The sequence below is a fragment of the Magallana gigas genome, chromosome 1 (assembly GCF_963853765.1).
Source record: "Magallana gigas chromosome 1, xbMagGiga1.1, whole genome shotgun sequence".
Lineage (NCBI taxonomy): Eukaryota > Metazoa > Mollusca > Bivalvia > Ostreida > Ostreidae > Magallana > Magallana gigas.
Window position 1 is genome coordinate 47,956,308 of NC_088853.1, and position 232,614 is coordinate 48,188,921.

General features: G+C 33.3%; 4 protein-coding genes and 6 long non-coding RNA genes across 14 annotated transcripts; 6 read left to right on the top strand and 4 right to left on the bottom strand.

Annotated features, from left to right (window-relative positions):
* Nucleotides 1–3,905: 3,905 nt before the first annotated feature.
* Nucleotides 3,906–197,807, top strand: LOC105337955 (neurogenic locus notch homolog protein 1). Of its 5 annotated transcripts, none has more exons than XM_066069198.1 (30): nucleotides 3,906–4,087; nucleotides 8,102–8,214; nucleotides 9,058–9,129; nucleotides 10,392–10,478; nucleotides 10,993–11,080; nucleotides 11,710–11,842; nucleotides 12,354–12,426; nucleotides 13,923–14,117; nucleotides 15,110–15,242; nucleotides 15,597–15,722; nucleotides 16,162–16,256; nucleotides 16,754–16,875; nucleotides 17,157–17,299; nucleotides 17,986–18,102; nucleotides 18,327–18,421; nucleotides 19,660–19,804; nucleotides 20,680–20,867; nucleotides 21,616–21,685; nucleotides 23,769–23,894; nucleotides 24,553–24,681; nucleotides 26,719–26,847; nucleotides 27,243–27,365; nucleotides 27,601–27,729; nucleotides 27,851–27,979; nucleotides 28,086–28,214; nucleotides 34,043–34,402; nucleotides 35,342–35,421; nucleotides 36,747–36,858; nucleotides 37,098–37,267; nucleotides 197,541–197,807. In XM_066069198.1, the coding sequence occupies exons 1-30, from the start codon at nucleotides 3,991–3,993 to the stop codon at nucleotides 197,643–197,645; spliced, it is 3,813 nt and encodes a 1,270-aa protein (XP_065925270.1). In that variant the 5' UTR covers nucleotides 3,906–3,990; the 3' UTR covers nucleotides 197,646–197,807. The 5 variants fall into 5 exon arrangements, with proteins under 5 accessions (XP_065925270.1, XP_065925275.1, XP_034318629.2 ...); XM_066069203.1 differs by lacking the exon at nucleotides 197,541–197,807 and adding an exon at nucleotides 37,761–38,027 and having other exon boundaries at nucleotides 26,725–26,847; XM_066069194.1 differs by lacking the exon at nucleotides 197,541–197,807 and adding an exon at nucleotides 37,761–38,027 and having other exon boundaries at nucleotides 3,908–4,087.
* On the top strand, nucleotides 48,479–52,904 carry LOC136273838 (uncharacterized). Its single transcript, XR_010712094.1, has 3 exons — nucleotides 48,479–48,818; nucleotides 50,603–50,628; nucleotides 51,889–52,904. It is a non-coding gene; the product is annotated as an uncharacterized lncRNA (long non-coding RNA).
* On the top strand, nucleotides 74,727–91,213 carry LOC136273841 (uncharacterized). Its single transcript, XR_010712096.1, has 3 exons — nucleotides 74,727–74,863; nucleotides 80,595–80,644; nucleotides 89,843–91,213. It is a non-coding gene; the product is annotated as an uncharacterized lncRNA (long non-coding RNA).
* LOC136273842 (uncharacterized) lies at nucleotides 92,196–94,055 on the bottom strand. Its single transcript, XM_066079490.1, has 2 exons — nucleotides 93,709–94,055; nucleotides 92,196–92,728 (listed from the first exon to the last, which is right to left on the bottom strand). Exons 1-2 carry the CDS (start codon nucleotides 93,977–93,979, stop codon nucleotides 92,508–92,510), a joined length of 492 nt encoding a protein of 163 aa, XP_065935562.1. The 5' UTR covers nucleotides 93,980–94,055; the 3' UTR covers nucleotides 92,196–92,507.
* Nucleotides 101,105–101,719, bottom strand: LOC136273843 (uncharacterized). Its single transcript, XR_010712098.1, has 3 exons — nucleotides 101,605–101,719; nucleotides 101,420–101,519; nucleotides 101,105–101,254 (listed from the first exon to the last, which is right to left on the bottom strand). It is a non-coding gene; the product is annotated as an uncharacterized lncRNA (long non-coding RNA).
* Nucleotides 115,055–117,159, top strand: LOC136270700 (uncharacterized). The gene is made up of 3 exons (XR_010708527.1): nucleotides 115,055–115,324; nucleotides 116,214–116,265; nucleotides 116,842–117,159. It is a non-coding gene; the product is annotated as an uncharacterized lncRNA (long non-coding RNA).
* Nucleotides 126,749–156,525, top strand: LOC136273845 (uncharacterized). Its single transcript, XR_010712099.1, has 4 exons — nucleotides 126,749–126,817; nucleotides 153,382–153,417; nucleotides 153,624–153,686; nucleotides 155,854–156,525. It is a non-coding gene; the product is annotated as an uncharacterized lncRNA (long non-coding RNA).
* Nucleotides 183,362–190,677, top strand: LOC136270719 (uncharacterized). The gene is made up of 3 exons (XR_010708560.1): nucleotides 183,362–183,497; nucleotides 187,042–187,076; nucleotides 189,843–190,677. It is a non-coding gene; the product is annotated as an uncharacterized lncRNA (long non-coding RNA).
* Nucleotides 197,808–203,521: 5,714 nt separating the features above from the next.
* On the bottom strand, nucleotides 203,522–208,797 carry LOC136270702 (uncharacterized). Its single transcript, XM_066069116.1, has 3 exons — nucleotides 208,222–208,797; nucleotides 206,559–206,751; nucleotides 203,522–205,812 (listed from the first exon to the last, which is right to left on the bottom strand). Exons 1-3 carry the CDS (start codon nucleotides 208,422–208,424, stop codon nucleotides 205,165–205,167), a joined length of 1,044 nt encoding a protein of 347 aa, XP_065925188.1. The 5' UTR covers nucleotides 208,425–208,797; the 3' UTR covers nucleotides 203,522–205,164.
* An 8,189-nt stretch (nucleotides 208,798–216,986) lies between these two features.
* LOC136275990 (uncharacterized) lies at nucleotides 216,987–221,814 on the bottom strand. Its single transcript, XM_066086516.1, has 3 exons — nucleotides 221,232–221,814; nucleotides 217,600–220,421; nucleotides 216,987–216,995 (listed from the first exon to the last, which is right to left on the bottom strand). Exons 1-3 carry the CDS (start codon nucleotides 221,812–221,814, stop codon nucleotides 216,987–216,989), a joined length of 3,414 nt encoding a protein of 1,137 aa, XP_065942588.1.
* Between the last annotated feature and the right edge of the window lie 10,800 nt (nucleotides 221,815–232,614).

Sequence of the window (232,614 nt, forward strand, 5' to 3'; positions counted from 1 at the left end):
AAAACATTAAGATAATTAACAAGCATTTGAGGCTTATTCTTTTTGTTTATTCAATAGACCCTTTGAATATTGCAATCCATGTTAATGTAATGAAAAAGATAAATGTAAGAATGAATCTGTATTTTACACTTCAGTAAAACATCCCGGAATAAAAAAAAGAAAAAGCTTGAACTTCACTCTGTTAAGAGTCAATTTAATAGCACAATTTTAACCTTTCCCATGGAGAGTAAAATATCCTGCATACGATGTTGACCAAATGACTTCCTCGGTCGTCTCGCATATTGTTGCTTCTATTTTTTTTTATAATGACAAACAAATAATTCCGTGACATTACTTAAGGAACAACTCAATATGATATGGCATACTGTCTAAATCCACGTGACATTAGATGACACTTCAGATATAGAATAATGCAAAGTCAACAATAAATACACGTACGTTTATATTGTTAAGTAATATAAACTACGAAAGTAAAGAAATACAAGTACTTAGGCTTGTAAGATATGTACACTTGGGTTATTTTCTTTCCGGAGTACAGACATCAAAGTGTGACGTTTAACTGGCAGGTAGTAACACGGGGGGGGGGGGGCTCTGACCCCCCAAATTTCATATGTCACCCTTTTAATTTTTTATAGCCTACATTTAACCAGTATACGCACACTATTGTCGAGTTAGATGAACATAATTTTAAAAAGGAGATGATAAAAGTTTTGCCACAACGGTGCATTTTTACCACCTTTTCTCTCCAAATTTTTTTTTCATTCGCGTTTATAGTAAAACAAACTATAGAAGAGAGTGCCCCCACCTCTGGGTTAGATGGTCGTCAGACTCCACTCCTAAATATAGATGTCTGACCCCCTCCACGTGCTAAAACAATGACATAATAAAGTGTGTTACAATGTTTACAATATCTAAAACAATTGCGAGTTATCTGCCAATTTTCCGGTACTAAATCGCGAGGCTTGTAAACATTTCAACGAGTTGGATAAAGCAAATATAAAATTACACAATTATAGATGTTCTATTTATCCCATACAGTTTGATTTATATAAGGCTTTTGAGACACTCCCTTACATTAAAACGATGATGCAACGTTGTGTTATGCGGTTATTGTGACCTTGCGCAATACAATTTAGTACGTCATTTCGGAGATAAATCTGCTTTAATGTAAAGTTTGTTTTAAATAAACTTTGAAATAGTTTTTTAACTCTACATAATTTCTCTTAGAGCTTAATCACCTGATTAAATGGAAATACTGATCAGAAGACTTGAATAATCAAGTTTGTTGGCATACACAAAGTTGCGAATGCTCTTTAATTTGAATTGACTCGAACGAGGAACAGTTGTCGACTTTTTATAAAACAAACACTAGCCTAATGATTCGAAATTGAAAATATTGAATAAGGTTGCATACTGGTGGTGGAATAAAAGTCTTAAGAAACATTATATCGGTACATGTATCACCCACACCAAACGGCTCTTCCGAACGCGTAGGACTCCACAGACTCCACAGAACGCGGAGAACTGTTTTGTTCACACGGAAAAGCTAAATAAATTTAAAAGTCTTCAACTTTCCTTTCTCTGATTTGAAATAGGAAATATTCAACTAAAGACTTATTACATGCGCATAAATTGTTTATTTCACGCGGTAAGCCAACCTAGCAACTACGTAGATATTCGTATATATATAGCCTAAATTTTCAATGCTAAGCATCAAATTCAAGATGGCTACCTTAGTAATCACTTTCAATAAGAAACATGAAATTTATTATATCTTGTGATATTTTGTTCATCCTATAACTTATTGCGAATTTTAACATGTATGTTTTACGACATGTAGCAGCTACGATCTTGAATGCAGGTTTGTTTCAACGCACTTTGAAAAATTACGCACTTTGAAAATGTTTTCAAAGTGCGTTAATTTTGGGACATAGTCAACGCACTTTGAAAATTTTTTTTTTTTCCAAAGTGCGTTGATATCGTCGATATTAACGCACTTTGAAAAGAAATGTTCAGTGTTTAGTGAAAATAGTTGATATTTTTATATACAATAGATAATTGTTTTAACCTTGTTTAGCCTAATGTGATATATCTAAAAAAAGAACTCATTGCATTCGCAGCTAACTAGATAAACAGTTTTTAGATGAGAATTTTTTTTCTTTTCTCATAAGACAATATCGACAATTTACACAGAAAGAAAAATTCGGGAGGTTTATCCAAATATGACATAAACTTCATCGCTTAGCAACTGCATTTTCCTTTTTTGGGAGTTGATTTTAATCATCTCTCTTATGCAGTTACTCTGGCAAACCGAAAGTTAAACAGTGTTTGGACCAAAGCACAAATCATCACCGCTGACAAGACGTTTATCTTGAAATTGATAGATAAATTTGGTGTACTGTATGCGTACCATTGTTTTTTTTTTTTTTAAAGAAAAGTATCTATAAATACCTTGAAAATAGTCAGATTTTATATAGTACGAACAATTCAATTGTTTTTTGTATACGTAGTTGCATTTATTCCTACGCTAGAGTTCAATATAGACTCGTTCAACCAGACGCTCGGCTGTCTCTGGTTACGGTTATGTATAACTTTGCAAAAAAAAATACGGGGGCGGGAGGGGGGGGGGTAGCCTCCCTCCCCCAGGTTCCGACGTTTATGCTATACAGTTATGTGTTCTTCTTCATATTTGTAATTTAAATCCTTGACAAAATCCATTTAATATTAATTTTTTGTAGTCGATATAGTTATGTTGAAAGTACTACAAATCTTTGAAAATGGGGCACTGAAGCGTTGATGCGAGGGGCTGTGTCAAAAATACTTCGAACCGGAAGTATTTGATAAGCATCACCCGTTTGATTATCATGGTTACTGTCTTGAAATATGAGCGATATTTGGGCGGGGGTAAGAAAACGTGACAGAGTGCGAGACTTGCGGATAAGTTGAGAAAACCTGTAGAAAATTCGCACTCATTTTAACAATAAAATGATTTCTTTAGGGATTCATGCGGGATATGAAGGTGGCAACACTGCAAAAAAAAAATACATAACCTGCAATGAGTGCTATCTTCATAACTCGCAAGAATCATCAAAGAAAGCATAATATTTTATTGTTTATATTTACATCTTTCTTTTAACAAAGTAATAAATTGATTTTGAAAGTAAGTAAAGTTAACTTAATTACTGTTGATGTACATCTGTACGTTAGCTAAAAGAAACAACTAGCCGAGTCGTGTCCTATGGGAATTTGAGTCTGATATCATCATGATTATTTCGTGCAGTCCGATTTTTCTTAGATTCAACTTGCCGTAAGTTTCGACCAATCGGTAAACGGGGCGTTTAGATTTCAGTCCTGTCAGTTTCAGTCGCTTTAGGTTTTGACTAATCGGTAAACGGGGTTGGTAGATTTCAGTCCAGTCAAGTTCTACAGAGCTATGAATTACAATAAGTTTCCGTAAGAATTAGAGGAAATCATACTGGGTGGATGTAAATATAATTAAATAATGATGCAAATATGCAGATATAAACACATGTACAAACATGAACGTACATGTATAAGTAAATTCATAAAAAGAAAGTTTTCAAAGTAGGATAAATCATAAAACTGTATATAAAAACACAATCATAAAACTGTATATAAAAACACCAGGTACAAAAAATGTTAAAGTTGATAAGATGCTATAGATTCCTGCTTTGCCTTATATATACAGAATTTGGAACTTATTTCGGCAATTTGCTATTATCATTAAAAATGGTTCAATCACAGTTCATCGCCGGTCACGGTTTTTGGCATAATCAAAACAAACATCGCGTTTTCGGCCATCCGTAAATCTCAGTCTGCACTTAAAGATCGGGTTGCCGTATCGAAGGTCCGCCTCGTTGGTTTTAACACACACAAAAAATCCCATCACCTTCATTTACCTGGGTTGTATATAAATAGGATTGGGTAAGTAAGGCTGGGGTCCAGTATTGCGCAGATTCGGAACAAACCATGAAGGGACTTCTACGTCTTGCTGTGCTCCTAGCCCTGGGGGTTTTCTTCGCAATGGCCAAACCTAGTCCGCCGCCGCCGCCGCCTCCGACAGAAGGTAAAACAGATAAATAGTATTATGTGCTTAAAGTAATATGATTTGCAATTGCATTTCTTTCATTATCCGGGAAAGGGGTGGGGGGGGGGGGGTGGGGGGAATAAGTTAACGGATAAAGGTCTATTATCACACATACTATGAATGCTTATTGAAGATTAAAATAGGTTTTGTACCTCTGCATTTTACGAAAGATTATAAAATTTTGTGCAAATATTTATTACCGTATTATTATATCTTTAATTACATTATTCACGGGTTAAATTCCCATATAATTCAGATTCATAGGGCCATGATTTGAGCATCATTTTTTTCATTTTTTAGGTAAAAAAACGATCAATATGGATGTGTTTAATGTTTTGTCAAAATTTGAAAGTCAAACGTCGAGTTACAAGCGAGATGCAGAGGTTAAAATTCCTTGTTTTGTAAACAAAGCTCGAGTCCTGTTATTATTTACATATGTGTTGTATTGGTATAAGTTCAATCTAATTTTGCATTTTGTATTTGATGAAATTATTTATGAATACATTAAATCAGCTTGTCTTGTTTGCACAAGTTATTTTGTCAAAGAAATGGCAATTTCTTTACTTTAAATTAGTTGTGAACAAATTGTTTAGAAAACATGAACAACGATTTCTTTCCTCTGTATCTCGCTTGGAACTTGACTTCCAACATTCAAATTTTGTTAAATCATTCAAATTACACAAGTAAACCAATTTATAAACAAAAGTTAAAAATTTAAATTTTCATCCAAAATCGTGTTTAGATCCCTTTAACAAACATGTATTTCGTGCCGTCGGGTTTTTTCAGAAACCCGAAACCTCAATTTTTTTATCAAACGCCTTGATTTAAATCAACACATTTCATGCAGCATTGTATACAATAAAAAAATGAGGCTACAGGTCTCACTTCGAAATGCCTACAACCAATGGGTTGATATTTCAGACTTATAACTAAAGGGACTAGAATAAATGACAATGTCCGATGATCACAGAAGAGAAGCTATTTTTGAAGACATTTGTTGTTTGTCTGTTTGACACAAAAGATAACTTTACATGGAACTGTTGTTTCTTTTAAATTATTCCCTGTTTTAATTTTTTATCATTATTTCTGATTATTCCAATTATTCATCTTACATATTTTACATGAATATGTCGCAACCCCTGTTTGTTTCTTAACACTGTTAATGCATAAAAATTAAAAAAAGAAATAAAACCAACTATTGCCGACTGCCTTTTTGCAAAGTATTTTGAAACATACCTTTTTATTTTAAAATGATACATGTATATGTCTAATAATTGACAAATAATCTTATAATAGGAAGTCACTCACATATGTGTCATTATGACAATGGATGTGCATAAAATGACTGCTTACAATATCAAATCCAAATAAGGCATAAAGATTTGATTACTATAGATATATTGACAACATAGTTAAATATATTGTTATACCTCTGTAAAACAGTTACTATATATAACTCTATATAAAAAAGTCCACCATTTTGACTGTTGGACTGGAACTGTTGGATTGGAACTGTTAAAAAAGACTGTTAACCGGCGGTGACGTCTTATTTTCCGCGAAAACGAGTTATTGATTAGAAGGGGTATAACCAAACAGTTGTTGACTGTGTCTCGGGCAACAGTTGATCTGTCGGACCGGCTTGCAAACTGTTGCCCGCGGCCTTCGGCCTACGGCCTTGGGCAACAGTTTGCGAGTCGGTCCGACAGATCAACTGTTGCCTGAGACCCCAGTTAACAACTGTATACTGTAGACCAACTAATATCCGTGAGAGGGAAAATTTGGCGAGGTTCGCGAGAGCCTCGTCGTAGCAAATATTTATCGTCGCGAAACAGCCCTTGTCGTATAGTTGTAATAACAACATGGGTCTATGTACGGCTTACTCGCGAAAATTGGATGTCGCAAACAAATTTGTCTCCAGAAAATTATGAAATAATATTGGTTTACGGTATATTGTTAATTAATTTGTTAATGGCGCTACATTTTGTATAGGTGTAACTATACGCGGGATAAACCCAACTACTTCACGTTTGCTCTTAAAATTGTAAACTAAGCTTCTTGACTTAAAATTGTAGAACAAATTATCTTTTATAACATAAGGTAATAGATGGTGGACATACATTATGTATGAAAAATTGAAGAAATAAACCTTTTTTTTGGTGGCTCATAGAATATGCATGTATGTACATGTAGGTGACAGACATTCCAAGAAAAATACACAACTCATGGTAGCATAATTTTTTTTTTGCAATGATCGCTACCTTTAAACCAGGTATTTTTTGCCACCAGAATTTGCATTTTACTTTTCAAATAAATAAACACTTTATTTTTTAACACAAACATATGAAAACAACAAACTGTATGGACAATAGAGAACATGAAATATCCACAACAGCTGGCATTTCGGCAGTTTATACAGACGTATGAAAAACCAAAACGTGTATTAACAGATGACAATATACGGTACTAATAATCCAAAAAGTAAAAGTATAAATGCGACATATCTCAACCTTATCAAAGATACAGACGATATTTAACAAATGTAAGAAAAAAGTCTTCAGATATGTTCTTTGAAACATGCACTCTTTCCAACTTGACAATTTCAATTTTGAAAATAAAATGCTAAACGGATAAGCTTTGCAAACGAAAGAAAAGTCTTGGCTGACAATGTTGAAAAATTGCGTTAGGTGTTCCGAGAATTTCCGAATGGAAATTAAATGTCAGAATATTTCATTGTAGATCCCCGTAAAAAATTAAAAAAATTGTTCTTTTTTAATTTGAAATATCTGGGTTACAAAAAAAGGCTCGCCTGTGAAGAATATTATGTTAAATTGATTTGAATTGCATTTCTAAGACGTATTTCCTTTTTTTTAATCGTCAAAAATGTGTCAAAAAAGAGGACCTATTCTATAGGTCAGGGTAATGTGGGCGGGGGGGGGGGGGGGGGGTTGGACACATGTACATAAACATGCATACGAAACAAGTGTCTGTGCAACAAACCCTATCAGTTTTCAATTTAAAAAAGAAAAACATTTGCATGAACACGTCCTGATCCGTAGTAAAAAAGAAATAATGGAATTGGACGCCTGAGTTGCGTTCTTAAATCCTCTGCTTGTTAAAGGTATTTGGGTACGTTATTGTGTTACCTGCGCAAAACCTTTCTATGCCATCTCTGTAACTTAATAAACAAGTATTCGTTTCTTTGATTGTCGAAGCGCAGACATCATGACGCACCGTTATTGGACAATAGTTTTCGCATTAGTTTTGAGTCTAAATCCGGAACATAAGCGTTCCCCTTCTATATTTCGGTTATTAAAAAAAATCATGCCTATGCTTTATATGATTTTATAGTGTAGTGGGGATAAATTTTATATTTATACATCGATTAAGATAGAGGGCGCCTATGGTACGGAACGCAGAACTATGTAGTGGGACATAAAGGGGGTTTAGAGGGGATTATTCCAAGAACAGGAGCTGACTTTTTGAACCCAAACATTTTACTTACGTACTTAAAGAAACCCACTTAAAAATGACAGAGAGAGAGAGAGAGAGAGAGAGAGAGAGAGAGAGAGAGAGAGAGAGAGAGAGAGGGGAGGGGGGGTTGTTGTGCTCAAAATTATGAGAATTTGATATTTGATATTTATCTGTTCTTAAAACGTTAATGATGTCATCTTGTACCCATATGTGACAGGACTGCTATACTTGCCAATGCTTAGCATGTTCCAATACATTGTATAAATCAGTTTATTTCAAGACGTAAAAACAAAATACACATACCTTACTTTTGCAAATTGATTTCTTAATTTTTAAAATCTCATTTAAGTTTGTATCATTTATTATGTATTAATTATATATGCCGATCCGTATATGATGTGGAAATTAAAAAGTACTAAATAGTATCTATCAATTTTATGGACAATCAATTCAGACATGCATTCTTCGTGTATTCCATTTATATGATATATACATAATCATATACATGTACCTCCATTTCAGATTTACAATTGCGCAGCTTTTTACGCGCACTTGAAAATTACATCAGCAAAAAGAGCGTTAATACAGATGATCGATTGAGGTCAAACGGAGGACAAGATAACTCCTTAGAACGGGTAATTCAGCTGTAATAATTGTTCTAAATTTAAGCATTGCTCTAAAAGACTTAACAATGAGAATGTGTCTTAAGTCAGTGTGGGACATCTCCATATTTTGACGTACTTCCTACCGATATAAACAATAAAATCACGTACAATTTCATTCTTTTCCTTTCCGAAATGGTTTCTGTATACAGAACCAGGCTCCACCGTCACCAAAATTTTCAAATCCCTCAACTCATTCCTTAACTCAAATCCTGTAATGAAAAGTGCATAAACTTGAGGTCATACCTCAGATTTGAGGCTGAGTATTGACTTGAGGAAAATTGGTGACGACGGAGCCAGACCAAGCCTTATCACGATCCATCTTGTTATAACACCGTGGCGCAATAGCTATGAGGATTAGCTACGAGTCTTTAAGGCACGAGTTGCTCATATAACTTTTACCTTTTGAAAAAAACCCCAAAATAATATAAAAGATATATTTTTGGTCAAATATTTAGGCATTTTAAAATTGAGAAAGTATTTTGATTATAATGCTCTGCTATCGACATCAATACCGACGGGTGTCCCATTCCACCTAAGTGGGTTCAGTCATGTGAGATAGTAATAAAATATGATAAATAATATCACTTATTTATAAATTGTTCTGCCTGACATACCTCCAGCTAGTATTTTATATCCCAGTAAAATGTCATTAGCATTCATTTGAAAAGCTATAATTTTTTTCTCCGTAATGTCAGTAATTTAAAAATTTTATGTTTGAACAATTGAAAATAAATGTGGAAGATGGTAAATGTTAAGGCCTCGTTAAACTACATAATTATATTTATTAACTTATTCGTCAACCGACTCGTTTAGGATGAATTGAGCCCGAGCGACGAAGAAGAAGCCGAGAGCCAGAGCGTGCTTATCGGGAACAAAGAGGTCAAGGTAAGAAGTCAAGGTCAGAGGTAAAGGCCAGAGGTCAAGGTCAGACACGTACAGTGTAATATTGAAATTTAGTATACTTTCATGTTAAATACTGAAATCTGATTGGTTTAGACGCAGTTGGTAATCCGTTTTATTACACTTAGCGTTAGCAACGCACTTGGCAACGGGTAACACAACGAATTGTTGCATGCGCGTATGTTATGCGCGTACGGTTCGCCGTAGAATTCACTTCATTTTTATATAAAAGCAATCAAATTTTCTTTAAAATTAAGACATTCAGTATAATAAAATAAATAGTGCCTGTATGGGAGGGTAACTTTTGAAATTGACACCCCTCGAAAACCATTGTCAACCTCCGCTTCGCGTCGGTTGACAATGGTTGTCTCGGGGTGTCAATTTCAACAGTTACCCTCCCAAACAGGCACTATTTATTTAATGTTACATGTGTCTATTTTGCATTGATCTATAGGATACGCAACCTCTCAGTTCGAACGAAAACTTGTTAAACATTGAATGCTAATTTTTTTATATCGTCGGTCCTATAATGAACAATGTCGTGCAGACAAATTGAATATCCCGCGTTAGCGCGATATGATAATTTGTTTGCAAAGCCTGGTGTTTGGGACCGACGATATTCAAAAAATAAGCATATACATGTAATTTAATTTAACATTACAACACTTTAAATAAGACATTTACGACAATATACATTCCTTGGTTTCGAAATACATGTAAGGTGCCTTATCAGAAGCGATTTATTTAAACGATATTTTGTACCGTTTTTGTATCCTTTTTTCATGGGCAATGCACATTTTTGTTTTTGCCCGAACTCGATATTTTTTTATGCTCCTGTTCATTTTTATGGTCTTAAACTTAGCAACTGTATTTCTCCTACCCATGAATGATCATCCCAAATGAATTTTGCGAAACAAATTTTATTCAGTGCACATAGAAGCACATTCTAGCGAACCATTGGTTAATTTAAAAATGAAGAGAACTATACCACGTTTTTTTTTTCAAGACATGCAGAGGTAAAAAGTTACTGTCGTAATTCATTCCTTAGAACTCGAACCCATGATCTGATTTTAGACTTTGAAAAATTATTTTATGAATGTAAATTTCGACAGGAAAACGGAGAGGCTATGCTTAGGGATACATTATCTTAATACAGCGTATCAAAACCTGTATGGAAACATTGGTATTGATTTTACGACCATAGAAGATATTCTTACAATTAACTTGGGAATTTTTTTTCATCACAGCCGAAAAACCTCCACCCGAACAAAGAACAAGAGAAGGATGACAGCAAGGACAAACACCCCGTACCCCCAGTCGTCGGGATCAAAAAGGTGAGGATACATGTAGCTGTCATGCGCGGGAAGTGGGGGGGGGGGTAGGTCGGTGGGATAATTTTGATTGCCATGAGGAAGAAAGAGAGAGAGAGAGAGTTCCTAGGAACATTTTTGGTAATTTTACTATATGAATTTAATGATGAGTTAAAATTTACCATGGGGGAGAGGGTATGACCCCCCCCCCCCCTCCCTCTTCCCTACCCCACCTCCCTCTAGATCCGCGCATGAACGTAAAGAGGCGGGCGCACGAACCCGAAACGATTTCTAAGGTACTTTTTTGCCTCTCAAATAGAGACAATTTTCACCATGATAATTACTCTTGCTGTTAGATAACGAAACTGTAAAGTTAAAGAGATATTTTCGTAAACTTCAGTTTTAGTTTCGGATTTGTTCATAAAACTTTCAAATAAAATATATATAAGCTTAGGACTAGTTTACTAAAGGAGTATACTCATACCTTAATAACTTGTACCTTAACCATTTATTTCTTTGTTTTTTTTGTTATCTCCAGGCTATAGAAACTCGTAATTTTGGTATATCCAAAAGCGTCCTGTGGTCAGATGGCGTCATACCGTATGAGTTATCTGCGGATACTTTTGGTATTTCATTTTTTTCATAGATATTCATTGGGGATAATTCATATTGATTTGGGATGACGCTTTCTTACAGTTTATCTTAAATTTATCTCTGACATATGAACTATGATAGCATGCTCTAAAAAATGTATTAACGTATTTACTTATACCATAGTTTTGCATTTTTGAATTGACATGTCACGTAGGTTAGTAAACGTATTTCCTAGGATTTCATGTACATCTATTCACTTATACCATGGGTTCTGCACGGCACGTAGCATGCATTTCACTCAAAAGTTTAGAATGTTTTCACTAATAACTATATATAATAACGTATTTACTAACTTATACCATAGTTCTGCATTTTTAAATTGACATGTCACATAGGTTAGCTCTTTTTAAATAAGCATATTTTATAGGTTTGTACCCTAGTTAATGTATTGTATAGATTCTGCACGTATGCACTTATCTCATGGGCTCGCTCCATAGTTAATTTATTACATAGGTTCAGCACGTACTAACGTATCTTATAGGTTCGTCTTTTAGTTATTGTATTTGATAGATTCTGCACGATTTCATGTATTTAGATCTCATAGGCTCGTCCCTTAGTTAATGTATTTCATCGATTCAGCACGTATTCACGTATTTGGTAGGTTCCAGATATAGCAAAGCTCTCGCCCTCGTGGAGAGCACAGCTGCAAACATTTCCAGGACAACATGCGTAAAATGGCGACCCAAAACTAGTGCAGACCAGTATTTCGTCAAAATCACGGGGAACCAGAATGGGTAAATAGTTGATACTTAAATCATCTACATGTATTATGTCAAATTACTTTATTGCTCTTCAACATTTCTAAAAGGCAAAATATGATCATATTTTTAACTTCAAGTGCCTGTGATTTTATCATATTTTTTAACCACCGGTACAATGTATATGCGCAGATCCAGAAAAAATGGGGTTTCTGAGGGATATTTGTCTTTTCCGGGGGTGAGGGGGGTGGTGGTGTCCGATGCATATTTGGTAATATCACTGTATTAAAATTTATTTGGAAAGTCTAAATGTACAAACTTAAAAGGCTGTCAAGTCTATTCAGCCCAAAATGGACAAATCTAGCTTTAAGCGTTGATGAGAAACACGTTTACATTACAATGCATGTATGAAGTGCTGCTATGATATTTCTTGGCCACAAGCGAATAGTTTCTGTGCCAGTTTGTGGCTTTGTTTGCATAATTATATACTTGTATTACAGTGTTTTCCGCCAATGAAAGCTACCTAATTCTATTTTTTGATTAATAGGTGTTATTCATATGTTGGCAACATTAAACGGGATAACGGACAGGATCTTAACTTAGGGGAAGGCTGCTTGGATGTAAGCATATCATCATATTTACATTTACCGAGTATGATTCCCTCTATATCTTACGAAATACAATTGCCATTCATAGCTCTGTAGATACTGACAGGGTTTAAATCTATACGCCCCGTTTATTGATTGGTCGAGACCTTGATCAATTTAAGAAAAGCATTTATTTTTTGAATAATTAGTATTTACAAATGTGTGTTACTATTTAATCAGAAAAAAATCATTTCCCTATTTTGGCTTTCTGTGATGTAATATGAATTCATATTAATAAATTGGGGGTTAAATTAAAATAACGACATTATTTAATGGCGAAAATGGCAACTTTGAGAAAGTTTTACAAGCACAACTCAAATCTAAGATTTAATAGATCCGTCTTAATTAGGCAAAGTCGTTAAAATAAAATTATTTTATTAAACGAACGAATTAACTAAAAGCCCGAATAATTTTATATATGTCTTAACAAAAACTTGAAATTTACAGGACGACCAAATTATAAAACCGAGATATTTAAGGTACAAATTAACAATTTTCCATATCAGATTTGGTACGAGCTACTATATTATTTTTCTTTTAAACTTATTTTTGAATCTACATTGCAAAACTAAGATTTCCGGAAAATGTCATTTTTCAAACTGCAACATCTCTGCAATGCGTTGTTCGATTTTAAAACAGATTTAAGCTTTGTATTCAGCACAAAAATGTCTACAAAATGGATATGTTTGAAAATATTACAAATCGAAATTTTTGAATCACTTCCGGTGACAACTGGAAGTGACTGACGACCTGCTGATATTAAAATTTGATAAGTTTAAAACATATTTTGATGAAAAAAAATTCCAAATTTTTTAATTTGAAAATTTTTTAAATCGCAATTTTCCAAAAATGCCGTTTGAGCGGACCGGAAGTGACGGACAATCAAGATATTATAAGCAAAATGGATGTCAAATTATGACAAAGTTATAAACCCTTAAAATACAAAAATTGCTGTAAGAAACCAGAAAGAAAAGTACCTTTTTTCTCCAAAGATCGCGTCCGATGAACATAAGTAAACTGAGGATGCAACTATATTTAATGGCTTGTTTGCGTTTATTCTCTTAAAACATCGTATATAGTCTAGTTCAATAATTGTTACATATAAATAATATAATTAATACTTGATAGAACTATTTACAAACCTATTCACCCATGAGCTACAATTGTTACATTTACGTCACTTGATATTCTGCCTGTATAGTTTTATTTCATTATAAATTCTTCATCTTTGTGATTTTATCACAGAAATATTTATTTGATATTAAACAAAAGATAAATTTACGCAGTCTGATTAAAATTAGTAGATATGTCAAGTTGTAATTTTTTTTTTTTTTTTTTTTTTTTTATACAAAATAACAGCTATATTATTATTATGAAAATACTGATACAGTGTATGCACCTTAAATATACATGCAATAAGGTTGATTTGTGAATAACTAAATCTTACATTATTCTTCTTCCACTTGAAGGAATACGTAGTCCTACATGAAATGCACCATGCTATGGGCGGACTTCACGAGCAGCAGAGAAACAGGAGGAAATACTTCGTGAAGATCAACTGGGAGAATATCGTCAGTAATTACAACGACCAGTACGCCCTCAATGCGCATACAAAGAACAACGAGGTGTACGACTACGCCTCCATTCTACAGTACCACTTGACGGTAGGTCATTTCTCACTTGATGTAGTGGCACACAATCAAATTAATTAAAACTTCACGGACTTTTCCGGTAGAGCTCGGAAAAGCTACTAAAATGTCAATCGTAACTTCTCGGACATTTCCGACAGAGCGTGTTTTTTTTCCGATCTCTGCCGAACTGGCCCGAAAAGTTGTGATTGCTTAAATGTATTATATTGGTGTTCAAGACGATCCCCTATTACAGAAGCGTTGATGCAATTACAGCAATTGTAGTTGCTCTCTTAATCATTAACTTGTGCTTAAGTAAACGTCGAGTAGCGATACGAATTGGTTTATGAAAAAAAAAACCCATCGAGTTGCTGGTCCTCTAGACAAGCGGAAAATGAAAATGGTCATGCCTTTCTTACAAGCGGAACATAACCTCGAATGTATTACTTGTGCCTAGTTGTCCACGATAGCTTCATTCTTTCATTAACCTAAAACAGGTTTGGCAATCTATTTCAAGTTAAGACTGGATCTAAAATTTAGTAAATCCAACTGTAAAATTTACAACATTTATGTAGATAATATTCATCTTCTATCAATACTTTAAATGCATGGGGAGTAACTCTTACATTAAGAGTGTTTTCCGAGCTCTGCCGGAAATTCCCGATGATCTTTATGCTGGGCACAATGCTTCTAGATGAGGAAATGGGTCAATAAAGGGGTTAGGGGGTTACAGAGAAGAGGGTTTCGTCGGACGGTTTTTGAACTCAAGTCACAGTCAAGAGATAAGTGAAATGAAACACAAAACTAAGTAAACGTAATCGAGAAATAGAAAAGGACAATAAAATGCAATCTTGCTGGTTAATATGGGTATGATAAATAGCTACAAATAAATATAAATTTCTCGTCAACGAGCTTTGACATAATGTGCAAGGTACTTTCTGCACTGACAACGCCATTTATCAGTCGTATGTAGCACTGAAAAATATCCTATTTACAAAAGTTAGTTTTATGTCCAAATTATATTGCAGGCATTTACTTCAAATGGAAAAGCCACAATGACCATACCCGATCAAAACCTCGAGTTTCTGATATCGGAGAGCAAATATGACCTGTCTTTCTATGACATGGCGGAAGTTAACAAGGAGTATGGCTGCCCTTCCGGTGAGTTCTGAATATTTTTACATAAAACGAATACAACGTCCAATAAAAACTGGAGTAACGAACAAACGAACAAGAGAGAGAGAGAGAGAGAGAGATAGAGAGAGAGAGAGAGAGAGTAACTAACATCATTCAATCACTAACAGAGGCTGAGAATTGAACAAGTTTTAAACACATTTAAAATAGGATTTGTTCATAACTTGGTAATTGTCAAACATATATGCCGCAATCACGTGTTTTATCTAGTATATTCTTTCGTCATTATAGAAGAAATTACTTATTTACTTATACAATTATCCGACTAGCCGAACATACCGTTAACATTCACCTGTAACGGCTTTGGCTTTGTTTTTATAGCATCTTGTACGGTTTCCTGTCAGAACGGGGGTTTCCGAATGCAGGCATTGGACCAATCCACGTGCCACTGCCATTGTCCTTCCGGTCTCAAAGGCGCAACATGTGAGGAACTCGATACAGATGCAGGTCAGTGAAAAGTGAATAACCATTAATCAAAGTACTGAAAGTACTTGTTGGAGGTGTCTTTTGTACCTCTAGCTTTATCTATTACATCCTATAAGATTTATTAAAAATTATTGTTTAATCATTTATGAATCCAAATAGTAATCACAGGAAGCTACTATATATATTCTCGGAAAGAATACAAGTTTTTTCGGAAGAAAATACTATCCTTGGAGAATTATTGTTTTCACTAGAGAATGTTGTGTAAAAGTAAGGGTAACTACAGTACTTATTGGTACTTCCACGTCAAATGAATAATGGAATTGGTTTTATAGACTTTAAAACACTGTAAGCAATGAACAACCAGTTGACATGTGTAAATGTTTTCATAATTGAATGTAAAACAAGTTCAACATTATTATTCTCCACTTTTCATGTGTGAATTCTACTGTACTTTTTCTAGGGTGTGGTAGGACCATAAATCTTTCAAATGGAGGTTCTGAGGAAATAACTATGACGTCATACTCTTCAGGCAAAACATGTACTTGGCTTGTCAAGGTACGGAAGTGTGACGTAATGTTTTTTTTTAAAAAAAGATTTATATATTCACCTTAACCTTTTTAGTCGCTGTTAATTTTAACCTTCTCTTTTTTATATGTTTAAACTGTTCGAAAGTGGCAATCTTGCGTCTAATTCATTGTTAAAGGGTGTGAATAAGCATGATTTTATGGTCCTAAAATTTTATCAGTTTTGGTTACAATATTTAGAAATCAAAGTATTGAAATGTTTAAAAGATGTTTTCCGTTAAGTTGTTTACTTGTTTACAATGCCGTCCACTGATTCATTTTTAATTACTTAAATTATTGATTGTATAATGCATCTTTTAACCAAGATCCTGAATTGTCATAGAATAAATTTTGGCCAAAAAAATAGAACTATTGCAAGATTATTCAACTTTAGCTGGTTTAGACTCTTGCGGCCACGACTTCTCTAATTCTCACCACATGGATTATATTAAGTCGTATTCAGAAGATTCTGGTGGTTTCCGTTTCTAGGCAGAGTCCGACTCCCTGATTAAGGCCACCGTGACCTCTGTTGACCTTCCCTTCAGTAGCCAAAACGACTGCTACCATTGGATAGAACTACGATACTATCTGATAGGGGATAAAGGGAAAGAGTAAGACATTGATGCACATTTCCTGTATCACACGAAATAGTCTTACTTCGAGTAATAATAAACCCATTATTATCACAAAAGGTCATGACTCTGACGAAGAAAATAAAACAACCTTTATTTGCTTTTGATTAGGTACAATGATTTTATGATAAATTGTATAGAAAATCTACTTGACATACTCCTATGGTATAAGCTTAATACAATGTAACGGAGAAAAAAATAATATTACATTGTATATTAAGTACATGTATACAAGTATTTTATTATATTCGTTATCTTAGAATATGCGGTAAATCTACGACACCGAGAACCTACAGTCAGACAAACACAGGAGAGGCGTCCCCATTCCTGATCCGATTCAACAGTCAAAAGTCTCACACACCCGGGGCAGGCTTCACTGTCAAAGTGGAAGCCGTGAAATCAGGTACCTTGTCAATTCGTGCCCCATCGTTTTGAATTTTGATTCTTCATGTCATGCATTCATCATCGTAAATGAGTTTTTCTTCAATAGTATAGACTGGTAAAAAGTAAAATAAAATCAATTGATTTAAATTTGCATTTTAGGTTACCTAAAATATTATTTGTAATGTCTAGAGCTACATTTAAGAAAGTTTTGAAACTTTCATGCTCTGTATCTTCTACTTCATACCAAAAATACTGTTCAGTACTGTGGAGTAGTATTTGGAAAACAAAATTAACTGATTTTCTGTGACAGAATCTCTCTGTACCTAGGGATCTGTATTGGATATGCATTCAACACTCTGTATGTAAAAAATATCGGACATAAGAATCTGTATATTGTTGTGTTAACAGGAATTATATTTCTTTCCTTACAGGATGTGCGAGTTCTCCCTGTAAAAAGCGCCCTTTTCACCACAGTTATTTATAATATTGTGTTTACAGGAATTAAATTTCTGTGTTTTCAGGATGTATCAGTTCTCCTTGTAAAAGAGTCTCTCTCCGTATTGCTGGTTATGCAATGGATTTACGGGAATTATATTTCTTTAATATTGTTTACAGGATGTAACTATGTTTCTCTAGGTAAAAGAGGCTTTTTTGATACAGTTATTATATAGTTGTGTTTACAATTTTTATTTTCTTTGTTTACAGGGTGTATCAGTTCTCCCTGTAAAACAGGATCTCTCTGTACCGAGGGAAGTGGTGACGGATCGTACACCTGCTCCTGTCAAAATGGCCTCTCAGGCAACAACTGCGACGAGTTCAGAGGTAAATGAGTTTGAACAATAAAAAAGATTTCTTTTGTGGTTCATGGAAGTATGAAGGAAACGGGAATTGCGGTAAAAAAACCATAACCCGCGTCAGCGTTGTTTGACAGAATGATGTATAAAGTAATGTTTTTTATCATAGTACTTTCGGACAGAATATTGCTAAGCACAAATTCATACAAATATATTATAATAATAATACCTTGCATTTTTCTTTCCGTATAGCGCCATCTTATAACTTTTGCAACCTTGAAGAGGACTTTGGGACATGTGTATTTGACCAGGACCCATCCTCAGACATTCTGTGGAGTTTTAACACGGTAAACTTATAACACTCCTATAAAGTTAACACATATACATGTATATACTGTAAACCAACTTTTATTCGCGTGCGAGAAATTTTCGCGAGCTTAGCGAGAGCCTTGTCGTCGCGAATATTTCTCGCCGTGAACCGATCCTTTGTCTATAGCTTTTATAACAATACAGGTCTGGATAAGGCTTGGTCGCGAACATTAGTCGTCGCGAACCAATTTATCGACAGTTGATCGCGAAATAAAGTCGCCGCGAATAAAAATTGGTTTACAGTAAGTGCGTTTTTTTCAGTTTTAACTATATTTATAGTGATAATCTTACCGTGCATATACACAGAAAAGAGAAACAATAAGTGATTGAGGGAAAATGTTTTTAAATTATATTTGTAACATGTAACTGTTTGTTCAACAATACAGAAAAAAAAAATATCCTACCTGCACAAAGAAAGGACATCACTTTGTTACAGTGTTTTCTTTCATATGAGAGTCCTCAGATTGAACAAGCAAAATTACTAAGTTTAATATCAATAGAAAATTAGAAGAATAACATCATTTGAATTTTCTACTGCAAACGCATTTTTTGTTTGAAATTAATCAGCATACATGTTTAGTTAGATACTCAGTAACAACGACACAGTTTTAACGAATCTTACAAAAAAAATTTGCACTCGATAACAGTATATCTGTTATATTTTTTTAGCGATCAGTTGAGTATCGTACATAATGAACATCGCAGAAATAATAACGCTTAAAAACAATTTTAAATCGCTAAAATGATTGTCGCAAGTAATAAGGTTACGCTATTTTATTTTCGCAAAATTTGCGACGCGAAAATAAAACTAATAATTTCTGCCATTACTATGTAGCTGGAATAGCTTGACATCTTAATAAACTCTATCAAATCTTATCATGTTTGTTTTCTGTAATTACTACATGTATGTACTGTAGCTTGACTGACTGCCAATTCAAATATACAGTATCAATTACTGTAAAACAACTTTTATTCGCGTGAGAGAAATTATAGCGAGGTTTACGAGACATTCGTCGTTAGTTATTAACTAAACCTCATATTATGTTTTTGTCATATAATTTTCTAGATAATCGACAACTTAACCGCAAAAATTTTTATCTCTACAAAACACTTTATCTCCGGTCAATCGCAAAATAAAGTCGTCGCCAATAAAAGTTGGTTAAGAGTATATTTTTTTACAGTACATTCTTTACACATAAACTCTGTCTATTTTTAGAGGCTATGTAGCTGGAGTGGCTGTTCGGCAGGAACGATAACTCGTGGCAGTGGGTATCAGTTTCTTACGATGACTCCATACTATGATAGCGTCCAATGGGATTATGGGTCTAAGGCTGTTCTCAAAACCACCGCTAGATTTACAGGTATACAAGTCCACTGTATATAGCTGCTGTATTTTCCAAAAAAAAAATTCTTTAATTTTTGCGAAATAAAAATCATAGCAAGAACTTCGTTAATTTACAAATTGGGTTTACTGTACAAATCTGTGTGGGTTTTTTTTTTTTTATATAATTTTCCTCTGAATGTTTATTCTTCTTATATACTGATAATGAACACTTTTATTAGTAAGAATTATTTATAAATCATAAATTTAAAACTCGGAAAAAAGGGAAGGGAACTGAGACATCAATAATGACTGAAAAAAAGTTATATTTTTTTAAGAGTTGTAAAAGTTAAATTTGTATGATATGTAATAAACTTAACTGTCTGTGATCAGTAAAGAGAAATTAGTCTTTAGTGATTTGCAACTGCTTTTCCTTTGTTTTGTCTAATATGATAATACTTTTTCGACACGAAACCAGAGAATCAAATGCTTTTAGTTTCGAATTTTGCAACGTTGTCATGTTCTATACAGAAATTCAGGGGCATAAATATTATCATTTAAAACAAATGCATACACAAGCTTGCACTTGAATGTGACAATTTACAAAAAGGTTATCTAGTTGAATGAAAAACTTGCATTTATTTTGACTGCTCTTATTGATATACGTTTACATCGTCGGAAACCCACGTTTGATTTCGCATCTTTCTAGAGGAACAATCAACCGTGGGTTTCCGTTTTTGTTTAGTCAACTGAAGGCGTAAATATAGACTAAAGATTTATGCTCGAATCTAAAATTTTAAATTTTTTAAAAATTCTAGAGAGGATGGGTCCAGATTTCCCGGCCCTCTTTAGATCTGCGCATGTCTCTTTATGGTGCTTTTTTGTGACACTTGATGGACGTGATTTGAATTTCAGCTGTTGACCGCTGCTTGTCGTTCGTTTACTCTCTCGGGAGTTTCGAAGATAGAGGCGTTCAAACCGAACTCAACGTGTACATGGAAGGAACCGGAAAGACAAAAACTAAAGTCAAGAACCTGAAAACGACCACCAATTATTCCTGGAAGACGGAGACGGTGTCTATAGAAGCTGTTGAGAACTTAGTGGTAATGAAAAGTATTCATTGCATTTCATAAAAATTTTAATGATTAACATGGTATGATATATGTAACAAATATCTTGAAAATGGAGTTGTCCGTGCATTTCCGGTGTTGAAATATACGACCTTTATATGTATATTCATAAATGTTTTCTCCCTTTGTCGGTTTAATGATTATATTTTTCACAGCTCTCTGTAAATACTTTAAAATTTCAAAAACAAAAATTTTGACTACTTTGTGCCATTTTTATATTGACATTGTTTGCATGGTGCAACACCGTGTGATCCAAGATTGACCTCGCAAAGGGAAAAAATTAATTATAAAGGTCATCTATGATATTCGAAGTGGGGGTTCCAAGGCCTTTCCCGCAAACTTTTCTATGTGAATTCAATTACTTTGAATTTTCCGGGGGGGGGGGGGTGTCTTGATCCCCTAATCCCCCCTCCGATCCACGCATGGGCTCAATGCAATATAATGCTTTTTGTACTTTGAGATTTATCAAAGTCTATCAATTACTTTTGACAGAGTTTCTCAATTGCATGCAGTTCGTTTATAATTGGTTTTATAAGTTTTCCATGTAAATTCATTTTTTTTTATTTGCTTCACTAAATTCGCTTTTCTGTATTATCAGACATCGACACACAATCATGCTAAAACTTACAGATTATGTAGCTAGCATTATTTTCTAGATTTGTACTTCTATTTTGTTTGCCTTATCTTAAATCTGCTGTAAGAGTGGGTGACTTATTTACAGATCAGCATAGAAGGTGTCATAGGACCTCAGCTGTTAGGAGTGGACAACATCTCTCTCCGTCCGGGTCTCTGTAAGTGTAGTACTGTAACCAGTGAAATTTTCGCTCCTGTTTTATTTTCGCCTCGTCAAGCTCATTTCAAGTAGGCGTATATATATATATATATATATATATATATATATATATATATATATATAAAATTGGGCTAATTGTGAAATGTTAAGATATCTTAATTTTTGTGTGTTGCAATCTGTTGTTGATGTTGTTAATAGCGAGCGCAGCTCGCCGGCGCGGAGCGCCGGCGAGCGAAGCGAGCTCTAAGAACCAGTGTGCGCGGGAAAAAGAACGAGCTAAACCTACAGTTCATCAAACAAAATTTTTTGTCTACGTCCCATAATGCTCTCTAATGTTTTCACCCGTGGTGCTATGCCAAAAATGGCCGACTTTTAACTCGTAATTTACGGTGTCTTAAGGTTTGAAGACACGTTTTGAGTACCGCATATGCTTTGGCGAGACTCAAGAAATTTGTTACATGCTTCCATACCTTCGTATATTGAGTCGAGATACGTAAACAAAGACGAACAAATCATGGATGACGTCACAGTGCTCTCGCTCTATATTTCCCGCGATAAATTTAGAGGTGGATCAAACATCTGTAATGCGTTTACTAGCTATTTCAGTATAGACTGCGATACCTGCCTCATTGACATATGATTTGTTTTTATTTATTTTTTTACATAGAGATTATATAAATAAATACTAGCAAGAGCCATACTTTACTCAATTTTTAAGCTAATTGTGCATGCATGTACAGTAGGCAGGTAAGTATATGAGTAGGCAGGAAATAAACAATAGGACATTTTGAACTAAACAAAAAGGAATAAAGAGAAAAAATAAACAGTTAAAAAATTTATGTAGATATTGCATATAGTCAAACCATTAAATTTAAAGGTGGGAAATTACACACCTACAAGGGGTGTTGCGCTGTATGTATCATAGCCATTAAAATTAGTACCTTTGGCATACTCATTGTAGAGCAATACTCTCTCAAAAATTCTTTGACGTTCGGTGATACTTAAATAACACTAGGTTGACAATGATGCAAGGTATGTGTAATTCTTGCTGCGCTCGCCAGAACGGTAGCACCGTAAAACATATTAATGATTTAAAAGGCCTAGATGATCGTGGTCATTTTTAGACCATATAAATCTCCTTAAATAAAAGAGCTTTGTATAAAGATATAGGAAGTGTATGGTATTCTGTTGTTGCATATAATTAATAATGCTGGATGGCGGTGGTAATTTTGTTGAGCACTTAACCCTCTTTATCTCAGATCAGGGTAAGATGCATTTTTTGCAACATGTACTTGTACAGAATCGAACTAACTTTATCTGTGGTATTTCAATGCAGAATCAAATGTTGCGGTTCTTTCAGATTGCGCCATCTAAATTGTCGTTAAAAATATTGATTTAGAAAAGCAAGACACCTAACAGAGTAATTTTATTCTGCCTGTACATGAACAGCATTATTATGTCGTCAGTTAAAACACGTGCATCGAAAAATTGGTTCCACGTGAGATTCTACTGGTTTCTCTGCGCGCAACGTCTTTCAGTGAAGAGCGGGGTGGGAGGGGGTCATATTACTAACTGTGATGGCGAGTGTTGTCTGTGAATGGGTGAACAAAAGTACAAAAAAACCTGCGGGCAGGTTTGATGATCATGACTCCAATCCCTTCCTTAGAATGTAGATTCTTTGACGATAATTATTGATTTTAATAATTTTGAATTCATTTGCAATAAAAAGTTACAATTTAAAATTCATAAAATTTAGGTTAATTATTCATTTTATTAACATCTTCAGCTTTATAATGATTAATGAAACACAAAATTCAGAATTTAAATACACGACTTCAAGCTTAAAAGTCTTTCAAGAATTTTTCTTTAAGTTGTCTAGCATAATAATCCGACAAGTATTAACAAAGCAGTACTATTAGTACTATTATAAACGTACGAGTAAGTTAGATGTTTTGACATTGTTTAAAAACGTATATATTCAAGTGGAAAGTGAGTAAATCTGTGTGCATATTTATTGAAATTAATTCAGAATTTAGCAAACCTGTTTTTGCCTTTAATGAAGCGATTTCCTAACATTCCAGGCACTAACACCCCCTGCAGTCCAAATCCGTGTATAAATGGCGGAACCTGTGACGGATCAAACCCACCGTCCGGATCTAAGTACGTGTGTACTTGTCCTACAGGATTCTCTGGAGATCGCTGCGAAAGTAAGTCCGAATCTTTTCGTCCTGGAAAGAAGGCACTTTCTTATTAGGCCAATTCAATTCATAGAAATTTTGGTATAGATGTTAAACAAATTAAGTTTGTGACTAATTTCGAAATGCACACCTACTCATAAATTTAAGCTATCTGCTTTGTATATTGTTGCTTTGATTCGTACCGACTTTGTAATATTTTTGATAAATTGTAGTCTGAAGACTTTTTTTAGCATTCCATGAATTAAAACAGATTTACTTAGTAATACATCACGTATCAAAAAGTTGCAGCTTGCACTGAATAACTAAAAATGAACAATGCAATGTTTTTACTTCGGAATTTTTTTGGCTATTCATACATGTATAAATATATGAATTAAAAGAACAATGTTAATCATGGGTTTTCTTTGTTTGTTGTGGTATAAATAAATCGATCTGCAATATTGCAATGCTTAATAGAAAATTTAAAAAGTGGTACATTTAATGGATTAAAACGAGCTTGAAAGTTTATGCCAAGTGACCTGAATGCAAAACAGTTAGCGTAATAATCAGTATAGAAATATCAAAGCAAATTTTTGTAAAACTTGGCGTTAGGAAAACGGTATCAAGTAAATAACTATTTGTTTATCTAAATCATTTACAAATATAATTGGTTTTTTTGTGCAATTAGACTCCCAAACTAGCAACCCCTGTGACAGCAACACGTGTCAGAACGGTGCAACCTGTGTTGCGGACGCAACCAAAACAGACGGATACAGGTGTGATTGTGCAACAGGATTCACGGGAGATAAATGTGAAAGTAAGTATTTCATTGAAACTGAAAACAAGATAAAAGGATATACAATCAAGTCAATGCAACACTACACAGTATGCATTTTCTTGTGGTTTTATGTCATTTTTATGCCCGCCTTCGTAGAAGGGAGGGCTTATTGCATTGCTGCTGTCTGTCGGTGTGGGTGTCTGTCGGTCGGTCGGTCCACCAACAGTTTCCGTTTATTTTCTTCGCAGAGGATGAACATATTGAAATGAAAAATTGGTATACAGATTTATCATAATAATATCTAGGTCAAGTTTGATATTGGGTACGACCGAGCAATTTTCGACAGAGATATGGCCCTTGGACATAGAAAAATTCCAGTTATTTGCAGTTTCTGCTCATTTTCTTTGCATATGGTGCACATATTGATATGAAATTTAGTATACAGGTTTATCTAAATAATATCTAGGTCAAGTTTGATTTTGGGTATGATAGAGCAATTTTCGACAGAGTTAAATTCCTTGGACTTAGAACATTTCCAGTTATTGGCAGATTTTCTTTGTGGATGTTTCCAAGGGAGGGGGGCATAAGTGTTTTACAAACATCTCTTGTTATTTTAAAGTCCCAGTGACCACCAATCCCTGTGAAGGCAACACTTGTCGAAATGGTGCAACCTGTGTTGCAGACTCAACCAAAGCTGTCAATTACAGGTGCGATTGTGCTGCAGGATTTACTGGCGATAAATGTGAAAGAAAGTGAACAAAGTCGAAAGTGAAAGTTAGCAGTGCAGAGTGCCGGTCAATCACTAAAACATATAATATTAATTTTACATGTAAATGTATCTGCCTACATTGTTAAACACGGGTAAGATCATTTATGTGGGGTTAATCGCCCATATTTGAACAAGATTAATTAGTCCAAAACTAGCGCAATTTTTTGTGCGCCGTAAATTGCAGTTTTTTTTACTATGGGCTCCCATGTCGTCGATTCCAATTTTTTCAGACCAAGAGCAACAGACCTGCAGCTACCCCTTAATCAACTTTAACTATTATTGTCAAGCACCTACTTGTAACTAATTATGTGGTAATTATTTTCTCCGTGATTTAAGACTAACTTGGTCTTTAAGATTAAAAGATCGTTTTTCGATAATTTCAAAGAGATATTTCTGTATTGTTATACTTTCTTGTTAAATACTGAAATCTGATTGGTTAAGACGCAGTTCATAATCCTTTCTATTACCCTCAGCGTTAGCAACGCAGTTAGCAACGGGTAACATGAAAAATTGTTACATGCAGGAAAATTATGCGCGTACGGTTCGCTGTAGAACTCACGTTATTCCTATATAAAAGAAGTGAAATTTTCTTAAAAATTAAGACATTCAGTATAACAAATTAAATAGTGCCTGTTTGGGAGGATAACAGTTGAAATTGACACCCCTCAAAATCCTAAGCGGCCTTTGAAGTAATAAGATTAACAAAATTGCTTAGAAATACGTTTGTGAATTAGACTTATTCACAAATGTATTTCTGAGCAATTTTGTTAATTTTGTTAATTATTTAATTCAATTAGTAGTCTAACAAAATTGAAAAAAAAAGAAATACCGACTGAAAGAAATGGATGCCAAAATGTTGAACGAAATTTTATCAGTTACCGGCCGCCAAAACGCTGACGTCGTCGTTTTATTACGATTTTAAACTTCAACTTGTTACAAAATGCACTATAAAAACTTTAAAAGTTTTGTTATAGCCAAAACATTTTCTGGGTAAATAAAAGAATTTTTAACAAATGTAAATGCATTTCTTATTTGGTTTCTTATTCATTTGAAAGTATTTTTCCTTGCAATTTCCATTTCATTATGTTGATTTTAACTATTTGTTTTTGACATACTGAATAACACCACTTGTCAACGCTATTTTGGGACAACCCTCGCATTGCTTATACGAAGAGTCACTTATCGAGGTGCAAAAATTAATTCACATATATACTTCTCGATAGCACACAGTTGTCGCCGTAACCCACTGCATTTGTACAGTGGACATAAATGAACATTATAAGCAAAATCCTCATTGTCTATTACAGCCACAGTGCCTACCAACCCTTGTGATGGCAACACTTGTCAGAACGGTGCAACCTGTGTTGCGGACGCAACCAAAACTGATGGATACAGGTGTGATTGTGCAACAGGATTCACGGGAGATACATGCGATGGTAAGTCCAAAACATTACCCGTACATAACATACATGAATGTATAAATGTTACATGTTCAAGTAATGTCAAAGTTAACAAGAGACTCACTGATGCTTTTCTCCCAAGAGAAGCATCATAAAAGGTTAAGCAAAAGCTATTACAATATTCCTTGGAATACTTATAAGGAATTGAAATAATTTACAATTTAATTTCATTTGCAATGTGCGTTGTGCACTTCCTTGCCTTTGAGATTGGTAGAAAATTGCTGTGGAAATTTTTTCATAGGTTGAAATACTGTTAGGCGCAATAGGGATAATTTCTGGCATCTTTTTAACGTACGAATTAATGTAGATTTCAATTACCACTGCATATGAGACATCATTAACGAAAAGTTCACATTTTTTAAAATCCCCAGTGTCTACCAACCCCTGTGACAGCAACACTTGTCAGAACGGTGCAACCTGTGTTACGGACGCAACCAAAACAGACGGGTACAGGTGTGATTGTACAACAGGATTCACGGGAGATAAATGTGACAGTAAGTTAATTGTTTTAGCAGAGTGCTACAGTTAAACAAGTAATTATCACTTAACGGCACTCAGTTCCAAAATTTTGATATACAAGTACTTAGAAATTGATAAATAATAGTTTTCTTTTTACACCATTCATTGTAGGGTAAAATATATATACCAACGATTATTCTAAATCTTCGTGATCGCATAACCACTGTATATAAAACACATAATTAACGAAAAGTTCATATTTTTTTAAAGCCCCAGTGCCTACCAACCCTTGTGATGGCAACACTTGTCAAAACGGTGCAACCTGTGTTGCGGACGCAACCAAAACAGACGGGTACAGGTGTGATTGTGCAACAGGATTCACGGGAGATAAATGTGAAAGTTAGTACTCTGTCAAAACTGAAAATAAATTCTAAAAGAAATAATGTTTGCAGGCCAAAAAAATAATAATGCTTACTGTTAATGCGTTTTTGTGTTCAAAATGTACATTTGGAATCTTTAGACATAGTGACTACCAGCCCCTGTGAAGGCAACACGTGTCGGAACAGTGCAACGTGTGTTGCGGATGCAACCAAGACTGTCGGCTATAAATGTAACTGTGCTGCTGGATTTACAGGAGATAAATGTGAAAGTAAGTTGTCATATAAAACAAGAATAAAATAAAACTTGATGCTTCAAAATGCATACAGTTAAATTTAAATACATTTTTGTGATCAAAATGTGCATTTGGTTTGTAGTCCCAGTGACTAGCAACCCCTGTGAGGGCAACACTTGTCAAAACAGTGCAACCTGTAGTGCAGACGCAACCAAAACTGTTGGCTACAGATGTGATTGTGCAACAGGATTCACAGGAGATGAATGTGAAAGTAAGACTTAGTAAACAAAATGAAAGTAAAATGTAAAGTTTCTAAAGTAAACTTAATCTTCATGCAATCCCTGTTGTATGAGGCAATGTTTTGCGATATCCGTATCAAAAAAACGAACATGTATTCATGGTAAATACATGTTCTTAATATCCTTAGAAATGAACTGAGTTAAAATAATGTACCATTCGTAGCTAGTGTATAACTAATATGAAATTCTATTATATACTTTTTTAGAACTCTTGCGTTGTAATTCATGCAAGTCTTGAAAATTTTTATAAATTGTAAAACTCGAAAAAAAAAATCCCCATTTTCTGAAAGATAATTCATTTGATAAGCAGTATTTATATAAATAGTAGAGTTCAGATTTATATACATTGAAATATCCTGAACGTAAAGTATTATCCTCAAGTTGTGGTTTTTGCTTTTTAAAAGGTCACATTACTAACCCAGGGGACCTGTGTGTATTACGTATTTTAAACACTATTTTCAGTTTATAGGGAAAATGCCATAAATACAATATAATAGAATCATTATTTGATTTATCTGAACGAAAATTTTACAGAAATTGGTTAAAGCACATATTTTATATAGATAGCATATAATTGTTTTGTTGAAGGAAAAATGTGCAATTAAGTCCATTGAGGCGCCTGTCTTCCAGTACGACGATGCGCAGTTTGACCTATAAACTGATCAGTTCCGTAACTTCTTCAAAATTCTCTAGTACTCTGTCAAAACTGAGTCTGTCTTATTCCTTCCCAGAATTCCAATTTACGAAAGCGCATTTGAAGTTTCATGCCAACTTAATTAGTCAGCCTGCGGGCTGAATTTGTCAATGACATATAACGGAAATTTCATAGAAATTGACGTTATACAGTTAGCCTAATATGTAAACGGTGTGACCCTTGAGCCGAGCGCAGATTTTTATGCTTTGAAACGCAGACAGTAGGATCTACCTGCCTACTCAAATCATAAGCCAAAGTTTAACTGAGTGTCGCATGCTGTCTACATTATGACGTCGTGTTTCATACGTAAAACGTAAAAGTTGTGTCTTCGGAAATAGACGAAGAAAAGTACGTAACTCCGAGATTTTTAAATTTCTTTTTCAATGCTTATCTATTTTGTATTTATTTTGTATTTATACATTATTCAGTGTCAAAAAGATCGGTTCCTTGATATTTATTAAGGTCTTCCGTTGGAAACGGAAGACCTTATTGTTATTGCTTTGTTTCTTTTTCCCTATTCTTATTAAGGTCTTCCGTTTCCAACGGAAGACCTTATTGTTATTGCTTTGTTTCTTTTTCCCTATTCTTCTATATTATTATTTTTTTTTCTTACAAATTTTGTGCACGCGAGATCTCGAAAACTACTCAATTGATTTTCATGAAACTTTGCGATCTAATAGATGATGATATGAACCGTATTGCAAATTTTTTTTATTGATGATGTCACTTCCGGTTTTGAGATATAGTCGTTTTATAGATTTTCAGAGGGGTATATTGTCGGCAGTACTCCTCTTAAACTATAGCAGATATAACTTTGAAATTTTCAGTGATGGTAGACGGAAGACTGAAATTGTGCATGAAAGTTTAAAATCATTTCGATCGCCAAAAGCGTTGAAGCTCACCTGGACCCGAAAATTGAGTTTAAAAAAACGTCATTATTTTTTCTGGTTTTCTTTGTTTATCTCTTTTCTGAAAAATTTTTTGTTATAACATGTAATGTAAAAAATGTTTATATTTACAAGACCTTTCAACTGATATCAAGAAAAAGGGGCTGGCCCCTCAAATTAGGGGACCAAAGGGCTCTAAAGTCTTTCATCTATAGCCCTTTACTGAGAGATATTTTGTGAACAGTTATAGAAGCAAATATGTTTATTTTACAGTTATGTATCCAAGCAATGAAATGATTTTATCATGTGTTACGTAATAAGGGTTTTTTAGGGGCCAAAATTCCAGAATTGTGATCACATATATCTCAGAAAGGAACATATTTTGAAATGCAGTATAGAAGAAAAGATACTCAGAAAGATGTACTAAACAATATGCAATTTTCAAAATTTCGTTAAACGGCCCCTATAAGGAACTAAGGGATCAGCCCCTAAAACGTTCTTTCCCATATATCTCAAGAACGGTAACGAATTTCTAAACAGTTGTTGAACAAAATGTGTTGAGATATAAATGACCTTTTATTTGAGATCAAGAAAAAGGGGCTGGCCCCTAAAATTAGGTGACCAAACGGCTCTCAAATCTTTCATATATAGCTCTTTACTGAGGGAAATTTATTGAAAGGCTAAAGTAGCAAATATGTTTAGCTTACAGTTATGTATAAAAGTAATGTAATGATTTATTCACGTATTATGTAATAAGGATTTTTTAGGGTTCAAGAGTCCAAAACTATGACCATATATATCTCAAAAAGGAAAATATTTTGAAATGCAGTATAGAAGAAAAGATGCTTAAAATGATGTACTTTACAAAATGCAACCTTCAAATTTTGGTTCAGCGGCTCCAATAAGGAGATAAGGGACTGGTCCCTAAAACGTTTTTTTTTTTCCAGATATCTCAAGAACGGTGACGAATTTCTAAACACTTGTGGAACAAAGCTCTTATCCCTGAAACAAAATAGTGTCTGGCCTTTAGAATGTAGACCCTGTTTTTCTATTCTGAATCATGTTTAGCTGTTAAATAGCAAAATCAAAATCGAACATATATCATAAATTCTAAAATCAGACGGAAGACCTCCTCGTTGCTCGCAACGAGATCGTGTCTAGTTATTATTATTTTTTTTCTTCCTATTTTTGTGCACGCGATTTCTCAGAAACGACTCGTCCGATCTCAATCAAATTTTCAGATATGATAGATATTAATCTGAACCTGATTAATTTTTTTTTATGTTGATGACGTCACATCCGTTTTTGAGATATTGAGATTTTTCCAATTTTTATATGGGTATTTTGTCTTCTGTTGTTCTCCTAAACTATAAGAGATATTAAGCTCAAATTTTTACGGAAGGTAAAGGAAAGATTGAAGTTTTGCATGATTGTTGATTTGTATGTTTAGCACTACTGGCGCCAAAGCTCGCTATGGCTCGAAAATTGACATTAAAAAAGCGTCGTGAATTTTTGTGTTTTTCTCTCTTTATCTCTTTTCTGGAAAATATTTTGTTAAAACTTGTAATGTAAAAAAGGTTTAAATTTACAAGACCTTTCTGCTGATATCAAGAAAAAGGGGCTGGCCTCTAATATTAGGGACCTAAAGGGCTCTAAACTCTTTTACCCATAACTCTTTACTGAGGGATATTTTGTAATAAATTATATAAGCAAATATGTTTATTTTACAGATATGAAGCCAAGCAGTAAAGCGATTTTCTCATATGTTACGTAATTAGGGGTTTTTAGGGGTCAGCAGTCCAAAACTTTGACCACCTATATCTCAAAACGGAAAAATATTTTGAAATGCAGTATAAAAGAAAAGATCCTCAAAATGATGTACTTAACACCATGCAACCTAAAAAATTTGGTTCAGCGGCCCCAATAAGGAGATAAGGGACCGGCCCCTAAAACATTTTTTTTCAGATATCTCAAGAATGGTAACGAATTTCTGAACACTTCTTGAACAAAATGTCTTTATAATTAAATGACCTTTCATTTGATACCAAGAAAAAGGGGCTGGCCCCTCAAATTAGGGACCTAGAGGGCTCTAAAGTCTTTTTACTATAGTTCTTTACTGAGGGATATTTTGTAATAAATGATAGAAGCAAATATGTTTATCTTTATGAAGCCAAGCAGTATAACGATTTTCTCATATGTTACGTAATTAGGGATTTTTAGGGGTCAGAAGTCCAAAATTTTGACCACCTATATCTCAAAACGGAAAAATATTTTGAAATGCAGTATAAAAGAAAAGATGCTCAAAATGATGTCCTTAACAACATGCAGCCTAAAAAATTTGGTCCAGCGGCCCCAATAAGGAGATAAGGGACCGGCCCCTAAAATATTCTTTCTGAGATATCTCAAGAATGGTAACGAATTTCTGAACACTTGTTGAACAAAATGTCTTTATAATCAAATGACCTTTCATTTGATACCATGAAAAAGGGGCTAGTCCCTAATATTAGGAACCTAGAGGGCTCTAAAGTCTTTTTCCTATAGTTCTTTACCGAGGGGTATTTCGTAATAGATTATAGAAGCAAATATGTTTATCTAACAGTTGTGTAGTTTAACATTATAATGATTTTTCTCATGTGTTACGTAATTAAGGATTTTTAGGGGTCAAAAGTCCAAAAATGTGATAACCTATATCTCAAAAAGAAAAAATATTTTGAAATGCAGTATAAAAGAAAAGATGCTCAAAATAATATACCTAATAACATGCAACCTTACAATTTTTGTTCAGCGGCCCCAATAAGGAGATAAGGTCCGGCCCCTAAAATATTCTTTCTGAGATATCTCAAGAACGGTGACGAATTTCTGAACACTTGTTGAACAAAACTCTTACACCTGAAACAAAATAGTATCAGGCACTTTAAATGAAGATCCTCTTTTCCTGTTTAAATCATGTATAGCTGTTAAATAGCAAAATCAAGATCGAACATAAATCTCAATTTCTAAAATCAGACGGAAGACCTCCTCGTTGCTCGCAACGAGATCGTGTCTAGTTGTTTTTATTTTTCATCTAATAATTTGATAAGACATACGTGAAACTAGTCTTATTTCCTGATTAAAGCACTGATGAAACTTATCTGGTTTGCAAAGACAATCATTTTCATATGAATTACTTTCCATTGTAAACTTAAAGAGTTTTAATAGAGTTATTAGACAATATTTACATTCTACTGTGTTTTTCCATTAAATTCTGTGATCTTCAAATGCCTCTAAATGCAACAAGTAGTCAAAGGTCAAATTGACGAGTTTTATTATGACGTCATAAACGTTGAACGCTGTAAACTGCAACGTCACAAGCGAAAATCAAAGTTCACGCTTGTGGCTGTTACTGTGGCTCTTCCATTAATATTAACTTACCCTTAGGATAAGATAGGAATTTTAAGGTATAAAACACATTTGCAGACAAGGCAAGAAGTTAAAAAAATGTAAATATAAGCATTAAATCATGATTTTTTGAAGTATACACTCTCATAACTGCAGCGGTGTGTGCATACAAATTTTCATAACGCGCTAACGCGCGTTACTCAATTTGTATGCACACACCGCTGCAGTTATGAGAGTGTATACTTCAAAAAATCATGATTCAATGCTATAATAAATATTGAAAAGCGCCAATTATCTAATGAATGAGTTAACTTTGTCGATCAAAATGGCGACCAATATGGCGGCGCCCATGGGCTGGAAGAATTTTTTTTTAGCCCTTTGTACCCTTGATTCAACTTTTATTTTTCACTGATTTTCTTATATGATTATTTGTGTTACCATTAAGTCTTTCGCTGCGCTCGGTATAAGTGTTTATGTTCATGAAGACATGAGTAATTAAGTCCAGTGAGGGGGCTGTCTGCTCCGGGTCGGAAATATGAACAAAATGCATATGCCACTCCTGACCACGGTTCTTCAGATCATTTGTATGGACTTTATCACATTTACTTATTAGGATGGGAATCAATTTTCTCTTTAAGTTGGAGCTATATTTTTGTGCGGAGAATGATTTCAACGGTTGTTCAGTCAACATCCGGTAAACCGTGCACCGTAGCTATAACCAGGCTATTGTTTACACAATGAGCCAGACTAAAAACTGGCATCGGAAAGTTGGTTTCCCCTTCTTTCTGCTAATTTATAGGTACGTAAAACATTGATTTTGAAATATCTGTTTTCTTTGTAGTTCAAAATTACTGTGTAGATTTCCCGTGCAAGAATGGTGGAACATGTACATCCGGAACAGTTACCTTTTCCTGCCAATGCCCGAGCGACTACACGGGGCCTACATGTGACACGTCACTGACAACTGACCATTGCGATCCGCATCCATGTCAAAATCGCGGGTCTTGTTTCTCATATTCTTTTGGCTATTACTGCTCTTGTCCACCAGGCTTTTCAGGAGGTGAATGTGAGATCGCCATTCCATCTGATCACTGTTCGTCTTCTCCGTGTCAAAACGGCGGAAGTTGCGTTGAAACACCTAACGAACCAAACCCTTACAGATGTGACTGTCGACAAGGTTTTCCCGGCCGGAATTGTGAAGGTTGGTTCACCTTTTAAACATCTTTTAAACTGTATAATGTTTGTATCATAATGTTGTTACAATTATAATCCTTTCTTTTTTGCTAAAAACAATTGGTCAATTTTCCGGAAATATTTTTTGATGTGTCTTTCGCGCGAGGGTAGGAAATCGGATCTAACCTTCTTTTTTTTCAATTATTTAACAATGGCGTTATAATTGCACTTTTAAGATTTAGTTGACCAATGATTGTATTCACACAATACTAAAAACTAAAAGTATAATTTTCAGAATATAAAATTAATTTAAAAGAAATCAGTTGGGACTAATAATCCTAATCGCCATTATTTTAGAAGTCCATGGGCTTTGAACTGTGGATTTACTTTTGTTAATATTGTATGAAGATATAGTTTCACGAATATTATTGATTTCACAGTTTACAAAAGAAGATTTACATGAATTTCAGTAACTTATTGTAGATCGAGTTCAAAACACGCATACATGGATGACGTATATACTTTTTCAGACACTACGTCACACTATTGCGATTTAAATGTTTTGTTAGATTGTTTGTATCAACCAATTTGCTTGTATACCACTATAGCTCAATATCGGACTGGTGGACCGCAGATCATGTGATCTAATCCGCTTGATACTTTTATGAATACTTTTGAAAAATAGCTTTTATATGAAATTGCCCGTTTATTCGCCTATTTGACTTGTATAATGTACTAACTTATACTCACTTAAGCCGTCTATAATTATCCATCATAATCAAGTAATTTTCTGCTGATTTGAGAAATTATTTCACGGTGTATTTGCCAACCTTAACCTACAAATTAATGTTTCCGGGCATCGAAGTGCGATTGAGCAAAGTGTAATGGGTTTAGTAAGTTTTGATGAATACTTCAAATTCTACCTTCTCAATGTTTAATTTATCATTATTATCTCTATTCTAATTAGGTCGTGTCTGCGTGTTTGAAGAGGATTACGACTCTGCATGTTTCCTTGATACTGACCACTCCGCATGGCATAGAAGTTCGGTTCGTGATTTCCCTAATTTTTTCTATTATATGTACAAGATTTATTTTTTAAATTATTTTTGAAAATATCTGCAAGTGAAATTCATTATATACATGCAAATCCTGATACGACTAAAGTTTGTGATCAAATGACCCCCCCCCCCCCCCCCCGGAAGAGGTGTTTGAAGTATTACTCAATTATGGAGATTGTTTGTAGTCTATCTGCAAGTTTTGGCTACATGAACTAGAAAACACGAAAACATACTTTTATAGCTAACTTTCCATAAAAGAAGAAAAAAAAAGAAAAAAAAAATTAATAAAAAAAACAAAAAACAGTCGATCGCTAAATTTATGGTTAATTAATTATGATTACATTTGCAGTTCAGGATTTATATTCTTTGTGAGATCTGTTGGTCTGTATTTCAAGTACTAGTAATTAATTAATTATATTCTTTCATGTAACATAATAACTAATGCTTTATTATATATTCGAATAATTATATAGATGATAGGTAGTTTGAATTATGATTATAAAAGCTCCTTATGGAGCAAATACTGTTTCTAGACACCGCCAATCTGATTAAAATCAGATCTTTGATCCATTCTAGCAATTGTCCGAGCGGGTCAAAGATCTGAATGTATTCAGAAAGAGACAGCGCCTCTAAAACTATGAACTGCCACTCAAAATAGTCATAATTTGAAACATCTTCCCAAGTCAAGGGTTTCTGATCCGCTCCGCTCTACATAAACCCTTGACCGAAAAGACAACAAATATGCGGGTTAACGATTACGCCATCTAGTGAGAGTACTCATATATAAACCTTTGTGACCTCTTGTTCTGACCAATCAGAGAATACGTTATAAACAGAAACAATAAAGCAATATGGCTTGCTCCCATGAATGAAATAAAATCAAATTTGTAGAAAATGTGGATTTACTCTGACTAAAAATCGATAACAGAAAGTCATATACTTACTAGTCCGTCTCAAATTTATTTGACAACGGTTCAACACTGATTAATTCACAATTAACATCATTACTGAACACCATTTCTTACTAGATTATGCAAACTTGTATGACATCAACCAGCGTGCAAGGTTTCTAACCCCGTCAAGTTCTGCCTAATCGGTTAAAAATTTTATGTAGAGCGGAGCGGATCGCAAACTCTTGACTTGTGGAGATGAATTGTTCCAATTTCAGTTCAACGTGAACTAGTGATGTAATTTACCTTTGGGTGCTGAAATGAATTTGGAAATAACCTAGATCATGAAACGTCATAAACGCCAACCATTAATTGACAAGTTAACCAATCAAAACATACGTTACAGCTGAGTCTTTGTTTGCAGTCAGGAAGCTCAGTCACAGCATTCGAAGGACATCACTACCTGTACCTTGATACATCTTGGCTATCCTCTTGGGATAACAACTATTTCTATGACAAAAACATTGCCTTTGAAGGTATTGTCGTTTTCCTATCTAAAGAATTTGACCTGTGATCAACAGAGCATACAGAACAGTATTTTATATACATGTACATGTATCTTAAAACGTATATGTGGAGAATGAAAACAAAAAACCGAAAAAAAAACCTTGCAACTCAATAAAGTTGCTGACTCTGTAGGGTGTTTTTTTCTGCTGATGGAGACTTACGCTTAACGTTTTACTATAGTTTATGACTTTGTTGGGTGTTTTTGCAGATAAAGACTATTGCTTGACCTTCGCCTACTACATGAGTGGAGAGGACGTGGGGGATCTGATGGTGTTTACCTACAAGGATGACTACCAAGTGCATTTCAAGAAACAAGGAACGCAGGGAAACCAATGGCACAGGGCTCATCTGGACATCCATCTGGACCAGGAAACCTTTGTAAGAGAGAGAGAGAGAGAGAGAGAGAGAGAGAGAGAGAGAGAGAGAGAGAGAGAGCATTGAAATATACACCTAAATGTAATTGATTTAAGTCTTATTCTTACATAAAGTTTGCACCTGTGTAATTTAATTTCTACATCGGCACTTGGTCCTAACATAATGTAACATAATGTTCTAAGGTTCAGGAGTCAATGAAATGTACTTGATCACCAAATGAAGTGATTTTCATGTTTACTGCATATGTGCGTTTGTTAAATCTAGCGAAAAAATCATTATATGAATGCTCTTGTTACAGGAGGTCACTCACATTCACAGCAATGTACTTACCAGCCATAAATTTGACTTGAAGTTAATTGAAAAGATATATTAATTATACACAAGAAATTCGTCGTTAGGAGTAGACAAGTTTTAACATTTTGAATTTAATGATCTAAATGTCAAATGCACGACACCTGGGTATTAATTGTATTGGTTTTCTTCTTTTAATACATAGATTGGGTTTCAAGGCACCGAGGGAAGCTCAGGCCATTATTTCATATGGAGTAACAGTTTAATAGCGATGGATGACGTTAAACTGATGCCAAATCGATGTCCTTGAACTTCGTAAAGAGGTCAGAGGTCAGACAAAGCCGTCAAGATGACCCTGAATATTATGATATACATATAAACATTTTCTCTGTCATTTGCATTCATATTATATTAATAGATACATGTACATTGCATATTTATCTTCGATAACATAAATTAAGTGAGCATTTTATTGTTATCCCTCTTGTTGTTTTCTTTTAAAATCATTTGTTCGAGTTTAATTCTATTTCAACACTCTCACTTTCGGTCCGTCACGATTAAAAGGTGGAGGAATAAAATTCTGGCTTGGCAGTCACCATACATGCTTTATTGAAATTTTCTACCCTTACAGTAGTATACTTAGGACAAGAGAGATGTGCGTCTTCAATCTTTCTAGGCCAATGGAGAGGGCTTTGCATCTATGAAGTTCTACATTAAATAACACACAATTTTGACGGAGTCTTGTGTGTAAAATATTAGTACGTCTTTTCCCAGTCTAACTGAAATAAGGTGGAGTTACTGCTAGGAATTTAAAAGTTTTGTTTTTAAATGAAAACCTATTTCCTGGAACTCCTCTAATGATTTAATGAATAGGAACATCATACATGTATCTTGTGATATGAAAGGGGTTGTCCTATAGACTTGCAGTAAGGTTTTTAAGATATTAATTTTGTCCTGTTAGACAAGTAGTGACAGAAGATTTATTTAACGTTTATCTCTCCTTAAAGTGTTAACAAAATGACGTTTTACTTTCTTAAAATAAAAGAAATCTTACACTTAGATTTTTCATAATTGTCAGATCATCAAATGAAATTAAAATGGGAAATTAAAGTGTGGTCGAAAACACTTTATAAACTGGCAAAAGAATGTTTTTCTAAAAAAAGAATTAAATTTACACTTTTTATGATTGACAAATAAAATGTTAAGATATGATTGAAGTTCTGTTTTCTCTCTGGAGATAAATATATAATATTCAAGTTAAACTTATTGATAATATGTGTTTGAAATTTAATGATTATCCTCTGCTCTCATCAAACCTGGTTCCAAAGATACAGTCTCATCATACATTTTAACAGTACATGTACCAGAGTAATTTCTTGATTTGTATTTTTCCTCTAGATGCACATTATAAAAAATTGTAAATTGCTTTGTAATCTTTAACATTTTTTAGATAAACAAAATGTTCTGTGTAATCGGGACGATTATAAACTCTCCTAACCAAGCAGGTTCATTATTGTTAAATATTATCAATAATCCGTATATTGATCAAATGCTACATAATAATGAATAAGATAAAATACTTGATTAATTCCAGTGTCTAAAACAGGGCATATTTGCAGAATTAGTTTTACGTCACATACATTTTGCTCAGTACCTGATCGTTTGTTATGACTTATGGTAATATTATATACCCGGTATACGCACAAGTGAAATACAAATTTGCTAAAACTATACACCTTGAACAGGTCATGCAAATATGTTCGTTGTGAAAATAATGATTCGACACTATAGAGTATTATTAAGCAAGCAAGCACGGGAGGCAAACGTTTGTTAAATAAAATATACTTTGATTGCAATAATTTATTTGCTTTGCAGACGAGAACTGAGGCCGGGCAATAAATTGGATCAAACGGTAAATAAATAAGTACATTTAACTAATTGGAACGATTTGAACGATTACGACTATAGAGAAGACGGAAATGAGAGAAGTAGAGAGGATGAAGATTAACGTATTCAGATTTGGATCATGTAAAAAAAAAATAACCAATTATAAATTAATATAATATTTTAATTTACGCACAAATGTGTATTCGGATATGATGTTAATTAAAGGAAGTGAACATGAAAAAATTATCAAGGGCTCAAATTTATCTGTTTGATGTGTATAATGATATCTGAAAACCGTTTAGACATAGCTTTCCTCAGTAAAAAGATATACCACTTAGAATAACTAGTTCTTGCAATCCATGAGCGCTGCCATATTGTTAAAATCATTACCTCCCTGCTGGGTTATCTCTAATCATCTAAGAGAGGGCAGCACTGATGCTGCCGTCAGTGAGACACATTGCATTTTTACACACGTTTAGGAACAGAGATAAAATGCCATTCTCAAAATGTGAATGGAAACTTGAAAGGAATGTAAAGAGTTGTCATTTTAAACAGTGTTTATGGAGGACGATTTTGGATCTTAGAATGATGCATTCCCACCAGCAGTTAATGTGACATGTAACTAGAATGGAATGTCCGTGGATCAGTGTTATTGTGACCTATTTTTTCTTGCACTCGGGAATTTCTTGTTTATGAGTTTGAACATTATGTGTGCTACATAAATTGGCACACAAGATGCATTGCACAGCATCCTGACTTTTAAAAAGTGTCTTAGTCCTGTTATTTTTCTGACAGCATAAACAGAACCGGCCTACATATCATCAAGATCTTATGTATCAAAAAAAAAATAATAAAAAGTAACGGTAAGAATTAAACCCCACAAAGAAAATGAAATTACAATTTCATATTAATTTAAAATTGAAATCTAAAAACAGCATTTTATTTATGTAAACACTGACTGCCACATGCATCTCCGTACAAACATCTGGAATGTGATGGTCTTATATTTCACAAATTAATTTATCTATATTCATTTTTTGTACAAATCATAAATAGTTATCTGAGGTTCATTTATAGAAATGTACTAAATCCTTGTCTTTTCATGACAGTACACAAAATTTTTCTTCACATCAAGGCATATTTTTTCTTCGGAACTTTTATCAACTCTGTACATAAACACTGGCCTAGTTCCAACATTGACCTAGTCACCAGCAGCAATGTGGCTTATCTACGTCAGAGAACAGATGCATGCTGGGGAATAATGGATTACCTCCATAAACCTTTCACTGAGAGTGTTAAATTGATAAAATCTCTTGATAGAAATAAACAAAAAGGTAACAGACCTCATTTTTAAGTTTCAAAGGGCTTTTAAAATTTATTAAGCAACAATTATTTTTTTCATGTTCACTTCCTTTAACTGTAAGCAAATTTATTCACTAACTTTGTATACAATAAGCACAAGGAAATTTACTTTACTGGAACTTCGCCTTTTATCATAGATATTTCCATTCATTTTTTTAATTAATAATAACAATAATTGATATTATACCGGGTAAATTGTTTCCGATCCCTGCCTTTCTTTTTATCACATACATATGCATATCTAGGCCAAAACAAACTTGTATATGTTTATCATAATGCAAAAATTTACAGGTATACACTAACACAATTAAAGAAAACCATTTTTAAAATTATTTGCATTCGTTTTTATCGGCTGGACGGTTTTCTATTTTACCTTTTAAGATATTTACTTCCCACAATGACATAAAAGGGACATCTCTAAGTTTATAATTTTTTATCGGTTAACTTAAGGGTAGGATATTTTCAAATTTTAAATTTTGTATACAATGGTCACTACCTAATAAGTACGAAACACCCCCCCCCCCCCAATTTTTACAGCTTTATACGAATGTATCCTCAATTACTATAATCTATAACAAAATGGTAAAATTTACGAACATGGTCTTTACTGCAAACCAGGACGTTACACAGACTAAACAGCAAATTCTTCCATACATGTCCAGGGTATCAATTAAGTCTACGTAATTGTTTAAAAAATCAGCCACATTAATCTCTCTCTCTCTCTCCCTTACCATTTGTTGAAATCAAAATAGGTAACAATCGGCGAAGAATAATTTTTATTGTCCGACCTTTCACTCTTTCACTTTTAATACATATGTAATATATCTTCTGTTGCACGGCTAAGTAGTGTTGTCATGATATAGTTCTATTATAATTGTAAATCTGCCCACCCTGCTCTCTCTCTCTCTCTCTCTCTCTCTTGCTCGCATATATTATCTAGTCCTAAAATTTAAGATTCCGGGTCAAAATGGCATAACGGCATTAGCACGATAAAGTTCTATTTCAGCATCACAACCGCCATTTCAAACACAGATTTCGAGTGTAAACTTTTCTGAGACTGCAAAGAACACCAGCTTAATATAGTGAAAAAGTGTTACGGCTTATCATGCTTTAATTCTCTCTCTCTCTCTCTCTTTCTCTCTCTCAGATAATCTATTATAACGTATTTTGAGGCGTCAATGCAGAAAGGCATAAGCATGATTATGTCCCATTACAGTATCATAACCACCGCTTGCAACAGCGATTTGATTGAAACCCCCCCTCTCTCTCTCTCTCTCTCTCTCTCTCTCTCTCTCTCTCTCATTAATACTTTATTCATGCACTTGTATGCGGTTATATGACCAGCGGCTATATAATTTTGAAAATAAGACACACAATTTAACTGATTTTCCTTAATCTATGAACGCTTAGATATTTAATCTCCACGCCTAAAAGCAAGCAGAAAAAAATATTTTGTATGTCTGGGATTACGAAAAACCTCAGAACTAACAGAGAGCACTCAGACTATACACACGACAGGGTGACCACGGCAAGGTGTGAAAATTGACCACCTGTGTATATGCCTGGCAGTCGCTGAAAAGATTCTTTTGTATGTCTGGGATCAAGAAAACCCTCAGAACTAACAGACAGCGCTCAGAATATATACACGACAGAGTGACCGTGGCCAGGTGTAAAAATTGAGCACCTGTGTATATGTCTTGCAGCCTCAGAATAAACAAATATAAATGGCCGGGAAATACAATGTGAAACAAAAGTGTTTGATTTTATTTTGAAAACAAAATTAGTGATTATGGCCGGGATAAAAACATCTTAAGTTTATAATTATAAATATTTAACACGGTTCAATTAAAGAGTTGATCGCTCAAAATTTAGAATCAATAAATAGATGTTTATCAATTACATAAAGTGGTTAAAATCGTTATAATTTTTTTTTTTACTATGGATTGTTCTATATATACAATGTAACACTGTAGTATCGAGTGGATTGGCGCACGGGGATGGGATATATAGCAATTCTGCAATTTCTACAATCATTTATTTATGTGCTGAATAGTGTTAATCAGCTAAAATAAAACTTAGAACAAGAACAAACAGAAAAATATGCATTGAAATAAATAAGCAGATTATAAGAAGAATAATCAAATCTAATTTTTGTGGTTGTAAAAAAGAAGTTACTGTTGATAAAACTTTAGTTAGATCTTACATATTTCTTTTTAAAAAATGCCCGGTATTTGTTTACCGATAATTTTAAATAAATATAATTTGCATGTTACAGTAATTAAAATTAATCTCTTAAAAATCCCCTGCCTGTTATTCTCAGTAATTATCAGCAATTCTCAGTACCAACAGTAAATCTCAGTAAATATCAGTAATTATCAGAGCTCACAGCAAAAGCATCAGTAAATATCAGTAAATATCAGAACCAACAGCAATTATCAGTAACAGCAGTAAAATTATCAGTAAATATCAGCAATTCTCAGCACTAACAGTACAATATCAGTAAATATCAGAAACTATCAGTAAAAAATGGCACTTTCAGTACTTTTTAGAGCCAGTAGTGATTTGAGGTTTTTTCTTTCATCTTTTAGTCGACTGAATGAAAGTGCTTTACCCTGTGAAAAGTAAATATATTCATAGTTTATATGTTGGACATCATAAAGCTACATAGCTTAAATAGAATAACTGACAAACCGCGATTAAATTCATTGTAGCCCCCCCCCTCCCCCCCCCCCCCACCCCACATATATCACCGGTAGGGGACTATTTAGTTAGCAATGCTTAGTTCTTCTGATGCTTCTTTATTGATCCAGCGCCTTCATTGAGTTATTGTTTTTCTTTCACATTCGACGCTTCTTACATCCATTCCTTCAATTGTTCCCGATTTTACTTTATAATATTTTTTAAACAAAAAGAATCTATAGTGAATTCTAATGCTTCATCATTACTTCAGTGTTTTAATAGCGACTGGATCTTAATACAAACAATGCAATTAATATGCTTAATAAACGATTTAATAAGGTTGAACGAAATCAAATAGTTTTTCCCTTGCACTTAAACTGTAAACGTGTTTAGCTAAATATTTAATTCGGGCGTAAAATCCTCTTTCAAGAGATTTGTGCAAACAGAAAAAAGAGTTGCACACTACGCAGTACAGTTAAGGCGGCCAATAAAAATATCGGCAAATTTTTGTGATGAAAACACGTATACTTTAGTTTAACTGGCATGTCTTTTTTAAAATCAATAACAGTTACTTAAATGCAATATATTTCTAAAATATAAATATAACAGTACAATATTTTATGTTCATAGTGGTCACGTGATATTGCAGTCGCATGGTACAAGCAGATGTATTTGTGGGTTTGAGGTCATTTAAAAAATTCAATATTGCAAGGGCATAATCATGTCAAAATTCAAAACTGAATAATAAAATAACTTGATGTCATATCGTAGATTTTGAAAAACGGTGCGAACTTTATAAGATAAGAATATTTGTTAGTAGAAACCGTAATTTATAATGAATATGTTGAAAAATTTTGAAGGTCACAGGGTTAATTTCATTAAAAAATAATTAATTTGTAAGATTTTACAAGGATCGTAGAAGTTTTTAAGTTACATAGCATATTTGAAATTCACATGTAAAAGTTTGTCAGGATCAGGTAAGTGTATGCCCTTGCAATTAAGTGATTTATTTAGGTACTCAGCTTTAAGATATACGATATTTTATACAAAACCGAGGTTACCTCTTTATACGATGCATACTTTTAACAAAATGAAAATAAGACTATATAGGTAGCATTCTACTAAAAATAATGTTAAACAAAATATCCATTTATAATTTTCTGTTAATCTATGACATTTATTTTTCTTCGCTATAAAACTGCATGAGAGCCTTCAACGACTTAACTTAATGCGTCATTTTGAAGCATATGACGTAATATTTTGTAGTACAGCAAGAACGAAATCTCGCTTATTTTTTAGTGTGTACGATATTACGGACATCAAAATTGTAAGTAATAGCATTTGTTGTTTTCAATTAAAAGATTAGTATAAGTTAGTTTTGCTAATAAATAGATTAATAAGTACTTTCGAGGTTTGTAATATACTGTGATGTCATAATGCACATTTCCCGTACTTTTTGGCCTGAACGGAGTTTATTGACAGCCTTAACTGTGCTGCGTATTCTACGTCATGTAACCATGTCAATAGAGAGTTCAAATAACACTACTACAAAGACTCTATTTATCAGGACACCATTGACATGAACTCTGATAAGAACCGCCACTATACATGTAACAAGGTATATTACGTGCTCATGCATGGAGACCGATAAAGACTACTAGTAGCAATGTGATTTTCACGGGCCGCCGGAAGGCGGTCCGTTATTTGATATACATTTAGATTTTGTTACTGCGTTTCTGCGGGATAGTTCTTTTTTAATAGAATTAATATTATGCTTATTTTTACGAATTAAAAGTAAATTTGCATGTAGAAATATGTGTTATGCCTTTTAAAAAATTATCACACATTTTTTGTTTTACGCGTAAATGAAAAATAGGTCATACTAAGTGGATTGTTGTGTTTGGCGCGTTTTTATCGATACTATAATCTATTCGGAGAATTTCGTTGTTCTTCATTCTTTTCAAAACAATGCATTGGGATCGGTATGCGGGACATACTAAAGACCTGAATGTCATTAAATTTAATGTAAATGATATATTTGAATTTCTATGTGCCGTGTCAAGTAAAATGACTTTGTGTGTTTTGTGTTTATTCATTATATTTCCATGTAAAATGTGGTAGAATCATGACATCCATATCAATTAGTTACGCAAAATTATGACAGAAATGAAAATTTGAATTGACTGGAAAATTTGAACTACTAAGTAATCCATTTCTATTTTATCACGTGGTCCCTTGAAATCATATAGACTAATGCATTAAGTTTTCATTCAATACAATGCAACAACAAGAAAACCAAAATGGTTTGCAATACATAATCTCCAAGAGGAAAATGATGAATTGAACTTTGTATTAGAGTAATGTACAAATCAATGTGTTCTCCATTACTTCATCAGTTCATACTAATATGGCAATGATCATACAATTACCGTTAGATATGCTTACAGTAACGAACTCGATTCTATATGATAATAGTAAAATGTTAAACTTCAAAACAAGTTGCTGAAAATATATTAAATTTTACCATTAAAATTAGTACAACCAACTCTTATTTTCTTCTTTGTGGTGTGTGTTTATGTAAACAACCAATGATTCATACAACAATTATATTTCTTGCGGCCCTTTTGACGCTTGCGTCAATATGATTTCTTGTTCATACATGTATTTGATCAAAATTTGAATTTTTATGTAGTAGAAAAATACTGTTTGAATGTATCCGAAAACTCGTCATAGATCTTAAGAAAAAGAATAAGATGAATGTTCTTGAACATTATTCACATTTCCATCAAATAATACAACTTAGTACTATACCAGAGGTTTAACCAAAAATTTCTTTACCAATATAAAAAAGTTCTCTTTATTATTTAATTAATTACACTTTGCATGGCTTTTGAAAGGGTGGGGGTTGTTGTTATTGAAGACTTGCTGCATCCAGGAAATCATAACCGAGTTAAAAAAGGACCAAACTAGGGTCCACTTTATTTCTCTTGGACAGTCATGGTTTTAAGATATGTAAAAAAAAGTTATAATATCAACATATTTGTTGCATTGTACATGCATATCATTTTAAGCTTTTAATGTGCATTGTTGTTCTAATTTATTTATACGATATAACAATATAACAGAAAACAAGATGTTGGATACTAGCTTTTCTTTGGTTTGGAAAATATTCTAACGCTAGATATGATCTTTTCAAATGCCTATTTGGACTTAATTAAAAAGACACTAAATGTATATCCAAAATATAGCCACTCGTTTCTTTGAGTTAATAAAAATTCACAGATGACACTTGCAAGTTGAAATAGTATATTTGAAGCATGATACTTCTGTAAATTGTTTACATCTGATCATATGAAGTTACAATCATTTGTTTAACTGCATCTGATGTTTACAATTCCTTGTAAAATTGTGTATATATATATATATATATATATATATATATATATATATATATATATATATATATATATATGTTTGTACAAACCAAATTTTAATGCATGAATATTTACAGCCTCTGAGCATGTCCTCCTCTATTTTTTAATTAACCGATTGTGTTAAATGACAGTGATTTGTAGATTTTAGAAATTTAAAGTGCTTAGATCTATGCATCCCGCTCTTACCAGTTTATTGATAGATTAAAAGTTTAAACAACCCGAAAATAAAAATAACTAAATGTACGAAATAGCTATTTTGTTTTTTGTTTATTCTCCATTTATACACAGTTACTTTTATATATTCCGAATGATTAAATTATAAGTATTTTATCAAAAGAAACATATTTTAGCGGCCTATTAATTTTTTTCTGCAATTATTGTAATCTTCAAAGCCCGCACGAATTATCAAAGAAAGCACTTTTTTCTTGAAATATCTGTGTTTTTGGGGAGTTGATTTTAATCAACTCTCTTAAGCAGTTACTCTGGCAAACTGGAAGTGAAACAGTGTTTGGACCGAAGCACAACTCATTAATGGAAAACCATCACCGCTGACAAAAATTAGTACTTGAAATTCATCGATAAATTCGATGTAATGTAGTCAGAAGCATTGTTTTCAAGAAAACTTATCGATGTATACCTTGAAAAAAGTGAGATTCAGAAATGATACGAACAATTTAGAATTTTTTTGGAGTTATTGTATTCTTACGCTAGAGTTCAATAAGACTGGTTCGCTATCGCGGTAGCATTTGGACTTATGGGCATACTACTCAATCAATGCAGTACTTGCATAGACACGCGGCTGAACTTTAAAATATTTGTTTGTTAAAAATTGCTTGGATACAATTTACCAGGAATATTTTTAGATTACTGATACATAATGCATCGTAGCCTTTGATTGTGGTAATATTATTTTTAGATATAACACAAAACGCGATTCACGTGTGGTTTTCCATTTACATATATAGCTCGGAATTTTTGTCGGAAAAGCTCAATAATTCATATTAGAAAAAAAATGTGCATAATTATTCAAATAAAAATTAGAAACTATTTACCATGCGTAATTACTTACAGTTGATATTAAATTACAAAAAATCAAAATAACATTAAATCCCGTCAGTATTTCAGAACTTTGATTGGTATTATAATAACATCAAACTGCCATGCGTTTAAGAATGACTTTTTTTTTTCAAATCAAAAGTATAGCAAACTATTTCCAATTATTTGTGGACATTGTTTCAATTTAATTACGAGGAAAATCTTTTCAGATCCCCAGTGACAATGAATCGTTCTGCATCTGACCTTGCAGTCTTTTGTGTTTGTTAAAGATGATACAAAAGATGATACAAAAGGGCAATCTACTTTTGCGCAAAAAAAGAAGTTTTCAACTCATTGCAGCGTGAAAAGTTTGTTCACAGTTTGCCTCGATTGAAAAGTCAAATAATTTATTTTGAGTAAGAAAGTCGAAGGCAAACACTCGACCTGTGTAAAATACTTAGTAAAAATTGAAACACTTATGGTACAAACTATATCTCACAGGCATCATTTGTGACTAGAAGCGGAAAGAAAAGGAAAAGGGAAAGTGCAGAGACACCAAATAATATTAAGCTTATATGCAGTCCTCATTACGTATTGAACATGGATAAGTTTTGTAAACTACAATATACAGTGTAAGAAAATGCGACAAAATGTTTGTTCCATAGCCGCCTCGGGCACGAAAAGAGCACCCAAAGCAGGCAAGTTACAACACTTACTTGTGTAATAACCCTACCTTGTTCCTTCGTTAGTGTATCTTTTTTTTTTGGCCATTTGATATCACAGCAGGATAATATAAAGAAACAAAACCGTAGGAAAAGAAAATATTAATTGTCAACCTTTGATTGAACCTTCGGAAAATCGTGCAGGTATATATAGTTTTAATAAATTTAGAATACTTATAAAAATAGTGAGTAATTGTGCATTTGCATATTAGTTAATCATCATAAAATTAATGCGCTTAATCCGTTTTAAAGACATTAGTACGATTAATAATCACAACTGTGTCACTTAGTAGCTCAACAGATAGTACAACCTAGTTCTTATGACAATTTGAGGCATCGCAACTAATAGAAAAAAAACAACTTATCGTAGATGAACAGAATCTTTTTTGAATAAATTTATATATAAAATTAATATTTAAAATGCATTGACATTATTTAGTGCATGTTAATTAGCAAAAGACAGTTATATTTAAAAGATATATATATATATATATATATATATATATATATATATATATATATATATATATATATATATATATATATATATATATATTAGACTTGTCTTTACTAATGAAAATCTTGAGATCATATAGTTTTTGTAAACTAGAAATTATTATAGGAACGGTAGGTACATCCATGTACGAGGGTTGTTCGGAAATTATTGAGACAACACGGATATTTCCATTTCTAAGTGACGAATTATGGTGAAAGTTGGCATGAACATTGAAGAAACCTTAACAAATAATTAAAGAAAGTAATTTAAAAAAAATGTTTAAAAGTTTGTTTACAACGGTAGATTAACAAATCGGTGGTCAGGGTACCCGGCGCAAGCATAAACTCGGAGAATAAGAAAACTAAAACATCGTCTATCTAAGTGTCCGCAAACTTACAGCTAATGTTCATTTTGCTATTTATTGTGACTAACTTTTGATCAAGTTTCACGTGTCTTTGAGTTGAAATATGGATATGGTACAGATATATTAACCAAGCAATAGGAATTTGAAAACGACAGTATATAGAAATTTGACGTCAAGGCGGCGCAGGGAATATACATCAAATTGATGGAAATTTCAGAAAAAGACCTTTAAATACCACCCAACTGCTTTAACAAAAACTATACGATGGCTAGAATTCAGACAAAGTGACTAAATATCAAGTACTTTTTACACACAAACTGATGTAAACAGTTCTAAAATATGTACACAGAATTACTGTAGGAAACATTTCACAGTAATTTGACTTTCCGTTAGAAATGACCCGATTTTTTTTACAAAATCAAGAATGGAGGGAATATGCGAATGTTGACATCTTGAAATGTAAACAAAAGATGAGAAATGAAGAATTAATTCAAATTTCCCTTCGTTTTTAGGTTTTTAAAACAGGATCAATAAGCGTCAAAATGACGTTGCGGTAAGTTTGCGTTTGCGCCGGGTCACTGGGCGATGGCAATTTGGTCAGGTTACCAGGAATGATCCAATCATGCTATGGACAATAATTTTTTTACATTGATAAACCCTATCCTGGTGTACGTTTTGGTGAAATTTCAAGGATTTATCTTTTTCCCCAAGGAAATAAGAGTAAATGTCTCAATAATATCCGAACAACCCTCGTACATGTACTTAACGTGAAAAAAACATGTATAGTTATAACCAGTGTAGGTACAACAAGGTATGTACATTAGTATGGACAATTAAAGAACAGTATGTTATTTACAATTTTAAACCGTGAAATATTAAGAAAATCGGCGAAGAAATTGATACTGAATAGAACTAATGTATTCAGAATAATGTTTAAAATTGAAGCAGTTTTTAGAATATTATGCAATGTTTCAATAAAACAATTGGAAAGAAAATTATTAAAGTTTAAACATTATTGAAAACCTCAATTTTGTTTATTTATAATGCATGTAATTTATTTACATTTAGGATGATGCCCGGCGAAATAGAAATTGGTAAGTTAATTTTTAAAAAATCACATCAATAAAAAATTATTTTAAATAATTGCAATATTCACTGCAAAGATGTTGCTTATATATCTTCAAGCTGCAAATAATTGGAAAATTATAACTAGTTAATGAACTTGTCGATTTATGATAATCTCTATTGAAATGTTTTAATATCGACCAACTATATGAACTTATCGTCGCATTTATTACAGCCTTCGTCAAGTCTTCATCAATTCAACTTTCCACTGTAAATACATACACAACATAAAGATAGCTTTCAATGTGTCAATATGTGTCAAAATAAGAAGTCTATCAAAAAAAAGTAATAGCATGGTTCATCCAGCGACACAAACGGTAAATCAGCATTTATATTAAAGGAGTAAAGATGAAGAAACTAAAATTAAATACATTTTAACTGTATGGTCATACTGTCCCTACTGCAGGACCTGAACCCCTGTCTCATGTACCATAGTTTTTACAAATCTGATAGAGGACTTAATGGATATCAGAATCATACATTTATTTTTTCTCAAATATACATGGGAAAAGAGATGAAATTTTTAAGAAGATTTAATCCTTTTAATTTTCTCTCTATGGCAATATTGACCGCATCCTAGGGCCATATATTTCACAAAAAAATATGTAGGTAGGAAATTCGTGGAAATCAGAACTATGCAATTAATATTTGAAAGAATGTATGTGAGAAGAGAAGAAGATTTTCTAGATTTGATTTTGTGGCTATGAGTCAATACATTTTCACTGTATGACCATATAGGCCCCTTCTCTGGGACATCAACCTTTGTTCCAGGGACAATGAATTTTACAATTCTGGTAGAGGGGTTTTGTGGATTTAAATACAATGCATTTTATTTTTGGCATCCCGGTGGTGACTACTTGTGTTTTGAATACTTAAACTTTCTGTGTTAGGGAGCATTATGTTTCGGTGTAATTGATAGTGTCTATGTGACTTTTTACTGAAAGTGTAGTGGTGTCTAGACATGTATCTCCTTCATGTATGCAGTGATGGCAACAATTTGCTAACAAACCAACTTATTTATAAAACCGACTCTGCAATATGTCAAAGGTTGATTATTTGTATTTCAAATCTTTAGGTTTTTTTTTTTGCATTTTAAATGAAATAGCCCCGAAGTAGGCTTTCGCAAACTCTTTTAATACTCTAATTTTTTCCCAACTTTTCAGGATGAATTTTTACTTTGTCAGATTTCTTTTAACTTTCTTAAAATCTTTTTTTAAATACATACACAGAACACCATGATTCCAAGATACGGCATATGTATGAGACAGTTCTGGATCACCGACACGGATGGAACAAGGCCATGACAACAAATCTAATCTGCAGGATCAATTCTGAAGACACCCCTTTGATAATACAAAACGCACATGGCAACAAACATGCAGAGGAACTATTGCTAGATGAACTGAATCAAAGGGATAAATCGTTATTGACAACAATAACCATATATACAAATAATTCTCCTTGCTCAAATAAGGGTCACGACTGCGCCAGGCAGTTGATCAAGTTTCTCAATGAAAACACTCACGTTATTATAATATTTTATGTCACAAATTTGTACAAGATACGAAGGGTGTCTTGCAAAAGTGAAGAGCATTATTCACTTGTTTCCCAAGCCGACTTTAAAGCTAACTTTACTGGGCTAAAAGACATGATGACGCACGGCCGCTGCGTGGTCAGTGCATTCAATTACGCTGTTTGGTTTGAGTTGTTAAACATTGCGCCTGTTTCAGATGTATTCAAGTCGCAACTTCTAGCAAGATACAGAACTATATTGGACACGAATGACAGAAGTCGAGAAGAAGAGGATAATCGTATTAGATCAGATTTGGCGTATATTAGATAAATACCATTTGTCTTGCAACAGCTTAATCTTTATGTTATACTTTATATGCATAATATATACTTTATATCATCCTTTGATTTCTTTGCGAGAGGACTTATTTGGAAATGTGGAGGACACAAGATTATTTTTATTCTGGATTACGTTGATTGTTAAGGCCTATATCGGATAAATGAAAGTAGTCTTTTAAGATTTCTAAAATTTTAATTGCAACAGCTTGGTTATATATAAGGTGAACTTGGCTTAAAAAAATTACATAGTTACTAGTAATAGTCGGGTACAAAACCGTCATTGTATAAGCTATTAAAAGAAAGAGCTGCAAATCTCGGATATATTTTCTTTAAGTGTCCCATATAGTATTTAGATAAACCATTTTGTTTTGACCGAACAGTTTCAGTAATTAAAGCAACAGACAATTATAATTATATATCCATCTAGAGCCAGAATATTTTGATATATTTAAATTGTAATATAGAATAAAATAAATTTTATTTTCAAATTAGGGCAGCATTATTATGGAACGTGGCATGTTACTATTATGATTATATTTCAACAGTATAAATAAAAAAAATCAGTATAATGCAATGATAATATAAACAAATTAGAATTGTTCTCTATTCATTGCTCTAAAAAAACTTAAACATGCATATCTGTATATTTTTTACAACGTAATGGTAATTAAAACAAGAAAAAAACCCATACATGTACAATGTAAAAGTAGCTAGAGATAAAAAGTGGTGATAACAAATAGTGTTACAAAATCAAAAGTCCAAAGGAAAAATACAAACAGAAGCAGAACAAACATGGACCTCTACAAAAATTAAGGTAGGATCAGGTGCCATGGAGGAGTGAGCTTTCTCTGCTGACTGGTCACACCTGCCTTAACAAGAGGCGGTGCTAAAATACATTAATTGGTCAAACTTAGAGCAACACTTCAATTATAGATGTACGAGTATAAAAATTGTTTATATAAATAAATAAAGTTATTGTTATAAGATACATCTAACAATATACAATTAAAAAGCTAGATCCACCTTTTTTTTTTACCCCTATACATGTATCCTAAGGGCATTGGTTGATCATGAGTTGGTCAGTTGATATTTGGGATCTAGGTTTTTATTGGATGTTTGTGTCAGGTTAAATTTGGTTTGTTTGTATATTTTGCTGAATGTGTTTTACAATCTTTGTCTCGACATTGACCAGAGTAGACATTATATATTTATATTTACTCAAAATTGAATTCAGGACCAGAACTTGCTATTTTCTGGTAATTTAACTCAAATGTGCAATGGAATAGCGTTTTATGTTTTTTAATGCAATTGGAAAAGAAGCCATGGGGATAATCAACCTATATATTTTTCTATAATCTTTCTAAAGTATAATCTCGTAGATTAGTTTTTATACGGAATTGTCGCAGACGTCTTGAACTATTATGTTTTTTGAATTTATTTAAAATCCACGATTTTGGTAATGGAACTTTGTGCTTCATATCCTACATATGCTTTTTAAAGGATACATACATTTCCTACGCGATACAACAATGTTTACCATATGATCATTCACAAAAACGAACTGCACAATATGTGAATTAGATGAAAATCACATCTCTGATAATATGCATCACTTAGTTCAAGAACTTAAAATTGTCATAAATTGTTTCTGAGTTGACACAATGACAGATGACATTATGGAAGCGCCATTGCATGTTTGCAGATTAAATAAGAAAAGTGTTGTGAGTATCCTTTTGCCACGAGTCGCACCATAACTCAGATCCATGAAGGACGGAGAGGAGGAGAACTTTTTTGTAGAGTTAAGAAATATTTCTTGGATTTAGATGATCTTCAGTGCAAAATAAGCTCCTCTTCCTCTTTTACATGCGTTTGGTCTTCGTTCACAAGGGTATAGGATTTAGTGTAATATAATTCCTAGGTGGTTTTACGATGTTGCTAGGTGAAGAGGATGAGCAACAAGTTGCCATAAAAAGGAATAGTCAATAGGGGTCTCTAATGGGCGAAATCTGGGAATACTGGATTAGTTTGCGTTGAAATTGAATCTCCATCGTTTGGAGTAGTGGTATGCTATTTCTAGCGTTCTTTGAGGACCGCTGGGCGAAAGTGCTATTAAAGAAATGTCATCAGCCAATGTTGGACTTGAGCTAGTTATGTCATTTTTGTCAACTCTTCACTCTGAATGTTTCTGCTTTGTTTGATTTTTTTAAATGATGGACTGAAACACGTTACTAAATCGAAATTGGTCATTTAATAACAAAATGACGATAAACTTTATCATATATACAAATTATATGCATGTAAAATATAAAAAAACCAATGCTTAATACTTGAACATTGTTCAATTTTTTTTCCTTTAAAATCTGTAATGTGAATGTGAATGGACTGATCTTCAAGTTCTTGTAGCAGATCGTTGATAAACACAAGGTATAAGAATGTAGAAAGAACTCCACCTTGCCCGACTCCTTGAGCTAAAGGGAACCAGGCATAGTACGACTGATTAGACACAACTGAACAGGATGTATTTACGTGGCAGCCGTCTATTAGGGTCCACAGACGTCGAGTCGAGTGTATGCAGTTTGTACGTGAGGCAGTGTCCCCAGACTGTATCGAGCGCTGTTTTGGGTGTCAAGGGAGGCGACGTAGGCAGGACTTCTATGTTCAATACAATGGTAAAGAGTCTCTTGTAGATTAAAGGAGGCAGTTATACACCTAGGTGATTGCTGAAAACCTTGTTGTTGAAGATTAGGAAAGGTAGCAGATTTAGTTCTGTTTAGCAGCAGTTTTCCCAAGATTTTAAGGAAACACGGAAGTAAGGCAATAGGTCTGTAGCTGTCCGGTGAGTTAAATGAACAATGGTCAAGTGTCTTTGATTCGGTTTTATTTTCATGTATAGGAATATTTATCTACTCCGACCACTGTTCCTAGCATCTTGCAAGTTTAAGCCAGTGTATTCACCATTACGTAACCAGCCACCTGTTGACTTGCCAATGTTTGTGTAACAATTTTCGGTGTCAAAAGCATGCACTTTCTTGTCGGACTTTGCAGTTAATTTGTGTATAGGAAGATAAGCAATAATTATGTTTTGATTAAAAACATTACTTATATACTTTAGGCCCCGTTCCGCGGTAATCGGTTTGCATACTGATGGACACTGTTAAAAATAGACCGATCATTTAAACGACTTGATAAGGACGATATACGACATACAGCCGTTTCTTCACAATATTTATGTTACAATAATCAAAAAGTTGAATCCTTTATCAATTAAATATTTAACTTTGAATGCTGTTTTAGTTTAAATCCACAAACATACGTTAATACTTGTAAACGATTTGAATACATTCTCAACGCATGCATATCGATGGCTTTTAAAATATCTTTATATAAAATCCCTTCTTTTAGAGAGTGCGTATAATGCTAAGCAACAGTGGCTTACACGCAACCTTTTGAGTGCATAAAGTACACAGGTGTGTGGTGCACATAAGAACTCAGGTATTATCTTTCCAAAATGGCATTGTAAACTCATGACCGGCTTATTTTCAAGTAATTTTCAGTGCAAGAAATAAGTGGCTTATTTTTAGATCCGGTAAATTTTAGGGTACCTAAGACGTAAGTTTTTTTAGATATGTTAAACCTTAAAAATAATATTGCATTCATTGTACATGTATTTTTATCTTGAATCAGCTGCTTAACTTTCACATCTTAATTGTAGATATGTTTTACAATCATGTTTTAAAGCTTTATAGACAAAGACTGACTTATATGTAACTAATAATCTATCAACTCTATCATGAAACAGTATTATACAAGTTTTGGTCAAAATTTAAATTTGAAGGTGTTGATATTCAAATTATTAATTTGCTAAATTCTTAAATCCCGAGGTTTTATTGAATATCATTTGACATTTACTTTTGGACTATTTTCCTACTTGATAATCTTACTAAATTAAGAAGAATTTGATTCAGCCCAAGCGCCGATCAAGTGGTGGTGGTGGTGGTGGGGGGGGGGGGGTTCCCAGAAGTGAGAACCCCCTGGAAATGTCAAATTTATACATTTACATAGTAAAACCATCAACTATAGGCCTAGGACTATCCTTGCAAACACAAACCTTTCTACCCCCTAAAAGTATAAATCCACGTATGTAGCCTCATGAGTTTAGCGATTGTGGGTCCAGACAGTTTGATTTATTAGAAGAAAAAACGGTATACTAAGTAATAAAAAATACCAACTTGATTTTAGATAAACTATTTCTAGCACAATTTGAGATTTTTAAAGAATGAAATAAAACACATCTCAGACAATGCTGTCAAATCAGAAATAATCTGGCTAGAATCTAGTTCTAAAGTCAGGTTTTCTCCGCTTTCAGTGAAACTGTTATACAGGGAAAAAATGTGACGTCGTGTTATGCACATGCAACGACAAAACAATTTTAATCTAAAAAAAAAAACAACCCTAAAATAATGGTGACTTTGAATCGTAGTAAATTTTAACTACAACACTCTGTAAAAGACTTTTTTGTAGGTCGATATATGGTTATAAGTACCCATGTCAAGTGATGTTGACCGAAGCGATGGATACAGACTGGGCTTGCGAGGTCGAATTCACTTTTCCGTGTCTTCGGTCGATATAACTTGACATGGGTCCTAATAGTGACATAAATTTATGGTACAATGATGTCCATAATAGTTATATTATATAATCATCCGATTTGACAGTCATAGTGACTGTCTTAATATAACTAGCAAATTTAGAACATTAGCTAAACTCAGACAACCAGATTTGCTGAATTCTTTGTGTAATCATCCAAAACAGAAGACAAAGTCAGTTGACGGTAAAGACTCATTGTCCAGGAACATAATATGTCACGTGCTTTTCTTACAACCAATGAAAATTACTAAAATAATTGTTCAATATAAGTTAATTATGCACTAATATGTCTCAATAGTATGTAAAATACAGGTGCCCTAGTAACTTGATCAAGACTGTAACAATAGCTCTCTCATACAGTACCGTATAGAATACGTTTATTCGTTGTAATCACAGCACATTTTGGCAGGTTTTGAGTGATCACAAGTAAACATTACATTACATTATGTGTTATACTATTTTCGTTGAGAACAACGCAAAATATAATATTGCAAAATATTTCAAGAAATAGAGAGCAATTTAAAAAGTTTACTGGAATATGAAGTTGGTTGGTCACGAGACCGAAAATATTTGATCACTTATTTAAAATTGCTGTTATTACTTATATTTACGTTTGAAAAAGGCACATTGTTCAGAATTACAATAAATCACAATAATTCAAAAAATTTTTGTAAGATCTATGATTGTCGTATCTCCGGTTTGTCTTGGTTGATGTAATTATGTTACACTATTAAAATTCAAGTCATGATGACAGGATGAGTCTGTGTTACACGTCCAACTGAATGATAGCTGAAATGCCGAACAATGTTAGGGATGACTAAATATCACAGCTACGTTTCATTGCACATACAAATTATCTGTTAAAAGGACTTGGACACGTTTTGAGATCAATAATTTTATTTTCATTTTTTATGTATAAAATGGTTTACTGGGGGTATTTTAAATGATTGACCAAAATTTTTAATGTTAAAGTCAAGTTACAAGTAAGATACTAGGGTGAGAATTGGCTGTTTTGTAACAAAGCTCGAGTCTTGTAGTTGTTTAAAAAAATGTAATGTAGAGAATTACCATTTCTTAGACAAAATGACTTGTAAAAACAATTTTAGTATCTTCATAAATACTATATTTTCAATAAAAGAAAGATTCATTTGATTGAAACTTGCACCAATAGAACACATATGTAAAAAATGACAATATTCAAGCTTTGTTTACAAAACAAAGAATTATGAACTCTGTATCTTGCTTATAACTCGATATTTGACTTTCAAATTTTGACTTAGGATTATAAACATCTATGTTTATTAGTATAATCATCGAAAATAGAAAAATAAAATTTGAAAATTTTAAGTCAAATCGTGTCCAAGTCCCTTTAACATCTACATTAAATATCAATTTAAAAATGTACCAGTCCGTGAAAATTTATCCACAAAAACCCCATAAACGATGAAGGGTGAGGATTTCAACGATAAAAGTCGTTTAGAATATTCATTTCATAATGTACCATTCCGTGTTCATCAACCAAAACCAATTACAAATTATGTTTTCTTTATAAAATAATAATTTCATAATGCACCGGCAAACCATTCCATGTAAATAATACTATGGTTTTTTTCCTGATTTTTTGCCTTTCCGTGAAAATCATCAAAAACGGTCTAGAGGTTGAAACAACATATCTTTGAATTTTAAGTAGAACACAATATATCCTGTATGAAATATTTATTAATGTACAATCAGTGAAAATCAATCCAAATTGGTGCAGGAAATTGCAATCAAAGAATTCTGATTGAACTTTAAATAAAACACCTGAGGTTTTTCTGTATAAAATATTCATTTCATAATGTACCATTACTTGTAACTCAATCGTAATTGGTGCAGGATTGCATCAAATGGGTTCTCAGAATTGTAAGTTTACCACTATATGGTTTTCTGTGTAAAATATTCATGCATAAGGCACAATCCATGTTAATCAATCAAACGATGCAAGAAATTGCAACGATATAATTTTCCTAACCTAAAGTAAAACAACAATGTGTTTTCGTTATGAAATATTTATTTTAAATTTGCCAGTCCGTGCAGATCAATCAAAATAAATCCCAAAGGATGCATATGACTGTAATGAAAATATTCTCGAAATTGTAAATAAAAAGCAATTTCTCTGACGTGTGTATTTGAAAACAGCATGCAATTATGATTTAAAAGATCTCCAAAAGTTGACGTGTCTTCTTTAGATTTTACGATTCCTTGCAATAATGAAAGCTTAACATAGAAGCAATTTAAAAGCAATGTTGACTGTTGCATTTTAATACAGCATTGACTTCACAGTTTGAAAAAAGTTTAATTCAATAAATCAAGTTCGTACGTGCATGTACGGGATACTAATGGCAACTAATGAATACGTATTTATTAAGGAAAGTAAATATATGATTTAAATTAATCTTGGAATTGTACCAAAAATGTTACATTTTCATATCATTGAAATATTTCAATAACATACATTTTTATATCTAAGAATTCTAATACTTCTTCCCTTTTTAAAAAATGAATTTGTACAGGACATTATGAAACATAACATAATGAAATAAGATCTTTCAATTCCGAGCTCAATGCTAGTCCTAGAAGTTAATTTGTTCGCTCTAAATATGGACAAAATGATCAGTGTTTCCACAGCAGGGGGATACATGTACTTTGCTAAAAAAAAATAGCAATCCATAAAATTTGCCAACATCTAAATAACTCAATGTATAACACTGTGTACTTACGTAGTATGATACCTTCTGGTCAGTATATTTTAGTGTGGTTTAAAACTTCAGGAATGTACACCATTTGGATTTTTCACATCGATCAGATATAGATCGACAGAAAAACAAATCAGATGCATGTATTATACAGGTAGATAATTTCATTCGGTGTTACTTACCACCTAGAAAGAACTATGTGCAGTATGGTCAAATATCTGCCCCCGATTTCAACCAATTTTTAAATAGTATCGTATAAAAATAAAATCTTCACAAATCATTGTATGGAGGATGCCTATAACTTTAATCTTGATTTTAGTCATCATTGCTCATTAACTTTTTATCTATGACGTCACCTAAATGACCTATTTCCCGCAAATTTGCAAACAAATGAAAGTATTCTCATTTTTGCTCTATATTTTGCATTCGGAAGTATAGAGCGCAGGTCTGCTCAAGTGCGATTTTAACATATCCTTTTCTTCAGATAGTTATACTCATTATACTAAAAATGGTACTTGAGCAAGCCTGCGCTCGATGTTTCTCAGTCGAAAAACACCCATATTTTGCTACAAAACATCAATTTATCAAAATAATGCAATCTTCATGACGTCATTTTTTCATAATGACGTCACTGTGGTGATAACCTTTTACACCCTTCTTTCCAATATGATTTTAACTATCTTTCACCTTATTTTTAAAGCTCTTTCTAAAACTTTGATTTTTGGGGCAAAAATGCATAAAACCGCACGTAGTCCTTTACATTTAAATTTATTTCCCTTTACAACAGTCAACTCGCATTCAATAAAGCGCTTTATAGATTCAGATTAGTCATATACACGCTTCTTCCTCTAATCAGTTTTATCTGCAGCAAACAAAGTTGTCACTATGAAAAAACAGCGGGGAGGAAGGATGGGTAGTAGTAGGTGCAACTAGGTGGTACGTAAAATTTTTTTTCATAAAATTACAACTTGTAACCAAATTTGTAATTTTGGAACCATCATTTTTCTGTTATTAATTGTTAATGCTCTAAATGCTTGAAGTTTCTTATTTATTTCAGAAACAACTAGACTTTGACCCGTGTGTGCACGGGTTGTCATTGCATATAATATCGGACCTTTACGAAAAAGATACATCGACACATCGTATTGTTGACATTTTCATAACAAAGCTATCAGCCTGCAATAATTCTATTAATTTCACTACACTCTGCATAGTTATAATTATCAAACTGTCTCGGGACAGGCCTTCACCACATTTAATATTCCTCCAACCACAAGTTATAAAGCAGGAAATTGCAGAATCGCTCCGAAACGATTTAGAAGAATTCAACAATTTTTCACCGACGTATTTTTACTCGCTTCAAATTTACACACCATGTTGACATTCGGAACTCTCGGGATTTTTCATAGTAAATACACTGTATTAGAGTTATTTCTTTGATGAACAGAATATATAGCAAACGACTATATATAGTTTGAGCCTAAAATGAAAATTTACACGTTTTTTGTATTATTGTTTCTAATTTTATCCATGCAAATGTGATATTAGGGAAACGTAAACTAAAGATCTTCCCGTGACTTACATTGAATGTCATGCGCATGCGCAGAATTGTAAAATCCAAAAAATCCAGATTATTTCCGGAATTTAAGCGAAACTTGACTGAGAAAAAATAAAAACAAATTGGTAATCTTCAAGTACCAATGATGTTTGAAATATATAAAACAAAAAACAGTATACTTCCGATTTATTGGTATTAATGCCCCAAAATTCGAGTCTATTATTTTAATATAGTAGTTTAGATAAACGTCGTTTATTGAAGACAAATACAAGTATGTACAATATTTAGCTTTACTAAATAGATATCGTTTGTATAATTTGTTATTATCTTAGTATCTGATGACGAGCCGCTGGGTAATTCTTATTAAAACGATTGCAAAAATCATATACTGACTTTTTTTTTCTATTGACCATTAATTTAGTTTGTGAATTGATAAAATGCTTTTAATTCTTGCCACGATTATCCAAAGCTTTCTTACTATATACATTTTTGCAATAAGCGAGAATACAGGTGTATCAAAACTTTGCTTTGACAAATAATAGATGGAAAACATTCCACGGTTTCATGTAATGATTCTTATTGGTTTAAAAATTTGCTATTGATCTCTTTACCGTTTGCACCTTTAAATACAGGAACTCAAAGCACATGATGCGATAGTCATCTAAAATTTCCACAAATTGATGATTTGGTGATATAGGAAAAAGGTATGTCATCTGAAAATATTTGTCAATTTATCTCACAAAAAAACTCGAGAAGACTAAAGAAGATTCTTCACAAGTATGAAAAGGAAATTGTTATATTTTTTAATTTGTTCATTTTATAGTTTAAGGTAGTTATAAATTATCTTTTAATTTTCATATATTTTACATTGAATGTCTTGCGAAAATTATATTCTGATAGAATTAAGTTCAATACGTAAAGGTCACGATAAAAATTAGTGACATATTTTTCATACTAACTGCAAAACTCTTAATCGTTGATGTTGAATGTTGATATGTAGACCCATCGTCATGGTAACCAAGGTTCAAGATATAACATTTCTCTTAGTAGTTTATCCTGTTTTCACAATACGTATCTACATAATCATTAATTTTTAATTTAGATTAACGACCGAACAAAAATGAAAACGATTTTTTCAGTTTTGTATTTTACATTCATAAAATGATTTTATGTTTTAAAGATTTAAAACGAAGTAATACTAATGAAAATTGGAAATAATGGCACATTTGGGATTATAAAGACTTAACATATTTTTCTTACTCTAAGCGGTTTTCTTGTTAACATTGTTTTGTTAATAGTTTGTTAATAGTTTTGTTACACATCATATCACTATCAAAATGACAATGAATCAAAGGTTGGATGTCATTTTTCATTGCTTTTATTTTGTTAGAGGAACGATTCTCTTTCAATTATTTCTAAAATATTTGTAAAGGTAAACAAAATAGTAAGCCCAGTTTTACAAGTTTGAGTTACACGTACGTTTACTAAGTATGAGTTGAATGGAAAATAATTTTTTTTTTACCATTGAAACATTAAAATGACAGGGGATATCTCAATCTGTAATTATCAGAATATAAGATGAGTTAATTTTAGAAATCTATCACTTCCAGCTGCATTTTTTAGTTTCAAAAGCGAAAATATCAGTCAAGAAATGTGTTAATCTGTACAAAAATTATACCGGAAGTGTAGATGTCAGAAAGTATCGGTGTTAAAAATATCATTGCATGGCAAGGAAAGTTCCCTAGGCCTCGTTGACTTGTTATGTATCATACAATTTATAAAGACCATTCCACAACCATTAACAACAATACATGTACGTAGATTTAAATCATTTATTTTTATTTCAGACTCATCGAAAGTAAAATGAAGTATTCTACAATTGTGATTTTCATCTTTTCTTCTATCAATACACGATATTTAAATTCATCGCCAATCAATTTTACAAATCTAATGATGCATCAGTTAACCATGTGTGGACCGGCGGGCTTTTGCAATATCAATCAAATCAACTTAAAATCTCTAGATTTTAGTATGTCAATGAGTCACAAATTGTGTACCGATTGCTTTTGTGACAGTTTATGTTTTGGGAGAGGAGATTGCTGTCCAGACAAATATTTTGGTCTCAGTGGCTTGTCCTGTAATAATGTGACCTTTGTTAATGCCACGCGAGATGAAAGTCGAGATCAGAGATCATCCTTTCTCATGATTAAAGAATGCCCTCAGGAAACTGAACAAGTAATAGCACAAGAATGTGAAAAGAAATATGACAGTCTTAACAAACTAAAGTATCCACCAGTGACAAGCAGTATAACTAATTTAACATACGCTAATAGATTTTGCGCACAATGCAATAATGAAACATCCTATCAGTACTGGAGTTTGGATATTCATTGTCAAGAATTTCTAGATATAAACTTTTTGTCGTCATTCAAAGAAATTGTTGACAATGGAATCAAAAATAGATGTGTCATGCAGTCTGTACCACTTGAAAATAAAACTGCATTCAACTGCTACCACCTGCGAGGACATCATTTTAATGTGTGTAACAAGACCGGATTTTGGAAAACAATGGATGATGATGTTTTACATGCATGTGAATCACTTTACGTTAATAATGATACCTTATTCAAAAACTCATTCTGTAGAATGTGCAATCCCACTTTCTACAAAGGAAACGTAATATCACAATGTAATGTTACAGGACAGTGGGATTTATTTGATAAAAATATCAAAGAGGCCTGCTCCCGTCTTGGATCGAATGAGGGCACCTTACCATTTAAAAACATATTTTGCAGAATTTGCAATACCAATAAGTACTTTGAAAATACCTTTATGGATGCATATGCAGAAATTAGCACAAAAGTTCTTTATGATTCATATAAAACCAACGTTTACTATTTATATAAAAATGAACGAATTTCTCGAAGATTACTTCGATTTTGTAAAAAAAACTATTCCTAAATTTGAGCACAAGATAAAAAGAAAATCGTTTACTTATTTAAATCTGAATATGACAGACTTAATATATAAATCGTTTTCTCTGAAAAAGCATGTGGGAGTATGCAAAAATTATGGGATTCCAGAAAGTTTTTCAAGTCTTTTCCTCCCCTGTTCCTGTGAACCTTCGTGTTTTCAGCATGGAGATTGTTGTGAAGATTTCGCATTAAAATACCCAACAAAATGCATACATTCGAAACAACTGGCGGGCGATAAATTTAAGAAAACTATCCCTGATGTAGAATACCTTGTAACTAATGGATGTTACATGCAATTCCAATACCCAATGTATATGGAGTAATTTTGTCAACAGGGAGGAAATAACATACTTTCGTCTCATCCCGTATATGATGTCAATACAGGTATATCGTACCTCAACATGTTTTGCTATCTGTGTAATATACCACCGGAACGACGTAGCTTTGAATCAGGCAAACCATGGGACGTTGAAGTATATTGTAAAAAATTCATTGACTATAGAAACTTTCTAACGGTAAAGCAGCTACTTAAAACGATCAGTGAAACCAACTGCAATGTGACATATTTACCACATTCAATTATGGCTGACACTAATAAGAATCGTGCAGCCTTGTGTTATACCATATCCGCTATATACAAGAAAACATGTAATTCTACTAGGGAATGGCTTGTGAAAGATCCTGGAGTTCAATATGCTTGTGAAAACGTTTCGGCAGGGGTATCAATGGGATTCTATACAGAGTCCAGTTGTTTTAAAAACCATTTTTGTGCATTATGCAATCCAGGAATTACCAATAAGAGTGTCACTATTTCTACGTGTATGGACGCTGGAAATTTGTCTTTGCTCGAAAAACGTGACGTGAGTGGTTGTCACTTTTTCCCTCAAATCAACTTTTATTCGCCATACAAAAATTTATTTTTAAACATTGCAATCATCAATTTGACCAGCAACGGCGAAGTCCATTTTGTGGTTTTTACACCCTTAAACGCCCGGAAAAGTTTCTTTCAAAGAGTCAGGAATTTTATCCGATCTACAGAATTTTTTTTACGTATTCTAAATATGAAGATAAATTACCCCAAAACGAATCACCAAAATGTAAATCAACACAAGCATACATCACAGAAGTGGTAAGTTTGATATAATTTGTTTGTTTTTTTTACATTAAATTAATTTTACTGAATATGCACGCCTAAAGTTTTTCTTGTTCTCATTTAGAATCAGTGCAGAAATTTGACCTGTTATCCGGGAAAGTATCTCCGTAATGGAACATGTCAAGCACTCCTCACAGTAACAAAAAACTTGGGATATTTTCTGACAACAGACTTCCAAGGAAATGTTTCTTACTGTTACCTGTACACGATCTGTTAGTCATTATATCAGAAGAAATCAAACAAGCAATACTGTCCAAGCTTCAGATAGATTCAGATTCGATAGAATATTTGTTTGTTTAAATAGACCAGCCTTGCTTTAAGAGGAATCAAATCTTATCTTCCCCCCAGTTTTCAGGGAGCATTGCAATAGGCATTTTTATCAAACACGCTGTAAAGAGAGTTGATATTGAAATGCTATTAATCGCTATTAAAAACAGGATGGCGATATCGAGAAATGAAACTTTTAATCTTCACTTTTCGTTCAATATGCATATAAATCGATTACCTTATAACCCATTTTAAATATATCTCTCTGAATATTTTTCTCGATGTACTTTACCAGAATTTGTGAAATATCAGGTAGTACAAAAAAGGCAGACATATAAAACTGTTCGAATATCCAAACTGTTAACTTGCGTTCAAGTTGCACTTGAATTTGGCGAATATCGTGTAGATAAACAATCGAGAATATTATTGGTAATTGGGGAAGATAAACTCTTCAATCATGAGTTGTTTGAAATTTTACCCGATGGATCAGCAAGGATTTGCACTGAAGACTACAATGTTGGATCTTACATAGGCGCATTTTCTTCAGATGCACAAAACCAAAATGCCCTTCTTTCAAAAATTACGCTTATCTTAAACGTTACTTCCATTCTGTGTTTATTGATTTCATTTCTGATTTATGTTTTTAAAAAAGATTTGAGAACAATACCCAGAAAAATAAATATGATACTGATAGTCTCGCTGATTCTAACTCTTATAATTTTTCAGTTAAGAAAATTTGTTTCATCATATCAGGTGGTATGTGCTAGAATTGGTATAGCTCTACATTATTTTTGGTTAGTATCATTTTTAACCATGACGGTGAGTTCGTTTCATATGTACAGAATTTTTAAATTTTCAAACATAAATACAAGCGTTGGTTTTAATGATATTATTAGAGTATACGAGGGTCAATCAAAAAATACGAAGACAATGTGGCTGTATATCATATATTTTTCATGAAAGTCATACTTAACAGATCAATCTGTGCACCAACACTTATGTTATTGATATGCGAAGTTTTAGTCCATTTGATGAAACGGTATTTTTGTTACCCCTTTTTAAAAACAACATGTTTTGTCACCACGGCGCACGGTAACGTTCAAAGCATGACGTCAAGATTAAACACCCACAGTTTATAGATACACCCCATCTTTATATCACGCTTAGTCTCACGTGCCTTTCTCCTTACAATTTAAAATTGCACTGAACCACTTAACATCTTTTTTTGCACACATTTGTTCGAGAATCATAGGTTAGTTCTTCAAAGTTTTTATTTTCTAACCGTGTATCTCTTAGTTTACAGTAAGGATAACCCTGAACGTCGGTTGACGTTACTTATTTTTCGACCAAATATTTACAGATATTCTACTCTCTTTCGGACTGTTTTATATTCAAAACACAATTACCACCACCCCCACAAAATTTATTACAGTTAAACACAAACTTACAAATAATTGTTGACTTATTTTTTTCACCATTGAGCATTTTAACAGCTTGTGTCGGCTTTTTCCTATATTAAATCCATTTTGTTTGTACCTCTCGTTGCGCCGTGACGTCCGCCGACGTCGGTGTTTTTAGTCAATTCGAAAGAGGACTATCTGTCTTTAGTTACTAATATCTGTTCGACAAAACAATATATCCCGTCACTATTTGGTACACAGAATACCATGACTTTACTTAATTTGAGGTTTCAATATTATTTGGTTTTAAGCCCAATTTATAGAGATATTACTTTCAACATTATATGGTTTATTGTTGACATAACACAAATTTTGACCGTGCGCCGTGACCTCATTTTTGCAGGATTAGATTCTAAATAATTCTTAGAAATAAAGGAGTTAATTAACTTTTTTTCTTGCAAATTATTTCAAACTATTGCTAAATTATGTCTACCAAATTTAGTAATGATATGACGCTAAGTAACATACCTATGACAAATGTCTTCGTATTTTTTGATTGACCCTCGTATATAGCTTTTATCACTTTTTTTTTACATGCGTGGTAGTAGTTTTAAACATAATATCATGGCAGGTTTCTGGCAATGGAATTATTGGGTATGGAAATAGGATGTGCTTTATCGACAATCCTTATTCACGATTAGCCTCATTCATTATACCTGTTGGTATTATGTGTCTATCTAGTCTATTTTTCTTTGTTAGAACCATTATTTCAATAAAACGTGTCCCCAAAGTTCCAGGATACCACTCTGTTAGGAATGAATTCGGAATATTTTGTCGTTTATTCACAATAACCGTGATAACCTGGTCTCTTCAGATTATAGGCGGTTTCCTCCCTTTTACAACGTTCTCCTATATCTCATCAATAATCAACAGTTTGCAGGGAACAACGATATTTATAGCGTTTTTCTTAAACAAAGGAATCATGAATTGTAAATGCGCAGTCCAAAAAGATTCGTACAACACTAAAGAAGCTAAAAGAGAGTCAACAGAGGAATCTAATACAATTGATACAAAATTATGATATATTAATTTTTTTTGCTTTCTTTGTGTAAGCTTATAAATGGTTCTCAATGTATACAAGATCTTCATTCCAGTGCAGGCGTTTTAAAATGATATAACAACACGCCGATTAACTTTTCGAAAATTTTCGATATGATTTCATGGTAAAAGCTAGCAATCAATAAACACGTAAAATGCTAATCGCTTGCGACATATAATTCTCGCCTTTTAATTATGCCTTCCTTCGCAGAAGGGAGGGTATATTGCTTTGCTGCTGTCCGTCTGTCTGTTACCAAGTTTCTGTTCATTTTCCTCACAGAAGTTGCAAAAACGGAAATGAAATTTTTGTATACAGATTTATCATAACAATATCTAAATTAAGAGCCATTTTCGACAGAGTTATGCCCCTTAGACTTAGAAAAATTCCATTTATTTGCAGTTTTCGTTCATTTTCTTTGCAGAGTTTGCACTTGCTCAAATGAAATTTAGTATACAGATACATGTATATTATGATAATGTCTTGGTCAAATTCGATTTTGGGTACGATCGAGAAATTTTTGAGTTATGCCCCTTAAGCATTGACGTAGAAACATTCTTTTTATTTACACTTTCAATATATTTTCTTCGCAGAGTTGTCAAATGGACGGGGGCATAAGTATTTTACAAACATCCGTTTGTTTGTTTGTTGTTTTTGTTTTTGTTTATTTTTTTGCTTTAATTGCTCCAAATAGCATAGAATTAAAATTAGCTGTATGCTACAAAGAAAAATGTAATGTAGTGTTATTATTGATTGATATGCATAGCACTAAAACATCCGATACTCACGAGTGTATTGTAAAACAGTTATCCACCGATAGTTAATATATATATGCATAATAAAAGAATGTAAAAAAATATATTTTAATAAAAATATTGACATACATTAAGTTTTTCTCCTGTATTACTTAAGAAACTCTATTGTAATTCATACATTTATTACCAGATATAAATCTACGTGATCTAGTGACCTCTCTGTGGCGTAAGAAAATGCACATTCTAAACTGCTATTAGATTCATTGTTCTTAAGAAAAATCGATTGTATTTCATACATGAATGACAGGACAGAAATCTACATGACCTAGTGACCTAGCTATGGTGTAAGAATACAGGCACGTAGCATCAAGCCCCCCCCCCCCCCCCCACTTTTTTACGCAGCAAAGATTTTTATTAAATTTACATACAAAAAATTGAAATAACACGGAGTTGCCCCCCCCCCCCCCCGCCCCCACTTCCACTTTTATGGGACCTGTAAAAAAAAATTTACGAGGAAAAATTTACAAAAAAATATTTCCATATAAACCATTCTAATGAACATCGCAAAATCTTTGTTTTCAAATTCTATGATCGAGATTCTAAATTCTGGTGCAAAACTATAGTAAAAGATAATTTCGAAAATTAATATTGTTTTAGCAAGGATTGAGGTTTTTTAAAAACTTGATTTAGGCTTCATAAATATCAATGTATTTTTCATATTTTGTACACTATTTTCAACTATCATGTCTGTAACTCTGTCTGTGTAGACTCTGTATCTGTGATTGGCTAATAAAAAGGATAAATTTAAAGGCTGATTATTTTATCGTTGGTACTTATTTATATAGTTCACCCTTAATTTATATCATTAAAAAATAATAATTTAAATGCTTATATGTGTAGGAAATGAGATTTAATAAAAGTGTTTAATTAATATTAACTACTTATAAAATAGATTAGGAAATTAAAACGCTCATATATTTTTTTTACCATCAACAGAGAATTAAGGTATTATTCATATTTATAATATAGTCATCAATATTTCTTTCTCGGTAATGTTAACTAGAAAGAATTTTATCCGGCTTTCCACATTCTACATTTTTCGATACAACTGATTCTCATTAACACTCGGTATGGGTTGGTTGAATTAATTATCATGGTCATTAAAAGATACTCCCTTTTTTCGCACAAAGATGAGACTAAATGTCATTCAAACAATATTTATAAAACATTTTGGTCTATATGAGATATTATTACATATAGCTATTTCACGCTTGTACTACTCTATCAATATGTGTCATATATGTGGCATTTTAAATAAGGTTGAATCTGTGTATATTATGTATTGTGTATATGTATATAGTTATTCCTGTATTTGATTAAATTTTATTGGATTACTTTTATTGTTTGTTTAAATGAACTAACTAAAACTTCAACAGTTTTGATTTGATATGACTAAGAGTCAGTTAACCCCGTTCCTCTGTCAATGTCATCGATTGATTGATGTTTGAAAAGTGTGCAAAGCCAGGTAGTGAAATTCGATCGAAGAAACATAATCACCTGAGTTGCGTAAAAATTGGCGTCTACACAATTTAATATTGATTTTATTGCATAAAGCAGTAGTCTAGCTTGATGATTTATCGCATTTTGTCTATCGAGGCAGGTAAATCAATTATAATAATGATTGCATCGTACTAGTTTTTAGCTCACCTGAGCTGAAAGCTCAAGTGAGCTTTTCTGATCACCTTTTGTCCGTCGTCCGTCTGTCCGTCCGTCTGTAAACTTTTTACGTTTTGAACTTCTTCTCTAAAACCGCTTATCCAATTTCAACCAAATTTGGCACAAAGCATCCTTATGGGAGGGCAAATATAAATTGCAGAAATAAAAGTCCAATCTATATTCAAAGCGGAGAAAACCTTGAAACTATAGAAAAAGGGGGGTGCATTTTTAAAAATCTTCTTCTCAAGAACTACTGATTCCAATTCAACGTAGTTTAGCATAAATTATCCTTATGGGAAGGAAAATATCAATTGCACAAAATAAGGTCTAATTCTGTTTCAAATCTGAGTTATTACGAAAATAATAATAAGGAAAGGCGTGTTTCAATCGGGTTCGGCATCCGCTAAAATGTGTAGACAAGACTTGTCCTGAACAAAACAATTGAGCTAACAAAAGATTGGCAGTTATTAATTAATAATTCAACATAATCAGGTGACTTGCGTAAAAATTGGTTGGAGGCTACACAATTTGATATTGATTTTATTGCATAAAGCAGTAGTCTAGCTTGATGATTTATCGCATTTTGTCTATCGAGACAGGTAAATCAAATATAAAGATGATTGCATCGTACAAGTCTTGATATTTGATATCTGTTTTTGAAGATATAAAGTTGTTTTTTATTGATGATATTTGTAACAAGGAACACATGTTATTACATATCGATCCTTTTGTGAGCCTATGCCTCATACAAAGAATCTTTTTATGGATTCCCTTTGCTTGAAAACTAGATTTTGAGGCACACATTTTAAGCATTTCACCTGCCAGAATATTTCTAATGTAAACATATCCATGCTTTTGCATGGAACATTATCTTGTCGATTTATTGCAGCTTGTGTGTGGAGACAGGTAGATATTCATAGGTGTCAATGATTACATCCTACACGCCCTAATACTTGATATCTGTTTTAAGGAAAATGCCATTTCTCTTTACTGTATCACTGAACATGTGCTGTCGTTGATTTCAGAATCTTGAAATTTAGTCAATAAGATTTTGACAAGAATAATTAAAATGTTCGTTACATATTAGACGAGGACATTGTTTATTTACAAACTTGTTGAATAATTTTACAAAAATTAAGATGCTGTTTATCAGATCCAAATTAGAAATTTTTTGCAAATCATAAAATTGTCTTTATCCAAATAGATTGAAATATCAAAATATTTGCTTATGTTTATACCGATGTTAAGTCGAATCGTGGATCTGTGAATTTGCTAACCCTTGTTATTTTGTTTATTCAGTTGTTTGTTATGGCAATTTTCATAATAGGTTTTATTTATTAGGACCACTTTTTTTGTTGGGTCACATCGTCATTAAGAGAAAATCGGTAGTGCCATGCATTCCACTAAAGCAATACATTCTTATGATATCCCAGTCTTTGCATCGTGTAATTGTTAATCATTTCATGTATTATTCGAACATTTTTACTAGTTACCACGGATAAAAATATGTGTAAACCATTTTTACACAGATCAAATACTTCTAATTGATTAATTCATCAGCCAGTTGACCACACTGTTTTACGTCTAGGCGATTGAATATTTATGTTACTGCAATTAACACATTAGTTAAGCTTGACGATTCGTCGTAGTTTCTCTGTGGAGACATTTAAACCAGGTTTCAATTACTGTGGCAATAATTATGTCAATTAATACAGGCAACGATATTTGAAACATGTTTATTTGAAATACCATTGATCTTGATTAACAGTTTTCATCATTGAACACCTTTTGTTTTGGTTTTTTGTTTGTTTGTTTGATTTTTTTTTTTACATCTGTTGCCTTAATAAAGGAAATACGTCACTGTATAAACCTGCAGGATTAATGTCCGGGTACGGCATTTATATTTGTAATTTAGTAATTCATAACCAGTGGTAAAGTGGACAGCCGTATGTTTGATCTGTAAACAGCATGAATTAGATATGTATCTTTGAGTTAAAACAGAGGTTTTAGTGTACTCATATTGAGATATATCTTTACAAATAAGATATGTTTTATTGAAACAAACAGATATCAAACGCTCATTATCAATTAAATTCTTGATGCCAACGTAAAATTGAAGTCGTTAACTCTATGTTGAGCTGAGAAAATCAGGGCGGTTTGTGTACAAATCCTTCCTTGATTTATTGTTAGTTTCTTAATCCAACAAAACAATGGGTTTTCGACGGCATTTATATCATATATGTATTTTATTTTTAATTGATTCGGTTTTGCCAAATTTAAACATCTTTATGTAAACATTAAATTTACCTGGGGTTGAGAGCAATAATCTTTTGTTAGCCTTACAGGGGACGAAATAATGTCCGACGATTAAAGGTGTGGTTTTAAAGCTTATGTAAGGCTACGGCAGATTTGAATTTTTATAATTCGTTCATTCTATTTGAACGCAATGCTTTATTTTAGAAATGGCAATTTTTAACCGGTTACTCGGTCGGAACGACGGTACATGTAACCGATTAAAAAATCAGTAATCGGTCAGTCGTCCAAAAAATATAAGTTGTATATTTTCACGCATTTTCATTACTATAGCGCCGTTGTTTTTTTTCTTCAGCTATTAATGAATAATATTTAAAATCATTAAGGGTACTGTTACACTCATTATCTTGATCCTTCCAATGTGTTTATTTCCGTTTTGTTTTCTTTTAACATGACAACATTTTATTGCGTAGCAAATTGTTTTGTCTATAATAGATACACATATGTATAAGTAACTAAGACCATAATGGGTGTTCATTTCAAACGGTATATCTACAACTTTTTGAAAACTTTATTCGACCTTTGCTGATCCCCTTTAACTTGACAAATTGAACTGATTACCAAATTGAGGGCAGGTAATTATTGCACAACTGTTTGCTCGTTGTTTTGAACTTTTTTCTGAAAAGAAAAAAAAAATTAATAATTAAACAATTTTCATATATTTTAACATAATTACATACAGAAGACCCCTATTATTCTTTCTGTGGCATTAAAGACGGTCACAGTAAATTTAGCAAACAGAATAATATGCACATGCATTCTGATTTAAAAATTGGTAAATCCGTCGAAACGAATTGCGATTGACCGAGTAGCAACTTTGCAATCAGTTGCCTTGCAGACTTTATTTACCCCGGTTGCCTTGGTCCAGGAAACACATCACTGCACATGTTCATGTATGAAACTGCGTGGTTTATGTGTAGGTGCGGTATCTTTGAATTTAAATTCATTTTAAGTGGTGAATTAGACACTAGGCTGCAAGTTGCATGAATGAAATATTTAAGTTGATAACACAGCTTTTGTGGTGTACTTATATACAGATATACATTGTATCTTCACAAATAAGATACATGTGGATTTAATTGAAACCAATGAATAAGCAAATACAATTTATCAATTTTACAAATTTTATACAAAGAAATGAAAATTAAGTTCTAATGCACAGTTAAATTTATACTTTGACGCATTAGTAAATCGTGAAGCACTATTAAAACTTTACGAATGGCAAGAAGGTGGTTGTCTTTACAATATTATAATTTTTCTACTCAAAAATATATCACGATAAGTTCATATATGGGACTCCTCGACAAACCTGTTTATGTGATATGGTACTCAGGTGACCGTTAAGGCCTCTTGTTTTATTTCATTAAAGTCCAACTATTATTCATCAAAATTGTTTTACTAATGATGTAAGTGCATTTAACACATTAATTTAGATTGTTGGTTTGTCGCCGTTTGTTGGTGGAGACATTTAAATCAATACATTTTTCAATAGTTACAGCGTAAACGCATTAATACCCGAGATCTGCTTTTAATGAGTAATTACTATTGATTTTTATTGTTATTTTGCATTACTGAACACTCTTTCCAAAAGAATCCTTTCGTAAACACAATGCTCTATTTTCACATCAAAATACATGTATAAACCTGCGAGCTTCATGTGTGGGTACGGCACATATTTGTAATTCAGTTATTCATTGTCAGTGGTGATGGTGAAGTGGACAGCTGTATTTTTGGAACTGTAAGTAGCATGAATTGAATTATTATGTATCTTTGAGTTAAATGCATAGCCTTTGAAGTGTACTCGCATAAAGTTGTATCTTATCAAATAAAATGAAGTTTTATTTAAAACAAATGAATATTAAAACCCTAAATATAGATTTTCAACGGTTCATTAATAGATGTAAAGTAATATCGATTTTATAAGAAAACAGCTTGAACCAGGTGATTATACACAGTCATCGATTTATAGTTGATTAGACTGATAAATAAAAACGTTGAATTTCATTTCAAATTTGATTGCTGCTCCCATTATCATAGCAAGATTGTGTTAAGGTTGGAAAATGACACTTTAAAGCTTATTTCATGGTTTATTTTAAGTAATGAAAAAGAATTTAAAAATATTACCACGGTAACCAAACGGAAAGTTAAGAAATGACTTCTTCACTTGATTAAAAATCGAAATGTTTATCATTAAATCTGTTTTACTCGTTAATTAAGCTTTGCATAACGAATGTATCTTATTCAAACATAAAATTTACAAAAGTATGTTCATAGTTAAAAAAAAAAGACCTAGAAACTGATTTTTGTGATATGGTATATTCATTAAGTAAGAATTTATGCGTTATTTCTATATTAAAAAAAATGCAATTGCAAGTACACGTTTGTTTTGTATACGTGTAACATTGCATGCATTGGTCGGTCGTCATTAGTTAACATATGCCTATTTAAAGTATTTTGTCCGAGGCTACCATGCATTATTCGTACTTTTATTTGGTGTGTACAATCTTAAAATGAACACACATTGTGAAATATATCACTATATCACCAAGTGGTATAAACAGTAATAAACATAATTAAAGTAGCATACAACTCATTCCAAAGAAATCTAAGTATAAAATATAGGTAAATCGTAAACAATCTGTGCAGAAAAAGTATATTCAATTAGGATGAGTTATTTTGTATTTATTTGGTTTATTGCATGTATTTTTAAAATACAAAAACTTAATCAATCAGGAAATGCTTTTATTAAGAGAATTTAGAAATTGTGTTACTCATAAGAATGAACTGTGTGAACTCATTGAATCATTTTTAAAAAATGCTGTTTTTGGTAATGAAAAACATATTCTTTACAAACCTTAGTCCTATACCCATTGAAAATACAAATGCATGCAGTTTTGACATTGTAAGTATTTACATATTATGCTCTACCTAAAGGAATAAGTCAAGAACCCTTTAATACATAGTGATTGGTAGTAGTAGGAATAAAAATATATCCCATCTAATTGACTTTATGTAGTGATCAATAACCATGCTAAATTATAATCAAATCAGTATGACCTTGTAAATAATAGGAATCCACACATTTCCAATCTTCCTGTAGACACACAGTCAGTGGTCCACTGGAAATATACATATGTTCCTGAATTACATAAGCTTTCACATCAAAATTATCAATCACTGACGTTAGTTTATTATTTCGTTATTTCAGAATAATATTAAAATAGACAATAACAAATTGCCTTAGAAGATACACAGATTCCATCGACAAAACAGACTTATTTTGGTGCACAGCGAGAAGCCATTCCTATCCAAAAAGAATGACTAGTAATTCTACTGAAATTTATATTTGGAACTGGTAAAGAACACAAGATAACACAATATGGGATGGTACAACACTGACACCTGAGTCAGCAGAGTCTCTTTTTTAATTCTTTAGTTACATTAGATTTTTTCTCAAAACTTTCTGGATTAAAAATAAATAGCTCAAAAACCAAAGTGGTTTGGATATGTTCAAGAAAATTCTCAGATCAGGTTTTTCACCATACTCGATGGAAACTCAATTAAGGTAGAAAAACTTTTAATCTGTTAGGGATAAAATTCTGTGTAGAATTAGATAAAATACAACATACAACTGTCAAAAATTCTTTCACTGATTCAACAATGGAACTCTTGTTGGTAGAGTAACCGTGGCCAAGACTTTAATTTTGCCGAAATTGAATCATCTATTTGTTTCTCTTCCCACACCCTATAAAGCATTTTTATTCTCATTGAATAAAGCAATATTTAATTTTATATGGAAATCAATCAAATCAAAACTTTGATATCGGTGAGAATCAAGATATTGATTCTGTGTAAATATGTAATTAATACTCTGTAATCAAATGCTGAATTGAAATTATTAACAACAAAAACTTCTAAAAACGTGAAAACAATACTTAAGTCACCTCTACTGGCACTGTACCAGTTTTCGGCTAAAATTTAACGTTTTCTTTTCATATTTCCATATTTTTTGATATTTTGGATAAAAGTTGACATACTCTAAATGGTGAACACCTTATTCATCAATCTGTTCGATTATATCATCGTTTAGAACCCAAAACATTTTGTTTTTGTGTTTTCGCACGCCCCGAATTTGCCGAGATTTTACGATTTACTGTACCAGTTATCGGCTTCGTGATAATAACATAGTTAAATCCATGTACATGTTGATTTTATACTCTGCAAAATGTAATTTGAATTATGCCCCTTGTGGGGTCAGACAAAGGTCGAATGGGTTATGAAACATAAACAAAACTCATAAAATTATTCGTTTGTAATATCAAACGGTAGTACACAAAATCGTAGACTATTCAGTGCATAATTGTGCAGTCAGACATTCAACTGCTCTATGAATCTCTCAGAATTTAGTGCTTTTCTATTGTTTCTATATGTTACATGTAGTGATATCATAGGTCAAATAAAAAAAAGGGATATAAAAATGTATCATGAAGGGGTTATATTCCATTTTTGGGAGTTGATTCTTCTCCTATGCAGTTACTCTGGCAAACCGAAAGTGAAACAGTGTTTGGACCTAAGCACAAATCATCACCGCTGACAAATCTTAGTTCTTAAAAATAATACAAAAATTCGATGTAATGTATGCTGAAGCATTGTTTTTCGAGGAAACTTATCTATAAACACTTTGAAAATTGTCAGATTTTATATAATACGAACTATTTAGCTATTTTTGTAGTTCCTACGCCAGAGTTTAATATAGTCTCGTTCAACCAAACGCTAGGCTGTCTCCGTAAATCTCCGACAAACAGAGAGGCTCTGCTGCTTGGCGGAGATTAACGGAGACAGCTGAGCGTCTGGTTGAACGAGGCTAGAGTTCGATATCAATAGTGCTCAGATCCATACAATTTTAAGAATTGTTTTGATTTCTAATAAATAGTTTGAAATCTATCTTTAGATATTACACACAATGATTCATATGGGGTTTCTCTAATTTCTTGTCGGAAAGTCTAATAAAATTTCATATAATAAAAAAGTGCGTAATTTAGATACAGACTACAAACTAATCGCCACGCAAGATAAGTTGATTTAAAAGTAAATAATAATCGATAAAATCAATTCCCGTCAGTACACTTCAGTACTTTGATTAATTTATAACGTCACTTCCCCCACTGGTGAAAGTCCAAAGATGTCAATCATCCGTAAACACTGATCGTTAAAGCTCATATTTAAAATATATTCAAGAAAGTTTTCTAGCAGACTTACTTTTCTTTATTCGAAACAGACGACTGAATTAAAAAATATTGGATAGTCGCGTGTTTTAACCCGAACTCTCAGTTTAGCCGATAACTGGTCCTAGCCGATAACTGGTACAGTACTAGTACCGGCCGGCTAAGTTTTGGGTGAATTGTCCTAGCTAAGCACTCTTCTAGCTACGGACTTCAGGATGGTGGACCCAATTCATTTCTACTTTTATCCAAAGTTTTATATAATGTTAATTAGTTAATGGTGAGTGAAAATCAATAAAAAAAAGTCATGATCATCGACTTCTTTATTTTACTACGGGCGTTTCAAAATTTAGGTACGAAAATCAGATATAATAGAAAGTAATGGAAATTTTCTGGGGTTTGGTATGAAAACTGATATTTTTTAAATTTTGGAATAGATTTTTTACTCCAATTGTAATATAAGAAAGAAAGAAAGGCAAAATTAATAATTGCCTGACCTCCATGGTTATAAATATTGTTAGGTTAAGGTATAAACTAAATATCTACCAGATTATAAGACAATAAACTGACTTGGGCATTTTAGGACTTATAAACCGTGGAAATATAACGAACTCGTCGCAAACCGAGGAAATTCGAACTATTTTTCCCTTCATTTTTTTTCCGCTAAAAATATATCGGTATCACAAATTATGTTTAGTACATTGAAAAAAAAAGTTTTCTCTTATTCTGATGTACGTTATTTTGACAGTTATATTCATAGCAAATGCGCGAATTTCTGCGCAGAGGTGCAAAATCTTGAATTAAGTCCGTTGTCCTTCAGTCTAAAAATGTACATAAGCCCTACTTAATCACTGTCTTAGACTTAAGTACCCTTTAAATAACGAGCCCATAGACATGTACATAATTATTTTAAAAAAATTAATATGTTTTAAAGAAGATATTGGGAGGGTTCATAGCAAAAAACAACCATGGTGGATTACGAGTCCGACATCGAAGGTTTTTTTTAAACACAAGTTAAGGGTCAAGTTAAGGTTGTACAAAACAGATAAACTAAATTTTTTCTATTGTTCGACTTTTCCTAAATTTTGATATTTTGTTATTTGGAATGTAATCTTTAAATAAGTAAAACAAAAATTAAAAATCCGACCTGACATTTTTTCTCCATATCCTCAAACATACCTTTCAGTGGTGTGTGAAATCTGCTATGCGAATTAGTCACTTTTTAAGATATTACAAATGTTTGTACTGCTATTTGCACAGGAAATCATTTTGGTACTTTGACACTGAAATAAATATAAACTAGTATATTTAGGTTCCTGGTGTAATATAATATTAAAATAACACGTGCAAATCATCTTTCTAGGCAACAATTTGCAACACTTAACCGAAGAAAATTTTTATTGTTCAAATTTGAATACAATTTAGATGTATGATTGTCAGGATCATGCAATTATAATATATATAATAATGAACATCTGTGGGTTTTACATTTTCTGACGTTTAAGGAAATTTGACAAATGCGAAAATTGGAAAAAATCCGAAATGACGTCTTCATATTTTATTAACATATTTTGCCTTTCTCCTTTACATCTAATTTTTTTTTAAAGTAAACTCGATCGTCAATTTGTAATAAGCATAGTTACATGTAATAACCCAATATAAATATACTTTCACCAAGGAAGGTTTTACTCACAATTAAACGAGGTTTTTTTTTTCTTTTCATGAACCTCGTTTAACTGTGAATAAATCTTTGAGAATATTAACATAATTGTTTAGTAATTTTCGTTTGTTGATGTCTGTGATGAATTAAACAGTAGAAATCTAAACTAAAACCCGTAAAAGGTACTATGGTCGCAGTACCTTTTTAATGTGCTATCCCTTTTAAGACAACTCGATTTTTTTTTCAGATTAAGAAAGGGTAAAAAGGGTACTGGTTTTAAACTTAGCAATCGCCATGTTTTCAAAATGTTGTGTTATTTTTAGTGAATAATAAAAACAAATTAAAAAGAGACAAACGTAAGATGTTTAACATTATTTGTGATTTAAGTACGTAAGATGATCTAACAAACGTCTTCGAATTTCAAAAGTATGTCTAAGATTCCTTTTGTGAAGTTAATTGTAGGGTTTGCAGTGTCTTTCTATTGATTTGTGGTTGTTTTTTAATATGGTAAACTTGTGTTAAACTTTTTTTCAATCAGTTCAAGAATAAACGTGTTATTAATAGGCTTAACAATTTTTTACTTGTAGAGCCAAATCACAGACAGATAAAATGGCGATGGCGGCAGGTGGAAATATAGGTGCGTATTTTTCTTTGATCAACACTGACGATAGTTGTAAAGTAATCTACTAACTATAACAATGATTGCAAAACATTGAATAGAGCAAATACACATTGCACTCGTTACATTCAGGATTTTAGTGCACCTAAGCTGAAAGTTCAAGTGATTTTCTTCTGATCACTTCTTGTCCGGCGACAGTTTGACATCTCTCTGTATTTCAAGCCTTACGTATTTTTTGTTGGTACATTTTCGACGTCTTCTTCAGAACCATTGGGCGAATTTCAACAAAACTTGGCGCAAAAAAGTATTGGGTTTAGGGAATTCAAGTTTATCAAAATGAAGCGTCACGTTTTAGCAAGCGGATAAATAAGAATGAGTGATAATTTTTCTGTATATTTCAAACATCTTTTACTCAGAAGCTTTTACACAAGTTTTACACAAGAATGTATAAAAAAGATCTTTTCTTCCTCTGCTAGGGTATATTTAAGGTTGTTTAAATCATAATTTTCGGTGGTAGGGTAACTCCACAATGAGGGGGGGGGGGGTGTCAAAGTTCTTTAAAGGAATATTTATGGAATAAGGAATCATTCTTTAAGTATTATGAGGTGATAATTTCGATCGGGGCGTGGTCAAATCCAATTAAGGCCGAAGGAGGGTGAGGGATCACATTTTTACTAAGGAATATGTATAAAAATATAATAGGCAAAAAAGCTGTCACTTGTCTGGAAGTTAGGTAAGTTTCAATTAAGTTTGTTCAAATAATTATCACCGGGAGTACTGCTACTGTCGCCGATCGCTCTCAGAGCGATCGGCGACAGTAGCAACACTTTCTTTAAGAATGTGAACATATGTTTATAATGTAGCTGTTCCTTTTTTTTTTTTTTAATAGTTTCTTAAGTAGTTTAGTAGTAGCTTTAGATTTTGTTTTCTTTGTTTTGAACTCATGTAATTTATTTTTTGGTCCTGAAGAAGGGACTGGTTGTTCCGAAAATTTGACAATTTCTATTGTTCGTGTCGTTAGCCATTTTTAGTGCTTTATATATATATATATATATATATATATATATATATATATATATATATATATATATATATATATTTATATATATATATTTACACCGAATGTGGTAGGGTAGCAGAATAAGAAAGGAACCGGACAATTGCCTGGTTAAGACGCACATGTACATACCTCTTTGCACTTTCCACTTCCGTCTCAAGTACTTCCATATCATCGTTCAATTCATTTATTGACTGTCGATTGCCTATCTATCGAAAGGTGTAGAAATAAAAACAATTCATATCTATCACTTCGACTGGTAAGTTAGTAGGTTATGCGTGTACATTATACATTTACGATATATACATGAAATGCACGTTTAAATTATATTTTCTTTAACGCCGTACTCTGGACCGTACCTTAAGACTATGGCTAAAAGAGAGAGAGAGAGAGAGAGAGAGAGAGAGAGAGAGAGAGAGAGAGAGAGAGAGAGAGAGATTAAGGGTTTTGCACATAATTCAAACAGGGGATAGTCGATATTAGGGAAAAATGAACAGTTCTGAGAAACCCCTCAGCTCTGGCATTGCATAAGCGTGTACAGATAACTCCGCCTAAGAAAAGGAATTCACCAATCATAAAGTTTTTACACCGGCGCTGTGTATTATTTATTCTTGACGAAGCTGACAGAATTGATCGTGGCGCTATGGGAAAAGTCAACCAAAGCGGTTTTGATAATTAAGGTTTTTATTTCATATAGTAAAAACATTATACTGAGTGAACACATTGAACTTTGGTTCAGTGTATATAGTGAAGATTCTCTAATGTTGAATCCGTGACTCTCGGACTAGTATTGGGACCTCAAGATGCATTTTAAGTTTAAGAAATAAAATATATATAGGGAGCATGTTTAAAAATCTTTTGGGAACTAAAATACTACAGTCTGTGATATTAGCACGAAGCGTTCTCAGATAGTGTATATTTTTAATTGTTAAAACCATGACCAATATTTTTAATTGTTAAAACCATGACCAATGTTTCAAGTTTGAACTGACATAGTGCCGAGTATAGAATTCATTTTAAATTAATCAAATAATCTTTTCTAGTTTGTTTAACATAAAGGTAGAAGGTATAAAACCATACTGTTATTATTTTTTGTCGCAATTTTTTAATAAATCATCAGTCAAGAGTAAAATATACACCATTTATAAGTAATAATCTTTTTCACGCGCAAAGTGCACATCTACTTTGAATTTTAAAAAATGTAGGAGGATAAAGGTACTATCTACAACAAACGATCACACATCGGTTGAATTAAGAATGAACGTTTAGGATTTTATGATGAAATGTAATATATATTGTCGGGTCTTCATATTTTATGACAAAATCACCGGTTATTTTTCCATTACGAGTCGTATACTAATACAAACAGATCAAGAGGATGATAACGTTGAATTATGCACTACAATACACTTTTCGTCATCGGCTTCGTCCATATGAGGCATCCGGCAAATTTAACTATTTGCGCACGCATTGCGCCTACCTTATTTTCTATGCAGTGACGGCTACTATTCTCAAAAACTATAGAACCGATTTTCACGAAATTTACAGGAGTGATAGAACGTTATCGTCACTACATATAAATATATTTTCAAATGTTGACGTCACTTCAGGTTTAAGATATAGATGATTTTGTAAATTTTTAGGAGTCATTTTGTCCACGCATCTCCTCCGAAACTAATCAAGATAGAAGCTTTAAATTTTCAGGGATTGTAGATGAATGTCTGTAGATGTACCCCTATGCTTCCAATTATGAAAATTGTTCAAGGCCTCAAAGCTCGCACTAACCTGAAAATTAGCACGAAATTTTGCACATTTTCTGTAATACCTTTCGATGTACACACATTTTGTTAAAACATGTAATGCGAAAGTTGTTTCAATTTGCACGGGCTTTCATTTGGTATCAAGATAAAGGGCTGGCCCCTCAAATTTGGGGCCACGAGGGCTCTAAAGTCTTTTTTCAATAACTCTTTACTGAACAAAAATTTGTTATCAATTATAGAAGCTAAAATGTTTATTGTAGAGCTGTTAATCTTTACAGTAACATACTTAAGTCATATATATCGTAATCAAGGGTTTCAAGGGGCCAGAAGTTCAATATTTTGATCATGTATTTCTCAATACATCATCCTGAAAGTTCGAAATTTTCTTTTCGTTGCCCGTGCTTTTATTCAGTGAGATAAATCGACAAGAGATTTCATTGGGGCAGATTTAGTCGCAGTCCGTGTTCTCTGAGCCATGCAAAGACGTTACGTAAGAGTGTTCGACTAGTGCTCAACGACGCTGAATAATGTACATACCACTTGTTCCCTGCTTCAAAATGAATGTGATACACAAAGTCACTGTTTCATATTGTCGATTGAATTGTTCCATTCACTCTCAAAGCAAGGCAATATAAAGAATATGCCTGTCAAATTCCGGAGCTTGTATTTACACGCACCTGTCGCTCGCTGCCATTCAAAGAATGGGCACCATTCACTGAGACCAGCAAATGTAGCCATCTTAGGAGGGTAAGGTCTCTCGATGTGGCTGCTAATTAGGCCAGATTGTCTCAAGCCACCATTAGCCCTACTTGTAGAATTACTTTTCCCTGTTCTAGTTTGTGTTACACTGCTAGTCGGGCCAGGGCACCGTCAGCAGAGACACTTCTATTTACCCCCACTGGCTACTGTCTCTGTATAATTTTACTTCAGCTTCAAGGACTTATGACCATCATCTTTGGTACCAAAAATACCATCTTTGGTACCAAAAATACCATGTGGTGCTAGTTTGTCAACAATATCTCCAGTACTAGTGACTAACGACTCAGACTCTTTCGCTGATAGTTTTCGAACTGTGTTAAGTTTTGAGTCAAACTCTTTCGCAACATTGTTCATTGCCTTTTTATGTTCTCCATCTTGCCTCTCTGTAATTGATTCCACTAATTCAGATGGAATTTCCAAAGACATGTTTTCTTCGCACAACATTTTTTGTATTGTTGATGCAGTGTTTTGCAGATTTTCCTTAATGTCTTCCATGGTTATGAATCCTTTTTCATCTCTAAGTTTGATGATGGCTGTCGTTCTTTGGGTTCCAATGCCCTCCAAGGGTTTGAGGTCACATATGGATGCAGTATTTTAGATTTTTGTCGTGTTTGCAAATAAGTTTAGTAAGGCTTCACAATGAGATTAACTCTTCTGGTACAACAATTTCTAAAATGGCTTCATCTAAAGTTTTAATACAAGTGTAAATTAATGTCATTTGTTGAACGTTTTGTCCAGATAGGTGGTAAATCTGTGTCTGCATGAATGTATGCCGCAAACTTATAGAGTACACGGGCGCTTGGAAGACCACCTTACCTTATATTTGTGTCCTGACAACGTCCCTCTATGTCATAGTTAAAATGTAGAGTTCTCTCTGTAATGCTGCAATTAATTTCTCTTTTAGAAAAGTTGAGCTGTTCCACCTGTCTGCAAATTTCTTTGTTTTGGTCTTTGAATGAATCCGGGTCTGTGTGACCCTTAAACTTGTTATACGCAAAGACATAAAAGCAGGGCACCTCAATAAATTTGACTATCATTGTTCCAACACCTAACTCTGGTAAATTTGCCTTCTTTAACAGAGATGTCACATGTACCTAGCCAAATACAGATATATCCTTGTTATTAGTATTTGCCATTATGTAATTGTCTAGAAAGTCTACTTCAGGTGCTGTACGCAAGCCTGGTTCACACTAAAATTCAACAAAATCAAGAAAATAAGAAGAAATTGATACAATTCTCGTGCTAGATACGGAAATTAATCTTCTAATGAGAATACTTGTGTAAAATAGTAAACAAAATGTACTAAACGAATGAAAACAGAAGGTGGTCACCTGAGTAGCATATATCCCATACACAAACTTGTCATGGAGTCTCATATATGCATCTAATTAATTAGGTTTCATACTAGAGTAGATAAATTATAAATCTGTAATGACGACCACATTTAAAAAAGAACTGCGACACCTATAATTTTGGTGAAAAACTTAAAGATCTGGTCTACAAAATCATGAATTTAGTTTTCCTTTCAGGTGTGTGGGAGTAAAAAAAATATAATGTTTTAACGTTATATGCATTAACATCTGTACATCCATTTTGGCCCTGCCCTAGAGTCAAAACCCATCCTTTCGGGGACATGAAAATTAAAATTTCAGTAGAGGACTTCCTGGTAAACATAATAATAAGTCAGTTTTTTTATACAGATGTGTGAGAATAGAGAATAAATCTTTTAAACATCATATGCATTAACACTAAATTGCCAAATTGCGCCCCCCCCCCTTTCATGTCCTGAACCCCTGACCCAGGCCTGGGCCATGAATTTCACAATTTAGGTAAAGGAGATTGTGGATATCATAACCATGTATTCAGTTTTTTGCCCACATATGTTTGAGTAGAGAACTAGATTTTTGAAGATTTAAAACATTTTTCATACATGGCCATATTGGCCCCACCCTAGAGCCTGAACACCTGACAAAGGGGTAATGAATTTCAAAATTTTGGTAAAGGGCCTCATGGACATCATTACCATGTATTCCGTTTTTCGCTCACATGTGCGGGAGTAGAGAAAAAAGATTTTTTAAAGATTGAAAATATTTTTACTATATGGCCATATTCGCCCCACCCTAGAGCCTGAACCCCTGACCCAGGGGTCATGAATTTCACAATTTTGATAAAGGGCCTCATGGACATCATAATCATGCATTTAGTTTTTAACAAATGTATATGGGAGTAGAGAAGAAGAGTTTTTAAGATTTAAAATATTTTACTATTTGGTCATATTGGCCCAACCCTAGAGCCTGAACCCCTGACCCAGGGGTCATGAATTTCACACTTTTGATAAAGGGCCTCATGGACATCATAATCATGCATTTAGTTTATAACAAAAATATATGGGAGTAGAGAAGAAGATTTAATACATTTTTACAAGATTTAATACATTTTTACTAATTGACCATATTGGCCCAACCCTAGAGTCTGAACCCCTGACCAGGGGGTCATGAATTTCACAATTTAGGTTAAGGGCTTCATGGACATCATTATCATGCATTTAGTTTTTAACAAATATATATGATAGAAGAGAAGAAGATTTTCTAAGATTTAATACAATTTTACTATTTGGCCATATTGGCCCCACCCTAGATCCTGAACCCCTGACCAAGGGGTCATGCATTTTACAATACTGATAGAGGGATTCATGGACATCATACTCATGCATTTAGTTTAAAAAAAAATATATATAATAGTAGAGAAGAGGATTTTCTAAGATTTAATACAGTTTTACTATATGGCCATATTGGCCCCACCCTAGAGCTAGAACCCCTGACCCAGGGGCCATAAATTTCACAATTTTGGTAGAGGGCTTCATGGACATCATAACAATGCAACCAGTCACATGCGTGGGAGTAGAGAAGAAGATTTTTGAAAATTTGGCCTTTTTTTGCATATTTGGCCCCGCCCGTGGCCCCCCAGGGGTGGTAGAGCCATAAATTTTACAATTTTGATTCTTCTGACCATAGAGATGCTTCACACCAAAAATGGTAACGATTGGCCTGGTAGTTTTCATGAAGTTGAAAATGACAAAAATTGTTAACGAACGTCGACGGACGAAGACCAATTGCACTCAGGTGACCTAATTTATCCAATAATCATACTTAAGCGTTAGTGAGCTTGCAAAAAGTGCAGATCCCGGCAAAACAGATAAACTGTAGCCCTTGGGTCAAATGTAAACACTTCTGATACCAATGTTGTGGTGATGAGTATATCCTAGACTGCAGGAGACGGTCTGTGGTCGGAACATGCGGACATGAAGCTCACTTATGCAGGGGGACATCAACACTGCCGATTCATCCTGTAATTGTGTACTTTGTACCTCGTATATATCGGTTCCACAGCAATGTGTTTGAACAAATCTGTAAACTTTGCAGACAGTTTTAACTTGTGTAGCTTAATGACAGAACACAAATTTTTCTTTTAAAAAAAAGAAAGAAAATTCATTAAACACGGCATACGAGGGTTGTCCCAAAATAGCGTAGACAAGTGGCGTTATTCAGTTAATCAAAGACAAAGGAATATGAAACTTGTGCCACAAAGGATTCAAGAAATTTGCATTCAAATAATGTTTTAAAATCAAATATTGTTTGAGATTAAATTAGTGAAATGAACGCATGTTAGATCAGAAATTCGACATGCGGCGCAATGTCAAAAATAAAAGGTTAAAATCAGCATAATGAAATGAAAATTGCGAGGAAAAGTACTTTTCGAATAAAAAAATTCAAATAAAACATACATTGATATTTGATAATAATTTTATTAGTTACTTAGAAAATGTTTTGGCTATAACAAAACTTTTAAATATTTTATAGCGCGTTTTGTGACAAGTTGAAAAGTTAACTCGTAATGTGACGATGTCAGCGTTTAAGGCGGCGCAGCAGTAACTAATACAATTTTGTAAAGACCATGAAATAAATCCTAAGCTACTTTGGAAGTAAACGAAATTAACAAAATCGATTAAAAATGCGTTTTGTGAATAAATAGTAAAACAAAATTAAATTTTTTTGAACAATTGAACAAATATGATGACAATAAGTGGAAAAAAGAAACCCTGAACGATATCAATGGACCTTAAAATGCTGAACGACACATTTCGGCAAGACGGACGTTAGACAACAAGTAGTACAGGTCAAGTTTGGAGCCGACAGATCGTTTGTACTAAGAAAATATTAAAAGAAAAAACAAAACTAGAAATACATGTTGAATGTGTACTCAGGTTACTTTTTCAAAGATAATATATATAAGACTTATCGGAAATAAAACGTAAATGTTATCGTAAACGATGTGGAGGGTTTAGCAACAACGTAAAACTGGAAATTTTCGACGTCGCACATTGCGCCGCCTGACAAAACTTGTTGTTACTAATTATTCATTTTCTCGAAAAATAAATAAAGTACAGATTTGAGTTTTTCAGTATTGTTTGCCCAAGAGTCATTGAAGAAAACATAGAAGTCTAATGAGATTGCAGTGAACAGATTATAAATTATGTGTGCTGTCTACGCTATTTAGGGACAACCCTCGTATATACAAGGTTTAATCATGAATTGTTAACAAATACCCTAAAACGAGTCACTGTTGTATTTACAATTGGCCGATAAAAACGAATTAAAACTGTCGTTTAATTAACCGGGTTTTCCAACGGAAAAATCCGGTTATTAAAATGGTGAAAATTGCGGGCGGGCGGGCGGGCGGGCGGGCGTCTGCCAAAAGGGTACCCTCATTGTACGGATAACTTCTCCTACAGTTTTTAAGATAGGAGGTTGTTCTTTTTCATATCAATTGTACATATATTAGAGGTGTGCATATTGCTAGGATTTTGATTTTCGATAATTTATGAAAAAAATACCAGCTTTTGAACTAAGTCATTTTTTGGCAAAATATTGCATATAGGGTACCCTCATTGTACGGATAACTCCTCCTACAGTTTTCAAGATAGGAAGTTGTTCTTTTGCAGATCAATTGTACATATATCAGAGGTGTGCATATTGCAAGGATTTTGATTTTCGATAATTTATAAAAAAAATTCCAGCTTTTGAACTTAGTCATTTTTGGCAAGATATTGCATATAGGGTACCCTCATTGTACGGATAACTCCTCCTACAGTTTTCAAGATAGGAAGAAGTTCTTTTGCAGATCAATTGTACATAATTATATCAGAGGTGTGCATATTGCTAGATTTTGATTTCCGATGATTTATCAAGAAAATACTAGCTTTTGAACTTAGTCATTTTTCGGCAAAATGTTGCATATAGGGTACTCCATTTCACTGGATACGGGTTGACATGGATTATGGATACAGTTCACATAAAAGAAAACCCGGTTTGCTGTCACATTGACAGCTTTTCACTTGTTTAGTCATTGTGTGTTTTGTTTGGGTTTGAATTCATTCTCAAATAATTTGATGATCAATGATTTTTCTCGTATAGATATATTGAGAGTACTTACTTTATTTACTTACTCTATGCATGTTTTTAAATTACGCATTTTCACACACGCTTTAATGCTATATTATGAATAAACATTATTTATTTTTCAAATATTTATTGATATTTTAAATGTTCTTAAAACATGTCTTTATCGTCATTATTCCAGAAGCAGCAGATCGTGAAAAGATCATTCATATGTATGAAACAGTTCTCAACCATACATACCATGGGAAATTGAAGAAAAAAAGTAAAGCAAAAAATCCTAATGACTTTGGAAAATGGGAAAGGGTCAAAACAACTTATTTAGTTTACACGATCGATGATGACGACCCTATAATAATTAAAAATAAAGAAGGTTATCACGCAGAGGAACAGTTGATAAAGGAATTGATTCAACAAGGCAAAGTAAAGGATCCCGATGTTTCCGACAAGTTTAAGGAAATGTCATTACATGATAAGAAAAAAATGATTACCATATTAATAAACAACTCCCCTTGCTCTCAAAATCCTCATAATTGCGCGGGCGTTCTAATCGACATGTTGAAATGCAACGTCAACGTTCACGTAAGGTTGTACGTTGCCAATTTGTACAATATTCGTCGGGAGTCTTGCAAAGAAGAATTCCACAATAAAGTCCTAGAAATCGAAAATCACAGGGCCAACTATAGAGGTTTGAGGAATCTTATGCAACACGATCGCTGTAAGATCATGGCGTTCACAAAGGATATCTGGAAAGGGCTATTTAAAATGACGACCGGATCAGACCAACTTCCCGATAACTACGATAATATAAAAGACGGAAATGACAGAAGTAGAGGCACAGAGGATATACTTGTTCAGACAGATTTGGATCATATCAGAGACAATCCATTTTAAATTTCATATTTTGATAATATAGAGGACGGAAATGAGAGAAGTAGAGAGGATGAAGATGAACGTATAAGGAAAGATCTGAAACCACATCAGACGTTGTTCTTTATAAACATTACATTTTTATTAACGCAAAACCTATCTATTAAAGTTATGTAAATTTACTGCAAGTAAATCTATTCATCCACTTTGAAGACAAAAAGCACACGGGATTTCATTTTACAATTTCGCTTTTATTATAAATTACATGTAGTTTGTTCAATTTCTGATAATGTAAATAATTGATATATCTTGATCATTAATTGTACTTGCTAATTATTTCGAAATCTTACACTATCACAGTATATATATATTTTACTAGGCGTAAACTAACTTTTTTATTATTAAAAATGTAATGTATAAACTATAACAATGAGTTAGAACAATTTACTTACATTATTTGCTGTAGCTGTTATTGGCTTTCACTGGCTAGAGTTTTCTATTTTCCGAATTTACTTTTTTTTTAACTCTCACAATGTCATGAAAGGGACATTTCTACGGATATTAGTTATTTACTGGTGAACTTTAGGGTTAGGCATTTTCAATTTTCAAAATTTAGTTTTCAAATTTTCTATGCAGTGGTCACTTTATAACAAATTTGAAACACATAGAAAACATTTTACTGTTTTAATAACATCCATGTATGAATAATTCTTCTATTTCAATAAGCTATAAAAAAGGAGTTAAATTACGAGATAATTTTTAATGTCAATTATTTCGTTTCAAAGACTAAGCTGTAAATACTTTCATTATAGAGAAGGATTTTACATTTACAAATAATATATGTCTGGGGGTTTTCTTATTTGCAAATGATTCCTTGAAAACTTTTTTTGCAAGAAAGAATTTGTTTTATATTGTTATTCGTTTTTTTTTTTAAACCCCCAAAAACACACACAAAAAACTCAATTTAGTGATTATAAATATTCCTAGCATATTTTTTTTCTCTCTCATAAATCCTTTTATTAATATCTGACATGTATTAAGCGAAGTTTATTGCGTGGATGGACCCTGAGGTCCACGCTTAAAATGTATAGGCAGGGTTACACCGGATGCTTTTGGGAGAATTCAGCTTGCGCAAGTTCATGTGCGGGATTATGCATGTGGGTAGGCTGGCTCATGTTTTTTTTCTGAATCAGGATAAAAATTCCTTGCCTCATTCATGATGTGCACATGTTCAAAGGCGCCGTATTTGTAATGTGTTCGATACACAATCAGAGACCAAGTATTCCTTATAAAAAATGATCGGCATGTGATATGAACTCTCAGCATCAGGGAAGTAGTTAATGTGTACTTCCCGATTATTTTCTTACGCAGTATGAATTATTGAATAATTATGGCGCTGTATAAAAGTTTTAATCTGAAGAAAAATGCATCAAAATATTAATTTAATTTACACGAAGTTGTTACTGCAAAGTTCACAATGAAGTGCGAGGTGTACTTTTTGCACAAATAGTAATATTCGCCGTAGGCCAAATAATATACATAATTGAGTTGTGTCAAGCGAAAAGGGACCTTCGTGACAAAATTTTGGAAAATGGATTTTTGCTGGTTTATTAATAAGCAAGTCTTTCTGAGTATTTTGATGCCAAATATTTAATCAAATACTCAATTTAAGACTAGATAAAGTGCATTTGAAATGCACTAACTAATGCAAAATAACGTCATAAAAACGTTGCATAACGTCATAGAATATCAATGTCATTAGAACGTCATCAAAAATAAAACAACGGCATTTCTTGTCCTGAAGAAATATATTTCATTAAACTAATTGACATTTTCAAATGTTTAAAATGTTAGTATTCAATAAAACAAAATACAAACGTGTTGGAAAACGAAAATAAATACACTTTCAATGTCATTAAATGAATCCTAACAATACATTATGTTTTCATTTAAAACTGTTCATTTTATCATCATCTTCATCAATCTTCAGCCTCTGGACAGGTAGTGTCCTTAAAAGGATCTCGTACGAAAGGGCGAACAACACGGAACAGGTAACGTTGCCTCTCTGAGGTCATCCCGTCGGGAGGTAGAATGTCGGGCATCACCGACCCTGTTGTTATGTCTTCCGGGCTGATACTGGATTTCAGAAGCGTGATTTCTCGTTCACTGTCATCGGCGTGACTTTTGACGAACAGTTTTCCTGTATAAAAAAAGAATAAATTTATTTCGGTACATGTACCTTTCACAGTGAATATACGGACATCATACATGTATTTTTTTGTGATCGGCTTCGGCAGATCACTGTTGTGTCCATATGAGGCATCCGGCAAATGCTTCAACGTGCGCACACACTCCGCTTGCAGAAGTAGTTCTTTAAAAAACGTGAAGCTATAACATTTTACTCAGTTTTATTTCAATTCATTTACCTTAAGAGATGCAAACATACATTAAATACAGTTTGACCGGTTAATTTAAGAATGCACATTTTGTCTCATGCGTTAAGAATTTCGATCGAACGATTTATTCAGTAATGCAGTTGACCTCGATGAACTGACCTCTATCATAAGAAGATGCTCCATGAACTGATCTCGATCTATTGATGTTGCATAATAGTAGCTAGGAAGACGGCTTGATTTATAAACAAGGTTACTTTATAATGCGACCTCAATAGCAAGTTATTATATGGCATTCAATGTTTTTCAGTCGTATTAAATTATTTTAATATAACTCTCTCTTTGTATACGTGTAAATGCTGTTTGAAGAGCCCTATTTAGTATTCTGAAGAAGATACATTAACATTTAATAATTACGTTAAAAATATAAAACTAGACAAGGAGTTTACGAACGGCTTTCCCCAAATTTATTTCAAAATTAAATTTGTTGACGGTTTATAATGATGAAATTATGGTGTACAGATTCAAAATATTCTATATTTTGTAAAAATACAGTACTTTTTAAATTATTTTACATCAAACTGATCAAGTTGATTGCTTCTAGCTATCTATATATCATTATTGCCGATAATTCCTTTAAAAGGAATACTTGTTTTACAATTTATTTGACTGTATTGATTGATATTGATTAAAAAGAAATATATATATAAACTTATACTTCAAGACACATAAATAGTCTTTCTATCCGATGGAATTATGTTTTACATACATGTAACTAAATACATACCCGGTGATAATGATGAAAATCTAAAATGTCGCATTTTCCGGATGCCTTTCACGTTTGTGAAGAACGTGCAGGTACACGACTTCCAATCATACCACTCCCAGCTGTGTTCTCCAGCGTCGTTGATGTAAGTAACGAGAGAGTTTGATCTGGCGCTTTTCCTAACCACCTCAACAAGACCGGAAAGGCTATCTACATCCGTCCTGTGGTACAGCCGCTTTATGTTAGCAAATCCGGCATCAACAAGACATCGGCCATGGTATGGAACCTGCATTGACAGCTAAATATCGTGATGCAAGCCCATGAGAGTTCGCCACATCAGATATCCCAGAACATATCTGTTTTTGTGTTCACCTAAAAATAGAAAATATTAATGTTTGCTACCAAACGACAAATAATAGTTCATGTCATCCTGTTTATTGTCGGTGCGTGCTTTACCTGCACGCCTTAATCCTTAAGGTTTTTTGAACAAGGGGGAATAACTCCAGCAGGCCTGTGATTTACTCCATTTCTTTTCTCGCATTCTTTACTGCATTGTTGTACACCTGCAATGGATAAATAATGTCAAACAATAACATAGACAAATTACAGAGAAAAACAAAAACGTTGTTGATATATTATCAAAATGTTTAACTACCTGACGCTCTTTCTCCACCATTAACAAATGCTCAGTGAAAGCCTGCAGATGCTCCTGTTTTTCATGTTGTCCAGCAGCTGTAGATATGTTGGCCCGATGATTCTCATATTTTGGACAGATGTCGGAACGTGGAGTTATATACTTGATATGGGGACAGCAGTCTCTCCACAGAAGCTTAAATGTTGTAAGACCAACTTGTCGTTTGTTTGCTTCAGTACATGATGTGACGTAGGTTGAATGCAGAGATGACTTGTTACCAGATGACGGCAGAAAGATGTTAGGATGTCCATGGTTTTTCACATTGGGCTGAGGAAGTCCAAACTCTTCAGCGTAATTCTGGATAAAGTCTATTGCATTTTTCAGGTCATCAAAGCAGAAAGCATTGCTAGGGCGTCTATTCTTGTTTTTGTGCGTTCTTGGTATGCACCCATTTTCGTTCATGTGGGACACAATATTCTACACATATTTTGAACCAACACCGTATGCAAAAAGAAAAGACCCCCTGCAAATTTCCTTATTCGTGAAGAAGTATGTGTATCTCTTCCTTTTTATACCCCCACTCCGAGGAGAGGGGGTATACTGTTTTACCCTTGTCTGTCTGTCTGTCTGTCTGTCTGTCTATCCGTCCGTCCGTCTGTCTGTCTGTCTGTCTGTCTGTCTGTCTGTCTGTCCGTAACAAACATAACTGTCGCATTTATCTCAGCAACTATTTATCGCAGATGCTTGAAATTTTAACACAGTGTTTGTTAAGGCATGCCATATTGTGGGATATATTTTTGTACCAATCGGACGTCAACTTCCTGTTAAATGACGACTTTGCTTATTTTTTAACCAAAATTTTCAAACAAATTTTCGTCAAAGAGTTCTCAGCAACTGTTTATCGCAGATGCTTGAAATTTTTACACAGTATTTGTATAGGCATGCCATATCGTGGGATATATTTTTGTACCAAACAGACGTCAACTTCCTGTTAAATGACGACTTTGTTTATTTTAAGCAAAAATATCAAACAAATTTCCGTCAAAGAATTCTCAGCAACTGTTTATCGCAGATGCTTGAAATTTTTACACAGTATTTGTATAGGCATACGATATCGTGGGATGTATTTTTGTACCAATCGGACGTCAACTTCCTGTTAAATGACGACTTTGTTTATTTTTTGCCAACATTTTCAAACAAATTTCCGTCAAAGAATTCTCAGCAATTATCTATCGCAGATGCTTGAAATTTTAACACACTATTATTTTAGGCATGCCATATTGTGGGATATATTTTTGTATCAATCGGACGTCAACTTCCTGTTAAATAACGACTTTGCTTTTTTTTTAACCAAAATTTTCAAACAAATTTTCGTCAAAGATTACTCAGCAATTATTTATCGCAGATGCTTGAAATGTTTACACAATATTTGTATAGGCATGCCATATCGTGGGATATATTTTTGTACCAATCGGGTGTCAACTTCCTGTTAAATGACGACTTTGTTTATTTTTAGTCAAAATTTTCAAACAAATTTTCGTCAAAGATTTCTCAGCAGCTATTTATTGCAGATGCTTAAAATCTTAACACACTATTTGTTTTGGCATGCCATATTGTGGGATATATTTTTGTATCAATCGGACGTCAACTTCCTGTTAAATAATGACTTTGTTTATTTTTTGCCAAAATTTTAAACAAATTTTCTTCAAAGATTTCTCAGCAGCTATTTATCGGAGATGCTTGAAATTTTTACACAGTGTTTGTTAAAGCATGCTATATCGTAGGATATATTTTTGTACCAATCGGACGTCATCTTCCTGTTAAATGAGTACTTTGTTTATTTTAGCCAAAATTTTCAAACAAATTTTCCTCAAAGATTTCTCAGCAGCTATTTATCGCAGATGCTTGAAATTTTAACACACTATTTGTTTAGGCATGCCATATTGTGGGATATATTTCTGTACCAATCGGATGCCAGCTTTCTGTTAAATGTCGACTTTGCTTATTTTGCATATTCACATCAGAGCGGGGGTATCACTAGTGAGCATTAGCTCACAGATATCTTGTTCTTTCCTTTCCTCTCTGTGTACAGCTATTCGAATGATAAACATGTCTCTTTCCTCTCTTGAAAGTTCTCTTAATGCCAAGATCGAGTTCTGGATATCATCGAATGGGACACTGTCTAAGCAATTGTTTCCACATGAACAAGATGTCAAAACCTTTTCTTTCAAACTCTGTATATCACTGTTTCCATTACATGATACGTTGTCATCGTCTTCACTTTCAATCTCTTCGCTATAGTCATCGCCATTACTTCGAGTAAACAGGTCTATTCGTTCTCTTAAAACATCATCATGAACGCGGATACTGTGTATTAACTCGTCCCTATCCGAATCGCTATCACTTTCTTCATCAGACGGTGCACTTGTCACTTGTCTATGACGAGGGAGGAACTCATCAATCAAGTTGTCTAAAGCCTGTTGATTTTACAAAGTTTGTTTAGTTCGTGTATTGAAAAATTAAATTAGGATAGGACCCTTTACATAATTCATCGGATTGCCATTAATCAACTGACAGCCCCCCCCCCCTTTTTTTTGTATATATTCTTTGTATCAAAACAATAATATCTTCATAAGCTGTTAACTGATAACGGCATTAATAAGCAGAGAATAGTTGCAAAAGGGAAGTTTATTTCTTCCATTGCTAAAATGTTCACTTATCATTACGCTGCGACAAGGGCTCGATCTCGGTTCCTCTGACATTAGAGATAAGACTCATACCCCTACGCTATGGGGCCTGTAGTGTAAACGCATTGTATTATTGTGTATGTATTGTTATGCATGACCTCTGACCCTGGTCCACCCCAACCTTACCTGGTCCAACCTACTGGAGCTCCAGTTCCGATTCTGCCGTATACCGCACTACACCTGTTACCCTGTTTTTCCTTGTATATTGATTATTGTCTGTTGTCTGCCGCATATTGTCAGGTAAGACAACAGATATTTGAACTATATGTTTTGTAGTTTCTCGGCTACACAACATTGGCGTCGCCGGTAAACTTTTATCGTATTTTTTGTGTATTTTTGTCCACACGGCGATACACATATCGCCGTTGGGATTTTCTTGGTCAAATTCGTTTTTGAACACTATTTTTTTGCATTGGATGTTTATTATAAGCGTCAGGTGCGTTACTCCTACAATTTGACCGGTAATTTCATGTTTTCATAGTGTGTTTTTGTCACGGCGTGCCGACAGTTAGCACGTGCGGCGTCGTGATATTTTCATCAGGTTGGGATTCATCCCTCGATACCGCGATTGTCTCTTAAATGAGGGATATTTCCTTTTATGGTCACAATAAAGTCGCGCCAAAGCGGGATTTTTTTTCGTGCATTGCAATTATTCGGACCTATTTGTTTATCTGAAGAACATTCGCAGCATGTCAGCAAGTGTGGTAAGTCGAACACATATAACTGACTATGTGTAAGAGAAAAAATTATAAAAACGATGTATAATTAATGGATATTGAGAAATATTTATACCAAAAAGGTGTATAAGACCACAAACAACAATAAACATGTTGAAATCAAAAGGTACCTGAAGAGTTTGCATGTCATTCCTCCATTTTGAATCGCCACCTAGTAGTGACGATTATAATTAACCAATCAAATTTGATCTTTTACTTTTTCAATGGCATGATCAATGTACGGCGAACTGTTACTGCTAAAATCAATAATACAAGAAGCTTTTTTGTTATCCGTTTTCTATAGTATTCCTATAATCGTTTTCCGATTAAACATATAAGAATAGTCTTGGATAAATTCTGTATAGTAAAAAAAAGATTTTACTTTCTGTTTAAAGGGGAAAATTCGGGGGGGGGGGGCTGTTGCCATTGATATAGCTCTCTTGAAATAAAAAAAAATATCCATTCAAACCATCGTGCATTTATATTTTTTCATAACATGTTGTAATATATTGATGTAACCTTTCAAATCGTGAGTATTCACTTTATCCCCCCCCCTTCCTTTTCCAATGAACCACGTACAGTTTGTCATTATAAATACACAAATTCATTACAATTCATATATGTACCCTTATTTAGGAAAAGGTTTCTAAGAAAGGGATGGTGTCCCTAAAACCACTGAAGGTGAAGTCGGGGGTTGTGAGACTGCAGAAGCAGTCTCTCATCACCAAAACGCTAAGTAGTAGGAAAAACACTTTATTCACCAAGGTTTGTAATTTTAAGTCGTATATTAAGACAATTGCTTTTAAAACATATCAATCAAAGTTATATAAGACTGCATGTTTATATTACACGTGTAATAAATTCATATAGGCACACGAGCTGCATGTAGTGACGGGGGCACCTGTCAGAGTTGAGGTACATGTACCCAACTCTGACAACAGGTATCTTTACCGGAGTGATGGTTTGCCAGCAGAGGTAAGACCTATTTTACATTTTAATCAACAATTTGCAACAAAGATATTAATAAAAGAGATTCTTTTATCATGTTGGCTATAGTATGTAATTGTAATTTTTTTTGGGGTTTCTTAGTTGATTAGGAATGTTATTATATTGGTATTTTTTAATATGTAGAAACATCAGCCAAAGCAAAGTTCTGTTGAACAAACACAGCCTGGACCCTCAACATGACCTAGATACCCTTTACCCTCACGGCCTGTATGTCAGCTGGATGCAACAACACAAACGGTTTCCGTTTATGAGGAGGAGGACAAGTGCCGCATGTGTGGGGAGGGCCAACTTAGGACAAGGGCACTTTGGGTGGGATGCTCCCAACCAAATGCAACTTCTGGGTACACGCCCGTTGTCTTCACATAAGGGCAAAGATCCAAAGGGCTCTGTGAAAGATCGAATGGTTTAGCCCTCAGCATTGGAGGGAAGAAATAAATTGATGTTTATTTTGATTATGATTTTACCCTCTTTACTTGTCCAACTCTCTTAGTTCTTCCAGAAAGAGAATGATGGCTTTCCTTTATTAGTCTTCCACCTTTCTTTATAGGACAATACCAGACTAAGGCTCATATTGTCCAGAAGATCTTCCGCCATTTTAATCAATGACGAACTAGTCTGGTTGTCCAATGCTTGATGTTTTCCCTCTCCTCTGGAAGAACAAATATTGGTTGGTATTTGCGCCTGGATGAAAGGTCGATGCCAGAAGATTCCAAGAAATCTTTCATGTTATCTTGGCATCTTCTGGAGAAATGTACGAGTTCCTCATCCAGACGGACTCCACCAACACTGATCATCGTGCGTGAGGCAAGCCATCTGCTGCTGCGTACCATTTTCCTTTTAAAATAAATACCAAAAACAATTTAAATGAAATTAAATGAAAACATCTTTTATAATGATTTTAAAGCTTTTAAAATGTTTACCTGAATTCAAATATCTCCCGGGATAAATCAACAGCATATGTGTAATCTATGTCACTAGAGGGGATGGACTGTAGCTTGTACACCTGTGATCTAATCTATTTAAAATATATATTGATATGAATGTAGCATAAGTTATTGTATCTATGTAATACCCGTATCGCTGCCGCCTCTTACTGAAACATTGAATTTTGGTATGCAATTAAACAAAGGACAATTAAGATGCATAGGAATTATTTGACAATGACCAGAGGTTTATACAGTGTTTCAATATGATCTTCATCTCATTAGGCAAGAAATTTATGCTTATTAGGTACCTTACTTAATCTGTCAACATGTCGATAAATGTTGGTCCATATTTGATTGGTGGGGACTCCAGAGGGTACAAGTCTTTTTGTTTCCCTGTTTTTGGCCTCAAGCACGAAGTCACCACCTTCACCTTTGCTTTCGTTACCCGATAAGCTGTAGGATTCATGTCTCTCAATGAACGCAAGTACTTCAGGCGGACATTGTATACGAGTCAAGGAATCCCTTATATATGTTTCCATGTAAAAAAGCATATTTAGACAAAAAAATAGAGCGCAAACTTTGCTTAGCTACAATTAATAGCATCAGCATTGTTGCGCCTTACACCTGCTCTAAATACATGGATGGAGAGGCAGTAAGTAAATACCACCTCCCGCGTAAATTCATACCTTGGGGTTAGCTGAGACGACTGAAGCCATTCGTAATAGCCCCTCAATGATGGATGGATGTGGGTACTCCCACATTGTTGCACATAGGGTGTGACAAGCTCCTCAGACACCGCATGCAGAAATATTTGTAATGCCTGCCAGCTCTTGTGGTGGTCTTTAGAGAATGATCAAAATAAAAGGTATCATAAATGGTCAAATATAATTTTAATTTGCTTACATAAATGTAGCAATGAAATACATGTTTTACCTGTACAAGCACGTAACGATGCTAACGCATTAGGACTTTTAAATCCTAACATTTTGCCTAAGTCCTCAAATGCGACTTTCCACAGGAAATTAACTGCACCCTTTACCATGTTAATTTCATAATGACCCAGGCCTGAAAGGATGAAAAAATAATAACCATGAGTACATATTACGTACCATGTATAATATAAAATTTTTATTGGAAAGCACATATGCAGTAATAATGATAGATTTATTTGTGCTTGTGTTAATTAATATTAAACTACCTGGTATGAGGAGTAAATTCTTAAATTTTTTGCATTCATCGATCCTAAGGCCAGTTGAATGATCCGACAGGTTTCGATGTTGATCGAAACTATGTTCGTCGGTAAATTCCCTGTGGCATGTTGGACACAGGAACGAGGAATCAATCAAACGGCTACCTATTATTGATTTTTACATACACGTACCGCATTGTTGAGTTTAAAGGAAGTAAATTTTAGTTCATTAAAATTTCGGATATGTTAAAACATGACCCACCAAGTGTGAATGGCAATGCGTCACAGCCAAGAATTGTCCATTTCCTGTCTCCACACATTGTGAGGTCTGATATGTGACTAAAAACCTGTAATAATATTTATTCAAAAGTATGCATAAAACAAACACTATACATGCGCATTCGATTTTCCTCTGTTGTTTTTGCGCACCAGAATTTCCTCTGTTATATATTCATACTGTTGTTTACTTTATTTTATCAAACAATTAAAAAGATGTTAGGTAACCCATATACCTCATCAATCGCGTCATACGAGCAGGGGTTTTCGAAGCAAGGCTCCCCAATCACTACAGTGGGTGGCTCTGCCGGGTGTTGGGACCCGATGAAAGCATATCTTTGATAGATTGAATGTAGGTTATCATGGCATGTCATTGATAAAAAAAAATTGAACAATGATATACTATGTATAATATACACACCTTTCATCCGTTCTAATTTTCAGTCGAACGTCGTTGCCATCTATATGGTCTGTCCCCAACCTATGTTCCTCCCAAACACTTTCTATTTTATTTGCAATGAATTGGTCTCTGTATTATGAATTATTAATATTTTTAGATATATTTTTATTCCGTGTTTCATTGATAATTATTCAAAATATGGTAAGAATTAATATTTTTATAAATATTTATTTCATAATACCTATATTTCCGGAAGTTTTCATTCATTTTTGTTTGATGCTCCATTAGCATTCTTGGCACATCCTTGCATCCTTGTGACGCATGCAGCCAGTTGCATGGAGATAACTGGTCCTGCTCCTGTAGAGTGCTATTTTTATCAGGGAGGATATAGATTATGTTTGTAAAAACACTTGCAGTAGACTTAAAGTCATACTGCACCCTCCATTTTCTCTGCAGAATCTGTACATAATTTATGATACTTAAAAGTATGCAATGATTGGAAAACCGGCACTTGAATTACATATTGAAATCATCTTGGGCAATTTAAATTTAAAAGAAACCTGAAAGAGGTTTGCACACCTGCATATATAAATGTATTTATGAATAAATATCATAATATATAATTTAACCTGATTGTTGTCAAAGAATGTGACAATGTCTAAATCTTTTGGGCATTCCAGCTTCATTGTCCCATGCTCTTGTATCCAACGCTAGAATTATGTAAATATAATAAATAATTTTTTTTACACGTTTACCCCTGTATCGCAATGATATAACTCATTTGGCCATTTCTGTTCATGTGTTATGAGAGAAAATGCTGTATATTATGGTAATGAAAATAACAATTAATTTTATTTGTGTATATATTTGTTTAAATCCAAGCTATAGGCGTATACCTGTAACGTGGAGTATGATCCACACGGCAGTCCCGAGGACAACAAAGAAACTGCCGTTTTACTGCCTGTTGCAAAAATACAGCATCAGCAAATTCGCAAAACTGAAAGGTGCCACAAAACTGCCATTGCACACATAGTACAGTTGCTCCACAGCTCTGACCTTGGACACGCTTATAACTGTGTCCCCAGATAATCCGTGTACGAATTTCAAAAGCACTGAGTTGCGTTTTTGCATCCAATCTAAAAGTAACTTTCAATACTACCTTTACTAGCTTAATGTATCATTTATTAGCACTTCTTCAGTTTATTTATGTTTCAATACTACATCTTACCATCAAAATTCAGCTGTTGGATAAAGGTTGCATCTTTGTATTCATTGCAACATGATGTGGCATCTTCTGCAACCTGTCTTGCCAAAAAACGCCCTATACTGCCTGCTATTTTACCCAAATTTTCTTCAGTAAACATGCCAGATTCAATACCTTCTAAAAATCATTAAGGTATTCCCTTATCGTTATTTTCTTCTTTTTACAGAGATTCTCTTCTGCATAGGAGGCACAAGCATTGCAAATATATGTATAATGGTAGAATAGTAAACCGTTTTCTATGAGAGCTTCAGTTGCACTATTCCTTATTTTTTTCCCATCGTTTTTATATACAACAAAATCCTTCCCATTGGAGTAGGTGTCGTGCTCCTTGCAGCTGCACTGCTTCCTTTTGGGTGGCATTTCTCTCCTATTATAAAGTTATATGCATTTAATATAAATTTCTATCTCACCTACTCTCTCTGTCTGTCTGTCTCTGTCTGTCTGTCTCTCTCTCTCTCTGTCTCTCTCTCTCTCATAAGAGACCGTTGATAGTGTCGTTTATTTGTACAAACCCATATTGAAATGGAAAAAGAATTATAAAGTATAAGAATTTCACTATATTTTACCAATAGTTCACAAAATGAAATATAAAAAAAAATGTAAACTTCTTTTAAATCTTAGAATATTATGAAAAGACGTTGAATGTGTCATATATTTGTACAAAACGTATTTATCAAATTAACTGTTTGTCTTTGTAATGGGTTTCTGAGGTAATTGTGCTAAAAGTGGACTATCAGGATATCTTATTGAAAACAAGCACGCACTGAACGCCTTACTTTATGAGACGATGCGAAAATTTTATCTGAAACTGCTTTTTATTGGATGATCAAAAAGTCACATGCTTCCGGTATTAACAGCAATGGAAAACAAAGTCAAGTTCTAAAGAAAGTTCTTTTAGAAAAACCGTATAAATTTCGTAGGTTTTGCAAAAATACATATTTTAACTGATGTTGGATGAAAAAAATACCTTTTCTAAGTCTTCAAATGGTAAAAGACGCTCACACAGACTATGTAACTGATATATAATGGCACGGAATCATATCGGGACTCAATATTGTCATTATTTTTTCTATTGTGTATTGTAGTTTACTTGCGTTTTCATAAGCGTAGTTAGAACGAAATTTAGTATAATTCGTCTTGTATTTTTGTCACTCGTGTTTCTGTAAACATGTGGGTGACCGTTTCTCATGCATGATAAGCGTGAATTGTAAACACGTGTTCAAGAGTATAAAATTTTCGTAGTTTTTCAATTATTTTTCGTATTTATGTAGTATATTGTCACACTCAAGCATTTATCTAACTTTGAAAGTCATATTTGTAGTTATTATTGCCTATAGAATGTTTTTCATATATTTGACATTTTGTTTACTGTTTCGGTCGTCTTGTCTGTCGCCATTTTTAGCGCCAAATCGACTGTGACGTTTTAAAGTGAAAGTAACTTTCACTTTCGATTTCACTTTTCTGAAAACGTGTTTGTTTACATTAGACTAGTTAGTAGTTTATAGTTCAATATATTTTCAAGCTTTAGTTAGTAGTTTTAAGTAAGGTTATTGTATTGTTTACATAAACATTTACTTTATTCATTAGGAGAAGTAATATTTTGAACAAATTTCTTTAACTGTTGTGGGCAGCATTAATTATTTGATAAGTTCACGATAAGGTCTTTTCATATCTATTGACAACTTTATTGTATTAAATTAGTTGAACATATCATAGGTTCAAGTAGTTTGGGCTGTTATATTTGTAAATTTTTCAGAATTTTTAAAATTACACTTTAGAAAAAAAATTGTTAAAAAAAAGAAGAAGAGAATTTTTGTTTTTTTCTAAATTTTTCAAATTGTTTTTTTACTGAACTAGGTTATTATTGTTTAGTCTCTGTTTTAAAACAAGTTTTTGAATTAGAGATATTTCATTTATTTGTCAAAATTAGTTCAGGCTTTGAAATTACTGAAGTTAGAACTGATTACTTGTGATCACCAGCATGCAGTCAACCATGCAGTCTAAATGGACAAATCATTGACTTACCATCAATATGATCAACAAGATGTATTCTAATCCAATCAACGTTGGATATATTAGTGAGGGGGTGAGTGCACAGAGTGCATTTCAGCAACCGTTAGTAGGTCCAGTGTCTACAGGCCAACTTTCCCTGCAGACAGGTACAGTGCTACATGGTCATAATGCCCCTCCAGGATTCACCCAACATTACAGTGGAATTCCTGCACCATATGGAACACCATATTCAGCTCAATACCCTCCACAAAGTGCTATTCTAAGTTCATCAGGGGTAACGCCAGGTGTTTCAATCGGACCAGAAAATAACAACACAAATATGTCAGTTGGATGTTCTTCCATGACACTAGGAGGTTATTTACCATCAAATGCCTATGGAGTGGTGCCAACTGGATATACCGTTTCAAGGGCCACTGGAACAAGTTACACTGGTACATTTTCCCAGGCACAGGGTGGTTCGACTGGTTCCATACCGTCAAGTGTTCAGGGGTTAATGATGTCATACCAAACAACATTAAGTCTAAGTGGATTTCCTTCCCAGGCACCAAGCAATTTCCAGTCATCGGTTTCTCAGGCATCAGCACTACCTTCCACTAGTGTACCCATACCACAAAGCAGCTACATACCATTCACTGGTCAGAGTACAATTGTCAACAGAGTACCATCTACTACCAATGTACCCATACCACAGGGTGGTTACGTACCAATTAGTGGTCAAGATACAAATGTCAATATTGTTCCATCTACCAACAGCGTACCAATACTACAGGGCATCTATATACCGATGAGTTGTCATAGGACGAATCTCAACATGGTACCAACTGCATATACCAACAGTACTCCTATACCACAGGGCGGTTACTTACCGATTAGTGGACAGGGTACAAACGTCAATAATATACCACCTACAAACATGGCATCCATACCACAGGGTGGTTATGTACCAATAAGTGGTCAAGATACAAATAACAACATTGTACCACTTACCAACATTGCACCTGTACCACATGGCGGTGTCATACCATTCAGTGGTCAAGGTACAAACTCAAACCTGGTAACAGCCACTACACCACAAGCGGATTACATTCCATGTACTGGTCAAGGTGTTGATCTCAAGGTTATGTCACAAACATTATACCCACCAGTTCAATCAACACAGAACTCAAATACGTCCAACCAGTATGTGCCATGTACACCAAATCAGGCTATGCTAAACAGCACTAAACAACAGGTACTGACAAACAATCATATTCAACCACCACCAGGTTTCCAACAACTACAGTCACAACAGAGATATGCTCCAACATTACCAACACAAAATCAGCTGACACAACAGGTTTACACTCAAGCATTACCAACACCAGTCAGCATTCAGCAGCAACAACAACACAACTTACAGACACTACTCAATCAGAAGACCACTCCAACACAGCAATACACCATTCAACAATTGCAAAATGCAAGTCATCTTGGTCAAGTACATCAACAAACTCAAATGCGAGATGTACCATGTCAAATACTGCAAGATGTACCATGCCAAAATACATGTGTGGCACCAGCTCTGGTGCAGGATCTGATCCCAGGCCTAACAGATCAAGTCAGTCCGACTCTGTTACATGGCAGTAACATACCTCCCTGGAGCAGGTTTGACAGTTACGGGTAGCATTCAGTATCAAGTCAATCCGGCAAAGTTGCAAGGTGGTTATGAACCACTAATGGCTTCAGCCAGTACTGAATCTATTCCTAGTAATGTGGAGAAGATTTCCCAGATGCAGATGCCTTGCTACAATTCTGGGTCGGTCCAGACAGTGGGCGCTTTAAAACCGCTAACTGTTGAGGTATCTGACCAGGGTTCTTCTTCATTGTCTGGCAATATCCTTGAAACGGTCAAAGCAAGCATTTGTTCTGACCATGCACGGATCACACAGGCCTATGGATCTAAGCAAACACTCATGTTATTGCAGCAGTGCCAACAACCACATTTGCAAATGTGCATGCACCACTTCTTGCTCTTCAGTTGCCTTCTCATCAAAATGTGGAACAACAACCTCACCAGCAAATCATGTCACTATCACCACAACAACAGTTTGCAGTTGGCTCACAAGAGCAGCATCTTCATATGGTGTCACTGAATACTATGGAGAAACAACATGCATCAGTGTTATCTGCACAACATTTGTCAACCCAGCAGTTAGCATTAGGTAACATTGACACACGAAGTAGCGGAAGACAAGAAGTTTGTGGTGAAGATGATAGGCAAGGTGTTTGCAATGAACATGAAATGTCAGATCTTGCTGAGGCACTGACTGATGGAAGAGAGCAGCCAGGGGTGTTTAACACATCTGAAGAAGACGCTTTGCTGCGGACAGTCAAGAGACACTATGTTGAGGTCTATTAACGGCTGTCCACCCTGAAGAATCATGTCGACTCTTTGGTCATAGACATGCAGACCATCACAAAGGGAATGGAGGCAATTGATCTTGAGCAGAATCATCTGAAATATGACTGCTACTCAGTCTGCTAGTGAGAAATATCTGAATATTTGTTAATAACTTATTGTGACTCATTAAGCAGAATGTTACATGTATCAAGACATTTGCAGCTGCTGATAAGTGTGTTATTGACAAAGCACTATGAACAATAAAATTGTTATACAATTGTAAGAGTAACCCAAATATGTAGACCTGATAATTATTTTTTTAGTAAACATTTGTTTCAAAGCAAGTTTTCGTATTAGAACTTGTAATTATTAGTTATGTAGTATTTGCTAGTAGTTTTCTTGATTAGTATAATCAAAATACTGGTACAATATGCATTTGTTTCAATAAGTAAGATACACATCATGTTCTGAACAAGTCAGTAGAATGTTATATGTTCATCATTTGCACTACTGAAGTTCAATATACTTAAATTATCATATTATTGGTATGTTATTCATGTACCTTTTATTTCTTTTTATAAAGAAGTGGAGTTCCAAGATCAGGGTCATGTCATATTTATAGTTTATCATTAACAGTATACTTTGTCATGCAGCATTTTATAGTTAACATTCCCCGTCCATGTTTTCATATTTTTGGTTGTTCATATTTGGATACAGTGTGTAGTTGAAAGAAGCATCCCTTTTCATGTAAAACTAGTTTGTTTTGTTATTTATTATACAAGAAATAATTTGTTAGTCAAGAAAGGGTGATTGTCATAATTAGATTTAATCCATTTTGTGCTTTTAATAATTGGTATTTGATAGCTGTCCGTTACTGTTAAGTTAGTTAGTCTACCGGTGTATATATATATATATATATATATATATATATATATATATATATATATATATATATATACATATATATATATATATATATATATATATATATATATATATATATATATATATATATATACGTATAGACATACATACAAACAATTCCGGATTCTGACATAATGCAACAGAAGACCATTTCCAAGTTACAGAATGGTCAGCTAGATCAACAGGACTTTTCCGAAGTTCATGAATGTTCTGCGGATCATGAGACGGCGGACTAAGAATGTTGCATCTTAAACTCAGCTGTAGATTTTACCATATGGATCAGAGCCTTTTTCCACATAGGCCTATGTTAGTTGTTGTTTATCTTGGTATATACCTACCTTCACTTCACCAGAATAAAGCTGCATTTGGACAATTGATAATTTGATAGTACCGGTATATAATTGTACATACCGTATAAGTGTTTGTTGGTGGAATCATTACATTGAGGCTTTACCTTGCTCAGCATTGCCTGTTACCCTAACTGTGAAAGGAGGGGAGGATAACGTTCAGCACCAGCACATCCTCAAGATATTTAGGGATATACGTCCAATTTACTTTGTTGACGAGACTGCATGTGATGTGCCAACTCCAGTACTCATAATTTATATCTTTGATAGTAGATGCCTTAGGACACTTATGTCCACAGTGCCATCACATTGTAATGTTCCTGCTAAATTTAGGGCTGGATATTGTTCTGCCTAATTCAAGTGGGATTTATCATTGTACTTAATCTCGTTGTATTTTCATAGGGCAGTTTTCTTAAATAATTTCTCCAAAACTTGTTTAGAGAAATTTGAGCATATTTTTCAGTATCTTGTATTTGTCAACCTTTTTAAAGAAGAGATTACCTACTGTAGTATATATACATTCATCTTTTTATTATAAAACGGGGAGGAGTGTAGTGTAAACGCATTATATTATTGTATGTGTATTGTTATGCATGACCCCTGACCCTGGTCCACCCCAGCCTTACCTGGTCCAACCTACTGGAGCTCCAGTTCCGATTCTGCTGTATACCACACTACACCTGTTTACCTTGTTTTCCTTATATATTGTGATTATTGTCCGTTGTCTGCCGCATATTGTCAGGTAAGACACCAGATATTTGAACTATATGATTTGTAGTTTCTCGGCTACACAACAGGCCTTAGAAAGAAGAGGAGTAAATATTGTACACATCTATCGAAAGGAATATTTCATGATCGTTGTCATGACAAACTACTCCGCTATTTAATATATTTGGTTTAGCAAGAAAGGAAAATAAATATTTCATACCAAAACATTGCATTAATGACTAAGTCTAAAGATGCCGCTAACAATAAGCTACAGTGCGTTACATTACGTGTTGACAGTGCGTACTTTACTTCTTGATCAACATGCATTATTTCAGTGACAGCAAAATGTCCACGATTTCTGCTGTCAAATCCTATGAACGGAAGGAGCTATTAATTGCTATTTTATTGGAATTGCATTTGTTTGAAATGAGTAACGTTACTTCTAACGATTTATGTACAGTAAGTTAACCTCTGACAACTATATAGGCGTATAATTATCATATAGGCCCTATACATGTATGTTGTATTTATGAAGTGTCATATAAAATAAATGCACATGTAATGAAAATAAATACGTTACCTGTAAATCCATGACAGTTGAATACAGCAGGTTACATTACATTTAGATATGATACGATCATTGACGTCGTGCGTTTTCCTCACCTTTTTCCGGTAAACAAGCAGACGAAACGTCACGTCTTTGCAGCGTTATTGTGACGTATTTATTCTATATCACGAAGGTCCCTTTTCGCTTGACGCAACTTATATAGTTTTCATTACTATAATTAATAATTATGTTGTACTTATGAACATTGATAAATCATGAGGTTAAAGGTCAGGGCTATGCGTGATACAACGTACAAATTTAGTAGGGATGTCAATTTTACTCTAAATTTACTTTAGTGATTAAAGGTGCTGTGTCCAGGCTTGCTACTATAATATTTATCATAACACTTTTGCAATTAGAAGTCTCCCATGTAGGTAAAATATAAAAGCAGGGGACTATAGTAAGTGGACTCTCTTATAATCTTAAGGCTTTCACGTTTCCTTAGACACACATGGATATGGTCCACATATTGCAGTCTTTTTTTTTTCTTTTTTTTTTTTCTTTTTGTTTTGTTTGTACATGTAAAGGACAACAACTTGTAATAACTATTAAGTAAATTAAGTTATTCATTGTATCATTTGGATTACGGGACAATCGTTTCTAGATTTGAAATGTTGCATTGAGTCTCTGCTGTCATTTATTAGAAAAAATAATATTCATTTGTTTCTATACATAAAAAACAGCATACAAATATTTAATTTAACGTATGTACACGCGATTTTATGTTATATATTTTATCAATAGTTTTATTTTACAGGGATTTATAAGTATTTACCTTTTTCTCTAATCTGTCCTTTTTGCGTAAGCAGTGGTCAGGTTGACCAAAGAACAGTCGAAACAGTCTTTGAACAAAATTGTAGTTCAAACTTAAAGAGCGTAAAATATATAACATGTCAGTTGATCGTTCATTCAACAATTACAGATCCAATTAGCTGAGTGTTTATATTATTGCGTGATTTGTTATAAAAGAGTGACTGTATAACTGTTAAAATTTTAGTTAGTTGGAACGTTAAATATGGATACATGTATGTAATGATAAATTCTGTAAATTCATTTATAATGACTTAATGTATCATTAGTGTTTTATATTGCCGTTTCATAAAAATAACTTTAAAACTTTAATTTTATTATTCACGTACAAAAGATGAAAGAATAGTAGTAATTCACAAATATGAAACAGTTCTGGATCACAATTACCCAGGTGGAAAATGGACAAAGGCCAGGAAAACCCATTTAGTTTGCAAGATCGATGGTAACGATGTCCTTATAATAATAACAACAAATAATTGGAAGAAACACGCAGAGGAGATATTATTAATAAAATAAAATAAAACAAAAACCAAAAGCAGCTCTGGTTCCGAGCTGATTTGAGTAGATAAGATGGGTAATATATCGAAAAAAGAATCTTCAAAGGAAAGCCAAGGTGAGGAAACCGGTGGTCCGGAGCGGCAGTGTATAACGGTATACATTATTAATTCCCCCTGCTCTGATTGCTGGGATAAATTGATCACTTTTTTGGACAATAACATATGAGTTTGCCTTAGATTGTATGTCACTAACTTGTACAAGGTTTGTCGGAATTCTTGCAGATCCAGACAGAAAAATCATAATGATAATTGGTTAAAGAATCTTATGCAACACAAACCCTGTGAAATCATGGCGTTCACTAAGGATGTTTGGGAAGAGTTACTAGACATCATGACTTTGTCAAAGAAATGTGAAAACAACCTCCTAAATGGCTACGGTGATGTACATGTACTGAAAGGCAACGATAGAAGTTGGAAAATCGAGGATGTACGTATCCAGAAAGATCTGGATCATATCAGAACCAATAAATCAGAACTATAATTCATCATTATGAACTTTGCCGTTCTTTGTTTACTATCGATTTGTAATTGAACAATTTTTGAGTAAAGAAAAAATACACAAAGAAAGTTATCAAAAATCTAACAATACTATGAATATATTAGAAAAGAAAAAAAAGGCAAAATATATTACGTTCAGTGCCGGTACCAATAGAATTTAAAACTTCATCTTATCATATATCAAGTACATGTCCTGTTTCTGGCATATCCGTTTTTTAAAATAAGTTTATTTCATTATACATGTGTCCAATGAAATACACTAAATGTGACTTAGAACGAGAGATTGAGTTTTTTTAATTAGAATTTAATTATATTTATATAATGGAATAAAATCTAATCAATTATATGGTATATGCTGTTTATTTCTATCGGGTATATTGTTTTCAATACCTGATGTTTTTTTTACAAAAATATTTTAAAGGAATATAAGGATGATATAAGTCGTAATTAACAAATGCTCCATTTCATGTCTGTTAACACGAGAAAACAAATATGTTAGAAAAAAAAGCATTATGAACTATTATACAAAATGTGTACAAGAATTATGTACATGTAAATGTGTGAAAATACATATGTATATACACATGTAAGTCTGTAAACCTGCATTAATATTTTGTATTTATGCAGTGATTTACAGGATTTTGTGTGCAAATTGGAATGAAGACAACCTGCGATAAGGCCAACAGGTTTGACTGTCTCATAGTTATGAATATATATTATCGATTTATTACTCGATTTAGTTTTCTTTTAAAATTCAACAGTAAGAAAATTATACATTTACAAGATTAAGAAATAGGTATTTGTTACTGATTTCAAAACGTACATGTATATACAAATGAGTACTAAGATTATTGATTTCATGCGCATTTGTCACAGATGTGCTGAACTATGTTTCTAATTTTCATTTAGAATCCATGTTTTTGATCATGTATCTTTATGCTTCATATCTTTTCTTTAACAGTAATATACACAAACTCCTTACTAGATACAACAACTCCGTAGTTACACGAGTACAAACTAAACCCACTTTGTGATAAGATGACAGTCAGATCTAAGATACATGTTTACTGACCACTTTTAAAACAAACTAAAAAATAATAGTGCAGTCCTTGTTCTCGTTGTAGCTTAAGTTTCAATAATAAGGACCCTCTGAAGAATACACCCACGGTTTAAAGGATATCAATAAAGTGTACTTGAGTAAAGGGTTTCACGTCACAATCTTAGCACTGCTATATAATATGTTTGAGTTTATAAGGAATGTGTATGTTCAAATCGATTTAAACTGGTTGGATTGTGATTAGGTGTTAAATAAAATAAAGAAAAAAAGGAAATACGTACTTAGTAAATGTTACATTTTTAACTTATATGTACCTAAACTAAAAATAAAGGTCTTATCAAACAAATTATCGGCATACTCTGTTTAGATATTTTCTGTTTTATTATTTTAAGACGGTCTAAAGTTGTTGTTTTTAAGGATTAGGTACGGTTGCTCAAATGTAGCAAAGGTTAACAAAGGTTAGCGATGTAGTTCCGAGCTCTTGTTTTAAAATCATTCTTCTGTAGCAATCTAAACAATTTTTCTAAATGTACTGAAGTTACAAAATTCAATGAATAATATTTTTTATTTATCTAATATAAAAACTATGTACATGTAACAATAAATCAAAATCAGTATTAACCAAAATAAGTTGGCGAAAAGTTGATTTTTTTTAAGAAGAAAGGGCAAGGGGCAGCAATTATGGCCTCACTTTAAAAATGGATAAAATTTTACATAAAGTATATACAGTATACATACTTCTTGTTAACTAAATGATGTTGGCGAACAAATTTGGCGTCTTGCCAAATCTTAGATTTTCAGGCAGGGATTAATATTCAATACAATACATACATGTAATTTGAAACAGTAAGATATATGAAGGTATGAAAATAGTGATTAATAAACATGATTTTAAAAAAATGTATTCCATTTTTCTCAAAACAATAAATCTTTGAATATGCGGGCATAATTAACTTTGTAAGAAATATCTTCAACTTCAAGTTGAGAATCTCTTTTAGTTCCTTTTTAAATTTTTATACTCAGTCATTGAAATTATTGCGGGCTAGTCCAGTCAAATATAAAATATCTGAATCAGATAGGGAATTTCTGTTGCCACAATCTATGCGCTTCTGATTTCCTCTTGATGCAATGTCACGTATTTCTGTTGATAATTCCATCAAAACTGAATGATTGAAATCTGATGTTGTTCGAGTTTGAGAAATATATCCGACTGCATGATGAAAATCAAAGTACTGAAGTACTGACGGGAGTTGATTTTATCGATTATTATTAATTTTAAAATCAACGATATGTTATTTTGCATGGCAAGTAGTTTCTAATCTGTATTTGAATTATGCACTTTTTTATATTAATATGAATTCTCGAACTTTTCCGACAAGAATTTCGAAAAAAAAACATGATTCATGTTGTGTAATAGTTAAAGATATAATTAATTCCATCAAACTATGTATCAATAATCGAAATAATCGAATAATCTAAAAATTGTACACGTCTGTATCCAAGCAATATTGAACTCTAGTCTCGTTCAACCAGACGCTCGGCTGTCTCCGTTAATCTCCGACTACCAAGAGAGACTCTCTGTTCGTCTGAGATTTACGGATACAGCCGAGCGTCTGGTTGAACGAGACTAAATTGAAGTCTGGCGTAGGAATACATACGATTACAAAAAATATCTAAATTATTCGTACTATTTAATATCTGACTATTTTCAAGGTATTTATAAATACATTGTACGTTCCATTGCAAATTAATGGTTCAGCATACAGTACACCGAATTTATCTGTTATTTTCAAGATCTAAGTCTTGTCAGCGATGATGATTTGTGCTTAGGTCCAAACACTGTTTCACTTTCGGTTTGCCAGAGTAACTGCATAGGAGAGTTGATTAAAATCAACTCCCAAAAACAAGTGTCCGGCGAGTGACCTGGATAGTATCTTGATCTAACAGGAAGTAAGGCAAGTGTTCAAAAAACAAACGATACCTTTGCACAAGCTGGTACAATCACCGGTTTTGGGCCCCTTCTCTTGGATACAGCACACTTAGAGTGGCTTCCTTCAACTGATGGTATTGGTAAGATAATGTTTTGTGGTGACGTAGGTGAATTTTTGGCTACCTTGTTAGGTGGTACATAGTCAGGATCCTTCCTTGGAACACTCATAAGACGGTTGGGTCAATGTTATTTGATAAACCAATTTCTATCTTACTTGATTAACTAATATCCATATCCCCGTACGCAGGACAGATAAGGCAACACATCGTTTTGATATGCTAATGAAGGGATAATGAGTTATGACGTCATAATATACGCCCCGCCTTTGTATTACCATATATAGAATATATACCGAAAACAGCAGTTTAAGCATAAAATACGGCTGATTTAATACTTCATAAGCAAAATATAACTACGAATCACTCATGTGTGTTTTTATAAGTTTACAACAATCAGAATATACGAAGAATTTCCATAACGCATCTGTCGTATGGGTGTGAATCTGCGTCCCAAAAGCGCTCGTCAGACGATGTAAACACGTGTAGCTGGTATTCCCGATGATGGCGATCTTTTGATGATTTATCAGGTATGTAGATTAGATATACAGTGTATTTGTAATATACTAGATAGCTCAATAACTATTTTATTGTGATTTTATACTGTTGATGCATTTCTGATCGACTTAATGTGTTGTTTCGTTCAAAACATGAGGAGAGACTGCATTGTTTACATTTAGGCCTAAACAATGTACATGTGCATGTAGCTTTATTGCCAGTCTGTTAAATTGTTGATCATTTTCACCAATCGACACGAATCAGTTCATAGTACTTGTACTGACAATATTTAGCTTTACACAGCTGTTTCTTTTTATTTCAATTTGTAAGTAAACAATACAAAGACTGTGTGAAAACAGCTGATTTGATTTTCTGAAAATCAGTACAGTGCAGGCTTAAAGATGCTGATTTCATTTTCTGGAAATTGATGAACAGCTGATCAATAACACCTTTCTACTGTGTTCAAAATTCTTCCATGACAGTTCATATTGTTTACACATTCATCCAGTTCATATATTAAGATGTTTATGCACATTAATTCTTAATTATTACTAGTTTGTTTTTAGAACTAAGTATATTACTACCATAACACTGTTTGAAATCTTGTCACCTGGGTTCATACTTATGATGCTGTACTATTGGTAATAAAAAAAAACAAATAATAATAAACAAATGACTGCATGTCTCCATCTGATTTTCTCTAAATGAGGAATCTACATTCATGGTCATATATGGTATTGTTTGTGTAGAATGTGCATATGTAACTTTCAAATAAAATTTGAAGTGTTGGTCATTTTACCCATCCATTCATAATATATGTAGACCTATCACAAAAATGTTCAAATTACTTGTTTGACATGTCCTTATATGCATGTAAATTAAATTGTATGACTTCTCATAATTATATTTTGTTATTTGCAGAGTAATTTGAAAAGTGTCACACTGATTTGACAAAAAAAGGCTGGAAGAAAATGTAAGTAAATAACATACATGTATAAGTTCAATAATTTATCATTGAAATAATGACCAATCTGATTATTCTATGAGACAATTCAATTAGAAAAAGTATTTTCAAGTACGAATGGTTTCATTTAATGTTTTAAAATGATTGATATAAACCTATGTTATTTATAAATCTACAATTTTGAATATTGCTCATCAACAAATCAACATGGTATGTTTTAATTCACACTGACTGCACCAGCATTATATAATATCAATCAATCAAATCAGTTGAGAGAGAGAGAGAGAGAGAGAGAGGGGGGGGTGCATTTTTAAGGTCAGGCCGGGTAAAATAAAGGGGTGCAATTAAACTAAATAATATCATGCACATATCAGGGGTGAGGATGCGAGTAATTTCAAATCGATCAAACTGAAAAGCTGTATTTGAATTTGTGCAAAATTAAATGCACATCTAAACATAATGAAATGTTTATTAAGATAAATAAATTCCATTGACTATTAAATTGTAGAAAATCCTCCATTTCAGTCTTTCAGCCATTTTGATAACAAGTTAAACTTACTGAAATATATATAATTTTCATTTTAGCTGGTACCTGCTTTGTCTTGAGATTTACATAAATGATGTTCTTATTGGTGATCATTTACCCGCACCCTTATCCTGGTGTCATATACAAGATGAAATGATGGAAAGAAAAACCTGAACTTTAGAAACAGGAAGACTGTGTTTTTGAAGAGAGAAGAGGACCAGAACTAAGAAGTCATACAATAAACACATTGACATCATAAAAAGAAATTGCAATTTTGAGTTTGCATGCATATGTCAGGTTTAAATGTTGTCACAGAATTTTTTTTCAGAAAGTCCCTTTATCTTCTTGAATTAATAAAACAAATGAACCAAATATAATTGTTTCTATATATATAATTTTGTTTGAGAAGTGGAAAGGGGATGGTATGTAAATGGGCAGGAGAGAGAGTCTCTCACATAGGAGAATTCAGACTTATTTAAATTCAATATATTGATGTGAACCAAAAATGGCTTTTGATCGCCTTGTTGCAGGATTTACACATGCACTCTCTTTCCTTTCTCAGTAATGAGAAATGTGAGTGTAGAATTTATTTTGTGAATGAATAGATATGCTAACCCTCCCCCCTCTCCTTAATCTTCTGCATGTGTTGAATAAAAATAAAAGTCAATTTTAATTAGTGTTTAAATTACAAGTGTAACATGTGTAATACAAAGGTGAATACTGTTGATTGCTTATGGGGGATGGGAAAAGGCCTCATACATGGGCAGATCTACATGTATAGTCCCCGTGGCAAATTCTAATTTAATTCACAATTTACATAGTAAAACACCATGGTACCTGGCCCCTGGCAAACAGAATAAAGTTACCCCTTTGAACCCCCTCCCCAGAATAATATTAACAGACCCAAGCAGTGCTATAGAATATGCAGTCATTGGGCAAAGGCTGCACATAAATAATGAAAAAAATACTCCATAATTTATTTTTTAATATATTTTATGAGAACAATTTAGGTTAGTTTATTAATATCAGGGGCTTCATTTGTCTCTGTTAACATCTAATCCCTAAAATAATTGTGTACAATTAGCTCTTATATATTTTTCTCCCATTACTAAAAAAATATTAAGAAACCAATAACTCCGCGAATGCGGTTAACCAAGAGAACTGATACACAACGGTTTTTTGTTTACATCCATAATACAACAGAGGAAATGCGGACGATTCATCGTAACCATATTGTCTCTTTTAAAATAAATAAAACAGAAGCACTATGTTTAAATAACCATTTACATAATGTACTGTTGAAACATATCCTAAAATTAATTCGGATTATGTGATAAAATGACATCGCGCCTATATCAAAAGAGTTATCGCTCAAAGAGTTACCTCCCCGTTTGGGATCACTTGTGTGTTTGAAATGTGTATTGATTTGAGAGGACTTCTAGATTGAGAAATTAAATGCAAAAGTTCAAGTGCAAGACGGCTATAGATATTATTAAACTTGGTATGATTTTCTTCCCTTTGACGAGTTCTTTATAAAAACTGATGCTCATTTTTTGAGAGATGAAGGTTTACTTTGTAATTGTAATGAAAATATACAAAAATGCACTATTTTAGGAACAAGTAGCCAGTTTTTAAAGAAATTTACATAACTAGTAAACTTTACAACTGAATGAGCATTGATTTCTATGATGTATGGATAATTTTGAATATGTTGCCATATTACTTACTCTTAAATATCTTTGCCTTGCCCTTGAACTTTTTGTCTCATTTTAGCATTGACGATTTTTGTCTAAAAGACGCCCACGTGACCCTAAAAAGTCACGTGACCGACAAATTTAGACATGGTCAATTAAAGGAGACCCATATCTTTACAATAACATCCAAAACAGTTTAGAACTATTCATTATGCAGAAATGAATAGACAAAAGCAAAACGACCTCCTTTTACGGCTGTTTAAAAGCAAAATGTTGCCTTAACTGTCCTGCGTAACAGTACAATCGACATTTGTTACTAATAACACCATGGAATAGAAAATACACACTGTAGAATCTTGGTGCTGACATTTGGAGGATAGAGAAATGTCAAATACTTTATTATTATTTTTTTTTTTTACCTTTTAAGAAATTTTGATTTTACATGTATATTAATGGGTGAAGGTGAAATAATTGGGTTTTTTTCCATTTCATTTATCCATTGCCTTAAAAGACAAAAAAAACCACAACGGATTCAAGCCATCCCAGCAGTGCATCTGGGAGAGAAAAGAAAAAGAAAATCAATAGCAAGAATAGAAATTTACTTTAATTGCATGACACTGGTAGCATGCGACAACATTCAATCCAAGAATGTACTTAATTTACAAGAATTTGATTGACATTAATTTATGAAATAAACAATGTTATTTAGTGAACATGGCGTTATGAATAGCAAATATGCCAGCAGAGCAGTTGCTATTCATAACGCCATGTTTACTAAATAATTGTTGTTTATTACTTATATTTGCATTTTACCACTCGCAAATCCCCTGTATTAGCCTAGACCTTGACATTTAGCTATTGCATCAAAAATAAACATTCAAACTGTAATGTATGTTTTTAATTCACATATTTTTGTTAACAGAATTAATGATATGTTATAACAGTACCGGTAAATCCTTTGAAATGTTATAATAAGACATGTTTTAATTAAATACATCAACTTTATGGAGTTGGAGAAAAACACATGATGTATCGTATAGTGGTTGAAATCTATAACGTCATGAAAAGTATATGACGTCATAGTATACAGACAGAGCAATTGCAATTATAGAAAAATAATTGCAGTTCCTCCGTTTGGACTTACAGTTGGGTAGAACAATAGATATGCAAATATTACGTTTTATTCCGTTATTAAAACTATTCAACTGTATACATGTATTACCTAAAGAATCAAAACTGTATTATTTATAATCCATCAAATATCTATATCATTTTACAACGTTCAGCAACATTTTTATTTATTCAAAAGCAACGAAATGATTCATCTTGGAAAAAAAAAAACCAATTTATCAAAGCAATATCAAAACATTTTCACGGAAAAGACAAAGGATCAATAAAGATAGATCTGTTTTGTAAACGTTCTTTGTTGATCTGACAAGACGATTTGTTTGCTGATTGCAATGGTATCTAGACAACGCAATAGTCTTTTATCTATAACAGTTTACAAAACAAACAATGATCTGAAGTACCTTATATCTATCGGGTCTTGTCTCCACAGAATAATGACACGATGTTCAAAGCTTTTCAAACCTTCATCTTTACTGTTCACGAAAGAATTGACAACGGTGTTAACTAGATTCGTTCCTGTGCTAAATTTATCCACATTTACTCATTTCGAGTTAATTGTGTTAGCAAATTCATATTAAATATTATATAATAAATCATTACTCCATTATTCTTCTCACTATTAAGTATTTATTCTGCCGTATTGTGGGGTTTTTTTGCTGGCTGTGCAGTTCAGCTCATGCAACTTTAAAACAGATACTTGCATTCCCTCCCCAGACTTAATAGTGTGAAAAATAGCAATGCTGTAAAAATAGTTATTTTAAAATCATATTAGAAAAATATATATTGTTTTCACCATTATTTTCAATTTTATTTAATCGCTGAACTCTTCTTCAAATGCAGAAATGCAACGTTTTTTAGCCTGCTTTTACAAACTATTAGACTTTAATTGATCTAACACTAGTTTTTATTTTTACCTCAACAAGAATGATGTTTTTATACCCCCGCTCCGAAGGAGAGGGGGTATACTGTTTTACCCTTGTGTGTCTGTCTGTCTGTCCGTCCGTCTGTCTGTCTGTCCGTCCGTAACAAAAATTTCTGTCGCATTTATCTCAGCAACTATTTATTGCAGATGCTTGAAATGTTAACACAGTGTTTGTTAAGGCATGCCATATCGTGGGATATATTTTTGTACCAATCGGACGTCAACTTCCTGTTAAATGACGACTTTGCTTATTTTTTTAACCAAAATATTCAAACAAATTTCCGTCAAAGATTTCTCAGCAACTGTTTATCGCAGATGCTTGAAATTTTTACATAGTTTTTGTAAAGGCATGCCATATCGTGGGATATATTTTTGTACCAATCAGACGTCAACTTCCTGTTAAATGACGACTTTGTTTATTTTTAGCAAAAATTTTCAAACAAATTTCCGTCAAAGAATTCTCAGCAACTATTTATCGCAGATGCTTGAAATTTTTACACAGTATTTGTAGAGGCATGCTATATCGTGGGATGTATTTTTGTACCAATCAGACGTCAACTTCCTGTTAAATGACGACTTTGTTTATTTTTTGCCAAAATTTTCAAACAAATTTCTGTCAAAGAATTCTCAGCAACTATTTATCGCAGATGCTTGAAATTTTTACACACTATTTGTATAGGCATGCCATATCGTGGGATATATTTCTGTACCAATTGGATGTCAACTTCCTGTTAAATGACGACTTTGTTTATTTTTAGCCATAATTTTCAAACAAATTTCCGTCAAAGATTTCTCAGCAACTGTTTATCGCAGATGCTTGAAATGTTAACACACTATTTGTTTTGGCATGCCATATTGTGGGATATATTTTTGTATCAATTGGACGTCAACTTCCTGTTAATAAGGAGTTTGTTTATTTTTTGCCAAAATTTTCAAACAAATTTTCGTCAAAGATTTCTCAGCAGCTATTTATCGGAGATGCTTGAAATTTTTACACAGTGTTAGTTTTGGCATGCCATATTGTGGGATATATTTCTGTACCAACCGGATGTCATCTTCCTGTTAAGGTCAGACGACACGTTCCTCGAGAATCTTTTTTGTATCTCCTCGTAATAAAGAGTTCCAATAAAAAATATTAATTTTATAATTGCATTAAAAATGATCAAAATTTACTTGGATTTGGTTATATGTCTAGATAGTCGAGTGGTTATATTCGTGGCCGCTCACTGCCAGAAGCGTGTAGATTCTAGAGGTCGTGAGTTCAAAACCCCGCCCCGGCGGAGTTATTGTTCTAATATAGTGCATATCGCTGTGCTGTAGATGTATTTATTTTTATATCAGCAATTCAAGTGTATTTTTAAGAAGATTATATAGGAAATTGCATACTCTAGTATTTTGCAGAAATGCCTGGTAAGGTACCCTAATTTTTTGCAAGAAAACTTGTCAAAGTAGTAGTAAACCATTAACAAATTCCTGGAAAAAGTTATCTAAAATTGAGGAACGTGTCGTCTGACCTTAAATGACGACTTTGTTTATTTTTAGCCAAAATTTTCAAAAAAAATTTCCTCAAAGATTTCTCAGCAGCTATGCATCGCAGATGCCTGAAATTTTAACACACTATTTGTTTTGGCATGCCATATTGTGGGATATATTTTTGTATCAATTGGACGTCAACTTCCTGTTAAATAAGGACTTTGTTTATTTTTTGCCAAAATTTTCAAACAAATTTTCGTCAAAGATTTCTCAGCGGCTATTTATCGGAGATGCTTGAAATTTTAACACACTATTAGTTTAGGCATGCCATATTGTGGGATATATTTCTGTACCAATCGGATGCCAGCTTTCTGTTAAATGTCGACTTTGCTCATTTTGCATATTCACATCAGAGCGGGGGTATCACTAGTGAGCATTGGCTCACAGATATCTTGTTTTTTCTTTCTACACCTTAATCAATCAATCATTTTACTTTAGCACAGAACTGTGGAGAATGTGAGTTATAAATTTTGTAGTCTCATAAATGTCATTTTTTCGAATTTTGCAAAATATACCGTTTGGAAGTATAATGTCATTACAGAATGTATTTTCCCGGAAAACTAAACATCTAAAAAATAAGACACATTGACCAGTTTGTAAATTACAATGTACTATTATAAAGTATACACGATTTTTAAATTGATGACTAAAACTGTGGCCAAATTTGGTCCTTATTGCCCTTTCTTCTTTGAATTAGCGGACATATTTTGAGTTATTGTAATAAAAAAAACATACTACGAATGTGCGGGACAAGTTGGTTCACAACAATTTCTTAATCAGGAATTTGATAAGGAGAGCAAATAAAAGCAGGTATATAACGTGTTGATAGATGTACGTTTTATAAAGGACCTTTAAATTGTGTCATGTTTGTTTCTATATGCTTGCTATTGATTTGTTGATATTAAATAAAATAAAGTAATGTTGGTTAAAAAATTGAAAATCTCACACATGATTGGAAACTCTCTCCTTTCATTTAAATTATGTTCAAATGCGACCATGTTGTCTATAAATAGAAAACTTAAAAAACAATTGTTGTAAGTCACTTCTGCAAATATCTTGTACAATTATTAATGTGTGTTTGTGTGTGTGTGTGTCTCTCTCTCTCTCTTTCTCTCTCTCTCTTTCTCTCTCTGATACACAAACGAACACAGTACAAGTTACCATGAAGCATGTTTTGTAACGTTAAAACAAATTTGTCTTAATGAATTTTGTATCGATCTAAAGCAATATCAGGAAAGATCCATCAAAAGAGCCTCTAGGAGATATAATTATATAAATTTGATAGATGATTTGATAACGCCAATTAAAAATAAATTAACATCTAAATGCGTTAAAAATGTTTAAACAATCCCAATGCCACGAAATATTTTTCACTTCATTGCTCATAAACAAAATAAAAATTTGTAATTCTCGAAGATGACTCGCCTTAAAAAAGGTCAGTATGTTTTTTTTTATAAGTATGTTAATTTGAATTGGCAACAACAGAAAGAACAAGAGGCCCAGGGGCCACATCGCTTACCTGAGCAACAATTGACTTAGTTCTGATCAAATTAGCATTACAGTATCAAAATATAAACTAAGCAGAAGTAGTTATTGTTATGTCGTACATAAACTTTCTGCTTAAAATTAAGTTATTTTTACGACATATTTAAAAGTATTTAACTTATTGACTTAAAAATTCATTAGGTTTGAACATTATCCGTGTAAGGTTTTTTTTTTAAACTTGCTTCCAAGCTGAAGCCACACATACATACAGACACAGAGCAACGATGCTATATCCCCTTCGCAACAAGTGCGCGAGGGGATAACAATAGCATTGGTGTTTCTGCTATGCAAATAGAATTGATAAACAGAATACAACCTAATAATCCTTTTCTATGACCAAGTATCCAAGTAAATTTGTTAAACAACTACTTAGCATCAGTGCACTACATACACAAATATACCATCATAATAACATTCATCAAAAACTTACTATAACGCATTTTATTGCACACAATAGTAGAAATCTTATACATATATTCATAATTGTAATGCTCGTGCCCATTTGTAAGCCTATCCCATAAACTCAGCATACAATTGATTGTTGGCTTGTTACACGATGCATTACATGTAATAATTAGTATATTATACACTACGTCCATAATAAAACATAGGTTAACATATGATTGTCATATGTACATTACGACATCATTGGTGTGCGTAATCCAATTATTGACAAGGCGTGATCAGAATTTGATTTGATGATTGTCTATACAAGTTATTGTTGGTTGATAATCATATTCAATTCTACTGGTATACATCTTTCCGATATTTTAGACAATGGTCATACAATTTTAATGTCTTTCATATTTTTTAATGCATCAAACATGTCTAGAAGAAAACTATATTCGGTTCTATCTGGAACTAGATAATTTGAAAAATTTGTGAGGATCTTTTAATCTTTGCTTACAAAAATTCATTGAAACAAAAATTTAATGTACTTTATTCTGTGAGTATTATAATTATATCTAACATTGTTGTACTTGGTCATGTTATGATAAAGTGTTACAAAATTCACGTGTTTCCCTAGTATTTACAACGTTTTGTGGTCATTTGTCATGTGCAAGTAAAAGATAAAATCTCAAAGTCTAATGAAAAGATTCTTAAAAACTTAGAATATTTTCATGAAAATGAGCTAATTCGATTGGTCTTTTCCCCCAAATTCTAAAAACCATAAAAAAAAATGTTCAGCATACAAATTATTCTTAATTTCTGTCGAATTATAGCCATTTGCACAAACTTTTCCGTCCGTTACACTATAAACAAATTATTTAACATTTCTTATGTCAAAGAATTGTAAAAACGTGTTAGAAACGTTATTCCATATTCTATTTATACACTTTACAATGTAATTTTTAATATAACATCAAGACAATACATTGGATGCATTTGTAAAAGAGCGGAAGAGCTTAGATTGTAAAAAAGAAAGACCACCTATGAAAACTTGGCGACCAATGTGAATATAAAAGCTGCTAAAATTGCATGAAGAATATATAACCCGCGTACACCAAGCATTTTAAATCACTATGCATACCTAATTTATTCCTCAAATACATCATGCTTTAATGAACTCCTTTTTTCAGTAAATGGATGTACACCTTAAACTTTCAGTTACCACTTTAAGTACATTTTAATCAGTGGTAGTTAGTTATCTACATTAGAATGATAAACTAAAGTAAAAAGAGTAAAACAATCAAGCAGGTGTAAATTTCAGACATATCGTCACTGTCAAAACTACAGTATTGAGAGTAAGACCTCATTATATATGTTATATACCGGCACTGTCCCACATTTACATACATTTATAGAGTACGCTATTTGATGCAAAACCATTAGTTGGATGGATTGTAACTATTTGATCTACACCTTCAATGTATACAACCTCTAAAGTGACGGAGTCGACAAATTGTATGGGATAGTCTTCTCCAACGAATGGGAGTAGTTGGTATTCTCCGCTTCAGACATAGGAAAAATTGTGTCACAGTTTTTGATAATATAACATGAATTTCCAACAAGGGCACCGCAAAGCGGAGCATCCCTTCGCGAAACAAAATATTGTGAGGGAAACTGCTTATTAACCCCCTACCGGTTTTTACCGGAGGGGACTATAGCTTTCCTCTGCGTCCGTCAGTCCGTCTGTCCATCTGTCCGTCTGTCATTCCCACTTCAGTTTTCCACACTTTTTTTTCTTTATGCGTTTGAGGAATAATATGAAATTTGCTGAACAGCTTCAAAATGTCAAACTACAGATCAAGTTTACACTTTTGTAGCATCTGGTTGACATATTTTCGAGAAAATTATTTTTTTATATTCCAATTTTTTAATGTTCGGGTTCGATATTCTGCATAACAGTGCATTGTTTTCACAGTTTCCACAAACCGGTAGGGGACGTGAATTGCTTATGCAATACTCTCAGAATGCATGTTATTCTAGCTATTGGCATGACTAAATGATTTTCAGCACAATTTTAAATTAATATTAATTTTTGGTTCTTTATATCGAACTTATATCACTGGTAAAGCAATATAATTTTAAAATTAGAGTAACACAGGAAATAAATTCGTTATCCAGGTCCAACCAAGGCCTGCTGCCTCAAGGTGTATTGAATACAGCCGGGGGTAGATCCCTTGATTGGACCTGGATAACTAATAATACCGCTCAGAACACAGCGATGGTCAAAATGTGTGGTGATCATTGTTCTGACTATCTCAAACAATAAACAATTATTAGACTGATTATTAGGCAGATCTTAAATTTACGGCAATGCAATAGTTAAAATACTTTTTTAAAAATGCATAGTTTGAACAATATTCAAGTCACATTGAGTTTATCATTAAAAACCTTCAAAGTAAGTTTGAAATTATTTCACAAAACCATAATCGATGAATGGCATAAAACGAAATATGGACAGAATGACAGAAATAGGAGAGACAGCAATATTAACTATGGTCCCTTAAGGTTGTACTGGTAGGGGACATATAAACCAAACGTTGATTGTTTGATTGGATTATTTGTAAACATAATCCTGATAACGAGTGTAAGTACAGTCAGGTATACGGCCGTGTACATAACGTGTACCTACATGCACACTGATAAGGACCGCTCATAACTAGGTGGGTATTTATATATTGATCTGTTTATATGAAACAAGATCAGACCACTTGAAATAATCGAGCAGTTTGTTTGAGATCTTCAGAAAAAGGTTGAACGAAAAGAGTAAGTTGGATTAATTATGACTTATGAAATTAATGAACGTTGCTTCACATTTTCAACAAGTATGTTCAACTACATGTATATAAGGATACTATCATTATTTCTTTTTTTACAAACTTTTACTCTGTAGATGTAACGAAAAATATCTTCTAAGCTTAGCCCCACATATTACTATAAACACCTTTGAATCCCCTTATGGCTTATTTGTGCTCCGAAGTTCTCAATTTTAGTAATGTTTATTTTCACTCTATGTAATTTTCGCCCTTTTTCACTTGATGAAAGTTTTACCCCGTCTTGAATTCGTCAAGACACCGTTTTTTTTAAGAGATAAGGACTGCGGAGTTTCTGTCAGATTTTCTAAAACCAAATAATCTATAAAAAAGTATAACCTACTGATTTATATTAAAATAAAATGTGTAGTCAACAAATTATTTTTAAACGAAAAGTTTGCTTACGGGGGATCTCTATATATGTTTTCATTTAAATCAGTCTCTATATGTGAGGAAGATATTATTTAGCGGCCGATATGTGCATAAAACTTAATAATCACATGCTTACGCTAGGTATTAAAATAAATTTTTTATCTTAATTGATTTCATATTTTTGAATAATCTTTTGAAATGTTACAAAGCAAAGTGCTTTTTTTTTGGAGTGTATTTCGGTCTGTAGACTAATGCCCCACCCCACTCCCCTCATGAAACAACAAACCCTTTGGTAAGAATATGCTGAAAAACAATATTTAACCCCCTCCCCCCAAAAGGATTTTTGTTTCATGGGGGTGGGGGTGGCTTAAATTTTATTTTTTTTTTAAATCCGTTATCCGTTAGCTTCTTTTATGAAATTAGATATTTTTAAGTAATCTCTCTTTGTTCGAACAAATCATTTATATCTAATGAAAATATACATTAATTGACTACAGTAGGTGGATACACAATGGTACCGTATACAGTTCTTTTTAGACATCGGAATACGCCCGCTGAAAACGAGGGCAAAGGGACGATAAAAGCGGGCGAATATTTTCCTTTCATTACGATACCTTAAACTTATTGCAAATCAAATAGTTCTCGAAAAGAGGTTTTTTGCTAGATATGTTCCAATGTTGAATAGGTACTATTTGTTCCTATGTTGGAACAAGTACCAATATTAGGACAAGATTTCTTTGGACGTTCTTGGTTTTAATGCTTTGGATGTGGAATTTCTCCCGAAGACTTGGATTTGGAGATTGAAATATATTTTGAAAATGTCGACATGTTTTTTAATATAAACATTTTACATATCTAATACCAAACAAGTATCGTATAAACTTTAATTCACGCTCTTTATTACAAATTTTAAAAACGAAATATCTTTACGGTTTACCCCTTGCGTACATGTAGCACCTGTACTTTGATAATATTTTTAAAATTACTAAAGACGTTGAGATTTTAAATTATTCGTTATCAAATCACAGATTTCCTAAATTAAACTCATTTTTTTTATCATCAGTCTTTGCTTCAAGTGTGAAGACTTTCAGACAAAAAGGTTTATCTTGACAAAATTTTCCTATAATTTTCTTAATATGTATACATGTAGCACTTTTCACAAAAAATCTTTAGGTTTTGCGTAAGATTTCAACTAAAGAAATTCTTACGAGAAATCCAAGTGCTTTTCACGAACACATTCGTAACAGGTTTCACTTAAGAATTGACTTACGAGTGATCCTTAAGTTGACCTGGCAACAATCTGAATTCACTTGTAAAATAGGAGAAACATATGAATAAATCACCATTCTCATAAAAAGGATGCATAACTGGAATTATATGCCACTTACATCGGGTGAAATCAATGTAATGTACATGTATTGTAGAAATCAAAATATTACGTCACAACCACAATGTCTGTTTAAGGATGACGTTTACTCAGAATGAAAAAAAATTCCACTGATGATAATGCAACCCCATCTATTGTATGTTATAGACCTTTGGTTGTAGTGTTATTTTTCACTTCCAAAAAAGTAGGTCAATGACCTACTTTTTGAGTAAATGGCCATTGAATATTTTTTGAAAAATCAAGAAAAATCCTATAAAATTTTACACTACAATTGAAATTTTCTTAATTGAAAATATATTTCAAATAATTAAAACACTATAAAAAATGTAATACATTTTATGAATGGCAGTGGCACTAAAAAGGTTCAAAACATTAAGATTTCAGCTACAATTCGAAATAATATTCCAGTCCGAATTGCCTCTATCAGTTTTCAAATTCCTACCCATTTTTGATCTAAGTTTACAAAAAATTGAATGATGATAATACAAAAACATTTCTAGCATTGAACTACTTATATTGACCTTATTCTGTTGGCATAAAATTTATATGAGGTCAATGATCAAAATTTTGAGATATGGTGTCTTTGATCGTTTTTAAGCATTTTAAAAATATTTTCGCAATTCGAGCCAATCAATTATTTTAATGAATAAGTGAGGTAAAACCAGCAGAAAATATGAAAAATTATATAGACTAAAATATAAAATCTGAGCTTTCAATATTAGAGTACTGCCAAAAATGTTTTAGCGGAAAACAAAATCTGCAAAATTTAGTCCGAATTTCCTCTGTTTGGCTAAAAGTCTATTTTTGTTGGAGCCTAATTCCGTAATAAAGTAAAAATATCAAATGTTTTGTCAATAATAATTCATTTTATTAATACTTTTTTTGTTTTTAACAAATTTTACTCATTACATTGAACTTTATAGCAATCCGAATTTGAGAACTCAAACCCTGAGTAAACAACACCCTTAATGTTACGTATGAAGATCTTACGAGAAAAATTGGCCGTAAAATTTTTTGGAGAGTTTTTTTGTGTAATTTTTCAACAATAACTGTTATATAATGCGAAATAAAGGTTTATGTGCCTCAAAACATTAAATTAAGCTGTTTATCTTGTATTTTACATAATACGATTATTAATGACAGTTTTGAAATACTTACGAGAGTGTATGTGCTATCGTAAAGTTGTGATATATTTTACGCGTAAAAATCTTAAAAGATTTTTTTTGGAAATAAACAAAAACCTACGTTTTTACTTACAATAAAAATTAATCGTAAGATTTTTTTGTGAAAAGGGCTACTGACTTAGAGATAAGAAGAAGGTTGACGTCAAAAATTTAACAACAGTATTTCTAAATGTATTATTATTAATATTATTTGTTCAATGTTCTGTCAGTTTAAGATCAGGAAATGACAGATTGTTTTTTTTCTTCTTCTAATTAAACCAAATTAATTTAAACAAAATTAGGTCAACGTTAACTATTTTGGTTTGGTTCAACCAGGCTTTATACCATCTATATATAGTACAATTTTAGAGTTTGAAATATTAAGAAATCTCATGTTATGACCCTGACAATATTTCTCAGAAAATGTTCGACTTCGAAAGACAGAATAGGTCAATATTGACAATAAAAATGGCAAAATTTTGCAACGTATTGTATAATCTATTGATGATATAGTTTTGATAACTGTTTGATAAAGTTATCTTATGTGTTGGCCTAGACAATAATTTTCATATGATGATTGACCTTGAGATACAATAGGTCAAGATCAAAAAGTTTGGTAAAGTTCACTATCCCTCTAGATTATGAAACAAAACAAAGTTTGAAGTCTATCAAGGGTTTTGGTCAAGTTATGGTCTAAAAAAAATGATTTTTTTTTTGCTTGACCTTAAGTAAACAAAGGTGAAGAAAAGAAAAACTGAACAGATTTACAACACAATGTCTCAGGATCTTATTATTGTTCTTTGCCTAAAGTGAAGTCCCTCTGTGAAATTAAAATAAGGAAATGTCAGAGATTGGTTTTTTTTTAATTTGACTTTGATTTTTTTTTTTATAAAATCAAAGACAAAAGTTTGATATGTTTCAGCTAGGTTATATCATCTATCTTTGATACAAGTTTAAAGTCTGTATGTTAAAGGAATATCGTGTTATGGACCAAACATTTTAAGAATATGATTGACTTCAAGACCCAGGTCAAGGTCAATTGTTTTGGTGGCGTGCAACTCCTTCTTAATATCATCCATGTTCCAAGTTAAAAAGCATTAATGTCAAAAAGTATTTAAATGACGGCCCGGACAAAATTTTAAGGAAGAAAAAAAAATCGACAAAAACAATATGTCCCTGTTGAAAGGGGAGACATAACAAGGAACCGCCCCAAAACAACACAAAAATTCCGGAAATAGTCAGCACATTTTCTACATAAGAATGATAAACTTAAGTTAATTGTAAAGAACAATCAAGCATGTGTAGATTTCAGACATGATATCGTCATTGTAAAATCCAACATTTTGAATGTAATGCATTAGAATATATGTCCCCTCCCGACAATGCCCCACATTTAAATGCATTTATGGTATGATGTTTATGCATTAATTCTTTGTTGGATAAATTGTTACAAACTGATGTACACTTTTATACACTATTAACGTATACATTCCATATCGCAAGCCAACAGAGACGACAATATGAATGGGAGAGTCGTCCCCAACTTATGGGACAGTTGATTTTTGTGCTTCGGACGGGTATAAATGTTTCACAGCATTTGATGATATTTTTAACAATATTTTTTTTTAAATATATACCGCAAAAAACACACTGTTGATCATTGATCTTAATGTTGTACGCGTCTAGTAATCTCAAACACTTTAAAACATATTTATTTAAACAAATTTTCAGGCATCATTGTTTTGGTGAATTGTAAATTAGAGTTTTTGTAGGTACAAGGGAATACAATAAATTGCGTCCCCCCAAACCTGTAAAACCTAAGCAATCCATGACAATGGGCCCCCGCGAATTTTAATAAATCTACAGATTTTCCTGATGCAAAGATAATTCAAAAATTAATATTGCAAGGACATATACATATTTAAATTCACAAATTTATGTATTTATATCAAAGTTTACGAAAGATGCTGCAACCTTAAAGATATTCTATTAAATATTAGAAGAAACTGTGTTTTGGGGTCCTGCGTTGAATATATTAAGGACTATAGTTTAAATTAGAAAATATTTGTCAGACTCTATTTTTAAATCTCATATTTTAGAATTATTCGACGTATTTTAGATCACTAGACAACTTTTTGTAGAAATGGTCAAATTTCTGCTTCAGTCATGTACTACCTGGATATATTCGCTTTCAACATTTTGATCTAATTTTCTAAAAAATGTTGCAAGTTCACAGAACTGTAATGCAAATATAAATTTTATACATTTTTAGCTCACCTGAAGTAAAAGGTTCAAGTGAGCCTTTCTGATCACCTGTTGTCCGTTGTCCGTCCGTCCGTCTGTCTATCTCATATCTTTTCACATTTTCGACTTCTTCTCTAAAACCACATCGCCAAATTAAACCAAACTTGGTACAAAGCATCCTTATGGGATGGGGATTATAAATTGTTAAATAAATGGGCGTAACCCTTTTTTAGAAGGAAGATAATTGCAAAATAGTCTGTATAGGGTGTGTATATTTAAAAATCTTCTTCTGTAGAACCAATGCACCAGATGCACTATATCTCATATCTTTTCACATTTTCGACTTCTTCTCTAAAACCACTGAGCCAAATTTAACCAAACTTGGTACAAAGCATCCTTATGGGAAGGGGATTATAAATTGTTAAAATAAAAGGGCGTAACCCTTTTTTTTAAAGGGAGATAATTGCAAAATAGTCTGTATAGGGTGTGTGTCTTTAAAAATCATCTGCTGTAGAACCAATGCACCAGAAATGCCAATATTTACACAAGAGCTTGTATATATTATGGAGATTCTAAATTGTAAAAATCATGACCGAAGGACCAAAACTAGGGCTCCGGGCAAGGTTCAAAGTTTAACATAGAAATACGTAGGAAAAATGTTTAAAAATCTTCTCAAGAACAACTTCACTAGAAATGTCAATATTTACACAAAAGCTTGCATGTGTAGTAAAGATTCTAAATTGTAAAAATCGTGACCCTCGGACCAAAACAGGGTCTTAGGCAGGGTTCAAAGTGTAGCGTAGAAATGCATAAGGTAAAATGTTTAAAACTCTTCTTCTCAAGAACTACAACACCAGGAATACCACTATTTTTTCCAATGCTTGTTTTAATATTGAAAATTACAAACTGTAAAAATCGTGACCCTCAGACCAAAACTGGGGCCCCAGGCGGGGTTCAATGTTTTAAAATAGAAATATATAGGAAAAATATGTAATTTTTTTTTCTCAAGAAGCATTGCATTAGTAGTACCAATATTTACAAAAAAAAATATACTGAAAATTCTAAATTGTTAGAATCGTAACCTTCGAACCAAAACTGTGATTCAAACTGGGGTTCAAAGTTTAACAAAGAAATACGTAGGAAAAATGTTTAAAAATCTTCTTTTTGAGAGGCACTGCACCAGAAATGCTTATAAATATCCAAAAGCTAGTATATATAATTGAAATATGTGGCCTCCGAACAAAAATTGGGTCCGAAGTGGGATTCAAAGTTTAAATTTGTAGAATAAATGCTTCAATTTGTGAATTTACCATCAAGTACCTTAAATAATGTAGATTCTAAACCAATAAGGTTGTGACCACTGGACTAATACTGGGGCCCCAAAGGGGTTCAAAGTTAAACAAAGAAATATATTAATCTTTTCGAGAACTACAAATCTACAGTTTGTGAAATTACTATGTAGACAAGCAAAATAGTGTAGATTCGAAATTGTTAAAGCCAACAATAATCCACGGACCAATACAAAGGGGTTCTAAGTTTAAAAAAAATAGCATATGCTACAAAATAGAATGTTACAATGAACTGTTGTTTAGGTGAGTGATGTGGCCCATGGGCCTCTTGTTATGCAAAGAGACCGATAAGGACTACTGCTGGCAATGTGGTTATTAAGTTTCCCAAACGAAGTTTGGAGACTCATTGTTTTTGTACGGTTCTTCTTCTTCTTTCCCGCTCTGAACTTGTCCGTCGAGTTTCTCAGCCCTAAGTCATATATAGTATTGTCCCTTGTGTCATGTTGGTTCACCTGATGTATAGTAAAGGACCCCTGGGGAAATCATGAAACTTAAGAATTAAAAATAATCATTTTAACAATTTACATGTACATACACAGCAACAGTTTTTACATTTTTTGCATTACTTTTGTTGTATGAGAAAGGAACAAGAAAGTTGAAATAACTAGTTTCCAATCACTTTGGTTAATATCAGTGAAGTACTCTAAAACCAAAACAGTGTTTAATTGCAACCTAGAATTAATTGATTTTGCTTTGTCTGTTTTCCTGTATATAACAAACGTATTAATGTTTATTAATACGCATTTAGTTACTTTTATATATTGAGTATGATTAAATTATAAATATTTTCTCGAAAGAAAGATATTTTAGCGGGTTATTCAAATTTTTCTACAACTATTGTTATCCTCAAAGCCCGCATGAATCATCGAAACCCCCTTTGTTCTGTGTTTTTTGTATTATGATTTTACCAAATAACCTCAATCTGCCATGCGTTTAAAAATAACATTCAAGTAGTTTACATTAGAAGTATAGCAAACTAATTTCAAATATTTGTGGACATAGCTTCCATTTACGTATGAGAAAACATTTTAAGATTTCCGATGACGAGATCGTCACAATATGAATTGTAAAAAGGTTCTGAATCTGACATCGCAGTCTTTTGTGTTTGTTAAAGATGATACAAAAGGGAAAATGTGCATCTGCGCAAATTTAATAGCTTTGAACCACTTAATAACTGGTAGATTCGAAAAAATGTCAAAAGATTTCTTTTGAGTAAGAAGGTGGAAGAAAAACACTCGACCGATGTAAAATAAGTGATAAAATTTGAACCACTTATACAAAGTATATCTCACAAGCCTTATTTGTGACCAAAAGCGGAAAGAAAAGGAAAAGGGAACGTACATAAAAATTCTTAAAATTCAAAAGCAGTTGTGGCACATGGGACCTCAAGACGGTCTTCATACCCCATGGTGCTCAAAATATATTCGACCCCATCAGAAATTTCTTCATTTCATTCCCTAGAAAAGGTTATATATTTAACATATATTTTTCAGTTTAAATTACTTAAATTAATAGAGATAGAATAAATAGAGATAGATAGAGATAGCAGGTATTAGCCATTCCCTTTCGTATATTACCATGGGAATTATTTATCCATACTTATAAAGGAAAGCATTTTTTCCAATAAACTTAAAATGCCTGCACCAGAGTAACTGCTAACACTTTCGGTATTTCAACACCTGTGACATGATGTGCGTAAGCTATAGTTAAAACTTACCTGATATGTATTTAATGTAAAATTGATCAAAAACCAACTTTCTTTTTCAAAAAACAAGCCCCTTGGTGCGTTCAGAGTATTTCCAGTGGTACCAAAGCCTTTTTGCCAATGGTAACCATTGGTGCCATTGGACCCATATCTACTCTGAACGAGTTTTGGAGTCCAAATAGTGTACCATTGTTAACACTGGCTTATTATTTAGCGGAAAATGTCAAACCAAGATGCAATGTTTTTACCTCGTTGATCATTTTGCACCAATAGGAAACATTCAGAAACATAATTTGTGTACAGTAAAGTATTTTTTTCTTACCTTTTTTCTTCTTCTGAAAAACGTGCGTAAATCTTTGAAAAACATGGCTAGAATGATTCATTACTATGAGATTACAATATACTATCAAATACATCCGATGCTTTTAATAACGTTTGCCCAGGAACACACATTTAAAAGTAAATGCTATTGTGATGGTCAACAACAATCTAAAGGGCCCTACCCCTAATGTTGAAAAAGAACTGTTGGTGTTTTGTGGAAACTACGTTTGAGAACTTTCGATGTGTGGGCTGGTCGGTTTTAGAACATCTAAAAGGAAGTTTTTTTTTATAAAGTATATTCTCCTCCTTGAAAAATACTAAGGCCGAATAGAAAGTCTGCATCACAAGCAAAAAATTGGAGAAAACTTTCTATTTCAAAATGTTTTTTGGTGCTTTGGATGGCAGTCACATTCCAACCAATGTCCCCAAACACCTGCAACATGCCTACATATATGGAAAGACATTTTATTCAGCAGTTTTTTTTCATGTTACAATTCTTAAAAGAAATTGCTAAACTACAACAAGATTCAACGTGAAAAAAGCTGTGAAATTAATCTGTTGTCTTCAATGCATATACAATATCCGCCATTGTTGTGACGTCATAAAAAATTTACCATCGCTAACAGAGCTCTAGATCGTCTGCAGAAATATCTAGTGAATTTTATCGACAAACATTGGTACCGTTGGCATACCAATGGTAAAAAAAATTACCAATGGTAACTTTCGTCTGCCAACGGCAGTACTCTGAACGCACCCCGAAGTAGCAAAGATGAGAATGTGGTGGACACGCTTTAGCGGATCCAAGTTAGTGATAATTCGCATAAAAATATATGCTTGCTAAAAATCAATTGAACTAGAACTGGTTTTTTTTTTCTTCAACAAAAAGTAAGGGCTTTTCGACAGCCCGATCATCCCTTTTTTTATTTAAATGTAAAAAAAAAATCATCTCTAATCTATATCCATTTTTTTTTAGGACTCGGTATAACCAATTGCTTCGATAATAACTTATGCGTAGTGCAATGTGAAAATAAAGATAACTTCAGAACTTTACAAGTAGCTACACTTCCAGGAGAATATTTTTAAAAAAATCATTTAAAATTAAGTATTCATACCTCGGACACAAAACTTGGTATGTCTACAATATATATGCTCTATATTCTTAGAGCAAAGCGAGATAACTCTGTCTAATTTTGTTTATTTTGAAATTTAAACAAGTTGTGATCTTTAGGCCTTTCAAATCCCTATACAGAGTCAAAAAGTGGCCCCTTGGACCATAATTTTAAGATTGTATTATCTATTCTGAACAATACAGTGAAAAGATTTTGAAAACCTGATGAAATGTAAAAAAGTTACAGCTAAAGGGCTATTTTGCACGTTGACCCCTGCAGATCTCTTATTTTTTCAAATTGTCTACCCGAAACCTTTTCCTGTCTGTGCATTGTGTGTATCATTATACAACTGAAATATTGTAAAGTTAACTTTGAAACTTTTTGAGAAAACGAACGACGCGTGATTTTAGATTAGCACCGAAACTGCCATAGGCAATTTTCAGCGACTCATAAAACCGGAAGTACTCAATATTATTTAAATAAACTTGATATATATGTTTAATACCTATACCTGAAGAAAGTTTAGGAATCTTATAAAATTTCTACGATTTTAATTTTTTTTTTTTGCTTTTATCTCCCTTTTCTTAAGTTTGAGCCCTAATATTTCATAAACGGTAAGATATAGAGAAATGCATACTCTTTGTTTTGTAAAACTAGTCACGATACATCTAATTCTTAAATTTGAATGTTCTAATTCAAAAAATAACAAAGATGTTGTGTTTCAATTAATTATCAGCATTTCCCTGGTCAAAAGCGGAGTACCGGAACCGGAAGTCCAAAACTTTACATACGCGTTTCATTCCGAAATGCTAAAAGACCATTGTATAATTGTTTCAAAATTCTTTCGCGTTTTCAAAAAATCGCTGACAGAAATTCTGTCGAGAATAAGAAAATAACTAGATTTTTTTTGTCTCCAACAAAAAGTAAGGGCTTTTCGACACCCCTTTTACTCTTTTTTAGTTTAAGATGTTAGGAAAAATCATTTCTATTTTTTTTCCAAATAGTATAACCCTTTCCTAAATAAAAACTTATAAGTAATGAAATGTCAAAAGAAAGATAACTCCAGAATTGTATGAGTAGATATACATTTGATTTCGTTAAGAATATTTATAAAAGAATTGTATAAAAATAAAAAAAATTATTTCCGGACCTAAGACTTAATATGCTAGGATAATTGATCAATATACTTTATTTAAGCAAAGCGGGATAACTCTTATTGAATATATTTTTGAATTTTACAAAAGTTTTGATCTTTAGGCCCTTATAATCCCTATAAGGAGTCAAAACGTGGCCCATTGGACCATAATCGTAAAGTTGTACTCTCCATCTTAAACTATAAACCGAAATTTTTTTAAAAATCGGATGGAAAATAAAAAAGTAACAGCTAAAGGGCTGTTTTGAACGTTGGCCCTTGCAGATCTCTTATTTTTTCGAATTGTCTACTTAATACTTTTTCCGGTCTGCGGATTGTGTGTGTCATTATATAGATGAAATATTATAACATGATATTGAAAACTTTTTGAGAAAACGAATGACGCGTCATTTTTGTTGAGCATTGAAACCTCCAATAGTTGATTTTCATCGACCTATAAAACCGGAAATAGTCAACATAATTTTATGAAACTCGGAAAGTATGTTACTTATTTATATCATAATAATGTACAGGCATCATATAAAAGTTTAAAGGTCATTTGAATGTTTTTGTTTTTTCATCCCCTCTTTTCTAAAGTTTTGGGCTTTATATCTCAAAAACGGTCCAATATAGAAAGTTGTCAACGGTTACAATTTTATAAAGTTAGACAAGATTCATCTAATACTAAAATTTGAACGTTCTAACTTAAAAACAAACAAAATATTGCGGTTTCTTTAAATTTTAGAATGAAGTACCGGAACCGGAAGTCCAAAACTTTACATTCCATAGATTGATAGAATGGCTATTAAGTTGTAATTGAATCAATATATCTTCCAGCTTTTAAAAAATCGAAGTCAGAAAACTGTCAAGTATAATAATAACAAAAGACGAAAACAATAGGTCTTTTCGACCGAAAGTCGAAAAGCCCTAATAATATCTTAGAGTATTAATCGATGTAAAGATTTGACAAACGTTGAAAAATAAAAATAGAGCAAATCGTTTCTTAAATTCACGATTTTAATTTTATAGTATAAAACGCTTGTGAATCACGACCTCTAGTGAAAAAATGGGACAGGAATTTCCAGAACGGGGTAACCAAGAACGTAAATAATGTATTGATGTATACATAAAACGGGGAAGTTAATGGGGGGAGCTGACCTACCCCTTCCCAATTGTGTTTTTTTCTTCTTTCCAAAATAGTCTTTTCTCTAAAAATTTTATTTGGAAGAGTGATAAAAAAGTATAGTTTATAATTATTTAGTACAATTTGACCTAAAGAACAAAATTTAGAGACGCACTTATTACCCACTCCCCTGGTTTGAAATAAAAATCAAAGTACTGAAGAACTGACGGGAGTTGATTTTGTCGATGTTTATTTATTTTAAAATCAATGATATGTTATTTTGTATGACAAGTACATGTATATTCTAATTTGAATTACGCACATTTTTATAATATGAATTTTTGGACTTTTTCGAGAAGAATGTCGAGAAACCCCGATATGAATAATGTTAAATAATATTTAAAGATAAAATTAATTCAATCAAACTATGTATCAGTGATAGAAATATTTCTCGAAAATTATATGGATCCAAGCAATATTGAACTCTGTTCTCGTTCAACCAAACGCTCGGCTGACACCGTAAATCTCCGACAAGGATTTACGGAGAAAGCCGAGCGTCGAGTTGATCGAGACTATATTGAACTCTGGCGTTGGAATACATACCTGTACGACTACAAAAAATATTTAAATTGTTCGTACCATTTAAAATCTGACTATTTTCAAGGTGTTTATAAATAAGTTTCCTTGAAAAACAATGCTTTAGCATACATTACATAGAATTCACCAATTATTTTCAAGAACTAAGTCTTGTCAGCAGCAATGATTTGTGCTGAGGTCCAAACACTGTTTCACTTTCGGTTTGTCTGAGTAACTGCATAGGAGAGTTGATTAAAATCAACTCCCAAAAATTAATTGTGTCCGCTCCTCTTAATGTCTAGGCAATATGAGCTGGCATGCAGTTGTTTTTAAAGAATAGGTTAGAAAAGCAATTAAGAAAATTTTGGGACACAGTATATACAAAAATGAACAAAATATATGTTTCAACATATTAAAAATTGTATCATATTAATGTTTATGCTTGCGCGGATTATCATCTACATTTAGTATTACAGAAACAAGAGCATTCGTCACTCCGGCACCGATGTTTATATACATGCAGCTCTTCTTGTTTGGTACCGTTTTAACGAAACCTCAATATCTTTCTCTACAAATACTTTGTTCGATCCAAAGAAAATAGTATCCTTCATTTAAGGGGCATGATCACGATTTTGGTCAAATTTCATTTTGCTGTATTTGGTGTTTATAATGCTTTAGAAATGCATTTCTTATGATCAACCAAAATTGACTGTCAGTCATAATTATAAGCAAGAGCTCGCAATTCTTTGTCATGGTTTTGTTTACTTTGGTGCAAAACACCCTGATGTCTTTCTTTTCTAATTCGTTTTAAGCATAAACAAGATATCTGTGAGCCAATGCTCACTAGTGATACCCCCGCTCTGATGTGAATATGCAAAATAAGCAAAGTCGACATTTAACAGAAAGCTGGCATCCGATTGGTACAGAAATATATCCCACAATATGGCATGCCTAAACAAATAGTGTGTTAAAATTTCAAGCATCTGCGATAAATAGCTGCTGAGAAATCTTTGAGGAAAATTGGTTTGAAAATTTTGGCTAAAATAAACAAAGTACTCATTTAACAGGAAGTTGACGTCCGATTGATACAAAAATATATCCCACAATATGGCATGCCAAAACAAATAGTGTGTAAAAATTTCAAGCATCTGCGATAAATAGTTGCTGAGAAATCTTTGACGGAAATTTGTTTGAAAATTTTGGCTAAAAATAAACAAAGTACTCATTACACAGGAAGTTGACGTCCAATTGGTACAAAAATACATCCCACGATATAGCATGCTTATACAAATACTGTGTAAAAATTTCAAGCATCTGCGATAAACAGTTGCTGAGAATTCTTTGACAAAAAATTGTTTGAAAATTTTTGCTAAAAATAAACAAAGTCGTCATTTAACAGGAAGTTGACATCTGATTGGTACAAAAATATATCCCACAATATGGCATGCCATAACAAATAGTGTCTTAAAATTTCAAGCATCTGCGATAAATAGCTGCTGAGAAATCTTTGACGGAAATTTGTTTGAAAATTTTGGCTAAAAATAAACAAAGTACTCATTACACAGGAAGTTGACGTCCAATTGGTACAAAAATACATCCCACGATATAGCATGCTTATACAAATACTGTGTAAAAATTTCAAGCATCTGCAATAAACAGTTGCTGAGAATTCTTTGACAAAAATTTGTTTGAAAATTTTTGCTAAAAATAAACAAAGTCGTCATTTAACAGGAAGTTGACGTCTGATTGGTACAAAAATATATCCCACAATATGGCATGCCTATACAAATATTGTGTAAAAATTTCAAGCATCTGCGATAGATAGTTGCTGAGAAATCTTTGACGAAAATTTGTTTGAAAATTTTAGTTAAAAAATAAGCAAAGTCGTCATATAACAGGAAGTTGACGTCCGATTGGTACAAAAATATATCCCACGATATGGCATGCCTTAACAAACACTGTGTAAAAATTTCAAGCATCTGCGATAAATAGTTGCTGAGATAAATGCGACAGAAATTTTTGTTACGGACGGACAGACAGACGGACAGACGGACAGACGGACTGACAGACGGACGGACGGACAGACAGACACACAAGGGTAAAACAGTATACCCCCTCTCCTTCGGAGCGGGGGTATAATAAATAATATTTAGCTTTTATCACATTTATTTTTGGTCTAAATCTGGAATTTTTACTTCTATATTCAAAGCTTGAACAAAGCTTTATTCACATGACAGAGAATTGTAAGGTAGCAAGGGACAGTTTCGAATAAAGTACCCGTCAATTTTTTTGTAAAATTGAGAGTTGCTGTACTTGAAGGCTTATGAGTGTTGCTAAAATTCATGAAATGATTTTTAATGATTATCTTTAGTTAGAGGGGTGTCTGTTGTTGAAATTTATATGCAATATGTAGGCCCCTTATGTTAGGTACATGAGAATCAGAAGTAAAATGCGAAACCTGCGGCTATGACTGTTGTGCTGACTTTACACAGTGAAATTGCAAGTTACAGACGGGAGGTAAAATAACACGAAAAGTAGGTGGATGGGACATTGTAAACTATACACTGGTAAGTTTCTGACATGTGATAGTGCAACATGCACGCGGTACGGAAGGTCAACCCTCTGTAGGGAATTAGCTGGGGGAGGTCTAAAAAGCTAAAAAATCATGAAAAATTAGCAAAATATGAAAGGGTCAAAATCTCATAAAAACCAGTATGTAGAGAATTTTACAGGTTTTGACTAGTAATTTTCTCCAGAAAAGGGTGATTGGCCTTATAAAGAGTGAATTAAAGGTATTTGTGCTGAATGGGAACTGAGGAAATTCTAGTTACAGAGTTCCGAAGACATGCATCCCTTGGCTACAATGAAATGTATCAAAAAAACTGTCCCCTGCCACCTAAGCTCTGTATCTTCGTTTATTACTCGACAACTGACACTCAGATTTTGGTTGACCATTACCAACACCTTTTTGAAGCATTGTAAACATTTAAAAGGGAAAAAAATGACCAAAAAATCGTGACCATGTCCTTCTAAAGCTTATTATAACAGTTGTAAACATTTAAAAGGGAAAACAAATACCCAAAATCGTGACCATGCCCTTCTAAAGCTTATTATAACAGTTTAACTAGATATTGTTATTTTGATCCATTCCAGCGATTACGGCATACCTTTTCATGCAGCAAGCATTTGCCACAGAAGGAAATGTAAAAATTTAACAAATTTGTAGACTTCACATTTGTTGTTAAGTAACCTTGAAAATAAGCATGAAAATAAATTAAAAATGCAGAAACTACGAATTGAATATGTTCAAAGTTGAAGGTTGAATTAACTTACAAAAACAATCATCCTAAGCTTTAAAATGTGCGTTATGAAAAGGAACTGAGTCAAACTCCCGAGTTTATAGGTTACACGATCATATTTACACACATTCGTTCTGACTCACACACAAAACCTATTGCACATTCGGACTTTTAAGTTTACAGGTCTGGATGTTTGAACACGTTCAGCCTCCATACTATTGTTTAATCTTGACAAAACCCAATCTTGATCGAAGAGGATGCTTACTCCTCCATGGCACCTGACCCTACCTCTATTTTTTAAAAGGTCTTTGTTTTCTCTGCTCCTGTTTTCTTTGGACTTTTGATTTTGAACACTGTTTGTTATTACCACATGTCATGCAGTAAAGCATGTTTGTTTCTTGCACATCGCAAAAAAATAAGGTGCTGGACTCTATTGAAAACGATGACTGGCAGACAGACGACAGTGCAGACAAAGACACAAAAATGCATATGTATATCAGCTGTTATTGTCGTCACTAAGGTTATCTTTTAAAAAAATACTTTAAAATTGTTAAATTAAAAGTATCTTTGTAAAATGATCATACAAATTTAAGTACGAATTTAAGGTTTTGGACAATATAGAGACTTTTTCCTGCAAACAACGCAGAAAGCTTCAAATTATTTATTTGAAACCTACTGACAAGCTACTGACAAACAAGTTGATAAAACAGGACTATCAACAGTCTCCCTTGAAATCCACATTTCGCAAGTTCCATGGTCGATACAACGACCTTGTCAACAAATACAATCTTCCACTGGGTCGCATGCTGATTGACGTTTTTCATACTAAATTTTGGATCATAATTAATCACCTATTTTTCACGGACTTTTCCCCCCGATTACCACAAAGAGCACACGGCGGCGGGTGTGACCGGTCAGCAGAGGATGCTCATTCTTCCTAGGCACCTGATCAAACCTCTATCTATTTGGATGTCTGTGTTGCTCTGCTTTGAATTTTTATTTCGTTTTATGGATTTTTGAGATAGTTCACGGTAAGTTATTGTCTTTTTTTCATTAGAATCTAACAAGATCTATATTTTTGGCGTAATATTGGCTTAGGAAAATATCACATGTTTTGCAATTCAGAATTGCTGCAGATTAATGGGTCTGTTTTAGCATTTTAAAAACAATAACATTGATGTTGGATTTTTTTTACTTATGTGAAGTAATGATATTATACTTGGGTTTCAGAATATGTTTTTAAAATATGATTTGCCTATCAAATAACATTTTTATAAGCTTTTAAAATCGCCCATTCTATACATTTATGTTTGTGAAAAAATCACTAAAATCAGATTTTCTCTCTTATTAAATGGCCAATATATTAGCTTTCTGTCAATTTATATCTTTATATAAAGATATAATAATACATAAAAATCAGAAATATTTAATTATTGAAAGCAAAGGAAAATAATAAGAAATGTCTTCAAAATTTAAGAAAATTAGAGAAATGCGGGCTTAGCAACATCAATTTTAGTATAAATATTTATTTCATTTTAGTAGTATACGCTGATAGACATTCTGATATTCTATCATTTCATTGAAGAATAAAATCTTCAAATCTTAAACAAATGTCTACAGAACTACAGAAAGCTACACTTATTTTTATCATCCATTACGTTGAGGAAAAGGGTAGTGACCTTAACCTGACCTTTATGCGAAAACAAAAAAGTCAAATTTGAATAATCTGATAGAATCATTTGGTAATATGATCCGTTTGACTGTGTCAAAATTTCATGAATATCGTATAAGAAGTATGTTTAATAACGAGAAGACTCCTTCCTCAAAGGATTTTCATTTAATATGAAAGGTGCAGACTTGTTTTATTTACACAACGTATTTTGAATTGATTAAACACATTTAAACATTTGCACATGCATGCAATGTATAATTCTCTAAAAATTATTAATAAAAAAAATGGTGTGATTTTAAATGACAGTATGAAAAGTGATGATTACAAAATGAAACATTTGCACTTGTAATCAATGTTTTATTCTCTTTCATAAATTAGTTAAAGAGCTTCGTTCCACTGTTTTTTGGGTAGCCATTTTGGGTCACCTCTATTCTAGAAATTATGCATCATATATTGATTCTACTCATAAATTCAAACTTTATAATGTCAAATAAACTATCTTAAATGAAATAGTAAAGGAAAAATTTGATATTTACAGAGTTTAGCATGGGACTATATTTTGTGGCGGAAAGTTTTTAAGAAGAAAATGAACATTTTTAATACATGTTACTCAGTTTTAGATTATCGTCACTTTAGCTTCCTTATTTTCAGTGCAAACATATTTTCCAGATAGTTTGTGCATAAGGATATCTTCATTTTGTTACGAAAAACATAATTTTACAATTTTTCAATATTTGTAACGACACATTTTGGCAAATTTAACTTATATTCGTAAAGGTCAAGGAAAAGTAAATCTCAATTTTTGCCTAAAATCAGACTATTTTACTGCTATATCTCAAATTTTACATCATAGACCTATTCTTTTTGCTTTATTTTCGGAATTTTTTAGATTTGTCAGAAAAGTTTATAATAATTTGAGAAAAAGTTTTAATTCTTTTACATAATTTCATTACATGTTGAATTGGTAATGGATTAAAACAGCGTTTAATCAGTGCAAAAAGGACAAAATATCAACTAGGTGAAGAGATTGTAACATTTTCCGTTTTGGTAATTTTAATTCTATTTATTTTAAATAGTATAAATTTATATTTGATGCCATGGTTCATTCCAGTAATAAAATATAGAGGGAAAAGCGATTTATGTGCAATCTGCACTTTCAGTGCAGAAAGGTCATATTAAATACACCGTAGCACCAAATCAAGCATATAGACCCCAAAATTTTTTTGGATGTTGGTTAAGCTATGTGTGTAGATTTTTAAAAAAACTTAAGAAAAAAATTTGAGGGGGGGGGGGGGGGGAGGAGCTACTGATACTTCTTATACGAACAGTCCAATCACATCTTGTTACCTTGGCTGTTCAAGGTGTTATTTATGAGGAGATCCTTCTTTCAACAATTTATTTGCGTTGGCACCTACCATTTTCTTCTATGCGCAAAAAACAGTCAAGAGAAGACAGAACACCGACAAAATTGATAATAAATAAATAACATAATGAAATAAGGAGTTGAAATTAATGATAAATACTATGGTACATATTCATGAACATATTAAACCGGGTCAAAACACCTGTGAAAGAGTACATCTGCAGACTATTGAATTTTATAATACATAATCTCATTTTATATTTTAACTCAAATGCTGCAGTATTCTTATTTCAATTTATCAAAATAATAAAAAAGAACATATAAAATATCCAAATTAACATAAGATAATCTTTTATCAGATTACGAGAGGCGTCCAATATATAATGTCCTCGTTGTTACAAAAAAAAACCCCAAGAAGATATTTTTTTGTTATTTCTTTTATGATTACCTTCAAAATATTCTTCTTTAGCAGACCCACACAGTAGTTTCAACCGATTTATCCAAGCTTTGAATGCATCCATATAATGTTTTTTTTTTTTTAGATCACCTGAGTAAACTCAGATGACCTATTGTTTTCCGTTTTCGTCCGTCGTCGTGCGTTAACAATTTACATTTTTAACTTCTTTAAAACTACAAGGCTGATTGTTACCATTTTTGGTGTGAGGCATTTCTATGGTAAGAGGAATCTAAATTGTGAAATTAATGGCTCTACCACCCCTGTGGTTCCACATGCGGGGCCAAATATGCAAAAAAAGCCAAATTTTCAAAAATCTTCTCTACTCCCACATATGTGAGGAAAAACCGGTTGCATATTTATGATGTCCATGAAGACTTCTACCATGATTGTGAAATTCATTACCCTTGGGTCAGGGGTTAATGCTCTAGGATGGGGCCAAAAATGGCCATATAGTAAAAATGTATTGAATCTTAGAAAATCTTCTCTACTCCCATATATATTTGTTAAAAACTGAATGCATGATTATGATGTACACCGAGCCCTCTACTAAAATTGTGGAATTCATGACCCCTTGGTTAGGGGTTCAGGCTCTAGGGTGGGGCCAATATGGCCATATAGTAAAAATGTATTAAATCTTAAAAAATCTTCTTCTCTACTCCCACAGATGTGGGCAAAAAACTGAATACATGGTTATGATGTCCACTCCTCTAACTCCTCTACCTAAAGTGTGAAATTCATGGCCCCTTGGTCACGGGTTCAGGACATGAGGGGGGGGGGGCAATATAGTATTAATGTATATAATATGTAAAAATTGTTTTCTCTATTCTCACACATCTGTAAAAAAAAAACTGACTAATAATTATGTTTACCAGGAAGTCCTCTACTGAAATTTTAATTCTCATGTCCCCTCAATGATTGGTTTTGACTCTAGGGCAGAGACAAAATGGATGTATAGGTGTTTTAATGTTAAAAACTTATCTTCCTCACTCCCAAACACCTGAGAGGAAAACTGAATTCATGATTTTGGCAGAGCCCAAATCATTCCTTGAAGCATATATTCTTCCCGACAAGTGCTTTGCCAATTTTGGAAGAAGGAAAAAGTCACAGGGAGACAAATCGGGTGAATGGGACAAAACATGAACCTTTTTATTCCAAAAAATAATCTTACAATTTGGGATTTAAGTGCGGGTGGTTGCCATGAAGTCGAATGTTTCAAATTCCAGACGTGTGTCTCTTCCTTTCAAAATGTTTCTTCACTTTCTTCAGCAAATAATTTTGTATACATTGCCATTTTTTGGAAATATGGAGCCCAAACAGCAATGATAATTTTCCTGAAATATTTGCTAAAATTTGACACGGAAATTGATAATTTAAAGAAATTGCTTAGCTATGATTTTCATACAGGATGAAGTTGAACACGTAGTGACTATAAAAGTAAAATCTAAGTCAAAGTTTAAACATTCTTGCTTTACTGGTGACTCCAAATGCCAGTACATAATGAACATAAAAAACTAATGAGTTATGAAAATTATTTCCTTCTTGAAAACCTTCCGCCACAAAATATAATCCGTCGCTAAACTATGTAATTTTTTAAAAACAAATTTATTCAATAAAGTTTAGTTGGCATTGTAAAAATATAAATTTATGTAATACTTTTTTATCTGATTAGGAGCTTAAAAGATGAGACAACACATGTAGTGCGAAATAAGTCATTTTATTTTATGACTAGAATATAAGGGGAGATTATTTTACATCAACTTGCATAAAATTTACGACAAAAATCTTTACACTTCAGCTAATAATCTCACCTGTTAATACTGAGTATGATATAACAGTTTAATACAATAATACAAATAAAAAGTTTGCGTCATATAATAATTCTGACGATATATTCTGTTCGTTTACACTGTTTAAAGTCCGCCAAAATGCCGCTGAAACTTGTCACGCGGAATGACTGTCAAATTTGATTGATCAACAAGCATTGCAACCCCTGATGCTGAACCCCTGAAGGCACTATACATACTAATAAATCACATTAAAAGAAATCTCATAAAGTGTACATAAATGTTATTAATACTACTAGAATTAAGGATATGTGAACCTGACATGAAGCTAATTGAATAATTGAAAAAATTGTTTAAACAGACTCTAATCGTCCGTTTTTGTCAAAGAAGACATTCTAAGCATATGTAAGTGAGTTCGTTTCCATGGCAACGACCTTCAAACTTACCCATGTTCAAAAAATTTGAACGAGAAAAAAAAACTTTAATGCGAATTAAAAATGTCATAAAAGACATATTTACAATTAACTAGAAAACTTTTCTCACCAAAAAATTTAAAAGGTTAATAAAATACTCTTTTTATCTGAAAATGGATTATAAGAATTCCTTTTATTTCATCCGCTATTTTAGTTTGAATTTCCTCTGACCACTAAAAAAGTGATATTTTTTTACGTGACCAGAGCTAGAAAAATTGCAAAAAATACTATTTTCTATAATTACACTCTTATTTTTTTAATGTAATTTTGAAGAAATAATAAATAGCAAAACATTAATAATAAACAAGCATTCTGAGAGTATTGCATAAGCAATACACGTCCCCTACCGGTTTGTATTATTCTATGAAAGCTTCCAAGCACACAACTTTTTCAGAGCTATTGTAAACGAGATGTCATGCTTTAATCAGAGATAAAAGAACAAAGGAAATTAAAACTATATAGTTGATATAGAAATTAAATACAAAATAGCTAAAATAATACTCTTTATTTCATCTCCTGTAATTTTGCCAAGTCTATTCTGTATTCGCTGGTAAAAATTTGTGAAAATAATGCACTGTTATGCACAATATCATTTCTTACCGTCTTCTGTTCCCCGAATCAAACCAAACAGTTAAACAGCCCAACCCGACAACGAACCCGATTGTAATAATACAAAAAAAACCCTGCCGATTAAATTTACAACACAATGCTTGACATTATTTTACAGAATTTATTTGTTTGTTAAAAATGATAAAAGGAATGGTACAAGTAACGCACGATATTATTACTGACTACATACTGGCCTCACACCGAACCCGATAACGAACCCGAACATTAAAAAATTGATATATAAAAAATTAATTTTCTCGAAAATATGACAATCAGACGCTACAAAAGTGTAAACTTGATCTGTAGTTTGACATTTTGAAGCTGTTCAGCAAGTTTCATTTTATTCCTCAAATGCATAAAGAAAAAAAGTGTGGAAAACTGAAGTGGGACAGACAGACGGACGGACTGACGGACGCAGAGGAAAGCTATAGTCCCCTCCGGTGAAACCGGTAGGGGACTAATAATTGGCATGTTGGTGAATTAGAAAAAAAGATAATAACGTCTGAATTTCCTCTGACCTCTATTGAAATAGATGCTACAAACCCTACATGCTGTTAGAAAAGACATATAATTCAGTTCTAAATGGCAATTTCTTTCAACTAGTTATACTGTGAACCTGCATAAGTTCTTGTAGAACAAAATTAGTGGAGTTGTGTTGCAAATACTACAATTAATTGAATAAAAAGGCTGAAAATCCGAATTTCCTCTGATCTGACTTTTACAAAAAAAATCACTCTGCGCGCTTCATGAAAGTCAATACTGCCATAAATAGTCGTATTTCTAAAAACTAATCATATAAAGAGAAAAGGATTCTTTACTTTAATAATTTTTTTTCACTTCCTAAAGAGTTTATTTTAATGGTAATTAACAGAGTGTCATAGTTGTGCATCTGATATAATCAAGAAACTCTATTCTCTGTACACAAAAAAGAAAAAGATGCATGAAAACTTTAATACACACAATCTTTATGAAGCCTTTGTTGAAAGATTTAAAATACAATCAAACCAAATAAATCACAGGTTTCATAAAAATCATATACTGGCTGTAATTAATTTGAATTTCCTCTATCAATCTTTAAAAGTTTTGTCTGATTTGCAAGGTATTGCATTAAAATGGGTGTCGGAAAATAGAAGAATCTTTTAAATGATTACAGGTATGAAATGAAATTTGATACTTAATCATGATAATTCTTTAAATTATATTATCTGATTGGACTAAACAACACTGCAGATTCTGATCTGGTCTTGATGCTATTTATAATGAATGATTTATACTTAATCAGAATGATTATGCAGCGTAATATATTACTATTATATTATTATATAATTATATATAAAATTATATATATTATGAGGTTCAGCCTCAATTTGAACTATAAAATAGAAAATGTGGAAGGCCACACCAATTAAATTTCCTTTATACTTTATCAGAATGATTATGCAGGGTAATATATTACAATGATTCAGCCTCAATTTGAACTAAAAAATAGAAATTGTGGAAGGCCACGCCAAATTAATTTCTTTTACATCGGATCCTGCATGCCCGTGTTTAAAAAAAACCTTTACAAATCATACCATTATGGACCGCCTAAAAATTTCGGCTACAAAAAATAATAATCTTATTTTTTTATTGCTCGCCCGCTTGTACCCTTTTCCACTTTATGTTCGACAAGCAAGAAATTATATTGGTGTGGCCTAACTAGGATATGTATATTTTTTTCATGCAAAAATGATAAAAATATAGATAAGTTATCTATACCGGTATATATAACACAAATATTGTTATTCACAAAAATCATTTCAAAAAATATTTAAAATAAAAATTTTACTCAACCATACATTCATAACTCATTCAAAAACTCTGTAATTCAAGAGGACTGATATTTTCTGTGAGGCTTGTTGTATATAAGTGTCATAATGATGATCTCAACTTGATCTACATCAGTAACCCCATCAGGGTTATAAAATAAAACAGACTTCAGACAGATAAATGGATGGACAGACAGACACTAATAGACAGAAATGATGATTTGATATACTATGCAATCATCTAATTAAACATAATTATAAACATAGGACATATATTTTAAAAACCAGTTTCTCCACATGAACAGTAAACAGTATATATATAGCCATTACAAACTTCATTACTGCACTTGGTCAGTATAAACAACTTTTGATATCTATCAATTGTATTTCTTATAGCATATGCATTATCATAATATATATTCTTTTACAATAATAATTCTTAATTGTATGCATTATATGTCCAAATTATTCATGACTTTTTGAGTTTCAGAAATGGTTTTTCAAATCCAAGTAAATGTAATAAATCATAAATGGTAGATTATCACTGGTTTGGTCCAGTTTCATATTTCTGGATATGTTGTGTTGCTTATTAATTGTCTTAATATTACCAGGTATATCATAAATGTTCAAATAAATATTGTCATCCTTAAATTACCAAATAAATGATCCAGGTCATCAATCCGGAAAGGCTTTATCAGGATGAACATAGGAGAAACAATAATCTGATTATCAGCTCTTCCCTCATCACTCATGGTTTCAGTTCTTTACATTAGTCTTATATTTTTCCGCATTGTGTTTTGTATTAGGAATGACCTCGTTAACACATACCAGTGATGTTCTCATCTCTTGGAGGTTTGAAAAGTCTGTATTAAAAAAAAACAAACCCTGATATTACTGGTACTATTACTTATAACATATAAGAAGGACTCATATTAAGGGATAATTTTAAGAAGCTACATGTAGAAAAATAAAATTCATATAGGCGTATTATGAAAGTGTATGCAACATAGACAGACAGAACCTTATATAAATGGACTATTCTATATAAAAATTTGATATCAGGTGAAAATTGTCAACATTTTATTCTAATCTTGAAAATAAATTTAAATTATTGTTACTTAACTTGACAATTTCATATCTTATACAACTGTGTGTATTTACAAATCCTACGTTTTCATGAGTTGAAAATAATGGGGAAAAAATAAGAATTTGGAACAATAAAGAACACATCACATGAAATCTAAATATGATGTGAGCAATTCTATCAACCGATAAACCATGATATACTAATTTTTCTTTCAACTGTACTTTGATTTTTACAGTTCAATAAAGGTGAATATCAGTCTTCATGTTATGAACTATATGTGCTAACAAAAATCATTAATACAAACATATAACCTATTTCCTTACAAATATACTGTTCAAGCTAATGTGCATGAAAGTGTTACACTTAAAAAAACACTTTGTGAGTACTGTAAATGTTAGTAAATAAGCTTGTCATATAATAGAGTTAACTCAGGGCCCTTTTCGCAAACGGCTGGGTATGTACGCGCCTGGTTAACCTTACCATTTATCATGGTTTATTTCATTTGAGAAAATTCGAAATTGTGCTTACTACATATACAAACACTGACTGAATTAACAATAAATAATTTTTGTTTGAACAAATTAGGATTATTGTTAAGCTATTCTGCATATAGGCTAGGCGATATTGTTTTCATGTGAATACTATACGAGCATAATAATATGTAACGTTAACATAATACAATGTCAATAGCACAAGTCATGATGACACACCTACCATGCTTACTGCTTGCAAATGACAGGTTTTGATCACAGGGAACTGGTGTATGGTCTCGTCCTTTTTTCACTTCCTTTTTATGACATCCGACATCGGTTTTTATTCGCAAAATTAGTCATACACTAATGATATCCATCATTTTGTGTCATTACGACTTGTTGTTTACATCGAGATTTGGGAAATTACCGGAAATCGGCGCAAGTATGTCGTTAACTTTATGTTTGTAAATGATTAAAAAAGTAAAAACCTTTTGATATACACTGTAATGTTGATATAAATGATAGTTTATGCAAGTTCATAAAATTACACCATTGTATCACTGTTTTAAACCTTGAATTAAGCAAATAAACCGGGAAATACGACAGCTCATCGCCAGACGACAGTTCGCGTTGCGCAACGAACTTGATTTTGTCAGGTTCACATATCCTTAATACGTGATGCAGAAATTTCAGACTAGATGTGACCCAAAATGACAACCGAAAACCTAAGGACCGAACCGTTTTAATGTTAACTATTACAAGCTCATGTGGCTGTTTCATAAAACTCGTCGAAATTATTAAATTATTGCCTATAATTTGCTTTAAACAAACTTGGTATGGTATCCACGGATACAAAATCGAGCCGTGATAGTTTAATGTTTCTCGATAAAGCATGTATGTTTAGCTATATGTACAATTATTAATTTTCAATTAGGTAATTTATAAGAATATATATGACAATGTGTGAAATTATTATCAATAAATGATCATGAACCTTATGTATTTTTGTAGATTCTTTAACACGTCACACAAAAATGGCGATAGGTGGTACGTACTCTTTAATGTCAAATTGTAATATCCTATTATAAGAAGAAAGCATTTTGGTTGTAAAATAAGCATCACAATGCAAGACATTTAATAATTATTATATATATATATATATATATATATATATATATATATATATATATATATATATATATATATATTATAAAAAAATTCCCAGTTTTAGTAGATTTTATCAATATAAACAGGTGACGAAGTTGGCAAGGAATTAGACGGACTGTTTGGGAATTTGGATATATCAGGAAATGAAGGTAGGTTTTTGATTAAATTCACAAAAATAACTCATTAGTTAAAAATTCAAATATATTTTACGGACATCACACATGTGTTGAAATACTTTAAGTCTAAGCAAGTATTATGGTGCAGGCATTATGTTGTTTATTTGCGAAATGCCTTAATTTATAAGCATAGATATATTAAAGGAGAAAGAATAGATTACAACATACGTGAACATCGTACCATTTCCTGTATAGTGTATTAAATAATTATACTGGTACATGTTCTTCAAGATAGTGAACTACTGTTGTTTATTTCGTTGATGTTATATCCGATCTCGATATATTATTAGAAATGTAAGAGTGTACATCAGTTACTTACATCAGTATATAACTTTTGCGAATACCGGGTAAGCGGTTTAAGAATTTAATACGGCTATCTTAAACGTAGTCATCATATTGATTTGTAGTTATGTTTGGTTTTGTTTAATTTTGTTTTGTTGGTTTCATTTTGTATCGACTAATAGTTTTGTTTCGTTTGGATTAGTTTCGTTCGGATTCGTTTGTTTTGTTCCGATTTAGCACTTTACATGTACCCTTAATCATAATACTATTTTACTACTTTGTAACAATATTGCGAACACTGTGATTTGTTAGAGAGTGCTATCCACAGGTTTAGACATCTTGTGTATACTTGTGATTATATGATAGAAATATTCAACTCTGCATCGGTTAGAATTTAAACTTTAAGGTGTGTGTCCCAATTATTACCGTGGATTATTAATGCCATTTAAATTCGGATCACGCAACAATTTATTTGTCCATTTCATGTTCATAGGAAATAGAAGTCAAGGGGTTACTTGTCGAATATAAAATTTAAACACAACTGATTTTATATTTTCTTGTTACTAAAATATTTTGAAAATGTGTCAGGTAATAAATTGGACATTTAAGTTTAAATTAAAGAGGTTCGTTCCTCATTGTAACCCATTTCTTTATGAAAATTTTAATTTTATAAATTTGAATTTAATGGCATAAGTTATTCCGAAATTAAAATATAGATGAAAAACAGATTTATTTGCAAACTGTACTTTCAGTACAGAAAGGTCAAATAAATACACCGACGCGCCACATTAAAGAAGCATATAGACCCCCAAAGTTTGTTTTTAACTTAAGTTAAGCTTTGTGTGTAGATATTAAAAAAAAAAACACCTTAGAATTTTTTTTAGAGACTTTTGATCACAGAATCCAACGTCCTTAAGCATTCCGATTACAATCACGTGGTGAACTTGTGTGTGTTTTATTGTGATCGGCTTCGGCCGATCACTGTTGTGTCTATATGAAGCATCCGGCAAATGCTTCCACGTTCGCACACATTCTGCTTGCATAAGTAGTTCTTATAAAAACTTAAGCTTTGGTTTAGTATTTATATAACATTTTACTCAGTTTTATTTCAATTCATTTATATTAAGAGATGCAAACATACATTAAATACAGTTCGACCTGTTCATTTTGAATCACGCGTAAGAATTTAGATCGATAGATTCATTCAGTAATGCAGTTGACCTCGATGAACTGACTGCGATCATAAGAAGATGCTCCATGAACTGACCTCGATCTATTGATGTTGCATAATAGTAGCAAGGAAGACTGCTTGATTTATAAACAAGGTTACGTTATAATGCGACCTCAATAGCAAGTTATGATCGCATTCAATTATTTTAATACAACTCTTTCTTTCTATATGTGTTAATGCTCTTTGAAGAGCCCTACTCAGTATTCTGAAGAAGAAGATATATTAACATTTAATAATTACGTTAAAAATATAAAACTAGACAAGGAGTTTACGGACGGCTTTCCCCAAATTTATTTTAAAATTAAATTTGTTGACGGTTTATAATGATGAAATTATGGTGTACAGATTCAAAATATTTTATGTTTTGTAAAAATACAGTACTTTTTTAATTACTTTACATCAAACTGATCATGTTGATTGCTTCTAGCTATCTATATATCATTATTGCCAATCATTCCCTTAAAGGAATACTTGTTTATCTAATGTATTCACTTACACTTGGATTTATTTTAAAGTAATTGCTATATTTTGCGTTATGATGAATCAATTAGGTATAAATTATATGGAACTTACTTTTTGTTGATCAACTGATTAAAGGTTAATAAGTTTGTTCTTTTTTTTTTTTAGATAAACTAGATACTATGTGGAACACCGTTTTAAATCACGGATACGGATACAGTATTCTTGGAGGAAATCTTGCAACAACAACATACTTGGTGTGTAAAATAGACGGTGTGCCTGGGACTATAATAAAAAGAAATCAAGAGGGAACACATGCAGAAGAGCAACTGGTGAATGATCTGGAACAAATGAAACTGCTAAAAAAAAAGATTACTGTTTATATAAACAACTCCCCCTGTGCTGATTGTGCCCTGATATTGAAAACATACTTAAAAAAAAATAAGGGTATTCATTTGACTTTATATGTCACTCACTTGTACAACATAAGACGAATGTCTTGCGAAATGGGAGCAAAGAAAAAACGAAGGTCATATGAAATTTATTAAAGAAAACGAACACGAAGCTAATTACCAAGGACTGAGGGATTTGATCAGTCTGGGAGATAACCGCTGCAAAATAGAAGCTTTTACTGAGGATGTCTGGAGAGAACTACTCAAAGTCATGGGCTTGACTAAAGATTGTCAGGAAAGAATGAAAAAGTACGATACCAAGATCACGGACCCCATGAACTCGAAGAAAAGCCATGATAGAAGCCGAAAAGAAGAGGATACTTACATTGAAGAGGATCTTATTCACTTACAAGAAAATGTTGATCCATGGCACGGAATTAAAAAATAGTATTAACTAGAGCAAAGCTCGTTGCAGAGCAACGAGTGGGTCTTCCGTTAATGTTGGAAGTAAAGCTGGAAGTTCCTGTAAGAAGCAAAGCTCTTAAACCAATAACAAAAGTAACTAAAATAAAAAGATGAAAAAAATCGAATTATTCCTGGTACGACTTAACAAAATACGAATGATTTTAAGTACGACTAAACAAAAACCTTTCCGATTTTAAGAACGACTTAACCAAAAAAAATCCTAATGTGTTACAGTACGACTTAACAATTATTTATAGTACGAGTTAATTTTACTTTTAACATTACGCTATTTTTTAAACCAAGGACGTGGAATCAAAATTTCCGGAAAAATCAATTTTTAAACCCCAATATCTCTGTAATGCATCGTCCGATTTTAAAACGGCTTTCAGTGTTAGATTCAGCTAAGTAAGCTCTACAAAACACATATTCATTTTTGATTTGATCTGAAAATTCATTTTTTCGAAAAATTTGTTTCACTTCCGGTTTCGACCGAAAGTGACCGATTTTCATTTCGAGCCTTATTACAGAGGTAAATCGATCAAATCATAACCATTTAAAATTTCAAGCCTCTATCTTAAAGCGTTTTTGAGAAAAGTCCGGGATAAAATGACTTTTTGAAATTTTTAAAAATGACGTCCCGTCAAAACGGAAGTGACGTTCTCTTTAAAACTTTAACATTTTTGAGGGACGCTAACTTGCAAAAATCTCTGAAAATTTCATTAAAATCGGTTTAAAACCTTTTGAGTTATGAGGCAAAAAAGGAGTCAGAAGAAAAGAAAAAGAATAATAATAATAACTAGAGCAAAGCTCGTTGCAAAGCAACGAGTGGGTCTTCCGTTAATGTCAGAAGTAAAGCTGGAAGTTCCTGTCAGAAGCAGAGCTCTTAAACCAACAACAAGTAACGAAAATAAAAAGATGAAAAAATCGAATTATTCCTGGTACGACTTAACAAAATACGAATGATTTTAAGTACGACTTAACAAAAACATTTCCGATTTCAAGAACGACTTAACAAAAAAATCCGAATGTGTTCAAGTACGACTTAACAATTATTTTTGGTACGAGTTAATTTTACTTTGAACATTACGCTATTTTTTAAACCAAGGAAGCGGAATCAAAATTTCCGGAAAAATCAATTTTTAAACCCCGATATCTCTGTTATGCATCGTCCGATTTTGAAACGGCTTTCAGTGTTAGATTCAGCTAAATAAGCTCTACAAAACACATATTTGTTTTTGATTTGATTAGAAAATTCATTTTTTCGAAAAATTTATTTCACTTCCGGTTTCGACCGGAAGTGACAAAATAATTTTTTCTGTACATTTGCCATAAGTCAATTCGCAGATTTACAATCACAGAAAATTTCAAGTCTTTATAAACAACCGTTAACGAGAAAAAAGCTGGACAAAATCACTTTTTGAAAATTTTTAAAATGACGTAACTAGAAACCGGAAGTGACTTAATGACTAAAAGTTTGAAGGCTTCAAGGGACAAGAAATTAAAATAATCCCTGAAAATTTCTTGCAAATTGGTTGAACAGTTTTTGAGATATAAAGCAAAAAAGAAGTCAGAAGGAAAAACAAGAATAATAATAATAACTAGAGCAAAGCTCGTTGCAAAGCAACGAGTGGGTCTTCCGTTAATGTCGGAAGTAAAGCTGGAAGTTCCTGTTGGAAGCAGACCTCTAAAACCAATAACAAGAGAAACTAAAATAAAAAGATGAAAAATATCGAATCATTCCTGGTACGAATTACCAAAATCCGAATGATTTTAAGTACGACTTAACAAAAACCTTTCCGATTTCAAGAACGACTTAACAAAAAAAATCCGAATGTATTCAAGTATGACTTAGCAATTATTTTTGGTACGAGTTAATTTTACTTTGAACATTATGCTATTTTTTAAACCAAGGACGCGGAATCAAAATTTCCGGAAAAATCAATTTTTAAACCCCGATATCTCTGTAATGCATCGTCCGATTTTCAAACAGATTTCAGTTTCGCACTCAGCATGACCAGCTCTACAAACCTCGTAAACATTTGAAATTAAAACGAAAAATTCGAAAATTCAAAATTTTTGAAACGCTTCCGGTTTGGACCGGAAGTGACGGAAACTAAATTCCAACCTTATGTCCAAATAAAAACAGTCAATGCTTCAACACAGAAAATTCCCAGTCTTTATCTTAAAGCGTTTTTGAAAAACGCCCTGGACAAAATCACTTTTTATAAATTTAAAAATTGACGTAACGTAAAAACGGATGTGACGTTGTAAATAAAAATTTAACATCTTTGAGGCACAATAATGCTACATCATCCCTGAAAGTTTCATGTAAATCCGTTGAAAACTATTGGAGATATTAAGCTTTAAAAAAGTCAGAAAAATAAAGAAAAAGAAAAAAAATAATAATAAAAAGAAACAATAGAATAACAAGAGGGTCTTCCGTTCAAAAACGGAAGACCCTAATAAAAAAAAACAATAGAATAACAAGAGGGTCTTCCGTTAAAAACGGAAGACCCTAATAAAACTAGAGCAAAGCTCGTTGCAGAGCAACGAGTGGGTCTTCCGTTAATGTCGGAAGTAAAGCTGGAAGTTCCTGTAAGAAGCAGAGCTCTTTAACTAATAACATGAGTAACTAAAATAAAAAGATGAACAAAATCGAATTATTCCTGGTACGACTTAACAAAATCCGAATGATTTTAAGTACGACTTAACAAAAACCTTTCTGATTTCAAGAACAACTTATCAAAAAAAAATCCGAATGTGATACAGTACGACTTAACAATTATTTTATGTACGAGTTAATTTTACTTTGAACATTACGCTATTTTTTAAACCAAGGACGCGAAATCAAAATTTCCGGAAAAATCAATTTTTAAACCCCGATATCTCTGTAATGCATCGTCCGATTTTCAAACGGTTGTCAGTGTTAGATTCAGCTTGATAAGCTCTACAAAACACATATTCATTTTTGATTTGATCAGAAAATTCATTTTTTCAAAAAATTTGTTTCACCTCCAGTTTCGACCGGAAGTGACAGATTTTCATTTCGAGCCTTATTACATAGGTAAATCGATTAAATTATAAGCATTGAAAATTTCAAGCCTCTATCTTAAAGCGTTTTTGAGAAACGCTGCGGACAAAATGACTTTTTGAAAATTTTAAAAAAGACGTAACGTTAAAACGGAGGTGATGTTTTCAAAGAAACTTCACAAACTTTGAGATATAATAAATGCACATAATCTCTGAAAGTTTCGTCAAAATCGGTTGTAAACTTTTTGAGTTATAAAGCCGAGAAGGAGTCAGAAAAAAAAATAAAAAGTATAATAATAACTAGAGCAAAGCTCGTTGCAAAGCAACGAGTGGGTCTTCCGTTAATATCGGAAGTAAAGCTGGAAGTTCCTGTATGAAGCAGAGCCCTTAAACCAATAACAAGAGTAACTAAAATAAAAAGATGAAAAAAAATCGAATTATTCCTTGTACGACTTAACAAAATACGAATGATTTTAAGTACGACTTAACAAAAACCTTTCTGATTTCAAGAACGACTTAACAAAAAAATCCGAATGTGTTCAAGTACGACTTAGCGATTATTTTTGGTACGAGTTAATTTTACTTTGAACATTACGCTATTTTTTAAACCAAGGACGCGGAATCAAAATTTACGGAAAAATCAATTTTTAACCCCCGATATTTCTGTAATGCATCGTCTGATTTTCAAACGGATTTCAGATTCGTGTTCAGCATAACAAACTCTACAAACCTCGTAAACATTTTAAATTGAAACGAAAAATTCCAAAATTCGAAAATTTTAAAACACTTCCGGTTTGGACCGGAAGTGACGGAAACTAATTTCCAGTCTTATGTCCAAATAAAAACGATCATTGCTTCAACACAGAAAATTCCAAGTCTTTATCTTGAACCGTTTTTGAAAAACGCCCTGGACAAAATCACTTTTTTAAAATTTAAAAATTGACGTAACGTAAAAACAGAAGTAACGTTGTAGTTGAAAATTTAAGATCTTTGAGGCACAATAATGTTACATAATCCCTGAAAGTTTCATGTAAATCTGTTGAAAACTTTTTGAGATATTAAGCTTTGAAAAAGTCAGAAAAATAAAGAAAAAGAAAAATAATAATAACTAGAGCAAAGCTCGTTGCAAAGCAACGAGTGGGTCTTCCGTTAATGTCGGAAGTAATGCTGGAAGTTCCTGTAAGAAGCAGAGCTCTTAAACCAATAACAAGAGTAACTAAAATAAAAAGATGAAATAATCGAATTATTCCTGGTACGACTTAACAAAATACGAATGATTTTAAGTACGACTTAACAAAAACCTTTCCGATTTCAAGAACGACTTAACAAAAAAAATCCGAATATGTTGAAGTACGACTTAGCAATTATTTTTGGTACAAGTTAATTTTACTTTGAACATTACGCTATTTTTTAAACCAAGGACACGGAATCAAAATTTCCGGAAAAATCAATTTTCAAACCCCGATATCTCTGTAATGCATCGTCCGATTCAAAAACGGATTTCAGTTTTGAACTCAGCATGAAAGTTACTGTAAGATACGTACTTAAAGTTTTTAAAATTGAAAAACATGAAAATTCAAAAAAATTGGTTTTGCTTCCGGTTTCGACCGGAAGTGTCCGAATTGAGTTTCCAGCCTTATGTCATAAGTAAAACGATAGTTCTACCTTCTCTGTAAATCTCATAGCTTTATCTTAAATCAAAAATGAGAAAAGCTCCGGACAAAATCACTTTTTAAAACGTGAAAAACGTCGATATCTGACGAAATTGATGACGTCATCAATTAATTTTTTAAGATCATAGAGATCTTTTAGATACACATTAAATCTGTAAATTTCAAAACAATCGATGCAAGCGTTTTTGAAATATTTGAGTTGGAAAAAAAATAAAAAGAATAATAATAATAAGAATAAGAAAAAAAAGAAACCGTAGAAAAACAAAAGGGTCTTCCGTTGGAAACGGAAGACCCTAATGAAAAAGAAACAATAGAATAACAAGAGGGTCTTCCGTTGAAAACGGAAGACCCTAAAAAGAAACCGAAGAATAACAAGAGGGTCTTCCGTTGGAAACGGAAGACCCTAAAGAAACAATAGAATAACAAGAGGGTCTTCCGTTGGAAACGGAAGACCCTAAAAAGCTGAATGTGGCTTTCGTATCCGTGTCAAATCAAAGATCATTTAAGACGAAATGTATTTGATTTGAAGTATTGTACAAGTATGGTTCGGTGACGTCAGTACATATATATCGCTCGTAGAGAAAAAAAAATTTGTCAAAAATTTCGTGGAAATTTACTTTAAAGAGAAAGGGGTGGAGTTGTGTAGTTAACGTTGCTACTGCACTTGTTTCTATAGTTTTGCCAGATAGGATTGAAATTCTGATAAGTATAATACCGTTTGATTAAGTATCTAGGTTTTAATGACTGCTTGATGGTGTCTCATTGGTAAAGACTGTGGGCAAAAGTATTCGCACGATGACGGTGGCCATTTTGTTTATCAAAAACAAATGCCGGTAATAAAACATATTTTTTGTACTATTTGGATTGCACAAATAAATTGAAACATCTAAAAGTATGAGAAAGATCGATAAAATGAAGAAACAATGTGTTATCTTAATATTTTGTGCTGCTACTCTGGGATGTTGTTAATTTTTGTAAGCTGTGGAAAGATGAGAACGGTGAACGGATTCATTATCATCCATAAATAGTTATCGGGGAAATGTCTTGAAAACCCTACAGTATTTTCCAATGACAAATTCACTTTCATCAGAGAACATTACTTTCTTAGCTCACCTGAGCTAAAAGCTCAAGTGAGCTATTCTGATCACATTTTGTCCGTCGTCCGCCTGTAAACATTTTGAACTTCTTCTCTAAAACCGCTTATCCAAATTCAACCAAATTTGGCACAAAGCATCCTTATGGGAGGGCAAATATAAATTGCAGAAATAAAAGTCCGATCTGTATTCAAAGCGGAGTAAACCTTGAAACTGTAGGAAAAAGGGGGGGGGTGCATTTTTAAAAATCTTCTTCTCAAGAACTACCGAGTCTAAAGTCTAAATATGACTCAAACCTAGGCGAACTGTGAGCTCTGTATCTTGCTTAACATACTCTACGATTGACGCTGAAATGTTGGTTGAACATTAGAAATTCTATATGAATTATAGTATGTTAAATACTTGTACAAACAAAATAAAAGAATGATATTCTGTATATACCTACTCTCTGGGGGCCCCCTCTTTATACAATAAATAATGTGAAATCTACATCAATTTTGATAGTTTTTCAGACACGAGTAAATAAAAACGACATCTTTAAAACAGTTTCAATAGTTCTTGCACATTTCTGTTGCGGGGATAGAGTAATTATTGCTATTCCTAAGAAAATATCACAGCGGAAAATTATCCTGGTTTGTAAGCGAGGTAAATAACAGTCATTTAATTATAATGGAGAAGACAAATTAAATTTTTAAATGTTTTTAATTTGAGGAATTGAGCACATTTAGGTACAATTTTCTTTTTCACATCTATACATGTAGGATTATTTAAATAAAAAACAATAACTATTATATTTTTAAAAAAAAATACAACAACTAGTAAGTAGTTGATGAAAACATGTACCTATATGCTCTCATATATTTTGATCGCTTTACAAAGTGTGTGTGTGGGGGGGGGGGGGGCAGAACGAAAATATAGGGAATTGGAAGTTAACAACTTAACAGTGTACCCTTACCAAATGTTTAGTTTTATAGTAAAGACTACGTGTATGCAAAAATAAGTGTAAAATTCGAATACTTTACAATATTTATTTTTTGTTATTCTACCGAGGGACCATATGGCACAACATCTTTTGAACGCCCATTGTTGCTCAGGTGAGCGATGTGGCCCGATGGGCCTCTTGTTCTAGTTATTTTTAACGGTCCAAGTTCTTTTACTTTCACACCAAAGTTATCGCACTCGTTTCACACGATTTGCCATTCGAATTCGTACTTTCTTTTAACATACACAACTTCTGTAACCATAACGTTTCAAACTACGCCACATTGCTTTTGATGACACAATAACATTGTTGTTCTCCTTAAACTTACTTTACACATCTGATAGAGACCGTTTCCTATCCACCCGCGTCTGTGTAACAAGTCTCCGTGCTGCACGCTCATCCACTAATGCGTCCACTCCTGTGTTTATTTTCAACAGTGTATTCTAAAATTTTTCCACACACTATTTACAGTGTATTTAGGTATTTCCAACAAACATGCAACTTCACCAAAGCTTTTACCACCCTGTAACAATGTTACGATGTTTTCCTTACAGCCCTGAATGAGCTCAGTTGATTTTGTGACCCAACATTTCCCTCTCTCTCTTCAACGCTCGTTATTACACAGAATCGGACAAAATTGATAATATTTCGTCACTGTTAGTGACCTTGACTTTCTAAATATATCTAAGGTGATGGGTTGATTTGTGCCTATACAAAGAAAGACAACCCGAATTGTACAATGCGCGAAAAACGCGTTCAGAAAATGACGTGATCGTGCGAATACTTTTGTCAACTGTCTGTAGATTTCAATTTGTATTGCAACATTTCTATTGTAAATGTGAGTAATATAAATCTTTAATATATTGTGTTGTTTGTTTATCATTTATATTGCTTTCGTTTAAATGGTCAAGGAAATTCAGATTGAGTGTTTTTGTCTATTTCCTGTATGCAATCTTTTGCATTATATGCACAACGTTAATAATAACCATACATATTGTAGACGTTTATTTACGCATAGTCCCATTGTAATGTAAATTGTATAGGAAAATGCACCAAACATTGCTTTTGTCTAGCTTTTACCGGGTAATTTCATCGTTTACTTTTGTAATTCCGAGCCCAATCTCGACTTAATATCGCGAATCTAGACTATTTTTATAGCAAGAACTTTTATTCGTAAATAAATATTGTTGCATGTATATTACTAAATTTAAAATTATAAAGATATTATTGTACTTATATACACGTGCATTGCTATGACTTAGTTACCTAGATATACATAGGGTAGACTAAGTAAAAATATATGAACAGAGGGCCGTTACGGGGATAACTGAATTAGCGTTAAAAGAGATCAGAAGCTCTAAACTTGGAATATATACACAGAGTAACGACTGTTACAAGAGGTATTTAAAGCTATTACCTGTTAGATTTGTTATTGACTGACTATAGAAATATACTGGGTGAATCAATCTCATAGATGGTCAAGCAAAGTCCAGACACAACTACGAGGGTTGTCCCAAAATAATGTAGACAGGACACATAATTTATAATCTGTTCACTGCAATTTCATAAGACTTCTATGTTTTCTTCAATGACCCTTTGGCAAACAATACTGAAAAATTCAAATCTGTACTTTATTTATTTCTCGAGAAAATAAATAATTATTTACAATAAGTTTTGTCAGGCGGCGCAGTGTGCGACGTCGAAAAAAAAAATCCAGTTTTACGTTGTTGCTAAACCCTTCACATCGTTTTACGTTTTATTTTCTAAGTACAAACGATCTGTCGGCTCCAAACTTGTCCTGTTTTACTTGTTATCTAACGTCTGTCTTACCGAAATGTGTCATTCTGCATTTTGACGTTCATTGATATCGTTCGGGGTTTCTTTTTTTCACTTATTGTCATCATACTTGTTCAAATATTTTCAATGTTGTTTAACTACTTATTCACAAAACACATTTCTAATCGATTTTGTTAATTTTATTTACTTCCAAAGCCGCTTAGGATTTATTTCATGGTTTTTACAAAATTGTATAAGTTACTGCTTCGCAGCCTTAAGCGCTGATGAAATCATCATTTTATTACGAGATAACTTTTAACTTGTCACAAAACGCGCTATATAATATTTAAAAGTTTTGTTATAGCCCAAACATTTTCTGAGTAACTAATAGAATTATTATCAAATATAAATGTATGTTTTATTTGAATTTTGTCATTTAAAAAGTATTTTTCCTCGCAATTTTCTTTTCATTATGTTGATTTTAACTTTTTGTTTTTGACATTGCGCCGCATGTTGAATTTTTGATCTAACATGCTTTCATTTCACTAATTTAATCTCAAACAATATTTGATTTTAAAACATTATTTGAATGCAAATATCTTGAACCCATTGTGGCACAAATTTCATCTTCCTCTGTCTTCGATTAACTGAATAACGCCACTTGTCTACGCTATTTTGGGACAACCCTCGTATGTGACGTCAATATTCTAAGGACAACTACTCTAATTTTAAAGAATTGCAAAGGGCAACTACTCTTAATATTTTAAGAACCTACGGCATGCGGTTTCTGTATTAAATGAGTAAAATAATATGAAATGTCGAAATGCCTAATAATAATTCTCACAGAACCAAGATAGAAATATATGAGGCAATCAAGTGCTACGTTTAAACCCATGAAAGTGTGACATTTCAGTTCAAAGGAAAACAAATTTATACTATTAAATTGGAATGACTACTGTCATTGCAAATCTAACGTTTACTTAACTTATTGATTATATTGCATTTGAATATTTATGTTTTATATAAATTGTTTTTTTTTACTGAAAAGATAGTTGAGGTTAATATTTACAATGTTTATTACAATTACGTATTTATAATACGTAATTGACTTTCTCATAAAGTTCAATCTACACAACAATAAAAATAAAATAAAAAGCCAAACAAAACCTTGTAAAGCTTTATCCAACGACCAAATATTCCAACACAGCTATGATACAATGTTAGATGTACAGATTTAACTTAGTTAAAGAAACAAATGCTTTCGATATACATAATAGCTTGTTCCATAATTATTTGCTTGTAAAGTACAATTGCTTTCTAGCCATTTTCATTAAAGTTAATTGATATACCACCGATGTGTTTTGTTATATTTTTAATAATCCATAGAGCATAATTAGGCGAATACATGTACTTTTCGTCTTAAGACCGCAGAACATTAACTGGCGATATTGGAAATTACAGCTTACGTCAGTTTCACCTGTTACAGTCAAAACATTTGAATTGGCGGGAGAAATGACGCGGACGTTTGAGAAAACATTGCATTGAAACTGTACTATTTTATCAATAAGTAAATAATCAGCAGATATGAGAAGATCACAGTACGGGAAAGATTATTCGCAAGGCAAAACATTGCTTGATGTCTTCAGAGAATCATAGGCGCTCGCCAGCTAATTTTGTCAATAACAAACGCTATCTATGTCTACCCTCTATACTATAACCAACTGACTTTGATTATGAAATTGATTTTATTGTACAGAGGGTAGACATATAAATAGATATCGTTCGTCAAACTTTAATAGCTGGGGCGCGCCAATTCTGAGTCACAAGTCTGAAATCATGTGGGGCCATTGTTGAATCAAGGTTTATTCATAGAGAAGAATTCAAATTCCGATTCAATAAATTAAAATTATACCCAGATAAAAAATTCACTTTTTTTCGCTAAGTGAATGTATAAGAATAGACATGCGCGTTCATTGCTTATATTGTCTAGCATATACACAAACATGTGATGACTAATTCCCTGATGTCATCGGACAATGTTTTGCCTTGCGTATAATCTCTCCCGTATTGGTATCTTTTAATATCTGCAGAAAATATATACTTATTGATGAAATAAAATATTTTTCAATCGCTTTGCTAATATTAGTATAGTATAAAGTATAGTCCATATATCGTTTATTTTTTCGTGTATGTCAACTACGCAAGTTAAATCTGTCCGCCATCTTTACTGACCTTGACCGGTTTTATTTTGGGACAGCCAATGATAATTCAGGAGCGTATCTTGCACTGAATATAAGAATTCGCATTTTTTTTAAACATAATGAGGGCGTTAAATATGAATTTTCCATTATACATCATTTTCTTAAATGATGTTTTAGTGATAAGACGAGGTAAGATCGATTATTTAGACTGACATTCACGTTATCAAACCCATCAAAACTCCAAGCGTAAATCCCATAAAATCACGTGAGAACTGTTATTGCTGCGGAAAAAGACGACTGGTTAACATGCTGATGTGTTTTATCTGGTTTTGATTCATATATGGTTAGTTTGTTCAACCTGAATAAAAAATTCAGTTTATCTAAAGGAAGCCAAATACAAGTGAAAAGCTGTCAATGTGACAGGAAACCGGGTTTTCTTTAATGTGAACTGTATCCATAATCCATGTCAACCCATATCCAGTGAAATGGATTACCCTATATGCAATATTTTGCCAAAAAATGACCAAGTTCAAAAGCTAGTATTTTTTTCATAAATAATCAGAAATCAAAATCCTAGCAATATGCACACCTCTGATATATGTACAATTGATCTGCAAAAAACAACTTCCTATCTTGAGAACTGTAGGAGGGGTTATCCGTACAATCAGGGTACCCTATATGCAATATTTTGCCAAAAAATGACCAAGTTCAAAAGCTAGACTTTTTTCGATAAATGATCAGGAATCAAAATCCTAGCAATATGCACACCTCTGGTATATGTACAACTGATCTGCAAAAGAACAACTTCCTATCTTGAAAACTGTAGGAGGAGTTATTCGTACAATGAGGGTACAATGGGACATTGTAAACTATACTCCAGTAAGTTTCTGACATGTGATGTGCAACCATTTGCAGGGAATTGGCTGGGGGAGGTCTAAAAAATCATGAAAAATTGTCAAAATATGAAAGGGTCAAAATCTCATAAAAATCGGTATGTAGAAAATTTTCCAGGTTTTGACAAGTAATTTTCTTCAGAAATTGGTGATTTGCCTAATAAGGAGTGAATTAAAAGTGTCTGTGCTATATGGGAACTGAGGAAACTTTAGTACCAGAGTTCCAAAGACACACATATCCTAGCTACAATAAAATGTATCAAAAGAACTGTCCCAGGCCACCTTATTTAGTCATTTATTATCAATTGTTCGGAGATTCTTTGGAGCTTAGTATATACATGTTGTCTAACTTCTGGTCACCCCTGTTCCTTAGAACAATATTGTACTATTTTTGTGCATCTTTGCCAAGGCGATTGATGAAAAGAACATGTATACTAAATGTACTGTACTATATACATGAAAGCAAATGCAGATCTTAAAAGGCTATCTTTAGTTTGATTCTTTGCATGTTGTTTTTTGCATTTGCAGTTTATTTTGAGAAACTTTCTATATAATCACCATAGGCGCATTTTTTATCAAACACAGCAAGCGCCAATCAATCTTTATTATAACCAAAGTACTGAAAGTACTCATGGGAGTTGAACTTGCATCTGTAGTTGTACGATATACATTAATAACTAGACAACATTGAGTTGGTCATCATCTCAAAGGGCCCTGCTTAAATAATGGACAATAGAATGAAAAAAAAATTCAAAGAATTTTGTTTGACATTGACCCATAAGTTAGAAATTTTCCAGCTGGCTAAGAACGTTTCTTCACAAATAATGATATCTGTACGAGACGATTCAATAAAACACATATATATAGCAGACTCTAGGGAAAGAACAGGACTCTTTCCCACAAATGATTCACTTATATTGCCTGAGAATGTGGACGAGACTAAGCATCTTAGCAATGTGTTTTTAAAATAAAAATAATTTTCAGATTACTTAGATTTATATAGATATTGTTTAGCACACTGACAACGTGCTGATACAGCTTAACTCCATATTTCAAAATGAAATCTATATCTCCTGAAGTCCAATCCAGAACGTCTTTTTAATTGAGATGCAAAACATAAACAACAAGGTCACCGCTAAGCGGAGCATCCCTCGCGACATGAGTTATTATGTGTAGGGATGCATTACCATGCAGGTTGAGGAAATTCTATTGGAAGGTTTTTTTCTTTTAATTAACTAGAACATTGAAATGGAGTGCACACACACATACATACATACACACACACATACGAACACACACACGTACGGTAGCGATGCTATATCCCCTTCGCAACAAGTTGCGCGAGGGGATAAAAACGATAATTCATTATACTCCAGATATCTATCTAAAATTTAATAAGAATTTGAATAGGAAAAATGAAAATTGATATTATTAACATCATTTTTATCTTTTCGTGTCTTTTATCATAATCGATTAACACGGATTATTTGAAAGCGGAATTATTATTACTAAATTGACATTATATTAAGTAGTTTGCCCCACACAAATTATTCTTGCGCTGAGTTTGCGTGACAATGAAGGTTGAACATAGTTCAACTCCCGAAAATACAGTTTCGTGTATGTGTGGGGATTCTGAAAATTTTCCCCGGGGTTCTGAGGAGTAATTTTGTTTTCCGGAGAGGGGGAGGACGGAGGCTTTTTCGATAATTTTTAATCAATAATTTTCATTTAGGTTAAAATACAAAATACCAACCAGTTATAATAGCCTCTGTGAGTATTTGGCCAACGTGCATACGTGTAAGCAAGGAATGGGAATTTTCACGAAAATCAGGTCCCAGGTCGTCTTTTCGATTATTTTTTTTAGACCAGGAACTACGGAGCTGCAGCTAGAGTTTGGCGGGCTCTTACTGATCATGTCAATTATTTTATATTTCAGTTTTTCCACAACAATGAGGATTTCCCTTTTTACAAAAGTGTGACCCATGGAAATGTATAAGATGATTGGTATTCGTTTTACAAGATTTATTAAAACTCCACAAACTTAATACACTATTCCGCGAGGTCGGGAGTCGGTGGTACGAGCGCTTTGACCGTTGCTCTCCAACTGCCGAATAATTAAACATGACCAACAAATACTTATAGATAACAAAACACAGTCTGAACACAAGAAAATAATAGAATAGTAAATGTAGAGTTACTTCATTTAACGGATTACTTTGATAAACTGAGTGTCAATTAAGGGTGTCCAGATCAGTCTCTCAACGTGAGTGACATGGGAAAAGGTGTCATGTCCAAGGGGTACATTTCACACGGTGATAGCAACCTCTTCTTCCCGATGAACACGTCCCCGTGTTCCGAAGAAACGTACTGCTGTGGAACATAGTACTTGTTCCTCCTCGGCCCATTCTGGAATTGAGGACATCACACTTCCAATTGTTGGTAGACTCAAACCTCTGTGAGTATGGGTAGAATTCACCACAGCTTTACGAAAGTGTCCCCTTGAATCACTTTCCTTTGCCTTCCTCTTTCTCGTATCTGCTTAGGTGTTGCATTTGTTCTTCCAGGTGCTGAATTTCTTTGTCTCGCTTCTGTAATTCAGCCAGCACTACAAAATGGCGGTTTTCGAAGAGATTTGCTTTTGCAGTTTGGTGGTCAATATCTTCACGCAAAACGTTTATTTTCTGCTTCGCATCTTCCAGTTTATTCTTAGTAAGCTCTTCATTGAATTGAGAGTCTTTAATCCTGGAAAAAAGGAAGTCCCGCAAGGAATAAACGTTTTTCGTTGAAAACTCTGATCCGGTCTCTGTCGCGTTAAATTTTCTTCTTTGATTTTCTTTTCTCTGTCTGGCTTGAGTTATCCGTCTTTATGTGACTTTAATGGCGTGAACGTCACTTTGGCGGTAAATTTTCTGTGTCTTGCACATCTTCGCAAAATGTCCATTCTTTACACATTTAAAGCAGATAGAAAACCGGGCCACACAATTCCATACGTAATGAGTAAGTCCACACCTTCTACAAGTAGGATTCTCTTTAAGTACGAAGTACTGCGTCGGGTAACTCACAGGCGTGGTCCACGCTGGCCCATACGAGCACTGGTACGAATCACTTTGGGGGAATTTAGCTGAGAGGTACTTCATGGAATCGTGTATCAAGCTGAAAAGTTTATACGCCGGATTCGAACACCAATTGTGACCCACGGAAATGTATAAGTTGATCGGTATTCGTTTTACAAGATTTATTACAACTCCACAAACTTATTACACTATTCCGCGAGGTCGGGAGTCGGTGGTACGAGCGCTTTGACCGTTGCTCTCCAACTGCCGAATAATAAGCATGACCAACAAATACTTATATATAACAAAACATAGTCTTAACAATAGAAAATAATAGAATGGTAAATATAGAGAGTTTTTTCAATTAACGGATTACTTAGATAAACTGAGTGTCAATTAAGGGAGTCCAGATCAAAGTCACTCAACGTGAGTGACAAGGGAAAAGGTGTCATGTCCAAGGGGTACATTTCACACGGTGATAAAAGCAAGAAATCAGTCACATTTTTCATTTAAGGGTCTAATAAAATTTGTTACAAGTTGCTGTCCTTTAAAAAGGACTACCATACGTGGACCATTTGCATGTGTTTCCAACGAAAACGTGAAAGCCTTAAGATTATCAGAGATTCCACCGACTCTAGCCCTCTGCTTTTAACCACTAAACTTGTATGTTGTATTACGTATACATGTATGTACAGTCCTGACTTTTTATCTCAGAATTTAAAGGATTCATACTTCTAAAATAATTATGATATATCTATGAATGAAGTTTGCATGTATAGTTTCAGGCATTCGGTGAATTCTACTATTTGTGCACAAATTACGATTCGCACTACTTTTTTAACTCTGCAGTGACAGCTTTGTGGAAATTTAAAAATTTCATATTTTGATGCATTTTTCTTGAGATTTAAACTTTTATACAGTGACATAATTATTCAATCATACTTAAATGCTTAAAAAATTTAACCGGGAAGTTCTCTAGCCTCGCCTACTATAAAAGTAAAGTTACGTTACATGTGTATTCGGAAAACAACAAAACATTGCAAATTATGCTATTTGATGCATGTTGTAGTTTCGGCATAACATTAACATATTTCATAATACTGATAGTTCATATCACATGCCAATCATTTCTTTCAAAGGAATACTTTGTTTCTGTACTGTTTACATACAACTTTACAATTACAGCGCCTTTGAACTTATGTGTGCATATGGCACGGAATCCCGATCCCGATTCAGATAAACGTGTGCTAGACTGGTTCCCTGAGCTACCCATTACGCACAGGAACCAGGCTAGCTCTTGCGCAGGTTGAATTTTCACCATAGCATCCGGTTTAACCTCGCTTATATATTTTCTGCGTCAGGGTCCACGCAATGAAGTTTCAAGATACAACTCTGCATTGCTTTGTCCGAATATTGTATGGAAAAAAGAATTCGATCGTATTCTTTCAAGAAAAAAAAAATCTAAAATTGTTTTTCTATATATGCCTGATTGAAAACGCCGATCAGCAGTGGGTTCTATATCGTGCCAGCACCTACCTGACACAAATGTGCTTTTCGTGCTCAAAATAATAGCTTTAAACCATTTTATAACTGGTAGATTCCGACGTGAAAAGTTCGTGCACAATTTGTTTAATAAAAAACAAAGTTATTTTTTTCTTTTGAGTAGGAAAGTGTAAGGAAAACGCTCGACCGGTGTTAAATAAGTAAAAAAAATCGGAACACTTATTGTACAAACTATTTCTCATTAACATCATTTGTAATCAGAAGCGGCAAAAAAAGGAAAAAAATAAAGTGCATAGACACCATTAACAAGATATCTGTGAGCCAATGATAACTAGTAATAACCCCACTCTGATGTAAATATGCAAAATAAGCAAAGTCGACATTTAACTGGAAGTTGGCATCCGATTGGTACAGAAATAAATCCCACGATATGGCATGCCTAAACTTGTAGTGTGTTAAAATTTCATGCATCTGCGATAAATAGCTGCTGAGAAATCTTTGACAATAATTTGTTTGAAAATTTAGGCTTAAAATAAACAAAGTCGTCATTTAACAGGAAGTGGACGTCCACGATATGGCATGCCTAAACAAATAGTGATTTAAAATTTTCAAGCTTCTGCGATTAGGATAAATAGTTGCTGAGAAAAAAGCAATAGAAATTTTTGTTACGGATGGACAGACAGACAGAACAACAGACACAAGAGTTAAACAGTATAGCCCCTTCTACTTCGGAGCGGGGGTATAAAAATAGAATCTATAAACCTGTTATTTAATTAAGAATTGCACATCAATGGTGTAGCGTCCTTGCATGCTACAAACACGAATCTAACCAGATGTAGGCCATGAATAAAACAGGTTCGTCATTGAAGACCTTTATTAAAACCCAAAACAACGTCACGCATAATACAGGGGCAGTAACCCAACATAACACAGTAGGGGATAGCATAGAGTTATCTCTCTTAGAATACGTAATGTAAATAACAAACATTACATCCCTTCCTTTCTCGCAATGCAACTATGTTCCAAATGAAATAACTTCTAAAAAGTAATCAACTAATCACATAAGCAGTGCCATACTAATTTGAACATTGGCACAAATCAATTACTTGTGCTGACAAAGACATAATAAAATATTCCAAATATAACATGAAGATTTCCTATTACATTTTACCAATACCAGAATGCCAATTCACAGTTATTTCCCAGGAAGTTATTAATACATAGAAAATCCCTCAAATCTTGATGGCAGTTTCTTATTTCTTACAGGTCTACTTTGAACACCAACAGTTTCACTACTTGTATCATTGGACATACTGACAGACTCGGTACTACACTGACTTTCTGAGTTACAACTTACATTTGTACTTACAGTTTTAATCAACTCTCTCATCATTTTCAATCAATATTGGTTCATCTGACAAACAATTACGTTCTCTCTCATTGAATTTCTTTAAATGTGTAACATTTCGTTTGTACTGTATATCTTCATCTGATTCAATAACTGCACTATTGCAATTCATCTCAACAACTTTAAACGATGATGCATTGAATGGTGTGGACAGTTTGTGTTCGCGATCTTTTTAACAAGAACTTTAGCACCGGTATGAATATCGGATTCAACCGCTCTACGACGTTTATTGGAATACATTTTGCCCTTTTCCTTCTGTTCCGCATCGCGATCGGGTACTTCAAGATCATCAACATTGTAGTCAAAAGTTCGGGTAACTTTGTGCGAAGCTTGCGACCAAACAATAACTGAGATGGACTAACACCAGTCGTCGTGTGCGGCGTATTGCGATACATCACAAGAAAAATTTATCAAGTTCCGCTTTCCAAGCTCGACCTTCAGCATGAGCAATTACTTCACCATTTGCCTGCGGCCATAAAGGAGTCATTCTGTGGTGGACAATACCGTTGTCCAACATGAAATCTTTAAAATGCTGACTCACAAACTGAGGATCATTATCTGTATGGATTGATAACGCCAACCCATGAGTTAGAAAGAACTTTGAAAACATTGCTGTAATATTCTCAGAAGAAATATTTTTCGTGATTGCGACTTCAAAATACCTACTATAGTAATCAACTAGTACTAATATGTACTCCTTACTCGGTAATGGACCTAAGAGATTTGCGGCGAGATGTTGCCAAGGCGCAGAAGGCAACTCGGTGCACTTCATCGGTTCGGGTTTACTATGTTGACTTACTGACACCCGGAACAACTTCTGCAAAACGTTTTAACACATTTGTCAATATTTAATTCTTAATCGCGATTTCATTGCAACGATGCCGGGATATACTTCATGCGCAAGTTGAAGAACCTGATCGCGTGATTATGCTGGAATTACGATTCGCGTACCTCGTAATACTAACGTTCCAATCGAACACAATTCGCTCCGTATTGGCAAATATTGTTTGAGCTCGATGCGATTCCACTGCTGATTTACAAGACATTGTCTAACCAAACAAAGTTCTGGATCATTCTCTGACGCTCTCTCCATGTCGCCAGTTGTCACAGCAATATGTGTTGCTTCTTCAGCTACAAACCTAACGTAGTTGTCTACAATATCCTGTGACTTTTGCAGGATGTCATTTTTGACAGGACGTGAAAGCGTGTCTGCTATGTTCTTCGGACCCGGAACGTACCGAACTTTAAAATTGTACGGCTGCATGCGCAACACCCAACGCTCTATTCTAGCGCAAACCTTTGACTTTGGAGAATAAATACACTCAAGCGGCTTGTGATCAGTGAGAACCTCAAATTCTATGCCGTATAGATAAACATGAAATCTTTCACATGCCCACACTAGAGCTAACGCCTCTTTCTCCGTCTGAGAGTAACGACGTTCCGTATCGCTCAAACTACGGCTCGCATATGAAATAACACGAAATTCACCATTTTGCTCTTGAACAAGTACCGCCCCTAGTCGAACGGGACTAGCATCAGCGATGACTTTAGTCGGCGCAGATTTGTCATAGTAGCCTAACGTTTCGGCATCCGCAAAACGACGCTTCAGTTCAACAAATGCTTCTTGTTCCGTGACATGTTCAATTAACACTTGTCCCTATTAAGGGTAAAACCTTTCTCATACAACACTTTGACAACATTTTCAAGACATCTATCATTTTCAACATGACTACCTGCATGTACAATGATATCATCCATAATATTGTGTACTCCCTCACAATCATCCATAATATTGTGTACTCCCTCACAACCTTGCAACACTTGTTGCAGAACTTGTTGCAGTCGTGAGAACTTGTTGCATGACCTTCTGATACATTTCAGGGGCACAACTAATACCAAACATAAGACGTTTGTATCTAAATAAACCCTTGTGTTACAAAAGTAGTAATTTCTCGGGATTCAGGTTTCAGTTTTATTTGGTGATAGGCTCAAGTAACATCAAGTTTGCTAAAAATAGTACTAGAGTTCATTTCATGCAAAAGTTCATCAATGGTTGGAATAGGATGACGAACTCTCTTGACGGCGGTATTGGCCTGGCGCATGTCTACGCACAATCTGATGTCATCACCTGAATGTTTCGGAACGCACACAACGGGCGACACCCACGAACACGGCTCTTTAACGCGTTCAATGATGTCCAGGTCGAGCAGTTCATCTAGCATGTTGGCGAGTTTGTCACGCAAACTATACGATATCCGCCTCATTGGTTGAATCACTGGCTCAACATCTAGATCAATCGGAATTACTAGTTGAAACGATTTCAGCTTCCCTACCCCCTTCAAGCACTGCGGGTACTTATCAAACACGGAACGGTTATCTGCATTGACGGCATTACTAATGCTGTGTACGATCTGTAGAACACCCAACTGTAGAGCTGTATCACGACCAATGGGCCTGTCCCTTCCCATCGATGACCACGAATTCCACATCCGGTATAACGGTTTGGTTGTATTTCACGGTTGCGGTAAATATGCCAGCTACCTTCAGAGGCTCTTGACTTCCATAAGCGAAGAGTTGCTTGTCAGGTTTGGATGAAACACATTCATTGCGCTTGTCCTTCAGACTGTTCCATAACGGCATCCACATAATGTTACAACTTGCTCCTGAGTCGATAATTGTACTAAGGTCAACACCCCCAACATTCACAACGAGGCCATCATCTAACACAGAATTGCGGACACTAAATGAGTAAGATTTGTCCTCATCGCCTTGATCTGACTGCTTTGTGATGTTATGATTTCCCCCTTGTTTCCCCTTAGTACTGCAGCTTTTGGTTTTTCACTGTCGTTCAAAATGTCCAACTTCATTACACTTACGACACTTTTTCCCCTTAGCAGGACCTCTAGGATTACTCCGTAAGTGCCCTTCATAACCGCAACTGTAACATTTACTGTTAGTCTTTTTCACAAAACGTCTCTTATTCTGAACACTAACCTTGTTGACAACATTGCTACTGGCTCCTTGGGGCTGATTTTCAATTGATGTGGTTTGTCTCTCAGAGTCTTCCATAGCTCTGGCGATTTCACGGACCTGGTCGAGAGTGAGTTCTTTACCCTTCTCAAGTAGTTTACGGCGCAAAGTATGACGTACGCACTTGTCGATAATCTGGTCACGCATCCTCTCGTCTATTGCGTCACGGTTCCCGAATTCACACGTTTCTGCACGCTGACGTAATCGAGTCATGTACTGTTCAACAGTCTCCTGTGTGGACTGTGCCATACTTCGAAAAACAGATCTCTCATAGGGAACATTTGCTTGGGGTATAGAATATTTGTCCAAAGCGTTCAGCGCTTTTGCGTAAACGTTATTACCCGTACCATCCGGTACCGTAAATAAATGTCATGCACGTTCATACCTGGTGTATTTAGAAGCAAAGTCTTTGCCTGAGCCGCATCCTCCATCCTTTTCCATGTTACATATAATTTAAATGCCCGACGCCGATGTCAGAAACATCAATATGTGGAAGTCCATGCAGATCATGCATCAAAACACTTGCCATCGTGATCCGTAAGAGTTAATTATCCTCGTCGCCAATTACTTAGCGTCCCTGCATGCTTAGCTGCAATAATGTAGCCCTCTTTTTTTTTTTTTTTTTTTTTTGGGAGAGGGCTACAACTCCATAGGATCTCCGTAATGGTGCAAGTGCGGGAGTGATTCACTCCCGCAACAATTTCGTCTCAAATCGTCTATAGATGACAATAACATTTGCATTTCTTACCTGAACTCAAACATTGTAGATGTCTATGGCATAAATTAATCCAAAAATATTAAGTATAGTCCATATATCGGTTATTTTTCGTGTATGTCAACAACACAAGTTGAATTTGTCCGCCATGTTTACTGACCTTGACCGGTCTTATTTTTGGACAGCCAATGAGAATTCAGGAGCGGATCTTGAACTGAATATAGGAATTCCCCTATTATAAACATAATTAACGCGGTAAATATGAATTTTCCATTATATACCGTTTCCTTAAATGATATTTTAGTGATAGAACGAGGTAAGATCGATTATCTACACTGACATTCACGTTATCAAGCCCATTAAAACTCCAAGCGTAAATCCCATAAAATCACGCGAGAACTGTCATGGCTGCTGAAAAAGACGACTGGTAAACATGCTGATGTGTTTTATCTGGTTTTGATTTATATACGGCTAGTTTGTTCACCCTGAATTAAAAAATCATTTTATCTAAAGAAGGTCAAATGTAAAATCGATCTTTTTAGACCGAAGTCAGTCGTATTAATTTTGCACCATTACGGAGATCCTGTGGAATTGTAGCCCTCTCCAGTAAACATCAGATATAAAAAATCGGAGAGGGCTACATTATTGCAGCTACTGCATGCTATACACACGAATTTAACCAGATTTAGGCCATAAATAAAACAGGTTCGTCATTGAAGATCTTTATTAAAACCCGAAACAACGTCACACATAATACAAGGGCAATAACCCAACATAACACAGTAGGGGATAGCAAAGAGTTACGTAATATCAGTTACAAACACTACACATGGGTTTCTTAAGGTCGGTAGCGGGTTTAAAATTTTGCGCCCTCTGCGCATTACTGTCGTAAAACGCAAATGTAAAGTAAAATGTTCAAATAATACTGGTATCATGTAACGTTTTTATGTTAAAAAATTACTTATCAAAAAAATTATATTTAGTAAAAAGAATCGTTAGAAAAATGTCAGAAGTATTTTAATCATCTCGCCGCTTCTTCAAAAACGACGTTATTGTCGTCGGAATCAACGTCTTACGATGACGTCAGTTGATACTCTGACGTAACAATTGACAAAAATAAACGTTGTGCACTTTCTATTGCAGCGTCAATAATTAAAATCAAAACTATAATTTGCAAAACAAAAACATATACGCGATCCACGCGACCCTTATACGTTCTGTGTGAGCGGAAAGGTATTTATCTTCTACTACAAATAATTGAATTTGATTCGTAAACATCCTTTCTATATGTAAAATGGCTGGCACGGCACGTTTATAGGATCAAACTATGAGGGCGGATAGCATAAAAACCATCCGGTCAATTTCATTTTAATTTGGCAAAAAGTTTACTCATACGTTAATCTTTCATCGCTGAAAATTAAAAGAAAATCGTGTGTTTGTAATATTTTTAATATAAAATTGAAAATGAATACCCTCATTTTCCTATATAATCCTATATAGAATGTCGGTGATGAATCGGACATACGACCAAAATTTGAGCGCGGCAAACAGATTAACTATCTGGTCAATTTACTTTATAGTTTTATCATAATTTGGCATTTCACTGTAAAAGAAAATTAAGGAAATCGTATGTTTGAAACATTCTCCCCTGAGACTCCTTAAACTAAAACATACAGCGCAAGAATATGCGACAGATTGGTTGTTCCCCAGGCAACCACTTTACAAGCATCAATACTTGACTATGTTGACGTGTAATAACCCTAACTTGTTTCTTGACGTTCGAGAAATAACACCTAAACAGCAACCAATAGTATTCTAAAGTGTCCATTTTTGATTGGACCTTTAGAAAACCGAGCAGGTAAAAGTAGTTTTGATGATTTTTAGAATAATTGATAGCATAGTAAATCTTCATGCATTTAAATGCTAGGTAATTATCATAAAACTTCAATGACATTGCAAAAAGTGTATCAGGACCTATTACGTAATAATGTTTAGATAATTTCAGGTAGCGAAACTAATGAAACAAATGCGTCGTAAATGAACAGAAGCTATTTTGATTAAATGAATATAAATCTTTAAAATGCATTGACGACATTTAAAGTGCATGTTAATCAGCAAATAACAATGATTTAATTTAGAGATGCGTGTATATGTAGCACAAGGCGAAATAACGTACCATGCTCTGTATTTCACGAATTTTTAAATTTTATAACAAACAATCTTATGTACATTCAGGCCTGTCGTTTTTACTATGAAAATAAATCTTTAGATTACATTGTTTGATTGGTTTTGGTAAACTAGAAATCATGATCGGGACGGTAAGAACACCTATGTATATTACGTGAAATAAAACATTTATAATTCATATGATATGTTTATGAAAAAACACATGAATATTACATAAAAAAGCATGCATATTACATGAAAAACATGTCGTCTGATATATTGGCACAATAAGGTAAATGTATGTGCACACAAATACACACTAGCAAGATCTGGAAATCAGCGAATTCAAACAATTTTAACATTTACATAGAACTCATTATATAAGATTAATTCTTTAAATAAAAGCACTGTTTAGAACTTTGTTATTTTGAAATAAAAGAATTGAAGGTAAATGATTAATATTTGAACATTTTTGAAGACGTGAGAAAAATTTGTTTATTTATACATTATTTATAATTACATGTAGGATGATGACCGACGGAATATAAATATGTAAGTGTATTTATCTTTTTTTTTAATTTGTATATTTTGTCATTCTCTTGTTCAGTTTTCAAGTAATCACATCCAAATACTTTTAAAGGGACATGGTCACGATTTTGGTCAAATTATATTTTTCTATCTATATTATTTACAATTGTTTAGGAATGCATTTCTAACGATCAAATAAAATTTGGGTGCCAGTCGATGAGTTTTAAGCACGATACAGGTTTCGCAATTATTCGTCATTTAAACAAGGCTCGTGTCTTGTTCCTTTACATAGGCTCAATATACCAGTAAAAAAAATTCAAGCTGATTTGTCTATCATTTTTTTCATTTTAAGCATAAAAAGTTCCTAACGATTAACTCATTTATTGAAGGTCTAAAACTGGAATTTTCACACCAACATTCAAAATGTAAACAAAAGCTTTGTTTACAAAGCGAGGAATTGTAAGCTCTATAACTCGCTTATAACTCAACAAATGACATTCAAATTTTGGTTGCCTATTTTAAAAAAATGCGTTACTGAAGCATTGTAAACATTAAAATCAAAAAAATAATTTTTGACCAAAATCGTCACCATGCCCCTTTAATCCACAATTTGTATCTTAGAAAAATCAAATTTTCTATTTTTTTGAGAGGGCTCGTGGCCATCTGGGTATAGTCCACTAATGCATTTTCCATAGGCGGTAATGTTAACGTTAGGGTTCATAGCTCCGGCCCTAATTTTCGTTCAGCAACGAGGGACCTCTTGAATGAAAGCTCATCAAATTGTCTCTTTCCTGTTAAAATTTCGTGGTTTGAAGTCAGATTCGTTTTCCGGCAAAATGCGTCTGCATTGAAAAACTCTGAAAATGAAAGTAAAAGTAGGGAATTTCTCAGTTTTGGAAAGGGTGTACATCAAACAATTTCAATTCTTTTCTTCAAATGATAATTCAATTTTGACACTTGTTTTTAAAATTGAAAATACTCTTTTCTGACATGTGTCAAGCATTCTGATATAAAATGTCCCAATAAATGTATATACACTCTGAAAGTATAGGGACTTTTTTGCTTAAAGGCACTACTTTGTTATCCTACCAATTCTAAAAATAGTTAGAGGCCTCAGGGATATACCCATCTGTGGACTGTATTGATTCCCTTTAGAAAAAGAGCTCGATATAAAAATAATGGAAATACCCAAAACTAAATGACGACAAATTTTACGGATTTTTCTTTACTAAATGATGGTTTATAGCCAAAACTATCCTATAATAAAATTCTAAGTAGATCTGATGGTTAATTTGTTGGCCATCAAGCTTCTTAAAAACAACAATCTATAAATTCTTATTTTGGGGATTTTTATTTTCGGCAGGTGCTTGTGCAGATTTGATTTAAAAATAATATGTTTATGGTTCACAAAAACTAGGTCATTATATTTAAAGTAATAAAGTTAACAGCTTTATTAGTATGCAAGCGCAAAACTATTATAATTCGCATCAATGGTGTCTACTATTTATCAACATGTGTTTAATCCCAATTTTCGTGGATAAACGAACGTTGCGTTAACTTTTGATAAAAAGAGACACGCAGGCCTTCAAAAGTCAATCTTTAATATTCAGTTTCATTCATAATGCATGCAGCTTATTTTCTTCAAGAATACAATGCATGTGATATTAAGATTTCCTGAGCATAGAACACATATTTAATTCAATATTGCCAAGCTACATTTTCAAAATGAAGTTAAAATCGTTAATGTTAATGGATGACAAACTGAGCAATTGTTCTAAGAAAAAAATATTTATCACTGCTCTTCGATATTAAACCATAACTTTTGCTCCACGATCTGAGGATCATTAATTTCACAATGTAATATCAGGATATAATAATTATACATTAAAATAATGCACGTCATAATCCCCCACCATTGTGATACACAATTGAATAAATTTCCACTATCTGGCCATATTGACTCCGCCATAGTGCCAGAACGCTTAATCAGGGTGCCATGAATTTCATAATTAAGGTAAAGGACTTCATGGAAATGAAAACCTTAATCATAGGACCATGAATTTCAAAATTAAAGTAGAGGACTTCATGAAAATGAAAACAACGTATTTAGTTTTCCTTAAATATATATGGGAATAGAGAAGAATTATTTAAAGATTTTCACTATATGGCCATATTAGCACCACTTTAACCTGGACCCCCGTCTTATGGGCCATACATTTCACAATTTAGTAAGGGAACTTCGTGAAAATCAGAACCATGCATTTGTTTTTCTTGAACATATATTGGAGTAGAGAAGAAGATTTTTTTAAAGAATTTAATACATTTTACTAGTTGGCTATACTGGACCCGCCCTACAGTTTAAAACTCCAAACTAGGGACCATGCATTTCTCAATAAAGATAGAGGGCTTTATGAACATCAAAACCATGCATTTAGTTTTTCTCAAATATATCTGGGAGTAGAGAAGAAGATGCGTGGGGGGGGGGGGGGGGGGGGGTTAACCTCCGCTTTTACAATGAATAATTTCAACTTGATTCAATTTTCCATCAATAGATGTATATACATTACAGTTAATTTTTAATAACCAGTTTAAGGCTAAAATTATAATTATGAGTAAATTATAATTGTACGTATGACAGGCAAAGAATTCTATATCCTAAACGACTCAAAAACCCGCCTTATTTATCTACTGATGAAATGTTATCTCATTATCGTGCATCACATGATATCACATGTTTAGACAAAACGTAGAGAGATAACGTATCTTAAAAACTGGACTTTAATGTGAACACGCCTATATTTTAAATCTTTATATATAGAGTACATGTATTGATTAAGAAAAACAATCCTAATCCCCAAACACTATTGTCACAGTCGATTGTTATTGTTGGACCATAGAAGGAGGTAAGACCTTTAATTTTTTCTTTAATTTGGATATTTCAAGGTCAGCTGGCATTACCTTTTCAATTCAAGGTTATGGAAAGCCAAAAGATAAGGAATACCCAACGTAACTGTAATGTTTAACATTGAAAAAGTGTATTTGTTCAATTTCATGTCGCAACTAATATACATAAACAAAATATCGGGTACCACGTGTTTTCTCCAAGACAACTGAATAATTCATATAAGTTGTAATGTTTGCCCAAAACAATACCGTTTGCATATAGGTGATTCCCCCATGAGAATTAGCTACCACTATTGCAGAATTAAGACCAAATTTATAAATGGGCCCACCGGAATACATTTTAACGAAACTGGTCATAAATATTTTTTTTTGTATAATATCCTTTATCCAAATAAAAAAAAATTCGTACTTGCCTTCGTAACTTATTCTTTAAAATTAAAAAACAACATGGCTGGATATTAAGAGGAACGGACAAGGATGAAAGATATGAACAGAAATATATAAATTTTTGTTGCAGATGATTGAAAAAAAATAGTAAACTACTTTTTATTCATAGTGCGTCATATATCCAAATTTTGTTCATAGGATCAAATTTCACTATCATATTGGCTCTGCTCCAAATAAGAATTTCAGATATGACTGTTTTAAAGAAAGAAATTTGACCCCCTCCCACCCCATTCAACTTCTCCATTTTATGAATAAATCACTTTAAATATAGATCGACGTAGATTACAATTTGTTCATTGTTTACAATTTATTGTATAAGATTTACTACCAAACTGTCATGTTATAGAATGTATGAAATGAAAGAAAAACGCTTAGCCTAGAAGATGCTTATTTATTTGCACATTTTAAACCATGACGTTAATTAGTCTAACTGCGTTCCTCGGCGACCGTTCTAGAAAGTTCTCTCCATCAAAAGTAAAATCTAAACATAGGTTTCTGATCAAAAGTGTCAGCCTGTGATGCATGACGAACTCATTCTGTTAACCCGCGTCATTTGTTACCCTGTTCCGGAAAGTTCTATCAGGTTGAATCACCAGAGGTCGTGATTTGCAAGCGTTTATCGATCAAAGCTAAAATGGTGCATTCAAGAAACGAATTGACTCATTTTATTTTTTCGACATTTGTCAAATCTTAATTTCTATTCATACCTTAAATATGTTCCCAGTAAATACATTAACTCTTTACGTAATCATTCATTATTATTTTATTGAAAGCATATATGTTGATGCAAACTCCCACTGACTTGGATCCGCCAATGCGCGTCCACCGCCTTACTCTCAGTTTTGCTACTTCTGGTTGGTTTATCGAAAATGAAAGTAGGTTTTTAATTTATTTCTCAGTTAAAATTCAATCATAGCTTACGTTCATCATATCATATGTGTCGAAATAGCAAAGGTATAAGCAGGTACTCTGGCACAGGCGTTGCGTTGTGTATTGGCAAAATGTCTTAAGAAGATGGATGAATAAGGCGTGTAAACTGCCCACATGAGGATAGATAAGATACTATAAAATTAAAGCGTCAACAAATGTCATAATTTCTTTCTAAATTATCGAAAACAATGTATATTTACCATAACATCGATTAATAACCCTTAAATATGTTAAATATTTGGAATAATGTTGACTTAAACTGCCGTTAGCGTGTCAAAACCTCCAAATGGTGTCATTTTAGAACTTCAATGCCTTTTGTTTTATAGAGTGGGTCTGAGCTCTATATGTTTGTCATAGTCTATATATATAAGGTTTAAAGAAAATCAAACCGAGTTCAATCAACGAAAGCGTTGAGAGATGACCCACTATACTTGACAAATGTTGTATCGCAACATTTAAACGTTTTAGAAAAATAATACAAGTCCGTAAATTTTTGGATGAAGTCGGATATAGCATTTAACAATGAAGATTGATGTGATTGAAATGGCACAATGGTTAGAGCACCAGATATTACATAACATTATAGAGCTAGGGTTTTTAGGTTGTGGGTTCGATACCACCAAAACTTTAGAATTTTTTTTTTCTTATCGTTTATTAAAATTTTAAAAACTGAATATAGTTAGAAATCGTGCTTTTGTAAACTTGTATTATAACATTTTCAAGTATATTTAGTTGTATTTTACAACTAAACCAAATGGGCATTTGCGCTATCTTGTTCCCCCATCTTCTTTATAAGTATAGACGAATACAGAATAAGTCTCCTAAGTTAGAAACTGTCGCTGTATCATATAGGGTGTGAACAAAAACTTCAAGATCTTTGCATGTTTTTTTATGTTTGACGGCAAACCAATATTTCTTAAAGCATATGTATATTTTGTGATGGTTTCTTTTTCACACCGGTGAAACTTAATGCACGCTTTCATTTTCTTACGTATTACTTATTTAAGAAAAAATTAAATTATATGCAATATAATGTATTCAGCGATAACAATTATTCAGCGATAACAATGACTTCGTAAATAAATGCAGTTTACTAATAAACCTAGCTCCTTCATATTTTGATGGTAGCGTAAAGTATTTTCAAAGAATGAAGTTATCCACTCTTGTATCGTACTATCGTATTAATTGAACGATTTTGGAAATTACCTCATGATGATTTTCACATGAATTCTAAGATTCTATTTTTAACATTCTGAATAAGAATTCGTAATTAGCTAGTTATATGTTCATTTGTAGCTAAATATAACAATCATTTAATGTCATCAAATATGATTTTCTTTAATTATAAAAAGTAGCTCATTAATTAAGGTACATCTACATAATCCACCATGAATATGTTCTTTTTCATTTTCCTTCTCAAAATGCAGTTGATAAAAACACAAGCAAATCTAAAGTAAAAAAGCAGACTACAATTGTTATAACGCATTTCAAACCTATCGTTCTCTAACTCAACAAATAGGAATGTTGACAATAATGTTCAATTTGGTCATTATATCTCCCGCAAACAAAGTTTTTTGTGGTTTTTTTTTTTGGGGGGGGGGGTACATAAGAATCTCTTTGTCCGTCCGTCTGACAGCAAAATGCATGCTCGGTCCATATATTTTCTATATAGAAATATTGCACAAACATTGCACATGGCCTGAGGGTGTGTCATGACCTTAAACAGAAGTCATTTAGAGAAGGTCAAGGTCACTGGCAAGAAAAGTTCAAAATTCGTGTCTGGTTCATATCTTTTTAAGGAGAAATATTGGTAGCTTTTGCTTTTTGAACATTGCCTATGACCTGGGTGTGTCATGACATTAAACCAAGGTCATTTTGCAAGGTTAAGGAAGTACTAAATTCGTGTCCGATCCATATCCTTTTTATGGAGATGCCCAAAGGGGTGGGCCGATACCAACCGCCCGGGCTGATACCAGGGCCGAGTTCAAAACAATAGTGTGATATTTTATATATATATATATATATATATATATATATATATATATATATATATATATATATATCACATGAGCTCGAATATCACTGTATTTTGATTACTTTGATTTTAATGTATCTGCGCATCTGATTAAATGTCATTTAAATATATTGTACGATTTTTACTTGTAGACAACCATCAGATAACATGGCGGAAAGTGGAAATGGTAGGTATATCAGTACATATTTGGATGGAACAAAACATGAACCTAAATAATTAATGCGTGAACTATTGTAACGTGCAAAGGTGTCTCTGCTTGTGTTCCTCCGCTGGCCCGTACCCGAGATAGAATCGGATATCCCTGATTGCTGCCAATAGATATATGAGCGCAGACTTCAATCACCGCGCCTGCACATATATACACGTAGGGACTAACCGTTACTCAGGCAGGGATAAACGCACATTTACACAATTCAACAGGTACCAACGTCAACGCAAGCAGGGAAAACCGCACACTTGCGCCAACAACGCAACCTAGCGCAAGCATGGAGGGCGGCACATTTGCGATAGAAAGGCCAGGACACCAGCAGGGATGACCACACACTAGTGCTCAGTCGCAACCACCGCCAATGCAAGCAGGGATGACTGCACACTTATATTGATTCGATACAGAGCAGGGATCTCCGCACATTCAGTATCGTAGGTTAACTCATACGAGGATTAGATAGAGCACGGATGGCCACACACTAAATCTAGCCGAACCTGTCAATGTTTAACCATAAACAGTCGTTTTTTACAGCAAATTTAATACTGTCCCTATATATGTGCCGGCTTAAAATTATTTGTATTATTATACCTCAATATGATTATTCTATATAACGCGACATCTGATTGGTTCTAGACAATCACGTGCCAAGGCAATAAACTTCATTTCCCTGTCATCGTCATATTTTTCATCATATCTCACCCCTCCAATTTTCATTCCAAATTTCTTATGAAAAATCCCGAGGATGAACATACGATGTAATTACATTATCAATTCTATTAAGAAATCGTTTTAAATCCTTTTAAATGCATATCAGAGAACTGACATAGATAGAAACCTGTAAACATTCAATTGCTTTACTAGAATTGAAGAACTAATAGAACCCGATTTAGTATATGTTATCACCTGTCGTTCGGTACAATAAACAATTCATTGCATGAACTTTCGGGAAATATGAAGATTTATTCCCCCAGGAAATGCTCTCCAAAAATATGATTTTTAATGGGGGAAATTATCCGGAAAGATAAAAATAATTAATGGGCCTTTGAAGAAAAGTGATGCTGAAATGCCTGTCAATACATTGAATTATATAGTTTTTAACATATCACGTGACAACATTTTCCAGTCCAACGATTAAGTGAGTAAGGTTCTAATACCAAGTACACCAAGTAAACAATTATCTAAGAAGACCAATTAAGTTTTTGACTGTAGCCTTAGCGACTTCTGCCACAGAGTGCAAACACTGCGTACTGACTATCTGGCGATCCTCTGTCCATCAATCTTTGTTAACTTTCACCTATGAAAAAAGATCTGGAAAAATAAAAAGTTTCTCATCGGCATGGTATATTTATAGAGTTTAAATAAACACAAAAAAATATTTACTTAAATGTGGAAAATGAAAATTACACGAATTAAAGTTCCGATTTTTTTCATAAATACCTATACATTAAACAAAAAATATTGCAGATAAATGACAACCACCTTTTTCAGAATGTTCATCATATAAACTAGATATGTATTGTATGGCCTCTGAGACAAAATATTAAAGAAATAAAATGTTGACATCCTTCAATTCTGTAGATTCAACATGTTCAAATTATGATTACACACGATGAGGTAGGCCAACAATGGGTGCTGATTTTTAAACTGTTATACGTCTTAGTAAATGAAATTTACTTATGAAATTTTTTATCTTTAAAGAGCTAAATAAATACTGTTCACATATGTGCAAAAACTGTAGGAAATAATATACCGGTGTTATATATAATGTATACATCGCAATATATTTTCACCTCCACCTTTTTATAAAATATTGAGTCTTACATCAGAAAATTATGGCACTTAACTTTGCAAAAATAAATTTTTCTGTTCTTAGTTATTTAAAGTGTTTTAAGTTAAAGAAGTTCGCCATAGTTGATCAGGTGAGCGATGTGGCCCATGGCCCTAATGTTTAACATGATTAAAGCAGGCGGTTTAAGTGAATATTTTTAATGCAATTGACAAAAATACACCCAAGGATACTGATTTTAATCATTTTGGTCCTTGGGAACAACTATTAAAGAAATCTACTATACGACAATTGAGCCCCTATTATTGATTAAGTACATGTTCACTACATATATCTTGAATATTGATTGTGTTTAAGAGCTAAACCCAATTTTAAAGGGAGTACAGAAGTAGATGTTTGAAAGATTTAATACATATTTACACTATATATGGTCATATTTGCCTCGCTCAAGGGCAACATAATAGTATTTGCTTAACTTTTAAATCTACCTGGAGGTAAAAAATATCATCATTATAAAGCGGTATAAGGACAAAACAAAGCACTAGGTCTTGAGCGATCTTCGTGTAATGTAAGATCTTCAAATAAAAATTGTGACCTCGAAAAGATTGCACGACCGACAAAGGTAATTCTTGATATATTTTAGGTAACGCTTGCCTATTGCTTGTTGCTTACGCTTCATTAATTTTATTGTCTAAGTATGTAGAATTTTTTTTCATTGACAACTTTGTACTCATTGCTACAATATCCTTCGTAATTGATTTTGATCTATAGCATAATTTATTTCTAAGTACTTCGCTGTTGCGATGGCTATATTCCATTCCATACATTTTGCTTCGTTTATTACCTTTAAAAATATCCATTGTTGTGACTTCAAGATTTTTAAAAGATTTCCTTATGTGTCATTTTTGTTTTTTATTTTAAATAACATTTCAATGCAGAAACAAACACACTTTGTGATTCAACGATACAGCATATGTACGACACAGTTCTGAATCACGAAACAGGATTTAACGTGGCCAAGAGAACACATTTGATCTGCAGGATAAATTGGATGAATGCCAAACCTACCCATTTAACAAAAACAAGTATCCCAGATGGTCAGGGAATTAAACATGCAGAGAAAAAATTGATAGAAGACCTCAATAAACCAAATCGATCACAGATGACAACAATAACAATATATATGAACAATTCTCCTTGCTCAAGTAAAGATCACACCTGCGCAATGGAGTTAATTAAGTTTCTTAATGAAAATGTACATATTGTATTAATATTGTATGTCACAAATTTGTACAACATACGACGGGCGTCTTGCATGAAGGAAAGTCATTATACTTATGTTTCCGAAACCAACCATGAAGCTAACTTTACTGGATTGAAAGATTTGATGAATCACGACCGCTGCGTGGTCAGTGCATTCAGTTACGCTGTCTGGTCCGAGTTGTTACACTCTGTGCCTGTGTCAATGGATTTTATACGTGATATTTTGAAAGATTACAGCATTGAATTTGTAAAAAATGACAGAAGTAGAAAAGATGAGGATAATCGTATAAGATCAGATTTGTTGTATATCAGATATCTACCATCTTATTTCAACAACACATTGCCGTCTTAAATTTAAACCTACTCAAATATTAGTGTGCCTAATTCGAATTAAAAAGAGTTTATATTATGTGTGAGTTCTTTTGAAGACCATTTGTCTGTCAACAACAGATTAACATTTAATGTATCTAAGTATTGTTATACTTTGATGCATTAAACATTCGTAGTTAAGGAGGCCGACTTTAGTTGTCATTGCGCATGTTTTTGCACATTCTAATATAATAAAGTTGATTTATACTTCCTATGAGATTTTTTCGATATCATTTATGAAACTGAACACATTAAATAAAGTAAAGATAAAGATATTAAATTTAAAAAGGATTTTTTTTTAAACGATTTGTTCGTTATTGGGTTGGGGAGCGTTGCCATAGCGCTTTTCTGACGTTACATGTATGATAAAATGAAGCTTTATAGGAGTACGTTATAAGAAATAACATAAATGAAAAAGTAAAAATTGTACGCCGTTAAAATTTTATATACAGAATGATGTTATCCTCGAGGGAATTTTCTTTATTTTTTTAATGAATTCATTTAACCATTCTTCATTCGTAATGATCCAAATATATAGTAAAATTTGGTGCATTTTAATATTTTGAGATGGCCCCCACTAAAATCCAAGGGGAAGAATTTAGTATCAAACATATAAGGTAGGAAATGATTTTACTAATCATATATACCAATTTAAAGAAAAAAAGCTATTGTAGTATTTTTTAATCTGCTTTGATGTGCGAAAAATGACACTTTCCTATATATTCCTATAGTAAATGTACTTCTATTTTGAGATGGTCCCTAAAAAGAACCAGAGGGTCGATTTTCTTGAAACTTCGCAAATAAACTAGAGTTGGTGTATATTTCATATGGTTAAACATTAGAGAGTTTTGTTATATTTTTAGCTTTAACTATGACTGGCAGATTCTCAGATATGGGTTGGTTTGGAAGCTAATACATTGACTTTGTGCAAGACATATTTCATTTGTTATTTAAATGCAAATAAAGGAAGTGGTATAGGCGTTGAATCAAAGGTTAGAAAAAAAATGCAAAAAATTTCACGTATTTTCCGTTTTAGTTGTCTACCTGATAATAATTTGTTATAAGATGTAATTTAAAAGTTATTGGTCTTACCAAGACCTTTCATTCAGTATACGAAAAAGGGGCTGGTCCCTATGATAGAGTTAGAGGCATCAAAGGTTTTTTGTCAATAACTTGTAAAGGAATAAAAATTTTTAATGCAATATTTAAGCAAAGTTGTAAAGAAATTCATTCCGAATCTTTCCGTAGTATTCAATTTTATATTTTCGTAATTTATAGTCAGTATTTGCAGAAACAATTTTTGTCATTTTGGTCAATTTTTGTGGGGGTGTGCCCGTTTAGGAAGCTATGAAATGGCTTGTTGCAATGCACTAACTGATATATGCAGCGTGTAAAGATGATTCCACATTAAATTTTGAATGTTTTTATACATGTGTACATTTCCGTTCTCCTTTAAATCCATTCATTACTTTCCAAATGAAAGCTGAATACTATGATACTAGTAAATAACAACACATTGTGTGGAATTAGCAACGACACGCTGCAGCTATGTAAATATAAAGAACGGGGAACTAATGCTACTATTAATATAGGATATAATAACGTAATCCAACTTCATATATATTCAGAAAAATCAATACAAAAAAAAATACAATATAATCAATAAACAACATGATTACAACTATTATAAACCAAGTTCTTTGGAAACACTTAAACGTTCACTAAGCGGATCCTGGACATATCCATCCTTAGCAGATTCCGAACGCCAACGTCCATGTCTCTTGAATATCCTGTCCGGAATTCCCCTCACTGCCGACGCAGTCGCTCCACCTGACCGCAAACTGTGAATTCCATAAACTTTGATGTTATCTACAATTCCTGTAAATGCTTCGATGAATAATTCACGAACCCTGGTGTAAGACAGAGGCTTCTCACGATTACGCAACCGGTAACCACTTCCCGATTTCGAAATAGCACAAAATACATATTCCTCTGAATCGTCTTGAATCCCAGCTAAACGAAATTACAATTCAAAATTAGAAACAGAACACATATATGAAAATGTTCTTGCTATAACAACTCTTGTACCGTCTCTGTAGATATCAGTCTTACTAGACTCGATGAATATTTCAATATGATCAGGTAAAAATTGAATATCAGATCTCTTGATATTTATGAGTTCGCTGCTACGTAAAAATCCAGCGAATGCCAACAAGACCATACAAATGATTCTTTGATTATAAAGATTATTACATTCAAACACTTTCAAATACATACAACGTAAATTTTCAACAGTTATTGGTTCTTTCTTTTGAACAGGTTTTGCCACTATACGTTTCCCACCTTCCATAATGTTTTTAACAAACTGATTGTCAGTCGGAGAATTGAATCCCACAAGATCATGAGCCCATTTGATTCCATAGAATGCGTCAACAATAGGGGATGGAGAGTTTGCCCGTTGAACCAAGCATGCTAAATAAATAGATACATGTCAAGGTTTTGAAGGAAATAATTCACTTTCCTCGATTCCTTGTTCTTTTGCCCACTTCTTAAATCTCAGGAAACTGTTACAATATTTGTTTATAGTTGAATCCGCTCGTGACGTTTGCATAATCCCAGGAAGTGCATACACCTTTTCACGCAACTTTGAAGGCAACTGAATCAAATCTCTTTCAAATACCTGAAAAAACAAATTTGTAAAGGAACACCAATAAATATTTTTCGCTTTGAAATTATCTACCGTATATGTATAAAAATACATATATTTATATCTACATATCAGCTTAATTAAGATATTCAGCACATTTTCTTCAGAAATGAAGATATCAGTTTGATAAAAAACCAAACTTGCCAAATGGCAAACCACAAAATGTGGTGAAAGAAACTTCAGTAAATCCATAGTGATAAAATATTTATCTCTATTACAACATAGCGCAAATTGCCTGATATTTCTCATACAAGTTTATGGGAAATAATTCCCAATTAATCAATAAATTTGTTTATTTTGAAGAATTTAAAACTGCCAAAAACAATTTTGAAATCAAACTCTGAAATCAAAAACAAATGCAAGCATTCTAAACTTTAAATCTTCTTTACCAAAAATACCAGATCCGAGTTTACCACGTGTGTAAAACTCCTTTGCTACTGGAAGATCCTTCCAATCTACAATATGTGACCTGTAAACTTCAGAAATTAAAATTGGCCAAAAGGCTGATGATTCCCATAGCGGAACTACTAATGTTCCATATCCTTTGCATTCGTTCAAATTCTCCAAAACTCTTGGAATAAGATAAAATGGCGGTACGATCCATGCATTCAAACCTGTCCAATTAATAGTAAATGCATCAACTGCATACGTAAAAGGATTCCAATACCTGGAACAAAATTTATCTACCTTTGCATTGTAATCACAAGCAAATAAATCAATATCATACGGACCCCATTCCCGTGATAGGTCATCAAAAACACCTTTTTCACGATTCTCCAATCATCAAAGTCGACAATTCTGCTCAAATAATCTGCTTGCTCATTGAGTTCTCTTGGTATCCATTCAATTTCAATACCAATCTTATATTCTAAACAAATTTGAAAAATGTTCATTGCAAGATCTTGTAAGTTATTTTTCATACTCCCTTTTTGAACAATGGAAACAACATTTGCGTTGTCTGTAAACCATTTTATATTCTCACCTTTGAGAAATTGTACAAATGACCGAAGAACTCTATCCACCGCGGCCAATTCTCTCCATGTGGAACTCATAATTCTCTCAGATTCTTCCCATAAACCATGAGAAACATTTTTACCTGTCCGTACGCAATAACCGCCATAACCAGTATCACTTGCATCTGTGTACACTACCAGATTAGAACTGGGTTTAACTTTCATATCCCTTCTATTCAACATATCTAAAGACGATTTCCAGAAACTTATCTGTTTTTTACTTTCCTCAGAAATTAAAATCATGCTATTCCATGTTGGAGCAGACACAATGTCAATACTAAGACATTTGGTCATTAACTGGGCTACACTTCCGATAACAACAGACATAGATATGATTTGTCCAACTAAACTTGCTAGTCGTCTTACCTTTATTCTGCAATTCTGGTTCATAAAATGCTCAATTTTGAAAACTGTTTTTTGAATCTTAAATACACGCTTTTCAGGAATGTAAATTTTCCCCATATTACAATCCAAAACAACACCAAGATACTCGATAACTTGACAAGGGATCCACGTGGACTTTTCCACTTTAGGCACAAAACCTGAACAAACTAAATCATACTGTACCTCTTTGGATATTTTTGCATGCTTCGTCATACTTACTATGGCAGCCAAACCCATCATCTAAATACATAAGTACAGTTTTACCTTCTCTACGCCATTTCTTAACTAAGGGTCCTGCGAGTTTAGTAAAAATATATGGCGCAGATGTGAGACCAAATGGCAAAACATTAAAACAGAAATATCGATCTTGAACACCAAATTTCCATGAAAATCCTAAATATTTTCTATGGTCAGGAAAAATATCTACATGGTGATATGCACTTGTGATGTCAAATTTAAAACACCAACTATTTTTATTTGTATACATAAGAGCGGTTCTTATATCGTCATATTTCACAGACTGTTTCCATACATGCTTATTAACTTCCCTTAAATCTAATATAAGCCTTCTTTTCCCACTGGAGTTCACTGAAACAGAAAGAGGATTAGTAACCAAAAACTCTGTATTTTGTTCGGATATCAAACCGTTTTCTAATAGCTCCATTATTGCTCCCTGTACGAAAACATCTTCCTGTAAAGCAGATTTATTATTATGCGAAAAGCTCTGCTGTGGTAAAGAATAAAAAGGTATTTTATAACCATCCTGAATAGTATCTATGATATAATGACAAGCATCAGTGCATTTCCAAAATTCAATATTTGATTTTAATCGCCCTCTAACAGAGACTTTGCCACCTTCTTTATACTCATAGCATTCGTTAAACTCATCAACACAACTTTTTCCATCATAATACTTATCTTTTATTAAAGATGATTCTTTAGACTGTTTAGCCTCTCTATTTAGCGGACTTAAGCTCCGGGCATTCTTTTCTTTGCTGATTGGGTTTTCCGCAGTGGAAACAACCAATGGGAAATCTGGATGCAGCTGGCATGATGGGGAAGCCAAAGGGCGTTGGGCCACGAAAAGGCTGTCTAGCTGGAAAAGGAAAATAAGGAGCACTGCTCCTAACATTAGAATAGCTACTCTTAGATTTCAGTTTTTCTTTTTGCTTCTCCTTTTCTTTCTTTTCTTTCATGGCTTTATTTTCCGCTTTAAACATTCGTTTTTCGTCATCCGAATCATCAGCCAATGGATTGGTTACATAATTTTTCACTGTACTCCACCCACAAGGTGATGCATCAGCCATTTTGATAAGTTTGTTACGTTTATTACAAAGTTCAACTGATTCATGAATAAGTTCCTTGCAATAATCATATTTATTGTTATTCAAGGCCCATGAAGCCTGCGTCAACGTATCAATAATCTTCTCGTTATGTTCAAATTGATCTTTGTTACCTGGATGTTTCCAGACTATCGCTTGTTCTGACTTTAACTTCTTCACTTCAGACGATACGGAGGAAGTTGCCCCCTGTAATTCTCTTTTAAAATTATCAAGTTGCATTGCCATAGTATTCTCCATGTCCATTTTCTGTTCATTCATTTTGTTGAGAATGGCTTGTAGCATGTCTGCCTGAGCCCCGCTCGACATCTCCTCGTTCTGCATGCCGAATTTAAACTTTCCGCTGTACGTGTCGTCCTAAACTGGTATTTAACACCTGAGTAATTCTTTATATAGCCTTGCTAATAAACCGGTTCTTAAGAACCAGGTGACACAAACAGGTATTCGAATGAAAACCTTATATATCCGGATAATTAATTCATTATTATACCAAGTAGAAATTGATTTCTGTCTAATTCGTCCCTCAAACGAAAGAAATCATATTTTCATTGAGATGAACCTCTTTGACTTTATTTTTTTTTTTTTTCAAAACTGTGCCCCTCTCTATATTTAGATGCATTACGAGACTCAGGTAATTGATCGTTAGGAGAGTCGCTAGCTGTATTCAGGCCGTTGTCCAGACGACGGTGCATGTGCTTGTAGAGCTAGACGTTCACATGTTTAACGCCCCACTGTACTGGGAGATGTGTTAATAAAATGGCTCCAATGCATGGTAATTAAACTCAACATTCCTACAATACACGGCCGTCATATAAAGGATAATACGTATGACTGGAATGACAAATGTACGCTGGCAATTTAAACGAACACGGTAGTGATTCCCATAGAATATTTTCTTTTATAGCATAACAGAATACTGATTTACTATTTTCATCGTTGAGATGATTTTAAAAAGTGAACTTAATATTCGACTATAATACTATTTCAATCCAAAGCCACTGATTTTAAGGTACGGTTATTAGGGATATTGCTTATGACTCGCCCCGCGTTTTGCGTTTTTAGCTATTTGCAAAAACATCTACAAACGAAGATATCAAACAGCTTTCATCAGCAATTTATAAATTATTAAGTACAATGTACATACACAATTTTAAAGAGTTAATAAAATAAATTATTCTTACATAAAGTTTGCACCTGTGTAATTTAATTTCTACATCGGCACTTGGTCCTAACATAATGTTCTAAGGTTCAGGAGTCAATGAAATGTACTTGATCACCAAATGAAGTGATTTTCATGTTTATTGCATATGTGAGTTTGTTAAATCTAACTAAACAATTATTATATGAATGCTCTTGTTACAGGAGGTCACTCACATTCACATCAATGTACTTACCAGCCATACATTTGACTTGAGATTATTTGAAAAGATATATTAATTATACACAAGAAATTCGTCGTTAGGAGTAGACAAGTTTAAACATTTTGAATTTAATGATCTAAATGTCAAATGCACGACACCTGGGTATTAATTGTATTGGTTTTCTTCCCTTAATTTATAGATTGGGTTTCAAGGCACCGATGGAAGCTCCGGCCATTATTTCAATTGGAGTAACAGTTTAATAGCGATGGATGACGTTAAACTGATGCCAAATCGATGTCCTTGAACTTCGTAAAGAGGTCAGAGGTCAAACAAAGCCGTCAAGACGACCATGAATATTATGATATACATATGAACATTTCCTCTGTCATTTGCATTCATATTATATTAATGGATACATGTACATTGCATAATTATCTTCGATAACATAAATTAAGTGAGCATTTTATTATTATCCCTCTTGTTGTTTTCTTTTTAAATTATTTGTTCGAGTTTGATTTTATTTCTTCCGGTCCGTCTCGATAAAAAGGTGGAGGTATAAAATTCTCGCTTGACAGTCTCCGTACATGATTTATCAAAATTTTCTTCCCTAACAGTAGCATACTTAGGACAAGAGAGATGTGCGTCTTCAATCTTTCCAGGCGAATGGAGAGGGCTTGATGTTATATTGCATCTATGAAGTTCTACATTAAATAACACACAATTTTGACGGAGTCTTGTGTGTAAAATATTAGTACGTCTTTTCCCAGTCTAACTGAAATAAGGTGGAGTTACTGTTAGGGATTTAAAAGTTTTGTTTTTAAATAAAAACCTATTTCCTGGAACTCCTCTAATGATTTAATGAATAGCTACATCATACATGTATCTTGTGATATGAAAGGGGCTGTCCTATAGACGTGCAGTAAGGTTTTTAAATATATAAATTTTATCCTGGTAGACAAGTAGTGGCAGAAGATTTATTTAACGTGTATCTCTCCTTTAAGTGTAAACAAAATAACGTTTTACTTTCTTATAATAAAAGAAATCTTACACTTAGACTTTTCATAATTGTCAGATCATCAAATGAAATTAAAATAGGAAATTAAAATGTGGTCGAAAACACTTTATAAACTAATAAAAAAATGTTTTCCTAAAAAAGAATTAAATTTACACTTTTTATGATTGACATATAAAATGTTAAGATATGATTGAAGTTTTGTTTTCTCTCTGGAGATAAATATATAATATTCAAGTTAAACTTATTGATAATAAGTGTTTGAAATTTAATGATTATCCTCAACTCTCATCAAACTTGGTTCCAAAGATTCAGTCTCTTCTTACATTTTAACAGTGCCAGAGTAATTTCTTGACTTGTATTTTTCTCTAGATGCACATAATAAAAAATTAGAAATTGCTTTGTAATCTTTAACATGTAAGATAAACAAAATGTTCTGTGTAATCGGGACGATTATAAACTCTCCTAACCAAGCAGGGTCATCATTGTTAAATATTATCCGTATATTGCTATATAATTATGCTATATAATTATAAATAAGATATAATAATTGATTATTTCCGGTTCTGAAAGGTCAGTATCTTAAACAGGGCATAATTGCAGAATTTATTTTACGTCACATAAATTTTGCTCATTACCTGATCGTTTGTTATGACTTATGATAATATTATATATACGCACAAGTGAATACGCTAAAACTATACAACTTGAACAGGTCATGCAAATGTGTTCGTTGTGAAAAAAATGATACGACACTATAGAGATGCCACGCAAGCAAGCAAGGGAGGCAAACGTTTGTTAAATAAAATGTTCTTTGATTGCAATATTTTATTTGCTTTGCAGACGAGAACTGAGGTCAGGCAATAAAAAGGATCAAACGGTAAATAAATAGGTACATTTAACTAATTGGAACGATTTGAACGATTTCGACTGTAGAGAAGACGGAAATGAGAGAAGTAGAGAGGATGAAGATTAACGTATTCAGATTTGGATCATGTAAAAAAAATAACCAATTATAAATTAATATAATATTTTAATTTACGCACAAATGTGTATTCGGATATAATGTAAATTAAATGTAAGCAAATTTATTCACTAACTTTGTATACAATAAGCACAAGGAAATTTACTTTACTGGAACTTCGCCTTTTATCATAGATATTTCCATTCATTTTTAAAAAAAAATAATTTCAATAATTGATATTATATCGGTAAAATTAGTGCTTGTACATGCTAAATGTTTCCGATCCCTGCTTTTCTTTTTATCACATACATAATGCATATCTAGGCCAAAACAAACTTGTATATGTTTATCATAATGCAAAAATTTACAGGTATACACTAACACAATTAAAGAAAACCATTTTTAAAATTATTTGCATTCGTTTTTATCGGCTGGACGGTTTTCTATTTTACCTTTTAAGATATTTACTTCCCACAATGACATAAAAGGGACATCTCTAAGTTTATAATTTTTTATCGGTTAACTTAAGGGAAGGTAAATTTCGAATTTCAAGTTTCTAAATTTTGCATGCAATGGTCACTACCTAATAAGTACGACCCCCCATCCCCACCCCCAATTTTTACAGCCATATAAGAATGTTTCCTCAATTACTATAATCTATTAAAAAATTGGTACAATTACGAAAATGGTCTGTACTGCCAATCAGCACGTTACACAGACTAAACAGCAAATCCTTCCAAACATGTCAAGGGTATCAATTTTTAATGCAACTTCTTTAAGGACCGAGATCTGTCCGTGCAAGTCCGTTTTTTCTCCCAGTGAAGTTTAAGTTAAATTGATATAGACAAGAAAGTTAGCGTAATTGTTTAAAAAATCAGCCTCATTTGAGTTTTTTTTTTATCTTTCATCTTCAGTCGACTGAATGACAGTGCTTTACGCTGTGGAAAGTAAAAATAATCATATTTTATCTGTTGGAAATTATGAAGCTACATAATTTAGTAGAATGACTGACAAAACGCGATTAAATTCATTGTAGCCCCCCTCCCCCTTCATAGTTCACCGGCAGGGGACTATTTAGTTAGCAATGCTTAGTGCCTCTGATGCTTCTTTATTGATCCAGCGCCTTCATTGAGTTATTGTTTTTCTTTCACATTCGACGCTTCTTACATCAATTTCTTCAATTGTTCCCGATTTTACTTTATAATATTTTTTACACAAAAAGAATCTATAGTGAATTCTAATGCTTCATCAATACTTCAGTGTTTTAATAGCGACTGGATCTCAATACAAACAATGCAATTAATATGCTTAATAAACGATTAAATAAGGTTAAACGAAAACAAATAGTTCTTCCATTGCACTTAAACTGTAAACGTGTTTAGCTAAATATTTAATCGTCGGGCCTAAAATCCTCTTTCAAGAGATTTGTGCAAACAGAAAAAAGAGTTGCACACTATTCTACATCATGTAACCATGTCAATAGACAGTTCAAACAACACTACTACAAATACTCTATTTATCAGGACACCGTTGACATGAACTCTGATAAGAACCGCCACTATAACAAGATACATGTATATTACGTGCTCATGCATGGAGACCGATAGACTACTAGTGGCAATGTGGTTGTTCATCTTTGATCAACATTTGGATGTTTATGTAGTAGAAGAATACTGTTTGAATGTATACGACAACTCGTCATAGATCTTAAAGAAAACGAGCCAATGAAAAAGGTGAATAAGATGAATGTTGATCATTATTCAAGTTCCCATCTAATAATTCAAATTAGTACTATACCAGAGATTTTACAAAAAATGTCTTTACCATTATAAAAAGTTTTCTCCTTTGTTATCTAATAACACTTTGCATGCCTTTTGAAGGGGGGGGGGGTGTTGTTATTGAAGACTCGATGCATCCAGGAAATCAAAAGATAGTGATTCTTAAGAAAGGTATTACCTTATTATTATTTCAAATCAAAAGTATTACAAACTAGAGACGAGCTCGTTGCAAGCAACGATTAGGTTTTCCGTCGTAGCTGCGTCATACTTGTGACGTATTACAAAAAATTGATAGCTGACCATAGTACAATATTAGATGTGTAAACACTGAGAAACAAAGTATTATATATCTGTGACTGCGTAGATTTTACAGTGATAGAGAATTCGTCTGGATCTGCATCGGTCGTGTGCAGTACGAACCGGGTGAGGGAATGTTGGCGTAAAGTGTATAAGGTTGTGGCGCGCTGTGGGCCGTAAGCTAAAACGAAGGGTAGGTTTGCCGTATTCCCGAAGGTCCACCAGTACACAGTTCCAGAGAAATAAACAGGCAATTGATGCAAGATTCCACATTATTGGACGAGACTCAACAATGGCAACATTATAACAATTTAACAGACAGACATGTTACAAACAATTCGGATATGGCCAGTAGTGGCCTCCGGACTCAAGACTCTGGGAGAGTCGGACGTGGCCGGGGCTGGCCGACGTATTCCAGACTGCGCATTGACAATTGTACATAACTATTTATAAGAATCTTAACAATGAGTATAAATTGACAGGTAATGATATAAGTAAGCTGAGTGAAAGGTTCACAGATATAAAATAATTAAATAAACTCAGTGAGTCTTTAATGTCCAAGAAATGAAAATCTGATAATTGCACAATGATGTTTTAAGAGATTAACAGTCCTTGAGACATGACACTCTGTCTCTTTGAAATCACATATAAAGTCTGAAAAGTGTCAATCACTAAATAAAAAAGTAACTTTGTAAGATATGAACTGTGAGAAAAAATTACGATTTTTACAAGTAAAGTCAACAAAAAAAAATATAATTAAACAGTGCAATTTGCACGATGATGCTACATGTTTATAAGCAAATACAGATCTTAACACATTGTCTCTAGTTTGATTCGCCGCATTTTATTCACAGAGTGGGACTGTGGTTATGCCCGGTACGAAAGAAAACAAGAGGCCCACAGGCCTTGACGGTCACCTGAGTACAATAGGTGGTAGATTTTGTATGGTCAACTGTCTTAAACGGTAGCATTTGTGAACATTGTGTTTTGTGAACATGGATTTTAAGCAAAAGTTGATTTTGATTTAAGACAGTGTTGAAAAATTGATTGGGTAAATTTGTTAAAACCAAGGAATTGTAGATGTGCAGTTATAACACATGAAGCACATACATGCAACTTGGCAAGCGGTGTCGAGCACTTGCTCTGCTGAACATGTTTAAAAGGTCTAAAAGCCCATATTAAGCTATGGTGTCAGCCATTAAAAAAATTGTGTATTTATTGTGCATAAAAATGTGCGGTTGTTTACGTCTGATTAACTTTTGTTAACGTAAATTTTGTGGGGAAAATAGTATTACTAAAATGTTTATGCAAATTACATTTATTTAATGGTATTGTGTCTTGAACTGGGTGCGATTGTATTTCAACACCGTCACAACCCCTGTAAAGTCAAGCGGTTTGTTTAAATGCAAAATTTGCGACTCTTGATGTCGATGTGAATTTCACATTATTCGTTGTTGATTTGTAAAAAGTGTGGAATTTTGATAAAAATTATTCATGGTTTACTGCTGTATGGTTCAAAAGTAAAAAAAAATTTGGTACAAATTGCTGTTTGTATTTGCATATTAGTACTTAAACAAGAGATGTTTGTGAAACATTTATGGCCCCCTCCCTTGGAAACATCCACAAAGAAAATGAACATAAACTGCAAATAACTGATATTTTTCTAAGTTCAAGGGTCATAACTCTGTTGAAAATTGCTCTATCATACTTGAAATAAAACTTGACCTAGATATTATTTATATAAATCTGTATATCAAATCTTATATCCATCTGTGCACCCTCTGCGAAGAAAATGAGCAGAAACTGCAAATAACTGGAATATTTCTATGTCCAAGAGGCATAACTGTCGAAAAATGCTCAATCGCACCCAATATCACACTTGACCTAGAGATTATCATGATAAACCTATATGCCAAATTTAATTTCAATATGTTTACTGTCTCCTAAGAAAATGAGCGAAAATTGCAAAAAACTAGAAAAGTCCAAGGGCTATAACTCTGTCGAAAATTGCTCGATTGTATTCAATATCAAACTTGACCTAGACATTATAATAATAAACGTGTATAAAAACTAGAATTTTTTTAAGTCCAAGGGCCATAACTCTGTCGAAAATTGCTCGATTGTACCCAATATCGAACTTGACCCTGATATTATCATGATAAACGTATATATACCAAATTTCGAAGAAAATGAACAGAAACTCTTGGTGGACCGCCCGACAGACAGCAGCAAAGCAATATTACCTCTCTTCTTTGATGGGGGGCATAAAAAGAAACGAGGAGATACAACTGCATAGTACTAAATTTTATTCATTCACTGATACAAATTATTTATTTGTACATATTTGTACTAGAAAAACAAACAAGCAGCTACAACTGCATAGTACCAAATTTTTTTAAATTGCCGATACAAATTGCTTATTTGTACTTATAATTGTATTAAAAAAACCAAAAAAACAAATGAGCAGCTACAAGTGCATAGTACCAAGATTTTTAAGTTGCTTATTTGTACTTGTATATTTGTACAAAAAAAATAAACAATGAGCAGCTACAACTTTAAAGTACCAATTTTTTTAACTGATACAAATTGCTGATTTGTACTTAACAAAAAGTATACAGTTTCTTTGATATATTCCTCAATTTTGGATGTGTGTAATGTCCAACACATGTGTGTAGCCAATGTTGAGTTTCACAGTTAGAGATACGGAATTGAGAAGTTGTGTTTCCAACTGATTTGGATCAAGGACAAGGTCTGGACGACCTCAACACCAAATCCGGTATTATTAACTTGGTGTTGTTGTTGTCGACTTGAGCGACTACCTCACATTTATATTGTTTTGTGATGTCGAGGGTTCTTTGTCTCATGTTGCGAGATTGGCATTTTATGGTGTCAAGCTCAGAGTTGAAGTTCCCCACGTCTTTGCTGCAGACTGAGCATTTGTTGGCCGCGGTGCATGCAGCAGACTTGATGCGAATAATTTTGTACTTATAATTGTATTAAAAAAACAAAAAAAAACAAACGAGCATCTACAAGTGCATAGTACCAAGATTTTTAAGTCATCTTATTTGTACTTGTATATTTGTACAAAAAAAAAATAAAAAATGAACAGCTACAACTTTAAAGTACCAATATTTTTAACCGATACAAATTGCTGATTTGTACTTAACAAAAAGTATACAGTTTCTTTGATAAATCCCTCAATTTTGGATGTGTGTAATGTCCAACACATGTGTGCAGCCAATGTTGAGTTTCACAGTTAGAGATACGGAATTGAGAAGTTGTGTTTCCAACTGATTTGGATCAAGGACAAGGTCTGGACGGCCTCTCAACACTAAATCCGGTATTATTAACTTGGTGTTGTTGTTGTCGACTTGAGCGACTACCTCACATTTGTATTGTTTTGTGATGTCGAGGGTTCTTTGTCTCATGTTGCAAGATTGACATTTTAAGGTGTCAAGCTCAGAGTTGAAGTTTCCCACGTCTTTGCTGCAGACTGAGCATTTGTTGGCCGCTGTGCATGCAGCAGACTTGATGCGAATAATTTTGTACTTATAATTGTATTAAAAAAACAAAAAAAACAAACGGGCATCTACAAGTGCATAGTACCAAGATTTTTAAGTCATCAATACAAATTGCTTATTTGTACTTGTATATTTGTACAAAAAAAAAATAAAAAATGAGCAGCTACAACTTTAAAGTACCAATTTTTTTAACCGATACAAATTGCTGATTTGTACTTAACAAAAAGTATACAGTTTCTTTGATAAATCCCTCAATTTTGGATGTGTGTAATGTCCAACACATGTGTGCAGCCAATGTTGAGTTTCACAGTTAGAGATACGGAATTGAGGAGTTGTGTTTCCAACTGATTTGGATCAAGGACAAGGTCTGGACGGCCTCTCAACACTAAATCCGGTATTATTAACTTGGTGTTGTTGTTGTCGACTTGAGCGACTACCTCACATTTATATTGTTTTGTGATGTCGAGGGTTCTTTGTCTCATGTTGCAAGATTGGCATTTTATGGTGTCAAGCTCAGAGTTGAAGTTCCCCACGTCTTTGCTGCAGACTGAGCATTTGTTGGCCGCGGTGCATGCAGCAGACTTGATGCGAATAATTTTTTCTACTGAAATGGGTTTCTTTTCAGATTCTACAATGGGGCCAATGTCATTGGTTGCTTCAAAGGCTGTATCTGGGCATGTAGTAAGAGTTTTGATGTTGTCGAAATTTCTCACTGCTACATTGGTTATTTTGTATGACTGGGCGAGTTTTATGGAGTCAAAGTGGGCTTCCCACAAACAGCAGGAGATTGAGCTGGTAGAATCAGCAACGATAATGTGTTTGCAATCCATTACTTGCCCTGACCGGGTTGTGCGCGATTCTGTAGGTCCAATGTCAATAACTTTGATTGCAATGGTTGCCTGAAGAAGAGAAGAACAGATTTACAATTGAATAAAAACCATGTTGAGTTATAATATTAATTTTTAAGTAAAAATCTGAAGTTAATTACATAATGTACAGTTATATCAAATATGTTATTTATAATACAAGATACACATTATTTATGGTACACAAGTGAACACATTCATTATTCTGAAGTTCTGTGATTTGTGTTTGTCAAATAAACAAAGTGTATGGTATATCATCTTACAACCAATTTGTTAAGACATTGAATGAAAATTTTTCAACTTAAATTGTCTAACTAGTTAATCAGTTAACATGCTGTATATTCCTTATATGTATACGAATTTGTGACCTTGATTGTTTTTTTGACACTAGCATTTGAGGAACAATGAAGATTTATTATAAGAAGTTTGTAAGCCAAAGGTTTCATAGTAATTGACATATTTTACATTGAAGTCAAATGGTAATAGCCAGATACCCAACTAGACAAATTGCATTTAGTTGAAAAAATCTAGTTTTAATTGGTATAATTTAAAGATAAAGATAATGAATTCTAGGTATACTATCTAATGCAAGTTTCAAAATTAAATTGTTTGAAGAATGGTTCATTAAGGAGATGTCATTAAACAAACAAATTGGTGAATTTTATTCGAATGGATTTCTGGCAGTAGGTGAATCATTGGACATAATATAACAAAAACTTAAAAAGAACTTTGGTTTCATAGGCCAGAATGAAATGAACTGTAAATCTTGTGCGTTTTACCTTTTGAAAAGCATTCAAGTTCTGCTCAATATCTTTGATAGTTGTGGTTTGAAGCGTAGGTGGAGGTTGAAAGTCAAAGTCCAATGCTCTCACTGGAGTAGACAATTCTGATGCAAATCCAACCCTTATGTCAAAGTCTGCTGAAGTTCTATTGCTTGGAACTCTCTGTATGTTCTTGAGGGACACTGGGCTTCTGTAAGCAAAAAAAACACCATTTCATTACTTTTAATAAGCTAAGCAAAGAAGGATTGTGTTGATCAAAGCTAAGTGCGGTGGAGAGAGCCAGTCCACCCCTCAAAAAAAACTTTTTTGTGCAGCAAAGATTTTTTTAAAAATGGAAATAACATGGAGACCCCCCCCCCCCAACTTTTAAGGCACCATGTAAGAAATTGAATTGAAAATAAGGAAATAAACAGTAAAATTGAAGTTAAAGGTATACCCCTCTCTCCCCGAGTAGGAATTTTAGGATTTGTAAAGTAACCTTTTTTATTTTCCGTTCTTTTTCTGCTTGATGAGATTTTTTAGATGAGTCTGCCCCCCCCCCCCCCCCTCCCACTTTCAAAGACGATGTTACGTGCCTGAATTATTACTTGCATTCCACCATAGTACTTAATAGGCAACAAGATATTGACATGCTTGCCTTTGTGTTAGAGCTAGTTTCAAAATAGGGTCGATTTGCAGACTTTGGTGCCAGTTTTTTTCTGTCAGCTGTTCGCTAAAATTTGACGTCTTACGCCATATGCTTGGCCGGCATGAAAGACATGCCGCCAAAACACCCACGCAGTACGACCGTCAGAGCTTGCCGGGTGCTTTACCAACATCAAAGAAATAATTCGCTCAACATTTAGAGATTGCATGTTGGAAATAACTGTTTTCGCAACAATATACCCACATTTTTAATTTTCTACATGATTAAAAAAAGAGTCAGGAATTTTTTTTTAATCTGATGAAGCTTACTTTGCTTAGCATAGGTAAGTTTGGTCGGTCTTTCTCTCTCCATACATTTAACACAAAGTAATTCTAAACATTAGAATAATAATAATACATAAGTGTATGTACTAAAAATAGTTGTTTCACGATTTACAGTAGCCCTACACTATTTCATTAATTTCAATTCAGTGTGCGTGCACTGTTACCGGTTACAACTGCATGCGTTGTTGTGGCGGCGGCGGCAATTCTTTGATGTTGGCAAAGGGATCGGCCGACGAGTCTAGCAAGCAGCCGACGTAAACATTGACTGTCAAGAGGAGGAAAACTCGACGGCATTAGTAACGCGCTTGAATCATTGCCACTTTTTGTTTAAATCAGGATTACATACGTACATGGTCATCGTCTTATAATTTGAAAATTTTTCACTGTTGTTCATTACATCTTATGTAACTAATATAAATGTTGACAAAACAAACATAAATAGTGTTATCGTTTTAATGGAAAATAGCTTTCATTGCTAGCACTGTTCCGGAGAACGCTTCTTTCAAACGTTAGATATAACCTTTAGATGAGGACTCTATCGATCGATGCCTAACGTTTTGACGTCAGGCAAAAGCCATCATTAATATAGGCTACTTTATCGTTAGTCTTTGATAGTTCGTTGAGAAAAGTCTACCTATATTATACAGAAAACGTTTTCAGAATATTACTATATAAAAGCACAAGAACTTACTTTTTCTTTTCCAAGTCTTGGAAGTTGCAGTGTAGGTCTGGCTTGAAACAAACAACGTCCGTAAATTTCAGTTTTTCTTGCATGACGGCGTTGAAATACTTGATGTTTTTGTTTTTTGACGTCTTCACGGGGGATATCATATGGATATAACCATCTATGGTTTCGTTTTCGTCTCTTTTTGGACGTTTCTGTGCGGATGCCATCTTCGCTGTAAGCCGTTTCTCGAAAGAGTGAGAAAATAATTGCGGGAAAAGAGGAAAATACTACGCTAGCATGAAACCTGTATTTTCTTTTGTTTTAATGTGTTATTTGAAGTATTTGAAATATTTATTTCGTCTTATCGTAAAAAAACTAAGTTACCAAACAAATTCTTTTGATATTTGTGTGCGAGATAATATGCATATTGCCTTAAACAGGACAAATAGTCAGAACTATTTTTTGCCGCGATGGAGTAAAGTTTGGTATGATGCAGAATCTGTCCTTATTTGGTAATGCAGTCTCTTGAACACTGCGGTAGTTTTTTCGCGGAAAATTTCGAGAAGGGTATACCAAATAAGGCAAGAAGTTTAGCCTGGGCGCGGACCTGAGAATCTGGTTGTTAGCGGAATTTTCGAGAAGGTAATACCAAATATAGCAAGATTTTTATGAACAAGGACCTGACAATACGTCATCGTCGAGTTTTTTGTGCATGCGGGGTGGGGGGTGGGGGTATGAGCTACTGCGTGATAGAAACGTAAGATTTACGTTTTCCGGTCAATATAACACAACGAATCGATTGTGTAATGTAGAGAGGAATACATCTCATCGATGACTATTTCAATGTGCTGAAAATTATATGAATACAAATAACAGCATTCCAAAAAGAATACTATTCAACGGAAGCATGCTTGAAATGAATTATAATTTTTTTGCTGATCAAAATTCATAAAGGGAATCAGCAAATTTAAGATGAAATTTCGGTTGATTTTCTCCCGAATCTAGTGCATGTACATGTACATTGTATATCATTTCATATTTTGAAAGTAAATTATTTGAAATTATTTTAGGAATGTACATGCATCAAATAAATTGCATGTGATCTTGAAAGCAGAAGAAAACACTGTCAAATTCTTAACTTGTATTTTGGATGGAAGGGTATTAAAGCAGAATCGTGCTTTAAAAGTGTGTACATGTATGTCTGTGTGTGTGTGTGGGGGGGGGGGGGGGTAGCCCAGCCAAGTATCGTCATGATTCCAATTAGGACTTGTCAACTAATCGTCTTGCAAAATTTACTGAGACTTTTCAATAAGTCGCGAAGTCCTGCTTTACCATTGATACAACGGCCGAGATCTCGATTCGATGGATCTGAATGAACTCATCCATTAGCATAGGAACACATCCATTAGCATACTGATAGATCCATATAGAGAGGGGTCACATAAATTTTTTTCATTTGTTTAGTAACAAATAGATACATATAGTTTGGATCCGAAATTTATCGAATTTATATATACGTACTAGACTAGTAGGCTATTTGTTTAACTTGCACCTAGTAAACACGCGGGTTATACCATTTTCAAGGTGAAGTGATGAAATCAGGTCACACGTGTACATGTACCCCGCTTTGGCGATTTTGTTCGTCCTGTTAATATTCCAGCAATATGAATATATATTTGTCTTAATCGAAACTGTTTGTTCGTGAATGATGATAAAAAGCAATTATTAGTTACATTTTACCGTAATAGACTATATAATTCATCTTGTTAAGATGAACCCCCCCCCCCCCCCGACCCCCACTTGTTTTCATCTATGGGTAATCTATTTTTAAATCAGGATTACACACTTGCATGGTGGACAGCCCTATCTTGAATACTGTTGTTTATTATATTCCAAATAACATTTTCAATTGTAAATGTAAATGTTGACACATTAAACACGGTGTATAGCCAGGGACGTATATACTAACGTCCCTGGTATAGCTTTTTCTGTATTAAGTTACAGCAACCGTGCATGTTGTCTATTTGCAAACCATATTGTCTCCAATCACACTAAGAGTATGTGAGATATATATTATATGCAGACTGCGGACAGTGCATGGTTGCAAACGATATTCCAATAAAGAAATGCGCAGTTTGACCTAGAAAATGTTATTCGAATTTCTCAAACACGGACTGTCTAATTCCTTTCCAGAATTACAATTTACGCAAGCGCATTTGAAGTTTTATCGCAACTTTGCGGGGTGACTAATAATGAGGCATGCGTTAATCCAGAAAATTTTTCGTGGGAGGGGGTGGGGCCGAGGCATTTTTAGGGGGCAATTTCATAATATAAATATAAAGAAATATGAATTTGCAGGTGGGGGTAGGGGTCCTGACCCCTTGACCCCTTTTCCTTGCCTAGATTCCCGCATGTGAGGTGATTGATAAAATCTACTATAAAGCCATTCGGACTTTATTAGATTTGAACACTCCTAATAGAATTAAGTCTGATTAAAACCACTTCCTTTTTCCGTACAGTCGTAAATGGTAAAACAGGAGCAGTTCAACCAAAAAGGGAGGGGGGGGCACATAGGGGAAATTGTTGTGGGATAGGTTCATGGCAAGATATTCAAAAAGTAAAAAAATCACATACAAACTACAAATATCCAACATTAATAACTACCAGTAGTAAGTCAATAGATACAATGAAATGCAGACAGGATTGGAATAATTTATCTTTGTTTTGCCAATGGATACATTTGCAAGTTACAAGTAGTTTTTTAGTTTTACCATGATGATGGCATGATATGATTCATAAATATAGGATCTCTCGTGATTTGCGATGGTATATGATTTTTATCCAACGAGTTGTGTGTTTTCTATCCCCGAGCCTTATGATTTTTATCCAATGAGTTGTGTGTTTTCTATCCCTGAGCCTTGGCGACGGGATAGAAAACACACAACGAGTTGGATAAAAACCATATACCATCGCAAATCATGAGAGATTCTTTTTATCACATGTTTTACCAAGTATTTTGTTTATCCCAACTTTTTCTGTAAAAATTGCGATTGTGAGCCGCACAACACATTACTTACAACACGTCAACAACGTTACGCATGGAAAAAAAGTTCCTTGAAGTTTAACAAACAGACATTCATTTTCGAACATTTTTTTTATGAATTCATGACAAATAACTGAAACAATATTAAATGTTTCAAATTTATATCTCAACACCCCTCAACTGAATTAATTATTTACTTTTTCATTCTACGTCAATCAACCGTCTAAACCTACGTAATGATTAACTATGATGTCACGTGGCGTAAGAACACACAGTGGAATATCAAAAATTTATCCCATGAGTGATATCCACCGTATATTGGGATTAATATGTGATAAAATACAGATATGATTCATAAAATACAGAAAATGTTGTCTAGCTCAGATTGCAATATAATGCTAGTAAAGATTGAATTTTTTTTTGCTTTAGGGGATAAGGTATGGAGAAATTTACAATTGCACAGCTATTTGCAATGTTCCATTTTACTACTTTTAATACATGTTGTACCATAATACTGTGATGGATTGCATATTGTCGGGTTGAACATGATTCACCACATTTTACTGTTTTCACTCCTTTGCATTAATGAAATACATATTTCATTGTGATGAAGACAAAAACAACCAGATGTTTATAATTTCAATTTATTCTAATTAAAATATATTACCTATAATACAAGAAATAATTCATTAGGAATTACTTCAACAAACACACTCTATGAGCAATATTTACATAATTAAAATATTAATTCTAAATATAAAAATGAGAAAATAATAAATAGATTATTAATGATGACAGAGTATACACTGTATATATACACCGGTAATAAAAGAAACAACATAATTTCACTCTTAAATATCAAAAGCAAAAAGAAAAAAGTTAGATATAACCAAAAATCATCTAGCCCACCCCCCCCCCCCCCCTCTCCAATCACACTTTTAATTTTGTTCCGACACCAATGTTTTGTAAGAAAATTTCAAGAAAATACATTCAATGTTATATAATTCAACTGATGTCATGATTGTAAAAATTAAACCAAATTAAAAAATCATGTTAAAAAAAATACAATGATTAGTAGTTTACAGTTTATGTTCAAGTAAGGTAGTAAAGATCTGTAAGACGTTTGGCTCACCGCGCAAAAAGTGTCCCGGTCTGCTGCTTATTATTTACTTAAGGAAAGTCCAAGTTACTGTTTTCACAATTTTCATTATAGTGTCGTATAGTGGTAGGTCTGAATATTGGTTCTCGTCTCTAAGAAAATGACATGAGTATATATACCCTCTCGACTATAACAGACAGTTTTGGTTAGTCATGACCATCTGTGCTGATCATGAGTGTAGATTCAGTGACCAAATTTAAAAGCAGTATTTCAATTCCAAATACAATATCAAAACTGTGAAACTGTCCATCACAGCATAGATGGATGCGGGCTTGCAGTTTCTTGCATCGGTACAAATCATGAGTATATGAACACGAGCATATGTCAAAGGTTGACAGAAAACATGTAATATGTGACAACAATGCAATAACAAAGCTCCATAGGGTTTGTAATTATGACAAATATAGCACTCTCATCCCATACCTGGAGGTATGAGATCATACTACTGCACAATTAAATTCAAACTGTACTTATTGAAGGACTTTCCAAAGAGTGATTAATAGGTTAATATTCATAATAATTGTGCAGTCTATACATAATCATTTATGTGTTCATATTAATAGTTCTTATCAAGGTCACAGCATAGTCATTTGTTTACAATACATATGTCTCCCAAACAAAAGAAATTCCCAGAGGGAGATTTTTTCTGCCTGGTGCCCAGAGCAGGAAAGCATCCTTGATCTCCCCTAATTCAGATGAACTTTCTAGTGACGTACCAGTTGGAACATCTCTGTAAGAGGTAGTATCAAGTGATATAATTCCTTTTCTGGCTGGGGACATCAAACCAAAGAATTAAGTACAAAACAATTCATTAAAATGACCATAATGGAAGATTAGTAAGTGTGACCAGAATAATAAATATGATTCAAGCAGTAGCCAGTATGTTGCATAATATCCATACATGTAAAATAATCATAGTCATACATTTGACAGTTCATTATAATCAGGTTTATATAGTTCATGGTGATCAGAATCCGAAATGACCAGGATTCTTGAAATATAAGAACATGCACAAATAATCTCATAATGATGTCACAATATAAAGTCAATATTGTTAAACCCCATCCTATATACACAAGTTGACACAGTTGCCATAGGTTTGTTCTAGTTTGCTAAACATCTGAGTAGGATCATTCTGGGGAATGAATCATCGGACACACAAATAATATTTTAGCACATTCTAAATATTTATTAAGTGTGTGTGCAAATATGTTTTGGAGCAAATACAGTATAAACTAGAGGTACTGTAAGCAAGGTCACAAATGATATTCCTGACAAATGATACCCCCACCAAGAAAATGTTATTGGTCAAGTATTTATTTTGGAAAATAATAGATGTACCATATTCACATTGACCTTAAATGTGCATAAATGACCAAAGTTAAAGGTCAGGATATAATTCCATGTCAGAGGCAATATTTTTGTCAAGTTGTAGCTGTAGTTGTAGTTGTATTATTTTTCATAGAAGGAAATTGCATAGACAAGAATTTTACCATTTTTACAGTGACCTTGTACAAATGATCTTGGGTCAAGATAACTACACATCATCAGGTGATTAAAAATTTTTAGTTGAAGTTTCTTTTGTTTCTAATATATTCCATGAAAAAAGTATAGAGCTAACACAAATCACACATTTTTTGTTCCTGTGACCTTGAAGTTGCACATATGAGCTGTCTTAAAATCAAGATACAAGCTCAGGTCATACACAATCTATGTGTGGAGTCAGAACTTTCTGTTTCTCGATAAAAAAGGTATAGAGTGCACATGAATTATGCACTTTGTTTCAGTTATCGTGAACTTTCCAAAATGACCTGAGGTCAAAGTCAAAGCACAAACAATCTTTGTGTGAAGTAATAATTTGTAATGTTCCTCTATAAGAAACTAGAAAACTGACCAGTCAGGAAGGGCCCCGCTATGACAATTAATATACAGAAGTGAAAAAAAACTGAATTCCATCCTCTTTATATTAACAATGATGAAAAATAAATGCCCGGCATAAGATGTAAAGAACTGCAATATATAGGATCTCATGATTTGTAGTTGGATATGATTTTCATCCAACAATTAAAGTGTTAAACTGAGGGGTAAAAATATAAGGGTGCAGCTCATGGAATGCGAGTTTAATTTGATTACATTTAAAAAATGTTTATGAAATTATAAGTAACAACTGTATTTTTAAAATTTCAAGATAATTCCTGAACGTCCAAAAACTCTAAATAGTAACCTTGTATCTGCATAAAACAGGGATAACCTCATGTCTTATAAAAAAAACTAAATTAAATGTGTATTTAAAAAAGATTTATAAACAGGTGTTTTATAAAATGCAAGCCTTCAGTGAATGCAAATACAATGTATCACCCAGGGTTGACCTCAACTTCAAAACAAGCATTAGTTGCAGACAAAGGTGTTCATTAATCTTCATATGACAGATAGAGATAAGCGTCTAAATGTTTTGCAGCAGGCAAGATAATTAATCCCAGGGGTTAATTGTTCTGCTCTCTCATCCTTTTCTTCTAAAGTTACAATAAGATTTTTTTTTCAGAAATGACAGAATGAGGTTATTATTTGATTACCTGTTAAAATTTACAGCATTAAGGCAGAAAAAAATAATATAAATAATCAAAAAATAAAATAGTGAAAAAGGATATCTTAATATATATATCTTGATTTTAGAATTCAATAAAATTATCATAAATCATTGTGTACGGTATTTTAACCAAAATAAAGTATGAATATTATATTTTAAATCCATATTTCAAAGAATGTACACAATACTAGACATCATTCAAAATTGACCTTAACTTCAAAACAAAGTTCATATGCAGACACAGGCAGTGCAGTAATTAATCTCAATGTGACAGATAAAGATAAAGCTTAGGATTTTCTTCATGTGGAACTAATCCAAAAGGACAAATATTGCACAAATATTGCACAGCCTTCCTAGTATACATAAGGAATCTACCCCACCACCAGAAGACATATAGAGAACCAACCTTAGCATCAAAATATGTTTTTCAGACTACTGAACTACCATACCAAATTTGAACTTGATTGGGCAACCATAAAATAAGTTATTAGAAAAAAACCAGAAAATTTGTGGACAGAAGAGTGACAGACGGACAGACAGATGGACCGACAGACAGAGTGATTACTATAGGGCACCCACAAATCCTTGCGGGGCCCTAAATATTAAGCAGACATGATTGCACAGACAGATGGACAAGCTGATTCCTATATACATGTACCTATCTTTGTTTGGGGGGGGGGGGGGGGTTAGGGGGTATAATGAGTAAGTGGCAACCCTTATTTTGCATAACCACTCATGACAGTTTGTATAAATATTCAGTATCCTAAAAAGGAAACAGAATATCAACAAACTGCCTGTATATAGGGAAATGGCGGGTTTAACTTCTGTTAACATGAATTTGTTGTTACACTGTGGATCTTTTCACTACAAGTGTGTTGCACAGTATATCATGTTATGGTCTGACCAGTAAGCCTCAAGGACTTCTGTTTGGACATCTTGAAAATCAGTAAATACAAGATCAAGCTGCGTGTTATTTTTTGTTGTGACCTTTTTCATCATTTGATTACAACTAAATTTTTCTTTCATGAATTTTAAGAAATTTTCATGACATTTACTGGTTAAATCTAAATTAAAATCTCCCATAATGACAGTTTTAGCATTGTTCTGCATAAATGGTAACAACTTGTTTTCCAAAGTTTTACAAAAGACCTGAAGGTGACATGAAGGCTTTTTGTAAAGTGCTACACACTGAACCTCAGAATTTGAGATTATCACATTTATAACAGAAAACTCAATAGAGTCACTAGAAAATGAGTTGTGTGACAAGACTGTCAAGTCGTTTTTTACATATAAAACAATCCCATGGTGTGATCTTGAACAATGGTCAGTTTTGCCATCATTGCGAAATATTTTAAAGCCATCCAATGAATATTTTTCATCTATGTCAGATTCACAGAGCCTAGATTCAGCTATACCAATAATATCTGCACTTAATGCATTAGGGTCAGCTTTGATATCAAAGAAGTGTTTATGTAGAGATCTTGCATTATTGAATAAAAATTTGAGATTCATGCAGAGAGTGTACAGTGGTTGATAACAAAGCTGCATTTTGTGTTGTCTTAGTCTCACCATTTCCTGATCTACACTGTCGTCCTTGTCAAGACTCTTTTCATTAAAATCTAAAATAAATAATCCATCTAGTGATTTTACTCTGGAAAGCGCTACATAATGAATATGTGGAATTTTACGTTGTTTTGTTTGTGACAGGTTGATCACTGCACTTGAAAGTGTTGCTCCTTGAGCTTTATGAATTGTTTTACCAGCAGATGCCTGAAGAGGAAATTGGACTCTCTCATAAGTTTTCTTGTTGTAAACAAAAGTTCTCTTCACTTCAAAAATTGGTGTCCAGGATATACTAGTATTCATATTGAACAAATGACGGTATTGATGTCTTCTTGATATTCCAATCTTGGCATCTTTAAACAGAACCCAAATAATAGCAGGCCTAAACATGGAAGTTTTGTATTCAATGTGTTTCACTACACATGTAGCTCCATTAGTTAATCCATCTGCAACATCAAGGTTTACTGATATATCATATATCATATCAACAGCAATAACCAGATGAGTTTTCAGTTGTCCTGTACTTGATTGATTTTCTGGCAAGTTTTTAATGAGCTTTAATTTTACTTCTGCTGAGAGTTTGGCCTGAGACAATACATCTGTATCAGCTTTGATAAGTGCTTTTGAGGTGGTTAAATTTTCAAGCAGATTTGAATTGAAAGTATCAACAAATTTGTTCTCAATGAAAAGATGGGGTGCCTGTTTTGGATATTCAGGGCAATCTGGTGTAATAATCCTTTGGTTAATGATATCTTTGTCCTCTGCTGTTAATTTGTTTTCACGGAGTCTATTCAACATTTCTGTAAATCTGAGATCATCTTTTTGTCTCATTATTTCAGTCAACTCATGCATTTGAAAGTGTTCCTGCCACAAATTTTTTGCAAGTCCTTGGCCAGGATTTGACAAATTCTTAAAAATCCATTTGTCACAAACAGGGGCCAATTGATATAAATCTCCAACTGCAATAACACTAATACCACCGAAATCGTGCTTTCTGCCTGTAAGTTGTTGAAGTCTTTCATTCAAGAACGTAAGCATGTTGTTACCTACCATTGAAATTTCATCAACAATTACAACTGACAAATTCCTGTATTTAGTTCTAAATGAGTTCAGTTCATCAGCACTCATGTTTTGTTGGTTCTGGTACATTTTTCTGTGAAATGCTGATGCAATAGTAGCTCCTTTAATATTATAAGCAGCTTTTCCTGTGGATGCACAAAGAAGTATTCTTATATCATCTGGATTTTCTCCTTCTTTAGAATACAAGATTCTATGTAATGTTTGAAATATGGCATCAATAACAACCGATTTTCCTGCACCTGCTCCACCAGTAAGGAAGGCATACAATGGTTCAGTGTTATGCTGAATCCATGTTACAACATGATTGTAAAATTCTCTTTGTTTTATGTTTAAGCTCTGTAATAATTTGTGATATTGTTCATCTGGGATGCGAACTGCACTCATTTCTATTTCTGATACTTTTGATGACATGCCAATCTCTGGCCCTATATCATAGTCTCTGTGTTGAATTGTATCTGGATCGAAGTGAGCAAACTCTTCTGATGGTTTTGGATCTACTTCTAAATCTTCTGCCTCTGCTTGTTCTGTATTTGGTGCAACTGTAGCCAAATTATCAAGATCTTCCTCAGCTTGAAGTCGAGCTTCTTCTAATTCCTCCATGAAATGTTCATATTCTCTTTGCTTTATCTGAATAATGTTAGCTTTTCTATAATAATGTTGTTCATATGTTTGAAAATCTCCAAGAAGGTCAACCATTTCATTTCTCCAAGGCAGAAACAAAAACAGTCTTTCTCTGTAGTACAGTTCAGAATTTGTCTTTTTACTGTATCCTACATATCTGATGACTCTTTTGTTTTTACGCCTTCTAATTTTTATGCCATTTTTCAAATGAACAACAACATCACTTTCAGAAAAGATATCTTCTGCAGATTCATTTGGACAATCTTCATTGTTTTCCTCATCATCATTTTCTTTTTCCATTTCTTTGGGAAAACTTACTTCCAATTCTGTTACAACATCAGCTAAACACCAGTGTTCCAATTGTTTTGGACGTCTTGCATATCTTTGAATTAAACCATCTGCTTTGATATCAGTTGAATGTTTAGGTAAATTGTTCAGTTCCTCGTCTCGTTTGAGAAGAAAAACGCGCTCTTCTGGAGGTGAAGTATTTATAAAAACTACTTCCCTACTAGACTGTGTCAGAGGCATCTGTAGAATTAAGTAGCTTGCTTCTTGTGCACTAACTTCAACAAAATTAAGGAACTTGTTTCCAATATGCCGAACTTGTCGTTTAAGATCCATATTTCCATCAGTAGCTTCTTGAGATGCTTTATCAAGCATTGCACTTATTCCTCTTTGTGATTTGCTGATATAGGCCACAATGTATGTTGCACATGCATATGGATCTAAAACAAACTGGATATCCAAGTTAGCATTCCAAGCCTGTAACAATGACTGGTTGTAGTAATTAACTCTCATTTCTGATGGACTTCTTTTTAGAAATATTTTAGGACTTTTTAAGGAGGCTCTGATACATTTGATATAGTCCTCTTGTGACATTTTTATGACATTTTCCAAGAATGAGTCATAGTCTAAATTGCAACCATCTTTGTATTCATTCAATTTTTCTTGAAGAACAGAGTACTTCTTTCTATATGTATCTACATCAACATCCAATGGTTCAAGCAGCATTGTTTTTGGTAGAGGTGGCAAAGGAAATCCAAACCGACAAACTGTTTTTCCACCTTTTTTGCATGTCTTTGAATGCTTGTGAACCTGGAGTTCTACAAGGTGTTTCAAAAGAGCATCATTTTCCTGCAAGCTGCAGGTAACATACTGGTCGACATAAGCTTCAATTGCTTCATCACTATTTTCTTTATACTTTGGAGCATCACTGGTCCATACAAGCATGTGAATATGTGGTGAACCTCTGTTCTGGAATTCTACACGTCGAAATACATCTGTGACAACACCAAGAGGATTGTGATGACTCTTTAGAACAGTATTGATGAATATTTGTACTCTGTTGTCAAAATATCTAGCACAAGTCACTGGATCTTCCTTAACTAGAGTAGATTTTGCATTCCAGTCCAGAGTTTCTATTTCTTCATTTGAAAGAGGCTTTCCTCTAAGTATTGCCAATGTTTTCAGAAGATCAACCCATCGAGTATCAGCTGATGAAAGAGAAATAAACCATGTTGGAAGACCTAATTGTCTGATCATTGCAAAAACATCTTTCTTTTTGGATGCAAGATAAGCTGGAGAATTTCTGAGTGTTCTGAAGATATAATATCCTTCATTCAGTCTAACAATTTTTTCTGCAGTGGCAGGATTCAGAACTTGTTCTGCTGTGATCGTCTTTCCCTCTGTTTTGCATCTTCTCAATGCTAAGTTAACTTTATCACTAACTTGTTTAATCTGAATTTTCTTCAACTTGAAAAAAATGTTTGGAACAGATTTTGCTGCTCGTCGATCAATGCTACGCAATTCCCATTTTGCAACATCGCTATAATGAACTGATACAACTCTGTCATTATTTTCTACTCGTCTCTGTCCACAAAATATGGTAGGAAAACATAAATACTCTGCATCTTTATCTTCGTATAAACTTACTGGTCTTTGATTTTCTCCAGGGGCAAAAACATATGCCTTGTTGGTGTCATTATCTGCTTCATCAACAAGAGTATCAGAATTGCCTTGAATATTATCATCTGCAGCAACTTCACAAAATCCATCATCATTTGGTTCTGTTTCACGTTCATCAGTGCTGGAGGATGTTCCAACAAGCTCTTTAACAACTTCCTGGTTGTCATTATCAATAATTTCTCTCCATGAATAATCAATGTTAATGCCTGAAGATTTATATAATTCACTGTTTTCCATAAGCCATTGTAAAGCATTCATGACCTTATTAGGACGGACATTTTCAGAGAAACATGCAGACTTGTGAGAAAGTCTTTTTTTTAACTTTACAGCAATTGTAACATGTTCATCTAACTGTCTAGGAAGTGCATTTACTGTTGGCTGGATATCAACAGGAACATTTACAACATTTCCTTTAACAGACATCTGCCCTCCTCTGGGCAATTCTCTTATCTGCATAAATGGTATTCTCTGAGAAATTAGTCTTTCTTCCAATGGATGCAATTTCAAAATTTCTGGTCTGTCTGGCCATTTCATTCCATTCCTCACTGACAACCGTGGAATCTTTTCATCTTTCAAAGCTTTAAGACATGTTAAGCATAACCATTCAACATCATCAACAGATTTAAAACCAGTACAAATGCCTCGACTTGTTTGACTAATATTTACAGACTCCATCTTAACAACACTTTTAGAAAACCAAGTTTGATTACAACAAGTGCATACATAAACTGGGCCATTTTTAATTTGATTATGAAATTTTTGTATGCATTGATCTAAAGAATGTCCTTGTTTCCTTTTCTTTGACAATTCTTTTTCACGTGCTGTGAATACTATAGTTGATCTTTTCTGGGCTTTGCAGATTTTATCAAGTTCTTTTTCAGCATTTCGATATTTTTTTCTACTTTGTTGTTTTGATAGTCTTTCTTTTTCTAGCTGCAGGGTATTTTCCCGTTGTTTTCTCTTTTCATTCCTCTCTCTAAGACAAAAGACCTGAGATTGCCTAAGTTTATTCATACCTTTTAAGGTATTTTTTCTGTCGTTCTCTCGAGTTTGTGGGTTTTGTCTAGAACATCTCTTTGAATCCAATTCTTTGTCTTTGAATTGCTTGCACTGTCTAGATTTGCTCATGCTCTTTAAAGTGCTTTTTCTGTTTTTTTCTTGAGTCTCTGGATTTTTTCTAGAACATCTTTTTGCATCTAATTCTTTGTCTTTGAATTCTTTGCACTGTCTAGATTTGTTCATGCTCTTTAAAGTGCTTTTTTTCCCCTTAACTTGGGTTTCTGGGTTTTTCCTAGCACATCTCTTTGCTTTTAATTCTTTCTCTTTGAATTCTTTACACTGTCTAGATTTACTCATGCTCTTTAAAGTACTTTCTCTGTCTTTTTCCCTCTGTTTCTCAGAGTTTTCCCTCTTTCTACTCATATAATTCCTCATGTACTCTTTTCTGGTTTCACGAGATCTTGACTTTTTGTGTTTTTTCAACATGTCCTCTTGATATTGGAAATACTTATCCATTTGGGGATTAATGTCATTCCTTAGATTCAGAGTACCTGCCTCACTTGTCACTGACACTGGTTGTAACTCAAATTGGGTTGTCATTGATATATTACAACTTTGATAATATGCGAACAAATAATCCACTAACCTATCAATATTATTAAAAGTGATTTTCAGAGCAGTTCCATCTGCAGATGACATACCATCATGTGAATGTGAATGACTATCAAAGAAAACTGGACAGCTTTTCTCATCTGTATATATTGCTGAACAAAGTCCACCAACTATGATTAAACCTTGTCTGTAACCAGAGAATAGCATTTCAATGCCTTCCTTTAGATTCATACTTTCACCTGATTCGTTCCAATTTTCATGAGTTACTGTTCCATAAATCTGTTCATGATATTTTATTTCAAAGTGCCGATTGTGAATGGAAACAACTGTGGGGAGCTCTTCAAACTTTAGCATTTTAGAAATATATTGAACAGTGGATTGTAATTCTCCTACTCGCAGTCTATATAAATCATCTCCAGCACAAAGTATATCATCAAGTTCCTGTGTTGTATTTGCGTTGTGTTGTATGATTGCCATTAATGCATTACATGTGCACTGAACCCCCCTTGAAACACTGGGGAAAATATCATTAGCTTGATTGACTGAGGCAAATACCATTTTCGAAGTTTCTTGAGCTTGAAATGATAAAAGGTTTTCAATGACACAAGAGTTTGGACTCAAAATTACATTATCACAAAATGCACTGCTTAGATTATTTGATGGCAAACTATTAGATATATTAACACCATGAGAAATACATGAATAATTCATTTCATCTTGAGCATTCACATCCAAATCTGAGGAGTTCTTCACGCCTGAAGGCAAATTTTGAATATTCTGTGCACCCGATTGCAAACTAGCACATTTTTTTGCACGTGAAGGCAAACTATCAAATTTCTTAGCACCTGAAGGCAATCTAGCACATTTCTGAGCGCCCGAAGGCAAATTTGCAAGGTTATTTGCGCCCGAAGGCAAATTCTGTACTCTTTTTAACGAGGCAGTATCCCCCAGGTCTCGTGTCCTGTTTTTCACGTGGCCAGGATCCACGATTCTCAAAGGTCCGTTAACTGTAATGTCACTTGTTGGGTCTAATTCGCTCCTGTTATTTACGTGGCCAGGATCCACGAGTCCATGGTCATTAATGCTGGCACGACTCTGGTTTCCCTTCTTCGCCAATGACAGCCGCCAATTTTTCTTGCGAGGCATTGCAGTGTCTGAAATAAACATTTATTTCCCCATTGAATTAATTTAATTACTGTGCAACTAAAATTGAACAGAATGTTAACATTTGACCTTTGAACAAATGAACTTCAAATGTATGCTCCAGTTAATCACATGGAAAGTATCAATGTTTTGAGTTGATTATCAGAAATACCTCAAGGTTCATATAATTTTTGTTCAAAAGTTTTAAAAAATCTTCCATTTAAAAAATCCTTTCCAAAATTTCTTTTTTAAAATGCCCGTTTTACCTTATCATCCCCCCCCCCCCACTTTTATGGCAAAGATAGACAGTAATAACCATAGCCATATATTAAACCTTTTTTTTTTCCTGGTCAAGATGTCTAAAAATAATAAATCTACCACCACCCTTTTCAAATTTTGCTTGTCAAGATTTCTTATAAGTCTACCCCCCCCCCATTTTCAATTTGCTTCCAATGCCACTGTAAAGTAAATGTATAGGTACCAACAATAAATGACCAAGTCTAACAGCTGGTAACAGCTGGTATTTTTATTCAAAATCCAAGTAATACGCACATATCTGATATATGTACAATATATCTGCAAATCATAACTTCCTTTCTTGAAAACTGTAGGAGTAGTTATCTGTACAATAGGGGTACCCTTTTGGAAGCCGACACCGGCCATTTTCTACTAATACGCACTGTGCAGCACAAATGCACATGGTGTTCTAAATGGCTACAAAGTTTCCTAAATTCCATGCAGCAGTTTAAGAAGAGTTGCGCTTACAAACTGCAGTATATCCCAAAAGCACCGGATCATCGAACAAAACAGGTGAATAAATAATTGGTTTTATGCACTTACTGCTAATTTCCTTGTCTGAAGTTTGTCTTTGTTGAGTTTGAAATTTTATATTTTCAATTTGATCATGTAGATGCTTTAATTAATACCAAAACACTTTAATAAATCTTTATGTTGATTGTGAATTTATGATTGTTTTAAAACACACTTCCACCATGATATAAAAGCAAACGTCTGCCTGATGCAGACAAGTACACAGACTAAACAACTTAATTGTTCTTCGAAATATACAGAAACGGAAAATGATATCAAAACAAAATGGAATATCAAAGAATACTTATAAATATATGATTCTTTTATTCAAATTAGCTTAATATCGTTAAAGAATCATCACTGATAAATACAGGTAATTATAATTACCTATGAATAATTATTTCTCAATTCTGTTGTTAATACTTCAGTTATTTTAAAATTCAAGAATTTGGTTAGGCCAGTATTAATAAAAATGTTTGGTTAACTCTGAACCAAATTTTTTAAAGTAAGTAGGTATGTAGCTATTTTCTGTTTTTAAATTTTTTGCACATTGATAATCTGATTATCAAACTATTTTTTTTTCTATATTGATAAACCTAAAAAATATTGATATCTATTGATACAAAAAAATAATCTAAATGTATTTTTTTTAATGACATGGAAAATATTGATTGTCCATGTCATAAAAAAACAAGTGAAAAGCTGTCAATGTGACAGCAATTTGAGCAAACCGGGTTTCCTTTTATGTGAACTGTATCCTTATCCATGTCAACCCTGAATTGATAAACACTACCTACCGTATCCAAAGAAATGGAGTACCCATATGCAATATTTTGCCCAAAAAATGACTAACTTCAAAAGCTGGTATTTTTTCATAAATTACCAGAAATCAAAATCCTAGCAATATGCACACCTCTGATATATGTACAATTGATCTGCAAAACAACAACTTCCTCTCTTGAAAATGGTAGAAAAAATTATTCGTACAACAGGGGTACCCTATTTGCAATATTTTGTCGAAAATTGACCAAGTTCAAAAGCTGGTATTTTTTTCAGAAATAATCAGAAATCAAAATCCTAGCAAAATGCACACCTCTGATATATGTACAATTGATATGCAAAAGAACAACTTCCTATCTTGAAAACTGTAGGAAGAGTTATCCGTACAATAAGGGTAACCTATATGCAATATTTTGTCGAAAAATGACTAACTTCAAAAGCTTGTATTTTTTTCATAAATAATCAGAAATCAAAATCCTAGCAAAATGCACACCTCTGATATATGTACAATTGATATGCAAAAGAACAACTTCCTATCTTGAAAACTGTAGGAGGAGTTATCCGTACAATAAGGGTAACCGATATGCAACATTTTGTCAAAAAATGACCAAGTTCAAAAGCTGGTATTTTTTTCATAAATTATCAGAAATCAACATCCTAGCAATATGCACACCTCTGTTATATGTACAAATGATATAATCTTATGACTGCCCTGTAATCGCAAAAAGTATACCAATCCATTACCAAGTCCACTACACGATGTCCATAAAACAAACATGAAAGTAAGTTACTATACAATTATTTTTTTATGCTCAAAAATCTACCCTTGTACATCAGTATAAACCTGCATTATTATATACAGAACATGTTCATTAATACCGAGTGCAGCTAAGCAAAGATTAATGGTAACATGTATATGAAAATCAGTGAAAATTAGAATTGGATATGGGGTACTATGGGCTGAAAAATTTTCTTCCTGTCCTGGACACCACCATTTTGTTTTTAAAAGTTTGATCATTGATTGACTGGCACACATCGAAACTTATTGCCCCTAAACTTGATTTAAAACTCTCCAATGTTTCTAATTCAATGTAATTTAAATCAAAATTAATTAAAGTGACACCCAAATAAGTTTCAAAAGTGCTTCAATAAAGACACATCACTAGTTCTATATTTGTATTATCAAATTATCAGATAAAAAATAATTAAAACATTAACATCAAGAAACTGATCTTTTAGATATTGAACAAAGTATTCAGTTTTATTACCGGCAGTCTACATATGGTTTAATTTGATAAACAATTAAAGAACAAATAAATTCTTGTCGGAATCACTTAACTCTCTTTGCCTGTTTCCAGAAGACAAAACTTGTATGTTTTACCTACGAAAATGTATGAAACATGATGTCATAATGTACACTGTGCCAAGTTAATTAATTTAACTTTGGCTAATGGTTGAGTATGCAGATCCTACTATGTGCGTTACAAATGAATTGTTGTGCAAACAATCAAATTGCCCTGTGTGAAATCTGTGCCTGGTCGAACTGTCACACCATTAACATATTAGATTAAATATCCATAATTTAAATTACCTACAAACATAATGCTACAGACGAAACTGTAGAGAGACCAGTACATGTTATGTCACATCACACCCTTATTCTACCAATCAATAAATAAATACTACAATAAACACAATAGATTATTATGCACTGTAAGACATCTTAAAGAATTCCAAGATACAGTGTTGTTCAGTCAATATTGGGTACTACAAAATTAAGAATCCCAGTTCATGCGAACCCATTTACGCATTTAAAGAATCGTCAACACCTCTGAAAGGGGAAAACAGATTCTTACACTGCTTAACATGGAAATAGATCTATCTTAACATTTAATAATGCTGACATTTTTGTTTAACTCATTTTATTAAAATGGCGGTGTGACACACGCAACCGATTAATTCGTAACGATGGAAAAGATTACTCGGCGATTAATATCCCGTCGTTATGAAAATTACAAACCGAAAGCAAACAAAAACCTGGCACTTCACACCAATTGTTCACAAAATAATCTGCAGTCGAACTCGATGTCCAAACACAAATTTATACGATTGTCACCATGCCATGCCACAATGGAAAAATCTGGATAGACTTCTGCGCATGAACGGAAAACGCGTAAATATGAGATGGTATGGTAAAGGAAGTAAAATTCCCGGAATAAATTGTTGTAAGATATTTTCCAGAGGACGATAACAAAACATCACATAAGCCACAATAACACATCGTTTGTAAAGAAAAGAAAAAAAACAAACACTCGGGTCTCGGGAGGTATTTCATATTCGGGCGGTGAACTTGATCGAATGAAAAGGGGGGAGGGGGTTGATACAGGAATAAAAAATAATATAAACAACGGTAATATCTTACATTCATTCTTTTTTTTTTAAAATATTTACAGTGATATCTATACTGCACATGAAATGCATACAATTCCTATAAGTACCCAATGCAAAACAAAAGCAAAAAAAAACAACCCAAAAAACAAATTTTAAACAAGGTCGCTATATAGTATACATGTTATATTTAAAACAACCTCCCATCCCCATCCCCAGGGGTTGATAGAAAATCTTCTTGTGGGCATTTAAACAAAAATGTACATCTCACATTCGTTCCAGCTTTTAAATGTTCAATCTCCAGTAACATTTTATCACTATCTGGTTTTTATACCACAATCATTTTACATGTACTGTTTATCAGTGATTTGGGTTAGCCAATTATTACTTTACTAAAAGTCTATTTGTTTATTCAAAAAGTTCAAAAACTGTTATTGTTTAACATGATAAAAACACTTGCATAACTCTTCTGAACATACAACTTCTTAATTACATTATTAACTCCATTTTGAAGAAGCAAGGGAAGATAACTCCATTATGAAGACACAATGGAAGATAACTCAATTAACTTTCACAATATCTAAACTTTGATAGACAGCTTCATTCTTTCTCTTTTCTAACTATGTGAATCAACTCATTTCTTTCATTGAAATTCCTGAGCAGTAGATATTAATAAAAAAAATATATACCCCACCCCCTCCCAACCACAACCCTTGCCTTTCATGTAGGTAACATGCATTGCAAATATTATTATAAATGACATCTTAATTTTTTTTCTAAATATGCAGTCAGTTTTTATTCTGTGTCAGTAGACATTTTTAAACATTCTAGTATATACATTAACACTAAATGACCATTTCGGCCACACCCTGCAATAAGAATCCCTACCCTATACAATATATGAGTGTTTTGGCCCCACCCAAAATTTAAATCCCTACATTGCGGGACATGAAATTTAAAATTTTGATAGATGGATTTCTTTTCTTTCTTTCAAGCAGTTAGTTTTTATTCAGTATCAGCAGAAATAAAGATGACAACTTTTTAAAACATTAATGCATTAACATTATATGAACATTTTGGCCCCACCCTAGACTGAGAAACCCTACCTCATGGGACATGAAATTTATAATTTTGGAACAGGGCTTCCTGGTCTAAAAAATCATGAATTCCATTTTCCTTACAGGTGTGTGAGAGTAAAGAAGATCAGTTTTATCATTATATCCATTAACATTATATACATCCATTCTGGCCCCACCGTAAGTCAAAACCATACTCCAGGAGACATGAAATTTACAATTTTAGTAGAGGACTTCCTAGTACCCCTAGTAAGTAGTGTTAACATAATTATGAAGTCAGTTTTTCTTACAGACGTGTGAGAGTAGAGAAAAAGATTTTAAACATTATATGCATTATCACTATATGGTCATATTGTCCCCCCCCCCCTACACCTGGAACCCCTCACACAGGGGCCATGAATTCACAATTTAGGTAGAGCAGGTCGTGGACATCATAACCATGCAATCAATTTTTTTCCCACATGTGTGGGAGTAAAGAAGAAAGCATTCTAAGATTTAATACATTTTTACTATTTGGCCATATTGGCCCCACCCTAGAGCCTGAACCCCTGACCCAGAGGTCATGAATTTCACAATTTAGGTAGAAGGCTTCATGGACATCATAATCATGCATTTAGTTTTTAAAAAATATATATGGTAGTAGAGAAGAAGATTTTCTAAGATTCAATACATTTTTACTATATGGCCATATTGGCCCCACCCTAGAGCCTGAACCCCTGACCCAGGGGTCATGAATTTCACAATTTAGGTAGAAGGCTTCATGGACATCATAATCATCCATTTAGTTTTTCACAAATATATATGATAGTAGAGAAGAAAGCATTCTAAGATTTAATACATTTTTACTATTTGGCCATATTGGCCCCACCCTAGAACCTGAACCCCTGACCCAGGGGTCATGAATTTCACAATTTAGGTAGAAGGCTTCATGGACATCATAATCATGCATTTAGTTTTTAAAAAATATATATGGTAGTAGAGAAGAAGATTTTCTAAGATTCAATACATTTTTACTATATGGCCATATTGGCCCCACCCTAGAGCCAAAACCCCTGACCCAGGGGCCATAAATTTCACAATTTTGGTAGACAGCTTCATGGACATCATAACCATGCAACCAGTTTTTTCCTCACATGCGTGGAAGTAGAGAAGAAGATTTTTGAAAATTTGGCTTTTTTTTTCATATTTGGCCCCGCCCGTGGCACCCCAGGGGTGGTAGAGCCATGAATTTCACAATTTAGATTTTTCTTACCATAGAGATGCTTCATACCAAAAATGGTAACGATTGGCCTGGTAGTTTTCAAGAAGAAGTTAAAAATGTAAAATTGTTAACGCACGACGCACGACGCACGACGCACGACGACGGACGAAGACCAATTGCAATAGGTCACCTGAGTGACTCAGGTGACCTAAAAAGACCATTGGCAAACGTTTTACACGCATTATTATCAAACGCAAGCGCCAATGAATCTCTTAGTATATATGCAGAGATCCTGGAAATTTTACAAGGGGTTTTGAAGAATAATTTTGTATTTCGAGGAGGGGGAACATGCGCGGATCAGAAAATTTTTCCGGGGTGGGGGTTGAAAAGTCAGACGGTTATTTGACTTTGCCAAGGGATGTCTGAGGCATATTTGGTAAGTTTATAGTGTACACGTAATTGAAAGAAATTTCGTTGGGGGGGGGGGGGTCTGGAACCCTTCCCCTTCTAGATCCGCGCACGGAGAAGACTGATGCCGGTAATTTTACTATAATTTTAACCATTTTTATTTAAATATTCATGTTCATAATTATCAAAAAACCAATATAACCTTTCAAAGCAGTTAAAACTTAGATACGAACCATTTAGTCTCGGTGAGTATTGCGTCCGCGTACGAAAATAATGGCAATTTTCAAGAAATTCGGATGGACGATCTGTGTCCTAGGTCGTCCATCCGATTCTTTTTCTGACTAAAAGCTACAGACCTGCAGTTAGAGATTGTCAAACTCTTATTGATTATGTCAATTTGTTTGTCTCAAAGAATCATTTTTTAAATCAATAAAGTTTTACCTTAAAAAAAAAGAAAGAAATCGGGCACAATTTTCAATGCTAGCATTTTACAATTTTATGGTCTAATAAAATTTCAAGAAACAACTCTTCATTGCTTTATCCGAAATATTGCATGAAAAAAAAATTTACATCGCATTTTTTAAATTACCAAAGGATATTCAAAATGAACTTGGACTAACCGCTAACAAACAGGCATAAAGAGAGACTGAGAACCAATTTCTTCTCTTTTTTTTTTACATCAAAAGAAATTCAAAAATAAATCAAAATATATTTTTTCTTTGTATGCGTTATTGAAAATGTAGATCAGCAAGGGGTTCTTTGTTGTGCAAGCACCTACTTACATATATAATGTAACAGATTGTTACACGGGTCTACACCGATGACAAATATCGAAAAGGCAATATTGTGGGTGAAGGATGAATGTGTAGTTTGTTTTTTAAGGTTATTTTTGATAGATGTAATTATATTTATCTGGATCGGTTATGTTTGTTAGTTTGTTTTGTTTATTAAAGAGGAGTAATTTCCTAGCACGTAGCATCGTTTTTGAAAGGGGGGGGGCAAACTCATCCAACAAATCTTGACAAGCAAAAAAAGATTTTTTTTTAAAGAATTTTCTAAAATTTTCAAAATTTCACTCATAATATCATGATTTTCATACCATTTTTTTTACATGCTACAAAAAAGGGGGGGGGGGGCAACTCCATAACAATTCAATTTTTTATGCAAATTTAAAAAAAAATAGTTGCTGCGAGAAAAAGTGGGGAGAGGACATCTTTATGTCATATAACATGTGAAACTGATTTCATTCCACCCACAAGCTTGAAATAATGAAATAATTTTAATGAAAACAATATAAATAGACGTCATAAATCCCATATCAAACGACATATTACCACTTGATTCTGCGCGTCTTTTAAATGAATTTATAAACAGCGGCAAATTCTAAAATGTATTTTTAAAGGTAATGTTAGCTGCAAGTATGTAGACCTTGTATGAAAAATTTCGGATGGTAGTCAATTTTTCCGGGATACAGACCGAGCGGTGCATATGCAGTTAAGGTAACTAAGAATGATTCCAATAAAATACTTTGTTGAGTAATGCAAGCTTTAAAGAAAGCAATACTTATATTTGTTTAAAATATAACACCTAAATACTTCGTCTTAATTCGCTATTTGTAGAACAAGCAGAACCAGTATCAGTCTGACCGGCCTCACCATATACATTGTTGGAATTTAATTGTCCTAGCATCGCATTGCTCTGCATGTACACAATTTCTTATAAAAATTAAACACTTAAAGTGTTCATCTATATGGCTACACATAACGTACACACGTGATTCAAAATAACCAACACGGAAAACGGTAAAGAATTCAGTCATTGATTCTACATTTTATAGAACTTGTAAAAAAACACATTGCGGGTCTGAATGTTTGTTGATATGTCAATCTATCAATATACAGTTTGTTAATTATTTTCGATTGCTAAGACTACAGCGTATTTGATGAACATTGAACATTTTTTCCATGCCACTTTTTTCCATGGAAGATAGCGAATGTATACAAGTATAAAGCATTTATAAAATTTATTTAATTACCTCTTTAGAATTGTGTATGGAATAAATAATTTATAAGTTGCTGCTGAAGGTTGTTTGGTATTTTCGTTTGTAGATGTTTTGCAAGTAAAAAACCTGAAACGCGGGGCAAGTCATAATTAATATCCCTGATAACCGTAACTTAAAACTAGCGGCTTTGGATTCAAATATTATCGTATACGAATATTTAGTTCACTTTTTAAAATCATCTCCACGATGATAATTATGTAACAAATGATCGGGTTTGGGATTCAGATAATTTTTATATCATACGGGTGTTATCTTTGATGCTAATGGTAATGTGCGAGGATAGTCCGGATGACACTACTATATATAAGAGCACACTCGAGAGAAGAGCTGACTCTGTGTTCGGCTGTCAAAGGAGTAGGTACGTTAATACGACTGCACAGTGTTCGTATTGGGTTAATCTTTAAATAGCGCGTTAATATTTACTCGTATTTTATTAACTGAGTGTACCTGGCTGCAGCTTGTGTCGGCTGCAGAGATACAGCCCTGTACTTGTGATATAGGCATAGAGCCTTATCAGGACAGATCTCGCAGGTCTCGAGGCTGAGACCTGTGCCTCGGATAGAGCCCCGGGTTGTAACCCACAAATCATCAAGCCTCATCCCTTTTCAATAATTTGTGAATTATTTGTGTTGCATGCTTAAGGATAGGTCATCCTTACAACTATATCTGTATATATTGACTCGTAGTTTTTGTGATAGTTTCATGTCGGTATTCATATATGATTATTAAATAAACACATTCCCCAGACTGGTCTCAATCACCGAACCCAAAACACGTTACAAAATTGGTGGCAGCGTCGGGATTTTGATCAGTCAATTGTTTTATAATATTAATTATGAGCGTGCGCGATTTACACGCCGATGTAGAATATTTAGAGGGGGAAATAAATCGGCTCAGTAGAGAGATACATGACTCTCTAC

What these genes read in the sequence shown, in the direction of transcription:
- LOC136275990 (XM_066086516.1), bottom strand. Translation starts at nt 221,814, where the DNA reads ATGACAACCCAATTTGAGTTACAACCAGTGTCAGTGACAAGTGAGGCA. An exon ending in CAGAAAAAATACCTTAAAAG is followed by an intron (nt 220,422 to 221,231) that starts GTATGAATAAAC and finishes ATAAATCTTCAG; the next exon opens with GCATTAACATTGATTATTCA.
- LOC136273842 (XM_066079490.1), bottom strand. Translation starts at nt 93,979, where the DNA reads ATGCAGGTTCCATACCATGGCCGATGTCTTGTTGATGCCGGATTTGCT. An exon ending in ATTTTCATCATTATCACCGG is followed by an intron (nt 92,729 to 93,708) that starts GTATGTATTTAG and finishes TTTTTTATACAG; the next exon opens with GAAAACTGTTCGTCAAAAGT.
- LOC136270702 (XM_066069116.1), bottom strand. Translation starts at nt 208,424, where the DNA reads ATGGCATCCGCACAGAAACGTCCAAAAAGAGACGAAAACGAAACCATA. An exon ending in CAAGACTTGGAAAAGAAAAA is followed by an intron (nt 206,752 to 208,221) that starts GTAAGTTCTTGT and finishes TTTTGCTTACAG; the next exon opens with AAGCCCAGTGTCCCTCAAGA. An exon ending in ACTTGAATGCTTTTCAAAAG is followed by an intron (nt 205,813 to 206,558) that starts GTAAAACGCACA and finishes TCTCTTCTTCAG; the next exon opens with GCAACCATTGCAATCAAAGT.
- LOC105337955 (XM_066069198.1), top strand. Translation starts at nt 3,991, where the DNA reads ATGAAGGGACTTCTACGTCTTGCTGTGCTCCTAGCCCTGGGGGTTTTC. An exon ending in GTTATCTGCGGATACTTTTG is followed by an intron (nt 11,081 to 11,709) that starts GTATTTCATTTT and finishes CGTATTTGGTAG; the next exon opens with GTTCCAGATATAGCAAAGCT. An exon ending in GGAACTCGATACAGATGCAG is followed by an intron (nt 15,723 to 16,161) that starts GTCAGTGAAAAG and finishes TACTTTTTCTAG; the next exon opens with GGTGTGGTAGGACCATAAAT.